At 47.2% G+C, this 288,358-nt stretch overlaps 10 protein-coding genes, 3 long non-coding RNA genes and 2 other non-coding genes across 37 annotated transcripts; 4 read left to right on the top strand and 11 right to left on the bottom strand.

Annotated features, from left to right (window-relative positions):
- Positions 1–6,874: 6,874 nt before the first annotated feature.
- znf281a (zinc finger protein 281a) lies at positions 6,875–17,629 on the bottom strand. The gene is given in 9 exon segments (XM_049003168.1): positions 6,875–8,643; positions 8,646–9,069; positions 9,071–9,376; positions 9,488–9,606; positions 10,257–10,340; positions 11,575–11,698; positions 12,057–12,161; positions 13,805–14,214; positions 17,330–17,629. Coding segments are annotated over 8 exon segments (2,331 nt in total). The 5' UTR covers positions 14,168–14,214; positions 17,330–17,629; the 3' UTR covers positions 6,875–7,837.
- A 2,805-nt stretch (positions 17,630–20,434) lies between these two features.
- On the bottom strand, positions 20,435–24,873 carry LOC125726740 (uncharacterized). Its single transcript, XR_007388379.1, has 3 exons — positions 24,362–24,873; positions 23,139–23,830; positions 20,435–21,617 (listed from the first exon to the last, which is right to left on the bottom strand). It is a non-coding gene; the product is annotated as an uncharacterized LOC125726740 (long non-coding RNA).
- Positions 23,308–36,354, top strand: kcnj19a (potassium inwardly rectifying channel subfamily J member 19a). 2 transcript variants are annotated; one of them, XM_049003170.1, is made up of 4 exons: positions 23,308–23,973; positions 30,321–30,537; positions 34,110–34,628; positions 34,663–36,354. In XM_049003170.1, the coding sequence occupies exons 1-4, from the start codon at positions 23,308–23,310 to the stop codon at positions 34,737–34,739; spliced, it is 1,479 nt and encodes a 492-aa protein (XP_048859127.1). In that variant the 3' UTR covers positions 34,740–36,354. The 2 variants fall into 2 exon arrangements, with proteins under 2 accessions (XP_048859127.1, XP_048859126.1); XM_049003169.1 differs by having other exon boundaries at positions 34,110–36,354.
- A 62,857-nt stretch (positions 36,355–99,211) lies between these two features.
- Positions 99,212–101,020, bottom strand: LOC125726749 (uncharacterized). The gene is made up of 3 exons (XR_007388384.1): positions 100,889–101,020; positions 100,720–100,792; positions 99,212–99,569 (listed from the first exon to the last, which is right to left on the bottom strand). It is a non-coding gene; the product is annotated as an uncharacterized LOC125726749 (long non-coding RNA).
- Positions 101,021–101,439: 419 nt separating this feature from the next.
- Positions 101,440–109,658, top strand: tmem98 (transmembrane protein 98). Of its 2 annotated transcripts, none has more exons than XM_049003163.1 (7): positions 101,440–101,701; positions 105,264–105,468; positions 106,889–107,020; positions 107,209–107,242; positions 107,552–107,667; positions 107,753–107,812; positions 108,010–108,130. In XM_049003163.1, the coding sequence occupies exons 2-7, from the start codon at positions 105,338–105,340 to the stop codon at positions 108,086–108,088; spliced, it is 552 nt and encodes a 183-aa protein (XP_048859120.1). In that variant the 5' UTR covers positions 101,440–101,701; positions 105,264–105,337; the 3' UTR covers positions 108,089–108,130. The 2 variants fall into 2 exon arrangements, with proteins under 2 accessions (XP_048859120.1, XP_048859119.1); XM_049003162.1 differs by having other exon boundaries at positions 101,448–101,701; positions 108,045–109,658.
- svilc (supervillin c) lies at positions 107,836–146,769 on the bottom strand. 14 transcript variants are annotated; one of them, XM_049003150.1, is made up of 33 exons: positions 142,499–142,848; positions 142,013–142,122; positions 135,756–136,235; positions 134,733–134,900; positions 133,706–133,879; positions 133,372–133,406; positions 132,662–132,723; positions 131,081–131,229; positions 128,827–129,064; positions 127,838–128,406; positions 127,058–127,166; positions 125,449–125,496; positions 125,079–125,147; positions 123,259–123,333; positions 122,344–122,419; positions 121,617–121,800; positions 120,942–121,114; positions 120,140–120,283; positions 119,786–119,922; positions 118,890–119,037; positions 118,173–118,318; positions 117,288–117,463; positions 115,994–116,114; positions 115,371–115,620; positions 114,682–114,809; positions 114,121–114,223; positions 113,576–113,783; positions 113,303–113,436; positions 112,792–112,947; positions 112,273–112,416; positions 112,034–112,140; positions 111,803–111,940; positions 107,836–111,439 (listed from the first exon to the last, which is right to left on the bottom strand). In XM_049003150.1, the coding sequence occupies exons 3-33, from the start codon at positions 136,067–136,069 to the stop codon at positions 111,353–111,355; spliced, it is 4,770 nt and encodes a 1,589-aa protein (XP_048859107.1). In that variant the 5' UTR covers positions 136,070–136,235; positions 142,013–142,122; positions 142,499–142,848; the 3' UTR covers positions 107,836–111,352. The 14 variants fall into 14 exon arrangements, 12 of the variants coding, with proteins under 12 accessions (XP_048859107.1, XP_048859106.1, XP_048859113.1 ...); XM_049003149.1 differs by lacking the exons at positions 142,013–142,122; positions 142,499–142,848 and adding an exon at positions 146,667–146,769; XM_049003156.1 differs by lacking the exons at positions 142,013–142,122; positions 142,499–142,848 and adding an exon at positions 146,667–146,769 and having other exon boundaries at positions 111,853–111,940.
- A 1,665-nt stretch (positions 146,770–148,434) lies between these two features.
- Positions 148,435–155,290, bottom strand: cdk21 (cyclin-dependent kinase 21). The gene is given in 11 exon segments (XM_049003172.1): positions 148,435–149,642; positions 149,644–149,682; positions 150,300–150,432; positions 150,681–150,731; positions 151,147–151,256; positions 151,951–152,118; positions 152,475–152,530; positions 152,533–152,603; positions 153,200–153,238; positions 153,240–153,464; positions 153,882–155,290. Coding segments are annotated over 10 exon segments (897 nt in total). The 5' UTR covers positions 153,431–153,464; positions 153,882–155,290; the 3' UTR covers positions 148,435–149,603.
- Positions 155,291–156,526: 1,236 nt separating this feature from the next.
- Positions 156,527–164,455, bottom strand: LOC125726741 (uncharacterized). The gene is made up of 8 exons (XM_049003171.1): positions 163,003–164,455; positions 162,346–162,545; positions 161,218–161,417; positions 160,532–160,631; positions 159,234–159,581; positions 158,969–159,125; positions 157,981–158,108; positions 156,527–157,256 (listed from the first exon to the last, which is right to left on the bottom strand). The coding sequence occupies exons 1-8, from the start codon at positions 163,565–163,567 to the stop codon at positions 156,939–156,941; spliced, it is 2,016 nt and encodes a 671-aa protein (XP_048859128.1). The 5' UTR covers positions 163,568–164,455; the 3' UTR covers positions 156,527–156,938.
- A 5,199-nt stretch (positions 164,456–169,654) lies between these two features.
- Positions 169,655–179,806, bottom strand: nmt1a (N-myristoyltransferase 1a). The gene is made up of 12 exons (XM_049003134.1): positions 179,649–179,806; positions 177,015–177,123; positions 176,787–176,931; positions 176,450–176,568; positions 176,277–176,368; positions 175,507–175,623; positions 174,375–174,545; positions 174,187–174,295; positions 173,859–174,029; positions 173,266–173,433; positions 171,744–171,881; positions 169,655–171,028 (listed from the first exon to the last, which is right to left on the bottom strand). The coding sequence occupies exons 1-12, from the start codon at positions 179,756–179,758 to the stop codon at positions 171,008–171,010; spliced, it is 1,470 nt and encodes a 489-aa protein (XP_048859091.1). The 5' UTR covers positions 179,759–179,806; the 3' UTR covers positions 169,655–171,007.
- Positions 179,807–181,032: 1,226 nt separating this feature from the next.
- plcd3a (phospholipase C, delta 3a) lies at positions 181,033–206,938 on the bottom strand. 3 transcript variants are annotated; one of them, XM_049003131.1, is made up of 15 exons: positions 206,601–206,935; positions 196,801–196,968; positions 192,646–192,874; positions 191,915–192,044; positions 190,594–190,819; positions 189,764–189,965; positions 188,893–189,037; positions 188,608–188,760; positions 187,342–187,434; positions 186,429–186,582; positions 185,985–186,101; positions 185,359–185,537; positions 184,927–185,062; positions 184,208–184,357; positions 181,033–183,307 (listed from the first exon to the last, which is right to left on the bottom strand). In XM_049003131.1, the coding sequence occupies exons 1-15, from the start codon at positions 206,683–206,685 to the stop codon at positions 183,183–183,185; spliced, it is 2,292 nt and encodes a 763-aa protein (XP_048859088.1). In that variant the 5' UTR covers positions 206,686–206,935; the 3' UTR covers positions 181,033–183,182. The 3 variants fall into 3 exon arrangements, with proteins under 3 accessions (XP_048859088.1, XP_048859090.1, XP_048859089.1); XM_049003133.1 differs by lacking the exons at positions 196,801–196,968; positions 206,601–206,935 and adding an exon at positions 194,470–194,603; XM_049003132.1 differs by lacking the exon at positions 181,033–183,307 and having other exon boundaries at positions 184,218–184,357; positions 185,466–185,537; positions 206,601–206,938.
- Positions 206,939–217,319: 10,381 nt separating this feature from the next.
- LOC125726744 (protein HEXIM1-like) lies at positions 217,320–219,230 on the top strand. Its single transcript, XM_049003180.1, has one exon. The coding sequence runs from the start codon at positions 217,627–217,629 to the stop codon at positions 218,785–218,787; it is 1,161 nt and encodes a 386-aa protein (XP_048859137.1). The 5' UTR covers positions 217,320–217,626; the 3' UTR covers positions 218,788–219,230.
- A 4,332-nt stretch (positions 219,231–223,562) lies between these two features.
- arhgap23a (Rho GTPase activating protein 23a) lies at positions 223,563–283,688 on the bottom strand. Of its 6 annotated transcripts, none has more exons than XM_049003194.1 (24): positions 283,267–283,688; positions 252,050–252,226; positions 248,576–248,600; positions 248,133–248,225; positions 247,147–247,225; positions 246,764–246,818; positions 243,374–244,862; positions 238,215–238,370; positions 237,809–237,917; positions 237,596–237,635; positions 236,947–237,081; positions 236,375–236,698; positions 235,572–235,633; positions 235,362–235,480; positions 235,150–235,268; positions 233,773–233,925; positions 233,551–233,629; positions 232,979–233,052; positions 232,276–232,365; positions 231,711–231,836; positions 231,041–231,082; positions 230,859–230,952; positions 229,513–229,544; positions 223,563–228,489 (listed from the first exon to the last, which is right to left on the bottom strand). In XM_049003194.1, the coding sequence occupies exons 1-24, from the start codon at positions 283,273–283,275 to the stop codon at positions 227,158–227,160; spliced, it is 5,013 nt and encodes a 1,670-aa protein (XP_048859151.1). In that variant the 5' UTR covers positions 283,276–283,688; the 3' UTR covers positions 223,563–227,157. The 6 variants fall into 6 exon arrangements, with proteins under 6 accessions (XP_048859151.1, XP_048859150.1, XP_048859147.1 ...); XM_049003193.1 differs by lacking the exon at positions 283,267–283,688 and adding an exon at positions 271,860–272,315; XM_049003190.1 differs by lacking the exon at positions 283,267–283,688 and adding an exon at positions 256,787–257,177.
- On the top strand, positions 240,444–240,850 carry LOC125726759 (uncharacterized). The gene is made up of 3 exons (XR_007388390.1): positions 240,444–240,559; positions 240,603–240,731; positions 240,818–240,850. It is a non-coding gene; the product is annotated as an uncharacterized LOC125726759 (long non-coding RNA).
- Positions 283,689–286,266: 2,578 nt separating the features above from the next.
- On the bottom strand, positions 286,267–286,338 carry trnac-gca (transfer RNA cysteine (anticodon GCA)). The gene has a single exon. It is a non-coding gene; the product is annotated as a tRNA-Cys (tRNA).
- A 386-nt stretch (positions 286,339–286,724) lies between these two features.
- trnac-gca (transfer RNA cysteine (anticodon GCA)) lies at positions 286,725–286,796 on the bottom strand. The gene has a single exon. It is a non-coding gene; the product is annotated as a tRNA-Cys (tRNA).
- Between the last annotated feature and the right edge of the window lie 1,562 nt (positions 286,797–288,358).

Genomic DNA, 288,358 nt, shown 5'->3' with positions numbered 1-288,358 from the left:
GATAATCTTAATATGTACATAAATTTGTGCCGTCCAGAGACCGCAAACAGCGCAGACAGTGCAGACAGTGATAGCTATGACGAGCTGTCCAGAGACCGCAAACAGCGCAGCCAGTGCAGACAGTGATGGCTATGACGAGCCGTCCAGAGACCGCAAACAGCGCAGCCAGTGCAGACAGTGATGGCTATGACGAGCCGTCCAGAGACCGCAAACAGCGCAGCCAGTGCAGACAGTGATGGTTATGACGAGCCGTCCAGAGACCGCAAACAGCGCAGCCAGTGCAGACAGTGATGGCTATGATGAGCCAGGTTCCACTGGAGAAAATAGTATTTATGTGTGTGTGTGTGTGTGTGTGTGTGTGTGTGTGTGTGTGAGAGTGTGTGAGAGAGAGAGAAAAAGAGAAAAAAACTTGAAATAGATATTTATATATATATATCATATATCCATCTATCCATTTTCTGTAACCACTTATCCTGTTCAGGGTCGAAGGGGTCCGGACCGTATTCCCGAGGCTACGGCTGCAAGGCAGGGAATATCTCAGGACCGGATGACCATATAGATTATGTGAAATGGGATATTTGTGTCTTCCTGGTCCTAAAGGTGAGATGTGAGAAATGTCTTTAATGACAATCTGATGAAAAATTGTACTAGTGATATTTTAAGTCAATGGATAAATACTTAATTTTCCTTGTACGTTACATGGGTGCAGAGGCAGACATTTCAGGTCCTGAAAGGAAAAGTCCAAACCAGGATTTTGTTTCAACCAATCAGCTGAGTACTTTGCGACTGTGACTTATATTCAACTACATGGGTGTCGATATTAACTTGTGCGTCTCAGAAACAGACAAGCTCTGGGGAAACCTGACTTAGACCCTGAACGTTTCAATAGCTAGAAACACGCTTGGACAAGCCTTCACTGCTGGGCTAAAGGTCCATGTTATGGGGAAGTGATGGAGGATGAAAGGGAACTGAATCAGGCGTGTGTGGAGGACGCTCACCACGAATGGGCAGGCATCTCGGTACGCATCCCCCTTTGATGTAGTGTCCCCTAATCCCCCTAATAAACCTTTGTTTATTTGTCCTCTGTCCATCATTGAACCTTTGTCCAATGTATAATATACAACGTTGCAATATACCGTACCCATGTCCATGATGTCACTGCCAATACAACGCTTAAGGGGATGACCAGCAGCCCAGGCACCAACTCAACGTCATCTAAATTTGGGCAAGCCAACACTGACCACTCGGCCAGGGCAGGGTCACAGAACAGGGGGGGTACGCCTCGGTTAAATCTGCGGACCGGGTGAGGGTGAGATTTGTAAAGTGTTCATAATTGATTGCATGATCATCTGTTAGGAAAAGGAGAACTCAGAAAAATTTGCTAACCAGTGCCCCCCCCCCCTGCCATGGTGGATCCTTTCAGTCCTTGAAGTAGGAACTGATTAAGTAGCATAGAACATAGTAAACTACACATTTATCGATAACAACACTTCCGACATTCATATATTGGTTATCTCCAGAGGAGGGGGGCTTTCAAATCCCTCACTGGTTTATGGTGTGTGGGAGGTATTGTTGGGTCTCTTTGCTTTCTAAGACTCCCAGTTCAGGAATGTCGGCTGCCTGGATGAAAGGAATGACAACTGGGGTTAATCCAGCACCAAGAGCGGGATCCATATCGAGAACAATCTGGGCACCTATGCTCTCTCCTGTAGGCAAAGAAGCGTTAAGGTGTGAAGAGCCAACAGACACTCAGACAGCTGGGTAACCACTCATATCCCGCATACAGACGACACCAAGGTACTTAACGGAGGAGCGGGTTAGGCTATTGTTTCATGGTAATTAATTCAGCACGCCGTGATTGGTCAGACCATTGTCTCCATCCTCTCACCGCCCTCAGTATGGGGTGTTTATCCCGCAAGTTCTCTGACAGGCCGGAACGACAAAACAAAACAGGCAAAACAAACGGGTATTAATCATCTTACTTATTTTTAAACCCCATTTTATCACACAGAGGCAAATTCATTTCATCATTTTATCATCTGAGCTGCTCAGTCCTACAGTTCAGCTTTCCATGATACGCGACACAGCTCCCCCTGCCACCTCCACGACTCTCACGTCGGCTCTCGGCCGGCTAAGGGTGGAGCGGATATTCACACAGCCTCTCGCACCGCTGCAGCAACATCCACCTTTGCGACTTCCACACGCAGAAGCAATTTAACTACAATGAGGAGATGCACCATAACATCCTCTTTGACGATGTCATTGCATGTTCCTTTCATAACACAGATACATAAATTACCATCCAACTCACCAGGCGAAACCATTTTTCCATTCATGCGGGGGTTGACAGATGGGAGTTTCTGAAAGGGACGGAGTAATTCCTAAATATTTCAAGTGCATCCCCCCCCCGCCCCCCCTCCAACGATTAAGTAGGGAAATAATCCATCTTAAAGAATGTTTGCTTTTAAAACGCTGAAATGCAAACATTGTTTGAACATGTTAACATCCAGGCCTGAATAACAATAAGAACAAGAACATAAAATATTTTTTATTACACCTGGTTTGGGGGCATAATGCACGTGGTTCAGTATGGCTTATGTAGGTCTAAACCGGTGGTTCCAGGTTCAGAACCCACTTTTAACCCTGACCCCAAAAAGGTTGGGGGGGCGGGGGGGGGGGGGGTTACGTGGCAACAGTAACACTAAAGAAGTCAAAAAAGTCACACACACACACACACACACACACACACACACACTCCAAGACCCACTTCTAGGTCGCGACCCACCAGTTTAGAAGCACTGATGTAAAAGTTTATTCTCAGAAACATAAACTGTGAAAATGTCCGCTACTTTTTTTTTTTTTTTTTTTACTTCTTTACAGATTTTTCTCACTATTGCATAAACATTACATTTATTTTCTCTTTAAACGCCATCAACCGAAGTTAAATAACACAAATCAAATAAACTCACTATTATGGCAACGCTGATTTAAAGCCTATTTTAAACCCGGGGTCATTTGTTATCTGGTTGTGTAGATAAAAGTGATACGGCAGTCGACGAGAATAACAAACACCCCTCCTTCCTATGTAAATTTTAGAAACAGGAGGGTTTTTTTTTACCTGCGTGTTGAGATAGGACTAAATAAAACTGGGACAGGAATTCTTGGAGAGGTCGAGGAGCGTGGAAATATCAGCTGAAGGTGCGCTGTTAAAGACATTCCCGGTTCTTTAACAAACATCCCAGCTAAACACATCATTCGGGTCTTCAGCCCAGCTTGGCAATGCCTCTGATCAGCCACCAGCAAGAGCTACACTATAAAGGCGAACGCCATTAAAATCTGAACAATTTCTGAACAAATTATAAAGCGGTGCAGGGCTGGGTGTTTATCAATTCATTTTCGCCTATTATTCAGGCACAATTTCGCGAAATCGGTAGGACATGTGTTGAATGCTGAGAGGCAAGACACGAATGAAGAATTTTATACAAAATTTTAATCTATGGAAAAAGACAGACTTTCTCACTCAGCCCGAGATCAATTTAAAAGCACACCAGCTGGGACACAAGTAGCGTCCTGCCGGGACTGGTTATTAGGGAAGCCGGCCGCCTGCAGGGCGTGTGAAGGGCGCAGGCTGGAGCGCGGAGAGCTGCCGCCGTCCTGTGGTCCGAGCACCGCTGATCGCACCGGCTTGCTTTAGCTGCCAGACCTTAGCGCTTTGCTACCCGACATGGGGCTCCACGTCTTCCCTATGTGACACATATCCTGCTCTGTCTCCGTTGCTCACTCATATTCAAACTGTACCAAAACTGTTTGAGGAACTTTGCTCTTATTGTAATACGCTCTTTTTAAACCAATGTGGGTATTTGAGTATTGTTTTTTGGGTGTGTGTTTGGGGGGTATTCCAAACTTTAGATAGGAATGCTTTCAGTTCGTTAAATTAACGAACAACATTTCCCGATTACATTTAGTTAATTTTCAGGTATTTCTGATGTTCTGGAAAACAAACAAAATGAAAGTATTTCTTTTAATTTGGCAAAGATTTATTTTAATTAATATTAACCCACCAAATAAGTGAATGATTCAGTGAATGATTCAGAGAGAGCGAGAGAGAGAGAGAGAGAGAGAGAGAGAGAGCGAGAGAGAGAGAGAGAGATCACACAACTGAAGAACACATCCAAGACTGTTGCATAAGCAGATTAACTGAAGCAGGAGTGAGGAGTATTGACTACTCTGGTCACCTTCACATATCTGTTGCTTGAAGGGGGAGGGGGGGCAGTCACCACCTCCCAATGAACGTTTTTAAACGGGGGAGAGGGGGGGCTCTCCTAACACTAATTTATACAAATAAATCCACAGCTCTGCCAAGGACAATACTCACCCTGCCCGGTGACATAACAGCGAGATCACTTAACAAGGAGCAGCCATTTAAAATGCAAATCGGACCTTGCGAAAAAAAAAATTACTTATCAGGATTAATCGACATATACAAACAAATAATTCGTGAGGTGCAAGATGCCTACTCCAAGCCAAATGAGTGTCAAATTAAGCAGAACACATGGCAAGTTTATTATTTATCTAATGATAGTAAGAAAAACAAAATTACCGCCATGAAGATTGCACCCCCCCCCCCACAAGCCAATGCAGGTAAGCAGGCAACTACTGCCCTCTAGAGGCACACCAATGAAACAAATTACGGGGGTGAGTCGGCCCTTCCACACATTCACTGCAAGAATCACTTTAAAATAGCTTGAAGTGCACTGCAGGAGTTAAACTAAAATTTTCTTAATGACTAAGGCTGGCTTTTCAGACTCCAACACCATTACGACACAGAACACTGAGCTAACAGCTACGAAATAAAAGGTAGCAGAAATTAGTCAGACTCAGAGGCAAAGGTTATTGACGCACAGCCCCGAGCCCTGCAGCCGTACAGACTGCTAACTGGTATTTCTTAAACAGCAACGCAGACCACGGGGTAACCGAGGAGTTTAGGGCAAGTCAGACTCGAAATGTAAAAAAAACAGACACCGCAAAATGAAGGATCAGCATCTGCAAGCTGATCTTGCAGATTAAATTTGCAACGTTGGTTGATTCAGACAGTTCGAGGGATCTGCACCCTGAGCACAAGTTAGACAACTGATTGGGGGGGATCTACTAAAAAATGTGCACAAGGGAAATAGTTGCTTCAACACGACTGCATTGGTGGTGGGATAATTTTCATGTAAAACGTTAAAAAACTTACCGAATGAGTAGAAGTGGGAACTGCCAATAGCAGACAGCAGGGGGCAGAACCAGCAGTACCTCGATTATGCCGTGTATCGCAGGCATGCGATGCTGCTTGAGGGAACAAAGTCATCACTGAGAACACGGAAACAATTTCCCTTCAGGTTGTTTAGTGAAAAATGATTAACTTCCGGCCAATGGCCCACACTAGCGCCACCTTCAGACACATGAAAGCGGTGAGACCGAACAACACATTTCAATCCTGCATCGAGTCGTATTCTATCCAGGTGGAAGTGAAGTTCGACAAAAGTTTTGTGGATTTTTTTTTATTTATTGGAATTTCTAATTATAAAGTCTTTTAACTGGTACAGCCCGGCAACTCATTACAATAATCCAAAACAAAATAAGCAAATGACAAAATTAAGCAGGGGGGGGAACCTCCACTACAAATTTGGTGTGGCGGCGTTACGACAAAAATGTATATATATTCATAGATATAATATATATATATATATATATAAAAAAAATATTTCATATCATGCGGGTTTGGGAAAAGAGAAAAAAAAAAATCAAAAACACGAATACGCTTAGTGTTTTTTTTTGTACTTTTGTAAACATGTCTAAGATCATTAAAATACAATATGGCAAGTAACAGAAATGCACATGGAAACCAGAAAATCAAAGGTGATTACAGACCGGAACACCGAACACTGCCAGGTTTTAATGCTTTACAGAGCTGAAAATGATTATTTTATTTTTTTTAAACAAACCCATTTCGTTCAGTAATTGTAAACACTGTTTACATAAAGAGATGTAATATGGATATACCATGTTTAATACATACTACAGTTTCTCCGCTACATACATGAACACGTTTCCCTGGCTATGCGCAATGATATGAGGTATTTAAAGGTCAATGAAATTCTCTCTCAACTTTAAAATAAAAAGTTTGGTGGATTGAGTGGTCAGTCGTTGTTCCCCAGGGTATCAGCCACAAGCTTTGAAGTCTTTAGCTACATGTTTGGGCTCAGTGAGAGTGATGCATGGGATTTTCTTCTTTTTTTTTTGGGGGGGGGGGGGGGGGGGGGGGAAGAGATAATGCATCCAAACTCAAAAATAACAGCGTGCCCATAACAGTGGAAGACAGTTGTTTGCAAGTTTAAAACTACTTTCAAAATTTGGCATGGGTGGGGTGGGAAGAGCTGGGGGGGGGGGGGGGCACAGACACAGGGGGAAATGGATGTTAGCCCTCACATCTCCCACCCCAGCTTCTCAAATTATTTCTCTTTATCCGAACACATTGTGTTGCCGTTCGAGCCGAGGACAGCTTAAGTCGACCAAGACATCCAGCAAGTTTGGGGCAGAGCTTGCCAACCTTCTGTCTCCTGCCCTACGAACCAGAAAACAATGACCCACCCCCCTCCCAACCCAAACCAGAAGGCAACCCCGAGCTAAAAGCCCCCCCCCCCAATTACGCATTACCCACCATGATCAATAAAAAAAAAATATATATATAATACAGAGTTTCCAGTCTTGTCTCATCCATAATCTGACTGGGTTGATGCTTTGAAGGTTAAAAGTGCTTCTTGTGTTCGTTAAAGGACGACGACTGATGAAGAGGAGAAGGAGCGGGAGGAAGAACTTGAAGATTTAGAAAGACTTTATACATTTATTTAATAATAATAAAAAAAAAAATATATAGGAGAAGGGGGTGCCAGTCAATCACCATAGCGACGCCACACTCGGGCACCCTGCGAGGACGCCCCACTTTGCGACGTGGGGTCCTACCACGCCTGACTTGGGGTTCCCCCCAGCACCAGCAAGTTCCCCCATCCCTATTCCATAGGTCCATATTCAAGTCACCCACCTGATACACAACCTCCCAAAAAAATGACATCGGTTTGATATCCTTATAAATATATTTATGGCCTTTAACTGAACACAATGTGACTGTCGAACACTAAAGAAAAAAAAAAGTACCATAATTTCTGTCGGTACGTGGAAAGTGTCAGTGTAACCATATAGGCAGCAGTTCCATTATTAGTCGCACTCATTTAAGGAATTAAAAATAAAGTTTAAAAACATGTGGTTGCAAACTTACACCTCTGAGGAGTGCCCACTGCATCTCATAGCCACACCTTTTCCTGAGTAATACTTTAAATCCTCGTAACAGACAATATCTTTCTTTTTTAAATTTTTTATTAATTTTTTTTGCCATTTCAAATCTGGGCTATTCCCTGATGTCGCCTTTAAATCGGTGTTACCGCTGATATCTTACAATGGTGAAGATGATTGCTAAAACACATAGGCTCATAAGGGACACACGCGAGGGGGGGGGGGAGAGAGCCAGTCCTTCACTACACGCTAACCTCGCATAAAAAATACTTTTCGTTCTATCATTCGACGCTCGGTCCTAACTTTATGCTAAGGTGAATAAAGCTGACTAGTAATGGATTAAAAAAAAAAAAATTTAATTGCATTTATAGGAAGGCCCACCGACCACTCCTATTCGTATTTTGAATAAACATTATGGCAGTGTAATAATTAAAACATAACCTTATTTAAAAAATAAAAAACAAAAAAAAAAACAGACCTGCAATTAGGCCGACTATGTCAGACCTTACCTGTAACTTTGGCTCGTTGGAGACTTAGATCCTGCATTAACTGGCTCATTGACGTCAGCTAACAAACTGGTATACCCTGAGAACTCTGACGCAGAAGTCCGTACCCGGTGGTCGACCTCGCCACTGGAGTCAGCACTGTAGAGCCGGCCACCCGACTTGAACTGGGACCCGAAGGCTTGGGCGAAGTTCTCGATCTGGTACGAGGTCCGGACGTCCACGCCCTTGCCGGAAGGCTCCATCGGGGCCAGGTCTGACGAGGAGAGCTGGTAGCCGGAGCTTGACTTGGGCGGGGGTTCCTTGGCGCCGGTCCCGGAGACCTGGTAGGCTGTGGGGGAGTGAGGCTTCTCGATCTGGTCGGCGAGCTCCTGGGAGGGCGTCAGCTGCTGGTGAGGCGGCTCCAGTGACCCGAGGTGGAAGCCCGGCTGAGGGGGACCCAGGAGCATCCCGAAGTGGGACTTGGGCAAGGATCCGGGCGGCACAGAGGCTGCCGCCGGGCCGAAACCGCACTCCAGGGCGGACGTAGTGTAGGGGTGCTTATCGGAGAACAGCCCGGTGACCGGAAGGGGACTGCCAGAGGCCAGGCCGGGGAGGGGTGCACTGGGGCCCAGCGGGAAGCCGCTGCTGTGACTGGTGCGCTCCAGGGCCTGCAGGAGGAAGCGGGAGTACTCGTGCATGATGACGGCCTTGTCGCCAGCAGCACCAGGGGAGCCCTCATCGGCAGCCAGCTCGGCGGCATCAGCCGGCGGGTGCAGCTCCACGTGCTGGTCGCCGATGTCAAAAGGGACGTCGTGACCACCGTCCGCTTCCCCGAGTATTGATCCAGCAGGCTCTGCAGCACCTCGTCCGGGATGCCCGATTTGTCGTGCTTGATGTCCACACCCAACGGCGAGGCGTCCAGCAATCCCAGGGGCGTCTCGCCGTCCAGCACGCCGCTGCCCGTCCCCTGGATGACCGAGGGCTGCGAGGGCAGGTGGGCGGCGCCAACGTCGTAGTCGCCGCTGTTGGCCGCATGCAGGTAGCGCCGCTTCTTCAGGAACTGCATGGCGTCGTCGTAGTTGCTGCTGGTGGAGCTCTGCTTGGCACCGGAACCCGGCAGGAGTCCCAGGCCTCCTCCAGCCAGGTCCGCTTTGTTGGGCAGCATCTTCTGCTCATGGTGTCTGGCGGAGTCCTCGCCCAGGGAGAGGTCGGCCTTATCCAGACCCTTGCGACCGACCTTCTTGAAGATCAAGCTTGGGTGCGCGACTGTGGGGAACGTCCGACTGCACATCAGGCCCACCCAACGCGTAGTCGGACAGGCCGAGCCCTGTGGCAGTGGCCTGGACTCCGCTGGCTTTCTTCTTCTTCCGCTCACCGGCCTCCCCGGTGCCTTTGGATTTGCCTCTCTTGCGGCTGGAAGCATTTCCCTGAGTGATCGCATAGCTACCATGCTCCATGTTGCCGCTGGCCTGGTCTGACGTCCCGGGCTCCATCCCTCTCCTTATGGCTTCTCCACAGGTCCTCTTGTGCTTTAGCAATCGGTCCGTCCTGGAAAAATACTGCAAAGGACAATGCGACACGGGAAATAAAGTTTCACATTCAAAACTAGTACGCTGCAATGGATTATGGGAATCGCAGTCTTAGGTCAAAAGTGGGCAAGGCCAACCAACCTGTTGGCAGGTGTCACACTTGTATGGCTTTTCTCCACTATGCGTCCTCTTGTGTCTCTCCATGTGATACTTCTGGATGAACCGCATGTTGCACTGGTCACAGCTAAAGGGCTTCTCGCCTGCGGCAGGGAGGAAAGGTCACGTCGAACATCGCCACAGAACGTCCCCGTGTCACCTAGGTTTCAGACCGGATGCCGCAGGGCCACTGGAGGGAGGCCAGGTGACAGCAGCGGATCATCACTTAACATTATTTTTGCTAAACACGACCCGTGTCACAATCAAGTATGGGCGACTGCCACCCAGGTTTGCAGGAATTTCCAGATGCTCCTGGCTAAAAGTCTTAATGCCGAATGAGATCTGGAATTCTCGGAAGCAGCAGCTCCCCGCCCCTTCCGAGAAACCGGCACGCAAGACCGACACTCGCCCATCAGGCAGTGTCAACACAGGACGGTAATCCGCGTGGACACAGGCTCGGAAAAGTGTCACGGAAACAGCAGCGCTGGCAGACAGCTTAACGTCACCCGCTGGCGTCTTACTGGGTCCAGAACGTCCGACACGCCCACGCTAAGATTAAGTATTAAGAATGTACAGGTAGCTTAATTTTTACCATAGGGTCAAGGTGAACTGCGGTGCAATGGAAGCTTCCATTGAGTCCCCTGCCCATCCAACACATCTAACAGCTTTTAAAACCAAATCTAAAAATGAAGGACGTCTCTGTCGAGCATCTAACGCTTGCGACCCCCCCCCCCCCCCCACCACCGCCACTCACCGCTGTGGATCTTCTCATGTCTCTGAAGGAGGTACTTCTGGATGAAGCTCATGTTGCACTGACTGCACCTGAAAGGACGCTCACCTACAGCAGGAGGGACAGATCAGCGGCAGATCAAAAATGTCCGCCAGCTCCACGCCAACCGACTCCGACTCACGCGGCCAAGAAGGCAGACAAGCCAACGGAGCTAAATATAAACACTCAGCAGTTACTAGAGCTAGCGAACACCTACAGAAGTCGGTGCTTCAGTGACAGGTCGCAAAAAAAAAAACTCCCCACACAAACGTACAAATAAAACAGGTGAGCGTTTGAGAGGCAAAACAGAAGGGATTTTTGTAACGGGTACGACGGGAGAATCCTTCATCGTCGTCCTTCTCCGAGGGGTTAGCAGTAATTCAGGGGCGTGTTCACAAAACCTCAATCGTTTCAACCATAAAGTTGGGGGAAAAAAACATGCAATTTAAGGTACATAACCACAAAAAGGAAGAGATAATAATAATGTACCCAAAATAAGAAATATTTTAAAAAGCATATAATTTCAGTATAACAATCTTTCACTGAGATGCAACCTTCACTGGAACAGCTGGATATTTTACAGGAGTTTTCAGATACGGCTCTTTTACACCCGGCACTGCGGGATTTGAAACATCCCTCAACCCTCTATAGTTCACAGAAGATTAAATACGAAAACACCAATCAAGATTAAAGGTTTATTGGGGCCCCGTCTTGTGCGGTCCGGATATCACGTTACGTGCCAGACCGATGGCATAACAAAGGAACATCCGGAGGCGTCGGCGTTCCCTGGAGCCGCTACGGGAGCAAGCGAAGCGGTTAGAGAATCAGCTGAAAAATAATACAGGCCTCGGAGAGCGTTTGGCTGTCGCTCAGCCGCAGCGCTAACGAGCGGCGTGAAAGTCACCGGGCTGGCACACTCGCGGCTGCCTTCCGTATGGCCGGCGCCGGGCCCCCGCCCCCGCCGGCGTGTGGGGCGGCCTCTAATTATCGGAACTCATTAGTCAAGCAGAGAACTTGGACTCGAATGGCGCCTTTGCGGCGGACTGGAAATGCAAGCATTTGCCTTTGACTGAAAGCGTAAGGTGGCTACGATTAGCATTGGCTTTTTAGCTAGCTTTCATTAATATACCTTTTTTTCCTTTGTTATTAAATTTTTTTTTAAAAATAGTGACGGTCCCTAACTATATTCGTCACTTTTCTCAAGGGACCGTAATGCTCACTATTTGACAGGACCCTGAGCAACAGAAGAGGAAACAGACGCCCACCGCCCGCCCCCCCCCCCCCCCGAAAGCCCCGCCCATACCTGTGTGTATGAGCACGTGTCTGCGCAGGTGGTAGGAGCTGCGGAAGGCAGCACTGCAGTGCTCGCAGATGTGGGGCTTGGAGCTAGGAGACAGGCTGTCCCCTTCACCATTCAGCATGAGGATCTGCGGGGACATGGGGTCAAAGGTCAGGGGTTCAGAGTTCATCCATTACTCACAGGGTCAGAGTCATGCAACAGCACAGAGGCTTTTATGAATTTTTAAATACACAGGGAGACAGCGATCACTAAATGTCAGGCAACTTTCAGGGTCCCTCTCGGGAGTTGAACCAGCAACCTTCCAGTAACAAGTTATGCTACCATCTGCCGAACAACATTTACGACATCAATGCCTCCCGGCAACCAAAAACACCCACAGCAGCAATTTTAATATGCAAGCTCGCTAGCCATTTCACAAACTGAACACACGGGGGCGCCACCCCTATGAGTCGAGGCCCAGCACAGCCCCGCCAGATCGCCCGCACCTTGGAGTCGCTGCCGCGCTTCTTCCTCGGCTTTCCTTCCTGTCCGTCACCATTGGACTTCCGGCCTCTTCTTACGGACGACTCTTTTATCAGCCTACCAGACAGCTGCAGGGAAGTGGGGGGGGGGGGGGGGGGGGGGGGGGAGGGGTTACACAACATGTTGAAGACTCAGGGCCAAGGGTCTGTTGTTCATGGGGTACATACTGACAAAGTCACTACAGAGCCGCTTAAGCAAATTTGCCATTAATGTGAATAATCCACAAATGTGGGGGGGGGTAACACCGGGTTCATGCTGACATTACAGCCGACAGCGACCTGAAGAATCCAGACGTTCCAGGATAACCGAAACACACATGTACGCGGGTGTGACTGGACACGGCTGTGCAAAGCACCTTAAAAAATAACTTTATAAATCATCGTTTAACTGGGTGACGGCCCGTGTGCTGGCGGCGAGTGTAAGGTTACGGTTACAACCGAGGTTACGGTGTTAGGTACGCAGCCGAGGCGTGTTCTGACGCCCGGGGCAGACACGGCCAATGCCAAGTGTCCTTGGAGGAAGGCCAGCGTGCCAGGGCGACCGGGCCCGAGCCTGTTGTGCTGACAGAACGGAATTAAACGCACGGTTAGCAGACACGTGCATCTTGCACGCGCACGTCCAATCAGATTCAAAGCTAATTAAATATGAACCAATTCTTAAACATTATACATATATGTACACAGAACCAAATTCTCAAAGATTCTTAAGTGACCAGACTGACCTAATAAACCAAACTCCTAAGACAGAAGATGGTCCAGGTGTCAATCCAGATCAATAAGCTTTTAGGCAAGCAATCGAAAAGAATGAATGTTAAATCTTAATATTATACCTTCAGAACAAAAAGTTAGCCAATTTTGAATTCCTTATGACAGAAATCTGTATAAATTTGAGAGGGGTGGGCTGTACTCCTCCTGATCAAATATAGCAGGTCATAAAGTTGTGTATGTAAAACTGAACCCCAGCAGTGACCCCCGAGCCAGTGTGCAGTAAACTCCAGTGATTATTACCAGCTTCTTCGCTCGCCTGCCAAGCACGCATGACTGTGGCCCGGATATCATCTGAACCGTGGGGCTGACGATTGAGACCAGAGAGCATCAGGTGTCACCAGGCGGGACAAACCCACAATGACCCCGGGGTGGAGATGTGTCACGTTCCTGACCTCTGGCAGGATTATGCAACCATTAAGCATCCAACTGTGGGAGACCACTGCACATGTGGCTGAACAGCAGTGCACTGCGTATACAGTGTTCATCCCCACAGCCAGACCAGTTTGCATTCCACAAGGAAAACCTCACCTGCGTTACTGTCCCCCCATCAAACCCAAGTAGCCTACCCCACCCCCAAAAAAATGCATCTGTGTTATGCTTCCATTGAATATTTAGCAGATGCCTTTATCCAAAGCGGTGAACTTTTTTTGAAGAAGGGTCACACAGTCCCTTGAGCAACTTGGGATTAAGGGCCTCGCTCAGGGAACCAATGGTGATTTACTTTGCCGAACCTGGGATTTGAACAGACAACCTTCTGAGCAGAGCAACAGGAGTCTTCACTGACAAATATAAGCTGAACACCACCCCCAATTTATTTTTTAAACTTCTTTACATGATCCAACACTGACACACTAGGGGTACACTGACCCCCACCCAAACTGCATCACTCGGAGGAGTGACACCCCCCACCCCCCCCTTTCCCAGGTTCTGTCGGCAGGTCTTACATTTCCCAGGCTGAGGTCGTGCACCAGCAAGCTCTGGTGGTTGCCAAGCGACACCTCTAGCAGCTCACCGCCCTTGGCCATGCCCCCGGGGTAGAGCGGCAGACGGAAATCATGCTCAGTCAGTTTCTCCTGCTTGATGCCAGCGGCATGGCCATAGTCGACCCCGTCGGGCGAGTCGCGCTCTTTCTTCAGCACCATCATCTCGGGGGGCTGGAGCTCATGCACACCGGACTGCGCTGCCAGCCGCGTGAAGCTGGTGACGGGCGGCAGGTGGCTGAACATGATCATGCCCTGCGCAAAGTTGGGCTCCATGGCACCGTTACGCAGGAACTCGTTTCCGATCTTGTCTTGAATGATGCTCATGATGACGGCCAGGCACGGAAGACTAACTGGGGCCAACTGGTGCTATCCTGGGTGGGGGCAGAAAGGCATGGGAGGGGGGGACAGTTACTGGGGGGGGTCAGAAATTTAGGTGGCAGCAACTGATAACCAGCAATCACAAAAAAAAAATTTTAAATACTTGACTATACTACAGAGAGCTGAACCATACTACAAAAAGTACTCAACTATACTACTGAGCACTCAACTATACTATTACGATGAGTTCAAAATTCAGGGTCAGCATGTCTTAATTATTCCTACATCCCAATGGCTTAGTACAGGCCTTCCAGAAAGCAGTGGCCCTTCTCACACCAAAGCTGTAAACCTTGGAAAGCAGCTATACTTTTCGTACAGTTACTCCGAGAACAAAGTAACTAAACCCTGTCTCCGTATGCAGAGGGATCCGTAATTCATGTTGAAATGCATCAGGCAAAGTTGACGCCCGGCCACTTTACTCCACGTCCTCCAAGGTGATCCGCATCCCGGATGAAAAAGGGGCAGGGATTTCGTCAACCACCCGACGGAGAAGACAACGACTTTCCGGATTAAGCAGTGTCACTTCCGCACTGCGGGAATGTGGCGGACGGGCATCTCGGTCACGGCATCGTGTCCCCTCGACTCGCCAGGGCACCGGAGCTCCAGGCCCTCCGCCCGCTGGCCGGCACGCTCCCGTGCCCGGAACGCCGCTGACCGCGCAAAACGCCGCGCCGCCCTCCAGCCACCTCTGGCGCTCGTCCACGGCTAGGAAGAAGGCAGGACTTAAGAGCTCCAATTCCGCTACCGTTACTCCAAGCCGGTGTTTCGTTACATTCCAGCAGACAGTGACCGTGAGGCGCAGAGCGCAACTAACGTCAATACGGAAAGAAAGGAAGAAACCGGCGTTCCAGGCAGCTCATTACAGAAGGTGTCTGGTTTGCCTGAGGGAAATTCAAACCCTAACAAATTCTGAACAGCCCAACTACACCTGACGCGACACTACTGTATTTTGTCAACTTTTTTTTCGTAGGACATGACCTCACACGTATTGTGCAATCGACTGAGTTCATCAAAAGGCAATATTGGCAGACTGAAAATAAGGTTCTTCGACCATTATTTTCCTTTTATGACGACCTGCTGATGTTCCCAAATGAAGCCTCGAGGGGCAATTTTAAATCATCCTACGATTCTTACAAATACATAAAATACGTATAAACTGGATTAACGGTAACAAAAGGAGCTGGAACTAGTAGAACAAGCCGGAGTTGTGAGTGAAGCTGGATAAAAATCACGCAACACACGGCCTATGGCGCTGCCTTTTTATAAATCACAGGAAGCCATCATCTATAATCTGCGAGAAACTGGTTTGATTGTCAGACGTCCTGAATGGAGAAATTATTCCCGAATTAGCGCCGAGCCGAACCAAAACCCGACGGAGAAGGTGAAAACATCTGTCTGTCCCCCCCCCCCCTCCTTCAATGCCCATTTAATTCAACGGCATGCATGAGCTTCCGCGGCGTGAATGAAAGGAAAACAGACACTCGCAGAGTGCAGAATGTGTGAATTATTCAGCAGCGCCGATGGAGCGCAGGCCGCGTACGTGCGGCGGTACCAGGGATCAGGGCTCCGTCCGGCCGCAATGCCGCGCTGACGTTTCAGAGGATGCGGACACCGGCGCTCTGCGTCCCTCCGGACGCCCTTCTCCGGAGCACCGTCGCGGGCCGGTGGCATTTACTATTTCCAGCAGGAATGCATGGAAATTTACAGCAATAACAGACAATGACATCACTTTTCTCGATTCCTCCCCCCCCTCGCCATAACCAAATAACCTTCACGCAATCCCAGAAGTGGCCGATGCGTCATTTAATCTGGACGCACAGTATCAGCGCAGGACGGATACAGAGTAACGCGCGGCAATGCGACCGGATCCGCTTCAAAGAAACTGGTTACGGCACTTTTTTTGTTCACTAATCCGGTCAATGTTAACTCCTTTCGTACAACTTTCTTCTCCGTTGCATCTAACCCCAGAGAATAAAACTCCAGGTCGGTTTCGCGGCTCAAACACATACGTATATTAAGTTTAAACGCCGAAGTTGAAACAATGCAGAGCCGGATCATACCAAGACAAACCAGCGTCGAAATTCAGGATGTCCAACATCGGCGCCCCTTTGGTACCGACGAATATTATGACAGCTTTAGGACATTAAAAAGGAGGGAAGCATCTGAAAACGGGACTGGAATGAACCCCCCGAAGGTGCAAATGTGTCATGTGCGCATTAAAAAAAATCACGGTGCTGCAAGCCAATTTGCTTGGCGAGGACAGTGCATCCACCTTTTTTGTGGAGACCATCTCCAAACGCAGTCCAGTGCCCAGATGAAGCCTTTCACAAAAGCACATTAACTCTCCAAACATCACCCGAGCCGAGGCCCTTTTGTGTGGCCGCGACAAGCAAGCTGATCTTGCAATAAAAGGATGGAGATGGTGTAGCCTACTATTAGCTACCCGACGCGAAACGGAGATTCTGATAATCGATTCAAAACGTGCTTTTAAATAAAGGCACCATCTATGAAGGCAATTAAGTAAGATAGGTCATTTTGGCGATCAGCTCACAATCGGCGGAAACCACATTTATCTGCCCCCGAACCGTTATGCATGCGTACCGTTTCATTTTCCGCTTTATTAACAAAAGGCCTAGCTAGCTGCAGCGCTATGGCCGGCTATCCGGCCAGCCATACGACGAAATGGATCATTACGTTGTGAGGGGGAAACGGGATTCCCTCCGATCGCTCTGTATTTTCCATGATCGGGGGGAAATCGGTAGGTGCGATTGTTTTCTCCAGCGGCAGCATTTTGCATAGCGGGCAACTGCTCCTATTTCCCATCGAGCTGGGACTCATGGATTGGAAAAGCCTGCATGTTCGCGGAAAAAAATATAATAAATAATAATCAGGCATTAATACAGCGTCTCCGGCCAGTACCAAACCACCAGCCCCGGCGATGAAACAGCGTCTGCAGAGCCAGCCGGACAACTGATGCCCGGCTCCAGCAGGGCGAGCGGCGCGCAGTTCCCCAGATAAAGCAGCGCGTCTCGCTTTTGTCGCTGCCTCCCTCCCCGCAATCGGAGCGTCTCTTCCCCGGGCGCCGGTCGGCTTTCCAGCCCCGCTTACCAGTGCATGACCACCGCCGGCCGCCTCCGTCCGCGTTACGCGTGCGAGTACTTGCGATCTCTATTTCTTTCTCTTCCTCCCGCGATCGCGCCTTCAAAGCCCAAACATTGTTCTCCCGCAGCTGCTGCTCTCCTCCATCTTGTCTCGGCGCGGGGAATTATGGGTACCGGCGGACGGGTCCTGCGAGGAGACAGGCGCGTGCCGTGATCCGGGGCAGGGGAGCAGTGCCCGACAGTGAACCGCGAGGAGCCGGGGAGGGAGGGGGGCCCTCGCGCTCAGCGGGTGGACACACGTAATTAGGAGAGCAGATGGGAATAATGTTTGTCTCATAGTTTTCTCCCTATTATTTATTTTTTATTTCCCCACGCTGTATGCTTTCGATTTCCATTTTCCAAATTTCTGCCTTAAAATAAGGTTGTTCTCCTTATTATCCATGCCTGCATGCAAAAGCACATTCCTCGCATCTTAATTTAAGCAACAAATAGGACAACTCACATCCTGTGTCGCGCAGGAAGTCGATTTTTAATAAAGTTCTTATTTTATTCAGCAAGAAGCTGTGCCAAATTTAACCGAATTGACTGCTGAAATAGGCTCATTCTAATTAGTGCGACGAGGGTCTCAGGTGGATTGAGGTCTAAGCGTGGTACGGTTGTGATCTTTGAAAATAGAAGTGATCTAAAAACAACCAGCTTAAATCTAGCTGGGATCCTTTCAGATTTAGCATGTGTACCCATACTGCAGCTGGGCCAGCCTGGAAGAATAAGACAGATGAAAGCTTACTTTCAGTACAATGAAGACCCCCGCCCCAATCGCTTCCCTGTCTAATGACTTAATTAATTCAGTGAGAAGGATGATTTAAACGGACACTGTGGAGTTAATGTCAAAAGGTCGGTGGGCTTTCCTGACGAGGGAATTTTGATGCCCCTTCAGTGTCGTTGGTAATCATCCACAGAGCTGCTGGTCGCCTTTTTGATAACACCCCTTATTCTGTGTGTTTAAATATGTATGTTTGGAATATTACATGGCAAAACCTCCTTGAGTGTTTAATGTATGAAAGATGACGTGAACTAAGTTAAAATTCGTCACCCCGAATTTCTTATAAAATTGTTGCAGCAAAACCAGTGTTTTTGTCATTTTCCCTGACTAGCATTTCAACAAAGGTTGTATTATTAAAAACTATCCATAGTACCTCTGGAGGCAAATATATACAAAAATATAACACGTTACACCTTAACAGATATCTGAGCCTATTCACCTACTTATTTCCTGGTTCCTCTATGCCTTTTCCGTGCTAATGAGCATAAGCCAGTGTAACTGCTAATGAACCCGACTTCTGATGGCTGCAGGTTCCAGCTCTGCAAAGGATCCCCGTTGCTTTCTTCTTGCGCCAGGAATGTAACATGAATAGTGTTAACTGCAGGGAAAATGATGGTCTGGAGCCAAGTACCCGCTAGGAAATTTAGGAATAATACGGACACCTCTCATTAACAGCACTGATCTTTACTAACATAAGCGCGTATGGGATATTTGAGCCGTCCCATTCAGAACTGAGTGCAACGGAGTGTCGTAAAGCAGCACGTTATAGTGGCAACCGTGTCCTTTTACTGGGGGGGTTGAAAGGTCCGCTTCCATTGTCTGCTTCTTTTTATGGTTGATTCGATCTTGAAAGTTCGGTGGGCATCTTCTGATCCCGCGCCATTGATTCGTTTAGCGTTTGCGGTACCAAACGCGGCGGATCGGTTATTATCCTTGTACGTTTAGTGACAGCCCCACCCCGGTACCATCAGTTTCCCCAGCCTCATATATAATTCAGCAGCCTAAGGAATTATAACGTCCTTCCCCTGAGAAAGGCTCACGTCACGATGGACTCTTCAATATTTCATCGAATGGTTTATTTATTACTGGAATCCCTGGATGAGATGATTGACACGTGACTTCGTGGCCTTGAGCGCCAGGGAGACGTGGCCTCCCCGCTTCTAATTTGAGATCAGCTGACATCACAAATCGCGAAGTCGTCACACAGCCAAGGAAATCCGCTGCTGAGGCGGACGGCTATTGATTGATTGCCACCGGAGTTTAATTTCCCGGTACGAAAAATTTGATTGCATCAAATACTTTGTCCCCTGCGTATACAGCAAGATAATTATCCCTTCATTTTAAAAATGCTTTTCATGGTGAAATGTATGCACTTATACTCTAACCAGAATGGCGTTTTCTCCACGTTAATTCAATGTAGGCATCTTTCAAGGGGAAAACTGCAGTGAATTGCATCTTTATTTTTAATCAGAACTGTACTTTCCTAACCGCTAGGTCGCCGATGTTTACTCAGATTAGAAGATAAGAAGGAAAACTAGATTGCGTTAAATGATGTTTTTGTTGAGTCATTTACCATCATATGTGACCCGTTTTATCAGCTTTACGCCACTTCCTGTACTAAGTATAAACAATCACATTGTACGGCGAAGTTGACAGGAGTATTATAATCGACTTGAGTTCAATGCATAATTGTGGCCTTTTTTTTGGTCGCATGTATGAAAATTCCATTAACACATGCTTTTGAATTAGCCTCTATCAGCAGAGTACTGCCTTGTTACACTGTTTGATAAATTCTTTTTTTAAGTCACACTGCCGTCTCCTTACTCGTGCACAGTAAGTTCCAGAAGGCTATTACAAGGACATCATATATGATTTTTGGAAGAGCTACCATTTACACGTCGAAATTACGTGCTAAACACACCAGAGAAATAACGAGCTTCAGTCATTTTGAAACAACTGGCAAACGAACGGCAAACTAATTCCGGACATGCAGCGATATCTAATTATAGAGATCGTTGTTTCCAGTGTTTTGGCATCGCTGAGATTTTTCATGCAGTACTACAAGTGATATTTAGAATGAAATGCATGGACCCACCGTTACAGAAATTCAATGTTCAGTGACAGATGTGTTCAATGCAATATTCCACAAAAAACACAATATGAAATTAATGTTAAAATGGAACTGGATGCATTTCAATGTTGTTTCAAACTGAAAGTGGTTCAGTGAAATACTCTGTGTCACTAGATATTTAAAAGTAAACTGCGCAGCGGAAGTTATAATTGGTGTGGTGTGCAGTCCAGTGGGGTAGGGATTTATACCCACCTCGTCGTGGGTTGAGTGTGAATCCTGTAGCTAGCAGAGTAATCATTACACTTGGTATTAACCCCATCTGCTCCAAGGAAGCTGCATGTCGGCTGACCTTGCTCTCTGTCCCCAAAACCGTGTCTCTCACGAAGATGTAGATGGGCAAAGCGAAACGCCTGGAATTCCACTATACTTTGTGCAAATGGCAAATAAATTATCTTATCAAGTTTTTGAGTTGGGCTCTGGGACACTATTCTACCAGTTTCTACAAGCGCCGGACACTGGATGATGCAAAGGAAAGGCCATGTTAATCAGCGCAAACGAACGCGGGGACAATATTTAACCGGAACTCATATTTTGGCCTCGCTGCAAGAATCAGTAACGGCTGACGAGCCCGGATTTGGTTTATCGCTTTGTTTCCGATGCGCAGCCAGAGAGGAAGTTGCAGTTGCCAGTTTATCCGTCATTCTGCTGCCAGCCTGTTCTCTAATAGAGCGCCAATCTGTTGGTGTTCAATGACTGTAGCTGGAACGCAGTGGTGATGGGGGGTGGAGGAGGGGCGGGACTATGTAGTCTGTGTAGCGGACAACCGAAACCTGTACTGAACCCAGTCTGACTTAGAAGTTCAGGTTTGTTATGGCAGAGAAATCCCAATTCCCGGAGTTCAGCCCGGCCGATGGGAACATATTTATTCTGAGTTTCGGCTCCATCCTTCTTCTGCCAAGAGGACGCCGGCCGTGTGGCCAGATGCCCATGACGACTCCGACTTCTCTGGGTCCGGCTTAATGAACCACAGCCTTTCAATTCCCCACCAACGTAGCGACAAGGACAGCCCGCCATGAAACATTACGGCCGGCTCTGCGGATCGCTTATTTAGAGTCTTATTAAGCTTTGCTTCTTTACAATGTACCAATCCAGGCTGCTAGTAGGGACAGAAATCAGTAAATCTGGCAAAGCAATCAGCCATTATTCAGTCCAAATTTCACAAAGCTGTCTTTATTCCGCTTCTAACAGGAACAGCGCCGGCCCTGCGACTGATTAAACCGAGGAGTAATACCTGTCAGCGAGCGCAGCCGTCTCGATTAACATAACGGACCCTTTGTCTGCTCCTTTTGGTGTGGAAAGTTCTGGAGTGTGACTGTGAGTCAGCATGCCCCAAAGCCGCACCTGTGAAATGGATGATTGACAAAGTATGAATTTCTTTGGACTGGAGGATACAATCTGAAAGCAAGAGGCAATTACATAAACAACACAAACCTTCATCAAACGTGTTTTTCCTGTTTTCTTTATACACAAAGCACCACTTTAACTGACTGCTTGTTAACTTAAGTATATTACTTAAGCAACTGTTGTGGTCAACCCCGGTCTTTATGCCCCACCCCCCGCCCCCCTGAGTGTATGGCATGTTAGATTACATACATTGGGTCTGAGGACACTAATCTTTAAGATTACTATGAACAAAGATTTCACGTTGCTGATACTTTTAACACTGCAGATAATGTTGCAGCTTCTCATCTATGAACTGATGGTTATTTTACAAGACGTCCACATCGTACAGACCGCAAGGTCGCTAGCTGAGCGGCCTTCACGGGGCGCAAGACCAAATAACCACACAATATTAACTTTGAGGACCGTCCCAAATAAACGGAGGCGTGTGAGATTTCATTTTAAACGGTACGTCTAAGCGTTTATGCATCGATGTTATACCGAAGGAAACTATACTTTATGAAAACATGACATTCTGGAACCGGTCGCGTGTATTTTATCGATTTGCTGAATGACGCCAAACGCACCGATTCGTGAAAATAAAAAAACCGCACTAACATTAAATCTTCGGGAGGTGGCAGCATTTCTCTTATTCTGACTCCAAAACCCACTCCAGAGTCTCATTTAATTCGACAGTATGCATTTATTTTTATTAAATACGAAATGTATTATGTGTGTGTGTGTAATATGTTTTAATCAGTGTTACATACATAGTTAGAGAACTAAATAAATTTATTATAGTGAAAATGTAGTATCAGTTGTACTGTCCTACTTGTGGTGGTAGTTTAATGCATTTTTATTTTCCATCCATCTTCCACAGCCGATTATTCAATGCCGGTTACGATATACATTTTATCATCACCATCAACATCATTGTTATTATTATTATTAGTAGTAGTAGAAGAAGATCACATAAACCACGAATTGCACGAGTTCCCTTTCCATTCACTGCAGAATCAGTCTCCTCGCTTCTCTTTCTCCCGAACAGCGCTGGCTGGCTTTGCGCCGCTCACATTGCCGGATCCGCGCTTTCTAGTCCTAAGTCCCTTTGCGCGCGCACGCACACCTCCCCCAGCTGATCTCAGAATGAAACCCGCGGGTACTAGAAATAGTATTTCTAATGGAATATCCCACAGCCCCTCGCCAGCTCTGTCGGCATGTATCTTCAAATCGGGGAGAGGGTTCCCGTGCAGCTTTCACGGAATCTGAGCATTAAGCAAAGGGACACGAACCGGGACGCGCGAGCGGACCCTTGCAATACAAGAGAGTAAATCTTTTTCATGCATTTCTTTCTCCTTTAAGTGCAAGCGCAATACTGGCTGGGGCATTTTGTAACGTAATTCTAAATGACAAAAAGAACAAATAATAGAAAAGCGAGCGAGATCTTCAGATTTTACCCACACAACTGCACAGTATGCTCACCTCCGCGCTGACCCGTTGCTTATAGATTGCTGCGCTTTTTTACGCAGTGGGAAAAGTGCCATCGTTTCTAATGATCAGAGACGCCACTAATGGGTAACGAGCGCCAGTAAAATCTTCTTCACGTCGCAGAGGCAGGCTCGGTGCGTTTGATCCCGGTTAAGCCGAAGTTATGTCTGCGCTACGGAGGAAATTTGGAGAGGACTACCAGGTTGTGAACACTAACAGAGCAGCCGCGTTTGCGGCGCCCGTCAAAAAGAAGCGGCAGCGCTTCGTCGACAAGAACGGGCGCTGCAATGTGCAACACGGGAACCTCGGTGGGGAGACCAGCAGATACATCTCGGACCTGTTTACTACCTTGGTGGATCTGAAATGGAGATGGAACCTGCTCATCTTCATCTTGACGTACACGGTCGCCTGGCTGGTGATGGCTTCAATGTGGTGGATCATCGCTTATATCAGGGGCGATCTCAACCAAGGTCATGACCAGAACTACACACCGTGCGTTGCAAATGTTTACAACTTTCCGTCGGCTTTTTTGTTTTTCATAGAGACAGAGGCCACGATCGGCTACGGTTACCGCTATATTACTGAGAAATGTCCCGAAGGCATCATTCTGTTCCTGTTTCAATCACTGCTGGGCTCCATCGTGGACGCCTTTCTCATCGGTTGCATGTTCATAAAGATGTCCCAACCTAAGAAGCGGGCAGAGACACTAATGTTCAGCCAGGACGCCGTTATTTCTCAGCGGGACGGCAAACTATGCCTCATGTTTAGAGTTGGAAACTTAAGAAACAGCCACATGGTGTCCGCACAGATCAGATGCAAACTCATCAAGGTAAGACGATCCGGAGTTTCCCCCGCGTCAACTTTCGATGGTTATCCTGTGACATTTTATTTACAATAGCAGTGCGATCGTTTACGGACTGGGGAAGCCTATATAAGCCTATCGATCAGTTTTTAAGCGAGAAGGAATTTGATATTTCGGGCGGCGGACCTCCATTTAATTCATTGACAGATTGTAATGAGGGAATTTAGTAGGCTACATAAATACGAGGCAATAGTTGTAAATTACCACGTTACCGCATAAACACCTAATCAACGGGACACGGAGTAATTGTGAGACCTCATGCAAACTTGTCACGCTTAACTTTACGACCGTCCTCCATCAAGTGCCGTGACAGAAAATCAATTATTTTTGGCATCTCTTCCTGAGTAATACATACCTCCAAGAAACGTGAAAGATACCTGGTTTGATGATTGGATTTGAACAGAAAGATCTGCAGGTCATACACTGTCCGCGCAGGACGATGGAAATTACGCTGAATTTGAATTAGATTAATACCACTGTCCACTTCCAAGATTAATCGAATTAGATCTATCCAAAATAAGTGAATTGAGTCTCAGTAATAGCCTCTTAATTTCAATTGGCTTTCCCCTACAGAATAATAAAACACGCCAAGAAAGTCAAGCAATAACACTAAAGGACCAAAAGGATTATATCAGTATTGACGGATATCCTTGAACAAGATGAGAATCTGGCGATTTATGATCGTAACCCTGAAAATGCTGGTTTGTATTGGTGGTGTCCATTGTTAAAAGCCATGGTTTAACTCATTGTCGTTATTACAAACAGCCGATTCTCCTTTGTTAACGAACTGTCCGTCTGCGTCGTGATTAACGAGACTAAATTATGCAGAAGGAATGTAAGCGCGGAGGCCCACGGACCTTATATTGTGGTCAGAAATGAAATACAGCATCATTTGCAGAGCTTGAATTGATTAACACCAAGGATCATCTATAAATCATCTCTAGGGAATGTTTTTACCAATTATCTGCGCTTACGTGTTGAAAAATCAGGCGAGAAAAGCAGTTTAATTTTAGCGAGCCGGCAATTATTTAATGAAAGATTGTACGTATATATGCAAAATTGCAACATTTTTCAAAGCATACGGTTACAATTTAGAGAACATGTCAAATCTCTCTTCTTTAAACATTTTGTTCTATTTGTGCCAACAAATAGGGTCATATTTTAAGGTAAAATTATGTCATTTCGAGGCCGCGTGCTTGTTTGTTTGCTGCCTCACTGAGACAATACACTGAACAGACAATGACCTAAATTGCCGGCCCTCGGGGGACTCCCAGAGAGACCGATAAGCAGAATGAGACCTCAGATACATTATTGCTCACTTCACAGCAACTTAACAGCCTCTTTCCCCGGGAAACATACTGACTTACCAGTTACCTGCATGAACTTACTGGTGTCCCAAGTTTCCGTTTCACAGGTCATCACAGGACTGCATTACCCTCTTAATATATCCCAAGGCAAAGAGCATTGCACTTTTAAATATCATTATTTCTGTCAACTTACAAATGTTTGCGTATGTGTGTTGGGGGGGGGGGTAATGGGAAATACGACAGGCATACTGCTGCAGCTGCTGTCTCCAGTTTCCCCCCCTCCCTATCTGCTTCATAATCATACAGCTGGTTTGATTTTCGGAGGTCTTCCCCGCTTCCCACGCTAACCTGCACTAATAATTAACTCTTACGCGCTCCTACAATAATTATGTTACTATGAGAAGTCGCATGACATTTGCCTTTGGGGTGAATTTGACCCCAGGGTAGGCGTGAGAGTAAAAAAAAAAAAAAAAACGTCTACTACGCAAATGCGACAGGACCACGGTGTGAATGAAGAGCGGTCACAGGTCGGAACTGGCGCGGATTCATAAGCCATCTAAGAGAAGCAAGAAACTTAAGTTTGAGAGACGTGACATTTCGGTGTCAGAATCAGAATCCTTTCATTTACCAGGCGAAAAAGTACAAGGAATTTGCTTTGGTGCAGGTGGTGGCATGAAGTGTAAGATTAAATGTACGATCGAGAAAAACAAGTACCAACAATAAATATAATAAAAGTAAAATAGAAAATACAAATAAAGATGTTCAAATAAATATACGTGTGGAAGTACAAGGTGAGACACCTAGACGCAGGGGTTTGGGGGGAAGTTATAAATATTTGCTGCCTGGAAAGATTAAGTCTCTTTCTGACTGTTGACAAGATGTGACAGGTGGACACCCTCCCTCCTGAGATACCGGGGGTTAGCTACCGTGGGACAGAGCTGAGTGTCCATATAGGCAGCCGGTGGCAGCAGCCGTGAGCCCCGACATGCCTCCTTACACCTGTCACACCTACCATCGCTCCAGTTCCCTGAGCTGGTTTACATGACCAGTAAAGATCAAAGTCAAATTCTATCCTTCCAGCTATCTGTCCATCCACCTTCCAATGGCTTATCCAGTACAGGGTCCGGGGAGGGGTGGGGGGGGGGGGGGTCTGATTGTTAAATTAAATATTTCGTACTGAGGTAGAGGAGCGAGGACTCCAGAATGAGGAAGAGACTGAATGAAGGTTGAAGACCTTGATTTCAAAGGCTATTGAGACTGTCGTGATTGCAACCGCAATCAGTACCTGGCACCGATGCAAATAGGCTTTTCACCAACGACTCAATCCAGCTCGAGATTAAATGCTCTGCACAGGAACTGTGCAGGAAGGGGTGGATAAAGAGAGTTTTTTTTCCAATTCTGTCCAGAGGGACAGATGCTTTCTCTACTATGAGCCTGAAGGGAGACAAGGAGGTAGAAGGACAAGATGATTTATCTCAGTTTCTATTGTAACAGGAGAACAAACGTAATTATAAGTGATTGGTGTAGCGGGCCAGGTGTCGCAGCGAGGAAAGATGTTGCAGTTATTCATGGTGCATGGACAGTTTTCTGGTCCAATAATGAGGCGCAATACACCGTAAAAGAAGAAGCTTTTCATAATCGGCAGCTTGTCACAGGAAACTCACAAGGCTGGTTGAAAGACAGATGGTTTCTGTTGCTCCAAGGATGGGAGACCCAAGCCAGGCAGTCTGGTGCCTGGAAGTCCAAGACCTCCTTAGCATGAGCCGGGATGTCAACCTATGTTTGAGGTATAACAAACAAGCCCTCTGTGGCCCTTAATACCCTTACAGCCGATGGAGGACAAGATTAGAGCAGAAATCCACCTGAAACCTAAGCAGAGAGGGGGCCTCCCACTCTTTCAGTGGGCCGGACGCTGGGCCAAAACTGCGTGACGCAGCAGCGCTAACTCGCTACAGGCTACCAATGACGGATGCAGCGCTTACAGCAAAACAGATTATGCAACCGTCCATGCGAGCTCTCTAGATGATCTCACGGCTCCATATGGGAAGACGACCGCGAGCGATGTCTGTTTCGATAGTCCCTCAGCACGGAGCGTTTAATGGCCGCCGGCGGACCTGCCCGCTCTCGGAGGAAAGCGGTGAGGTATGACGGCTGGGCTGTGGGGCAGCTTGACCCGGGTAGGGGGCAGATGGCCCCTTTTGTGTCATTCACATCTAATGAGACTCCCTTTAATGAATAATGAGAAGCCTTTTAGAGCCAAGCTTGGATCTGTAGAAGTAGCTGTCGTTCACTGTTTAACGATCCTGTCTTATATCAAAGGGAGGCGAAAGTGGACGCAGGTTAACCTCAATAATTCGGTTAGCAGCTGCTTATGCAGGTGGGGATAGTCTAGAGATGAAGTGGTTTAAATTAGGAACAGTGCCGCACTTCTTCCCCACACTGTGCATCCATAAAGCAGAAAGGTTTGACGGGGAAAGCCCCCCCCCCCCCCCCCTTAACCTCCGTCTAATGAAGGCCAAAGTGTAGATCATGAATCTCCATCAGCGCTTGCTTGTTGGGCGCCACGGTGCCCAGCTGATGGATTAGTTCTGCCTCAACGAGACAGCTCTCCGGGAATCCTGGAATCACACTAATTGATGCTTCTCTCCAGCAGGGGGCGTGGAAGACGCCGCTGAAAGACACAAACAAGAGCACATGCATAGAAAAGCACAATTTCACCACCGTCCCGCCATCTGGCTATATGAAATTTTGGGCCTGTGCTTTAGGCAGCGTCTGGTAGCTCCATCAACTCAAGATCAAGGTTTCTATTCAAATCAACATTTAACCTCACATCACACACAGGGAGAGGCAGAGTACACTCTGTGCACACTCCATCACCCGTAAGAGTTCTGACTTCCAATAAAAAGACAGGCCAGGCATGACTTTGTCTTAAGAAGTCAGGAGAAATCGTATGAGTCAAAGAAAAACGCTACAAACATCCTTACAGCAATTAGGGGAACGATTCATCTACCCACAATGGTTGTTTCCCTTTTAAGGACAACTTACAAACTAACCTTGATGGTTTTGAATAAACATACTATGGACGATAACCTATAACCAGTTGCTGCATGGGGATTGGTGCTTGGAGAGGTGCTCTCATGTAATTTTCTTGGAACAGACCGGTGTAGGTGTTGATTTCAGCTCACAGCTATCCAATATGTTTTGAGGCCTGGGGAATGTAACATGAATTAAGGAGAAAACTATACACTGGTAGGACAGCCTGCTGCTGAGGGTGTTCAGGGGCAGGTCAAAGAGCGTGTTGGAATGGAACGCTGACTGACGTTACGGGTTCAGCTATCAAACGGCAGGCCTGAAATCTTAAAATGGTCACCCTTTACGCACTATTTGCAGCTGTTCATAGCGAGCGGGTCTTATTTCCCTCACTGAGGTGAACTACCAATGATCTTTTCGAACCCGTGGCCCATTTGACCGTGTGATACCTCTTGATCTCCCAGCAGTCTGTGCAAAACCTCCATCCCCCTTTCCTGCTCCTCAGCACTGTCCCCCCTTATACCACACAACTTTTAATCTATGTTAAATATTTGCCAAAGATCGCCTCTCTTCAGGTAGATTTTTTAGGATTTCGCAATGAGACGACACCTACATACAGGGGCGGGACTACAGGGGCACTAACTCTAGCTAAAAGCTGATTGGCTGCCAGCACCCCCTCCCCTGTCACTCACCGATTCAAAACACATCATTGGCTAACGATAAGGTCAGCCCCTCTGTATGAAATACGGCTCTGCCTTAAAAGTCCACCAATCACCCCCAATCTCACCTCCCTATTATCCAGAGAGAGAGACAAGAAATCTAGAATCCTAGAATCTGCCCTACCTGCATATGAGGATAACATGGTAAATAATACTAGTTTCGAATGCCCTTCCAGACTGGTATGTAGCTGTTATATAGGTAGGTGGTTTTATTACAATACAAGATAATTATATGCTCCACTGTGGATGGTAAGGACTCATCGTGGTATGTTTGATACATCTTTGATGTCTCTGTCATTGTTATCTCCTAAGAAGTGAAAGCTGATGTATTAAATAGAGCTTGGGAAAGGAGAGAGATCACCAAGGATTGGGGCAACACAGTAAATTACATACGACAGCTGAAGTGCGTCCCTCAGGAGAACGTGAAATCCAAGCCAGTACTGCTGCAGCGGTTCTCTGCGAGGGCAGAGTGCCATATAAACACCGGCGATCTGAAGCACGTCCTAAGCATTCATTACGAACGAGTCAATGCCTGCTACTGTCCCGAGGAGGGTTTCAGAGAGAGGGCTGCCATTGCAGTCCTGCCTTCACTTCTGCGAGTGCCGTCTGTGTGGAGCCAACAGAACCAGGAGAACGTTCTGGAAATTCAGGCCATGTGCTTCCAATTCGAACGGAAGAAGAATGCTTTGTTACTGCGACAAAATATTAAGTTATTAATGAGTTCTCAAGTCGATCTATGTTATTTTGGTCAGTTCCGCATGTGTGTCAGCATATTCAAGGGGTCGGTGGGTGGGGGGGGGGGGGGGGGGGGATTTGAGGCCATCCTGGGTGCCAGGCGATAACAAAGTGTGAAAGAGATGAAACACGACGGCATGCAAAGCCATCCCCCCACTCCAAAACCCTGGTTCACACATTTCAAATAAAGGGCAGGCAAAGAACCAATGGATTCTTTTAGATACGGGGTCACAACTTGCAAACCTGGGAACTTGCATTGTTTCCTAAAAGCCAATGGAGAAAGTCTGGCCAGCTAAACAACATAAAAATCAGATAAACTTGGACCAGGGCTCCTAAAATAGGATTTACATGTACATCTGTTTTATAAACTCACAGTAGCAGGACATTAGTGTAGAAGAACTGCACTTTCTAGATCTACGTACAGCTATAACCTAGGTTCTAGGTTTTCGTTTTTTTCGTTTCACAGTTTCATTATAGGAAAGACGATGTTTTAAACATGGCCGCCCTCCCCTGTGTGTTCCAGTCTCGACAGACCCCGGAAGGTGAATTCCTGCCCTTGGACCAGTGTGAGTTGGACGTGGGCTTTGGGACAGGGGCGGACCAGCTGTTCCTGGTGTCACCGCTCACCATTTGCCATGAGATAAACTCCAAGAGCCCATTCTTCGACCTTTCCCAGCGCTCACTGAGGAGCGAGCAGTTCGAAATTGTCGTCATCTTAGAGGGCATCGTGGAGACTACAGGTAAGGCCCATACCACCATCTAGTCTCTTCATTTCCATTCGCTCCAACCTCCTCCACTGAAATACATTTCCTTCTTGTTCGTAAATGCTAGAGATGGGAACCGGGATTTCAGCTTAAGTCGTTCCAGCTGATTCCACTTTCCTATTCCTGTCTTCATTTCTGAGCCACATCTCAGTGAAGCACTGGATCAGTGTGAAATGCTGCTTTCTTCACACCTCCAGGGATGTGGGTTTGAATCCTCTGGATACTGTGCTTCCTTCCTGCGGTCCAAAGACATGCATTGATGCTACCTGGCATCTCTAAATCACCCGTATTATATAGTTGTGTTGTGCGTGCCCTGCGATGGACTGGCATCCCGTTCGGGGGTTGGCCCCCTGCCTTGTGTCCTGCGCTGCCCCTAATGATCTCCAGGCTTCCCTACAATCAGCATAAACAGCTAGAAGAAACATCTCAGTGACGAATGGGGATGGAGCTGAGCAGCATTATTTAATTTCAAACCATATCCTGCTAAACAAATGAATACACACTTTTTCGGGGCCTGGGTCTCTCCAGGGAACGTAAACACTCAAACGCTCCACCTGCTGCCCATGCAGAGCGACACCTTCACCCTTTGTTTCGTCCTTGCTGTTCCTCTTCACTCCTCCATCCTTGATGGGGGAACCACAAGACCTAATAGGCTTAAAGCTCAGGGTGGGAGCCGGCCGTGTGACACTGATAATGTCATAGGGATGGTAGCGAGCTGCCCAGGGTGTTGGGTTGGGGATTGAGCCCGGGGGTCCATTTATATCCTCGCAGATCCGCTTGAAAACAAGTCCGCCCGGGGGCAAGGTCCCTGCCCCCCACAGGTGTGTAAAAGAGACAGATCGATAGTGAAATCCTTTTAGGAGTTCTTCGACAAAGTACTAAAGGAATTCTTGGCTGTCTAAACATTGATGGGGGGGGGACGTGTTACTTTTGCGGGGATGGATTAACAGGAGCCAAGCATACACCCACCCACCCTAGGTCCTTCAACAGAAGGTCAGAGGTCAATCATAGAGCCCCCCCCCCCCCCCCCCCCCCCCCCCAAAGTTAGCATTGGATTATTCATGCAGTGTAATCGGAGGTTTAGGGGCAGCCGGTAACACGGCGAAAGACAAAAGCCCAGCCTCAGAAAGGACACGCATGGCCCAAACCGGCCTGGCAGGTCTGACAGAGGCCCAGGGCTGTAATGACAAAGCGAGGAGTGACAGGCGTGTGCTCAGCAGCCCTGGCGGCTTGTCATTGTGTCCGGAAAAATTCCCAGCGGCTTAATCTCCTTCTTCAGTGTCTGCTCAGCCCACTCAACAATTTCTCCTCCCAGTGAATCTGGCTAAATGTCTCCAGACAACAGGACCCGGGCCCCATCAGACAAAGGCAGCAAGTTGTCCTTCTGTGAGTGCCAGGAAATCTCAAACACCGGCTGATTGACCAAACCGGTCAGAAACGTATTCCTCATGAGCGTAAATAAGACTGAAGTCAGTCACCCAGAGCTCAAGTCATCACCAGTCACTCACCGAATCATCACCCCTGTTCATTTTTTTAAATACTGTGTTTTTCCCCGGAAATGCGTATATTTCTTATAACAACTTCCCGCTGGAATTTCCCATTGAACTGTCAATAAAAGCAGCATTCGCTGTGTTGTCGAATCACACCACGTAACTTAAAGAGAAATATATTTGAGGATGTATGGCGTAGCTTTTACAAACTCACATAAACTGGCAACCAAGAGGTCAAAGTGCAAAATACATCATTAGCTGCAAATTAAGGGGGTGCCGGGGGGGCTAGTGCCCCAGTAACATGCATTGCCCCTCCGTGCCCCCCCCCCCAAATACATATGCTACTTGGGTCTGAAATAAAGGTCCTGTTATTCTTGGAACTCGACCGTTCCTGCTAAAACTCGTATGGGTTGAAACGCGTTCAACTCTACCGGGTTGGTTGAGAAAAATCTAACCGTCACTCGACCAAAAACTCAGCACAAGACAAGACAAAACAGACATGCTAAAGCTTGTAGAGATAGAGACGCGGTTCTGATGGGCCGAAACGAAGGCAAACGGACGTACTGGGATGCTGATGCCTCGCGGTGCCTCTCGGCCAAGTCTGATGTGCGAAAGCTGTGTTCCTGTGTTCGGTGTGAATTTCTTGTGCTTCATCTACAGTACATTTAGTGATACAGCAATCATGGCACCATGGTGCCAATCATATTGGCGGCAATAGCAGCAAACCGAAGACGAAAGTAGCGAAAGTAACTGAAGAACTTAAAAAGGAAATTATAGTGAGACTTGAAGGTGGTGCGTGTGTGTCTGCTCTCACTTCGGAGTGTGGGATTCTCAGTTATTTCACGTTTATTGCTTTTCTGCGTGTACTTTAGTTTTACATTGATTATTATGGGTTTTATCATTAGTTAGGTAGGTAGATAGGTTTACACAGGCAATCATTTGGGGGTCTGGGATGGATTAAATTCATTTGCATTATTTCTTATGGGGAAATGCGACTCGGACCTCGACCAAATCGCACGTCGACCAGCCTTCTGGAACAAATTATGTTTGTGTTCCAACGTACCGCTGTACGCTAAGAGAGACAGCTTTGTCTCCCAGAAGCAGATGTGTCTAAGCAGCGACAGTCAGAGGCAGGCGGGACATGCAGGAGGAGCAAAAAATCGGAATCTGAATCCGCTCGACGACAGACGGCTCACCTTCCGAGCCACGTGATCTTTATGAGACAGCGGCCCGCAATCAGGCGCTCTCCGGGGGCCTCATCCTGAGCCTGCAATCTGGTATTAGGCCCCCAACGCTTGCATTTCCAGAAGGGTCACAAGGCAGGAGTGAGAAATACAGAACGTGGGAAGGAGGCCGGTTACAGCATGGGGGGGGGGGGCAGACTGGGGGATCTCAGCGGCCTGGTCACTCATTCCAGTTTCTAATGGTTTGATCCGCCAAGGGGGAGGCAAAGGTGTCAGAGGCTGAATAAATTACAAAAATCCAATCAATCTGCAACCCTCCCCCCACCCCCCCCCCAGCGGGATACTGCAGCCCGCGAATGCCCAGACCCGATACACTAGCCTGGTGAAGCTGTTCAATTTCCCCAGAGAGGCTCCAAGTCAGGGGCTATTTTAATGATCATCTGGGCGAATCCAGTGAGACCTGTGTGGGGGGGTGGGGGGGGAGGGAGTGAATATTTGACCAACGATCAGATGCATTTTAACACATTATTTAAATTTTTTTATTTGGTTTCTAAAAACAAAAAAAATGAAAAAGAACACATGCAGAAACAAGGCATATCCGGTTTAAACAATTAACCAGGCTTATGCAAATTAAATTAATGGGGTAGAAAATGGAAAAACCCACTCAGCAAATGTTAGGCTCAGCACCCGCCTTTGGTTCAGGCCCCCGTAAAGAGCTGGGCCGGCCTCGGGGGGGGGGGCGGGGGCGGTTTTGCCGTAGCATGCTGAGGGTTGACGACTCATGGCTATAGAGAGATTGAAGGGTGTCCCATTCAGCATTAGGAAGGGACCGTGTAAAATGGCACCCCTCTGCTTTGTCCCATGTTGACCTCAGGTATGACGTGCCAGGCCCGGACATCCTACACAGAGGACGAGGTGCTCTGGGGTCACCGTTTCCTGCCGGTCATGTCTCTGGAGGAGGGCTTCTTTCGGGTGGACTATTCCCAATTCCACAACACCTTCGAGGTGCCCACACCCTCCTACAGCGTGAAGGAGCACGATACGAAGGCGTCGCTGCCCTCGCCGCTGGTAACGCCCACCCTGGGTGAGGCACGGGGCCGGCCGGACCGCGTCTTCTCGGCGGACGGGCTGGACGCGGCGGATGAGCGGCCGGCGGGGGCCAGGCTGCCCAGCAAGCTACAGCGCATGAGCACCTCGGGGAAGGACGAGCTGCAGCGCAAGGTGCTGAAGCTGAGCTCGCACCACGCCGAGAAGGCCTCCAGCACCGGGGACTTGCCGCTCAAGCTGCAGCGCCTGGGTTCTGCGCCGGCCCAGGGCGACGCTGAGGACAGGCTCCAGCTCCGAGCCCTCCGCGTCGAGGTCGGGCCCATGACCCAGTCCACTGGCGACCTCCAGCACCACCCCCCGCCCCCCCCTGCACTGCCCTACCCCCAGCCTTGCGGCCGGCGGCCGGCCGGAGAACAGCCTCCCTGCCAAGCTGCGTAGGATGAACGCCGATCGCTGACACTTGGGGCCATCAACCACTCGATGGACTCAGAAGGGTTACGGGGCGATCAGGAAAGTAGACAGGAAGAGAAGAGAGCTTCTACACTAAAACTTTAACTTGGAGTACTGTGATTTTTTGGTAACACTTTAGTTAAGGTCATGTTTTTAGTCATTTTTAAACACATTCATAACAAATAATAATGCATTCATAAAGCATTATAAACATGGCTATAAATGTTTATAAAAAGGCACACTAGAGTAATGTTTATTATGCATTATGAATTCCTTATGAAGCTCTCACTTATAATGCATTATAGATACATTTATAATGTATAACCATTAAGGATGCTTTGTGCTGCATTATGATGGTATCTATAGTGCATTATAGAGCTTCATATAGCTTCATAAGGCAGTCATAATGCATAATAAACATGGCTATAATGTGTTATGCCTTTTGATAAATATTTATAGGCATATTTAAAAGGCTTTATGAATGGAAATAGTGCATTATGAATGTGTTCATAAATGACTAAAAACGTGGCTTTAAGAAAACTGTTGCCGATTCTTTTTCTGGGGGGGTTTTTCTTTCCAGTTATGGGTCAACACCAGTCTCGGGTCCATCCCATTCTCTCCATCCTGCATGATCAGGTCGCACGCCACCAACACCAATGCCATGAATCACCGCCTCACCATCTCTCGTAATTTTTAAGTCAGTAAATTAAACTTGCGAAATGGTAAACTGAAATACATCAAATTAGAGTGTATTTTTTATTATTTTTTTTTAACTCCATCAACAGGAAATGAGTTTGGATGACCCTCCAAAAATATACTTATATGATAGAAATATATTTTTTCCAAATACCTCATCCAAAGTGACATACAATTGAAAGGGGGGTCAGACAGTCCCTGGAGTAAGTGGGACTTAAGGGTCCTAACTCAGGGGGCCAACAGTGACATCACTTTTATTACTATGGGATCTGAACCAATGATCTTCCGATCCCTGACACGGCATCCTAACCCACCGAGCCAAACACACCAGCCTGATACATTATTATTATTATTATTATGTTACATAGCCGATAAAACTAGTCATTCAAAGACGATGTAAGAGATGAAGAGTTTTAAATTACACCTTGTATAAATGAGTGTTGCTTTTGTCAAACTTCCAAAATTCATGCATTTGATTGGAAGTTTCTTCAGTAATTAAAAAGCTGTCATTACCCGACTCCCCTTTGAAAATAATAGGGACCAGCAGTTACATTATAACCATAATAATCAGGACTAAAAGCTTCCAAGACTCGTGTCTGATAAGGATTATCTGCTCGGGGGACAATATGGCTTAAATCCACAGGAAGCCGTTGTTTGGTAGAAGAGAAATGCGGGTAGTTAAAAATTAAACCGGCACCCGTAAATCTTACCGGCCATTACTGACTTGGGTCTCCAGGTTCCTCCACACCCTGCTCACACCCACAAATAACAGCTTCTTCCTCTCACTGGTTTGCTGTCAAATTTATGTATCAATTTACATCAGTGTTCTTTTCTGTGCCTATGGACATGCGAGCCTGAAGTACGCATATTTTACATGTGAAGATGTGTACATAAACTAGCTAAATGCATTAAATTAAACAAGTTTCCGATTTGTAATTTCTGTACCTTTTGTCACCCGAAAATGCAAGGTGACACCGAAGTGCTTGTCACAACTGGGAAAGGCATTTGGCCTAAATCTCTCCAACTAAACATGCAGACCTATACATAGACAACACAGTACGTCTGTCAGGATGGGCTGCCCTGCAGGATGTAGCTTTGGATATGTCGCCTGGTGTACGCTCCGAGTAACCAAGGTCAGCGGTCAGAAGATAGATGGGTAGATGGACGGGTGAATGCCTGTCAGCTTATAACTAAATTTAACATTCAATAAGACACCACAAGGTACATTTATATAATGATCTCGGTGTGTCTGGTACCCAAGCAGCATGCTAACTGTTAGCATCAAGACTACAGCAACCATCCCATTGTCAGAGTCTAATGCCTGACAACATACTTACTTGCACCATGTAAGAAGCACAGTACTCTTGGCTTTGTGGGCACAAACTGCAGGTTCTTTTATAGATGCGAGATCTATAGCCTCCAGTTCCAGCAGCGTCCATTAAAATGCCAGGTCAGTTTCCCATCTGAGGAGCCGCACTGAACATTTTCCAGGGAAAATGACTCACGTCCTTCGAAAAACATGAGCTGCCCCGTGCAGCCAGGCTGAGTCTTCTGTAGGAGGCAGTCTAGAACCTTCACGGTACATTTGAAGCCCATTAATACTGCAGAGGTTGATGGAAGTTCAGATTGTTTTTAGAGTCTAATAAAATGTGCATTTACATTACAGGATCTTCAATGGGCAGTCGGGGGAGGGGAGGGGAGGGGGGAGGGGGGAGGGGTTGAAAGTATCCTGAAGAACACAACGTGACTGGGAGTTCTGGTTATTTTCAGAGAACTATTTACAGGCTGAAGATTTCCCTCTGCAATTCACCGGGGAAGTCCTCCCCGTGTCCGGACATGTTTACAGAATATGACAAAACTGGACTGTTTAAAAGAGAACAGGCTAATTTCCTGGACATAAACAAGGAGTCATCGGTTACGACTGTTTATTCAGCTTTGCAAAGCAGACTTGTACCTGTAATCAGAATGGGGGGGTTGGGGGTAATGTCATCAAAGGCTGCCAAAACGGGACAAAGCTGCCACTGTTTAGATTCTAATTGGCTGCAGGAGGCCAGGACAAAGAAAATCGATATCACAATTAGATTTATCACGCAAGTACAGTGTGTTCTGCCATTTCGTTACGAGCGTCGCCAAGGGACTCCACCTGTAACCACTGCACACGCAAGAGGCGCAGCCTTTCTGTTTAAGTGAGTGGTGTGATTTATTTCATTCATTTGATGCTTGGTGTTAAATAAGTACACGGGAAGGTCGCGGGGCAGCTTGACACGCCCAGTTACTTGGGTTATTGGCAGCTGCTGCTTCGGCCAATCAGCACAGCCCAATTATGACATGGCCCCACGCAGAGGGGATGGGGTAATCGATATAAACCGACATACAGACGGATATTCAAACATGCAAAATACTTGGCCGTTGTTTTTTTTCAGAGCTTAAAGCCCCCAGAGGAATGTAATCCGCATCTGACGACTGGCATTTAGTCGACTCAGCGAAAAACTATGACCGAAGACAAAAGGAAAAATCCAGCCAGTGGATCGTCCCTCACTAAGTGTTCGCGTTGCCATTGCTGCTACGATGATGTGCTCAACAATGCCGTGGATTTGTGGTGGAAAGTAGCTGGAAACACACACATACACAGTGATCCCCCGCCTATCGCGGAAGCTACGTTCCAGACCCATTAGCGATAGGGTCTGCGATATAGAAAGACCATATAAACAAACAATTTTTATATATAGTTGAAGCCTTAAAATATCCCTCCCACATGCTTTAAACACTTGTAAACTTATTAAAACACACTTTGTAAACACATATGATATGGGCTAAGGATATGAGTAACATAATAATAATAATAAATAAATAAAAAAAAAATATATATATATATATATATATATATATACACACACATCGCAGAGATCTGTGATACGTCAGGGAAAAATCCGTGATATGGGGGGGGGCGTGATAGCTGAACCGCGATATAGCTGGGGATTACTGTATTCGTATCGTAAAGGGACTCTCCATTCATTTCTATGACACGACAACCTTAACTCCTACCCATTACTAACCTCTTAAGCATAAGTAACCAAACAAAAGACTTTTGGCATTTTTAGTGTTTTGATGGTAGTCACAAAGTTTTATAAAATTGAGGTTATCCTTGTGGGGACCAAAAAAATGTCCCCACAAGGTAAAAATTCACATATTTTTATCACATTGTGGGGAAGAATGGTCCCCATAATATAATAATACTATTATATTATATTATATTATATTATATTATATTATAATAATAATAATAATAATATAATAATACACACACACATACACACAAAGGATGGAGCTTCACTTTGAAGACTCTTTGATTCCCAGGACTGGTGGAGGTAGTGGGGTGTGTGTGTGTGTGTGTGCGTGTGTGTGTGTGTGTGTGTGTGTGTGTGTGCGTGTGTGTGTGTGTGTGTGTGTGTGCGTGTGTGTGTGTGTGTGTGTGTGTGTGTGTGCGTGTGTGTGTGTGTGTGCGTGTGTGTGTGTGCGTGTGTGTGTGTGTGTGCGTGTGTGTGTGTGTGCGTGTGTGTGTGCACGTCCGCACTGAGAAGGTCTGCCCACCCGTCCCGCTCGCCCAGGGGTCAGGAGGAGGCGGAGTTCCCAGTGGTCACACTGCAACCTTCACAGCAGGTGCTGTGCTCATCTGGTTGAGCCCTGCTGGTAAACACTGGCACACGCGCAGAGACAGACGCACACACACCTCAGCGGTCTCTGTTCTCTGACTGTTAGTGAGAGGCAAACAGATCCAGGACAGAGAAGTAAAGAAAAGCGTTTGCTAATCTGCTGCGATGTGACGTCCACCAAATGCGTATAAGTCCTGTGTGACGTAAACCTGTAAAGCTCACCTCAAATCAGCACTTAAATGCTCCACAATAACAGCACAGTAAGCAGTATATACATTTATAACGTACGCGACTAACATGTTCCGTAAATTTCCTTTTTAATGCAGTTTTTGTATTCTCTTCATTGTCAATGCTGCGCCAAATCTCATGCTGCCTTAAAGAATAGGAAAATATAGATTTATTGGCTGAACAAAATGTATTAGTCATGAGAATGAAACCGGCGCGGAATAATTAATATATCCTGTGCAGAATTACCGCAAAACAGAACAGAAATGACCCCCGTAACCTTTTCCATTTGGCTACCATGGAAGCAGAAGGCAGGGATGCATGTGACGGTCTGCCATGTTAGCCTGAACGTCCCTAACTCTGTTTGACCACAACGCAGCTGTGCTCGGTTACGGTCTCCATGGCAACCTCTGAGACTTTACCGAAGGAGCTCAGGGTCGTTAATTAATTTAGCCGTCTCGCGAACAAACAGACTTATAGTTCATCAAATTAAGTGAGGGATTCTCAAGGATTCCTGCCGAAAGGTTTTTAACTCTTTGGCAAAGTTACACATCTAAGAAACTTGTTTAAACTTAACCACAGGTGATTATGCTATAATTACATCATTTAAACCTTGTTAAAAATAAACAATCGCTAATTGCAGAAAGTGTAACAAAACAGTGAATTCTGTCATTGAGAATTACATACTTTTTTGTAACTTGATACACATATCACAAGCTAAACTAATTCAAAAACCACTATGGATATTTATACTATATGAAATTTATTGAAAATTGAAAACAATTCTTATTTCATGGATATTATTTCTGGAGCTGAAATCTCCAAGGAGTGATGTGCCAAGCTTTCAAAAGCCTGCATATTATGGAAGACAGAAATTTAGCACCCTAAATAAAAATAACACAAAGAGTGACTACAAACTAAGGATAAAACAAATGGCAGGTGAAATACAGCCAATCAGAGAGTCTGAGAGTCATCAGCCAATAGGGAGCCACCCTTTATATACCGCGTTTCATCTCAGGCTGCATTCTCCATTCTGCTGGTTCTCCGGGAAGTAAGACATCTGAGGAATTTATTCACTGTCACAGTACACGGGGTAAGGGATGCAGAAGATGCATGGATGGATGGATAGACGGATGGATGTATTCAAGATTCAAGAGGGTTTATTGGAAAATACTCATTAAACAGTCGGAGACACAGGGCAATGGAAATCAAACTTTGCACGCTCTTCCAGCCCATGGTAAACACAGACTAAACGCAAATCACAAACATAAATTAAGTTTATTTTTACAGTATGACAATAAATAGGAGTAAAATTAAACATGTAAACATACTGGAATGTATCCATCCATCCATCCATCCATCCATCCCCATTTGTCCTATACAGAGTCTTGTTGGTGTCCAGAGCCTATCCCAGAAACTACAGGAATAACACAGAATAACCCAGAGTGGGATTCCAGCCCACTGCACTGCACACGCATCATTCACACCTACGGATAATCTGCTAACTCCAATTCACTTAGCATGTTTTGGACTGTGGAGAGAAACCAATTGTAATATCACATTCATTAGTGGTTCTAAACTGCATTAGACGAAAAATTAATCCTCCCAATTTACCGCCTACATCCCACCACGCTGATGAGCGGGTGACTATATACCCCATTTTGACAATGATCACATGACACAGCTACCATACCGCATGAAGTAAATGAGCAAGTCAAATACACAAAGCCCTTAAATTGACATGGCTCATACACTGGGGATGTGATTTAATCAATCTTTTAGACGCCCGTCCACAACAGAAGTCTGCGAATGCCAACGGAACAGCTACAAAAATCGGCAAATCAAAGCTTTTTGTTCATTTGGTGCCTGATGATCGTACCCTGAGGTTTTCGAAGTCTTTTTCGCGTGCTTCTACAACAGACCCTTTGTTTTGCTTGTTTAAAAATATATTTCCAGGAGACATCAAACGGATTATTCAAAAAATAATGCCCAGGGGGAATCGGCAGCAGAGCTTTTCATTAGTCTCCCTGTTGGCCTGGCAGACAGACGCACTCCTTCAAAGAAGAGGAATGCTTTGAAGGTGAGAGCGATGGCCGTGTGGATCTCCTGTGGATCTCCTGTGGCTCCACTTCTCACTCGCGCCTCACCTTCTGCCCCTCCACCCCCCCAGGAGACCATCAGGTGGACGGAGAAGGCATTGACGTTCACTCATGGTTTAGGAGAACACATTTCCTGCTAGTCAGGCATGGTTTGTGTGCGTTTGGTCTCCGTCAAGCAGCCATGAATCATTCATGAGATGGTTTATAAAATAATAATGCCGATTCTATTACCTAAGGGGGAGTGAATTCTGACTGGGACAGGTTGGTAAATATGCGACTATTGCCTTTCTGTGGGTGTACAGCAAATGTACGCAGAACAGAAGTTATTATGTGGATTAATAGGAAATTGACTGCATCCAGAAGGCATGTGCATTAGCCCAGCCAAAAACCCCAGTGCCAAACCATGACATTTCTCCTAAAAAATGCAATAATATTCAAAATAATCCCGTACAGTCAAGAATAACTGTCGTTGTAACTGCACTAATTAAGCATAAATTAATAAAAATCCAACCTACGCTTCCAGACATTTGGGTTTGAGTCTGAGTACAGTACACTGAATTATAATGCTTAAGATATGACAATTGCAACCCTTACAACACTAAATGCAGAAGGGAAATAGCTCACTTGTGCCTTGTCTTTTTAAGGTGGTCTCTGCAAAGGAGTATCACAGAAAGCCAATGCATATGGGACACATACAGACCAGTGGGATCTACCTTAAATTCCAGATGTTAACGGAGGGTCACCTCACTGGAAGCCAGAGCACCAGGCCCTGGTGCCCAGGAGCCTGCTAAGTGTTCTATCCATTACTCGCGACTGCTGTGGGCACGAACGTGCTGTGCACGGAACGTGCCGGAACTCGGAGCACACGTCACGTGCATCGCGGGGCAACCAGTTATGTCTGCTTTCCAGTGTTCCATCAGGATATTAGACCTATTAACACGACTGGTTGTTTCCCTTAATTGCTTTCATAATGTGCCCACACAGCTCTGCACTTAACACGGAGCAGGGAGCTTATTCCACGTCTGTCCCTGTCGTGTGCATTTATTCCAATCTTGACACCCAAGACTGGGAAAATGGGGCCGAGCTTCCGGGTTGTACACGTCAAGAACAGCGCCACCTGCTGGTCAGGCTACGTGTACACCTCACACCTCATAAAGACTCTGAGCACCGATGGCCGCTGTGGCTAAAAGAAGAGCAACACTGATCTTTGGGGCTGTAAGTTCAAACCCACCTCCCAAGCAAGATGATGTGTCAGAAATGTAGCCAGAGTAAATGTGAAGGTCAAATTGGAAAGTAGAGTTTTAACAAACACTTCAGGCTACGTTGGTGTAACGCGGGTTTCCTGGGGGATACGACGACACGAAATATATTTAGCAAAGACAAGTTCGGAGGCACCGTGGTGATTTACATTATTTATATTCTGCTGGTAACATTCTCTGTTCCCGCGGTCCCCCCCCCCCCGCAGCCTTTCATCTGTGGCGTCTTTGATGTACGATGCAAGTTAAGACACACCAACATAATAATTAAATGTTTAACAGCTCGCTTGACAGTTCGCTCATGCGTGTGTGTGTGTGTGTGTGTGTGTGTGCGTGTGTTTGTTGTGAGGCGACTGTAAGATGGGGGCGGGAACTCCTGGGGCTGGATATGCGCGCTCCGACTCTACGAGGGCGAATAAAACAAAATACAACAAACTGCAAAGAGAGCAAATAGGAAGCGATTCAGAATCGGAATTTGAGGCATCAATGACAATAGATAAGTAGCAATTAGGGCTAATAAACACGGCACAGAGACGCCATTCCGAGGCGGTTTGCAAAGCTGCCCGATGTGCACATTGTCGCCGACCAGAATGGTGACTGTATCTACTGCATTTTCCTTCCTCTCTCCAGTAGGCACTGTCACCGTAGATACTGGGAAGGAACCAACTTTGAATAAGAGGAGGCCTTTGATAAATCCGGGCAATACTTTCTGTGCTCTACACATATCATGACTCAGGAATCGCCCCCCCCCCCCCCCACCAAAAAAAAATGTCCTTACACAAAAAGCTGTAAACATGAGTATTGATTTTCCATTGTCGAGTGTTCCACTCCGTCTCCCCACCAGGGGAATTCAAAGATGGAAAAGTCGCCGCTGGGTCTGTAATTCTGCTGTGTTACAAGGATAATGCTGCCCGTCTCCAGTCGTTAGAAGAAATCCTTCCCCTGTAAGACCTCTGGGTGGGGGTGGGGGTGGGAGGTGAGGGGGGGCTGCTCTGGGCCTGTGAGTCAGAGCAGCACTCGAGAGCATGCGTCACCCCTTGGGGAGGGCCGATTTGTGGGTTTGGTTTCGGTGACTGATGTCATCATTTAGGAAAAGTTAAGCCCCCCTCCCCCCTCAGATTACAAAGCCTTACATGTCCATGAGATGAGTGTGTCTCAGAACTACCATCTTCACAGTGACCGGGCCCAGTTCTCAGCTAAATGCGGAGGGGTGTCCGACCTTGTTAAAAACATCGGCACCAGCGTGAGGTGAACTTCTTTCACTTATCCCCCTGTCAGCTTAATTGGCTTCTCCTCGGGAAACAAAAATCTAATGTATAATTATTCCGGGTCTTGGCTGCTTTAAAAACTAGATTAGTCACTGAAATGGGTGGTGCATTGTGGGATTGATTGCCACGTCTTTGGTCCCTGAATTCTACTGCACAAAGCGCCCGTTTTCTGGGAAACGTGCAACAAAGAGATACGCCTGATGGATTCTACCACGACTCTTCCAGGTCCATGTGCGTGTAAACGTGTGGATACAGTCCTGTTACGACTGAATGATTCAATTTCATGCTCCACAATACAGGATGTCACTATTGCATCTAAGATGGCTGTTTTATTCATAGTTGATGATTTTTATTCAAAGTTGATGATTTTTATTCATAGTTGATAATTTCTGATGATTATTATCTCCTGAAAAAATGTCAACGTCTACCTGTAGGCTTAGGGTTAGAGTTAAATACAGTGTGGTCAAGATGCCATGGAAAGAGTTCGAGGTGACAGCTGTGTGTTCTTCCAGAAGGTCAACGTGTTTCCTAGAAGTCGGATTTGATTGCGGTAATCTGGAAATGATTTCATGAAAAGCAGAACATTATCCTCCAAATCTGCTGGAGGTCTTCAGCCGTCGATGGAAAACTGGTTGTTCCCCCATTAAAGTACCAAGATGAGTGAGAGAGAGAGAAAAGGGGCACACGTCGATGCAGCACACTCACCTCATGGACGAGAACCTGAGTGCAGCCATGTGGCTGGTGATACTGAAGCACCCCAAAAGTCCAAATGGACCAGTGTGAGCTTTTTTTCCCCAGTGGCAGGAGCGTCAATCCTGCCACCAACCCCCAGATTTCCTTGTAAGTTGGAGGGCCTCCTTATAGGGCTGGATGTAGAATAACATCAAGATTAAGGGTCTTGCTCAAGAGCCCAATGGAGTAGTATCACTCCAGACATTCAAACCAGCAACCTGCTGATTTCTGGCACAGATCCCTAGCCTCAAGGCCGCCGACGATTGTTAACAAAGTTGAGCACCTCTCCTCCATTATCCTCTGGTTTTCTTTCTGTCTTCCCATTTCCTCTCTTTCATCTATTATTCTGTATGAACAATGCAGTAATGTATCACAACTCACCTGTGTATCGTGCCGTGAGGTTACTCTGTTTTGAAAGGCGCTATATCGAAATAATTCAAATCGATCTGAGTGATCCCTGTGTCCTGTGCCTCTGTGAGTCCACTGTGTGTGACTGAGGCCTTTTGGATATAAAAGAGAGAATTTTTGCTCTAACCCGTACCAATTAAAAACAAAACGTACAGAATGCCTTTAATCTCCTGTAGATGGCGCTTCATGAAACGGACGTCAAACACTCCAGCGCCCAGACTGGGGGGCTTGGATCTGTTTGAACCTCCTTTCCAGGGTCCATTTATGAACTTTCATCTTCACAAGTGGATTCTGTAATGAAGCTAGAATTAAAGAGGCCGACGGGGGCAGACTGAGTCTCTGGGTCACTACCCTGTCCAGAATTTCAACAATTCCGTTTTTTTTTCCCACTCCTCTGACATTCTACCTCTAATATAAAAGTCGCAAAATAACCAGTGCAGAACATGAGCCTGTATTACCTTCTGTTATTACAGCTGCACTGAGAGGCAGAGAGCTGAGGTAACAAGCCCCCCACCGACTTACGGATCCTTTATGATAGCTTTCTGTTATTTTGACACAAAAAGGCTACATTTAACCTATTTATCTGTTGCTTTTATCCAGTGACATACAGCAGTACTGCTACAACATGCACCCTTCCTGGGATTCAAACCCACAACCTTTGTGCTGACAGCAGAAGGCTTGACTTTTTGCGCTACAGGATCCCAACCCCTACACACTGGTTTTGTTCCCCCATTTCCCCTGTGCTGGCTGACAGTGACGTCTCCCACTCTCTTCCCATCCCACCGACCCGTTAAAACCCATACCCACCCCCCTACCCCAATTAAGTCTGATTCCTCTCATGCTCAGCCACAGTCCTTTAAAATAATAATAAAAGAACACTTCTCAGTTTAGAGAGGACATCTTGCAAGGTAGGGATTCCTTCTCCCCACGAGAAACCAAACAGTCATTATAAAAGCCGATGACAGACTCAGCAGTGGTTTATACTCGCAGAACCTAAAACAAGTCTGCGTGAAAACAAAGGAGGTATGACGAGATCACATCTCCCGCCTGAGTGCCTTCAGACAAGCAGTACCTCAGTATAATGATAAGAAAACGTGTTTATGCTGCTGTGTGGGAGGAGTCGCTCCACGGCGTCAGGTAGGCGCATCTCCGCGTGTGTTAACCCCGCGTTCCCCTGCAGGGATACAGACAATAACAGTAATGCAATTGTTTTTTTTTTTTGAGGTTTTATTACCCAAAGCCCGTTATATTTAATTCTGGCGGGGGCACAAAAAATAAGGGGAGTACAAAAATACCAAAAGTAGCTTTCGAAAAACACAAAAAAATAAGGTTTTATATGAGGTGTCACGTGGGAGGGGGTCTCACTCTGCAGTCAATCAGAGGCAGCGATAGCACTGGGCCACGCTAACTGCCAGGAAGCTAATTCCCGGCCGCTGGTCCCTGTTCCCTCTGAATGCCGGCTCCGTGCTGCTGATTGGTTGTTACTGATTGGTACGAAGTCCAGGTCCACACGTAGTCTTTATCTTCCGGTAATCTCCCCCGAACGTGCGAACTGCATGCCCGGGGGGCTGCATCCCCTCTTGGGGGGGGAACCACGCGGCAGATATGCGACGGGACGCGATGCAACCCTTCCGAATTCAGCTCTATTCATTTTCCTTCCAGAGGGATCGCTCTGCCCTTTAAGAAAAGTACAGGATGCTTCCCCCCATCCAGCAATGGATTTAAGCCTCGTCGAGGTGACCCTCTGTGTAAAACCAGCCCAGCATCCATCTCACAGCCAGCAGCTCGTCTCTCCATGATCGGCGCTGCCCGGTTTCACGGCGAGATTTTAGCAGCGCTGCCGTGCAACGTAACGATTTGAACAAGTAGCCAGATAAATTAGCCTCCTGAGAATAAGTGCAGAAGCAACAGTCGCTACAGGAAGTAGCATGTCGTGACGCTTGCTAACCTGCAATGTGAGACTGAGCTTCTAAGCTGCAATACCTTGTCTGTTGTCTGTCAGAAAATGTATGTAGCGCCATTGCAGACAAGATGAACAGGAGGCACCAGAAGACAGTCAAATTACAGTCAGCTTTCACCTGACTTAATCCATATGTGCGATTCTTTATTCAGTGTCACCTCAGCTAATGCTAGCCCAGGCTCCAGTGAGTTGGGAAGTCAAGTTTCAGTCTACAAGAAAAAAAGAAAACAAACTATCAAATAACTAATTTATCTTCACATTTAAGGGATGCGAGCAAATATGTTTGCTTGGGTATATACTAGACTAATTAGACTACTTGGTATCTGTGAATCGCCTGTAGTGTACGATTGTGTGTCAATGCGTGCGGGTGTCTGCTGGACTGGTATCCCATCTAGGGTGAATCCCTACCACCTGTGATGCCTTGGATAGGCTCCAGACCCCCCCCCCCCCCCACCCCCAGCCACAATGCTCAGGATAAGTGCCACTCACAGATCTAATTACTGTACTTCTTTAGAAAACTGAATATCTCCATTTCCATAAGCACTGCACCCCCTACTGGTCATTGCGTGAAAATCATTTGCATGGCAGACAACACTCCATTTCTCATGCTGTATGAAAAAATAAAAAAAACAAAAATCCACACAAAAATCCTTCCCATCAGCCGAAGGTTTCATCTGAACCGTGTCATGACGTCATGTGACAAACATCACACAGCAACAGAACCACCCGACTCTAACTGGACACGATGGCATGGCTTGACTCTATCATTTTCGCCAATTGGCTGACTTGCTGAAACGTGAAGCCACAACCCCCCCCCACCCCCCCCAAGTCGCAGACGTGTTTCAAGCTGTGTTTTTGTGAGCACTGCTGCACACGACTAATTAATCTGGGACTATCCTGAGCAGGACGATGAATAAAAACATTCAAGGATAGGTGATCTTCTCCATTGTCTGTCGGTGACTGGCCCCTCTATTATGATAATCATGTAGCGGTGTAAAAACAGACTGTTCCCAGCCCTCATTTCCTGGGCGTCATGGTTACGCCCCCGTTAGGACCTCACTCCCTTTGAATATGTGGAAATGGGCATGAACCTTCTCGAAAAGTGTGGTATGCATGCTGGTGGGGGTCACTGCTGTACTTACCAGGGAACTGCAAAATAGCTTTTAGCCTGACAAGAGCCAATGAGCAAATAGGCGCACCGGGGGGGTTAACAAGAACGGCGCGAATGGGCGAAGGAGGGCTCTCGAAATCAAAAACCACCGCAGCGGGTCAGGCTGGAAAACCCGGCCTGGAGTGGCCTTGCAGATCGGTGCCGGCTGACGACCTCAGTAGCAACATGTAAACACATGAGGGGCGTCTTAAATCACGGCCCCAATTGGGTTGGAAGGTGCCGCCAAAGACGACGTGCCTACTAATCGAACGCCTGAGTCAATAGCGAGGGCTCCGTCTCACCCCAACGGACGAATCCAACGCCGGTCTGTCAGCATCACCCAAACAATTCCTTGAGACATCCTAAAGCCTTCTGAAGAGGCCTGCTCACAAAGATCTTTCATTAAGAATAAATAAAACGAAGGCGAAAGACCCACTAAGGTATTATTTACGAAGTGGAGCGCATCAGATAAACCCCATTACCCGGCTGTGCTTGAAGAGTCGCTCTCGTGACGCTCACAGGATATGACCTCGATGGGTGATGTTATCGCGCCTTAATCCCCCTCTTCTCTCCGTTCTCCTCTTTCTTGGCTTTGCATGTTATCCCAAACAAACTACATCAACCTTTATTCACAATCAAAATGAAAACAAGTTCAAGCAAAAGTGAAAAAAAAAGACATCAATCATTACTTCTTCCCCTGAGATTGTAACGACAATAACGGAACCAATCAGGACATGCCTTCTACTTCCTCTTATCAGACTTCCTGTCATCAAAGCTCATTTTTGGCATAAAGCCGTAAATAAAATCCTGCGGGCACTTTATTACCCTCTCAACATACCGGCTTTTATCAATATTTCTGTTCTTTTATGAAGGCTGAAAACATCGCACTCAGCCGCACTTGGAGTGATTCATGTTTACTGGGCATTTTTTTCGCTGCGTTTCCCCAAGTGATTCCCGGCTAGAAAGCGGTTTTTTTCAGGCCTAACGAACCCACACTTAACTGCAGAGACGGGATTCGAGACTAAAAATAAATGAGCTTGTCAATAAAGCGGCTTCCCTTCCAGATCCTTCCAGGCAAAACATCCACACGCGTGTTCTGCAGGTTCACCCCCCACGGCGCCCGTGCTCTCACCCCGCCCCACGCACACGGTCTCCAACACAAAGACTGCATACTATTTCAGAGATCTGACCAATTTACCAGTACAACCTACACAGCACAGCAACACACTGGCTCAACCCTAAAACTAGGCCAAGTGTCCAACCCGGCCAAAGATCTCCACCGTCTCAAAAAATCATTTAAAATACTTAATTGTTTTCGACCGCACCTTCTAAATAAAGTACACAATAACAAAACGAAAGCTGAACAGACCACATGGGCAGCAAACCAAACTAAATGTATTCAGTTTTTTAAATCAGATTGCTTTTGTTTTTTGTGTAAGGGGATCCTGTGATTTGTTATTCAAATTCAACCTTTTCATTACCGGTACGATTCTGCCAGTCACGCGCATTCAGATGATTCTTTAGCTATCTGATCGTGCTGGGGACGTGACCGACAACTCATGACTGCCTGAAAACCAGCAATATGTCATGTGAAATATCTGCTGCCTTAATAACATATAATACACATAATAACTGGCTCTAATAAATGCATTTTCCTCAAGAGCTGAAGCCTTCACTCTCCTGAAAGATGAGGTGAAGGGAAACAATATCAATGCTGCAGGAATATCATCATCTCACACAGCGCAGACTGATTTATTCTCCCCCACGTCAGATGGAGCGACTGCTTATTAAATCGTCTCTCAAAGCAAACAGACGAAACCATTACTGAGTCAGGTGACTGGGGAAGATCTCTGTGCACCAGTCGGTAAAACAAAACACAAGCACATCCTGACAAGAGACCGGAGGCGTGGATTTCAAATCTGACCAATGATGAGACGGCAGAAAGTAGGCGGGGCTGTAGAGGCGGAAAAAAACCATGGGTTTACATGGCAATTAAAACAACCAATAGAGGCTTAGAAGCTGAAAACCCCGCCCCCCAAATTGCCTTCCATTAATTCCAGTTCGTATGACTAACACTATATGCAAGTCAAACTATTACCTAAAAAACATTTGTGCCCCTGATCTAATTGAAAGTAACGTCCATCATGCATTGAGTGAATTCCTGCCCTTGTCCTCCACAGGGCACTGGCATCAGACTGGAAGGTAAAAGGATGAAAATGATCCATTTTGAAACCTGATCCAGTGTTCAAATGGTGAACACTCACATTTATATAAATGCTGCAATACATCAACTGGATTTTCGAGTCATTCTGTAAAATGAAACGATATGTCTCCTCTGAGTATTCCAGTTCACCGTCACAGGACAAAAATATACGGTTAATCAAACTGGCACTTATAAACCACTCATACTGGTTCTGTGTGTGAGCACGTGCCCTGCGATCGACTGGCATCCAGTCCAGAGTGTCCCTGCCCTGTGCCTTGTGATGGACTGGCATCCCATCCAGAGTGTCCCTGCCTTGTGCCTTGTGATGGACTGGCATCCCATGCAGAGTGTCCCTGCCTTGTGCCTTGTGATGGACTGGCATCCCATGCAGAGTGTCCCTGCCTTGTGCCCTGTGATGGACTGGCATCCCATGCAGAGTGTCCCTGCCCTGTGCCTTGTGATGGACTGGCATCCCATGCAGAGTGTCCCTGCCTTGTGCCCTGTGATGGACTGACATCCCATGCAGAGTGTCCCTGCCCTGTGCCTTGTGATGGACTGGCATCCCATGCAGAGTGTCCCTGCCTTGTGCCCTGTGATGGACTGACATCCCATGCAGAGTGTCCCTGCCCTGTGCCTTGTGATGGACTGGCATCCCATCCAGAGTGTCCCTGCCTTGTGCCTTGTGATGGACTGGCATCCCATCCAGAATGTCCCTGCCCTGTGCTTCCTGCGATAATCTTCAGGCTCATTTTATACCAAATAAGCGGTTATAAAAGATAGATATATGGACAGGTGGACAGATAAACAGACAAATGCAAAGAATCAGTCCGGTTCCTCCCTCTCAAACATCATTATTTTTGGCCAGCCCGTATGCTTGGTTATGTCCAGCATGTGGTGGGGGCTGTCCTGGAGGAGTTAGCAGGACTCAGCCTGTCCACACTTTTTATTGTTGACATGAGAGCTGTCTGGCTAGGTGTCTGGGGGGGGGGAAGGGGGCAGTGGACCCCACCCCTGGCAGAATGAGCCCGGTCGGCGGTTGCGGTCCAAATCAACAGAACACAGGCAGCCTGATAAAAGCACTTAGGACAATAAATGCTGTTGAGGGTCTTTAGAGTCCCCCCCCCCCACACACTGCGCCTCTGGGGCTTCTGGGGCATACGTGCGTGTCAGACTGGCCATAAAAAAAATGTCGAAAAATCCCCCCCCCGCCTGAGGCAGGGTGAATCACAGGCAGAGTGATGGAAGGGGTGGAGCCGAGGAAGCGATGCATCTGGGTGACGCTCATAGGCTGTGACACCGACGCTGATCAGTTACGTAAAAGCCACCCCCCTCCCCCCCCCCCCCGCCCGCTGCTGAGCCGGGCCGGATCTGTCATTCCCTCTGCACTGTGGACAGGACTGCATTACATGCCAACACTTCAGCTGTCATTTAACGCGTGGGGCGATTAGCACGGCAGTTTGATAACTGTGCAGGACGACACAAAGCACGCACAGGCTGACACTGAGGAACCAAGGACGACGGCTCAGGATTTTATGGTTTAGTCAGAGCTAATCGTTTGTACATGGGCTGCCCCCAATGAAGGAAATTCAAAAATGTCTGGGACAGTGATGGGGCAGCCCGTGACCAAAAGGGCAACGGTTCAGGTCATGTGGCTGGCAGAGTGGCATCACTGTTGGGCCCTGGAGTGAAGCCCTTAACCTCAGTCACTCCAGGGACTGTCTGATGTTTCAGAAAATCAGTAATGAGGCCCAACTGCCGGCGGCACGACTCATAGCACAAGGAGCGTCATTAGATGCTAACCTGACTGACACGGATACCCGTGGTTGTCTTTCATCAAGTTGGCCGCATCTGTAAAGCCTGAGAGGTCAAACAACGACTTGTTGTCTTCGGTCTGTTCGATACTCCAGATTTTTTTAGCAACTCACACGTAACAGTGCATTTATTCAGACACTTCTCTGTTTTCAGGAAATAGGGCCAGCCAGACCCTGGAGGTTAAGGGTGTTGCTCAAGGACCCAACAGAAAAATCACTCCGAAAAAATGGGACCTGAACCAACAACCTTCAGATTTCAAGCACAGTGCCTTAACCCCCCTGAGCCACATACCACCTCCCATTCCCAAGCAGAAGTTATTTATATATCATTTACCTTAGTGCACAAGGACACAGATCATAACCTACAAGGCATATGTCAATCGTACCACGATTATAGGGACGGGAAACATTTTCTGAAAGGCTTTTTTTGTGGAATTCTGGTACTTTCGGCGCATATCTTGTACTTCCTTCTGCCTGCTGACTTACACTATAAATACTCACACTGCAGTTTTAGACGTTTAAAGTGAAACTCCTTTGTTTCGAATCGGTACACGCGCCTGACTTTCAACACGAATAATGGGACATTGAAATGAACAAAAACACATTAACAGGCGACAAAAAAGAGCCACCGTTGCATTTTAATCCGATTTCAGCGCCGAATACTTTCCATGCGACTGCAGACGGTTCTTCATCCGGACTTTTTCCGTCTCACAATAGGAGCAAAATGTTCTTTTCATCCTGTTCAAGTTCGAGCTTTTAAGAGCCACGAGAACAGAAGAGGCTGATTGGACTTTATAAGTCGAGACAGTCAGTGCATGAGCTCCCAGTCACTTTCTTCAGCTAGAACCACTGAACATTCCCAGAGGACCTTGTGGCAACCTGATTGGTGGAAGCCGGTGAGGTTGACACATCAAACAGTGGTTTGAAGCAGGTGGGTGGATTCATAAAAGCAATCTTTTACATTACATTGGAATCTTTGAGACAAGAGAGGACGTCCCTGGGCTGATTATATTGAACACAAGCTTTATCAAAAGGGCTTAATCCTTATGGTTGAGGTCTGATTTGATGCCTTGAGGCAACAAGATCTTCAATCAGGAAATGATCACAGAGATGATTCCCGGCAGAAATACTTCCTCTGATGTATGAAAACAGTGCCATTATTTATTAAAATTTACCCTACATATAAAACTACTCTAATTAAATTAAGTAAAAGTTTTCCTTTGCTCTCCTGAAAAAACTTCAGGTTCACAAGTGGGCAAGAATGATATTCCCTTATGCAGAGTGCTTTGCCCAAGTGTCTACATGACCGCTCAACCATCGGTAAAATTGGGAGAATGTCTAGTCATCTCACAAGTGCTTGAAACCTGGATTTCATACAAAAAAAGAAATGAATGGCTTGGATTGTACTGAAATAGATCCATGTTTTGCAAACTGATGGGAGAAAAAAAAGTGTTATTAAAACTGAGGCATCTCAGTTACTGGAGCAGGAAATTACAAACAGATCACTCTTTAGAAATCAGTCTTATTGACAAAATTAAATTAAAACTGAAAGTGGGGGGGAGAGGCATAGTTTTCATGATATTATTAAAGGTCTGGTGAAGCGATGTTGTCGACACAATGTGGTGTGCGTTTGTTTATACTCAGTTAATGACTCTTCTATCTTGTTCCTTATAAGGTCTGCGTATGAAGAGCTTTTAAGTGAAACTGCCCAATGACGTCAAGGGGCAGTTCGATGCTGAACTGCACAGACCCAAACTCACAAAGAGCCTACAGCTCAGACAAACAACAGACAAAGATGAAGTGATATATCTGAGAGGTACGGGTGCCGAGACAAAATAGAGTCCATCGCAGGATAAGCATCTCACATTTGGACAGGAATACACAGCTTATCTATATTATAATTTGGAACCAAAGGCGGATGCTGTCGTTAACATAGCAGAAGGGAACAAGGACTTCGCTGATAACATCACTGATGGGATCGCACGTCAGGGAACCTCACACTGAATCTCCACTTCGTCTGTGACCACCTGCCGCCTTATCGGCAGAGCTTTGAGGCTGGCGGTGACCCCGGGGGTTGAAGAATCAACAACGCTCAGGTGGCCCGTTCGGCATATAATCACACGTCTTCCGGCAAAGTTCAGCTGGAAAGCAAAGACCTTCCCAGCATGCATCCAGCAGCCACGGCAATTTAAAGGCACGGCTGGCGTGGAGTCCGTGCTCTACCTCAGAGGAGCGACTGAGCCACTCAGTGCGCCGCTGGCCTTCAAACTTCCAGGGGCCACATTGTTGAGCTCCACCCCCACCCAGCCTGCCCCCGCCAACATTCCACCCCCCCCCCCCATAGGCAGTGAGTGATAGCTAGCCTCACACTCGATAACTCAAGTGCAAGATTGATTATCCAGCCTATAAATTGACAGCTATTTCTATCACCTGCTTTGGGATGGATAGCAGAGCCGCACCCTTTAGTCACAGATGGACAAGGGTTCCATCATCTTCAGGTGGAAGGACAGACATATTGAAGATAACTTCAAATTAGAGACACAGTACAGAGTCACACAACATGAAGACTCTCCATACTGAAACTCATATCTCAATGCCTTCAGCTTATGGCTAATCGGAACCTCAAAGTTCAGACTGAGACCTTCTAAAGAACATTAACCTGCTCCGGGGGTGTCCACATGGTTGGAAACATTCATGGGTGCCTGGTTCTGCTAGAGGCCTTCTTCCGCTCTGAGATCTCCAGGAAACTCTCATGTCGGGTTTGGGGATCTGAAAGGTTAACCCATTATTTTAAAAAAGGATGAAAAATTCAAACGCTATCAAGTGAATCTGACGCAGCAACATCATTCTAATTGACCGCGCAAGACCTCAGCTTTGAAGGCCCCCACCTCCACCCCCAGCATGAGCTGCCACTCGCTTTCTTCAGCTAGAGCCACTCGATTTCCCCAGGCCACACCTTGCGGCAATCCCATTGGTAGATGCCACTTTAGGCATCTTTATTAAATTAGGAGGGTGCTTCACGTCCAAGATGAAACACAGACATGTGAGGCTGGGGGAAGGTCATCTACTTATGATTCGGCAGAATTTTAAATAGGAGCTCAGCAAACCAGCAGCCTAAACTCCCCAGCAGTTTAATTCCAGACACAAATCGCTAATTTAAAGGGCCACTCGGAACGAGTCCATGACGCATCTTGACTTTCACGCCACGGCCCTCTGCTGGATAAACTGTGACGAAGGATGAATGGAGTGTGAGTATCGAAACAAATGTGTAACTGACGGGCCAGAGAACGAAACACGAACCTTCTTGGCGAGGAAATGCCACCTCACTCTGATATGAAAAGGGTTTTTGCGGGGAAAATATGTCAATCTTCTGTAGCTGCTTCACTGATCAGCTCTGGCGTAGCTGCAGCTCCAGAAAGTGAAGCGTACTCATATCAGAACCCTTCCTTCCAGTCACCTTGGTCTGGAGCCACAGTCATGGCAAAAGAATGGGTCAAACCGACATACATTTTCCTGAGAATGAGGCCCTGGAGCCATTGGGGGATGAGAGCCTTATTCAAGAGCCCAATGATGAAATCACTCTATCGACCATGGGATTTGAACTGCCGACCTTCTGATCGCAAACACAACACCCTAACCCACACCATCACAACCACTCACACCCGCAAGAGAGGTACTTTCATACCAGAGAATGCTTAACGGCTCTCAAACAGAAACTGGGTACACCTCTAACCATCTGGGGACGTGCTGATCATCAGGCAGCTTCCTAACGTGCCTGAACGCGAAGTGAACCCAGGGACCCCGAGGAGGCCTATTTCGGGGGGGCCTCATGGTCCCAGGACATCGCCTTATCTGCCCGATTGACGCTGCCAGCAGGACTCCCTGCCACACGGCGGGGTGTCATAACCGTCACCGTCGAAGTCTCGTCCTACCGAGTGCCTGGCGGAAAACGGAGACCTGTAACCTTGGGCCGAGGAGGTGCCAGGCGCCCAGGGCCAGCTGGCTGTTGCAGGGTACAGCTGTGTCACGGGACTGGGGGGGTCATGGTCACACAAAAAAAAGTCTGAAAGGGTGCAGAAAAAACTCCCTGTTCCTTCACTCTAATGCAGCTGGAACTGACAACATTTCCTTTGAGGAATCGATGTCGATGAGCATTTGCATTGATACAGGGTCATTTCCTTACAGAAAGTCCTTGGGGACAACATGTCTAACTGGCAATTTGCTAGTGTTATTCAGCACCTGAATGATGTCTCAAAGGGATAACAGGGAAGCATGGACACCTTACCTATGGCTGGACTATGAAGCAGGCCATTGGGGCTATACCCTCATATACAATGCGAGTCCAACATCACAGCCCTCTGCATGTAGAGCTAGAGATGACCACCAGGGTTCTTTGACATCTATCCATCCATCCATATATATAGTGAGTTGACCATGAGGGCCCCAGGGCCCCTCAACATACGCAGTGCAACTTAACCGCTAGTTATCAATGAGGGCCCCCAGCTGTATAAGGTGCAAGCTGACCGCTGGGGCCCCTGGAGCCCTTTCCACATACAATGAGAGTTAACCACAAGGGCCCCCAGCCCCCCCCCCCCCCCAATATCCAGTATGTGGTTTGTTCACTGTACCTGTATGTCTCCTATCCCCTCCATAACAGGGGAGCCTCTAAAAGGCAGCTGCCCAGGGACCTCAAAGGACCACATCTTAATGCACATTCTGCACTCCAGCACTCCTGCTCTTTACATCAAACCCAAGATCAAGTCCGACGTTCTGCAGAACACTCTTTGAAAAGTCATGATCATTTCTACCTTTCTTTCCACTCCGGGGTTTCCTCTCTGTTGCCAAGAGACTTCAAGCTAGGCGGACAATTACCATAAACCAAATATGAAACAGACTTTTCTTAAGCATAGTAAAGTTCTCAATCAGATTCCCTGGCTCCCCGCTAGTATCATAATCTCTTGGGACTGCAAACAAATGTTTACTCACTTAGTTTCTGGGTCCATTACCATTTTGAGCGGGGAGTTTTTGATCACAGTATGGTAAATAAACGGAACACGTTGGGCGGTAAAGGACAAGCACCGGGAGCCAGCTGGTGTCTGGAGCTCAGAACGAATTGTGTGACCCTGTGAGGCGCCGCGGACCAACCCTGACCGCGCCGTCGGCCTCAGCCGACAAAACTGATAAATGGCGGCACCCGCTCGTGCCCCAGCTGCCTCTTGTTCCCACTTTCTGCCCCATTTCAGAAGCCAAGCGGGTCCCAGCGGGGCTGCAAGCGACACCGACGGCAGAAAAAAGAGAAGTCATGTGATTAGCTCTGTGTAAAATCAATCCCCGATCTCACGGCCGACCGCCTGCCGCTAAATTGAATTTCGCCGGTCACAGAACTTCAATTAAGCTGAATATATACTGTTTCCTTGGCCACTTTGGAGGGAGGGGCTCCCTTTAAACTTGGATTACCTCTCTTTGGTTTCCTCTGAGCCTCAGGCCACCGCGTTGCGAGTCACTAGCTGGACTCTTGAATTTTTCACGAGGCCGCCTTTCTGTCCGCGAGGCACGCGGCGGCGTGGAGACAGAGACAGTCGTCACGGAGACAGTCGTCACGGAGACGCGGGCAGTTAATTCCGCATCTGTTTCGCATCCGGTCAAGGATGCGGCGAGAACGGCGGAGGGGAACGCAGCGCTGAAGAAGGCGGCAAAGACTTCCTTACAGAAGTCCCCCCCCCCCCCCCCCCCCCCCACCCAAGAGATGAATGGACCAAGAAAACCAGCAGGAAAGAAAATGTGGCAATAAATCAAAGCCTAATCGCCGCACGTGATTTTCCAATTATTGGACCATTCCAGATCCGTGTCTCACTCACCATTATTGCCCCCCACCCCTGATCCCCATGGAGGGGTAAAAACAGTGAGGATTAGTAACAGATCACAGACCACTGGAGTCAACAGGATGAGTGAAGCCACTCGAGCAGTACGGACAGTTAGCTATTAGCCCGAGTCACAGTGTGGCCCCCTAACTCATTGCGTATCGCGGCTCCTGTGATGTGGTGCGTGGGCCCATTTTTGCCCTTGGCGACATGCATATGAAACACCACCTCCTGCAGCGGGTTACAGCGCACCCCTGTTTGGGCAAATGCTGATGTAAGCATTCTAGGAGCGCTCATCTTCAGTGCCGTCAACGGGGCGAGCTGGGGCGAGTCCAACCTGAGCCCTGCGCCAGCCTCCTGCGCCAACAGCGGGCACCGCCGGGGTGGCACAGGTAAAATGCTGAAGGAGAGCTTTCAGGGAAGCACCCTCTGCCAGGCATTTTAAATGCATCACACTGTATGGCTCGGCGGGCCAAATCTCTGTACCTCTGATCAGAAGATGGCCAGTTCAAATCCCGGGCACGACAGAACAGTCACATGTCTGTAAGCCCTTGAGCAAGGCTCTTAACCCCCCAGCACCACAGGCACTGCACATTAGCTGACCCTGTGCTGTGATCTCCCCCCCCCCCCCAAGCTATGGAGAGCAAGATGGGGTCAAGAAAGAGAAGGATTCCGACGTAGCTGTACTAGTGCATATGGAACATAAAAGCAATTATACTAAGTTACTACTAACACCTCAGTAAAGCAATATATATATATATATATATATATATATATACATACAGACACACATATATATACACCCACACACACACGTATATAAGTGTTCCCAATCCAGTCCTCGGGGACCCACAGTCCATGTTTTGGGAACTGGGAGGGAGCAAAAATATGTGAACTGTCTGACAGGGAGTAGGGAGGGAGTAAAAATGTGGATTGTCTCTGGGTCCTCGAGGACCAGACTGGGAAACATTGAAATATAAGTCTATATAACTCCCATAATTAACAATGAAGACAAAAAATGAAACTAAGATGCAACAACGGAGACCTGCAATGTGAATTCCTGCCCAGTCATCGAGGCATAACTTGAAAAGGTAGAGTGGGGCGAGTCCGGGATCGCGTGCCGTCAGCTGACAGAGTCCAGTGACTCGTCCAGTGACTGGACCACATTAGCGCACAGCTGGGCGACGGGAGCAGGACCAAGCACTGCAGCCAGGGAGCGCCAGAGAGCGCCCTTTAAGGAAGGGAGACGGCAGCTTCCCAGGGTAGGAAATTCCCACTCACCGCTCTAACTGTAAATACCCAGGAGAAACAGGTGACATCATAAAGCATCTTACTGCCCTGAATCACAGTCTATACAGAAAAACACATGAAAATCAACATAGGTGTGGGTAATTCATGCCGCGAGATCATCAGGGTTCTCAATTTGGAATCCAGTACTAATAAAGTGACACTTCTCCTAGGTCCTATAGGTATATTTCATCAAATGCAACCGATCGCTCAGTGAAACTCAGTAATAGAGCTCTGTAAAAAATTAAGAGACCTCAGCAACATTTTCAGTTTCAGTCATTTCTCAGTTTATGGGTATATATGCCTGTGTAAAATATACATTTTTCTGCAAACTGCAGCCTGGCTCTTCCCTGCTCCTCACTGAAGGGCTTCTTCCTTGCTTTATGGGTCTTCAGTCCTGCTTCTAGGAGCCTGATATGACCTGTCCTAGCACTGCACTTCACACCTGCACTTAATGTTTCCCATTCTTTATGAAGGTCACTTGAGGTCATCCTCCGATTTATTAATCACTGTCGGATAAGTTGGCGGTCATCTCTGGCATTAGAAAGTTGCTTCTGCCCTCTGCCTGGCTGGTTTTTGGTTTCAAACTGGAAGCAGCCTGCCTCACAGTGCAGCCTTCTGCCAGCAGAATCAGGATTAAAACAGCATTTAGAAAATGCTGATATTTAAAAAATATAGAGTAGTCTCTGGAATTTTTTACAGAGCTGAAATTACTGAAAAACCAATTTCAAATAAAAAAATGATACACTTAAGTCAATGCACTCAACTGGTCGGTTGAAACAAAATTTCGGCCCGGATTTGTAGCTTCCGGACCTGCAATGCCCCAGCACTGCAAACAATACAATTAAACCTGAAAGATCTTCCCTTACTGCAGGCAGAATTACATTTTATCAATTTGAATCAAGCTGTGAGTATCACCAACTTTTTAAAGTGAAGCTATGTTCTTAATTAAACAAATTGGAAAACAACATAAGCAAGGGGATATATTTCTGCAGCTCCGTGGCATTTTAATAATGTAATGCGATCTTGAAAAATGAGTCTGCCTTTTTCCCGAAGCCTCTGATGACTGGGAAGGTTAAAACATGCTCTGCGCCAAAGTCTGTTATCTTCAAGAGCGTATATTTCAATGCCCTTGGCACAGCAGACCTTTTAAACAAACAAGGTTCTCCATCAAAACTAATGGCAATGTGAGATTAATTCACAGTCCATAACAAAAGAATATCGTCTATAACGAACAAACTATTTGGTCCTCAGGGCCGCTTTTAATTGTAGTTTTGTTCGCTATAACAGACATGCAGGCTCCGCCTACAAGGTGCGTGGTGGTCAAGTAAAGTTGGATTACAACATGTACAATATAATAATCTATACCACAAGTGTGTCTGCTGGGGTGTGGCATGAGTAAATGGTGTCCTGTAGTTGTGTTCTGGGCATACAGCAACTCTGGATATAACGGACTGTTTTGCCAGATCCCTTGAAGTCCGTTATAACTAGATTTTACTGTAGTACTGTACACACAAGATTACAAGCAAATTAACAGTATGATTTTACTCAAATGTATAATTACGATTTGCATCATAGCCCCACAACCAGAGGGATGAGGGTTCGAATCCCATGCCCGATTCTGCATATGTTTGCGTGCTTCTTGCTGTCATCCAAAAACATGCACTTAGGCAAATCAGTTTCTCTAAATTTCGTGTAAATGTGTCTGGCCCATGCTGGAAAGGTCTCCTGTCGTTTGGCCGTGTTTCCTAAGGTCGCACACTCACCATGGTCCTACACCGAAAAGGCGCTATAAAAAGAGATTCCTAAATTACAAAATTTCTGAGTTACCCACAGCAGCCAGTCATCATGTGATCCCTCCATGTACAGAATGTTATGGAATACGCAGAGTTGAGGGAGCACTTGGTCCAATACTTATGAAACGCTTTGACTGCGCTGTGTCACCAATTCATCACGCGCAGGAGAATGAACGGAATTTGTATATAACGAGGACATTAATCAATGAGTGCTGTATATCGTTGCTTAATATCGGAGTTATTAAAACGCAATGTCCTGTAACATTCATCATTAATGAGACCACAGGGCATTTCATCCCCTGAAAAACAGTCACTGGAAAAACCCAGAGCCTCAGCACGGATTTAATGAGGAACGCAGGAAGTGTCTCCTTCTGATAGATCTTGCTGTTCTGACGGCTTGCCGGAGGCGACCATGGGGTCTGTCTTGGTGAAAAGCCTCCTGAGGGCAACATGCCACCTCACGTCCTTCTCGTCTTGCTTCATCGTCGTCATGTGGGACAAAACAAGAAATGTTCTGAAAGGCTTGATCTCTTCCACACCAGTCAACCTCTCAAAGTGTCTTAAGCTGGTGAAAGACACTGGCCCAAGTCTCGTTAAAATTCTCCAAGAATCCAGGACTCCAAAGTTCCCAAGGAAGGCTGCAGTTAATGCAAGATTCACACCTTCCGTACCAGTGTAACTGGTTACATCGAATTTCATATTGAATTTAAAATCTCTTAGGTGCAGAGGTGGATCGTTCAGGTCCAGAAAGTAAAAATCCAGACCAAGATTTTGTTTCAACCAACCAGTTGAGTATAAAGAGTCACAGTGATGGAGTATTCAGCTTGTTGGCTGAAATAAAATCTTGGTTGGATTTTTACTTTCTTGACTTGAACTATCCACCTCTGATTAGGTGTGACTTTCCTTCTACCTAGTTCTGCAGAACATCCACCCACGCGGTAGCAAATACTGAGAGCCTAATTTTTTTATTATTGCATTTGTTGGTTGGAGGGCTGATTTGTGGCATTGAGCTCACGGTTAACGACGTGTTTGCCTTTAATGACTGACTCCCGCACATTTCCCGGCCTCTCTATATGGGAAGAAAGGGAGGCTTAAAATGCGAGAGAAATGCCAGAATGGCTTAAAGTGGTAAAAAAATAAAAACCTGATTCGTCGGGGGGGGGGCTTGATGCAACCAGCTTTTTCATTGTCACATTGTTCATTGTCTGTGAAATGCAATTAGCAGCAGGCCAGCACAATGTGAATTAAGCACGTTTCTGGAGAGGGGAGCGGGGGGGGGGGCGCCAAGAAATAACATGCAATAAAACATGCATTTAATTTTTATTATGACATCAGAAACGCTGATTCCTGCCATTAAATGAACCTGAGGTGCTTCTGGCTTCTGACAAATCGTGAGGTGCAGACTGATGATTTTAGTGAGAGAGGCGGGGACATCGTGTAACACCTTTAAAAAATACCTACGGCCACACTGACAAAGTAACTACGCTCCATAAGCCATCCATGTCTCTCCAGTTAATTATCACCAGGCCATGGTGACCGAGTCAGACGCTGCCCGAGGAAACACTCTGTCAAGGGGATGAGAAAGTTCCTTTCTTTAAAAAAAAAAAGAAGAAAAAACTCATTTCTGCGCACACCCCATCCCGCAGATACCATTCGCTTTCAATGGCATGCTCTCTAATTTCAGGTAACTACAACTCTGACATTACAAGCTGGTTTTTATGGTGCACAATTCCCCGAACAATTGGGCAAAGTCGTGAATCACATGCTGCAATTTGCTGATTAATAATCTAATGCTGGCGTACACACAAACACACACACACACACACACACACACACACACACTTCACAGGGGAAAAAACAGCTGTGTCGAAAACGCAGTCTGCATAAAACTCTCAAAGGGAACCTGAATGAAGGCACTGGGCCACTTATGACCCCATAATGACCTTGGAGATTCTCCCTGCTGCTTCCTCTAACTGCTACAGCAGACAATGAAATGGACGTCCTTGCTGATCCTCCAAACATGCCTGAAACGCATCTGTATGGATGCAGCCATGGCTGACAAGAATACCATATTCTCAATTCCTCTATCCTTCACCACTGAAAAACTTATTACTGGGTTTCATGCTACCCCTGCGACCCAATCAATCTAGTTTTTACATTTCATTCACATATGTAAATTACATCAGTTGTATGCACCTGTCTGATTGGCCTTCCGCGAACAGCATGCTTTCTGCAAATTACGTAAATAATTTCCCCCTAACATCCCCGTACCTCAGAGACCCTCCGCGGTGCGACGCTCAGCTGTATCGAACCTGCCCCCCATCGGCTTTTTACAATTAACACGGTGATCAGAAAGACATCAGTACCACAGGGGGGGGGGGTGCCGTTCTTCCTATCGCAGTGGGAGCCAGCCAATCAAACGCAATTAATTAAATCGGACCTTGTTTCCGTTTGTTGTTTCCAAAACAATTTAGTTAAACTTCTAGATTGACAACAGTGCTACGCAATACACATCAATGCAGCTGACATGGGTGCATGCAGCTTGGAGCCTGTCCCACAAAGCAGAGTGCACACGGCAAGGGGGTACGATGCATGGGATGCCGGTCCAACCAACGGAAGTTAATGGGAATCCATACCTGCAAGAGAACATGCAAGCGACTCGATTCATTTAAGTGGCAGGTTTTCACTGCTTTCGGTACAGAATAAGCACTATATGGATGCCGGGCATTGTGCCGATGGCAGTAATAGAAGGAGTTTAGCCCTGAATAGACATGTTAACTGGCTTAAGCAACGTCCGTTTTGGGTCTTAAACCAATGATGCACTGTCAGACGCTCGATCCTGCAGCAGGAAATCTCTGTAAGGCACAGACAGCATGACACAACACGACACACTACTTTAATTCGTCTTACCCAAAATGGCCTTAACGGCCTCGAGGGCAATTTAAAATACCCCGTCAAGTCCGGTTACTTAGCCGACACATCACCTGCGGCCCAGGCTACAGGCAAACACGGGCACCCCGGAGTCCGTGCCTATAGCCTCGTGTTTATTAGCAGCACGCTAGTCCTCACCGCAGACAGGCCGCATTGGAGGGAATTAGCTGCCACTTTATCGTAACAGCAGGAAATTGGGCCGGGAAAAGCGATGAGGGCACCCGTAACGAGCCCCCAGGCCATGATTAACGACAGGGTGAAAATGCCGGACTACCACCTTCCCACGGTGACAGTTTCCCTCCAAAAAATGGTGGGGAATTACCATCTGCAGCCTTTTTTATTAACACACGGCAGTGGAACCGGAGGGAAGTTACCCCGGGCAACCTCACTGCCGCCATATCGCCGCTCGAAGGGACATAAGACGACAGCTCATGCATTGACGTCGGCACATCGCTACCCGAGGTCAGTGAGAGTGGGACACTTTCTGCTGGGTAAACCTTAAATACAAACAGTCAGTTAACCGTTAGTGGCAGTGTGTGGGTCAGCAGGCTAAACCTCTGTGCCTGTGATCGGAAGGTCGCCGTTTCAAGCCTTGGCAGAAAAGTCACGTCTGTGGGCCCTTGAGCGAGGCCCTTAACCCCCAGCTCCATGGGCCCTGCTGCAGGTGGCTGCCCTCCACCGCCAAGCTCGCTCTCACCTACATGCGTCTCATGGAGAGCGAGACGGAGTAGGTGGAAAGAGACCGTCCCCACAGGGATCAATAAAGTTTCACCATATCATTATTTTAAAGGTCAAGCTCTACTGTGGTTCGCTGGCTCCCTGCCGACGACATCACTACACACAGAGCGCGCGAAACCCACCTCCATCTCTCCAAAAGTTTAACCGATACCCTGACAACTAGGGATGGGCAGCGACGACACCACTGACTGCCTCTTCAATACCAAGGTTGATATCACAACAGGGGTATTAAGTTTGCTTCAACATAAGTTGTACCATTTTAACATAAGAAAAGCAATATTTTGACTATACAATTGATTGTCAAATACATTATGACCAAAAGAAACAATCTCAAAATGCGTATTTCACCATTACCTGTGTACCTGTGTACCCATTTTACACCATCTTCCATTGCCAAAGACCAGTTCCAACAGTGAAGACCAGCAGTACAGAGGACAGTAAAGAGACCCCAGATATTGGCCTTGCTTCACCGCAGATATCAAGGAAACATCCACGGCAAAACGAGACCAATCTCACGATTCATTTCGCCTCAAGTTCATCCTTGGAAGGCAAGTTAACAAGACCAGTCTTGCCAAGACCCCAAGTACGATCTTTACGTTATTGGCACTGAGATTCACCCCATGTTTCAGTATCGATCCAGACATCCTTACCAAGAACCTCTGTGCCAAGCACTGTAAAAAAAGCACTGCGGATATGTCAGGGGCGAAGCCAGTGCGGTCATTCTAGAGTTACTGGCATTTCACAGCCGTGTGGCAAAGAGCGGCAGTCTTAATTGTCACCATTAGCTGCCCCCGGCGGTCCTTGCAAATTGCAAAATAAACAGGAAGAGAAAAATGAATGGCGTAAGAGGCGCGACGTGAAAACACAGGTGGCGGAAGTTAAGACGCCTCCGAGGAACATCTGGTCATGAAAACATCATGTGGGAAAAACAAATAAGGCAATAAACCTGTGGATCTCGATGTAGAAATTGCTTTTCCAGTGATATAGATTTTCACACTCGCCATTAACATGTGCAACGCGTGAAGCGGCATATCTAATCATCGCGATGCATCTATGCTAATCATATTTCTTGCCACATATGGTCTTGTTTAACGATGTGCTTTTGTTGGGGCTAAGCCTGTTTTTAAAGCAAGGTCAATCATTTTTAAACAGCATGCTTACTGGAAGGATAGACGGAGGGGGGTCGAACATCACCCCACGAAATCACAGCTGTCATCAAATTGACCGCGCATCTCGCTCCCAGCCTCAGTCACTCGCTCCTGCCATATTTTTTCATGCTGAATCAGGCTGCACATTTATAAGCAAAATGCAGATCTGTTTATATGTCACATAGAAAATGAAAAGGCTATTTCTCACAGGGAAAATTCAAACAAAACTCTGGCAGTAACCATTTCGCAGATTAATGCGATACTGTCCGGACAATAATGATTCTGATGAGAATACCTACAGCGAAAGGCAATAAATAAACAAACAAAAGACAGACTGACAGACAGATATAGATAAAGAAAACAATCTACAGGACTTCTGATTACTGAAGCGATATTAAAAATCCCACCTGGGATTTGAGCACAACTCATGAACTGCCTCCCCAGCAATGCTTTCCGCATCTCTGCATAATTATCACGCAGCGGAAATCAGATCCCAACCCCAGCAGATAATGGAGGCTGCTTCGACATGCCCATACCGCTACGGGACCGCGAAGGCCCTGTTCCCCAAAACCGGCAAGCCCGCTCAGAAAGGGGAGACGAGGAGCTGTGAGGGCCCTGAGCTCTGAGCATCCACACACCCTGGGGGGGGGGGGATCCGCAGCAAATCACGCCCGACTGCGCTTTGACAAACGCCTGGATGAGCCGTCAGCTCGAAGCGATTCGATGTCGCGTTAAAAAGTGATGCCCTGTGGCGAGCCAAACGAATCCAGGGACAATCCAGGGCAGTCCTACTCCACGCCATTTCGCTGTAAACACCTCTAATCAAAATCATCAGCAAAGACGACCATCTACAACCAACAAAGACAGAACACGTGTCGGCAGGGACTTAGCTAAAATTTCAGGGCCCCCCGACAAAATGTCACCCTGGGCTCCCACCAGCCAATTTTCCATCGAATTTCACATATTCAGGGGCCCCAGTAAAGTGGTGACCCCCCTGATTCTGCCAGAGCAGTCACACCCCTCTGACACCCCTGTGCATTGGGGAGCAGAACCTTATAAAATATTCCGCAACCCCTTCATTTTAGAAAAGAACCGGCACAGGGTTTCATGACACGACTGTGATATTGCATTGCACTGAGGGGTTATCACAGTGATCCCCGGTCCAGGGCTAAGGGCAGCAGTCGTTACTCTTCAGTGACCCCCGTAACTCGCTCCCACGGGGGAGCTAAGCAGCCTTTAGACACATTATTCATGTATGAAATATCCACACATTAATACTCCCAGCATCCCATGCAGTGCATGCCCTGCCTCGTGCCCTTTGCTTACGGGGAACAGGCTCCAGCCTCACTGTGGTTATGAAAAATGGATGGATGGATGAATCGATAAATGATTCCCTGCATTAATTTTGGTCGAGACCAGCCCATAATTCCGTTACACTAGCTTTCTCAAAATCTGCAAGCAAGTCATGCCAGTTGGGGGGGGGGGTGGGGGGGGGATTATCACAGAGGAAACTCTAGTGAGTCTTTGCTCACACCCATGACCTCATTCCCCGAACCCGCCAGCACATGATAAGCCCAGGAATTCCTAATTTCAGTCCGAGATTTCCGCCTTTCCTGGAGCTACAAATCTGGCTTTTCTCTGCTGCACGAGTGTTTTCACACCCCTTCATTCATCCTTTATTTAACTGACCCGCTTCTTCACACTCACATCAGAACAATCCAACTGGCAGGGTTTGGATTCAGTAGGTTGGACAAAAAAAAAAACGATCAGCGATGACGAGCATGTTTTCATCATGGGATAGTTTGTGCTGACATCTTAATACAGAGAGCCTGCAAGAGCATGAGCTTGGCTATTTCAAAGCAACACCCTCCCAAAATAATAAAAAAAAAAGTCTGACAGCCTGCCAGACAAATTAGATCAATATTGTGTATTGGTAGTGTTATATAATAAGCTTATACCTTATTAAATTAAAAATATACCCCTTGGCACTATCCCCCCTCCCCCGGGCAAGGTACCAACCTTGTGAATGTTTTATTCATTGGTGTCCAAGGTTGGTGCAGTGAGGCAAGGCCCCTGCCAGGTCAATGACATTGACTTGCAATACATTGCATTATTAAAAAAAAAAAACAAGAGCCCCAATCCCAGTATGCTCATATGGTTTAAATGGTCCGGTTTAGATGCAAGTGCACATCGGCAGAACTGTGGCTCACAGGAAAAACACGCACGAGCTTGGCTTCCCCTTCCTACCGGTTTTCCCAAATGCCGATTGAGAAATGTGAGCCAAAACGCGGGTCGTCCCAGCTAACACTAAAATGAAGTCAATTAAAGTTAAGAGGTGCGACTGCACCAGATAGTCCTAGTGAGACCCTGCGCCATGGACGGACAAATTAAATAATTACCATCCGCTAATCGGGGGAAACAGAAGAAGAGTGAAGGACGTAGCACGTCTGCCAGCCGTGCTCTAAAGAAGGTCAGATGTCTGGTTTGAATAGGTTTAACATCGAGCGCGCGGGAGACATTAATTCAGCTCGGTTTATTTCAGCAAAGAATGAAAGCGACTGTACGCACAGCCAGGGAATAACTATCGTTAGCATCCCAGGTTTCGAAGGTTGTTGCATAACGTTAAATCACCGCGTCTTTAAGGTCGCCTCGTCGCTTGCCACAGCGACAAAAAAACAACAATAAATCATCTTCGCGCTTCACATCTAAGCTTTTTAAGCGCTGTGGCTTTTTCTTCCTGTACTCAATCGCCACACTATGTCGAGGTGCCATCTGCCTCAGCCTAATTAAAAAGTCATGGGCAAAACAGAGGCTCAAGATTAGCCAAAATTTCACGGCCTTTCATCAGCATGTCCCCAAGTCGAGCAACTCGCTTTCAGCCTCTACACAGCCCCAGAGTCCGCCTCTCACCTCACTGACTCTTGATTTCCATTTATATTTCCACGCACACCTGAATCCATCCCCTCCCTGCAGTACGGTTTACACAAACATCACATTCTACAGAAGCTGATCATCGCTCCCCCTGCTGGAAGAAATCATAATTAAAACTGTGAAATTTAAAATTAAATTGTTTTTAAACTGAGCTTGATGTCCGTAAATTAAATGATTCTCAGTTTTTCCCCAGAAACTGAGCCTACAGTGATAATTAGGCATGCCATTAAATCCCATTTTCAGGTGACTGAAAACGATGTTATTGCCGATATCATACTGTATGTAGCGATGATAAAAATGAGGAGTGACAGGGCGCCCGATTCTCATCATGGTATCTTTAAAGGCTCGATTTCTGCCGTCACTAATCGTACGACAGCCGCTTAATTGAAGCGGCTGAAATTGAAAATGACGCCCCCCCCCCCCAACACACACACATACACACACACACACGCGCCTACACACAAATGAATACAGCTAAACCCATCCCTTACAAGAGCTATTTTGACTATCTGGAAAGTGATTCCAAACAGCCTTCTTATGCAGATTTATACGTCGAAAACCTAAAACCACATCACAGACAACGGCTAAACGTCAGACCCATATAGGGGCTGCTCTCGATGAAATACATATTGTCTTTGTTATCAGTAACACTCGAACAAACGTTCGTCTAATCATGAACTATAATTATAATCAAGATTTCACGATCACTGATTGTGTACTTTTTGGTGGCATTTGCCTGTTGTGAGAAACATCATTACGCACAACGAGAGGGGTGTGAGTGCTGGCAGTCACTCCAGGGTGGGTGCAGGCCTCCATCTCCATTAGGAGGCCGTTCTCCAAGGCAGACCCAATGATTGCCTCTAGCCACCCATCGGAATGGCGAGGTCTCTCCGAATGTGGTTCTTTTTCCATTCCTCCAGGCTCTGGGTTTTTCCAGTAACTGTTTACCGGGGGATAAACAGCCCCATGGTTTCATTACTGATGAATGTTATAGAGCGCTGTGCTCTAAGAACTCATATATTAAGCAGAGCTGTGCAAAATTACCACACTAAATGACTTCCCTGGGTCTGCTGATGAAGTCTATCTGTCATTCAATGGCTCTAATTTATGCTCCGACTTTCGGGAAAGTCCTCGATTCAGGACAGCCAAGTTACACGTGGAGATGGACAGGGAAACATTTATTAGGGAAACATACTGTGCTTTTAAGGGGGGGACAAGGTGGGCAAAAAGGTGGTGGGGTGGAGACAGAATACATATTCCGATAAGAACCGATGGGTTGAACCAATCAGCACGCCAAACCTAGTCAGCTGACTCCAAAGTCATACACCAACCACAAACGGTTAAAAACAAATATATAACAACACAAACAATAACAAAATGAAGTACTGAAATGTCAGCAGTGGCCAGGCCCAGCAAATGTAGCTCAAAAATCTGTGCCAACAGTTTTCCCATGATCCTCTATTTTGTGAGTATGCTAATGCTTTCGACCCCTGTGTCAGGGTCCCGCCAACGAGCGGAAGGAACCATCGGTGCTCTCCAAACAATCACATTAACGCAGTCAGAGGAGGAAATGAGGCATGAGGGCAAACAAAAGGGATAACCAGGAACCGGCTGGGGTCCCGCCAGCACAAACGCCTCAGTAATCATTCCGGAATAGAATATAAGTCCTATCTCCATGGCCACTTAACAGGGGCTTCTGTAGACTAACCGACCATGAAAGGAAATCGGATAACTGGGCAGTTTCCCAAAGAAACGGAAAGTTCAAAGTTCAAGTCCATCTTTTGGAGTTTAGAGAGAGAGAGAGAGAGGGGATCAGATTCTTCGACATTCCAATTTAAAGTACAAAACTTGAGGGAGCTACTGCAGAGTAATAACCTTCTATCAGGTATAATAAATACAGCCACGATGTGGAGATCTGAAGATTATCTCAGAGATAAATCCTCTGGAGTGGTGGCTAACGGTCTCCTCGCCGCAAAGCAAATCACAATCTCACCCCATTTACTGACCTGTTTCAAGTTAAGCGTCATGGCACTTGGGTATGAGAGCATGGTCGACCCGTTTAAACCCAGGAGCTTCATGTCACAAGCGCCTGTTCCTTGCCCCCCTACGCTGCCTGCTGGCCCACGTACAGAACCTGGGGGAGCTCTCTGATGTCTGGGCCAAAGGTCTGCACTTCAGTCTAATGATTAGTGATCTGTGCTGATGGGCCAAGTGTACTGCCTTGTTTGTGAGAACTGCATTGTGGTTAATTTTGTTCTCTAATAAGCATCTCACACGTCTCACAGCTAACCCTGATCCTAATCATCATTCAGCTTGAACCCTAACCATAATTCCTAACGCCTTCACCAGTGTAGTCTCTCGGCCCACCGCAGCATTCAATGTACATTCCAGCCCCATCTTAATTTGCAATTAAAAAGCATAAAATGAAACATTACAAACAATGAAGGCTTACAGCAGGGGTCTAAAACTTGAACAAGCGGGGGGCCACTGGTCAAGAGGTCCTCTCCCAAGGGAGCCACATGTAAAATTAGAGAGTAAAACATAATGCAAAGTGTATAATACACTAATCAGCACCCTGTACTAGAGGTGAAGCTTGCTGAGGGTGGGGGACAGGGTTCAGGGGGGATGCTGGTTGTACCATTAGCATAAGACTTCTGGAATATAGGTATTACAGTGTCACACCATAATAAGACATGGGGAATGCTGCTGTCTCCAGGCTGCGCACTGACATTTCAGTTAGCGGGTGGATTGCGTCAAGTGAAACTACAGCAAAATCCCAGAATCCTCTGCAGTCCTTACTGGACCCAATCATCATGCGTTAAAGCTGTTGAGAACCTTTTCAATATGGCTTCCCAGTTAAAATTAATAACTGCAGTCAGTAAATCACTGTCTGCCACAAACTGAAAACTGTGACTCTCTGCGTAAAGCCTTCCATTGTGTTAAAACCCTTTATCTAACAGGAGAACTGCTCAAGACGCATCGGTCAGCATGTCCAATTCCATCACGTCACAGATACCCAGATCTTTCCGTCATTGGCCGAACTCGCCACTGAGCAATAATTAAGAACAACCATTAAGCCTGAGAAATGCATCAGCCTGGTGTCAGTAGTCATGACGATTCATCAATGAATCCATTATTCCAACCTGCAGACAAGCTTTTAATAAAATTCCAGAAGTAGAGGAACATGATTTCATTTTCTCTGCATCACGTCAAAGAATTATAGGGCTCGGTTGCTATAATTACCATCCCATCATTACACAGCTCTGTCTACTCAATACTCGTCTTTGCTTTTTATTTATTTATTTATTTTTTAACTTATTTTCTGGTTAAGGGACTTTGAATGTGATCCAGAAAATTGTACATTCCTGAGAGAATATTTAAAGCCCAATTTTAAAATATAAAAATGACCTGGAAATAGTTCCTGGAACTAAGAGGTCCACCACAACGCCAGAACAATCTAGGTGAAATTTTCCTCCAGGTTCTCCAGTTTGCTCCCGCAGTGCAGAAACACGCAGTTTTGCATGAATCAGCAGAGCACTGCACCAGTGCCGTCTCTGTTTGGCTCCATGATGGAGCCAGTTTTTCCCAAGGGGGCTGTGGTATGTGGGACCCGGAGAGCGGAAAGCACAGTGATCAAAAGCAATCCGGCCGAAAGTGAGCGATACATTAAACATTAGCTCAGCGCACATTGGCTTAGCGTGCCTCATGTTAGCATAAATTAGCTCTGCGCACATTAGCATAGCATGCCTCATTTTAGCATAAATTAGCTTAGCGCATCTTAGCTTAGCTTTCCTTATGTCAGCATACATCAATTTAGCGCACATTGGCTTAGCGTGCCTTATGTTAGCATAAATTAGCCCTGTGCACATTAGCATGGCATGCTGTATTTTAGCATAAATTAGCTTAGCGCATCTTAGCTTAGCTTGCCTTATGTCAGCATACATTAACTTAGCGCACATTTTTTTGGCCCAACCACCGATCTTGTCAGATGCCAATTAACCTAATTTCATCTGGAAAACCTGCATCACTACCACAATGCTGAGAAGATACCAGTCCCCATCTCTGCATCCCCCTGATTTTATCTTGCGCATCGGGAACGAAATGCTACGATTTCTTCATTAGTCCTCCCACACTCAGTACAGTAATTAAATGGCTACGGAATTAATGGTGGACACGTGGACGGCATCCGGGGAAGCTTGGGGACGCCTGCTTTGTCCAATCAGCCGTGTGTAATGAAGCCGTTTCTCTCCATTACTGTAACCCGTCACAGATCGATATTCAAACGGCGAATTCCACCGTAGGCCGGTTCCTTTTTTGTCTCTTCCTCCCCAGTGACCTTTCCCGAGCTGCACACAAGTGCCCTGGTAATTAAATTGGCCGACATCAAACAACCATCCTCCCATTCATCAGAGCCAGTGAGGAATCTGAGGAACGAGGATCACGAGGCAAACATCTCCACACGCTTTTCAACTATGACCCAGGGAGTTTCATTGTGCCAGAAGGTCACATCGGGATAGTTAATCCCTCGTTGGTCTTGTATGGACTCCTATCCAGCTATCATGCGACCTCCTTAAAGCCAAAATATCATCTATAATAGAGGTTTCCTAATCTTCTGACAGTGGACTGGTTTATGTCATACAAGATTTTCAGGGACCAGTAAAATGGTTGAGGAGGGGTGTTGATCGGCAGTTTCATAAGTATAATCGTTCCCAATTTTTTCAGAACTTTTGGAACTTAACCAACTCCCCCCCCCACTGCAAAACCCTCCCCTCCCCTCAGGCCATCCAGAGTTCCACGGGCCACAAGAATTCTGGCCACAGACCAGTCCCGGTCCATGCTGAGAATTCCTAATCTATACTATAGTGAGTGTGATGCGATGCACATGATTTAAATTTAGCTGGCTTAGAAATGCGACGGACTGCTGCAGTGCTGGTCGCAGGTCTGAGCGGTGAGGTTCATCTCTGAGGATCTGAGCAAGGCTTACCCCATTGCCCACACCTGCCCTTGAACAAACATTCACAAACAATTCAGTTATTTAACCAAAGTACTTTTTAATCAAGGGGAACAGGGCAGCATGTAACACGATGATTTAAACTATGGACTCATATCCTGAAATCCCTATAAAGGTCCTTCTGTTGTACATCAGGGAGAACGTCTGCAATGAAATGTGCATGAATACAACCCGGAAGGGTGGCTGTGACAGGAAAGGCTGGGAGTAGGTGACCCTCCCCAGTGACTGCACGGTCACCACCGTTAGCACTGCGAATCTCCTCCTCTCTGCAGCCTCATCTGCATCGAAACCGTCGCATCAATCATGCAGCTCAGCCGGGATGTATGCTGCACGACTGATTTTTATTTTGCATGTTTTACACAGTCATTTAGAGAAATACATACGATACAATATTTTTGTTATTAATCCCAGCGTGATATAATTATTCATCTTTCCAACCCACTAGTTCCCTCCCCATTAACTCAAATTAAATTTAGAGATTTATTACTTATAGCCTATTTTATCAGGTAAATATTTAATACGAACGCTCCGCTCATTCAGCACATAATTTGATGCAGCTGCATGACTGCGATATCGTCTCCTTCTCTGTTTGTTTTCTGCTTGACTACTTATTCAGCTACAGTGACGGAAGCCTAGAGACCGGGAGCCCAGCCCATGATGCCAGGGGCGTTAAGGCGGAGCCTATTCTGAGAAACACCCACAATCCCAGTAATGTGGGATGCTTGGTTGGCTTGGTGAAACTTTCACAAATGTCCAAACATGCAGAGATTTGTGTACAGGCATCGGCCAAAAATTTGGTCATGTGTTTTGGCGTGGCACAGCCAATTAAAACTTAGCCCCTTCTCATCATTAACCAATAGGATTGCAGCTGGTACACACGACCACTTACACTTGACTGGCTGACACATCACTGTGCTACGTGATCCGCTGCAGCGTGGGCACATGCCCGCTCACCGCTCAGCTGCGTCCAGACCTGCGATCTGCACTGCAGCAGTCCGTCGCATTTCTAAGCCAGTTGCTTACTGCATTGCTGACACGCACAACTCGCTACGCATCGGTTATCGCCTTTTACGGGCGAGTTCCCAGCTTCCCTGACAGCATCCCGATTAGAAGGAAGTGTGTGAGGAAGCAGTGTTGCCCACCTGACACACAGATAAGCTGGTAAGTCCTGCTATTCCGCGTCAGGTGATCTTTGCATACTCGTTTCTCTGCAGTTCAAAGGCTGCTTTCATTCTGCCTTCTTCCCAAGGTTCCCTTATTCCTCCGGGCCCAGCCTCAAGCCCCCCAAAACCCAAAATACTCATGTGCTCACCACGATCAAACCACGCAGCTAACCCCCCCCCCCAAGAGCACACTACAATCCTCCCCCGTGAACAACTTCAGAAAAGGCAAGGCCACCTCCCGGCAAGTCAGTTTCAATGAGCGATAAAAGCCCCCCCGACACCCACAACCCCCCCAACCCCTTTCTGCAGAATGCTCAAGACACCCACACCAACCCGCAGAAAGTGCAACTCGGAAATCCCGCCCCGCCCCCACCCCCGGCAAGGCACGTTTGTATATTACCGTTCTCATTTCCGGATCATTCTCTGCATTCCCACACTGCCGATTTAACACACATTTCACAAGTTTCATAACGGCAGTAGAGGTGCCATATAATTGCCTTACATCCACCACCCCAGGAGGGGGGGAGAGACCAATGAATCGCAAGTGGAGCCTTTTAATCGTGCTGCAGACAGGATCACTTCCCGACTGGAGCATGACCTCTATTTTCAAGCTTACGGATATTCGGGTGCAATTATCCTTAATCAGACGTGCAATTACCCTAAATCAATGGCTAAAATGACCAGCCACAGACTGACACTCCCTGCCAACGAGAGCCTGGGAGTTTGTCCACGAGACGCCTTGTTAATGTATTTTGACCCTCTCAGGGGAAACAATGGTTATGTTATTTTCAACACAGTAAATTACTTTGTCTGAATGACCGGCGCAGGTGTGACTGAGCTTATAAAATGAGTCGGGTGAGCTTCACTCTCGTGCAGGTGACATGTCATCAGCAGCGGTTAGGAGAAGAAGCCATTTCACAATAATCTCATTCCAAGGTGTCAGGAGATACTAGGGGCGCAGATAAAAAGCTGCGCTTCCTTCTCCTGGTCGTCCGGGAGGTTAGAAGATGAGAAATTAAACGTGAGGAAAAGCTGTCGATCTCAGCCAATCTGGCGCCGTTGCCCCGGAGGACCGGGATGCAGGGAATGAGCCACTTTTCCACCTTGTCACCTGGGAAGGGCAGCGTTCGGTCAGGGGTCTGAGGACCCCCCTCCCCTCAGGCCATCAAACGGGGCCGTCCATGCTACACAGTATGTGTGCAACCAGGGCAATCACTGGAGGTGCAATATGAATGCAAAGTGACACACACACAAATACTGTATAAGTGTTAATTACACTGCAGTGACACAGTGAATAAGACTGTCCGAGGCATTTCGTCACTGTCAAATGTTAAGTTGACTAACACAACATTCTCCAATGGGAACGAAATACTCTGGAAAGGAAAACATTTGGTCTTTTAGGCTATTCAAATCACAGCATTGCTGATCTCCCAGCCTTCCTTTACCTGTGAGGCAGGTGTGAAGCCTCTGACCAATCAGAATTAGTAATTATTGAACTACCTGGGAGAATTGAAAACATGGCCTGGATTTGCACTAAATGTTGGACAGCAAGCAGTGTGTGTGTTATGATGTTCTTATCAGAAGAAGCCTGACTGCTGTGGGGTAAAGTTTGGCTATTCTCAGCAAATATATACACCCTTGTAAAGGCAATGAGAGAATGGAGCCGTTACAGGAATGACTGGAGCCGTTACAGGAAATCGTTGTTAAGTAAGAGAGACCCCTGCCTGACGTGAAGCAAGCTCCGTCAGTCATGTGACCTGACCGCTCTGTTTCCGCAGAGGGGAGACCCGTCGCTCAGATATGGGGGGTGGGGGGGTGGCACTTGTGCTCCCTGCCCCAGCGTTCCGGGGTCGCCATCCTCCAGGATCGTTCACGCACTAATAATCCTTTTTTGCACCAGGGAGAAATTAGCCTAACAAAGCAGAAAGATCAGCGGCCATTTAAACGATCTGTTTGACGAACAGAGCTGGAGAAGCGAAAAGACAGGGGCCGTCTGGAGAACAGACACATACCGGCACAGTGCAGAACCGCTGTACACTGCTGCCGCAAACCACTGCTGCATACCACCACTGCACACACGCCACCACATACCACTGCTGCACACCACCACTGCACACACGCCACCACATACCACTGCTGCACACCACCACCGCACACCACTGCTGCACACCACCACTGCACACACGCCACCACATACCACTGCTGCACACGCCACTACACACCACTGCTGCACACGCCACCACACACCACTGCTGCACGCCACCACACACCACTGCTGCACACAGCTGCCACACACCGCCATCACACACACCGCCGCCTTACACGACTCCCGCAAACCACTGCTGCACACCGCCGCTGTACACAGCTGCCACACACTGCCACCACACACCACTGCCACACACTGCACACCGCCGCTGCACATCGCCACAGAATGTCTTCAACTCAATTTGAAGTGAAATTCTCAGCATGATACTGAGGATTTAAGCCAAAAACACTCAAAATAAGTCTATGGCAAAAGGTCAGAATCTCCAGGAAGCCAAATCTCATCACGACAGATATCAAAATCACTTTTCAGATTTGAAGAATTCTCTATATATCTGGTGAGGTGTTTTTTTATGAGGTTTTGAATGGGACATTCCCACTACAGGACATGGTTCTGAATATATCTCATTTATAGACACCCCAAGTCTAAGGAATAAAAAAATTCTAAAAATTAATTAAAATGATCTTCAACTTCTCTAGAATTTTCTAGAATATCCAAAGGTACCAATACATTTGAAACTTTAAATAGACATTAATAGGGTTTTTAATATTTAAAGTACCTTTAAATAATGCAGATTCATCCGGAAATTATTGTTCATCTTGCCGCAGGAAACAACTGGCTAGGAGGAGCTGCCTGGCTTCACGGTGAGGGTCTGGTCGCCTCCCCATAATGTCCAACGGTCACGTTCAGCAGATCATCACTGTCCCTGCATCAGGATCCAAGTGCCCCCCACCCCCACAGGCTAGGCGACGTGTCACTATAGCTGAAAATCACCACAGCACTGAGGGGGGGCTCACAAAGAGAGATGCACAAAGATAACCCCCATGGGGTTTGTTTTTGTGGATTTTAGACCCCATGACATGGTCAGGACTGCGTGTGCTGAGTCCTTACAGGCATGGCCAACAGAGGTGGGGAGTGAGAATATGCCACAGGACATGGATGGTGGCTTTTTTTTTGGGGGTGGGGAGATATGGACTCATAGTCATTCACAGGAAAATGAGAGTGCAGTGGGGGCAGAAGCTTACTCTGCACTGCATTCTTAGCTGTACAGAAGAAAGAGAGGCAGGGAGAGAGGGAGAGGAAGGGAGAGAAAGGAAGAAGGAGAGAGGGAGGAAAGGAAAGGGGAAAGAAGAAAGGGAGGGAGAGAGGTACAGGAAGAGAAAGGGGGAGAGAGAGGGCGGGGTAGAGGGAGAGAGAGGGGGAGAGGGAGAGAAAGGGGGAGAGAGAGGGAGGAGTAGAGGGAGAGAGAGGGGGAGAGATAGAAGAAGATAAAGAGGGAGACAGGGAAGGGGAGAGGGGGAGAGGGAGGGAGAAAGGGAGATGGGGAGACAAAGAGAAAAGGAAGGAGGGAGAAAACTCAGTGGCCAACAATGTCCAACGCAACAGGTAATGGGCGACGACCGGCATGAGTCACAGAAGTGCCAGAGGTGTGAAGCACAGGTGCAGGCCAGGCGAACTCATCGGCCCCTTTCCTGAGAGTGTAAGAAACCAGTCACCAGAGGAAGGAATACAGACATTCAGGCTGCAGGCCCCAGACGGCTGAGACGGTCTGCAGAGCAAACAAACAGGAAAACAGCAACTGGGCTCAGACCCATCGCTTCAAAGCCACCCAGTGAGTGTACATCTATCTATCAGTGTGTCTGTCTGAATCAGACCCATAAAGCATCATAAACACCCAAACTCACTGCTCAAGGATTTTTAAAAGGCGCACAGCCATCAGTTGCCTGTTTGGCTCCAACCACGCCGCTACAGCAACACCTTTCATCCAAACACAGTAGGTCGCCATCTTCGTCTGGCGCCCCCCAGGACACGTGGGCGGGCAGACGCTCCGTCATCTCCCGGTGCGCGACGGTAATTAACGGATGCAAAAACGCCGTCATTAATAAAAAAGACCTGATGAAAAACCAATGTTACTACATTTATGCAAATCCAAGTCACGGATTTGAGAAGCGTCCTGGAAAATCGTACTGTGGAAATCGAGTCGTCATTTTTTTTTCCCTTGATGCCATTTAGCTACTATCCAAAACAAGTTAATGTCATAGAAGCACTTGATGAAGAATGTGGATGTGCATCTGTTTTAAGACTGTGGCCCTGCTTTCATGGCCAAGACGACTCAATTAGAGAGCATTTCAGGATAACTACACTACGTACATCATCCATCCATCCATAACCACCTCTTCAGCCCAAGGTCAGTCTGAGCCTCGAGTCTATCCCAGACAGCACAGGGCCTGCCCCCCTGGACAGGATGTCAGTCCATCGCAAAACACACCCTAAACCAACGTTTCCCAACCTGCTCCTCAGGGACCCACAGTCTGAATTTTTACTCCCTCCTCCCCAGAAAGTCCACAAAAACATGGACTAGTTGGGGGTCCCCATGGACTAGTTAGCACTACTCTGGCCAGTTTAGAGCAGGGGGAGGGGGGAGGAATGGGGACAATCATATCCAGAAAAGGCCGCTGTGTGTGCAGATCTTCGCTGCAGCTCTCCCATTAGATTACAAATTAGAGGACTGATTGGCTGAGAAGCCATCACACCTGGGTTTGAACAGCCAACCGAAAGGGCATACACACCGGCCATTCATGGATAAGATGGGTGGATTTTGAACATGGAGGTGTGAGGCTGCAACACTACCCACTGAGCCAGCATGGCCCCCATATCCAACCGCAATACAAAATGCTTAGCATTTAGCATTTTCACCTCTGCAGTCACTCGGCACCAGCTGAGTCTGGCTTTGAAGCCGAATTCCTCAGGGCAGCAGAGCCGTTTCAGTGGCCTGTAACCACCGGCACCCACCGTCTCGCTCGGAGACTTTGTGTCAAATGTGCCGTTCTGACGTCAGAGGTTTCGCATCTCCATCGTCACCAGTATCCAAAACACGTCCCTGCGCTTGTAACAATTAGTTGCTTGTCGCTCAATGTCAAGCTACGTAGCTATACAAAAAAAGAAGAAAAAAACACAACCCTGATCAGGAGAAGTTTAGGACTGAAAAGAGAGGAATGCAGAACCAATACATCTTCCAGCATACTAATGCACATACACGTATAAGTAGGAACACCAGTTAGCCTAGCTGCATGTTTCCAGGCTGCAGGAAGAAACCGGCACAAACACATGAAGAACATTCAAATTCCACACACAGAGACCGCAATACAACTTTCTTAATTTATTCGAGGTGAAGGAGGGGAAAAGCCCACCGCCCAGAGCAAGAACCATATCTTCCGGCAGAAGCAGCTTTAGGCCGGACCAGTTTATAGGGGGATCAGCTACTGGCGGGACCAGCTTCGAACAGGACCAGTTTACAGGTGGATCAGCTACGGGCAGGATCAGCTTCGGGTAGGACCAGCTTGCGGGAGGATCAGCTTCCATCAGGGTCAGTTTCCAGCAGGATCAGGTTCTGGCGGGACCAGCTTCGAACAGGACCAGTTTGTAGAGGGATCAGCTACGGGCAGGATCAGCTTCGAACAGGACCAGTTTGCAGGTGAATCAGCTATGGGCAGGATCAGCTTTGGGCAGGACCAGCTTGTAGGGGGATCAGCTATGGGCAGGATCAGCTTCGAACAGGACCAGCTTGCAGATGGATCAGCTATGGGCAGGATCAGCTTCGAACAGGACCAGCTTGCAGGGGGATCAGCTACGGGCAGGATCAGCTTCGGGCAGGACCAGCTTGCAGGGGGATCAGCTATGGGCAGGATCAGCTTCGAACAGGACCAGCTTGCAGGGGGATCAGCTACGGGCAGGATCAGCTTCGGGCAGGACCAGCTTGTAGGGGGATCAGCTCTGGCTTTCTAGGGTAAAATTGGTGGGCAGCACGGCACCATCCCGCATGGAGTCTGCAGTCTTGCATTGATGCGTCAATCCATGGGTCCTTTTCAACACGATCCTAGAAAGTCCCCCCACCCCCCCACCCCAATTCACACATTAGCAGTAAGATGAATCCCGCAGATCAGCGATGGAGAAAGTCAGGCTTTCAAGCCCGAGGTATGAAAGACATTTGTCCATCCATCTTCAGACGGCTCAGAGAGGGGTCTTAATGGGCACAGGGCATGAGGCTGGGGGGTGCCCCTGACCTGACGCCAGGGGTATGCCAAACAGCCTTAAAATAAATATGGCCGCCATTACCTGACTGGCTAGCCTACTCCCACGGGCAGACTTCGCTAAAGTAGCTACTCACCATACCTACATCTTGCGACACATGTCTTTATTGCCTTGTCATGTCACCAAGCGTGTCGCCTAAATGTCGTTATGGCAACGAGGAGGAAGATAAGGGCACTTGCTGATAGCCTGGAGCTGGCCATGTGGGTCCCATTTTCGGTGATTTATAGCAGTAAACAGCAGTACAGTAGTATCCAGTTGCGTACATGTTTCACTGATTCTGGTACTCTGGCTCCAAAAGAACTACATTTGTCTGGTTTGTGATTTAGGATTCAAGAGATGTAGATGTTTTCCTGGCCTGTTATTCCATTCTGTTTCTTATGAGTGCCTTCATACTGCAACTCTGTGTTTATCTGTGTGTGTTGTGCGTTGTGTGTGCGTGTTGCGTGCGTGTGGTGTGTATCTCTGCTCTGCATGTCTTAAACTCGCGTCTCTATCACAGCTTACCTGCAGTTTATGGTCAGTTGCATATTTATTGTTCAGTCTGACCCTTCCCAGAGACAGGCTCTCCCAGCGTAATAACAATTACGTCATTATCTTTCATGAAACTTCATCACAACGAATGTGGGCACCGAGACAGACTGTCTTCTGATCTGGGAGCAGTGTTTGACGACATGGCCGTACGACAGCTTTCATGACCCAGCCACAAAAAGCAGAGAGAACCATCTAGAAAGTTCCCCTCGACAGATTTTCGACAGAGCTCTAACCGAACTATGCCACCAATATTAATCCCCAAATTTTGTTTTTCAAAAAACAATTTGGTTCCATTTTCTGAGCCGACACTTACCTGCTCTTGAGTGTGACCCCTTTATCGAAAACACTTGATAGCCACAAAAAAACTTGAGGACATCTGCTAAATCAGTTCAGGTTGAGGGCTCTTCTCCAGCTGCCCCCCACCACAGGGGACATATGACCATTGCCTCAAGGGGCCACATGGTGCTAGATGGAAATCCTAGATGGAGAACTATCCTGGTTCTTAGTTCCCCATCTCCCCCTGTTCAGATAAAAGTAACGATAATAATAACAATAATAATAATAATAATAATAATAATGGAAACAAAGAGGCAACTGAGATCTTTGGACCATGTTTGCCAACTGAGGGATAAAGGAGAGGGTGATGCTGGATGTATGATCTACTGCCAGCACTCCTCCTTCCCCTGCTGCGATCCATCTATCCATCCATCTTTTATACCCACTTGCCCTATGCAGATTTGCCGGAAGCTACGGACACAAGGCGGCGAATAACCCGAACGACCCCACTCATACCTATGGGCAATTTGGTAACTTCAATTAGCCTCGGCAAGATTTTGGACTGTGGGGGAGAAACCGGAATCCCTGGAGGAAACATGCAAACTCCACACAGAAGAAGCTGGAAGAGAGACTCAAACCCCAGGCCTAGATGTGTGAGGCAACAGCACCAACCACAAGCACTGTGCACACTGCACTGCCCCTTTTTTGTCTATTTCCACAAAAAAAAAGCTACAGGCAGTGACTGGCACCCCAGCTGGACACCGAGACTCAGGGATGCCGATTCTGACAAGACAAGTCGGGACGGGCCCGAGTAAGGAACCCCAGGACGTTTGGACCAGTACCTGAATATTCCACAGAGATTGTCTGGCATTATGAGCTGCTCTTTACTTTTGTGGTTTACAACAAAGATATTCTGCAGTTTACCTCTACATGGGCACCCAGACCAGAGTAATCCATCACCAACTAAAAAGCCATCAGTGATTCCTGAAATGCCTGCTACCTCAGCACTCTTGGTACTGATTTGTTTTGCTAATATATACAGCCCACAAGTCACACTCAGACCCTTTCATACAGCTTGTTATTTAGTTAACCCTACCAGGTTACAAGCAGTTAACCCTTCTTCTTTGGATTATGATTTATTTTTAACCAAGCATGTCATGCAAACACCCATCCATCCATCCATCCATCCATAATTCAGTTTAAGTTCGGGGCCAAGCAGCTTCAACCAACCTACAAAGCACCTGTTGGCATCTGCCAGCAGGCGGCACAACCCTCCTCTCCGTCACTTATCTCCCACACCACACCGGAAGCAGGGAGAACAGCTACCGGGGTCTGTTACCGAGGAGCACTCAAGTTGACGCCAGTTTCCGGTGGGCGGACAGTCACCACGGACACCCGAGTCGGCTGCATAATTAGGCATCTTAGTTATCTTAGGGGAGAAAAACAAGAGATGTTATTTTTGTGTTATTCCTTGAACTGTGGAACATATTTTTAAAAATGTTTGACTAACTTGAAATGCTCCCTTAAGAGCAGCGGGTACTTGACGTGCCTGTTGTTTTTAACACCATTGCAAAGACACTCTTCCTGACAGCACCCAGGGCTTGAACTGTGCAATAAAACACAGCAAATGCTTTTTAAAAACATGCTTTTGAGAAAATCACTTCTAGGACCCGCAACAAGATCTTCATATGATCTTCATCCTTGGTGTAGTTGGGCTCCTGGCTTGGGGGTGTCATCTCATTGTCCACGAAGATGCAACTGGGGGAGGGTGGGGGTAATGAACTCTAGAGACCAGCCCCATATATCGAATCTCGCCCCACTAATCCTGAGCCAATGCCATCAGCGAGCACATCACCCTAATCCCATAACCCTCAGCTTCCCCGCAAGCCTGTTTTGGCAAAGGAGCGAGACTCAGAAAGCCCTTTCCAAATGCTGCGTTTCATGCAGAGCCTCAATGCAAAAACGCAGCCTGGAATGGCAGGCAGAGACGGAAACGATAACAGCCCCAGAAAAGACACCGCCCAAGCACCTCTCACCAGCCAGGGAGTCCGTTTTTCTCTCTGTTCCATATGATACGATAAAATTCGTAACCATATTCATTCTGCTGTAAACCGCCCGGTTGTATACAAGAGGTATTTAAGAAAAATGTGGTATCAGCACTGCACAACCATTTGTGACAGACTATAATATTGATGGAGCTCATGTAATGTACAAAGGCATGTTTGTGTGTATAATACAGATTTAAGGGACCATTTATGCAAACCATGAAAATGTTATCAGTGCAACAGCATTTAAACACCGCAGTAATACACACGTTCGGCATTCGGAAGGAACCCTTGCAGGGCTCTGGTAAGCGAAGGCCATGCTGTAGTTGCTGTCTGCAGAATAAGAATGAACAAGAGCAGTACAACGACAAGGCCTGCAAGGGCGGCCTAAACGCACCACAGCAAGACTCGGCACAAAGCGCAGATTATCGGCGAGGTCATATGCAGACCTCCGGGACTCTTGGCGCACTGATGCAGTCAAAATAGGGGTTTTTAGGTAGGGAGGAAGCCTCTGTCCTGGCCACACACACACACACACACACACACACACACACACACACACACACACACACACACACACACACACACACACGCACACCAGGCTGATTCTCTTAATATAAGCAAAACAAGCAGGGGGACACTTGTCAACATCTCAATGAAATGCGCAACCGCGCGTGTACAGCCAGTGTGGGGGGACCAATTAAGTGAGATACTTTTGGGGATGCGTAGTGGGGGTGGAGGGGCGACATCATGGGAGCTGAAGGTACCAGGACTGCATCGGTGTGCAGATTGATGACAGAGACACCGCGACGTGACAGAGGACAGCTCTGAGGGTCAGGGGTCCTCGGGATCGAAGGCGCATCGCAGTGGATGGGCGGCTTCTCAAATCGCCGGGTCGGCAGTTTGCATACGCAGGCGGCTGACGTCCCGCGAGAAAAGCATACAGACCTCGCACATGTCAGGACGGGTTCATGAGATTTACGTGTGCGGACTGTCAGGGCACCTTCCGGGGGGGAAGCTCCGCCCCCAGCGCTGAGGTGGCCAAACGGCATCCAGCACCTGCGGCATCGGCTGTTTCAGACCTGCGTCGGTCGCCGAGTGTCTCTGGGGCCCCAAACACCGCCGGGCTCTTAATTACTACATTTCTGCTGCGAGTGCCTGCAGGAGACCGGGCACTGCCACCCGCTGCCCCCCGTCTGTGGGCCTCGCTTGTCGTTACTCGCCGCCCGGTGCCCACAGGGGAAGCCCGCTCCATCTTTCCTGTTCCGTCCCGTTACTGGCTGCTAACTTTCACAGTCCAAAACCCGACGGTCCCTGCTCAATTTACACCTCCGAATACTTTCTGTTCTCTCTTGAAAAGCAGAAAAGAAAACGGCTATTTTTGAAATCTTTAGTCATTAGCAACTGACTGGCCAGGAGACCAATGCCGGTGTCGACGTCAGACGGGGAACTCGACAGGAACTTCTCGTTTGTGATGAGATTCACTGGGATAAAGTAGGAGGGCTGTTGCCTCAGTAATATGGAATTTCTGGTGTTATATACACACCAGCAGTACCTCCCTAACATTGACTCTGCTATGGAGGTTCAGAGAGACCATTACTAACAAAGGGCGTTCCTCAACACTACTGCATTTTTTACTTTTCATACTCATAGGGGTATTCAGGAAGGACGGGTTATATAAGTATACAAAAACCTTCTCTGGTGAAAAAGAACAGACACAAAATGGGCGAATTCAGCCCAGTGGCCTGTGCTACGAAGCGGGGTTACTGGCTTATAGGGGCACCTCATTTTCTGATTTAAGGCACTACAGTTTAAATGGACTTCATATTCGTTCACTTACCTTTTGCCCAACTACCTTAAATCCCACAGGTTTCCCAGATAAGCCAGTAACCCCACTTCGTAGTACAGGTCCCAGGTCTGCCGGCTGAAACCAGTTCAGACAGATATCCAGCACTCTTTGCTCCTCAGGTGCAAAATAATCTCCCTGTTTACAGAACACAGCCGAACCTGAACTCCGCTATCCCGCGATGGGGACAAGCAGCCGAGAGATGAGATTAAATGAAAATTCAATTACACCGCCACCAGGGGGCAGACTACAGGGGGGGGGGGGGATGATACTGCAAGCCTGCTGAAGCTCACAATCCACTCCAGGCCTCTCATGGGGTAATGGCCCATTCAAGGCAACTCGGCAGGTTTCTCCATAACACCTATCACCGGGGAACATGACTGGTAATCTGTACGCACGTTGCCCTCCGTCTGTTCCAGAAGATAGCGGGAGGGAAGCCTGCTGAGATGGGAAGAGCGAAACGTGGACACAGGAGAGGGTCTGAGTGAATAACGGACTTCAGATGAATGAATGTGATCGGTGACTGGCACCGTGATTATGGCAGCATTGTGTTTGAACTGTGAGCCCACAGGGAGCGAGATACAACTGAATTGGACTGGGTTTGTTTGGACTGGGTTTGTTTGGACTGTTTAGGGTGAGAAGCTCAGTAAGCCTCACTTGAGCAGATCAGCTGAGCGGACTAACAGAGACACATTCACAGTCAAAAGTTTTTTGTACATTTGCATATCACAACATCCATCCATCCATCCATTTTCCAAACCGCTTATCCTATTGGGTCGCGGGGGGTCCGGAGCCTATCCCGGAATCAATGGGCACGAGGCAGGGAACAACCCAGGATGGGGGGCCAGTCCATCGCAGGGCACACTCACACACCATTCACTCACACATGCACACCTATGGGCAATTCAGCAACTCCAATTAGCCTCAGCATGTTTTTGGACTGTGGGGGGAAACCGGAGTACCCGGAGGAAACCCCACGACGACATGGGGAGAACATGCAAACTCCGCACACATGTGACCCAGGCGGAGACTCGAACCCGGGTCCCAGAGGTTTGAGGCGACAGTGCTAACCACTGCACCACCATGCCGCCCCCATATCACAACATTTACATTAAAATACATTTAATATTCTGCTCTAACAAATACATTTACAGTATCCTCACCATTAGAATAATTTTATTAGCAAGAAAATGTCATCTTTGATTCATCAAGGTAACCTCCCCTTGCAGTTGCAACAGCAGAGAAAATCAGAGGCATTTTTTGTTTAAGAAGAATAAACAATCTACAGTTCATGAAATAAATGGAAAAGTGGTAAAAAGTGTGCAAAACGTTTTCACTGGTAGTGTGTGTCACCGGACTTGTGCTGATCTTGCCGTTTCGCCGTCAGGTGAATTCACGCTCTGTTTAAACAATGCCAGTTACGCTGAACTCCCTTTCCTGGTGTTACGAGCCGGGACCTCTAGACGCAGAACATTAATGACTTTGGCAGCTTGCCATCCGTAATTTCAGTTCCAGTAGCTCCGGAAAAAGATGGATCACATTAAGTTCACAGTCTCAGTCCTTGTATTCATTCCCAGGTCTGATTCCGTTTCTTAAACATCTTGGGTGAGCATCGCAGCTGGATCAGGGCTTTCAAACAGCAAACTGAGCTAATGACATTAAATATTAATAAATCATGTGATATAAAAAGCACGTGGACACATCCTTTGTTTCTCCGCAAAACTCGAGTGTCCAACATCCTTTCTGGAATGAAACGGGTCACCTTCGGAGCTCGTCCGGAAAGAGCTCGTTAATTAGGCAGCCCGGCTTTGATCCGCAGAGCCCGGCGACGTGCACATTCCGGGCGTCGCTGTAAATAACCAGCCCGTGTAGACTGACATCCGCCTTTGATGTACCTGCCGCCGAAATGACAGACTGTCGCGAGGGGCCCCAGGTGGATCCGTGCATTAGCGACTCACAGGACGGCAAGACATGCGATTTATGTTTTATGGGGGCATTTACAAGGGTATTTACCGTATTTATTGACTAGTGTCTTTGCTGTCCTCTTGGCAGTTCAAGGTCTGGTGGCAGAGTGCTATAGTTTCCTGGAAGGGGAGTTTGGTAGGCTGCAGCCAGCCCCAAAACTGTAAGGGAGTAGTTTATTCACCCTCCCCCAGACATCCAATTAGCTGGCTCCTTTTGGCTAACTGAGCACATATATCAGTGCGCCCCCTACAGTCAAGGTGTCTGCACTGCACTTTGATGACTGCACTTTTGATGCCCGTTACAGGCGCTGGAGTTCATCTTACGGGGCCAGACGACCCCAGGAAGTACGATGAGAGATGGGACTGCGGCTGTTTTTAGATCATTACCCCACCCTGCTCCAGGCTACAACATGCGCTCATCAACACCACCCCCCCCACACACACACCATCCCCCGCCTCCACACCAAACCTGCCCTGGTGCCGAGAGTCTCAGCCAGGACCTCAGAGGAGGACAGGGAGGAGGAGAAGGAGATCAGAGGAATATTCCCCCTGATCTAAAGCATCACACATCCCATGGCTGTCAGAACTCCAAATTCTCACAGCGGACATATTCATCATTAATCGGTGGGGGAGGGGTGAGTATGGGCTGTTTACAGCCTTAAAAAGGAGGATCCAGCACAAACTCTTGAGATGTCAACCTTCCTGATACTGTCAATGGAACCAGCAACCTGCCATTAAGTGCCAAGGCCACACAGCCTCAGGAAGGACGAACATTAACGGTCGGCAGCTCTGGTCTCCAGGTATCTATATTATATACAGCTAAAGTGTCTCTTAAAGGGTCCATCATGTGTTTATGTGCAGCTGTGACTGATTCCTTAACGCCTGTCAGTATAAACAGCGTGACAGAACACTGTTGTTCTATGATGTATGTTTTATCTCCCCCACAAGCTCCAGAGCAACCCAGCTGAGGGCAGAGGCCAGAGGTTCGAACCCGAGTCGCGCCCCCTGCCAATAAAAGAACTGCAGCAACACGTACATGTAGTGGATCACTTGGGATGCTACTCATGTTTTACTGAGGTGCCTTGGCCGCCCACTGTATCGGCGCCCACTAAAGGCTCCTCAGGTGCCTGCAGGCAGCCAGTTGCAAAAGGTGCCCTGGCACCACCTGTAACCACTGGCTCTAGTGATGGAAGAAGCAGATCTCCGCCACTGATTGGTTCACCTCACTTCCCAGTAAAGGGTTTCCTGGTTCATGCAGGGTTTGACAGGCCATGGCAAACACACAGCACCATGGCATTCAAGGACCCGTCTCCCACGGCTACCAGTGACAGACTGCTATTCACAATCACGCATGAATAGCAATAGTTAACAGCAGAAACGAAGCCCTATTTGCACTATGTATGATTAACACTATGTGACGGATAATACATTCTAAGGCTGTTAAATCCCTACAAAGTTAAATTACTACAGGACTGAAATCCCATTTCCAAAACTTCGCTAAAATTATTAAGGACTGAATAACGTACAGTGAATTCTTTGATATTTCTGCCTGGCACAGATTCCAGATGATGTATGTATGGGTGGGTGGATAGTTTATAACTGTTTTTTTTATAAATTGTATATGTGTCACTCATTTCTGTATGGTCATACTGGCAGACACACAGTGACACAAAAATCAGTCTCTTGTGTTACCCCTTAAAATGTGAATTATGTCGTGCCTGTGTCAGCTATGGTCAGGAATGAGGCACCAGCACGAATGATGCAGCCCCCTTACAAAAAGCTCCTCAAACTGGACTGCATCCAAGTATCAGACTGAACAAATTAACGTCTACGTAAATACCTAAACCTCGTAATCCGACGGTTCCTTGGATAGCCACGTCAACTAATCACTGAAGTGTCAGGGCTCACCTTGAGTGAAAAGAGCCAATAATATTCTACCGGGAAATGAGGTGAAGTGTTTTCTTAACAGTCCACAGTTAGGTCTGTTTGAAGACAGAGAGAGTCACGAAATTCAGCCTACAGTGCAGATTTTCATCTCGCCCCTAAGAACTAAAGACGGGACAGTAAAGCACCGGAGGGGAGGAGCCTCTCATCAGAGAGCAAGGTCGCCAAGCGCGTCCTGCCGATCTCACGGGGACAGCTTCATTCAAAGGAAACACTCCCTTTAATTAAAAAGGGGGGCCATGCCGATGGGCGGGACCTTCACACCAACAAGCAGGATGGTGTCATCTTCCACGGTGGGAGAGAAAGATCGCGTTACTTTTAGCAAAACGGAGAGACTGAAACGTTTTAAGGACTGCAGGCTCCGCCGTAAATCAAACACATGCCGACAGATTTACACGCCATTTACGACCACGTTGCCCAACTGCCCGTACTGAATTTCCCACAATGCCGTGCAGTGCCTATAATATCATTCATGATATACAAGAAAGGTCATTTTTTTAACAACTTCTATCAATCCCGCCTTTCTTTTGGCCGATTCAGCGGCCATATGGCAGCCTGGTGTCGTTAAAGACGGGGAGGCGCAGGGACAGAGATGCTGCAAGGTCAGCAGAAAGTGAAGCAGTGCTGCTTAGGCCACCCCCCTCAACCCCCCCATCGCAGGGAGACGAGGCAGAAACCCAGAATGTGCTAATAATTCTAATGAAGCCATCAGAAAGAGTTCCGTCATGAAACGGCGGCTGCATTTCAGCTCAGCTGCTTTGTGGGATTGAACACAGGCAGGCTGGTAGGTTCACATCGCCAGGGTTGTGGGTTCGACTCCCTCTATGTGTAGAGGCCACACGTTTGCGTAGGTTTCTGGGTATTCCTGATTTCTGTGACAGTGCGTGTGTCCCGTGACGGACCGGCATGTCATCCAGACTGCCCCCCTGTCCTGTATTCCTAGGGACTTGCTCCAGCAGAGGTGAATACAGGGGCAGGGCCACAGAGTGCCACTGGTCCCAGCTGAGAGCTCATTGGCCCCCAGAGTGCCCTCTCACCTGTCACTCACTGATTCAAAAAAATGTAATTGGCTACGGTTGGCCCCTCCGTATGAATTATGGCCCTTCTAAGAGCCACCTTAAAAATGCTAGACTGGGCCCTGAGGATTCTCAACAGATAAGAGGAACCCTTTAGTGTTGCTTCAGAAAGGCTGTTTTTTATCGCAGCATCACGGCGACACAATCAGATATCTTCATTTGGCCAGTAATCCTGGCGAGTGAATGGGAGACACGCCCGGCATACGGGTCACGCTTCAGTACGGCAGCGTCTCCAAGGCGGCGTGATGAATCTGGCAGAACATACGGTCAGGCACATGAGCTCTGGCACAAGGCCAGCGCAGGGGGGGTGAATTGGGACTTGGGTTCAGCAAAGCCAACCTCCCTTCATTTGGAACAGAAAATAATTACCACTGTAAATAACGGGGGCTAAGTAAATATGCAGCCCACCGCCTCCTCGCCCCCCTGCCAAAGCCACCCCCCCCCCCCCCCCCCAAGACTACTGGCTCATCAGCAGGGTTTATCGTTTCAGAACAGAGCCCGACGTCCATAAAAAAATCCTCTCGCTTCCCCCCATGGAAACGTCCCTTGTGAAACGTCGGCATTCAAATCAAACAGAGATCCATCAGCGGTACTGAACGCACCGATCGATGTTCCCGGCCCAATTGAGCAGCAGACTCACTCCCTCATTCCCCCCGCCCCCCCGGCCCTCACAGAAATGCGATTTCACACACTGGCAGGACCGTCTGTCTTCTCATGATATCTCCAAGCATTGTGTATGTGGGCGGGTGCATAGTGTACTCCAGTGTTTCTCAATCCCATCTGTGCCCCCCCCCAGCTCCCCGCCAGACAGTCCACAAAAAACATGGCCTGTCTGGGGGTCCCGAAGGATCAGTTCGAGAAACACTGGCGTAGACATCAAATCTCGGCAGGACCCACCGGGGGGAGGCTACAGCTTATCCCATGCAGTACAAGACACAAGGCTTAGGACTCCATGGACACAGAACCAGAACATCACAGGGTAGACAGAACCGCACAGTCACTGTGGGTAATTCAGATACCAGCGAGACCAGTCGCATGTTTTCTGGTTGTGGGAAGAAATCAAAGATTAAGACACACAGGACAGAGGTGGGATTCGAACCCCCAACCTTGGAGATGGAACCCACTCAGCCGCTGTGTCTGAACAAAAATGAAATAAAGAGTGTAATGGTGTGAATATGGTCATCTATCTCTACCTAAAGGGGTCTGTGATGGGGGCAGATTTCATTATTAATAATGTGAAAATTCAGCGCCTCAGGAGAATGGACTGCCCCCCCCCAACCTCCCCCGACTATCAGTCACCGCTGGGGTGGCACTGAGGGGCCCCGAAGCGAATCGCAGCGAGCAGACAGAGCTCAGCCTGTGCCGCCCCCTGGGGGAGATGGTCTGAAAGGACCGGTGAACGCGGCCCCCTGCACCGATTTCGCCTGCGGGCCAGACAGGAACGCACGTCTGCCTTAGCGTGAAAGAACGAAGAAACAACGTGTGAAAAACAGCACTCATCACTCAGAATATGATATATACAATGGTACCTCGGTGTACGTCCGCTTTGGAATAAGGCCAACTTGGTATACCTCCTGTTTGGATGCGGAAAACTTGGTATACGACCCTTATTTGGAATACGACTCGTGTGCTAGAATGGGTCAAAATGAGTCACGACACCACGCGTTTACCTCTCCTGAGTCAAAGCCAAAACTGCGACCACGACCACGAGGGGCAGTACGCCAGCTGCTACCATTCAGTGAACAACCGGCGCTTTAACTCTCTTTTCATTTATTTCATCTAATTGCTTTTGTATTTATGTATTTTAGTATTAAGCAGTGTTTAGATTCTTTCATACAACCCCATCAGTGTATAATATGCCAATAACAATAGGATTTTTTTTCATGGGAACGGATTAATCATTTTCCCTTTATTTCTGATGAGAAAAATTTGTTTGGTATACGTCCTGTTTGGTATAAATATAAGGATCTGGACGGATGAAGGACGTATACCGAGGTACCACTGTACTTTTAAATTACACATAAACTGAGCGTTTACAGATCTTGGTCCCAGGGCTGAAGCTGAGGCTTGAGTGGATCTGCACACCTTCTGGTTTCTTTAACGTCATACATATAATCAGCATCCCGTAGCCTGGCACCACACCCCCCAAACCCCCATTCATACAGACATCCATTTTTTGCCCCCGCTTGTCCTATGGGGTCCGGAGCCTATCCAGGAAGCTACAGGCACAAGGCAGGTAACAACTCAGGATGGGGCGCCAACCCATCACAGGGCACAAGGCAAGGAACAACCCATCACAGGGCACACTCACACACCGTCAATCACACATTCACACCTACTGGCAGTCTGGGAATTGGGTGAACACCAAAAAAGGTTTTCACCACTTAAAAAATGTCTGGTGGCTAAAACCAAAAATATATATATTTTGCGATTAAAAAATCTTCCAAATGAAAATCTTCACAAACGGACCATTTTATTGTCTACAACGCACCACAAATTAATAAATTATTGAACCTGACTGTTCAAGCTCTTTTCAAATCAAACAGATATCTGCATGGACATCTGTACAAACTCTTGTCCTTGATGTCAAGTTCATGCATAAATTTTTCTATCGTATTACAATATTTTCATAGTCTTCCATGGGTTGTATCACCCAACATGGAAGCTGTGCAAGCCTAACCGTGAGTGGAAAATGGCAATTTTTATCAATACTTGAGTTAGATCTGCTAACTTTTTCAGTGCCACATAAAGGCCACTCAGGGTCGCCTTTATGACGCAACATCCTGTCTACTCTTCTGAAATGCCGTTTATTTTAAAGTCCCAATTTCCCAGTGGAGCCTACTGACAAATGCATTTCAATAGTCTCCATGGTTTCAAAACAGCAGTGTTTTGCTATGTTTTATGAGCTTAAAGTTTTAAAACAAACTCATGCCTAACTAATTATTTTTTTAAATTACTTTAACAATTTTAATACTTTTTTTGTATTCTAATCATTAGCTTGGATGATTGCACCATTTGAAATTTCTGGACTTTGACAAACAAAAAATGTGGAAACCGTATATTATTCGAACGCATTGAAAATATTAAAGACGCTTTATACAACAATATTAGTCACGCTTTACATTTATTAAAGGATTAAAAAAAAAAACAGAGATAAAACCTGCATGTCATGTGACCCAATTAACCTCGGCATGTTTTTGGACTTTATTAGACCTAATTAAAACATCGGACTTGACAAGCTATTTTAACCCAAAGAACAGTTAATCTCACTCAATGCTGTTGTTTTGACTGCATTGTGTTCAGACAGCTTTGTACCTTTGTTCCAATTCAATCCTACTTCGCATTCGTCACACAGAATTAAAATCAGTTTGTCCCACAAGTCTCACTCCCCGCCCAGCGAGCAAAGTTGCCTCCATCGTTCCCGGTAAAATCCCTGAATGACAGTTGACACCTGAATAGTGCCATAAATCTAGATTACGTGTCTGGCAGGCTGAAACCGCAACGCGCGACCAGCACTGCGCCTGACATTTTCCACAGCCATAATTTAACCCCACAAAAACACACCTCTGTTGTATATTAAGCTCCATTTGAGCCAGTGTCACTGCGTGTGCACACACCATGACGTAATAACACACAGCTGGCCAGCTCGCAAGACAGCAATTAGCTACTTACTATGTATACCGTGTGTTTGGGTACTAATTACGCGACACTCTCTTTTACGGTACTGCGCGAACCAGTACCGTAAAAACAACACACTAATTCAAACGGTATTTGGTTAACGATGGACGTAATCCGGCGTAACAGGACGAGATCATTATTCGTCCCAACAGTCAGAAGCACGGCAATCCAGGCGTGACCAATCGTATCCACAAAGGGCTAGTGTGTTTAAAGGTTTTGGGGATAACCCAGGTGTGCCAATCAGTCCTCTAATTAGTAATCTAATTATGGAGTTGCAGTGGAAACCCACATGCCCAGCGGCCCTTTCTGGATAAGACTGCCCACCCCTGCTGTTAACCACATAAGTAGGTCTAATTACTGCTTCAGGTACGGAGCCTCAAAGTGCATCTATCACAGCTCAGCGTGTTTCATTTCACTTCACAGTGGACGCTGAAGGGGGCGTTTTCACGTTTAACCTCCAGTCTAAGATGTATATATTAATTGCGCCACCTAATCCCCCTGCATTCCTTGCTTTATGAAAACAGTCGACGACCTTCCAGCTGCGCCCCCATCCCACCCCCCCCCCTCCGTACGTTCCGGCACGTTCCGTGGCCGTGACATCGCAGGGCGCTTACGTGCCATTACTCACAGATATGAATAATAAATGACACATCGATTCCAAACAGACCCGGGGCTGTGGTGGCGAGCTCCATGCTCCGAAAGCAGCCGCTTTCCCCATCCAATGCGATTATTCTTACATCAAACACTGCCCCCCCCCCCACCCACGACCTACCCCCGAAGGGCAGGAGACTGGCCAAGTCAGAAGATGGAGCGCACTGCCACAGCAAATGGAGAAGCTGTGTGTGGGCGGGGGGGGGGGGGGGGGGGGGGTAATGTAAGTAAGACCTTCAGTGTAGAAGATTGGCTAAACACAATGTGGAACACAAACAGACAGTTACCCCCCCCCCCCCGAACAGTCTCCAGAAACATGAAACACTCTCGCGGTTCCCTGTTTCAAACCCAAGTGGACCTCAACACCCTCTATTAAGCTCCGCGCCGCACATCACAGCGTCATGCTAGGCTAACGGCCGCGTTAGATAACAACATGCATTGGCTGCAGTTATGGTCGTGAAATCTGCTTCTGTTGCAGTTAATATACCTCACTCAGTTGTTTGATGCTCTTAATGCAGAGGTGTCCATCAAAATAACAAAAGCCCACCCCCCCCCCCCACCCAGGCCAATCCACCAAAAATAACGAATGACCGTAACAAGTGTGAGGCCCAGTGCAATGGAAGAGATAAGAGATGATGTCTGAAAAGGCAGAAAGTACAACAGAAGGAGAATTTATAACAATTAAAATGCCAATTGGAAGCCCAAAGACCCGGACAGAAGACAGAATGTTCTGGAAAAATGCTTTCTGTACGGTCATAAGGAACTGCCATTAATATCAAGGCACCTAATAATAGAGTATAAACTTATGCTCTTAACTAGAATATCAACAAGATTTCATTTACTGGAAGTTAGTCTGTTGTACATTTAGGGGACGGCACGAAGACCGGCTCGCTTTAAAGATGGTGGCTGTGTTGAATCCATCATCAATTAATCAAGGAGAAAAGTTTGGCCTAGAACATGTGTGAAGATTCAGTCAATCAGGCTGACCTGCTATTATTTTCCCTGGTTGAGCGTAAAATTATGCAAGAACACGCTCAGAGGTGGCACAGCCTGTCTGGAGAATTGCATACTATCCTTAGAGGCAACTCCTCAGCGAACCAAGAGCTTATATCAGCCCAAGCCTGAGGCATCATGACACACAAACACAGCACCTCCGTACAGGGCTCCCGGGGGACAGCTAACGTAAATGTTTACGGAATTCATTCACCAATTATCCGTCGGAGTTAAACAGGCACCGGTTACCTAAACGAGGGGAGGTGGGCCTCGTGTCGAGGGCAGGATGAAACCCAGAGCCGAGCTGGGAGCTGGCAAAAGATGGATGGATCGATATCCTGGGAAAGTCTGGTCACACCTGAACTACTTTGGGATCCTTCCATCTCTCCAGGGTTGCAGGAAGCGATCTTTAAGTTGTTTATTGTTACAGTTGGAGTATAGATTCTTTAAAATTCCCCCATTCGAGAAAAAAAACCCTTCAAACCCTTATATTACCAGTAAATCCGTCACCTTATGGATTACGAAGGCCTCGTTTCCCATGTAAAAATTATCGGAATTAGTCCCCGTTGTCAGCTTCCCGATCCTTGACGGAGTCAGATGTTCTTTAAGACGGCTAAAATTGTGGGGATTTAAACAGCCCAGGGCAATCTGTGAGGGATTAGGAGGACTTCTCTGCTCACTCAGCCTTATCATCCACCCCCCCCCCCCCCCGAATTCCATAACGTGACACCAGTCCCAGGGCAAAAGGGAGGCATAATCCCTGCACCTCAGGGTGGGGTGGCGCATCACCTTCAGTTTACAACCCGACAGTGAAGCCCTGGATCTACCAAAAAGCACCTTAAATTGCAGCAATGGGTGTTGGGTCAGCGCTCAAATTTGAAACTAGCACAGCCCAGAAATATTTCGGGAACAAACTCGGAGAGGCCCATCGACAACAGTGACTCAAAACAAATCAGTGTTTCCCAGTCTGGTCCTCGGGAACCAATAGACAGTGGGCTGTCTGGCAGGGAGCTCGGAGGGAGCAAAAATGTGGGCTGTCTGGCAGGGAGCTGGGAGGGAGCTAAAATGTGGGCTGTCTGGCAGGGAGCTCGGAGGGAGCAAAAACATGGACCGACCGTGGGTCCCCGAGGACCGGATTGAGAATTACTGACCCACATGAATCTTCTGCATATGGTCCACCAGGTACTATGTACTTGTGCAGTCAGCCATCTTGATAATATCAGGTCCAGCATGGTATGTTCAGGGAGGTCAACAGTGCTAGAAACACAGATATTTTCAGAAAGATCGCGGCGTTAAACCGATCATTGACGCTTGGCTTGCTAGATTCCCTTAAATTCCTCAGCAAGCATTCAGAGATAAACATAGTAACTAAACTCTTTCTGTTCTATCTCGCTGTCATTTCGCTTCATGTAAGGATACGGTGGAACAAAAGACTTTTCTGGGGTCATGTACAGGTACGTGTAAGACATTCGAGCGGGGAGTCAAACCTGTCCTCTCCTGTAATTTCTTTGACATGCCGCTGCACCTGTCAGTCAGGCCACGTCTCACACGAGCTCAAACACTATCTGCCCTTCTCCCGTGCTGCCCCATTATAAGGCCGGTAGAATCCATTTGGCAGGCCATTTGCTGTTATAGCAATGGGGGGGGGGGGGGGGTTCCCATGGCTACAGTGCCCTGGCTGGATTTATGGATGCCACTTTTACTTGAAAAACCATAAGCTTGGTTATAACTGCGGCAGCAGTGAAGTCCATTTGACATGATTTATAACTTAAGAAGCACTGTCATGATCGTCGTACCTGTTTATAAAGCTACTCATACTTAATCTCACGATCTGAATACACTTTAAGGCAAGTGAAATGCAGTAAGTGTCAGGTGGTCAGACGACTACAAAGTCTTTATATAAAATAGTCCATCTGCCTGTGATATATAAATAGGTTTATACATCTTGCTTTATGCTCAAAGCAACACATATCCGAACAGAAGGGAGATTCCCGGGGGTACAGCTTCCATTAACTTCAGCTGTGTTTTCATTTAACGGGCAGCACCTCTTATGTACTTGCAATAATATACCCGCAAAATGAGTAGTTAACCAAGGAAGACTTCATTTCTAAATTCTTTGGTGTAAAATATTCTGCATAACAAGAATTTTAAATGAGGCAGCGGCGTGACATACGGCATTAACGACGGCACAAACATATCCAAACGTAAATAAAGAATGGTTCGCTTTCCCAAACGAAATCTCTTCGTGAAAAACGTGGCAGATCTTACACATACATGGTGTGTATTTCTCTGGATTGAATCCGATTGCTTGGCGAAGAACCGGATAAAGGTTCATGAAACTTTGTTTTCAGACACTTGTGACAACAACTGGGGGCAAAACAGCGACACGCAAAACTTTATTATTTCTTCATCAGCGCCTCATGCGAGAATGTGAGCAAAAGCACAATGAAGACAGAGGCAGCTGCTGTCTGCAAGCTTGCTTCTGATGAGCGGGGGGGGGCCCCTGGGAGCAGCTCTCCCCCACTTCTGCTGCGTGCGAAATCCTCTCAGCCTCCCCGGTGTCTCTTTACAGCGCAAATCAATCTCAATCCCCTTCACGACCACAGCTACAGGGCACCGCGGCCACAGGGGCTAGATGCGGCTCTAAAATCCGTGTTTACCGGAACACAATGAGAAAAGCAGAAATACAGGAACTCCTATTCCAGGAATATGGCAATACACCCCCCCCCAATACCCCACCCCTGCCATCTGCCGGTGGAAATTCCCCAGCCTAGCGTCACCCTGTGGCTGAGATTCTCCATGGAGGCTGGAGATGTCCTAAACTAGAGACACGTTGTTAAGGGAAGCCAAAGAGAGCCAATGGGGCTCTGGGTTTAAAGTACGTTCATTCTGATAGGCGGTTACTCACACGCCACACTGTCACCCTACCTGCTCCTACCTGGAAAAGGGGCAGGGCAAGATCTTTCAGTGATTTTTTAAAAAAGGCCATGTATAGTGCTGGACAGGATAAACCACGAATATATGGTTACAAAAGGTATAAATAACCATTGATGGATCCTGGCAAGGGCGACTGCCCAGGGTGGCATCATCTGAAGGGCCGCGGATTTAGACAACTGCTCCCAATTGGCCAGGGCATGTGCTTCGAACACCACTGCAAAAAAAAATAAAAACCTAATTCACTCCACCAAACAGACTCAGACTAGCAATGAAGAACTCACTGTATCCTGTCAACCGCATCCTTGCACGGCAAGGTGATCTCTACCGCACCCCGATACCCAGGCTGCCAAACCCGCGGGCAGGTCGTCGGGAGAAGCCATCGCAGCTTCATCTGCGGCTTTCCGGACGAACGCAGCCAGCCTGCTCCACTCGCATCCCTGTCAGGGCCTGTCAGCGTTTCCACCACCCCTGCGACGGGATCCAACTCTCTTAATGTATTCCCGTTACTTCAAATGGATTCCTGTCAGTCTCGCAGAACACGGCCGGCTTTGAAAAGAGCAGCGAGGAAAATAAAATACATCGCCCTCGTCTTCCTGCTTTATACGGCTGAACAGAACGAAGAAAGTCCTGGCTGGACACTGTGACACCGGTGAGCAGGAAGCCGCTCCAGGGTGAGAGCGAGGCTGCCAAACAGCCACGGGCAGCTTGGAACACGACACCATCGACAGCTTGCCTGGGATAGCCCCACCGAATCGCCCGCGGGGCGAGGACGGTGATGAGAGGCGGGGCCACGGACAGGCTCCAAATGCCCCCCCGTCACCACAGGACCACCACCCGAGTGGCCAAGTTTGCGGAGGAGGAGGTGGGCTGGTTCATTACCATTACAATCTGCTATAAGGGCACAGCTGCAGAAGACTGGCCTGGTTTCCTGCACAAACTCTGGTTTACAAGCCAGAACTTTGGTGCGCAAGTTTACAAAATATCACCCCTGTTATTATTACAGCCCCAACAACATGGGGCCAATGCAACAGGCAAACTATTGAACACCAATAATAAAATATAACCCACACATACCACATACACCCACGATGTAATAAAATTTATTTTGACGCTGTGGGGACCATTTTTCAGGTTCCCACAAGGATTTGTGAACGCAATCAAAACAGTAAATATGCCAAGAGTCTTGTATTTTGTTTGGTCACTTATGGTAATGGTCAGGGCCGGGTAGGGGTTAAGGTCGTCGTGTTGGGATTAGGGTTTTCCCCACAGAAATGAATGAAGAGTCCCCACAAAGATATATAAACGTGTGTGTGTGCTATTTCATTTTAAAGATCTGTAAGCACCCTCACAGAAATCGGCAGTACCTTCTACCGTTAATATCCTGTTCGCCGCCTCCCCCCAGCCGGGGCTCTCTATGCGCTCCTGTCCTACGTTTCTCTGCATCGAAAACATTAACAGAAAAAAAGCGTTTTAAGTGCAATCGCGGGTTAGATCAGTTTCCACACTACGCGCAGAGAAGGCGTGTTATCTTACCTCGCACGCTATTCATAGCTTTCGGATTTTGCATCCGGAAAGCCGTCAATCAGCCGCAGGGAGCGCGGCGCGCCGCCGCGGCCGGATCCCCCCACCTAGCGGACGACTGCGCGGCGGCGGCTCGCCCGAGTGGACGCGGAAGTGCCATGTGTAACAATACGGTTAATCATTGTCAGAAAATAACACGCCGTGTTTCCTGATTGTGTAGTGAGCAGAAACGATGGACGATAACCTATAAAATATGAAAATAACATAAACGCACAATTTAATTTACACAATAATTGTGTAGCGGTGTTATTACAAATACATTAATATTTATATATGTACTAAGGAATAAATTGTATTTTTGTACTCCGCATATATAACCAGAGGCTCTCGATATAATTATATAAATTATTTTATATTAATAACAGATGTAAATAATAAAGTTAACTGTGATTGAATTACATTATAAGATATGGTGTGGCAGCAAGTAATCCGTTATTGGATAGTAACTTTTCAATGTGCATTATAAAATAACGTTGTTACGTTGGAATTCGATATAGCAACAGACAAGGAATTCTTGAAAGCGCGCTCCCGTGACGTGCGCTCCTGTGGCTCGTACACTGTGCAAACTTCGGCTCTCCTGTACTGGTCAGTCCGTAACATGGTAATTCAGACTGGACTTCCCGGCGAGAAAGTGCCCAACCAGTGAAGTTCACGTGATGGCTCTTGTGCCCCCCACCCCCACCCGCATACCTTCGTGCAAGGCGGAGGTGCATGCATGCTCCTGCCTTAAATCCCAACGTCAGTAAAACGGCCAAACATGACTGGGTGAGTTTGTATATTCTTGGGAAAAAGTGGCAAACGTGCTGGTTTACGGAAATGTATGTGAAACGAGTAAAATTCGGCGGGTCGACAAAAATACATTGATCCATGTAAGAACATTGTCTCGTGCACTGAGCGTACAGTAAATACGCGCATGTAACTCGGTCTGCATCTAAACGGGATAGCCTACATTCTGTTTTTATTGATGCAATGGTGCAAATTTTCTCTAAGTGGACTTTATAACTTAACGTAGGCTATTAAAATGTATTTTTTAATGTACTTTGAAAATAGTTTTAGATACCAGTGGTATTGTTCTGAAGTCCTAAAAAGCATTTTCAGGAAGATTTAAGTCAGTCTGCGTTAAACATCAATGGCTTTAGTAGTGTGTGTGTGTGTGTGTGTGTGTGTGTATACACACACACACACACAAACACATTCTACTGAAAAGAGGGAAAGTTCAGTTGTTGGTCTACATTCAAACTGTGGGATTTTAAAATGCGACTTATTTTCTTAAAAGAAACGAATAATGAATAATGAATTATTTTGGTTATGTAGCTCCAGAAGCATTCATGTCACTGATGATCATCCGCTTCGTGTCTTCAAGGCCGGCTTTGAATATTGCGGGGGTGTAGGGGGGGGGGGTAATTACGGTCTTGTTCATATCCAACTACAGAATGTTGACTGATTGCTGTTCTTTGGCACTGCAATCGTTTCTGGACATTTGTTTTCATGGCGCCTTATCTATGGCACGAAAGTATGCAAAACCGCCGAACAAAGGGGGGGGGGGTGGGGGGGGGGGGGGGGGGGGGGGGAGAGACTGAGCTTCTTATGCATGGCGGCTGGAAATCCTATTAAAGTGTTTCGGCGGCCCGAGGGGGAGGCGAACGGCGGAGGCGTATTTTACAGGATTTATCGAGTTGCGCGTAATCTGGAATCTTTAGCTAAGAAACTTCTCATTTATTCTCATGGTAATAAACACGGCGTGAGAAAAACTTTACCGCTTCTTCTTCTTCTCATTATTACATTATTATATTAACAGTAGTTATAGCACAGATGCCTGACAACCATAGGAGCAGCGTTCGAGTCTCCGCTTTGTTCTCCCCGTGTCGTCATGGGTTTCCTCCAAGTACTCCGGTTTAACCCCACAGTCCAAAAACATGCTGAGGTTCATTAATTGGAGTTGCCAAATTCTCCGTAGATGTGTATGTGTGTGTGAGGTGAGTATGCCCTGTGATGGGTTAATTGCCACCCCATCCGTGTTTATTCCCTCTCTATTGGCTCTCCACCCTCTGTAGGATAAGCGGCGTGTTGTGCCAAAAAGCTATTTCGTGAAGTACATCTAATTTGGGTCGAGGATTATGAATTGGACACTTATCGTGTAGGCTACTTTTAGTATTTTTCTTACTGTTATTTTACAAACTTTTCAGAAAGGCCCCTTTCGTCCTTTCCTGGCCTCAGTCTTCGAGTCTGTCAAAATACGTCTTGCTTTACAGCTTTTCCCGAACTCGCACCCTGTTAAATTCCTCTTTTCGTTTAAAATTAATTTATTCTCCTTTTGATAAAAAAGGCATAACTTGTCTCTGGTAATCCTGCAGTTTTCCAGATCCCCGGAACAGTGTACAGATAAGTTGGCTCGCTCCGGCGGCGGAAAGCCAAAGGGAGGAGATACCAGTAATATTTTATGTATTTCTTTTAAAGAGCTACCTTTCGCAAAGCAGCGGAACATATCTAGCACAGTACAAGTAATTGTCGTGGCAGATTTTTTTATTTCTGCAAACCGCATTTTCTTTAACATCGTGGATGAGTTGTTATCTCTTTTGAAAACCGTGTCTAGTTTTAATGTAGCCTACCAGCTCTTAAAATATATTTTGTAACTTTAGTGCATGCTGTTCTCTGTTGGACGCCTATATGTCATAAGTCGTAGAGCGCAGGCAAGATAAATGGTTCTCCGGCCTAATCGAGAAAGTTTTCTGTATGGGGCATTTGTGTTTTTTTGCTGACAGATGACCCACAGTATGAGATTTAAGGAGAAGCGTGGGGTGGCGGGGGGGTCGGACCGAGCGCAGGCATCTGGTACCGTGTGTGGGATCGGCTCGATACATGTGGCCGTTTAAAAGTCTCAGCTGCACCCAGTATGAAGGGCAGGGCTGGTCAATGAATAACCAAGCTTAGTGGAGGGCAGGTGAGCGTGCATGTACTCACTCGGCAGACGGACGCCAGGGCCATCCGGCAAACGCGAACTGGCCCGACATCAAGGACCTTCCGCCACCTGTCATAGGAAAAGGTCAGAAATCGCAGGTGGCTCTTTTACTTTTCTTACCGTAGCTCTGCTCCATTCCAAAGCAGGACTTTGGGTACTGGGCTGGCAATGGCCGACGCAAGAGTGAACCGCCTGGGGTTCGTATTTTTTTCATTTCTGTGATGTTTCATGCGGGCACCTTTTTCCCTGCTACCGTCTGACAGACGGTTCTGGACAATAAGCGCTCGGACCGCAGAATTTGTTTCCCTGCCGGCAGTTTGGCTCCTCATCAGGTGATAATTATGCTGCAAACACTGCTACAATCAAACACTGACACTTTATTCCTAGATTCTATAGCTGACATGGGCTAAACGCTCAGTGTTTGTCCACTGTGATGTTTTAAAGTTAAAGAGCAATGCCCTGGTAATTATATACTGGTGTGCCTAAAGTAGACACACATTTTAGGGATATTGACTTCAGGGAGGCAGATGAGGAGCATCAGGGAGGGTGGGGTACTGGCCAATGCTTGGCTGGCATTATGGTGATACCGTAGATATATATCGCCAACTAGAGTGTAGGTGGGCAAAATTTGCTGACCGGGGCTAGAAAGTGGTGGGAAATTTAGGGCGAGGTTACAGCGGTAAAACTCCTTACCGGCTAATATTACAGACAAGACAGATATCGCGCATCGTCTGCGAGTGTCAGAAAGCTGCTGTCAGTTTGCAGGAGACTCCTGGAAATTTCGGGGGGAGGTGGGATGTCTGCTAAAGCAGCGTTTCTTAAACTTATTTTTCCTGGGGGACCAGTCATGTCAGGCTTTGGGCCCGGCATAAACGACCGCCCCTAACCCCCCGCCCATGCGTATTCGCATAGATAGATAGTTATTATTGCTATAGATAGATAGTATTATTATTCATCCATCCATCCATCCATTTTCCAAACCACTTATCCTACTGGGTCACGGGGGGTCCGGATCTCGGAAGCAATGGGCACGAGGCAGGGAACAACCCAGGATGGGGGGCCAACCCATCACAGGGCACACTCACACACCATTTACTCACACATGCATTATTATTATTATTATAATACCTGACTTGATTTGACTGAATTTTGATTGGTGCAGAAGCAAGCCTCTGCAGACCGGCAGGAACTCTCTTAACGGACCGGCACCGGTCCGCGGCACATAGTTTGAGAACGCTGTTCTAAAGCATTTAGTGATTGTGTCTATATACTGAAAAATATATACCATAACCCCTGCCTTGTACTATGTGCTACTTGGTATAAGATGGATGGATTTTCTTGTTTGTTTTTCCCACCCTTTCTTTTCAGGTGAGTGATACTTAGCATGCAAACCCAGTTAGCAGCCCAGCCCCTGAATTCCTTATAAACGGCGGCGTGTCGGCATGGAGACGGTGGTGATCGTGGCCATTGGAGTGCTGGCCGCCATCTTCCTGGCGTCGCTCGTCACTCTGGTCGTCGTCTGCAATCAGCGCTACTGCCACCCTGCCGGCCTGCTGCAGCGGCTCGAGTCCAAGTGGGTTCCGTGACGGGCGGAGTGAATTTGCGGCTGGGCCATATCGCTGTTTTGCAGAGGATTATGGGATATCCTTCAAAGACTTAGTTCATTTTCGTTCTCTGTAGAGGACATCGTGTTTTTGCTCATATCTCTCATACTATGCAGGCCACTCTGTTAAGTCCCGTTGTTCCTTAAAGAGGATAATTAAGGCTTTAATTGGCTTTTGGCTGGGGGGGGGGGTGCTTTTACTATCCAAACACTAACTTTATATAATTTCTTATTTTTAACTGGAGCTCCATAAGATATATTAACTGTTCAGCCAACCACTTATACTGAGCTTTTAGTACAATTCTTTAGTCGCTACGCCCCCTGCTGTCATGACACAAGCAGCAGTCTGGCTCAGCCTCCATCCTCTGCACTGAATCCGTTCTGCTGTACTTTGGACTAGATTAGTCCTGCGCTCAGGTCCCCACAACTACCGTTGATATTTGCACCACTGCTGATCAGATATGTACATTGGGTACGGAAGGCATCCCGTGTGTCCTAGCGATGCCGACCCCTCACACAGGCTCTCTGAAGCGGTCCAATCTTCTGGCATCTCCTTCTGGGAAAGATGGATTATTGCTGCAGGTTGCAACAGCAGGAGAGCGGGGAGTGTGTAACCGCTTTTCTGCAGAGATAGCAATGGGGTTAGATCTACGAGGACAGAGCTTAAGGGATGTTTTATCCTCTGTGCCAGGGAAGGAGAGGCGCAAGACAAAATGTTCAGTTTCCCCTGTGGATTTTCCGGCAGAGTGGCCTCAGCCAGCCGGTGCGAACAAGCCTCCCTCTGGGCAAACACTGTCTGTGGAAAAGCCCCACTGCCCCATGGCTGCTACGTTTTCAGTATGGCTCTGATAAGGCCTCCGGGAAAAGAGAAAATCTTATGGTGAAGGAAAAATTGGAAGCATTCGGCTACGACAGAAAGGATGGGAATGGAGACCATCTCAGAGAGACTGGCTTAAGTTTGCGTTTTTAAAGCAGACTTCTCGACGGAGATTGTGATGGAGGTCTCGTGTGAGTTTGTAGGGGCCTCCATGAGTGTATTACCGCAGTGTCAGTCCCCCCCCCCCCGAGTGTATTACAGCAAATTCAGTCTCCTGTGAGTGTACTACAGCAGACTTGGTGTCCTGTGAGTGTATTACAGCAAATTCAGTCTCCTGTGAGTGTATTACAGCAGACTTGGTGTCCTGTGAGTGTATTACAGCAGACTTGGTGTCATGTGAGTGTATTACAGCAAATTCAGTCTCCTGTGAGTGTACTACAGCAGACTTGCTGTCCTGGAAATATGTTTCTCAGCCTCGTGTGAGATGAGGAGGCACATTAATTGCTGGTGAAGGGGGTCTGCGTACACCTGCAGTTCTTTTCACAGCTACCCCCCATTTCGAACCATGCACAGGCCCAGGGTGGACCTGATCAGCGCCATGGAGAACCAGGCTGAGCCCTCAGAGCTGGAGCTGGACGATGTGATCATTACTAACCCCCACGTCAAGGCCATCCTGGAGGAAGAGGACTGGATGGAGGACGCCTCGTAGGTTTATCAAAAACGGAGAGCAAGATCAGTCCTGTAGCCATGTCACATTTCCTGCTATTTCCATCTTGACTGGGTATTTTTTCCCAGCATTGTCCAATATTTCACATTGGTGTTCTTCAGATTTTTTTGCAAGCTGTTGTTAGTCTTAGACCTCTTAGTTGAAAAATCACTTTTCTTTGTTTCAGTGGGCTGATGTCACATGGCATCGCCGTCTTAAAGGTAAAGTTACAATGTTTGCTTTAACTTTACGCGTAAAGGGACCATGGGTGAATCTCAATATGCGTACTTGACCATACTCGTGTTCTAGTGCACGGTAAAAATCCCTGGCTGTTGGTCTTGCTCCTCCCTAAATTTCAAGGATACATCAGTTGCAAACGAAACCAATCCCATGATTCATTGCGCCCCAAGTTAATTCTTGGAAGGCAAGTCTTGCCAAGACCACAAGTACGGTCTTTGCATTCTTGTTATTGAGATTCACCCAAGATGTGCTCAGTGGAGTATAGGGATTGATCTGTGTTTCCTTCTTAGATATGTCACACCTTGACTGAAAAGCTGGTGGCCATGACGATGGGCTCAGGGGCAAAGGTCAAAGCCCCCAACGGCCTCGGTGACATCATCGCCGTGGCCAAGCGTATTAACCCCAGGTGCGAGAGTGATACTGTTCCAACACAACTGGCTATTTTTTTAGCAATAAGGTCATATTAATTTATCCTGTTGGGTTTCCTTTAGGGTGGATGATGTCGTCCGAAGCATGTATCCACCACTCAGCCCAGTGCTGCTCGACGCCAGGTACATTAAATGTGTCGAAAAAATACATTTTAAAATCTTTAATTTAATTCCTTCTGTTAAAAATCCTGTGGGACTTCTATTTTACATATTAAACAATCTGTTTGTAGTACTGAAGATATGACCATTTGGTTTGGTCTGGGAATAAGCAGCGATTCTCAAAGGATATTGTTATATTCATTCATTTTCATTCATGACAGATTTTCTCGGCCGCTGTTGCATCTCACCCCCACAGAGCCACCGCCCTCTTCCTGTCCGTCAGCCACCTGGTACTGGTGACCCGCCATGCCTGTCGCATGTCTGGCAACCTGGACTGGATCGACCAATTGTTGCACACGGCTGAGGGTCACATGGTGGCGTTGCGGGAGGCGGCGTTGGCGTCTGAGACTGACTGCATGCAGCTGGGAGTGGAGGCTGTACAGCAGGAGCACACCATCTGATCTGCACCGCGCGCACACACACACACACACACACACACACACACAAGTTTGTAATTATATCTTTGTGGGGACTCTCCATTCATTTCTAAGGGGAAACTCTAATTACAACATGGCAACCTTAATCCCTACCCAACCTTAACCATAAGTAACCACGCAAAATACGAGTTTTTTGATTGCATTTACAGATCTTCGTGGGGGCCTGAAAAAATAGTCAGGTTTTAATTACACTGTGGGGAACATTTGGTCCACATACACACACACACACACACTTTGTATATATAGTATATTCGGCACATGAACTAAGATTGGCTTGAATCACATTATTGCCTATCTATTTACAGTAATACATCTCTGCGATACCTATCCCACAGCCATCACTGTACTGAGGCATCACATACAGCTGTTTCCAGTTGAGCGTCACCAAACACCAGCTTGCTTTGCGTCTAACTGACAATGCCACACTCTGGCTTCCTAAAAGCCTAAAAACCAGGGCGATTCCCAGCCACCCCAAGTCAGATCCCCCTGGGTTTTGCGACATTAACACCAAACCTGGCATCACAGACTACCAAACCATGGTTAGTTGGTTCTGTGGCAGTTTACCCTCTTACCACATTTGGGGTGTGAAAATATATTGAAAATAAATCACTAATCTGACCTTCTATCCCAAAGCAGCCACAAATTATTCAGCAGCCTGCTGCTGGGATTCCAACTGCTTATAGACGAGAGACCTGATGTATATAAACATAGTTGTTTTGTCCGGAAGGGAGCTTACAGTGATCCACAACAGGCCCATTGCATCCAGAATTTCTAGAAGTTCCATTTGGCTGACGCTGTTCTGACAGACGTCACAGAAATCCGTCACCATGCCAGTCAGAGTCACGCGTCCAGGATGGCCAGGTCACGAACGGTGGGTCTTTGCCAGGATCATCCCGGCAAAAAAAGGGGGGGGGGGAGGCCCGTTACCAGACCATTACACCGGCGGCATCAGATTTTACGGGATCTACTGCACACGCAGGAAGCAGCCATCACAATCGTCGTGGGATGAGACTGATGTTCACGCCTCTGTCATTCCAAATGCAACCAGCAGGCAAAAAGACTGATTAAGGAGACGGAAGTAGGCATGACGTCCGCTGTGGGAAACGCTCATAACCACGGTCCACAGCCTCAAAGCTTTACATTCCAGAAGGTCAACCAGATAAAACCCCAGGCAGCCTTGTACGTACCTTTCGATACGTCCCGCTGTGATTCAGATCAGAGGCACACTGCCACGACTGAAGTGACATTGGAAAGAACACCTTGTTATTCTTCTTTGATTGCTTCAATATTATTGACGATGTCCTGCTTAGAGATGCTCAGCTTCTCTCTTTCCACTGATTTGTACAGATTAAATTGTTTCTTACAAAATACAAGCATTTACCGCTCCTCTCCTTTGGATGCTCCACTGAGATTGACAGTTCAATGGAAAAGAGATTTTCTAGCTCTTATGTAACAAAATGAGATGTTTACATACAGGCTGCATAAGAAGAAATTGCAGCAGTTATCGAAGTTGAAAAGCCTGTTTATATTGGAAAAGCACTCTTTTCTAATCCTGGCAAACTTTTGGTACGCCCACACTACGTAGATTGGTGTGTCGATCAATTAATCCATGTTTGTCCATCCATCCATCCATTTTCCATAACTGCTGAGTTACTGCCAGTCACAGCAAGCCTGCAGACTACCTTTGAAAGCACAGCACACCCCAGGACAGGGAACCAGTGCAGTACAGCAGTGTTTTCCAACCTGGTCCTTGGACACCCCAGTCAGTCCACATTTTCGCTCCCTCCCAGCTCTCTGTCAGACAGTCCACATTTTCGCTCCCTCCCAGCTCCCTTGCCAGACAGTCCACATTTTCGCTCCCTCCCAGCTCCCTACCAGACAGTCCACATTGTTTCTCTGTCTAGGGTCCCCAAGGGCCAGGTTGGGAAACACTGCACTCCGGGACGCGCTCACTAAAACCACACTCTTACTGCTGAAATACTGGAGAGCGCTGAGAACACCACAGGGAATGGACTGAGACTGCACACACACAGAACCAGGACAGGAACTGCACTCGAGGTCACACTGCTGCCCCCTATTGTCAGGATCATCAATGCAACATGTAGAGCTCTGACAATATGTATTTTTTAGTTATATATATTTGTTATGGAAATAAATTTCATTTATTAATTCACATGTATCAACTTCATTCCATTTGGTTATATTAATGATGAGATTATTTTGAAAACTTAAGTTTTACAAATATATTATATCTGTAAAATATAAATTAACCATACAGTTAATCTGAACTATTAGGGCTACACAGAAATGCATACATACATACAAAGTCAATGAACTTGTAAATTTACACATAATTTTTTTGAAAAGGTACAGATTTTTAATCTCCCTTGGGAGTGTCGAATAAGGTTCGTGGGGGTTTAACGAGATAAAAGGATCCATAGGGATGAGAACATGCTGATGGCGGGTCTGTTAACGACATCTCACTTCAGGATCATCTGCCACGGCCACGTGTGTGGAGCAGCAGTTCAGAAAACAAGGTAGAAAGGAAGCTAGATGTTTACGCGGCCTTGGGGGACCCACTTAAAGTTCACATTTTTGCTCCCTCCCAGCCCCCAGCCAATCAAGGACACCGAATACCTGGTACAGGTGTGCTGAAAGATGGAAGGGAGCAAAAATGTGGACTGTCTGGCCGGGAGCTGGGAGGGAGCGAAAATGTGAACTGGCTTGGGCTCTACAAGCACTGGATTAGGAAACACTGCTTTAAACCACTGGGGGACCTTGATTCTAAGCTCAAGGGCCGTGCAAGTGACCCCGCTTGGAAACACTCACCGACCACGAGCGACTGCCAGAAATAATCAGCTTGATAAAAGGGTGGTGAAAGAAGCCAAAAAAAACAAGAGACTCTTTATAACAAAGTCTCAGTTATACACTGTACACCCGAACCTTCTTAGTTAGCTAGAAAATGTGCCTCTTCCTCTAAGAATAAAAGATACAAAAGTGCGTGCTCGTCTACGCTAAATATTTCTTTATACGGACATATGCCACAACAGTATATTTTGGCTCTTTTTCAAAAGAGGCCTTCGCTTTTCTTCTGCTGGGTTGGCTTCCAGCTCTGGGGAGAATCGAATCCATCCCGGCCCCCCTTCAACGGCGTCTGAGAGAAACAGGATTTTTTTTTTTTAATAACTGGATGCCACGAATGGGTACATACTTCAAAAAGACTGTCAAATCTTCAGTTACCAAAAAGCTAGTGAGAGTCATATGAAATATAGCGTTAAATTCTCCTGGCTTCCGGTATATCGGTGATATTTCAGCCGTGCAGTTATTAGTTAGGATATAAAAACCAAGGCTACCGATCTGAGCGATTAATGGTGGGGATTTGATGCGTGGATTTAACAGTACACACACGCATGTGCAAACACAGTGCTGTATTTTAGAACAGAGATTGTCAAGTAGAAAGGACCTCTGATCTGAAGGACGGCTATAGACGCTACATAGAGTGGTTGCAGGATCCTGCCTGGAAGTCTTGGACTGGGTGGGGATCCACTCCATTGGCTTGTGTCCTACCAGGTGGCTCCTCCCCCAGGAACTGGGACTTGCTCAGCCTGGCTAAAGCATCCCGCACCAGCATCACCTTTCCACGCGGCACCTCCCCCTGGCCACAGGAACAAACTGCTCTGAAATCCCACACGCAAGGCTGCCAAACACATTCACAACCACTCCTGCCCCCTGGGGACTCGTGTCCTACCTGCAGCCCCGGATTCCTTTCCCATTGGGGAAAGATGTTGGTGAAGGTACTGGGTTCTAAACCCTCCTGAATCAGGTACGCCTCCGGGGGCCGCTGTGGGTTGCGCTCTGAAAGGCAGAATTCCGCGAGAGTCACTCGGTGGGCTTGAACATAACCAGCACCCTCTGGTAAAAGGGGGGGGGGGGGGTTGGATCTATAGCAATTAAAGCAGAGCCCTCCCCAATACCCTGACCCCTGACCTTTGCAGTACTGAATCACCGTCTTCATGGCACACTTCTGCTCCTCGTCCCAGCGGACGGGCACTGAGCCGGCACGACCCACTTCACCCGCCCCCCCACTTTGCCACAGGTACACCTCCATGCTGTTGTCCAGAAGGAAGAGGGCTGAGAAACGGGGCAGAAAATGCAGACGTCACGATGGGCGGAGTGCGGCGCGGCGGACAGAGAGCCGTGATTGGTCCGCGGTGTTTGCGCCTCGACTGCCCCCAGGGAAACTCCTCATGTGCACGACAGCTGAAGCTCTGCCTGTGTGTGCATGTCTTTCCTTAATAACTGATCCCTAAAAAACAGCATATGCTTCCGTCAGATAACCTTAAAGAAGCCTAAAATGCTTTTGCGTATTCCTGAGGCGCTGGGCTTCAATAACTGCATCAACGTGAATATGAAAAGGAAGCCGGTGTGGTGTGTGTGTGTGTGTGTGTGTGTGTGTGTGTGTGTGTGTGTGTGTGTGTGTGTGGCGCCGTGGGGGTGTAGCCTCACATGGCTGTGGCACTGAGTACAGGACCTCCTGCAGGAAGGGCATGGCCATAGCTGCCCCACCCACATGGGTGGGGCTTAATAGCTCCTCCCCCTTGAAGACGCCTGAGGACGCACTGAGATGAAACAGGCGCGGTATGAAGTTGTACTTGCCGGGGTCTGGAGAAAAACAGCAGAGCCCACTGTCATCTATACTGAACGGCATTTCCCATAAGGCTCCTGTTAGAACCAAACTCAGGGCGATGACCCTTTTATCCATCGAGATTTTTCCGGCGGATTTTCTTTACCCGGCTTATGGCACTTGTCACAAACAAGGACATTTCGCTGAGAACTGCACAAAAATCTAGACAGGCGAGTTGATACATGTCACAAAATTTGCACATTTCACTTTTTTATCTCTTGGAGTTACGCACCAACTAAACGGCAAACGAATGTTCCATCTTTCCACTTTTCGATGCCTCTGGGAAAACAAGGCGAGTCTATATATATGGGCTGAGTGGGCTGTGTTCAGTACCTTGGAGCATGCAGTCGTAGGCCTTCCTGTCCTGCTGCCCAAGGGCGTGCCAAAACTCAGCTGGCTCCGCCCCCTCTTCTACTTCTTGCACCCGCACCCTGCTGTTGCTGCTCAGACCTAGCTCGGGGGGGCAACTGTCACATAAACACACACACACTGGATCAATCCCTTTATATAGCGCAAAGATAGTACAGATCCAACTTAGCGCTGGACTGTACCATCAGAGCACTGAAGGGGTGGGGTGGGGGGGCGGCTGAGGGAGATACCACTTACACCTGCGTGAGGCGCTCTACAGCCCTCCTGGCTACATCTCGGGTGATGCTGTGGGACTTGCAGCCGTGCCACAAGTACACCGCCCCCTGGTGGGCACAGAGCAGAACAAGAGAACTGCGGGAACGCAGGCTAGCACAGCAACACTCTACCTCCACCAGGGAGGCCTCGGGTTCGATGTTGCCACGTGCACAGAACAAACGCCAACCACCTGGGAAAAAAACACACACACACACACACACACACACACACACACACACACACACACACACACAAGCAGCTGAATACCCGAACATATCACTACTACGCCAGATCTGCCAGTGCTACCAAATGATCACACCTTAATGTCCACTTAAAAGGATCTACTAGAAATGCTGCTACATGTCTTGACAACTCCTAGTTCACTTTAACCTTCCTTTTATATGGGCCATTCGGGCATGAAACTGCTGATACATGTTACAATAGCACAAGTTCACCTTAACGTCCACTTAAAAGGACCCAGCCAGGCACCGAGTTGCTGCTTTGTGCCAATAATGCCCCTCGGGTACCTCTTTTGTCGGCACTGTCCTTGCGGCTCCCTCTGTGGATGACCAGGCCTCCCTGGAAGAGCCGCAGGAAAGATGGAGGCTCCGTTCCCTGGAGAACAAGCACCTGGATTCACGTACAGAGAGCAAGAGAGAGAGAAGGGCAAAGGTGTTTCACGTCTGCCATTGTCTCAGGCTGCGGGAGCAACGACCTCCAGCCATGTCCGTGCACAGAGTTCTGTCCTTCTGGAAAGTTCCCGTCAATGGTGATTGATCGTGAGGAGCTCGGCTGTCGGGCGCGATCGACGCCGTTAGAGGGCACGCGGGAATCGGGACTTAAATTAATCACAGCGGCTGGATGAGCGAACTGAAAGCAGAACTTAATTGCTGTCATCTGGCAAGGGGGTAAACAGCAGCCTACAGGGTGTTAGTGCAGGAAGTCGGAGCGTCTCAGCCGTAGCCAGCAAGAGTGGATGTGGTGGGATTGAAAACACAAATCAGCAGGAAGTGAACAGGAAAATTATACCTGTCGACAGGTCACAGAATTACACTTCTGTTGTGTGATCAAAGTGGCAACATGCTCACCGGCGCCCCCTTCTGGTCGTCTGTCTCCGCGACTTTCGGGGCAGAGGTTCCCCTGCCAGTGCAGTGACGGCCCCTCCACAGGAAGCAGCCGCCGTGCTCAGTCCCAAAAGCCCCACAGCTTGGGCCCGCTGAGGACAAACACTCATCAGTACACACACATACTGTATAGCCACACTCAAAAATACCCCCCCACTCGCACAATACTAATGTACCCACAAAGAAATACATACAGATTTAAATATCTACATAAATAAACACGTACAGACGCAAACATATAAGTATATAACATATTAACAATATATAATACTCTAATATATAACCTTGGGTTCAGATCCCACCCCTAACCCTTACATGCCAGTTGTCACTCCTCCCAAAACTTGATACTTGTTTTGTTTCCCTACATGTTTCCCTTATGCAGAAGCACCTGTGTTTTCTGTCCTCTCCTGCCCACCGTACATTTAGATCCTCGTCTCCCCTCCCACACCCAAACATTCTGCCCACCCCTCTCCATTTCCCTCGGCCCTGTCCGCTGTCCCAAGTCTTACTTTGTTAAAAACACACGTGCAGTGCATACCGATACCGATCGATACCGTTTGACGGAAAGTGCCTCTGCACTGCAAATGGGCAGGTGACGAGCATCTTGACATTGACACGGGACTGATTACGTATCCTTGGCGGGTCGGACTCACCTCCGCTGGAGACAGAGCGCCTCCGGCCGACCACGTAGGCGTCCCCCTCGTGGAGCTGAGCCGCACCCTCTGGCAGCAGCAGCCGCTCGCCCGACCCCCCGACGTGCCAGACGTCTACGGCGTCCGCCTCCACCCGCTGGCCGGCCCCCGTTGCCAGCAGGCCACGCCCCCTGGCCTGCTGCCCACTCCCGGCCCCGCCCACCAGCAGGGCCTTTACGTCACAAGGCCGCAGCTCATCAGTCTGCCCGTTCTGGATGAGCGGGGAGGGGGACAAGAAGGCATATGGCGTCTCAGACTCACAACCTACTAACTGAACATAACTTAGCTGTGACAGAGTCAGTCACCATGATGGGATGGAGGACATCACAACCTGCAGGCCCAGGGGTAAGAAGCACATTTTTATTATTACTCACAAATTACTTGCCTCCCTTGGACAAAGGCATCCACTACATAAACAAAGGTATTAGGTATTATAGTTTGCTCACATATTTTTATTTTTTCCATATTATTTCTTTGACAATCTAAGCCAGACGGCACCTGGCCTCCCTGAGACTCAGAAGGTCCCGGTCCCCAGCTTATGGAGGCAGCCGACCCAAGATCACGCCTCCTCCGGCTCCCCTCACCTCCTCCTCCATGCTGTCGTTCCGCTCTGCCCAGTCCAGGAATTTCTCCTTGAAGAGAACCGTCTCGTGGTGCTCAGTCAGGAGCCCAAACAGAGCCCAGGGGGGGCGTCCCACACCCTGCCTGCAGAGAGACCAGACGCCACTTGGAATTCTCACCTAAAACCAGTAGTCATCACTAGTGATGATACCACAGCTTGCCATTTCCAGGAATATTTGGCTGGAGTGCACTTCCACTCCACTAGGTGGCACTGTTACTCATTAAAACATTAAAAATGAAATGCCACGTACAAGGAATATATGGCACACAAAATATGGAATTCCAAGTTGAGGTTGGACAGATATATAAATACATAAAAGCACTACACACACTTAACTATCTGTTAAATAGTAAGACTGTATAAGCGGGATGAAATTAACAAAACACATTCTAGAACATTGCTATTGTAAATTGTAAAGTGTGTGTCTATTGTGTGTCATCTGTTGTGTCAAATGTTACAACTTATGTGTGTGCGCTGCTCCTCTATGCCAAATCAAATTGCCCCTCGGGTACAAATAAAGTTTTTTGAATTGAATTGAATTGAATTGAAGTGTTCTGTAGCTCATCAAGTACCGCATTGTGCCAATGGGTCGTGGGTTAAAATCCCGGGGAGCACACAAATCGGAACTTTTCCCTCTACTGTAAATTGCTTTGGATAAAAGCATCAGATAAATTAATAAATGTACATGAATACAACTGGGATTAGTTGTAGATACACTTGAGTGACAGCTGGAATTAACTGACACACCTTTATTTAAATACAGCAGCTATATCTTAACCTCTCGCAGTTTCAGCATTATATGGGTCATTCTCACAAACTCAATACACAACATGGCAATTTTATCAATTTTTAGTCTGAAGCCTGAAATCATACGTTTTATTGTATTACCATTTAATTTCTGTAATAAACAAAAGGTATTTCATCAAATGCAGGGCAAGAGCTACAGCAATGTCAAAAAAATACATATTATACAAATTGATTGATGTGCAATAAAGTTGAAATATGTATGAACATTTCATCTAGTTTTTGGTTATTTGACCTTAAAACTGTTACAGTAATGAGATTTTTGCGAAGAATGGTTAAAAATCGTTCAATCAGAGCAACAAACGAGTTTCAATATACATAGAAAGTTAAAGTGGTGTCAATTGTTCTACATGAGAAAACAAACATTGTATTTCATTGTAACTTTTTTCCCTCTTAAATGTCAGGTTTGTGAGAATGATCCGCATACAGTGTGGCTGGTGAGAGAACCTCACCGTCGGCTCCCCGGGCTGCAGTTCAGGGGGTCCAGGGGGTTGACCCTGCAGTTGCTGTAGTCGTAGCCTCCCCCCCACATCTGCCTGCCCAGCTGCAGTGCCAGCTTCCTGTCGCTCTGGGGGGCATCGCTGCCGTGCCACACGTACACCTCGGTGCCAAAGTCAAACACGAGCACCTGGAACCGGATTGAGGGGGTGTGATGACCACACAGAGGGTCATGGGGGCACACATCTGGGGCACGGCAGCCCGACAGTGCAAATCCTCCTTAAACTGTGTGCATCTACACATAAAAACAAAATCAGATCTATTGCATCTGTCTGTATCTAATCATTCACACAGAAAAACATGTGTCTGTATGTGTATAGACCACAGCACAATTTTTTGTTTAATTAATTTTTCAATCTATGGGTGTGCCTGTGAATAATATATATACGACCTATGTAACTTACAACTTTACGACCGTTCCCAGACCGTTCCCACATTGCTGTTGTAACGCTTCTAAATTTCGCACAGCATTTACGAAGTTCCCTTGATTTACATCAAATACAGACACTTTTTTGAAACCTTACTATGAGTTTTCATTACATATTTAAAAATATAGATTTTCATTTCAACTTTTAACATGTTTCATAATTCGAAAATCAATTTCCTTTACGAGTTTCCTACAGCAGGAATATTACGTATTATCGGATGAAATAGCTTCAGTGTAGTTAGCTACTTGTAGTGCAGCTACCTACTATATTAAAGCAGTAGTTCGGCTGTAGCTTACATACTTTTAATCATAAGTAGCTTGTAGCTATGGGTGCATATGTGTGTGTGTGTGTGTGTGTGTGTGCCTGACAAAGAGCATTATGGGAACGCAAACAGAAGGGGGAGAGCCTTACCGCTGCGGCGCCGAGCAGGGACACAGTGGGCATGGAGGCCCAGGCCTCCTCCACAGGGACCAGCCGGTCCGTCACCAGACGGTACGCACAGTTGGACTCCACCACCCCGCTTTCATAGGCCTCGTCCTCGTCTGGCTGGCCTGCGCCTGTGAGACACACACACACACACACACACACACACACACACACACACACACACACACACACACACACACACACACACACACACACACACATCCATCCCATGGTCACACCAGGCCAACCGTGGCACTTCATTTCTGCTGAAACAGCACGAACCGTGCCTGAGAGACTGACCAATCATAAGCGACCTCTCAATAATCAACCAATCAGGCCGCTCTTTGCTGCTGTCGATATTCCTCCTGTTTTCGCGTGAATGGCTTAAGCAATAATACACACCAGCGTCAAGTGAACGAATTTAAATGAATGAATAAATGCATATTTTGTTCCTGTTCCTCTTAGCTATCCTATATATCGAACTGTGCATGTAGGTGTATGGTGTATATATATATATATATATATATATATATATATATATATATATATATATATATATATATATATATATATATATATATATATATTTGTCTCTTTGGTTTTCTATATCTTCTCTCACATCGCTGTCAGAGATTTGTTGCCACAGGATTAGCTACCCAATAAAAGGAAGGACAAGGAAAGACACCAAAAGGTGTCCCTCACCTCTGTACTCCACCCTGCCCTGCAGCAGGCTCCAAAACTCTGTGGCCAGGCTGCTGTCCGAGTCGACCTCCTCCTCCAGGACGGTCACCTGAGGCGCCCGGCAGCCCAAGTCCCGCCTCGACAGCACATGGGACGCCATTTCCGAGGCCTGCGCCGTCCAAGAAACAGACAGGCCTGGTTACCCCGGCTACCAGAGGGCCTATGGTCCTCCGGAATCATGACAGGGTCTGGGGGTGGTGAAGTTAATTTCCTACCCAGAATACCAGCTGAGGCCAACCCCTAGCCAAATGACAACTTCAGTCAGGCAGCTAATAGAGAATGCTGAACAAACTATTATTCCCTTTGTCTCCGCAGGACAGGAGCTCCCCCTACAGGACATTAAACCTACATATATTACACAGAGAGCAGACACTGAAAATGTGCCACCCCCTCCATTATATTGCCACATATTAAAATACAGCCTCCCCCCAGGTTACGATTGGTTTATCGGAACGTAACCCCATCATAAAGTGAAAATGCATTTTAATACAGTACACCTAACCTAACAAATATCATAGCATAGTCTAGCCTACTTTAAACAAGCTTAGAACACTTACATTAGCCTACGGCTGGGCAAAATTATTAACACAAAGCCTATTTTATAATAAAGTGCTGAATATCTCATGGAATTCATTGAATAATGTACTGAAAGTGAAAAACAGTTACCCACCGTAAAGTCGAAGTATCGTAACACGGAGCATCATAGCCTGGGAAGCGTCCGTACATGTAAGCCAAACATGAAACGCGAGCGTCCACCAAAACAGGGTCCACGATTTAACGTGATGATAGTGTGAGATGACTTGAGCTAATAGGGATGTCAGATGGGCCCGTCGGTGTTAAGGTTGAGTGTGCCTTACCTTGGCTCTCTCGGCGACATTGGCAGACTTGCCGTTCCATAGGTAGCATTGTGTAGGTGTCACAAGCAGAAAGCAATCGCCACTGTTCAGGGTTCGCGCTGCCGGCTCTACTAGCCGCACCTGGACGTGCCGTCGCCCTGTCCGTCGTGAGCAACACATACTGTGAGTAGAAGCTTCGAGGCCAAGCTTTAACTCTGCTTCACATTATACACAGGCCCTGTCATCTGTCTGACCATAATATTGGTGTTTTGTCTTGTTAAAAAAAACTACAATACCCAGCAGCCCCTGCATGAAATTTACCCATCAACCCCCAAGGGTCACCTGAAATGCAGGCAACACCCCATGGCCTCTGACCTTTTATGTGGATAAGCATTAGTTCACTGAATGGGAGGGTGCCATTGCCGGACTCAGAAGAGTTGGTTCTTTGTAGACTGATGTTGCCTGATTGTAGACTGAAGTTTTCCTCACCAGATTGGCCTGCTAGTGATGACAGTGATGCTGGAAGGTTAAGCAAAATCATTCTAGCCAAAAATGACACTATAGTCCACTGATATTACCCACAGACATGCAGAATGTAAATTTTTTTATATAAAACATCACTGGTTTAAGCCTCTGGACAGACATTACTGCTGTATCCTTTGACAAATTGCCAGAAATGCTTAACTAAGAAATATAATGTATGATGCTATAATTGCTCGTCGAAGCACTCAAATGGGTAACAATAATAAGAAGAACAGATGGGTGCAGGATTTAATGAAAAATGTAAACTACACTTTGCAAATCAGTTTGGATAAAATATCTGCCAATTAATTAAATGCAAAATAGCAGAGCAAAGTGCTCAGGAATCAGGGAGGAACGAATTACAGCTGCCTGAACCGCGAGAGCTGCAGAGGGAGTTTGCCCAGCACCGAGGAGGGAGCGGAGGTTGGGCTTGAGGGTCCAGCTTCGAAGGCACTGGACCCTACGTTCTTTTCGGCGATTGTCCACAGACACAAGCACTTTATTAGTCTGTTAAGGCTGACAGACAGGTCACATGACCTTGCACATATAAATGTACTTTAATTTTAAATTATAAATTGCATTAAGAGGTGGTCAAGCCAGGAAAGGGTGGTACATTGGGTGTGGTGCCATTCATGTGATATGACATACGACTCACTGTTGTTCACTTGCACCCGCTCCGTCTCCAGGGTAACCGCGGAGATCCGCTGTTCCGTGTACTCCTGCCGGACATCGTCCCGCGCTGCCAGAGCCCGCAGGGGGTTCCGGGATGCCTGGGTCTTCCGGTTTGGACGCACGGACCGCTTGTGCTCTGCCACTGCAGATCTCAGCCTTGACACACACACACACACCGAGACAGCATTAAACAAACGGCATGTTGTGCCAGACATCAGTGTTGTCACGGAAACCCTGGCCCAGTTAGGGCCACTGTGTTTGTGGGCTTTGAAGTTAACTCCCTCTTTGGAAACGGATTTGCATCTGGAACGTCAGTGATACGACTTTCTAGCCAATGCCTGGAACAAGTGAATCCAAACGGGAAATTAAGAGACGAGGAAAATGATTTAGCAAAATCCTATGACGTTTAATAGACCAGGGTTTTATAAATGGTGTAAAACGTTCACTGTGATATGTAAGGTCAGTGGTTGGTCCTTGGTTAAAGGTATGAAGTACATTGACACCACACAAGGAAGCCCATCAAACCTACAGGAAGAGCTGAGAAAATCAATCAGAGGACTGATGTACCATAAGTCTGTGACACAAGCCGAAATGTAAGGCAGTAGTATGTCCCTTCGAATCAAGGGTGAAGATCACAGGGCACAATCTACAGACATACTTTGGCATGTCGGACTGAAAGATGGCACCAAAGTCTTGCTCGTTGCTGACAGAGACACTGGAGCTCATGGAGGATGTGGTCACGGCACTGTAGAAGCAGCCAAAGGTCTCCTGACTGTCCAAAGTCATCACTTCCTTCATGGTCTCTGCGGTGACCCGGACAGAGGACTCCAGGTGCCCAGTAGCTGATGGGAAGGGAAAGTGTTCAAGGGATTCCCATTGAATCTCAAAGGTTTCCCATTGAATCTCAAAGGTTTCCCATTGAATCTCAAGGGATTCCCACTAAATCACGATCTCCGCTTTCAAAGTCAGAGGATTAGATGGGTGGGAATCCAGAGTGACACAAAGCTTTTAAGTTAGAGCAGTTGTTAAAATCATTTCAAAGCAGCCGAATCACCTTAAAAACTCATTAAACTCAACACAAACTCAACTGCTTACAGGCACCATCTGCTCCACAGAAAGTCCACCCCATCCAAAAGCGATTCTGACACGCCAAACAATTTTGTTTTGACTGTGCTTATTTTGCATGCCAGCTTACGGCTTGGCAATGTTCATTATTAGATGGAGAAGCATAATTCTACCTCATTATGCATCACCCAGTGCCAGCTATAGTGTTTCCTCACATTGTTCCCCGGGAAGAACGACAATTATCATAAAGCGACTCAGACCCTGCCCTCTCAGGTCGATCTGCCCGCTGAACAGCATGGAGCTCCTGCAGGCCTCCTCACCTTTGATCCTGCGATGCTCCTCTTGCTCCTGAAGGCCATGTGCAAACTCCAACATGGACACGTCAGCTAGAGGGACCTGGGCAGTCGACAGCAACTGTGTCATCATGTTAGCATGCAGTGTGGGTATCAATGAACAGTCGACTCAAAACAATTTTCATCCTCAATAAGAGAAAATGGCTTTAATGGAATAGCTGAAAATAATTTAAATGCGATTTAGCTACTCTTTGATGGAGGCCAGCATGTAATCGTCCCATTTTACAAATACAGTGTAAAAATCTTAGGCAGTCAAAGGAAATATATGCATATTAAGAGTAACACAATAAAAACCAACAGCAGTTTCTTCTTTGCCTCAAAATGTTACCGATTCCTTGTTGAATCGCTAGATGATCACCACTTCAGACCCCAGATCTCTCCTCAGGGGCACCTCAGCCGTTCCAAGAGTTTGATCAGTTTTAGCACAAGCTCACTTAATTAACTTCAATAGTTTAAAAAGTCAATGAGGTATAGATTGGCCATGCTAGACGTGCTCGTGGTCGAGTCAGCAACACATGGGGGGGTGTTGGATGCCTGCTGGAAATACCAGGCTGAATTTATGAGAGCGTTTGAAATATTCCAGCTAACACACTTTAACAGAGAAATTGGCACCGTTTTACACTAATGTGAAGATTTTTTTAAACATCATTCTCTATGACTGCCTAAGACTTTTTGCACAGTACTGTACAAATGACAAATTTGAAACTCTTTAACTTACACCGAAACGTTGTTGAGAAGAAAAACAGAAAACTTGCGTTAAGGCTTTTTAACGTTTTTTTTTTTGCGTTAAGTGACTTTTATTACTAATGGCAGCATTTTTTAAGCCTGCGTAACGTAGCCACACCCTACCGGCGTCTACACTGGTAAGAGAGTTTACTTCACCTTTGACCCCAAGGAAGCGCAGGACTCTTTCGGATCTGCAGAGGTCACCTCCTGGGCCTCGTAGGAGTGGGTGGTCTGGAAAAAGCAGACAGGGAAAAAAAGAGAGAGAAGCTCTCAAAAGACCCTGGTCGATAACGTCCGTCTCCCAACCACACATCCGGTACAGGGTCACAGGGGTGTTTAGAGCAATGGGTAAAAAGAACATTCATTTCACGCCTGCAGCCATTTCACCAAAACGTAGCAAAACTCGGTTCAATCAGAAAGAAAGAGGAAGAGGAGGGGGGGGTCAGCGAAAGGTATCAGGCAAAACATCCGGTCATGTTAGCTGAAGGGATCATGGAAGGTAACCAATGACTCAACGACACATAATTAGTTTAAAAAGCACAAAAACAACCATTCGAGATTGTGGTCGTGTGTGAAACGCTTCAACATCCAGATGCACCATTTGCAATGGCGTGTGTTCGTTTTGCTGTTACCCTTCTAAAACCGTTGAACTGTTACGTTCAAGCGTCAGGTGTGGCCCACAGGCCCGGCTGTGACACCTCCCTTGCTGCTGTCTCCCCAGGGCTGACCTCCGACCCCTAAGCACACCTCCCCACCCCCCCCCCCCCCCCCGTCTCCAATCCCAGGGGGCCTCGTCGACTGGTCGCTTACCTCACTGTCACAATATCTGCCCATTAGTGTGGTACAGTTAAGCTCAAGGAGGAAATCCGAAAGAGGGTTGGGGGGAGGGGGGCAATTATAAAAGTAAAAAAAAAAAAAACAAAATAAGAGACAAAAGATCTTTCGTGTTTATCCAGCGGTGCGTGTAGCCCGCAAAATTATTTGCAGATTATTTACAATAAAAGTGTCAGGAAAAAGTACTTAACTCGCAAGGAGCATAATTATGCTAATGACCGTGAATCAGAATGAGTTGCAGTGTTTCTCAAATGCACTTCGAGACCCCGCAGGGCTTAATTCCATAAGGGCATCTTATACACGTTATACATCCATAAATACCCCGCAGGCTTCATTAGCCGTGTGTGGAATCTGTGTGGGCGGCTCTGTGTGTTTTCAGGTTCAGGTCTGCCCGCCTGCAGGGGGCGCCCCTCTGCTCCACTGCCGACTTCTTAGCAGTAGGAGGTGCATGCAGACCCTCCTTGGAGGAAACCCACAGTGGAGCACCTCCCAGCCTGTACACATGCAGGGAGCGTTAACGGCCCTAGACGGAAGGATCCGCTTAAATCACCATCATGTAGCCCTCCCCCCTCCCCCCCCCCCCCCCGCCCCCTTTCCATTCCCATGATTCTTTTTATCTTACGAGTGTTTATCTGTATATAGACACAAACTACAGGTGTAGCAACGGGCAAACTCTGACCGATACAGATAAAAAAAATAGATACTTTTTGTTGAATATTGCTTATACAGATAACTATCTAACCTCTAAGGTGGGGGGGGGTGGTGGTGAAATTTGCTGATCTTGCCGGCATAGATTACAGAAATCACACTGCATCGTGGAAAAGCTCTATCTGCGTGCCAGATTAAATAATGGATTATAAACATGTCACATGATGCTGTTCCGGGTCCTTCTGTAACTGGCGAATAAACCAATGGAACATGGCTGATCCTTTAAAGTTTGTTTAAATAGTGGCCTAACCTGACACAGACCGATGCCAATGTCTTGATTTTCAACAAATGTCAGCCGATACCGATGTTAACCGATACGTCATGCATCGCTAACACAAACACATACTATCTGCTCTATGTTTTGTGCATGAGTCTTGTATGCATGCCTACGTGTTTAAGCACGCACACACACACACACACACACACACACTCACCTCGTTGTAACGGATAACATACTGCAATGTGCTGTTAGCGGGTGTGAAGACGGAGGAGAGGACAGGTTCCTGGGATGGACAGGTACAAGGGAGGGGGGGCAGATTATTGGTTAGACGTAACCCCATCCCCACCACTGAGCTGGGGGCAGTGTGACCCTACAGGATCATGTGTAGGACTGAGGAAATGTGAGTGTTAATAAAACAGATATTTTAACAAAAAAGATGGCCTCTAAAATAAATATATATATACATGGATTAGTACAGAATCTATAAAATAAACAACTGAGCACGAGTAACAAAGAATGGAAAAGGGCTCATACAGGTTTTTGGTGCATGCTACCTTTAAAAACTGAGCAGTTCACAATCTTACCCAGCAAAGGGTGGAGCCAGGGGAATCGCTGGCAATATCACTGTCAGCCTACAGGGGGCAGCATGGAGAGAGACAGAGAAAATAGCAGGAATAAGGAGCAAGGAGAGGGTAAACCATAGAGGAAGACACTGCTGGTGTGAAAAATCACAGCAGCAGTCTACTTGGGAAGAGAGAGGATGTCCATCCATCCATTTTCCAAACCGCTTATCCTACTGGGTCGCGGGGGGCCCGGAGCCTATCCCGGAAGCAATGGGCACGAGGCAGGGAACAACCCAGGATGGGGGGCCAGCCCATCGCAGGGCACACTCACACACCGTTCACACTCACATGCACACCTACGGGCAATTTAGCAACTCCAATTAGCCTCAGCATGTTTTTGGACTGTGGGGGGAAACCGGAGTATCCAGAGGAAACCCCACGACGACATGGGGAGAACATGCAAACTCCACACACATGTAACCCAGGCGGAGACCCGAACCTGGGTCCCAGAGGTGTGAGGCAACAGTGCTAACCACTGCACCACCATGCCGCCCCGAAAGAGGATGTTTCCCTTCAAATTCCCCAGCATCATGCCAGACCCACCCTGCAAGATCAGGGGGCATCATTACAAGCACAGCGATAGCGGCCACTAACGTTAAAGAAACACAGAACCAAAGAATAATATATTCAGCTAGAGCAGTAGATGCTGTGAAACATAGTGGGTCAGTGGGTATCACTGTAGCTTCACAGCTCGTAGGTTGGGGTTGGGTTTGAATCCCATCTCTGGGTCTGTCTATCTGAAGTTCATGCAGGTTTCCTCCGGCAATCCCGACCCAATGCCATCTTCAAACTGCATTTCCTGGTCAGGTTCACGGCGGGTGGGGTACAACCTGGATGGGATGCCAGTTATCTGATGTCATGCCTAAATTGCTGCTAGAGTTTTTGACTGGTATCCTGTAGTGGATAGTCCCCTGCTTTGTGCCCTGCGCTTCCTGGGACGGGATCCAAGTCTCCCGCTCACGGTTCTCGAAATCTCTGCGATCTGGACAATTAGGCTCTGAATGAATGCATTGTTCACTGTGTGAACAGCCAAAGTGAAAGAGATGGAGAGTCAGAGCTCATCCAGGCCACAGCCTCTCAACCAGTCAGCCGCCGCCAAACCAATGAAAGTCGACGAGCAGCGTGAAGTCAGCAAATTAAACCAAAGATTCACTTCTCCTATATTTTGGAATATTTACACTGACTATTGTGGCCCAGTGAAAGTAATACCCACAGACCAGGGTCCAGTTCTCCAGAACTACCTGACGCTGACTGGTTCAGCACAGGCTCCCCCGTACCAGTAAATGTTGACCAGCTGCCTCCAATCAGAGATAAGCAGATGGCATAAAAGCCAGCCAGTCTAAAGCAGCAAGGAAACATAAGCATTATAATCCTCTATATGTACAAAAATCTCTGTCCTCTTGAGATTATTAGTCTGTTTTGATTATTGACATTAAAGGGCTGTTGATGTTTGGGGGATTTTTTTGTGAATAAAACTTTGTGCTGAACTCTTCCCACCTCTCCTCCCACCACGAAAACGCACAGGCAGAAAGCGTGCCCCTCCGCCAAACTGCACGCACCGCAGACCCACCTTCTGCGCCCGGGCGCACTCAGCCTCCAGGCAGCGTTGAATCAGAGATGGGTGGGCCTGTTTGTCGACGCCACCCTCTTTCAGTTCCCCTTCCTTACGGTCTGTCAGCCTGGTCGAGGAACAGAAGGGAAAACGCAAAGAGAGGCAGTCACATGGACATGCTCAGTTCCTGAGCCATTTTAGGGACGTCCACCTCAATCTAGAGGCAGTCACATGGACACGCTCAGTTCCTGAGCCTTTTTAGGGATGTCCACCTCATTCTAGAGGCCATCTCAGTCTAGAGGCAGTCACATGGACACGCCCAGTTCCTGAGCCTTTTTAGGGATGTCCACCTCATTCTAGAGGCCATCTCAGTCTAGAGGCAGTCACATGGACACGCTCAGTTCCTCAGCCTTTTTAGGGATGTCCACCTCATTCTAGAGGCCATCTCAGTCTAGAGGCAGTCACATGGACACGCTCAGTTCCTGAGCCTTTTTAGGGATGTCCACCTCAATCTAGAGGCCATCTCAGTCTAGAGGCAGTCACATGGACACGCCCAGTTCCTGAGCCTTTTTAGGGATGTCCACCTCAGTCTATAGGCCACCTCAGTCTAGAGGCAGTCACATGGACACGCTCAGTTCCTGAGCCTATTTGGGGATGTCCACCTCAGTCTATAGGGAATCATTCCACAAGTTCAACATGACTTTTTTTAGACATGACCAGTTTTAAAAAATGCCACACAAATAAAAGATGGTACCACAGAAAAGGAACACGTATTCCTAAAACCTGTCATGTCAGTACCTGTCTCTGTCAGAGTCCCTTGGGCTGCTTTCAATATTATTGTTCACTTCCCTCTGACTGGACAAGGTGGTTTTCACATGTTCCCTTGAACTGGAAACTGCAGATCCTCCCCTCTGCCTCCAGGGCGCAGCAGATGCTGATGCAGTGGTATTTGTTAACCCTTTTCCACTGTCCCTTAGGGCAGTGTGAGTTCCAGCCCCATTTCCTGCACCCTGCCCTGCTCTCTCTTCCTTCGATTCCTCTGTTCCTCGATCCTGCGTCGACATGTCTGGCACCCTCTGCTGGTTGATTTCAGCTTCTGCCTCCAACTGTTCTTGGACAGCTACGCAACAGACGGAGGATGCAGTCTCCCCAATTTTTTTCAAGATTCCCTTTATTTCCAGTGACTCTGACTCCTGATGCTTTAAGGATTCCTCCAACGGTGGGGAGGGCTCTTCAGGTTGCTCGCTGGCTGGGGGCAAATGTTCACAAATCTCACTGGGCTTCAGGTTGATGGACAGGGCCTGCTGCCTATCAGAGAGCTGGCTGGAAAGGTGCAGGGGAGGCAACCTAAAGGGTCCTTTCTGAAGCTGTTGGAAAGATTTAAACCCAATTTATTAATATTTCATATTTCACAGTAGGGCTGCCATTTAATAGCAATTCCATTCCTATCCTCTAGGGGTCTCCATAGTCAAGCCAGGGAATGGATATTTGAGGAAGCACTTCTCTGCAAGTGCGTGTACTTACAAATCACACATGTAAGAGGAACCTACAACACATGCACCACATTGTACAACGGTAGGACGCCCAGGGAAGCTGGGCAGCCAAGTAGCTTTGGACTCCCAGAGGTGTCTCTTCTCCATTAGTAGGTATCACTAGTAGATGTTTCTTCCTCTCTGGCTTTATCCTCATAACATGAACTGCAGTTAAGTTGGTTTGTGATGCTCTGTCAGTGATCATCTCTCATCTCTGTGTTCCCATTTCTACTCCGAGGGAAAGCTCACACCCACCAGGTCGACCTCGTCGAGGGTGATGGGCTGCGTGCGGTATCGCGTCCCCTTCTGGCGCCGCCTCTCCGGCGCCTCGGGTGCAGTGCTGGCCTTGTCTGCTGGCTGGGCCAGCTTGGTGAAAAGGGCCAGTTTCTCGCTCATGGAGAGCTTGCAGCTTTCGTCTGCTTCTTCAGGCGGCCGCTCTTCCTGACTGGCCCCCTTGCTTGCGACACCTTCCAGGGCTGCAGCCTTGGAGAGACTTGGAAATAAATTTTAGAAGTTTTAATGTTAGATTAACTTATGATATACAACTCATCAGGGTTAAAAATACAAATTCAGCATATAATCATGACGGGTGGTTCAGCATTCAGCACTACTGCCTCACTCTTCAGGGTTTGATTAGTGTCCACAAATTGCCCACAGAGCGTAGGCGTGTGTCTCGACATGGACTAGCATCCTGTCCAGGGTGTCCTACGCCTGCCACTCTGTATCGGATTACAGCAAACAGATGGTTGGATAATGCTCTTAATACTTTTATGCTAATTAGGCATATTCTCTGCTAATTTCTATGTATTATTTCCAGTCAAGATTAAGCTGGATTTTATTGATCCCAGTGGGAAATTCTGCTGTGCCCAGCAGCGAGAATAGTGTGCACAGATGGACATATATAGTGCCAAATAAACAAAGAGCCTGCAAATAAGCATAAATCCTAAGCTATTTACAGAGGCTGACTGACGGTATAACTGTGGAAAAGCCCACAGAGACATTTTTGGGTTATAAAGGTTCTCGCCAAGGCAGCCATTTTAACCAGGAATGGTTTCAGCCGCATTGTCATGGCGCGTCGCAAAGACCGAAAGCAGTACATTAGATAGGAAAACCCAGACAAAGTCGGTACACATAGTGCAAACAGGGAAGCATGGTGGAAGTTTACACCATACAGATATAAAATATCCTGAAGAAGACTGTTATTCATCTATCTATCTATTGACTGTACGAGTGAATAAATACTTATTATTATTACAATAATAATAATAATAATGATGATAATACATGAAAAATGGAAAAGCAAAAAAAAAACTGAAATTAGGCACCGGGGACTTGTAGAGCAAGCTGGAAGGAAACTGGCATTGTTGAAGGGACAAATCGGGAGTGCAAGGGCATGCCGGAGCACAGGTGCAGGGAAGGACGTGATTTACAATCAGGCGTCTGCCTGGAATTCCAGGACCCCCGAGGGCCATCGCTGTACCATGTCCCCAAAGGGCCATTTGGCTACGCTCGCACACACCTGCTCCGCACTGCGGACCAGGCGACCGTTGCCCCCCGCGTCGCTTCTTTAATTAGCTGCTCGCCGCTGCCAAAAAGCCGAGGGCCTGGCCGCTTAGGGTCACTTAAGGCGTTGAGGTGGCCGGAATTCTGGCCGACGTACAGGCGGAGCACACGGGAACAGAGGGACAAGCGGAGGTGTAAAGCGGAGGACGATTACGAGCAGGTCCAGGCCCGCGAGCTGCCTGTCTATGCTTGGCTGGAGCCTGGATGAAGCGATTATAATGGAAACTGGCGAAGCAGAGACACCTGTAACACCTACCACAGGCGCTGGGAACAATCGCCATGACAACCTACCAGACAGCTAAATGCCGCGGATTGAAAAACAAATGATTAGCACTGATGATGATCATGTTAATGGTGATGAAATGTGAATCTCAGGAAGCAATTTATCTAATGCATCTACCTTCCACTCTACAGATCTCTGATTTCTGATAACATTTCTTCTGTTACATAACTGCGCTTTCACACCATGCAAGCATCAAAGCTGCATTCATGACAAAAAAAAAGTTTATAATTATCAAAAATAAACAAATAAAACCTGTGAAGATAAAAACTTAAAATACATAGACAGCAATAAAGAGATTATTTTGATTTCACCTAAGCAAAAATGTCAAAGTACTGACTGGGAGATAGATTTGCCTAATAAAATTAAATGACATAAAATGAGCTTAAATGACAAAGGGCTTCAGCACTTGGGGCACACAGTAGATTCTTCTTCTGCAAGTAAAAGTGTGTGTGACGTCCTAGTGCAGTCCATGCTCCTAATCATTTTTGTAAATATTGCTCTATTTGCAATAATATGGTTTAATTCCTTAAAGTTTGAATACAATTTCTTCTGATAACTGTTGTGAATTAACTAACCTGTTAAAAGAATCGATCAAAACGCAAGCGTGCCACACATTACAGGACCGGTCAGTCGCAGCTCCCCCCCCCCGTGACCCGCACCCACCTGCCGGCCTCTGCCACATCGGCACCGGTGACCAGCTGCGTCAGCGCCCTCTGTCCGGCGGCACGGCGAGCCCGGCGCTCCTTAACACCACTGCTGGAGCGAGGCCGCGGAATGAAGGTGCTCCCGGCATCGGCCGTCTTCTCCAGCTCCTACGGAGATGCGAATCCACGGAACGGACACGGCAGTCAGGGGCGCCATCTTGCCCTGACTGACTGAAATTAACACTCTGCTCGGTTATCATCATTATACTAAAAACTACCTTAGAGGGGACTCTGATTGCTCAAGCAGAACCTGCCACATTCAGCTCATACATCCATGTTCATTAATAGGTGCATGTAGTATAAATAAACCAGACCCAGGTCAGGGAACACTCAGGACCTTCAAACCCATACCGGTATTTGTGCCGAGTGTGAGAATGTTTTTCTAAACCGTGACATTCTGTTTTATTCTCCTATTTAAAACCACGATACCTGGGGCATCCTGAGGAGTGATTTCCCCCAGGGACAGAGAGGCAGGGTGACCGGGGTCACCCCCAGGATCAGAGAGGCAGGGTGACCGAGGTCACCCCCAGGGACAGAGAGGCAGGGTGACCGGGGTCACCCCCAGGGACAGAGAGGCAGGGTGACCGGGGTCACCCCCAGGGACAGAGAGGCAGGGTGACCGGGGTCACCCCCAGGATCAGAGAGGCAGGGTGACCGGGGTCACCCCCAGGGACAGAGAGGCAGGGTGACCGGGGTCACCCCCAGGGACAGAGAGGCAGGGTGAAGGGGCACAGAAGACTGGAAAGTGCTCACTTGGTGTTGCAGAGCAGGGTAGCAGGTAAATGGTCAGTAATTGAAGGGGGGAGCGTGGGCCAGTATCACAGATGGGGGCCATTTGAAGTTCCCTGCTCTTCCACTAAGACTCTTAAGAGGCAGGAAAGCAATGCCAGTGAGAAGGGTCAGGGCTGGGGGTATTAAAATCACCCCAGAGCAGATAAATTTAGCAACAGGCCCAGAAGCAGAGCAGCTGCCTGGTGTGGGGGATGGCATCCGTTCTGCAGGTCATGGACCAGTTTAAGGTGCACCGTTACCCAGCCATTTCTACTGCGAGAGTCTGTGATCGTATTTGTACACATGGGGGGTGAAGCTAATTAGCACCCCTTGTCAATGCCAGTGTGAATGAATGGGCTTATTAGGAAGAATCACACCTAGACCAGATATCTAGCTAGTTGTGAGGGTTTTCACTCAAACCACCTGCTTTGAAGAGAAGATACAGCGTATCTTACAGCGTAGCTTAGCCATTAACTTTGCCCCATTTTCCCCACGATCAGGATATAAATCCGATTTCATATAATGACAGCTAAATGCAGGGCCAACAAGGAGCCAGGGGAGGTGGGCAAGGAAGATGTCCGGGGGAGGCACAGGTTACCACAGCAGCCCTGGGACTGAAAGAACAACCATCACTAATTTTTTTTTTTTTTAAAAATGTACATAATTTTGGATAAGAGGATCCATGCCAAATAAATCTTCCTTTTGGCCGTAACTATGACATTCAATGCTGGCTTGAGTGGCGTGGCGGGGGGGTGGGGTGGGCACTCACTTTAAACAGAGACATCTTGGCAGCGACACTCATCTCGGCTTTGTCATCAGATTTCACATCGGCTGCAGACAACAGTGGACAACAGTCGTTATGACCTGCAAGCACTGAAATATCAGACTTGTATACATGTTTTGTGCAATTTCAGTCACATAAAGGTAAATGTACGAGAGCGTACACACAGTGTGCTTGCCAAATTTTATCGTCAGGCACCCTCCCTTCCACAAAGATTTGACCCCCCTCCATCCCAATTGAAATATTATAATGATGGCCAAATGAAGCTGTATTTTCTGACTGAACTAGATGGTGCTCTATGTTCATACAAGGGCCCAAAGCAAAGCAAGAGCACCATCTGGTGGAGACAGAAATTACAGCAAATGGTTCATGAAGCTACATTCGGCCATCACTAAAATATTCCTACAACTCCACCACTGGGCATCCCAGGCAGCATAGGGCACAAAGAAGGGGAACACCCGTGACTGGGTACCAGTCCATTGCAGGACATGCATGCGCACACACAACAAAGAATTTTAGGACACCAATTAGCTTAGCTACAGGGACCCCACAGGGACATTTTTTGGGGTTGAAGGGGTCTCTCCAAGGCCATTTTAACCAGGAACTCTTTTCAGCTGCGCTGTCATGACGCATTACAAAGACCGAAAGCAGTACATTAGATAGAAAAACCCAGAAACCACTCTGATTAGAGGACTCACCTCCCATCTTATCTAGTTTCTCGATCTCCAAAGAGCTGAAATGGGAATAAAATGAAAAGAATAAAAAGACAGCTAGCGATAGCGTGACACCCTGCTGCTCTCAGCACCACGGCACATTTGCAGAATATGGTTTTCCCAGCAGAAGGGGGTGATAGAGGACACAATCCCACCATTACATCTATGGAAGGGCTGAGGTTAACATCTACAAAGGTGTATAACTTGAAAAGTCCATTTAAAACAAATGACAGATACAAGCAAGACCCTCTTTCAGTACACATTCACACAATTCAAAATTAGTCACATGATACGGCTCCTTCCCCAGGCGGTTCTCTACCCGCCGCTGTCCTGCATCTCGTCGGCCGTGACCGGCTGGGTCCGGAAGCGTTCGCTGGTCTTGCGGCCCACACCGTCGCCCTCTGGGAGGTACCGCCGAGGACGCCGCCTTCCCTCGGACCCGGGCTTCACGGCCAGGTCAAGGGAGGAGGAGACACACCCGCCATCCGCGCTGCTACCCGCGAGGCCGTAGGAGGACAACAAGGAAGAACGGGAGAGAGTGGGAGGATCATAAGTCTCCAGGTTCGGCACACAGCGCCACCTACAGGCCATCATGGGTATACACAGAACACAAGAAGGAGGCGGCTTTCTCATGCTATCTGCGACCACCAGACATGGACCAAGTCCACCACAGTCGTTCATTATCATGTACAGCTATAGCTGACTGATTTAACAGAAAGAGACCAAATTTTACGCAAGCTGACTATACATTTGAACCACCTTATTGTAAAATGGAACAATTTTTTTTTTTTAATTTACAATAAAAATACTGATTTACAGTAAATACTTGCATTTATTACAAGCCCATAATCTTCGTAAGTAAGCAAAATGTGTTTTGTGGTAAAAGAGATCAGTGGGGTGAACTACAAAGCAGCTTTTATATACCCAGTGCTACCTGACAGCACCACCTACAGGCCATCAATGGTAAAATGGTACTACGACTATGGAAAGTTTACTCAGTAAGTTAACTCAGGGTTTGTCTCTGTCTGCATAAAGGTGGCCATGTTAGCACTGCAAACTAAAGACACAAGCAAATAGAACATAGGTAATACCCTCCTCGAAAATGAGTAGTATTGCCCATTTCAACTATTTAGTCAAAGGCTATGTCAACTGGCTATGTATTTTGGTGCAAGGGTGGTTCGCGTGTTCATTTTTGCGGAAAGGGCGGGATTTATGCATGTTTTAATCCAACAGCCTTCACTTAAACCTGCTCAGCACAGGTTAGGTTACAATTCGTAGTCTTGAAAATCTCGATGTCTTGAAACTTGCACTGGCACCCCCTAGTGTCGGAGCAAGGTAACACCTACATGCTGTGGCCCGGGATCCTGCCGCGGGTCTGCTGCATCAGCGTGCTCTTCAGGTGGCCCACGGACACCCGCGTCTGCAGCTGCGGCACGTGGCAGGCGTGACCGGCCAGGGGGTCCGCCGAGCGGTGCCTACTGTCATGCGGGCCACTGGAGCCATCAGACACCTCCCTGCAGAAGTGGGGCGGGGGGGCAGGGGGTGAGAGATGGAATAAGGCTTGAAGGAATGTCAGTAGCACTTTACTTAAAGCAGTCAATTATAATATATACCTTCATAATGCATTCATAATGCATTATAACCATGTCTATAGCTATTTATAAAAACACATTATAGCCATGTTTATTATGCATTATGAATGTCCTATGAAGCTCTCATCTATACTGTATTATAGATACCTTCATGCAGCACAAAGCATGCTTAATGCTTACACTGACCATTATAAGGCATTATGAAGGTATTTTAAAGCATTTCTTTCTATTTCAGCTGTTATTCACCTTATAGTAAAAGGCCTTGAGGAAAAGAAGTAATACATATCAAATATTGCAATGACCAAGACAATTGTTCAACATCTCAATATTTTTCTCAAATTTTAGACTCTTCCAGATAGCCGGCTTTCAGTTTGAGAATAGCATTACAAACTTGAAAGTCTTTCAGTAAGTTTCCAGACATAGCCTCCTGGGACGCTTCTCCTACAGTCCTGAAGGAGTTTCCATAAGGTTTGGACACAAGTTGGCTACCTGTTCTTACTCTTGCATCCAACTCATCCCAAACCAGATCTATAGGGGTTTAGGTCAGGAGATTGTGAGGGCCAGGTCATCTGTCACAGCCCCATCACTCTCCTTTTTCCTATTTACTACACATCCTCGAGGTGTGCTGAGGGTCATTATCTTTTTGAAAAACAAATAGTTTTCAATTGGTGTTCCAAACTTTTGGGTACTGTATTGTTCCGAAACTGGAAATGAAGATTCCAAAGGCTATCACTACCGATTCCTGACCAATGACCCCTGACTGTGGGCGGTGCTTACCTGCTAGCCACTCCCCCAATGGTATGGTTTCCATTGGAAATGTTTGGGCTGTATGATTCCTCTCCCGGGGGTGCTGAATCATCCAGAGTAGCTCTGCCCCCATCGAGCCTGTCTGGGCCGTCAGTTCCAGTGAGCCCCAAGCCAGTGGAGGGCGTCTCCAGGACCTCGCCGGCTTCCCTCCTCACGTGCTTGGGCGGCAGCTCCTCAATGACGCCGTACTGTTCCGCCAGCTGCCTCCGCCGCTCCGCCTTATAGCGGGCGATCCGCACAGCCTTAGACTCCAGAACCGTGGCCTCCAGAACCGTGGCCTCCATCACGCCGGTACTGCGCCCCTGCTTCTCGCTCCTGCTCTCAATGGTGCCCCTCAGTGGCCGGGCATCTAACAAAATCCTGCTAGGTCCAGTCTAGGTTTCAGTCTAGGTGCAGTGGAGCTCTGTAGGCCTGGGTCACCTCGATCACAGCACAGACACCATCCCACGCCTGACAAAACAAAAGAAGATTTTTAGCTGATCTATCTTGACACAGCAGCCACAATAAACTTTACTGCTGCTGATAGTATTTAGTTGTACTACTAATAGTATTATTTGCAGTACGGCAATTCCATGGAAAAGTCAACCTTACCATGAAAAAATAAACCCAGAAGCAGAGGTGCAGGACTAGTTTTAAAACTTCTTCTCTCTATATGCTTCATTTCATTGTCAGGGTTTCTCTTAATCACTATTTGAATTGTTTCATAAAATAATTTACCATGCAAGCATTTGCACAATTCCCTTTGGAATAGTTAGTTTTTTTTATTCTGAGACAGAAGTGGCATGGCACTGTTGCCTCACACCTCTGGGACCTGGGTGCGAGTCTCCACCTGGGTCACATGTGTGCGGAGTTTGCATGGTCAGCGGGTGTCATCGTGGGGTTTCCTCCAGGTACTCCAGTTTCCCCCCACAATCCAAAAACATGCTGAGGTTAATTATAATTGCCAAAACTGCCCATAGGTGTGTGCGCCCTGCAATGGGTGGGGCCCCATCCTGAGCAGTTCCCTGCCTCGCATCCACAGGCTCCGGACCCACCACCCCCCTCCGACCCTGAATAGGATATGCGCTTACAGAAGATGTAAAACACAGTTATTAAAACGCTACCATGAAACACATCCGTAAAAGTTCAACATGTCCTGACAATTCGACTGCCCAGATGCTGTGTCACATTTTACTGCCTGACTTCAGCTACACTCAACATTCAAGCATCACCCCCCCCTCCCCTCCCCTCCCATATCAGCTGCAGATAGGTGAGGATAAACAGTATTGATAATGTTTTCTGATATTATACTGTTTTTACAATAACCGTTTTTGCGACATGTCTGCGGCATTGAACATGCAGCCACTCCCAGATCCCATAAATTCTTTGATCCTAGAATATAAGTTCACCATTCCAGCTGCTGACCCCCCCCCCCCCCCACACACACACACACACACACACACACACACACACAGAGGCATGGCTTGTTTGTTTTTTAATATGACAAGTCTGCCCTTTGACCTGCAGACATGCCAAGTACAGGTCAGCATGCCACATCTGGCTGACTGTCCTTCCCCAAATAACAGACAGACCCTCCACGGCGATGCTCTCTGCAAACACGCTCCCCGTACTGCCGTGACCCCCCCCCCCACCACCTGCTGGGCCGCACATCAGCCTAAAAATATAACGCCGTTTCTGCCATTTCTTTTCTCAGCTAAAAAAAGACTGACAGGAAGACGTCCTTGTGCAAACCAAGTCATAAACCGAGGGGCCATCGATCCCACGTCAGCCCTGCATCAGAAAGACACAAACTGACTGTCTGAGGGCAGGTCACACACAACGTTTTTAAAAGGCCCTGATTTATCGACTAGAGGCAGGTCAGCGAAGCACTCCGGTCCATTTCAGCTGTTACTGCCGAATCTACCTATATATCAGACAGGTGACAAACACCTAAGCCAGGTGACAACCAGAAATGTAAAACGCAAATGCAATGTAACATCACTGCAATCCTAACCACATTCTACCTCATGCCACTGCCGAATATTCCATCATGAAGCAATTCCATGGATTTAATGTCACATCTGTAACGCTGATGAAATGTCACGTAATTCTAACACGTAAATTAAAAAATGAATTTGTCGATATTCAACCCAAGGGATGACATGGAAAGATATGCAAAATGACTCATCGATACTAAGCTGGTCCAACTATCAGTCTAAATGTTACACCCGTAATGCTGAAATTGCCTGACAGTTATTCATGTTAACTGCCTGGGACATTCACATTACAAGCCTGATACCTGCTGATTAAAACAGATGACATGCAATTTAAGTGGCAGGTATTAAACTGTAAGACCAAAGAAACAACAGACCACGCAAAACAGACACATGTGGCTACAATCATTGAAGCAGCAATATCCTGTTTGGAGCACAGCTGCTCAGGCTGGTCTCAGAGTTCAACTGCAAACAAATATAATTCCGTTTATTAACCTTATCAAGCCTTTCTGATTCGGCAGCATCAGCCAGGTTTGTCTGCACTGCTTGTCTGTTTTATCCCATTATTACTTTTTTTAGACCTTCCTACAATCCATCCATCCATCCATCTTCTAGATGGCAGGGCTTCAGTAAGCTTGGAAAGTAGCCCCCTGAATAAGTGGTTCTCAACCTTCTTTTGCACCGCGACCCAATTGTTACCATGCCAGCTCAGCTGCGACCCTAAATCAAGTATTAGGTTCTCATTAACGCTGTGTTCAAGCACACCGTGCACTCTGAAATTTACGCCAATCAACGCCTATCGCACTAATCTGATTGGACGTGCCAATCAATTTTAAATTAAGCATCTGTGGTCTGGCTTCTTGGATTGGCTGACTGTTCACTATTTTTGCGCTAAGCATTTGTAGACCTAAGACCCATTTATATAGGTTTATTCTAGGATTGGGGCTGGGAAATCTGATCCTGGATCAGCATAGGATCTTGCTGGTTTTAAAATGCTTACATTTCCAGCTCTGCCCTTTCAGAGCTTGCCGTGACCCAAATTCGGATCGCGACCAATGGGTTGGGGATCGCCATCCTAAATCATGCACCGCTACATTGTACATCAGCTGTAAGGTGTTCTGGTTAAATCTGATGTGTACCAGACACATGCCACATCTGTGAAGGTGTGAACCTTACATGCTGGCTTGACCAGACCGGCTGGCCGGGACAACCTTCAGAGTGACGCAAGCCTGTGAAATGTCAGGCGAGGAAGAGGGGTGACTTCATCACCTCAATGGCTCGAGGTCCTGTCTGGCTGCACCAATCGCATCTGGCTACACCCTCGTCTAAGGCTGGGCCAATAACACTGAGGCCCAATCAGTATAAGATTCTAAATTAGGTGCTTTACATTAGCTAAAAAAAGAAATCTAATCTGCCTCTAATTTAACTTTAGTAAAATATCTTACAAAGCACTGACTGGAAGAAACATTTGCCTAATAGAATTAAAAGAGTGACAGGACATAAAAATGCGTTTAAGGAACAAAGGGACACAGAGGATGACCTGAATCCGCCAATAGCAGGTTAGATACAGACTCCCCTCCTTCCGACAGGTGCATTCGCCGCATTGGGTCCTCTACACAAAGAGGGCAGCAAGCTGTCAACTGAGGGATCTGCCACCTTGGTCTTCAGCACAGAGCGGGAATGTCGGCAGGGCAAAGGTCTGCACATGCGTGCACATCCTACTCAGGTACCAGGCACCATAAACCAGATTATGTACAAATACGGTCAGGTCAGAACTGACAACAGCCAGGGACGGATTATGGGTTGTGTGGCCCCTGGGCAAAACGTTCGCGAGGGCCTCCCCCCCCCCCCCCCACCAGCACCACCACCACAACCACCACAATTCAAGGGCCCTTGGCAGCCAAATGCCCTCCCTATAGGGTCAGGGGCCCTTGTAGGCAGAGGATCAAAGAATGTAGGCCCTCTAAAATAGACAAACGAAAATACATTGTTGATAAGCGTTGCAAATTGTTTTGGGCTAGGGGCCCCACGGGCCCCCTGCACCCCAAGGGCCCCTGGGCAGCGGCCCCACTGGCCCGGTCCGTAATCCGTCCCTGACAACAGCAACAAGAATATCACCAAGTTCCCAGCACAGACAAACGTAAGTAAAAAAGCACGAGTGTAAAAGAAGCGACATTTACCTCTCGGCGAATAATAACTGCAGGCTGCACTTTAATAAACAACTACCAATGCTAGTGTTGGTCGTAAAGACTGCCGGATGACACCTATTCCCCCGTAATCTCTGCAAGGGGGGGGGGGGGAGCGTTTATGCGACACAGGCCTCACTTGCACACTCCAAATACGCCGTCAACTCTTGTCCCGTGGGAGATGTCGGTCTTCATATTAAATTACACAAAGACTCTGTGTCACAGGCTCTGGAGTCATGCCATTCTCAGCAGGAAAGAGAAATCCACATGGATTCCCCGATAAAGTTACACAATCAAAACACACGTGGATGACAGCCGCGAGCCCTTATGCTACAGAAACCGGACATTAGCGTAACTAGGACAAGCAAAGGAACCATCGCCCTACCTTCTTCCGATTCCCCGTTCAGGTCCACATCCAACTTAACTTAAAAAAAAGAGAGACAGGAGTGTGTGTGTGTGTGTGTGTGTGTGTGTGTGGTGTGAGGCTGGGTGACCATATATTCATTTACAATTTGTCAGATCTATGCCAATTACCCAATCACAGCCCTCGTGGCGCCCTCTATCAGTCATGTGATCCACTCACTGATCTGCGATAGAGACGGGGCAGCATTAATAGAGCTGAAATGAACACATGCAGACCAGTTTTTTGCAGGGACAGCGTCTGACCAAATGTTTTTCTGAGTTTCACGGGGGGGGGGGACAAACTGCAAGCCGGGGTAATCCAGCATTGTCTGATGTTCCAGCTATGTAGTGACTGGCAGTGGATGAGAGATCAGGCATAAGCGAAGTTTGATGGCAATTAGCGCTGGATCAGACCCCCGCTCTCTCCCAATGCTCAATGTCCCCCCAAAGACCCCACTGTCCAACCTCTATGAGCAAATCTAAACATAAGCACATACAGCCAACACAGCCATGGCTCAGCAAAGCTAGACACTACAGTGTGGGCAGCCAAACATCTATTTTTTAATTTGATACTCTAAACACACCACAACTCTGCAGTGGATATGGGATTATGGGAAAATATCACAGCATAAGCCAGCTCAGATGACACAGCCAAAGCACACAGAGGCTGCTGTGAAGGTGTAGGACCCTCAGCCAGAAGTGGCACCTGAGGGATTTTCCAAGAAGGCAAAGACACCATCAGTAAAGGTTATGTGGCAAGACATTTTAGCTGCAACTCCCTAATTAGATTACTAATTAGAGGACTGATTGACAAATGAGTTCTCACACCTGGGTTGGAACAGCTGACCTAAAGGTTATCCCTAAAACCTCGATACACACTGGCACTTTGTGGATGAGCTTGCCCACTCCTGAGCTAAAACATACTTGAAAAGCAACTCATAAGTACTCCAGGATATTATTCTTTTCCACTGACTTCAACTTTTATAAGAGACTGCTTACGTAGTTCAACGTTTGAGAAATCCCAAAGCCAACAGAACATCAAGTGATGCACTGAAAACTTATCCACAATGTTTAAAAGCTTAACCAACATCTTCCAGACTTGATTCTCACTTTCTATTATCCATAGAGGACCCTGTATAAAGCCCAGGTCAGACAATTAGATGGTTACATCCTACCTGGTTATGTCCACCTAACCCTCCAATCTCCTCCCTCGCATGATCCTAACATGCCACGCCTGTTACTCGCTTGTCTCGCCTCTCGTTCCTAACCCTCACGTTAATCACTCCCAGCTCCCTCTCATTAGCTACCTTGTTAGTCTCATATATACATGCTTCCCAGTCCTGTGTTCCCCAGTCCAGTCATTGATGTCGTACCTTCTTGTTGCCTGTACTCTTCCTAACTACCAGCCTTCCAGCTTTGATCCCTTATGGCCCAGTTTGTTCGCATATGCTATTAATTTAAATTCAAATAAACCACTCCTGTTTCGATACAGCACCTGCCCTCAAGCCATTCGTCCCTCAAGGCACAACAGGCACACGCCATAGTAAAATGTTCTACAGCTTCACATAAGGCTGCCCCACTTCAGCACAGGAGGGTCCTTTGGGAATCATACCAAACAGTGTCTTAAAACCTACGTATCATAACAACATATTATAAGCTAACCTACCGTTTGAGATTTCAATGGAAACTCCTCAGTCCGACAGCAGAAACTATGGCTTCTGCCGTCATCCACATATGACATGAGGAATCGCTGATTCTGGCAGTGATGGGATGTCACTGTATCCAGGAAGGAATTCAGAAGTATTTCAGACCTCATCTGAAATTAATTGAACATAGGCCGTCCACTAATTTACTATTATTCATTGATTATTTATTACCATAATATTCCAATTTTGTTTCTCAGGAAATTGTATTTGAGTACATTTTAATTAATTTGCACCACATTTACTTGTTTGCACTATGTGTAAACCTTGTTTTGCATTAATTTTCGCGCTTGTCTGTGCTCTACCTTCCTGCTGCTGTATGCACCAGAATTTTCCCCTAGAATCGATAAAATAATATAATTTTACTCTTAAGAATTTATATTAAGGGTATTCTCCAATCCCCATTAATTATATAGTATGGCTTGTTCGGAAAAGGGACCCAAACATACCTAAAGTCCAGAATGCAGTCCTTGCATCGCGGTTTAAGATTTAGGTCGGCTTTGGAGATCCCCCGAAGTCTGCCCAAGCGGCTGTTTTTAGAAGCGATACCATTTGTCGAATCTATCAGTGCTAAAAATTAAGTTGTCCTTGTCTGCTTCCTTAAAGAGTCTTAGAAAAACACCTCAATCATTTGATTAACACAAGGCAAACCATACAGCTCGATTTGCTCTATGCACCTGTTCCCCTAAGGACTTCAGATGGCCTGCAAGCTAGCAACTGTGCACAAACACCCACTTTGTCAGGCTACACATGTCACACTGTCATGCTGAAAGGCAGTTGGATTGCTCGCCGGATCTCAGTTACCCCCAATGTCCACACCTCCTTCCACGGGGCAGCTGCGTCTAACCCCATGATACCTGAACAAGACTTATGTAACTGAAAGCTATCATAGATTGAAATTGTTGAAAAGGCTACAGATTTATATGAGCAAAGTAATTTCGACATCGCTGCTTCCATCTTACGATCCATATAAATCTACTTGCATGGAACGCTACTAAGTTAAGTACCTATCGATATTGTTTTTTATTTGCAATTCGCAAATAAGTCCTAAGAAGTGTTTAGACTTGCATTTCTTTACTGTCATTAATTAATACCCTACTCTAAAGCTCCCTGTGTTTTATTTTTTTACTGCATACAGGGTTGGCAAATCTCCCGCATCTGGCCTGACACTCACGCTCTCCGACTCTCATGTTCATGCAAGGAATATTACGCCAAATCTATGTTATTCCACCATAAGCCTAACATTTATAATCAAAAGCGCTGGGGTAGTTTGCAAACCATACGGACTATTTATAAGGAAATAAAACTGTTACATACATGTAAATGTGAGTGCTGACTTGTCTCGAATTGACAATCTCACTCCAGCCAGCTGACAGAAGCAGGCATCAGCGAACATATTTAATACTTACGTGCTCGATCAGTGCCCGACCAAAATGGAATAGGATAAGTGGTTACAGAAAATGGGTAGATGGTCGGATAAAAACTAACAAAATTCACGGAGGGTTTTTGACCACTTAATCAGTGACCAGTTTCATAATGTCAATGTCCTCCCTTCACTAACGGCAAAACCGAAATTAAAAGGTCATTCCTTTACACGTAGAAAAATCGTTAGGGTAGTTTGCAAACCCTACTGACTATTTACAAGGTAATAAAACTGCTACATACATGTAAATGCATGTGCAGACTTATCTCGAATTGAAAACCTCACGCCAGCCAGCTGACCAAATCTGGCAACCCTGTTTGCGAGACTCTCAAACAATTGCCACGGTTGAAGTGAGATCCACGTTTTCTTATTAAACGCAGTTATTCTCTCAGGTAGGGCTGTGCCGCTTAACGATTTGCATTCGGCAAATTAAAAAATCGCAGATTTCCAGACCCATGCGTCCGCACCTGCTTGTAAAATCTGCCAAGCTACAGACATCGAAGAGAGACTGGATGTAATCTGGCTGCGCAGACAAATACAGGACAAAATAATAAAAATCTTTTCATGTGATATGTAATCTTAATTGACCAAATTACAATCAGACACTACAAAGGTTGTATTAGATTGACTATTAGCGGTATAAGCCTTACAAGGCTTTAATATATGACTTTTCAAAGCAACATGAGACAACTGGTATATCCCCAGAAGCCAGATATTTGGAGCCCAGAACTGCAGATGTATCAATAACTAAAACTCTATTTTTATTTAATGTGTCAAGGGAAATATTCTCAAAAATCATGACAGCATATGGCGCTGTATCTAACAGGGCCGCAGTGGCTGCAAGATGATGCTCAGTAACAGGGATAGATTATCAGGGTAGTTGCTAAGCAGCACAAAACCGAAAAAGACAGAAGCGAATCTGCACCTGCGTTTCTCAGCACTCAAAGATATGCTTCACCATCCATCCATCTATCCATCCATCATCTACCACTTTTCCAGGTCGGGTCACGGGGGCAGCAGTCTAAGCAGGGAACCCCAGACTTCCCCCCTCCCCGGCCGCTTCGCCCAGCTCCTCCGGGGGAATCCTAAGGTGTTCCCAGGCCAGCCAGGAGACATAGTCTCTCCAGCGTCCAGGAGGCATCCTGAGCAGATGCTCGAGCCACCTCATCTGGCATCTCTCGATGCGGAGGAACAGAGGCAATACTCTGAGTCCCTCCCGAATGACCGAGCTCCTCACCCTATCTCTAAGGGAGAGCCCAGCCACCCTGCGGAGGAAACTCATTTCGGCCGCTTGCACTCGCGATCTCCACCCTCCTCTCCAGCACTCCTGAATAGTCCTTACCAGGGAGGCTGAGGAGTGTGATCCCCCTATAGTTGGAACACACCCTCCGCCTCCCTTAAAGAGGTCTCACTGTCATTGCCCATGTGAGCATTGAAGTCCCCCAGCAGAATAAGAGAGTCCTCAGGAGGAGCGCTCTCCAACACCCCTTCCAAGGATTCCAAAAAGGGTGGGTATTCTGAACTGCCGTTTGGCACATAAGTGTAAACAGTCAGGACCTGTCCCCCACCTGAAGACGATGGGACGCTACCCTCTCATCCACTGCGGTAAACCCCAATGTACAGGTTCCCAGCCAAGGGATAATAAGTATGCCCACCCCTGCTCGGCATCTCTCCCTGGGAGTAACTCCAGAGTGGAAGAGGGTCCAACCCCCCTCAAGGAGATTGGTTTCAGAGCCCAAGCCGTGCATCAAGGTGAGCCCGACTATAGTCGGAACCTCGCAATCTCGCGCACCAGCTCAGGCTCCTTCCCCGCCAGAGAGGTGACATTCCATGTCCCTAGAGCCAGCTTCTGCAGCCGAGGATCGGACCGCCAAGGTCCCCGCCTTCGGCCACTACCCAACTCACACTGCACCCAACTCCTTTGGCCCCTCCTACAGGTGGTGAGCCCATTGTTGCAAGCAGTCATTGATAGCAGGCCTGGCATCCAGGAACCAATTGAATCCAAGGCCAGTGTACAAAGATGAATTATCTGGATATGGAAATCAATAGGATGCCTTAGCAATCAAAAGAAAATGCATATGGTTTGATGAGTCACCATTATCTTTTTTCTGTCTAGGTACGGGCAGCCATCTTGGTGAAATCATTAATTAGCTGAATGTTCTGCCTGGTCATTTAACAGCCAAGGAAGATGAGGCCATTTTACAGGATCAGGTGCAAGCACAGTCCCCTTAAGATGTTAAGATGAGCACTAGGATTGAGTCACACATCTTCCACATCTCCCAGATCACCGCATCTACACCCCATTGAATCTCTGTGGGACGTTTTGGAGTGCTGAGTGCAAAAGATTTCCACTTCCTTAACTCCTTAGAGACGTGCAGGCTTTGCTTCTTCGTGATTGGTCCCTGCTACAAACAGTTCAAGACTTGTATGACAGCATTCCCAGACCTTGATGGTAATGTATTGTTAGATAGTTCTATTACAAGTATTGTGACATTAGTTTGCATCATAGGCCAATAATGTCCTCAATTAATAATTTTTTGCACCTGACAATTAAATCATATTTCAATTTAAAGATATTTTTATCATAATGTTTTGTGCATTATATGCTACGTTTGTAATGTCTGTTTTAGAAAAAAGAAAAAAAATACAGAAAACGTGAAGATATAATTGTATAGAAATATTAGCATCTTTCAAAAGTTTTCATGTTACTTTGCATATTTTACTAAGACTGCGGGCTTATTTGCAGTTTGGCTGCCAGCAGAGCAATTCGCAGCCGTGACGACTCAATAAATAAGACGTGAAAACAAATGACATGCTAAGAGAAATGTTTTAAGAGACTATAAAACTCAACATGAGTGAGCAGCTGTTGCCGAGGTAATGCACTGTTGATTTTCAACCCTTAAAGATCAGTGGAGAAACTAGTCATTTGCACGAGTTTAACATTTTCGTTGCCGTCAACAATGGAAAAAAAAAATGAAATTGTTTTATGAGCAATTTAATGTACACAGACAGTAATATGCATACACTGAGTAATGAATAATATTACATATAAAAACCTTGTAAAATGACCTTGACACTTTTACTTTTGTTAGTTTTGTCACTAACAGCCCTTCTCAGAGCAAGCGGCAGCCTGGGTCACATTATCTCACAATATAACATGCAGCTGCAGATAATAACAGACTACAGGTACTTACTTGGAAACGACAGCTATGTGGTCAGGATCATGGCCTCCAGGGACAGTGAGTGGGGGTGGGGGGGGGGCAGCCATCCTGCATGTGGGCTGTATCAGAGCACTGTGCGCTCCATGTAGGGTGAACAAGCCTCACCCAGATAAAAATAACACCCCCACTCGTGCCTATCATTCTCCCCCCCCCCCCAGGACTGAGCCAACTGCAAGGCTAGGTACTGACTCAGGATGGGTGCATAATCCCCCCCCACCCACCGCGTGGTGCAGGCAGCACCAGATGGTAACATTATTTAGAGGTTGGCGCTCTCGTTAAAAAAAAAATCTGGTACATCTGGTGATCAGGAACCAATAAACCAGTACAGGGAAATCCGCTCCTTTCAGGCTGAAGGATTCAGAAGGTGCACTGCATGGAAATAAGGGGTCGAATCTGATCCAGACGTGTCCTTTTCAATTCTTGGTATGGAAATAAAAGCAGTTTCACAGCAGTGCCACCTAGGGAGCAGTTTCACAGCAGTGCCACCTAGGGTTTATATTTATACTGCAAGCTGGCAGGCTCTTCGACATTAAGCCTGTCCATCCATCCATCCATCCATTTTCTGTAACCGCTTGTCCTATTTAGGGCAGCAGGGGGTCCAGAACCTATCGCGGAGGCTACGGGCACAAGGCAGGGAACAACCCAGGACGGGGGGCCAGCCCATGGCAGGGCACACTCACACACCATTCACTCACACATACACACCTACGGGCGATTTGGTCAATATGAAATCATTAGACATTAAAAATATACACTGGTATTTCAAAAGGTCCAGACATAAAATAACTGTAGTATATATGATACTTTGCATAAGTCTTAGGCAAAGAGAATGATTCTTATATAATCTTCATGTTGGTGTCAAACTATGACAATATATCTGTTGAAGCATGTCAGCTAAGATATTTCAAAACCTCCCCTAAAATCACCCCAGTATTAGCTGCAACCATTCTATATGTTTGTTGACTTTACCACTAATTCACCATGTTTTGATAATCAATACCTTGTTATGTTACTCATTAATGCAATGAATTAATTGAGCTGGAGGTGAGATTTTTAAAAATACATGGTATGGCTGAGGTGCCCCAGAGGAGAGGTTTGGGAAGTGATGTGGGGTTCCGGGCGTCCCTCAAATGGAGAGAAGATAGCGAAGAAATGTTTGGGGAACAAAATAAATTCTTGTTAGTTTTTATTGTCTTTTACTATTAATTTGCATATAGTCTATTGTATTTTTCTTAGCATATATACACTTACTACACTAGTTAAATGTCTTTGAAGCAATTTTCATAGTACTGTATATTCTTCAAGGACAGGCAGAGGTGGAAAGTTCAGGTTCAGAAAATACAAATTCGGACCAAGATTTTGTTTCAACCAACCGGTTGTGTATAAATAGTCACAGTCAGAGAACTTTCTGGATCTGAAACCTCCACCTCTAAGGACGGCCATTCCAATATATACAAAAACACAAATACATTTAGTTCTTCTAAAAGCCCATTTTTTAGATGCATGGATGATGCTTGCTTGTTGCTCCACCGCTAAAGGCACATTAGCAATTACCTAACATGCAGCAGAAATTGTATCCTAGTGCTTATTCCCTTTCAGTCACGGTAAAGTGCTGTGATCAGGCTTTAGAGACGACAATGACTTCTGTCCTTGGCCTTTGTGCTGTAAAAATGGATGAAGCTAAAAGCTAAAACGGCCATTTTGGGGAAAAAAAATAAGGCAAAAAAAACTTTTGATAGGAAGTACCTTTATTCACCTGAACACCCAGAAATGGCGACAGAATTAACGACGCTCAAAACAACCTGCTATGCAAGCAGCAGCTAAAATAACACTTAGCTATAATTAGCATCACTGTCACAGTTAAAGCCTTTTTGAAAACAATACATCAAACGTCAGAAAGGAAACAAGACGCACGAGAAACATTTGTTACATTTGTGTTGGAATCGCAAAACAAACACAAACTCAGAAACGAAGTCAAAACAAACATTCTCGATATTAACACATGAAAAAGGTGCTTAACACTGATTCCTAAACAGTTTATCTTCCCCAGCCGTTACCGCAAATAGTTCATGAACAACATGGAATTCATAGCCTTTTGGTGGATGCGGAGAAATTTATAACTGTCACTGTACAGTTCTATTGAATAAATACATACACTCCATACCTACATCTCACACAAGTCCCTGCAGTCAGGGGAATGAATCATCAACCTCAGAGTGATAACTACTTGACACAGAAAAGCCTGGATGTCAAAGGCTCTCTGTCTTGACCTTGACACCTGTGACCCCAAAACGCCGGTAACTATGATGAATAAAATGTTATCTGCATTATGTGAGTAATGCTTAAACTCCCCTTACGATGTTCCCCCCTCCCCCTCGCCACTAAAAGCGGAAAAGGCCATCTGAGAGTTCAGCCACGCTACCAGCCCCCAGTACATCTCCTGCCCATGTATCAGCTCTGCCTCTTAAAGCCCAGGCACAGGCAAAAGTGTTTACACCAGTGATATATTATCTCTGAGCCAGGAGCCTAAAAATGGCATGAACCTAGGAGGACCTTCAGGGAAATGGATCACATCCAAAGATCCAACCCCATAAAACATCTAAACGATAGTCAACAGTAGAATTAAGTAAAATAACTGGGGGCGACTGAAGACTTCATGGCCGCTTCCTGGCGCCGGTGGCTGTCTGCTCACCGCAATGACAATGACAAGTAACAACAGCCCCTCGTTCACAACACTACTACTGTGTGTCACTTAATCAAGCACCACCGATGATGTTCTCCTTCTCCAACATAAATCCCATCAGATTGCTCATTTCCAGTGATCTACAGTCAAATCCCAGCGGAGGACTGACTATGAGAGAGTCGACGCCCCCAAATCCCGCCTCCAGTGCCGTCTCCCAGATCCCGCTGCTACGGGCCCTTAAAGAAGGGGTGGTCCAGGGCTTTGGACCGCTGGGATCCGTTTCAGGGGGTTGAAGGTCAGGAGTTTCTGTAGGCGCACCAGAACAGGACCCCCCCCCAAACTTAAAATTACGGAGATGATAGTTAATGCTAAATATAGAGCCGTCTATAATGCATTGATAGAATTCTATATAAAATAGATATCCAAATATTAAAGGACACAGAAGCTTAACATCCCTCCATCCATCTTCCAACTACTATGCAAGTGTAGGGTCGTGTTGCAGCCTCAAGTCTGTCCCAGGCAGCATAGTGCATAAAGCAGGGGTACACTCTGGAGAAGATGCCCCATTTATCTACAGCTAAAGGTACAACTGCCGGACCCTTGAGGCTACAGATCCAGCTCATCAAGCAAAGGCACAAATTTGTACTCATTTTTTTCTGACAGTGAAGTCCATCACAAGACACACATCTATGAACAATTCAGCAATGCCAATTGACCCAGGTGCATGTCTCTGGACTGTGTGAGCACAGTGACACAGCGTGGGATGACCGTGGGCCAAACCCTGCACATACAGAGTGGGGGGGGCGGAAATCAGACCTCGAACGCCGAAGGTATGAGGCAAGAAACAATGTCTGACGTGCCAACCAGAACCTCGTACAGAGAATCATAATACCAGGTTCCACCGGCCTGGTCCCCACACTTACCGACAGCAGATCATTCTCCTCCAGGTCCAGGTTTGGCAGCATCTGGCTTAATGTTCTATCACCTGCCCAGTTTGGAGAATAGGCGACGGCGCTCTCTGCTGGCCAGTCTTCCTCTGGCGGAAGACCGATGACTCTGAGGGAAAGGCAGGGCAGCTGCAGCGGACAGACTGACATGTGGCTGAGGCTGCCCCCAGGACAACATACCCGACATACCAGTATACACACGCAGACAACACTGGTGGGATCACTCTGCGGACCCAGGGATTTGAACTTGCAACCTTCTGGGTCTCTCCTCACTCTCTCTCTCTCTGTCTCACACACACACACCACACACACATACACATATATATATATAAACAAACAAATAAATAAAGGACTTACTCAATAATTTTTTGCAGCTGCTGTACCTCAGAAAGGCAACAAAACAATGGCCTGTCAGACAAGTAGGAACACGATGAGGTCATAGGCAAGGTACTCCATTCATTCATCGTTAATTACGTTTAAAAAAGATCAACGTCTGTATTTGCTTTAAATATCATGGAAAGCGTCAAAGCACCCAGGTCATAAGATACTATGTGAACAGGAAGTCCTTGGTGAGCACCACATAGTGATGGGCAAAATGATACTTATGAACCTTTAGATGTATTTTTGACTCCACTAGATGGTGCTGTCAAAGCATGACCCAAAGCAAGCCAAGAGCGCCATCTAGTGGGGTCAAACAATACAGCAAATGGTTCATGAAGATTCATTTGCCCATCACTAGTACCACACCAACATAACAGCATGCTGGGCTACTACGGGACTTGCCCCAAAAAACTACGATGTACTAGGGATCACGTTTGCTTACCTCAGGAGGAAGAACTCTGCAAAAATGCACCCTGAGCTCCACATGTCTACGGAGGACGTGTAGCTGGAGTGGAGCAAGACCTCAGGTGCTCTGTACCACAGCGTCACGACCTGGAGGCAAGCGGGACTGTGCTTTACCGTAACCAATGCATTATGACGTAACTATCACATCTCTCTGGTTTATACCACTCATCACTAAGTTCTTGAGAAGTCTTCGAAAAGCATGCAAAATCAGCACATTGTTGAAATATGAATGTCTTGTCCTCAAAAAAATTAAGATGTGTTCATGCTTTAATTTCCTTTTTTGTTTCTATTTATAGAGCACTTTTAAACAACAGGAGTTGAACCCAAAGTGCGATTCAAACTATATACAAATCACACAATGAGACAGAACTAATTAAAGTAAGAATTTAACCAACCACTGTGCCTCCAATTTAAACATATTTTTACTTTTTTTAAATAAGATAAGAAGAGATGAAGAACTCTGACACTGAATTAAAAGCCAGGGAATAAAGGTGTGTTTTAAGACGAGATTTAAAACAGGTATTAAAGGGGCCATCTTGGCATTTGGGGGTAAACCATTCCACAGATTAGGGCCACGTTTATGACTATGTCACCTATCCATCCATAGCCACTTATTCATTGCCAGAAACCCAGCTATCCTAGAGCGTATCCCAGAAAAGGCAAGGTAGGGGACACTCTGGGGGGATTCCGGTCCCTCAGAGGTGACATGCCCACATTACAAAGAGAAGTACCAGATAGATGGAACTGCAGGCGGAATTGCGACGGGCACTGCCAGACTCACACATGGCGTCAGAGCGATGCGGCTGGTGTAGATGCGCGCCAACCCAAAGTCCGCAATCTTCACCCGACCCTGGCCGCTGATGAGCACGTTGGCCGGCTTGAGGTCACGGTGCACCAGCATGTTGACGTGCAGGAAGTCCAGGCCTTGCAGCAGCTGGACCATCAAGTTCTGCGCAGACAAACATAAGTGGGGGAGCGGAACCACACCTTCACCTCTGCTCTCCCGACGCCTACCATGCTCTGGTGTGTGCCAGTGGGGTAGGACAAGAGAACCAGCTGGCCAGGTTCACCCCGATCATGATTCAAGAATCTTCTGTGTATCTCCTAAAATGAATATTCAATATATTGCTAGCAAATTTGCTACCTGCTGTCTGGTTGGCCTTTTACCGAGTGACACAAACTCTGTCATAAAGCCTCACTTCTCAGTTGAAGGCTGAATAATTTTTTTTTGCCATAATAAAAATATATAATCGAAAATTATGACCCGCACTGATTTAAGAAAGAGATTAAGAAGTTAAGGCTCACCTTAATCATCTCTCTGCATAAGCCTGCCTGTGGGGCTTTAGCCAGGAACGTTGACAGTCCTGATCAACGTATTCAAACACCAAAGTCAAATCCAAGCTTTTCTTCCAGGTAGCTGATACATTTAATAACCTGTAACATCAATCATCTACAGTTCAGTAATGAACTGCAGCATTTTTGAATTCCACACAGTTAAAGGTCGTTCAGACAAATATTTAATGAGAGTAATGCAACTTCGGAAGAAACCAATGGGGGGAAAGAAACACTGTTTTACAGAGAAATAGTGTAATTCATAAGCGTAATCTGGATATCTAGTCCTGACTCTGTTACAGAAATGACAATCTGCTTTATAAAAACTGTTTCTGAAAAAAACTACAGTTTTATGATACAGTCGTATTCCACAAATCTCAACAAAACAGAGGCATCAATTGGGGTTGACAAGTTTTTAATTGCCTTCTAATTGCTCTACCATTAATCTATTCATAACTCTCAAATTACTTTGATTCTTCCTCTCATTATCTGTGTTGAGATCAACAAGTGGTTCAGTCCTCCAGAAACAAGACAATTATGGCAGCATACAGGCTCTGGTTCATTTTTCACTACTGCTGACATTTGCCAAGAAAAATAATTTAAAAGTCTCTGGATCTTTGGTTGCTTAGATCACACCACAAATATATCGATACCTTAAAATAATATGAGCTCGTATTCCATTTTTTTTAATGACTTACTTTACGATATTAGGGTGGTTGAAAACTCGATCTTTTTCACAGCGCCACCTCTCTGATCATGAAAGCCGGAATCCCGCTTTCAGAGTCTACCGGAATGTTCAGCTTCTTCACCGCTACGAGGCGCTGCGGGTCCTTTATCGCCCTGGCTTTGTAGACCTTGCCGTAGGCCCCTTCTCCAATTTCCACCAGAATTTCATAATCCGCGTTAATCTTGGCAGACTGGTCTTCCATATTTCCCAAATTATATGAAGGAGATAGATCAGAACTGTAAACAGATTATCCAACAATCATGCATAACATTAGTATACATAATCACTTAAAATGCAACTTGAAATAAACTTAAAAGTTTGATTTTCAAAATTAAATACTATATATTGCACCGCAAATTATACTGCACTTAAGAGCATGGACACGATGCAAAAAGACATGGCGTACTATTTTTACTATATCGCTTTATATGTCAAACACTTAACATGGCAGTACAGTTAACTTCTAGTTTGTAAATATACTTGCCACAAGAAAAAATCGAAATAAGATGCTTTTTTTCACAGGTTTGGTATGCTATGTTGACAGCAATGGACCTGAAACAACCTCTCATATTGTAAGTCGGTGGCTGAAGATAATTGCTCTTACACTTTTAGTTATACAACATTTAAAAGGCATAAAAATACAGATAACTCACGACCTGCTCTGTTAGCCCATGCAATACCACCGCCAGTCCTTCAGGCGTTTTCATCAAGCTAAAAGAGCAGTTTATGCATGTTTACAGATACCGGTAACCGGTGTGCATCTTCTTACGCCGAGACAGACTTGGGAACAATTTATTCGTTTGACATTGGCATTTATTAATTATGCGCGTCATGTAAATCAGATCAAACCGCCAGAAAAGGAACCAAGAATCCAATCGTTGCAGTGGACGTAGTTTGCTTACTGAATAAAGTGGCCAAACGAACTTAACACGGAAAATCCGCACCACTTCGAAAAACTTTACTGTGCCCGTTGGATCGCTGGATGCTTTTATAGTGCACAAGGGAGAAGACTGTAATTACATATCGTGACTGTCATATCAGAATTGCAATGATCTAGTCATTCGATTATGTAAAATTTAACTCAGAAACATTCGCATTGATAAGAATATAAGCAACAGAAACTGGTTAAAACAAAATCTCTCAATGAATATGTTTAATCTGAATACAAAGGTTGGACAATGAAACTGAAACGCATAGTTTTAGAAATTAGAATACAATAATTTATTAGTAAGATGTAAAGTCCTCCTTTTGCGCCCAATACAGCATCAGTTCGTCTTGGGAATGACAAATACAAGTCCTGCAGAGTGATTTTGAACCCCCAAAGTTGCTCAATAATACTCAGATCTGGTGACTGTACAGACCGTGGGAGATGTTCAACTTCACTTTCATGTCATCAGAACACTGTGTCCCCAATATTGCTGTGAAAATTGGGGCATTATCATCCTGATACATGGCACCACCTTCAGGGTGCAGTGTTTGAACCACTGACTGAACGTGGTCCCCTCCGATGGCTCAGTACAGACAGTGATGCGTCCATCCAGATCAAGTAGTGGGCCTGGGTAATGCTATGATATTACAGCCAAACCATCACTGATCCACATGTCTTACATTAAGCCTGAATAATAGTCAATTATAACCAAATCCAACCAGAGATATGAAACTTACCTGTTGTAAAACTGAGAAAGAACTTCAGTTACAAGAAAAGTGCGGAAGTTTGCTGACGTCATTCCCGTCCTGGGACATGTGCGTCTCTGCAAAATAACGGTAAATAATATGCCAAGCAATAACGAGGCCAAAACAAAAACAATTTATTTGTTTTCCCCACTGTGCTCAAAAACTCTGGGGCACTGATATTACAAAGGGAGGCGGAGCATTCACAAGATTTAGGGTAGATACACGGCGCGACACGATAGCTAAATGTAGCATCCAAATGCCTTGATATAACAGAGTCAATCGTAAAACAAGAAAATGCCACAAATGGCAGGCAGATATAGGAGTGTTAACCCAAATCAAGGTACCCCCTGAAGGGCGTAATCTGAACTGAAACGCATCGAATTTCATGTCACAAAACCATAAAGCCCAACTAGCTACATAAGTAGAGAAAAATTAAGGAACGCTAATTGCGAACACTTCTCATTCTGATCAAGGACCGGGGTCCCGCTGGACACATCTCCTCCGAGGAACAGAAATGAACATTAGTTTTTGACTTTTGCCCCTAGGGTTCCCACTCACTTCCCATTGTTAAATAATTCCACAGTTTTCCAGACCGTGCCAAGGGGGGGTGACGGTAAGAGTTGTCGGGAAGGGTGCTGGAACCGGCAGTTTGCTAAGTGGACGCCGCCCCCCCCCCCCCCCCCCCCAAAAGATGCCACTCTGGGCTTTTCCCCTTCTTTCCCTTCCCAGGATTTGCAACTGACTGTGCATTTTGGAGCCATGGGGGTGGGGGGGTGGCAAAGGCCGTTGGCCGGGAGGGGCCCTTTTTTCAGTCTGGGTAATTAAAGCACTCCTGCCTACATCAGAACTTCTTGCTGCAGATTAATCAAGCGCACACCCCACAGACACACCCCCACTCCTTGGTTTGGGACGCGGCTCTTCAATGTTTGCCCAGTGCACACACTGGCACTGACAGCTCACCTCGGTGACTTCATCAGAAACATTTATAAGTAAATTCAGATGCTTTCTTGGAACATAAAATACGCCAATTTCTTGCAATAGTCTGGAAGCACGCAAAACTTCCATACTCTTTCCATACTTTCCATACTTATCCAGTCTTGGAAAACACCAAATTCAATTTGCATACTTTTCCATTCTGCGCAGGAACCCTGTACCACATTATTTTGAAATTTATGGACAACCGCCACCACAGAAGGAAATTTTAAATGTGGCCAAATAATCTTCCCCGAGCGTCTCACATCCCATATGGCACAGAATTCCAAATTCCAAGGGAAGCGGTACTCAGGCTTCGGCAAATCCTGGAGTGGACAGTTGACGCGATTTGTCATAGAAAAAGAGCAAAACTGGCAAAGCAAAAATCTAGGTCTAGCTACAGGACAACATTGGAAAAACGACATTATTCTCACAGGCAGAAAAAACTATTACCTGATCACTGCCTCAGACACTGTAACCCCCCTCCATCCTTGCAGGACGAGGGAGCTTTGAGAGTCTGCACAAGGTACAAGTCACACCAGCTCCAAATGCAGAAGAAAACGTTAACCATTGACGAGTCCACTTAGTAAATTTACGAAAGTAGTTCAGTTCTGTTGGGCTACAATCTAGAAGTAATATTCAACAGACTGCAAACTGTGCATGACTGTATTCAGGCATAAACCCTAATATCAGACATACAGGAACACAAACATATAATATTAAACTGATTGCCCAAAATATGCAGTCTAGTTTGTGAGTATGTAACAGGTTAATTTTAGCTTCCATTTACCCTTTTTGTCATTTTGGTTCATTTTCTTTACAACCAAGAGCGATCTATGCTCACTGGTAGGTGTTCACCTGCGTGATCCATCCAAGAAGCCCAGTTGTTGTTAAAAAAACAGCACACCGCCTTATCCCTGAGGACTGGGACTCCCCACGTCCATATTCAGGTAAGCACCAGTACTCGTAATTCATACAGAAGGTCAAGGCAAAAAAAGGGTAAGTCCCAATGGTCACATGACTGCCTTTGTGTCAGGAAAGCATGCGGAGCCCCGACACCAGTTCTAGCACCTTAGACCTCTTGCCACTGGGGTGCTGTGGGGCTTCTCTATGCCATACAGATGCTCCAAGAAGCTGTAGAGAGAGGAGAGCTGTATGGGGTAGTCCAGGTTGAAGATCTTCAGGAACTTGAAGAGCTTGTCCACGGCGCTGCTTAGGCTACCCTCGGGCAGAGTCAGAGCGACCCGCTCAGCGGGAGCCAGGATGTAGAGCTGACGGCCAGGGGCATCAAGGGGGCCGACGCTGAGGATGTAGGGCCTCGCCGGGCTGCCAGTCGCCTCCGCAGCTGGGTCACGGAACAGCGTTGACACTTTGGTGTCCATCTGGCAGAGAAGGTCAAGAAGTGAAGTGAGACAAATGGTATAAAAACTAGCCACAGAAGGAACCTCAAAAGCCACAATGGGCAGGACTCTTCTGGAGTAACCTGCTTCCCGATTGCTTAGAAAATGCTGCAACTGACAGTACATATTAATCCCAGCCACTGTGAAGCTCAAACAATCATTTTTTCCATGGGGCAATACACTGCCCAAAACTTGTGGTCCCTCTTATTAAATAGATGCTGTCAGAACTACAACAATGTATCCTGTGGATGGCCCCGTCACCCCCCCCCCCCCCATCTAATCCCTGCTCCTCCCACATCCCCCAACCACTACAATCTATAGCCCTCCTAAACACTTTCCCAATATTGTGTGACTTGTCTCAATGTAAACAACATCTCTGGCCATCCTTTTATCTGACATCACTACACAGTGCTTCATTTTGGTGTGATTTGTCTCAAAATTTCAGATCTTTGCCCTTACAATAAGTCTGGAAAGTCTGAAAAAGATCCATCAAATACTTCTTGAGTTATCACACTAATGAAGTAAGTGTCAATGGTGGCGAACCAGTCCCAAAACCATTGGGGAATACAATTATGGCAAACTTTCTTGTGGTACTCTTGTATTTAAACATTACCCTCTATATGAAGAGGTCAAGCCGTCATGAACATGGACTGGCTTATGAAGGCGCTCAGGTCTCTTAAGGCAGAACCCAACCGCACATACTTACAGGGACGAGGTCCACCAGGTAGTGTATCGTATGCCTGCTGGCAGACTTGGTGGTCTGAGAGGCTCTGCCGGTGGCAGACGGGGGCAGGAGAAGCAGCAGCACTTTCAGCATGGTGAGAGTACAGGAATCTGCAGAAGTGGGGCGACCGAGATCTGAATGTTATGTCAATGAGCAGCTATCTCAGCTACCCAATCTTCAAAGCTCCCTTTTGACCTATAGCCGATTCACTGGGTCAGGCAGCATAACGGGTAAACAATGACTCTGACGGACCAATTGTACGCCGAGATGAACAGCTCAGAACTCCAGACCTGGAATGGTCAGTGATGCAGTGAGCAATAAAGACACTTCACAATAATCCAATCTCCAATGTTTGCTGAAGACCATTTTCTAAAACAGGTTTTTTAGGCTAAATTTCAGATTGGACTTGATTAACAGACTGTAGTTTCCCAGGGAAATCATATGCTACTCAATGCTCTAATAAAATGGAACTTTCCCCCAGTGTCATTATGAAATATATTCTTACCCCAATCAATAAAGTTTTATAATTAGATAATGGGAGGCATGAAATGAGATGGGACTTTTCATAATTCCTAAAGAAAGTTATAGAAAGAGACAACCATCTCGCTTATGTAGAGCAGTGTTTCTCCATCCAGTCAACATTTTCGCTCCCCCTCACCTCCCTTTCAGTCCACATTTTGAGACATTTTGAGGGAGCAAAAATGTGGATCGTCTGGAGGGAGGACCAGGTAGAGAAACACTGACGCAAAGACTTTAAAACAGGGTTCCCCAATTCTGGTCCTGGAAGGCCAGTCTACCACACAATTTAAAGACTTCCCTTCTCAAACATACCTTATTCAGCTCACCAGCTAATCACCAGGTTTAGTAGGTGTGTTTCAGCAGGGAAACCTGCAAGCCGTATTACAGAGCGACCCTGCAGGACCGGAATTGGGGAACTCTGTCCTAAAGTGATTCATGCATTCCTGCTGACCTTCTGGTTGTGAGCTGGCCTGCTGCAACAGCTCGGCGACCTCCGGGGGACCCTCCCGCTCGGCAATCTGCCGCACCCTGGGCACCACATGCGACGACCACTTGGACAGGAAGGCATCTCCCTTTCCTGGGAACATCTTCTCAAATTCCAAGTCAATCTGGACGCAGACGGGCAACAGATTTATAAGCATTTGGAGCACGACTACACATCTCACTGGCGGTCCGGTTGTCAGCACTCGGGCCATTTCCATGGCGGTGGGACCTACCATGGAGGGGACGTCCAGGAATCGGGGGTACTCCGCCAAAACAGCACCCATGCTGGGTCGCTCACTGCTCATCCACTTCCTGCGGGCGGCAAAGGTGCACTCCATGGCGGCACGGATGGTGGGCAGGTTTTTGGTCAGTGGGCTCGTCCTCTTCAGCAGTGCCACCCACTTGCGGGTGTCCTCGCCACCCTGTGCCCCCTTCGGCGCTGGAGCCTGGCTCACCAGGCCCAGCTCAGCTCGCCGCCGCTTCAAAACGTACTTCTTCTTGTCGGCCTCCAGCGTCCGCCGGAAATTACGCAGCCGTGTCTCGATGTACCCAGTCCGTGACACCGGGTCATAAAGATGCTCCTGTGTTTCACCCCAACATAAGGGGGGGGGGGGGGGCGCACAATAATAGAAAGAGAGAACAGTGGCGGCGTCAAGCTGCGACCTGCTCTGTCAGCCGGAGGGGGGGGGGGGGGGGGGTGAAGATGCTTAGATCTTACTCTGTTTTTTAACAAGATATAAATCTCTGCAGCTACAAATATTTACGTCAATTGATATTCTGAGCCATCCATCCATTTTCCAAACTGCTTATCCTACTGGGTCGCGGGGGGTCCAGAGCCTATCCCGGAAGCAATGGGCACGAGGCAGGGAACAACCCAGGATGGGGGGCCAGCCCATCGCAAGGCACACTCACACACCATTCACTCACACATGCACACCTATGGGCAATTTAGCAACTCCAATCAGCCTCAGCATGTTTTGGGACTGTGGGGGGAAACCGGAGTACCCGGAGGAAACCCCACGACCACATGGGGAGAACATGCAAACTCCACACACATGTAACCCAGGCGGAGACTCGAACCCGGGTCCCAGAGGTGTGAGGCAACAGTGCTAACCACTGCACCACCATGCCGCCCACCTACAATTTCCTTTGCCATTAATATAGTGTCTAACTGTCCATCTGAATTTTTAGGATATTTTAAGAGTATTAGCAAAATTTCAAAACTGTGAAATTTCTTAAGTATTATAATATATTTATATATATATAATATATATAATATATATATAGTTTATAAATAATACTTAGAAAGTCTGATTCCAGATCCCGATTCAACAGAAAAACGCCATCTTTTAGCAGGCTGGGCTTCTCAATTTCTCAATGAAAATTCTTTGACAGCTACCGTTAAGTCAAAGCTCATTTGTCTGCACATTATAAATACATTACTGAACAAAGAATGTGGAAAACACTGGCTGGTTCCGAAGGCAGTGGGAGGTGGGGGCTGATTGGCTGATTCTGGAAGGGGCGGACTCACAACGCCATTGATCCCAGCATAGGGCACACACAGCCGGAGGCTGGGGAAGAGCTCCACAATGTGCTCCGCCAACATGGTCTTCTGAGCTGAGGTGGGATAACTGCAGGGATGGAGCAAAGGGCTGTAGTCAATGGAATCAGCACACAGTGCCTAGTTACAGTAAATACATCACTGTTTGCGTCATGTAAGTGTTTTTCTCCTATAAAAATATACAGAAGCAGTGGTAGCCAGAAAAAAAGCACAAGAGGCCTAAAAGGAAGAGAAACAAGGAACAGCAATGACATTGGAAAAAGGCTTGAAAATCCACATTATGAGGGACTAGCGGTTGCTGTCAATCAAGTTTAACAGATTTCTCATTGTTGATTTTTTTTTTGCTCCTGCGGGGTTAAACTGGGCTTTTATTGAATGGCACTTACGGGTTATGCCCATCTCGTATAAGGATTTTATAGTGATGGCCAAACAAAGCTTCATGAACCATTTTCTATATTTTTTGACACCACTAGATGGTGCTGTTTGTTTGCTTTGGAGTATGCACTGAACCCTTTTTTGAATAGAGAGCGCCATCTACTGGTGTCAGAAAATACAGCAAATGGTTCATGAAACTCCATTCGGCCATCACTAGGGTTTTTGAAGCCTTGTTTCTCTCTTTGTTGCTATGTGGAGCGGAGCCAGGGGGAGAGCCGTACAATCCGAACTCGTCCATGATGAAGGACACGGCGAATTTGATGAGCTTTCGGCGAGAGAGCTCGCAGAGGCAGCCGTCACGCTCATACTCCCGCATCACCTCCGGACAGAGTCGCTCTAGCCAGAGACGGAGTTGTTCCAGGTAGTTCTGCGGGCCAAACTCCACAGGGGGCTCGCCGGCACCATGACCCTCGCTCTGGGGCTGGAAGAGAGGACAGCATGATCTAGGGAGTGGGTTAGCCTTGGAGGAAACCCCACAGACGCCCAAACACGGGGCGTTACTCGGTACGTGTGGATGAGACGATTCAAATATGAGGCCCTCATGGGCAGCTCAGTACCACTGAAATCTCATCATTTCCATATTCTCTGTTCATCAGTGCATTTATAATGTGCAGACAAATGAGTATTGCATTAACGGTAGCTGTTAAAGCCACTGTGCCCATGATTAGAAGGTCGCTGGTTCAAGTCCCGGTCTCGGCATAACAGTCACTTGTCCATGGGCCCTTGAGCGAGGCCCTTAACCCCCAACGCCAGGGGTACTGCACATTGGCTGACCCTGCACTGTGATCCCCAAACTATGGGGAGCGAGATGGGGTCAGCAAAGAGAATAATTCCAATGTAGCTGTACATTGTGCAAAAAAAAGAACTTATAATTCACTCATTCATTCATTCATTCTTTCACTCACAGGGTCGTGGGGGTCTGGAGCCTATCCCGGAAGCTACAGGTGTAGCCTAGGCTATTTTCATGTTTTATGAAGGTAGGCAGATGGAGGTTTGAAAAGCTGACCTCACATGATGACTGGCTTAGCAAAGGCCTTTATTCGAGATAACCTGCTACGTTTACAACATTACCAATTCACGCAGAGCAAATATTAATGAAAAGTTTATTTTAAGCGCCGTCCTCCAATGTCATTTCTGGAATTTGAGCCACATTCTGATCATGTGACTGACCTCCCTGCCACACTGCTAAACAAGAAGCTGGAAATGGCGTAGCTAGGTGGAAGTTATCAAAGTAAGAGCGGTGTCATCACAGTACGTTTGGAAGCTGGGTATCCAAATACTTTATACTCGGGGGCTGACTTCTGAATGGATCGAACGACCCATATTTAGTAGATCCGCATACCACCCACCTCGCCAGCAGGGGGCAGCACTGGAGTCTCAGCCACAGTGGAAGAACTCTGTGCCTCAGGCGCTTCTTTCTTGATGTCTGCCGGGCTGAACTTCGTCAAGCGGTCCTGGACAGCAGGTGTGTCTGGCTGGGGCAGCTCCTCCTCCTGCGGCACTGTGATGATCCTGAGGTCGCGGTCATGCATCAGGTAGTCTTCGGCGTCTGGGGGCGAGAGGGCATCCCTTCAGATGGCTCACAGCCACCGAGAGCAAAACTCACCCTGAAAACTAAAAAGGTCAAAAAAATGCCCTCTGACATCTGCCTGTTTCAATGTCAGACAGAAGTCATTCGATAGAACACCATCTTTTCACAATAACGTATTAATGTTAAAAAGTTTCAAAGTTTCTAATGTACTGCCTTATCTGTTTCACACAGAGACATGTTTTAAGCAATGTATCCTGATCCAGTCCTTGTGGAACCACAGACAGTCCATGTTTTTGCACCCTCCAAACTCCCTGTAGGGAGCAAAAATGTGGACTGTCTGGTAGGGAGCATGGAGGAAGCAAAAACATGGACTAACAGTGGGTCCCTGAGGAGCAGACTGAGAAACATTAGGCAACAGCATCAGACAATAAGGGCACAGAAAAAATAGTTAATAAAAAAGAATTTCACTGCTTACAGTGCGCAGTCCCGCCCTCGTCTATGAAGGACAGGCCCTCACTGTGCTCCACCTTGTACACTTTGTTCATCAGCTCCCAATCTTCCGGAAGTCCCATGTCCTGTCCCTCCTCAAAGTCCTCCACCCTGGCTCCAGTTGAATCCATGTCAAAGGGGTCGGAAAACACTCCAAAGTCAGTCTGTTCGTCGTGGGGGGGGTCTGGGTCCCCTCCATGGAGGTGAGGTTTCTGAGTCCCGAAGTTCGACCGATTCGCGCTCCTTGTGGTCTTACCCACAACCCCCCCAAAGTCCATCTCAGCAGCCCCCTGGTCACCACCACCCCCCACCTTCCATTCTCCACCTGTCGCCTCAAGTCGCAGCTTCAGGCTCTGAGTCCCACCACTGTCCGGGGCCCGGGCCCCGTGGAGGAACCCCAGCCGCTGACCCAGGAGCCGGACCGTCTCGCACAGAACCGTTTCGACCGCTGTCCGGACCGCCTCCTCAATGGTCCCACCCAGCTGCTCTCTGAGAAAGCCGACCGACAGGTGGAGGTCTACTTCATAGTCGCCTAAGCCCCCCGCTGCCATTGTTCCCCCTGGTGTCTCTCCCTGCAGCTCGCAGCTTTACTAACAGAAGGGTCAGAGAAAAACAGTAAAACAGAGACCTCTTAAGGAAACTGCTGGGAACAAGATCCTGTTAGTCAGCTAACTATATCCATGCATTAAGGGAGTGTAAGATAACGCCAATTACACTTGTTTAAATTCCATAAAACATGTATATCTGTACAAAAACAACTGTAAGAAGCTGTGTTCGCCGACTTGCTCGCTAAAAAACTGTACAGATACAGAATACAATGGAAATAACTCAAATGAAAATTCGTGATGCTATACTCAATGGAGACAAGCGACAAGATTACATATAAGCAAAGATGTGGAGTGCATAAAAATGTCCTGAGAAAAACCAGTTAATGCTTATAATTAGCTGACTAACATGCTAGCTGCGTGGTTGGGCCGTGGGAACTTTTTCAGCATAAGAATCATCAGACGTGACTGCCAGTGACAATGTGTCAATGATCCGCACTGAGGGACCCTATCGGTTAATAAAATGCAGCGCAGAGGTTCCGCGATTACGGCCACGCAAGACAAGGGACCGCTCATAACACAGATGATAGCTTCAAGATACTCCTGCTAACCAGTTAGCGAATAGCGTTATAACACAAGAAAACACTCAACCTTTTCGAGTCCCGGGACCTTTCAACTTAAAACCAACCAGTTCGCCGATCGAAAATTAAAAAAACACCACGAGCATCCATTCCATTTAGGAAATTAAACGCAGATGTCCGAACGATTAAAAAAATACCTTACTTCTATTTAACAGCGGCGCACAAATAATACGTCACCTTCTGCGTCATAAGTTCGTACACCTGGTTTTGTAGTTCTTCAGAAATTCCACTCAAAGATGATGCGACAGACAAAGCGGTGTTTAGGAAAAAGCATGCAAATGGAGGAAAAATAACCTCCTTGGGTGTTCGTCTTTTTCAGACGTGATGTTTGCAGTGCATAAAGTTAAAAACAGTCACTGCAATCCTCGTAATAAATAAGGCCAGAATCGGTTAACTGTCAAAGCATCGTCATGAATAAAATATTCGTTCGCAATTATTAATCAGTTTTACATAACTAACAAATGGTGTTAATGCCGATACGATTTTAAAATATTTTTATAGACTGCTTTTTCTTTCATAAAATTGGTAAGACAACCGTGGAGGGTATTTGAGAAAAAAGGTGCCGAAAGATCCGAAATCTAAATACGATTTAAATAGCCTATATATTTTATTCCAGATGCACATCCTTCAGCATCTCTTAGTACCCTAACACCTCACGCTACAGGCTTCCTCTAAACCAGTCAATGAATCACTTATGTAACACATTTGCCGTAATGTACGGACTAAATGTGGCTGTTTTGAATAAAACCCCTTCCATTTTCACTGTGGCGCTAACTGTTTTGCTTATTTAAGTGTAATGGCATGGGCAGCCATAAATGTATGAATAAAAAAATCTGGCGCGACTTCTGTCCTCTATTTGCTCCTCTTCGACGCAAATAATCACCAGGCCTGGTCTAACAGAGCAACAACGCCGCCTACATGCTATACACGTCATAATACTTCTCAGAAGTCGGCGCCCTGAGAAATACTATTAAATTTAGTGTAAAGAAAAAATCCCCACCATTAAGTCAATAAATTAGGGTGCAACAACTATGTGCAACTGCACAGTCTTGCATCAATTTGCACCTGCATAAAAGAGAAATAGCTATCCATCCATCCATCCATCCATCTATCAGCTTTGTGCTTTTAAAATGTTAGCTACGGAAAGTAGATACCGAGTAGCATATAAACGTTTCATGTAGTTTGTTTCCCAGGTTTGAAATCAATAGCAGAAATATTCATTTTTGGTTATGAGGTTGAGGCCACTGAAGCTCAACATCAGCAAAAACAAAGGAGCTGGCCTGAGGTGTCGGGAGGCTCCTGCAAACTGACAGCAGCTCCCAGACACTCCGACTGATGCACAATGGGGAAAAAAAAAACATGCTACAAAGCTGAGATTAATTTGATCACACAGGTATGATAAAGTAAATTAACACTCGCAAACTGCATCGTGCCAGTTATTGATATTCGAACCCTTTCCATTTCTGCTTATTTCCACTTCCATCGGTAAAGGCGAAGCTTCCTTTCGCTGTAAGTCACTAGGCCCAATGAAAAGCAACATCATTTGTTTGACTAGTCAATAACAGGGCTTCTATGCTACCGCTAAACTTGATAACGGACCGGTTATCCGGGTACCAGGTTAATTATTAGGTAAGTAGCCGTATATTGGCTCTTATAAATTACATTAATGGTGAAAAGGTGTACAAACAAGCAAACCCTGGACGGAGAATAGCAAGCTGAAGAACCGGACTAACCGTCCTAAGGCTGCGATTCTGGCCACGCTAGTTGCATGCTTTATTTCCTGCTGCATGCTTATTAACGTTACCTGACACCTTGATGAACAAGTCAATCATTTTAGAATAGTTTCCTCTTTGAGGGCTTTTCTAATACTCTATTTAACTAAACTACACACTGAGCTTTACTGGGGATCTATATCAGTGATGATATAGAGGCAAAGTCTATGTTACAATATGGGCGCGTTAATACGCGTGTGATGTTCCGGCCCCTTTTCTCCTCGCTTTTCGTATTTTACTCGTCGAGAAGGTCCATAAAACATGTACCAGCAGACTATGTGGTGTAACAGGTGTTATGGTTGGGGCACCCAGACAGTAGGACACAACAAGAAAGCAGTCGTATGACCAACACTACAAATTCCACAAGGAACGGATGCAAGACTGTAGGGCAGCAATTAAATTTTAATTACTTTAAAAATTTAATTACAGTAGCTGTCAGGGAGCGTATGATGCTTGGGTGGCGTGGTCTGGGGATAAATGGATTTTAAATTTCACACTACGGTTAAAAGCCTAAATAATGCTTTAATTGACTTAACTTTCATCCAGTCTCCACGTTTTTTATTACATCTGTCCAGTTAAATCACTTGTGTACAACAAGCCTCCCAGGAAATACCTGCATTGTCATCTCAACATGCAGAAAATACAGCCATGTATGTATTTTCAAGCTTGTTTCTGCAGTTACGTACCTGGACTAAGCGCGGATCCGGGGGCTTTAGAATTCATTCTAGCCGAGAGGCGATTTGACTGTAACAGGCGCTACATGTTGGGGCTCTGAAATTTCAGATGGAGCAGGAACGACTAATGGAAGTGGCGAGGGATAACGGGCGTCTGGTGTCCAAGACTGCACGCGTCAAGGTCACGAAAAGCAGCCTGGACAACTGGAATGAGTACCAGCCAAAAAAGCAGATGACGGCACTATCCAGAAAACATGCAATTTCTTGTACATCTTTCTATAATGTTAAAAGGTATAATAGAGCTTGGCTTCAAAGTTACGTTTCACTCTCCTGAGTCCATTTACTACAAAGGAGGTTCATTTTCTGCGGGGCGCTTTCTTAGAGTAACATAGAGGGGCGGCGCCCTCTGCTGGAGCACAACTGCATAAAAAGCAGAATGGCCAGATGTTATTTACCGTCAGCAGTCATATGCCACAAGGAGCGATTAAGGTTTATTCATTATCCAAATTACTTGATTATACAAGGGCTGTGCTCTATTAAATAATCAAGCAACAACTGGCAACTCTCTGGTTCACAGTCTATCCTTTAACCACAATTTACCCTTAAGAAGATATTCAACCACTGAAATCTGACTATAAACTTGCAAACCAACTCGCAAAGGCCAACAGAGATGAGTAGCGTCCAGTTTGTCTTTTGGATCAAAAACTGGTGTAATTCCTACGTAAATACATAAAAGTGCAAAAACAGATTCAGTCATATTCAGGACTACAGGTCCCTCTTCCATAATTAAGCTCATGAAAAAAGTGGGGAAAAGTATGATTTTCAAGGCTCAATCAAATTTAAATATAATTCGAGTCCATGAGTGTTACAGAAACGTTCAAATCTCACTGAGCTGTCTGTTTGTACCTGACTTGTTCCTACCTGGCCGTGGTAACATCCTCTTAATGAGTGTTTGGTTAACGACACATATTATGACTGATGTTTGTCTTTAGCATGAACTCTGACCAGAGGAACTGGGAGCAGGTGAAGATCCCCTTGGGGAATCTGGCTGTCCTAAACCAGCTCTAAATGACCCAGTGCGTGTACGACTACTAGACAGACATGACTAGATAACGATGCAGTAAGCATCGTGGCGTTTGATTGGCCGAATGAGTTGTTGACACTGCCAGATTAAGTTATTGGCCAATGAGCTGTCAAACTGATGTTTCATCTGTGTAATTTCCCTAGATTACAAGGAAATACATGTCGAGTCAATACAAGCACCCAGAGAACAATATGTAATCACACTGCTGGAAGGGATTTCGCTCAAACACATGCACAAATATTAATATTTTATACAATTCAGAGGCAAGTTAAACCATGTAACAGTAACAAAGTAATCCTGCTATTACAAAGTTTAATTTAACTACAATCGTCTAATAAATGCCCTTCCCTTTAATCTCAGCATAGCTGAAGCTTTCAGTCACAAGACATTTGCAGTTATATCTATTTGTACCGGGTCATTCTATTTTAAATCAGCCAATGTCACCATTTTTGATTTTAATGAAATTTGGCGTGTGAATTACTCCTATATTCCTAAACCCAGAAATGGTTTTTATTTTTAATAAATTTCTTTCGCTACAGCTGGGGAAAGGAAAGTGTTTACTTAAGAGCTGTAACTTGTTGGAAAAGCTCTGTACTTTTTCCATGTAAAAGTTTCTTTTTTTCAAACTATATGGCTTGGAGTAACAATACATATGTGTGCTACATGTATATAAAACATTGAGATGTTAAGTACTTTACCTTTGACACGAAAATACATTGTGCTGCTATTCCAAGGGGTGTAAGAGCTATGAGGCTCTGAACTAACAAAAAAAAAATCACTGAAACTACACATTAATCTCGCTCTTTTTTACTCGGTTTATTTCACAGCCGAAAGCAGTGTTTCCCAGTCCGGTCCTTGTTTTTGCTCCCCAAGCAAAAATGTAGACTGTCTGGGATGGAGCAAAAATGTGGGCCGGCTTTGTCCCTGGGGACTGGGTTGCAAGAACATTGTTTTAAAGCGTACCTGAAATGAAATGAAAGTGCAGTTAAAAGCATATAAAGTCTTCTGGGGGGACGTTGCAGAGGATTTCTCCTTTGCTTTGTAAAATGAAGTCCGGCCGTGCCCCCAGTCACGTTCACGGGGAACATTAGACACATTTACACCCCACACTCGCAGAGAGAGGCGAAGTCACTTCTTTTTTGCAACCTCCCATGGAAAGGGCCGAGCGGTGGGATAGGAGGCGAAGTGAAAAGGCTGGCTTGCAGCAACATCTAAAAAAAGGGGAAAAGATACTGTAGAAGCTATAGCTAAATGCTGTAACTGTAATAGTAGTAAATAAAAAAAGTGACAACTCATAAGACATTCATTTTTGCTACCTGTGGTGAAGACACTATATCCCAAAAGGGAAAAAAAAAATTATTTCTGAGCTCTAGAAATTAGATGTAATGCTTATGCTAAATTTCTTCAAATGGTGAGGAAATATTTTATTTTTTGGCAATTTGCTGAATTAAAAATAGAATGGCTCTACCTGTTGGGATAAAAGAGCCCAGCCCCACCCAATACCGCTATAACTGGAAACTCATTTGCAAGATTCAGACCATAATCACATTGCCACCTTGTAGCAATTAGCTTCCATCTGTTTCTTTTTTTTTTAATGGACTTCAGCGCTACTTTCCAAAGCATAATTGCAGGGTTTCAATCACTTGTATAAAACACATCCCACTGCCAGTGTGGCCGGTGTATTCCCAGTCATTACTGCCATGCAGGAATTGATTGGGTTTCCTCCTGTTTATTCCAGTGGTTGCCGCCCGTCTGGAAATCAATCACTGCTGGAACGCCAAGACAACCGCAACAGACACAAACATGCAAAACGTGCCCAAGTTCATTCCATTTGTCCGCACACGTTCCCAGAATGGCTCCATATAAACACCCAGTTAGTCAACCCACACAACACGCATCTTACTATACACACACAGGTGAGGTATTGAAGTAGCAATTTTTAATTATAATAGTACGGTTGAGTTGGGTAGACAAAAACCAAAATTTGCAGTTCTAATTTATTTTGCACAAAAAAAACCCTGCACTTTCATCTCTCTCTCCATAAAACAGGCCACCCCCCTTTTGAAAGCCCCCCCTATGAGGGCACAAAGGACATCAACAGCTTGGTAATAGGAATCAGTTTCATTCTGCTCCCAAGCGAGACAAATGAAAGTGGGCCGGACTCTCCCTCCAACGTCAAACTTACACGCCCCATCAACTCTCGTGGCCGCACGACCCTAACTGCAGCCCTAGCCCCTCCCCACGGACCCGTGCGCTTTGCTACACGCCACGCAGGAGAAACCATAGAAGTCGGGACATTTTATAGAGCAGGGATGGCCAATCTTGTCCAGAAAGGTCTATTGGGTATGCAGGTTTTCACTGCAACTCCCTAATTAGATTACTAATGAGAGGACTGATTGGCTGATTGGGTTTAAACAGCAGATCTAAAGGTTACCCCGAAAACCAGCACAGACACCGGCCCTCTGCGGATAAGACTCCTACTCCTGTTATAGAGGGAGCAATAGAGACACAGTGCAGTTAATACAACAGTGACAACAATGAGGTGTATTTAACACAAAAAGGCCCTTTTGTTTTAACCATCAAAAAGCAACAAAGGTCAGTCAGCTTAAGTTCTCTAAACTGCTCTGGACTGACAACCAAGGAGTAAGGGGCGGAGTTAGAACACAACTTACAAGATAAAGGTACTTGGGGGATAAGAAAACAAACATACAAACATCAACAGCAACCATCTTCCTTTGTCCATTCTGGATGTTTATTAAATTTTTTTTTTTTTTTTTTTTTTAATTTCTATTTCGTTTGATTGTTCAGATTTTAAATTTCCTCTCAAGCTCGATCTGAAGACAACAAAGGCTCCTCCTCCCATGGAAGAAAGGAGGGGGGGGGGAAAGGATAAGTCAGTGTTGTGAATGGGTGTGAGAGACAAGCAGTCCGACAAGTGTGTGCAGAGTGTGAGACCACGTGATGTACAGGTGTTATATGCACTTGGCTCTCTGATTGTTGGGGATGGAAAAGTGAAAAACGATGGCTTCAGTTCCATGCAGGGGAATGATGGAGAAAAGGGGGGGAGGGGCGGCACTAAGCAATCCCCCCGCTACCCCCTTCCCCAGCCCAACAGCAGCAGTACAGCCTGGGTAATAAAAAAAAAAAAGAAGTTGGCGGTAGGTCTCGTTCCTGAAGCAGGAAGTCCATCAATCTATCAGTCTTGAGGGGCATCAGTGCTGTCTTCTTGACTTGGCAGTCTTGCATGATCGAGGTATGTGGAGGGGGGGGGGGTGTCACTGCAATACCAAGCCCACCTGGAGGACAAGAGGAGAGCATATCAATTGCATCACGTTTACTTTATAGTGTCGGTGCTCCCTAGGTTACGATGGCCCGTGTTACATTTCAACTTAACGATGGGTATGATTATTCAGTCAATTACACTTGAGATGTTCAACAGTTTATTATAAAATAGGCTTTGTGTTAATGACGTTGCCCAACTGTAGGCTAATGTAAGTGTTCTAGGCATGTAGCATGTTTAAGGTAGGCTAGGCTGTTTGTTAGCTTTGGTGTTACACCTTACAGCAGGTTTATCTGAACGCGACCTCATCGTAACCCGGATAGCGTCCGTATTGTTCCGACCCAAATGATATAGACCCTTATAATAGAGCTGCAACGCCCCCTAGAATGAAATCAATCCGCACCATCAGCAGGTCTAGTTTCCCGATGCTTTGGTCACCTGCCCAAAAGCAGGCAGATTTTGCAGAGTCGGGCCAACAAGCAGCCAGAAACAACTGAATAACGAGCAGTTCTGCTGCTCAGCAAGAACACAAAGGCTCACCTTGGAAAGGCTTCCTACATCAGCAGAGGACAACCAACCCACAATGCAACACAATGAATAAACCTATCAATTCACCCCCAGGATGACCTGCGAAGTTTACCAGTAAAAGGATACGAATAACAACTAAGTGACTGCGTTGCTTGGATACCGGTCGCGTTTTCATGTCTGGGGGGGGGGGGGGCACCATGTACCTTCTCTGAGCTCATGCTGGGGCACTTCCAATTATACAGGTAATACTGCAGATTCCCGTCGCCGATGCCAAACTTCAGCTTCTCCAGGAAAGTCTTGTTCTCCATCAGGTCCAGTGCATTGAAAACGTCAAACCCTTTCTGATTGGCAGAAAGAAAGAATGCATTGCAAATCTCAGCATACCACCAACAAAAACCCAACCATGTTGCCCAGTTCGTATATATGATGCACTACTACGTACTTCTAAGGTTGCAAGATTCTGGGATTTGGAAACTTCCCATGGCAATTAAACGGGGATATGTGGGAATTAATGGAAATAAATTGGAAATTTGCAAGTTAAGCTATTACAAGGAATCCTAAATGTAGTTGAAGAAAAAAAAATCATTTTGACAGCACCAAGTGATATAATTGTGTAACCAAGTACTTGTTAGTAATTATGTGCGAGTAAAAACATCCCATATTAAACAACTGCATCAAAGCACACTGCTTGTGTCATATTCTATGTCGTATTATTCATAGTTTGCTTTCATTGCCATGTTAGGAGTGCTTGCGTGGAGTTCCACTCAGTGCAATATTTCCTAAATTCCCCAGCTTAACTTCCCATGGAAAGTTTCTGCCCCTTTGCAACCCTATGACGGTACTTCATACACCAACTAAATGAGCATGAATCATAACCAATATCTTCAACATTTGCAGTATGCTATCGCTAGGTTTTTAAAGCACAAAATTTTAGGGCCACTACATAAATAAGAACGCATTTCCTCATTAGTGTAGATATATGTGCCACTAGAAATTTTATTCCTCATATTTGGCCCCCAACCAGTCCAATTACATAAAAAAATTTTAGAGCCCTTGTCACTTGGAATCATCCTAATTTCCCCCCCTTTTACGACACCCAAACATAGGTCACATTATACATTTACTCCAAATAATTAGGGATGTAACGATACCAAAAACTCACAGTACGATAAAATCACGATAAGCACATGGTACAATATATTATCAAAATACAAAATAATAAATCAGCATTTATTATAAAATATGTTTTTCCTTTTAGCTTAAAGTCCTTCTGCTTTCCTGCTTAATAAAGTCAAGCTAGCCATGACCGAAGCATTTGCCAAAAATTGGCATGAATTTCCTTTGAACAAAGTATGTACAATTGCAATATTAAAAAATGCAGCAGTCAGTAATAACAGTCCTTTCATAAAATAATATTTTGGCAACTGGATCTCGCAAACAAGTCACACTCACAAAATAACAATGTGATATCCTCTTAGATATTATCACAGTCCCATGACCGCGTCAAGACATTTTTTATCGCGATATTGCAAAACTTGATATTATTTCACCGCTACTAAAAACTTTACCTGCACCTGTGGCCACAGTTTATATGCAAGACATCCCTGACTCCACCCAACGAGACAAAACTGTCACAAATGTGACTGGATGTTCATCTCCCAGACCGAAGCAGCAGCCCAGCCACCCATACCCCAGGCCCTGGCTGGGCTGCCCTCTGAGGCTCACCGCCTTGGCCAGGATTAGGGCGTCATTCATCAGCTCCAACAGGGGCGTGACCGTGTGCACGTTGTAGAAGGAGTAGGCAGCCTTGAGGCTGCGGTGCACCGGGTGGTTCATGATGGTGGAGGGCAGTGTGTAGAAGCTCAGGAAGTCTGTTATCTCGCCATCGCCGCCCTGTAGGGGAGAAGGATTCCGCGGCAGGGGGCACTGAGTTACGGTGACTCATCCGCTTAAAATGTCACAGATGCTTTAAAACAAAGAGCAGCCATACGGAGGGGCTCACTGTGGACAAAATTAACGAGGGAAGAATCTGCTTCAAGGTCACTGGCACCCATGTGATCAATAACTTTGCATGATTAAATTAGCAATAGTATACAACGTGCTTGCAGCATATGATGCCTTTTCTTGGTTCCGTTGAAAACTTTCCCTTTTGAGCTCGAATTAAAAACAAAAAATAGCTGCACAGCAGCAATGGCTGCGATCCTGGAACCCTGGTAGACAAGTGCCGAGCGGCCCGTTTTCACAGTGGAACCTATGCACTGAGGAGAGGTCCAGGACCAGGGATGTCCCCGTACTGAGGGGGGTTGAACTGCACTTACCTCCACCAAGTAGGTGTCGATGATGTTCTCCTGGGGCAGCAGCCAGTGCTCTACCTCCTCCGGGCTGAGGACAGGCACCAGGTGGAACTGCCGCAGGTACTGCTGGAGCAGGCGGTGCACCGCCGGGACATCCTTCCGGGTCATGGTTCGCAACCCGGGGGTCTTTGGTGCCTGGGGAGGGGGGGGGGGGGAGGGGGGACAGCAGAGCTTGTGTCTCTTTGCTCTGTAAGCTTCAGCAAATCATGTGCTGTATGCATACAAGCTGAGAATACTAGCTAAACAAGCACATGTGTGCCCCCCACCCCCCGCCACTGCCCCCGCCACTGACCTCAGGCAGACGGTACAGCTTCATGGTGCGTTGCATAGTCATGTTCCGGCTGAGGTGAGAGAACTTGACCTCGATCAGCTTGCGTGGGTTCAGAGAGCGATGCCAGTATCTGTGGAAGAACACAGTCAGGCAGCAAACGGGGAGAGTGCAGGCCTCTCTCGGGGGTGATCGTACGCGCCGACACGCACCTGCACGTCCCCACGGGCTTGGGTAGGACCACGCCGGCCGTATACACGGCCTGGAAGATACCCTGCAGGTTGACCCGCCGGGTGATCTCGCGGATCAGCACCGGAGCGACTCGCTTGGATCGCAGCTTCTTGTGCACACAGAGGAAGTTGATCTCCACCATCCTCTTCTCCCTGAGGGACAGAGGTTGAGAGGTTGGCACCCGAAAACGATGACAAGCATCAGCGCGACTTTCCCCATGTTGGCTGCTGTCTGTTCATCTACCATTAAGCGTTTCCCAAACTCCCCTCCATAATGATCCACTATGTATACCTAAATAGTAAGATACAGCTCTGGGAGAAAATTAAGAGACCACAGCAAAATTTTCAGCTTCAGTCATTTCGCAGTTTATGGGTGTGTGTAAAATACAAATTTTTCTGCAAACTGCAGCCTGGCTCTTCCCTGCTCCTCACTGAAGGGCTTCTTCCTTGTTTATGGGTCTTCAGTCCTGCTTCTAGGAGCCTGATATGAACTGTCCTATCACTGCGCTTCACAACTACACTTAATGTTTCCCATTCCTTTGGAGGGTCACTTGAGGTCATCCTCTGATTCATGAGGCACTGCCGGATAAGCTAACGGTCACCTCTGCCATTAGAAAGTTCCTCCCTCCCTCTACCTGGCTGGTTTCTGGTGGTTCCCAGTGTCTCCTGCTTCACCTTATGCTTCTGTACTGCTGTCTTAGGAACTTTGAGCCTGGAAGCAGCCGGCTGTGCAGTGTAGCCTTCTGCCAGCAGAACCAGGATTTAAAAATGCAGATTTTTTTTAATGCAGAGTGGTCTCTTAATTTTTTCCAAAGCTGTAAGATGACAAGTGTCAGGTACAACATCTGTAAAGGGTTTTTTGTTACAGATCTGGATAAACATTTTTCTTTATGTCCACTGAAAAGCAAGAAAAAAAAAGGTTCCTGAATCACTATGGGCTCCCTATAATATAGAAAAAGACTCCATGCAAAGAACCACAAGCAGCAGACCACCTAGACTCAAAACGAAAGCCAGCACCTACTGCCCACACCAGGGACCGGGCTCGAGAACAAGGATGTGGTCAGTGGCGGCGCCCATTAGCGGAGCCGGAGCGGACGGCGCCCATGACACTTACGCCTCGTAGATGCGGATGGTGGCGGGAATGGCGCTGATGAAACCCACCAGCTTCTGGTTGGAGTTCACCCTCACCCCGCAGTGCCACTGAGGCAGCCAACCAGGGGGACGCAGAGCCCTGGAGGGGGAGAACCGGGGGGAGACCAGAAAGGGCATTACTACCCATCCTTCTGGGTGACATCGTAAGAATGCTTACAATCTATTACATGGTTTAAAAGACAAGACAAATTGATACCCAGGGCATACTCAGCCATAGTAAAGTGATCTAGTCTGGGGGGGGGGGTTGGCTTAATTACTAGTGACCCTTTTAGAGCTAATAAATACAACAACAATCCTCTTAATTGAATGCCACCATCAAGCATCGCAGCACCATAGTTAACTTAGACCTATATGGCATCACTGCAAAGAAGAAATGAAGATAAAATATAAATGATCCTTTATTGGCTATATGCCAATGAGTACAGGGACATTGGAATTATTCTTTTCTCTTATCCCATCTTGCTCACACACACGGACACACACACAGTTGAGAGTGTAACTTAGGGTGCGAGTGCAATGATTATGCTATTTATCTGCCATTCCTGTGGCATTTCGCGGGCTTAGGGGCCTTGCTTATGGACCCGGAAGAGAAGTGACAATTCTGCTGAAACCAGGGCTCAAACCAGCAACCTTCTGATCACAGGCACGGATGCCTAACTTGATGAGCCAAACCCCACCCCCTAGGTTTCACAGGAATCGCAGGCCTCGCAGACAGCGGCGAACTGCACTCACCAGAGAAGGAACTCCGGCGAGTAGTCGAAGCGGAACATGTTGTCGTCGTCCTCCACGTAGTTCTCATTCAGTAGGGTGTACAGCTCTTTCAGCTGGGAGGAAGGAGATCAGACAGGTGAGGAACGCCGCCGCGTCTCGCTCATGGGGGACAAGCCACCAAGAGCACTGCTCACCACTGCGGGGTTGCTCAGGTCCAGGGTGTCCCAGGAGAAGCCTTGCGGGAGGCTGTAGGGCTCCTCACGGATGTTGTCTTTGTCTGGCTCGATAGAGCCATGTGACGTCACCACCTCGCCTGCATAGGTATTTAGGGTGTCCATTTAAGCAACCGCCGCACACAACTCCCCCCCCCAAGCCGGTGGCAAAATGATATGGACCGTATCCGTGCCGACGGCACAACAAGTCAGCGACACAAACACAAAAGCAGCACATCGGAGTCACACACCTTCTCACCACCCCAACACACAAAGGAGGCAAACACATCCCTAGTGGGGCATCACTGGGTCCTCCTACCTAGTTTGGGCACAGGCTGCGTGTCCCAGAACTGGTAGCTTCGACGACTCGCCTCCTCCATGGTTTTGGCCGGGCCTTGGCCGACAGAGAAGAGCTCGATGGCCTTTTGGATCTCCTGCAACTTGTCTGCTGGAAGCGAGCTCACCTGGGTTAGGGGAACATCCAATCAGGTTAACAGCAGAGGCCCAGGACACAGACACGCATGCATGCACACGCACACACACGCACCTTGGCCAGGGGGTCCTGAGGGGTCTCTTTGCCCCCAGATTTATCCTTCTTCTTCCTGTGTTTCTTCTTTTTCTTCTTAGCACCACTATCGTCTCCTGGGCTCTTCTCCCTGAGGAAAGTTGACACACAAGTCTCCTCAAGAAACATCTTGAAAACACCACGACGACTTTTTATGACTTCGGAGATGTTTGTGGCGCTCGTTTTGGAGGAGCGTGTCTACTAAGCATCTTAATGTATTCAAGAAGTCAAAATGTGATTCTCGCCAGCAAACTTTCACGGTAGCCTAACTTACAGGAGAAAGTTTATTGCCACCAAAGTCTTCAGACAACAACCAAAACAATGGGATCTTCAGTAAGGCGGCATGGAAACAAAGCAAACATCTCTGCAGTATCGTGTAATACTCATTTAATTTGATGAGAGGGAAGGGTCTCTTCCACAATAACAAAAGCCACGGAGCCTCAATCCAAACCACACAGCCGCCCGTGGACATTCCAAACAAGGGATTCCATCATTGGCCAAGAACCGAGCGATGCGCCTCCCAGCCGCAGCCCCAAGCCTTCCACCTCAGCATAGTGGGTCATCTAAGGATACAGTACTCATGCATAAAGGGAATTCATCCACAATGGAGCAGGGAGCCTTCGGATTCGAGACTACTGTTCAGCAAAAGGCCAATTGTATAACGTAAAATATAAGCAAGTCCTTTCTTACTAATGCTGACCAGCCCGCAGTTCAGTCTGTGCATGTGCCAGTACAGAACCGCAGTTCCCCAAAAGATGCAACTACAGGTGACCCGGCAGAACCCAACCCCCTAGATTAACTAGAAACTGCATTACCTGGGGGGATGACTATTACATAGGAGTTCAGGCTAATCCAATTCACTTCTGAGCAGGGAGCACGGAAAGAGGGGGATTTGGATAGGGCACATGGTGTCACAAGGACACGTGGTTTGATTGAGGAGGACAATGCACAGCGTCAAACATGTTCTTCTACCTTCAAAAGCTTGACCATATCCAGAAGCATTTCCAGTTTCAGGTTCTCACCTCTCCACCCTGCCATATAAAGTGAGGTTGTGCATGTTCCTGTGCAACAGTGTGTCATCAGCTCATTACCTACTCTACACCACACCTATGTCTTGTATTGAATGCAAGAGTAGTTTGCTATACCCCATTAAGACACAAAGCTTATGAGATGACCAACAGTCATATCAAGATCACATTATATATTTGCTTGAAGTAACACCTCTAAAGACAGATCGATTATGATTATGCTTATCATTAACAATAATTACAAAAATGACAGTAACCTCAGATTTTTTTTTTTTTACTTTATTGACAATACTGCTTCCTTGCCAGATGCAAATAACTCAAAACAACAAATTTTACAATAAAAAAAATGAACACGTTCCAAGCGCTTCATTCAGAAATGACGTAAAGTGACTATCATTTAACGCTGAAAAAAAATCTAATCGTTTAAATAAACACGTGTGTCATTTGGAAAGGTTACGTTTCATTCTAACAAACCAAAAGTGCTAAAAATCGGTTATATAAATAAATAAAAAATAAAATCCGTGGAGTTTGAAGCAAGACAAAAGGCAGGTTGGTAGCGCGACGGTGTCACAGCTAACGTTAGCCACGTTCCTCCCCGCTGAAATATCTCGATTTATCTGGGCAAATCTGTGAAGACAGAGCGAAATCACGACACGGTACTAGTTGCTTCGGTATGTGACCTTGAGGAGCAGGACAATGCCTAGAAAGCGGAGATGCCTCTCGGGGCTGCCCCGTTAGCTCCAGGATAGCCAGCTAGCCAACCCAGCCACCCTGACAAAGCAGCTAGCTAGCCGGCTAGCGAGCTCTCCACTGGGCTCACGGAGAGCGTCGCTTGATATAACCTTCATTTCACTGCCCTCAGTCCTTTAAACACAAGATGCGTGCTTTTTAACTGGGTAACGTTTTAATCCAAGATAATGCCCACGTGATTCTGGCCACTTTGCTTGTTAGCATCACTTACATGTGGGTAATGAGCTTGGCTTGTTAGACCGATATGCGGTGTGGGTTTACAGACCCGGAAACGTGACACGGGGGATTAGGAAAAAGCTACTTCGGTATTTGCAACACAAAGTACCCCCGCCGTAACTCAACAGCTGACAACTATAAGGCGATCGGGGCACATGAAATTCAACAGCTTTGTCTACGGCGCGGCAGTCTGTAAAGTGTCATCACTGAAGTTTATTCACTTTCGAGCAACTGAAGTGTTTAGCCAGTTACCATTCAGACACCTAATAAGCTAATTCAAAGCTGGCCAGTCGAAGAGTGTTTGAAATTTGACTCCTATTTCATTCGTCGTATTAAAACAGCTAGCTTGTTCCCATTGATTTCTCCAGTTTCTTCTTGCATCGGCTTCAGCAAGCCAAGAAGCGTCAAGTTCCGCCCATAATAATGACTGACAACTGAACCATCCAATCGGCAGACAATGTGAGCCATCAATAACACCTCTCTGCCAATGAAATAGCAGCAAGTGGTGGGCGTATTAGGAATTAGGTTGCTTCGGATCAGTTAACTAAAAGACGATAGTTCGTGAACGAGTGCAAACGTGACATATCTCCTACGATTTTTTAAAAGGCGCCATTTCCCTCACCCATCATTAAAGTGGTGCTCTTCATTTTCGCAGTCGCTGCAGTGCACATGGTCATCGTCTATCTCCTCTTCTTTCTTCGGCTTCGGTGCTGTCTCATTCTCATTCGCCATCTTTAACCAGGAAATGACAAGGGCTCAATGTGGCCCAGCAGCACTCGCCACGCCTTTCGCAAGGCTTCCTGGTATATTTAGTTTTCATGAAACGCTCGCCTTTTGACCCCGCCTATCGAGTATCTATATCATGTAGCAGTGGCGTGCTGATCGAAAAACGTGTTTTTCCCTTACTGAATTGTCTCTAGCCGTGGAGATATGAATTTGTCATGCATGTATGATTAACAAAACCTTTCCCCAACATATACAAAAAGCCGAATGTTGAACCTGTAGTTTTCGCGTGTAGTACCACAGGATGGTGCTCAAGTGATTTGTATTTGAGAATATGCAGCAATGAGCCATAAATATGACCATCTCCACGTGATGCGAAAACACTTTCATGTATTTTGTAGGCCTGAACGGAGCTTGTAACTCGACTGGTTCAATACAACTTGTCAGCTTTCGGCTCTAATGTCCGATTATTAAAATACGTATTTTAAATTCACGTACCAGAAATACTGCGTGTTACTACCGCTACCACGCATGCGTACACGAGATGTTTTAGGAGCTAGGTAACCTTATTCGTGTCACGTGGGGGTGGTCGTAAGTTTTGGGCTCATCGGTATACATTTCACACACTTCAAGACGAAGCGTCTGCCTGTGGTCTAACGTTTGGATGTTCCCACAGAGATAGTGATACATCTGATAATTTGTTGTGTAACTGACGTTATTAAAAAAGCACGAGTTTGTTGATATTCTTTATTACACTTTAGTATTGTGTTATTTAGTTAAGATCCTAATTAGTTGATTTTGTTGTTTCCTCTTCAGCTGAGTTTATTCTCTTACAGTAAAAAGCAATCATAAGATCGTGCACCTTCATGGCATACATACTGGATCACTACAATGATGAAATAAGTGTTTACTGAAAACGGGGATTTGGATTATAACTAAGCCATAGCACGAGGGAATTCATGAAATTACGTGTTCTATTATAATCACAGTCTTCTGTAACCATCTCATGTAATTTCAGTATTTAGTAATTGCGGTTTATACTTAGTCGACTGACCCAGTACTGGATAAGCTGTTGGAAGATGGGTGTATGTGTAGGTTTGTTTACTTAATTGCCAATATCTAATACAACCAAAATATAGTATAACAACCTACTGATTCATACTTTTAGCTTGATGACATTCTGCATGTATTAAAATATGCAAAAAGTAATTATACTATAATTTCCATGTATTTTGTAACTGAAACATACAAAGGACTAGCTGAAAGCCACTCAAAAACACATGTCAAAGTTAAAAATGTGTTTTTTTAATATATGAAATAGAAACATGCTTAGAAGCATTTTAAAAAGAGATGTACGAAACACATTTATTTATAAACTTACACATTGCTTGTATTTTAGTTACTAGGTCGTTTTTTGTTTATATTGAATCATTAATAGTAATTTAATCAGGTTCTTTTTTCTCTATGTCCACCCATCTCCTTCCATGAACATCCATGCTGCTATGGTCTGAAAGGGTGTCAGTCCCACAGAGAAGCAGGACTGGTGTTAATTTTTCTGGGTCGGAGATATAGGGCCCGAGCTGACCTACAGCCAACTGGCCAGCAGCTTTCTGTAAGGCAGTGTTTCCCAATCCGGTCCTCGGGGACCCCCAGACAGTCCATGCTTTTGCTCCTTCCCAGCTCTCAGTAGGGAGCAAAATGTGGACTATCTGGTAGGGAGCTGGGAGGGAACAAAAACATGGCCTATGTGGCAGGGGACAGGGAGGGAGCAAAAATGTGCACTATGTGGCAGAGAACTGGGAGGGAGCAAAAACATGGACTATGTGGCAGAGAGCTGGGAAGGAGCAAAAACATGGATTATGTGGCAGAGAGCTGGGAGGGAGCGAAAACGTGGACTGCCTGGGGTCCCCAAGGTCCAGCTTGAGAAACACTGCTTTAAGACAAGCTGTAAAGTAGATGTTTGTCACAAATGCACATTTTTATGCAACAGAAACTTAATTAATTGGAGTTTAATTATCTGGACCAATTTTGGGTAGGTACTCTGAGCACTGACACTATAACAGCCTCATCTGAGAGACTTGAATAAATATCCTTCCTATTACGAGTCCATGTCCCGAACCACAAGTCTTCCTGCTCTGGGAGGGTTTCATGCTTCCTTCTTCACATGGGGGAGTCAGTGTCCTCTTCTGTGTGGGTGACTCCGACTGTCTGGTCTTTCCAAGACAGTACAACAGTGCTGTGGTCACACCATTTGAGAAAACCGGTTCCATTAAAGCAGCAGCAACTTCATGCAGTGAAGCTGAAAGAGCAGGTAAAAATTTCACACCTGAAGCAGCTGATTTAAATAGAAAAATATCACAAACGTTAATTAAAACAGCTATAAAACAATGAAATAAAAAAAAACCTCCTAAATATTAAGTGATCTTTAAATGTTGAACCAAACAAAGATTAGGCTATGTTTGTTTAGTTTACTCCATTAGCAGTTACAGGAACTTGGTTTGATACTTGAAACTCAACTTGCAGCAATATCAAGCTGAAATCACACACCAATTTTGTGCTCCAAGCCATTCTGTCAGTTTTTTGACTGAGCTCTGAAGTTCCTAAGTCTATGACTAACTTTAAGGTCTCCTAAGGCCACAAGCTTACGTTGTAATATGCGAGTCCGTGATTGGCTGTCTGCAATGTCCATCAGAATAGTAACAAAGCACCTGACAGCATCTGCTAATGCTAAGGCACATAACTGTAGGCTAATTTCAGTAAAGGAATACCAAAATCACACAGGACTTAGGAGCAGCACAGTTAGCCGACATGTGGGCATCAGGTAAGGTTCACGCTATAGTTGCCAGCTGCGATCCTGAGGTCCAGTGGGCGGAGCTAAATTAGCATATTCCCAGCGGAAGGCTAAGCTTGTCTGCACAGCTCTCGAGTGAAGCTCCTTAAAACCGCACATTTGCCCCTGCAGGTGGTGAGTGGTGCAGCCAAGCCTCACGTCGCTGGCAAATCTGTGGTGAAGTGGATGTAGTGGGTTTGAAGATCCAGTAGAGCATGCATGTCCTTCAGGGGCAGGGAGTGATGAGTCACATTGAAACAGAAAATGTGGGGGGGGGAAGCTTCGATATATAGTCACAGTTAAAAATGACACATAGACGCAGGGTTCAGTCTTTTTAACCAGGCACTAGGCCTGCAAGCACAAGGACTCCTCAGCCAGTGATAACTTATCCTATGAGGCCTTGCATTGGCACATGACATGTCAACTGTCAATGTGGTCTTGACACAAACACAACCAATCAGCTTTGTCCGCCGCTGTAGTGCATAGTGATGACTTCCTGTTCACAGCAGGATGACATCACTCAACATCATTGGGGTGCTCAAAGGAACACAGCAAGTGGCATAAAGCTCATCACAACACTGTGAAGGGGAGGAGGGGATGGAGTCATGATATGAGCTTAGACAGAGCTCTGAGGGTGGTGCCCTTGCGGGTCACCTTGATGTGGATGAAGAGGGTGGCGGGCGACAGGTTGGATCCATCCTCCTTCAGCAGGTGGACGTGCCGGTAACCTGGGGAGAGGGGAGTGGAGATTAACCAGATCTGCGAGCAAGTTCTGGAATTTTACCCAGAATGCCACTGGGGGAAGAGGAATGACACCAGAGTCTTTATCATTAACTAAAACTAAGAAAACATTTTCTCGAAACAAAATAAGATACTTAAAAAAAAACTAAGACTGAGTGAAAACTATGAAAATTGTTTCCAAAACTAACCGAAATAACATATAAAATAACAAAAAGTAATGGTGTTTATCTTCCATTACCATTAATAATACCTAGAACAGGTTTGCCGATTTTAAGGACATTTGTAGGCCTACATAATGTCCATTGTGTATTCATGTAGGATTCTCTCAAGATCAGACACATAAAATACCTCTACAACTCCATCCCTAGAAATAAAATTCCTACAGCTTAAACTGAAACTGTAATAAATTAAAACTAAACATAAATAAATTAAAAAAATAATAACTAACACAACTACATGGAAAGATAGTTGGATTTCAAATGAAAGTTGAAAATAGAACAAAAAAAATACAATTAAATCCCACATTATAACAATGAATGGCACACAGGTTAAATACCATCTTTGCTGGCCATTCCTATAGAATTAATAACTGTAATAATTAACTTGTTTTGCTCCTGTAGCTCAACAACTGGAGCACTGCACAATCAATGCAAAGAGCGTGGGTTCAAATCCAGGGGTGCACAAATAAACTGTAATCTCTCCCTCTGCTAGTTGTATTGAATAAAAGCATCAGATAAATGTAAACCTGGGTTTTACCAGTGTTACTTGGATCTTTTACAGCGAAAAGGGCGCTGGAATGAGGGAGGCACACAGTAGTTAGAACGTAAACAGTACTCAGACGGGAATTTGGAGACGTTCCCTTGGGACTGCTAACTACGTGCGCCTACCTGTGCGCAGGCTGGTGAAGGGCAGGGCGAACTGGCCCACAAAGTCATTCTTGGAAGTGTGGTCGTGGTCCTCCACCACGAAGCGGACCAGAGCCAGCTCCGGCACCTGCAGCTGGAAGCTCAGCGTGCAGTCCCAGCGCGGATTAAAACCTGGAGGTCACAAGCGGGCGGAGTTAGCTAGCGATCGCCGACAGTGACACAATCAGACAACAGAATATTATCATGCTCATCGCAAAGCAAACCAGGTTTTTACCCAAGAGCCAGTGATGTTCTATAAACCAACATGCTGTATTTGCATGAGTACAAGCGGAGGTGCATTGGGATGCTTCTCATCACCAACCGCATTTTTCTTTCCATAGCTTGGGGGTAACAGTGCAGGGTCAGGTAACTTGCAGCGCTGGAGCTGGGGGGTTAAGGGCCTTGCTCAAGGGCCCACTGACATGTTACTGTTTTGCCAAGGCTGGGGTTCGAACTGGTGATCATCTAAGCACAGGCATAGAGACTTAGTCCACTGAGTCACCCACCACCCCCCCCATTCTGAACAACCTTGTCCCCGCCTACTCCAACTCCAGACTCCGAAATCAAAACTCGTTCATAAAAATATCAAATGTAACACTCATAAGAGAGGAGACCCTGAGACCCTGACTGGCACAAGCACTTAGAATATGGATGAGTGAATAACAGATAAAATTACTGAGAACGGCCAGCAGGTGGCGCACCATTGTTATCGATGCGATGCGTTTTGTTCCGGGCATTGTCGATGCCCACCCCATGGATCTCCACCCACACCTGCGGATCCACGATGGCGTTTGGCTTGTCTGTGTTGACTTTGGGGAGCTGCTGAGCTGAGATCACCTGAGGAGAGGAGAAGAAGAGGAGAAAGGAGGGAGACGAAGAGCAGAGACTGTCACGCAGCTGCAGGGCATGAGAAACCGGCAGTCTGATGACATCTCAAAGGGTTTCTTTAGATGTTTCCACTCCTATTTCCATTACTTTGAGTAGAATACCATCCCCCCAAAAACAGCCCTAATTCCTCATTTATAGCTACAGTCTGGATCTTGCTTTACATGCCACTGGAACCACCATTACTGGAACAGAACAGACCAGTGGGGAGAGCGTTGATTCCCCCCTCCCCCCCCACCCCACCATACCCGAATGGTGAGCTGTGTAGGGATGTGTCCCGGGCCACCGCCCGTGTTCTCCGGATTGAAATTGGAATCGAGCCGGCACAAGAAGCTCGGCTTGAGAATGTACCCACAGCGGCCGTTAGCCAGGAAGCGGCCCTGGTTCAGGTCCATCTGCTCCCCGGGGGTCTGGAAGTTGAGGGCCACTGCGGTGGAAGGGTTGGGGGTGGTGATGAGATGGAGGGCGCAAAAACTCCACTAAAGTTTAATTTTGTAAAAAAATATATTTATCAGGTCTATTTATAGCCAGTACACTCTATATATATTTGTAGAGCCTGTCAAAGTAATCATTTTAATTGCATCCATTTTAAAAGAACATCTGATGGTTATTTACTTGAACACATACACTAGTGGCCAAAACAGAGGACACACGTCCAATTTTTAGAGATCGCAGAACTTTATTCCAGTTACTCCAGTTGCTTATTTAATCATCCATTGTATGATATTTCTAAATGTTCTTCGATTGTTTGTTTATAAATATTACCACCAATATTCATGCAGTTCCTTTTAAAGCGTGATGCCAAAAATGCTAGGTGCTTCCACAATTTTGGCAACCAGCATACAATGTCAGGCAGAACGCGTCAGCTACTGACCCATTTGACAGCCAGCATTCCACATGTCCTGGGGGTTGTAGTTAGAGGACTGCAGTCTCTGGCCAGAGGGATAGATTCTGCTCAGCTGCCTGCTGTTGTGCCGAACGAATAGTTTCCCTACAGGAAAGGTGAGAAAGGCTCTTGGTCATGCACATGTGCGCGCGCACACACACACACACACACACACACACACACACACACACACACACATACACACACACACACACACCCTGTCTCAGCATGTCCCGCCACAGTACTGAAGGATATTCCTTTGATATTCCCTACTGGTGCTCAAACACCCCCCTTTATCCAAAGTCATTACATACATAGGACATTGTTTTATCAGTTTTAGTCTCAGTCGGCTGCTAAGCAAGAGGTGAGTTCCAAGGGGCCGTCCTCTGGTGATGTACTGCCTGGCACTAGCTCCGCCCCCAGCATACTCACCTGACTCTTTAATGTGTTTGAGGGCGTCGTTCTCGGAGAATGACGACATCTCGCTGGGGGATTTCGCGGAGACGTGGTCAAAGCCGCGGAAGTTTATGCTGCGGCAGTACACGACGAGGTCCGACAGCTCCGGACTCAGCTTGGAGGATGCAGCCTAATTGCGGCACAAGCACAATGGACCCACTTTAGTCCAGGAGACCAGGAAAACCAGGATAAATGGAACCCAAAAGTGTTTGGATGTTAACAATGTTTGCACCGCAATTTTCCCTCTTGATTAACAAAGCTTAAAGTGTCTGTCTGTCTTCAGTACACTTCAGTAGAACATTCAGAAACATTTCTGCCCATTCTTCCAGACTTCAGCATGATCGTGTGCATAAGGGCAAAGATTTGGGCGTGGACGATAGGGTCATGTACCCAGGGACGGATTATGGGTTGTGTGGGCCCCTGGGCAAAACGTTTGCGAGGGTCCCCCCCCCCACCACCACCACAATTCAAGGGCCCTTGGCAGCCAAACGCCCTCCCTATAGGGTCAGGGGCCCTTGTAGGCAGAGGATCAAAGAATGTAGGCCCTCTAAAATAGACAAACGAATATACATTGTTGATAAGCGTTGCAAATAGTTTTGGGCTAGGGGCTCCACGGGCCCCCTGCACCCCAAGGGCCCCTGGGCAGCGGCCCCGCTGGCCTGGTCCGTAATCCGTCCCTGCATGTACCAGCCAATATTGTGGGAGGACTGTGTGAGTTCGGGGCTGAAGTGGTCCATTTGTCGAAGCCAATCCTATGCCCTTGCATGTGTCAGGCCATGACTGCGACTTGATTGTGGGGATCGTGCTGCCTCACTAATTTTGGATGGATCCATAGTGATTTTGTCTTGGACCTGACACTGCCTTGAGCTCCACCCCCCCAAAGCCTCACCTCGGTTCCCGGAACGGTGTTGGTGAAGCTGTCCACCTTGTGAAGCTGAGAGGTCTCCTTCTTGCCCTTGATTAGGATTCGTCCCTTCAGGTCCTGTAACGGCACGAGGAATAGAGAGCCCTGGCTGTTAGTGCCCGATAGCCAGGCCAAAAGCATTTTCAACAGCGCCGTCCAAAATCCGTGGTCCAAAGATGCCGGACATACAGCAGAGCTTCATGTAAAAACTTTACGGGCATGCGGTGAAGGACACCCAACGGCCAGAAGCCGGCATGCAGACACCTGAGACTGTCGATCATCTGTCTGTCCCCCTTCACCTGTTAAAACAGCTACATTTGCTCGCAAAATGTCACTTGAAATGCAAGGTTGTTCAACTGAAGAAGGCAGAAAGTCCACAAGGAATCCTGACCTTTGAGGCTGTAGAGCGAGTTTGTTAACAGGATTATTGCGGCGCAGCTACCCCTGGGGATCACACTGCTCTCATATAGGCACCAAAAGCAACTGCGCCAACCATAATAAATGCAATCCACTCATTATTACACCTGACACATGTGTAAACAAGCAGGTGTCTGTGAGTCATAATAATCATTTATCCTGTTTGCGTTTATTATTACTGTAATTGTACATCGTGCAATATATGTCAGTACCGGTCATGCTTTAATTAGACTGGTCAACAATGATTTTGTCAGAACATCTAAGGGCTGTCTTTTATGAACTTTATGAAAATGCATTCAGAATTTTGTTAACACCTATCATTTTTTAGCCATGTCATTTTTAGGCTATTTCGATAGTATATAACTCCTTATGAAATGAAATTTAAGAAAAAATATTTTATTTCTATTTGTGAACATTTTATGACTTATACGAGGGTGCAAAGTGCAGTAAGTTAATTTTGCCAGAGTTAACGGGCTGTAACACGTTTGGATTTGTTTGCACAGCGTCCTGCTTTCTGATACGGAAAAATGAACATCAAAGTGAGGGGAACTAGCTGACGTCTGCTGGACCATTAAGAGGGATGAGGTTAGGCAGGCAGTTATACACTTATGCCATCTCCATGAGTCACTACCACCTTGATCATATACTGTAAATATATACGTACAGTGTAAAGTATGTCACTCAAAATCTTTGATAGGGGAAATTCCACATAGATATGTGAATCCAGTACAAAACGAAACCTATTTTGTTATGCGACAAAAAGGAACAAAAATTGATTGGCCAGTGTTATTCTCATGTATTCACGTGACAGTAAAGTGGAGGGGGGGGGCACACCTCTGGGGAGGGCAGGTGCTTCAGCTGCTGATCGCCGACAGGCTTGGTGAGGAGCCGACGGCCCAGGATGGCGCGTAGGTGCCTGGCCATGACGGACTGCTGCTCCACACTGCAGTGATTCTCCAGGGACAGAATCAGAGGATACGGCGAGGCCTGAGGGGGAGGCAGAGCCAGGTGATGGAATTCCAGGAAATTTCCACCTGGAAATATCTCTCCCCCTCCCCCTTCTCAAAGAACCAACCGGGGCAGCTGAGCTATGAGCCACTGAAGGTGGTCATGACTAACCTTGAAGGCGTACTGAGAGATGGTCTCTATGACCTCCTTAAAGAGCACCTTGGAGGTTAGGGTGTGTCCGTGGTAGATCACAGGCTCTCCTTTGTCCCCGTCCCAGCAGTCCAACTCCACACAGCGACAGCCTTGGTTCAAAGCTCTACACACACGCACACACGCGCACACACACACACACACACACACACACACACACACACACACACACACAATGAATGATCAGGGCGGCTATACCGTATGACAGTGTTTCCTAATCCGGTCCTCAGGCACCCACATCCGGCCCATGTTTTTGCTCCCTGCCAGTGGTCCACAGTGAACTGGGAGGGAGCAAAAATTTGGACTGTCTATGGGTCCCAAAGGACCGGATTGGGAAACACTGTCATACTGGGATCACTAGGATCTAGAAACATCCAGAGCTAAGCCCAGAGACTGGGGGAGGGTGCGGTCACCACAATAAAATTTACTGAGCACAATTGCGCCTATGTAAAATCTGCAGCCTGGCTCTTCCCTGCTTCTCATTAATGAAGGGCTTCTTCCTTGCTTTATGGGTCTTCAGTCCTGCTCATAGGAGCCTGATATAAACTGTCCTAGCAGTGCACTTCACACCTGCACTTAGTTTCCCATTCTTTATGAAGGTCACTTGAGGTCATCCTCTGATTTATGAGTCACTGCCGGATAAGCTAACGGTCACCTCTGCTATTAGAAAGTTCTTCCCTCCCTCTACCTGGCTGGTTTCTGGTGGTTCCCAGTGTCTCCAGCTTCACCTTATTCTTCTGTACTGCTGTCTTAGGAACATTGGGCCTGGAAGCAGCCTGCTGTGCAGTGTAGCCTTCTGCAGGTTTGGGCAGCGGGTCATGTAGTTCAGTACCTGATATACGGCTCTGTGCTGCTGGCGCTGGTCACCTGGTCCTTGGTGAGGTAGGTGTTGTGGGAGGAGGAGATGAAGTAGTGAGTCAGGGGTTGGGTCATATCCTGATACACCACTGAGTGGTCTGCGTTGAACACGTCATTCTCCTGGGACAGCATGTACATGGCGAAGCCGTTCAGGGTCATGTACTGGTGCTTCTGGGCTGTGGGGCCATCGGAGGATCGCAACGTGACTTTCTGCACGCCTGGCAATGTCATCCATTTCATATTTCAGTCCTGTCTGACTACGCATTTCACTCATTGTGTTTGGGTGCCTTCTCAAGGGTACAACGGCAATGCCCATTGGGGGATTTAAATGGTGTCCTTAAACACCACCACTTGCATAAAAGAAAAAAGAGAAGATCGCCGAGTACATGGCATTTCTGGTGCAGAAGCTACAAATCCAGACCAAGGTTTTGTTTCAACCAACCAGTTGACTACTTTGTATCTTATGTACTTTCTCCCTTATGCTCTGGTTGGTAGAATCAAAATCGTGGTCTGGATTTGTAGCTTCTGGACTTGAAATGCCCAGCACTGTGAGTCCGGATCCACTGTAGGACTCACACTCACACTCCATGGGCAATTTAGAGAAGCCAATTCACCGCGTTAAGACCGTTGGTGAAAACTCACACAAGCATGGGGCAAACAGGCCGACAGCTCGCACATATGGGGACTCAAGCCGTCAGTCCTGGAAGGGTGAGGCTGGATCGTTAGTCACAGAGGCCCTGTGCTACCTGCTAAGAACAGTCATCGGACGCCAAGGAAGAGGATGACCCTTCAGGCAGCCCCTACCCCACTCGTTGAGCTCGTATGTGGAGATGAGCTTCTGGGCGTGAGCCAGGGAGGCGTCCTCGCCCTGGTCGCCCAGGAAGTCACGCAGCTCGGCGGTGGTCAGCACGCAGCCGTTGCTTGAGTAGTGATGGAACACGGCGTCCAACTCGGGACGGCGCATCAGCTCGCGGCAGAACTCCTCGATCTCCGTGGGGTCCAATCGGCCATCGGCAGAGCGGTCGCACTTCTGTGGGTCGGGGGTAGGGCGCACATGTCAGAGCTGGGAAGATTATCAAATGTGGCCGTTCAGGGTATCTGGGACTGTAATATGATAAAATGGCAGCTATATTTTAAGGCAATTTATTATGGGAAATCAGTTGTGGCCTGCTTTTAGGTCTTGTTTCTGCCTTCTCTGTGAAATCGGTGCAGTTGGGGGTTAGGGTGGGGGTTCAGCTAAAAGCCTTTTGCTCGCGTCATGAGACTCTGCCGTCCTTCTGTTGTGAAACCAATGATGGCCACCAACAGATAGGGGGTGGGACTGAGAAGGGACACGTGTGAGTCAGCACATGGTGACAAGCTGAGGGAGGAGGGGGGGCCCAGTCAGTCTCCGAAATTCTGTTCACACCCTAACTCTTCCCCCTCAGCTAGTGTAGTTGCAGACACCTGATTGTGATTCAGGACTCGTGAAACAGCCATAAATACAACATGAGCTACATGGTCGACCTCTATACACACACACACACACACACACACACACACACACTCCCCGAAGCCCCAAACAGAAAACATTTTCAATAGAGTACAGCAGAATATTATCAAGATTATAAACAGATATTATAATAAAACCAGTAGAGTCTCTATAACTGTTTTGGTGGAGGGAGGGGGCAAAAATGTTCTATAGTCCCCCCCCCCCCCCAAAATACACACTGATAAGTAAAAAGTGTGTTTTTGAACCATCAATCATTCAATTACAAGTGCGCTTCCCTAACCATTAAGACACCACTGCCCAAAATCAGACCCCTCCCAGCAAAAATCAGACCCCCCCCCCATAAATCTCTAGTGACACTCCCCAATTTAAGCATTATAATTTACAGATAATTAAACTCTCACAGCAGTGTGTTCCGTGTCACCATGCAGTGGGTTCTTTTTTGGTGTCGATTGACAGAAATGTGTCACGGTATCCATGACACCCCGAGTTTGTACATCGTACATAAAAGCATGTCGTTACATGTTTGAAGCTTAGCGGTGAAAATATCCAAAGCTCTAGATAAATCCGAGTTGGCGGCAGTAGGATGGGCATGACAAGCGGTCGCCACGGGTGACGACAGAAAGGGGTGCACACCTTGAAGAGGGTGCGGGCGTATTGCTCGTTCAGATCGATGTTGATCATCTGCAACAGGCGCTTCACCTCTTCGTAGCTCATCTTCCCGTCCTGGTTCTGGTCGGCCCGCTTCAGGTAGCCCCGGATCCAGGTACGGGAAGTCAAGGAGCCAAAGCAGAGATAGACCTGTAGACCTCTACTCACCCCAAACCTGATAACATAACAGCAGCCAGCGCTAATGCTAATGCAGCCATTTTTTTTATTTTTTTGGTTTCATTATAGCGAAATGCTAATAGGAAACATGCTAGGTTCCTTCATCTAGGAAACAGATCAAATGCCCATCTTTCAGAGTATTGTACTGGCCTATTGTGTATTAAATGATCTAATTACAACAATCAGGGCTAGAAACAGGTTATGTAGGTCCACTGTCTCACTCCACCCCCATGCGGAGAAGTGACCTTGACGTGCTCGCACTTGATTTATGCTTGCTATCAACAAAACACAGCACACCTTAAAAGAATCGCTTGTGTGCCACACATATTTGTCACATAAAAGTCAGAAGCGCAGAGAAGGATGACACATGACGGCATATTCAAGGCTATATTTAGACAATCATTTTTGGGCCCTGTTGCCGCGCACCTTAGCTATGTGCTAACGTTTTCATTTCAATGGTGTTATGTTCGCTACGGTCGCCATAGCGATTCAGCCTGACCTATATTTATTTCGTAGGTCTGAGACCCGCTGAAGGATATTGATCGAGCTTCTCCTTCTGACTCATATTGGAGACTTTATCCTTGATGGTTCGGATTCCTCGTACCCAGCCCTGGGCCTCCTCCTCCGTCGGGCAGCGCAGGTCCAGGCTCTTCCGCTTCCCGCGGAACACCACCGTGAAGCACTGGGCCTCAGGAACGGAGCCCGACAGCCGGCGTAGCGCCTCCGACTGGCAGCCCTCGCGCACGCACTCCACCTCCGTCACTGAAACTGCAGCCAGGGGATAAACGTTGAAAAAAAGGAAAGAATTACGAGAGGCATAGAAAGTAACACGTATGGCATCTCATGGGGTGCTGTTAGGCCAATTTAAGCACATTTAATTTTTTCAGCAGACACTCTTATCCAAAGCAACGTCTCCCAATTCACTCTGCTGAGCACAGGATTCAAACCGCCGACCTTCTAATCACAGGCTCAGCATTTGAACCCACAGAGCCACAAGCTGTTCCCTTCTCTGCAGATACGCTTTTATTCAACGTGATGAACAATTGAAAGAAGAGGTGCATTATGGGTAGCCGAGATCTCCCGTGGATAAGACAGCCAGGCCAGTGCAAAGCCAGTGTGTTAGGAACTGCACTACCAGTGCGCCATGCACCACACACGTGGTGGCTACCCCGCCAGTGTTCAAGGCACTGCGTAGCCAGTAGTTTGGTTACTAGATGGATTGGGTGAGAGGTCAGGCCCATGTAGCTGTATCCATCAGGAACAGCTCAATCCCCTTCATAAAATAAGAATGCTATAAGTGGGGGCTCCAGGGAAAAACTAGATCCGGACTGAAAGACGATGAGGTGGACGCACATAGAAGCAGGCTTGTCATGTGACATGCATACATTTTAATTTAATACCCCCTTCCTGCACTCCCCCGATCCTGTTAATAGATATACTGTCCCCTGAAGAGTCATCGAATCCTTATTAAATGAGTAGATCTCGCGGCCCGTCTGGGAACCTGTGCTATGTGGTAACGCTGGAAAAAGGGGAGCTGAGGGTGCTTGAGCACCCCTTCTGGTTGCTGCCGGTAATGCGATGTCAGAATACTGCTGGGCAGAATGCCCAAGCCTATAATTTCTGTCAAGGAAAAGGCATGTGCTTCACATTGCTGATGCGGTGAGAGTGCAAGTAGTGGTCGGCGTAGGTTTAGCTGTTGATAGCTACCAACGATACACAAGAACGTCGGTAAAGTCTATTGCTCATTCAAAACGTCTTCTCGCGCCTATGGCCCTACGCTTGGGCCAGACTACCGTACATGAGCGGTCCAGACCGGCTGGAATGCTGACACCGAGGCCCATGGCAGTGGGCCGGACTCGATACACGTAGGGATCGCTCAGCCCTTGTACAATGAATCCTTTCTCCCCCCCCCCCCCAGCTGTTCAACCCCTCCCCCCCTTCCTCGCCAGTCTCCAAGAGCTGAAACATTCCTACTCAAGGCCTCCTCGGCTCTGCGACACAAGATGTTTGTCAGGACGTGGGGGGGTGGGTCGCATTCTTGCGACTCCCTGCCAGGTTCGGGGCGACAACTGTGCAATCCGCTATGAGGTTAACTCTTCCCTGCACCCCACCGAAACCCCCCCCATGATTGAACAGGGTCACAGCCATAATTTTCATCTTAGTTAACAGAGCACCTCAGTTCTCCTACCTAAGACATCATTTTTTACAACAGTAAGGTTATTAAAAAATTTTTTTTAAACTTTTCAATTTCCAATGCTTTGTGTGTGGGTCAAAACGATGAGTCAGCAGTACATGATGGAATTATGGAATTACGGAATTCATTCAGAGGTTCTGGAAGGTTTGTGGAGTGGGAGGGGGGTTACCGTCACACTCTGAAAGGCTTCTTCCAAGTTCTAAGCCCACGCTGACAGCTTCCGGGCAACCCTGTCATAATGTGCAAAGTTCCATTTTGGGTGCCCATCGACACCCGTTGCCATGGCACGGCGTGGCTGGGGGTTGGGTATAGGGTTTCTATGCAGCTGATAGTTACGACTCCAGCCACCCCCTCCCCCCACCTGCCCCCGCTGCCCTGGACCTTGACCACATAAGCTGAAGCTGCAAGAAGAGCCTGGCCTTCTGACGTAATGACAGATTTAGCCACCCTGCGAAACTCTGCAGAGCTTAACACATGTGAGCCCGAAATAACTATTATTACATTACATTGATATTACACTTATTTTGATGACACACTGATAAACCACTGTTATATTGTCGCTGTAGGTACACCAAGGCAGCAGCATTGTGGGGTTGTTCCTGTGAAACATTTTTTTTACCCCTTCTGCTTCCGGACAAACTGGAAGTTTAAATGCAAAGAAGCAAAAGGATATTTCTCGAAGTTAAATAGGAAATGATGAAATGTGTGTCCAAAAAACAACTGCGATTCCACAGTAATTCCAAAGAGCGGCAGTAAAACTCTGGGGCGAGCCTGCAGCGGTAAAACTGCACTGCTGAATAGCGGAACGACGAAGCAACGTCACGCATCATTTGCGGGAGTCAGGGAGCTGCTGTCAATCTGCAGGAGATTCCCAGACCTTCCAGGAGAGGTGGGAAGGCTGATACTCTGGAAGGCCTGTATTGCACAAGAATGAGGAGACATAACTGTATGGGAGATCTGGGGCGAACGGCACAGGCTGCTAGCAGCCTGACAAGACCCCTCAGGTGAACATGTGACATAATCATGTGACACCCCAGGTCTTAGGTGAACTACAGTCATGTGACACCCCAGGCCTTACACCCATCTGCCCAATCCTGAAACTACTCAGCCTAAATCAGCTTTATCGCCAATTTGGGTGACTAAACGGATAATTAGCATAACCTTAAAGTCTAGGGGGAAAAAAACGTGTTTTTTGTAGGCCACACCCTGGGGTGATCCTCCGACCCATTTGGGAGGGCGAAGCCTTTCTGCATCCAACTGCGATTTACAGTCAGCGTGTATTGTGGCATGAGCTTGTACGGCTCAATGGTGCGGAAACGCAGCAGAGTAAACAACAGAGTCAGCAGTTTGCAGTAATGTTCTACGGAGTGACACCACACTGGAAATCCGCGTTATTCCCTAGCTGATCGGGGAATTCAATTCGGTCGGACGCTGCCCTGTGTGACACCTTTACCAGAAAGGGGAAAAAAAAAAACAATAAGAGAAGCAAATGGTCATCAGACTCTGCATGTCCAGAGACTGGCCTTCATCTCAGGCCTGTGTGGGAATTTCCAATTTAAATCTATTCGTTTCTGTCTGAAATAAGGTTACAGCTCATTTTAATGGGAAGAACGGGAAGCAGGCCCTCAGGAACGGGAACGGGAGTGATGTTCCGTAATCAGGAGCATGTCCTCCCACCCGAAACGTATCTCTGAAACTCATGTTTTTAAAAGATTGCTTTTCCCTTTGAGCTGCAAATTCAGGTTATTTTACGGGTGGCTCAGGTTAAACAGGACAGGGGCTTTAATACATCAGAAAGGTTAAAACATTCTCCCCACCCAGCCCCCCAGCCCCACAGCGTGCGCCCATTCACTCTTGTTCATTACTGCCCCCACTGGACAGTGGCAGAGTTGAATTCTTGAGGTGAAAAGCCAGCAGGGATTGTACAATGCTTGCATTCTTCAACGTTTGGGGAACGGGGTAGGAACTCCGGTGGGACAACAGCTAACAGGGGAAGGCTTAAGGATCCGGGGGCCCGGTAGTGTTCCTGGTGCTGAAACTGCTCCTGACCCCCAGCTGGATGCACCAGCCAGACGACCATCTTACCCAGTGCCGCACCAGTAAGCAGTCAGCTAGGGTACCATCTTCTGAGGAGGAACCTTCTTGATCACCCCCAAATAATCAGATGTGTCCCCTCCCAATATATATTATAATTAATGCCTTGCCCCCCGCCCCCAGTGTTGACTCCATCGCTATGGCCCTGAGTGGAGCGACAGACACTGATTTTAGTGAAGACGGAGTTCTCATAGTTTGACTGTATGGTCGCCATTTTCATGATTTCTCGTCTGATCTTCGGCTGAAGTCCATTGTCTCGCAAGCATGTAGCTTCCACTCTTCTGGTATGACTAGTTATCCTGGTCTTTCCCCAGCACCCTCACAGGCCAGACACGCCCATGATCAGTATCATGCTCAGTGATTCTCTCTCTCTCTCTCTCTCTCTCTCTCTCCCACACACACTCACACGTCTGCTGGGCCCTGGTGCGCCTGAAACTCTTGCAGGTCTCGCACCAGACGGTGACGCCGTCCTCTAGGAGTCGCAGGCTGCGGGTCTTCTGCCAGCGGGGGGAACGCACCTTCACCATGCTGGAGCCCTGCATCATCAGCCTGACATCCTCGTCGTCCAGCAGCCCTGCGGGGGAGGGGGAGGGGCACGTTCAGGGACCGAAAGCGCACCTCCTGTTGCCGTTGTGTGATATGAGGAAGTGATACAATGACACAGAATGCTGACTCATGTTGCCACGGCAACACCGTGCGTGGAGAAGCCTGAGTGAATGACACCCGGCCGATCCTGATGTAGAGGGTATGCACTGATGTCACCACCCCCCCCGCTGGAACACGCCCCCCTCAGACGCACCGAGTAGCAAATCACGCTGCAGCCTGGCTTATTTTAGTCGGGGAAGACTGCAAAACAAACAATTGGGCCTGTCTGCTTAAATTAACAGGAACCCGGTACAACTTACCAAAGGACCAGTATGGACACTGATTTGTGGCCAGGAATCCGGTCTCCTGACATTTATGTCTGATATGTGCTGCCTCCACATTTAGCTCGTCATCGCACTCGGACCACACTGCCACTTTCCAGCAACTGTCTATTTATATTTCAAATTGACTGTACTTTTAAAAATCTTTTTTTTAATTTCTATTTTTATAATTCTAATTCAATTCCATTCCAACTTACTCGATGCCCATCTCTTCTCTCTCTGCTATCCGGCTTTTCTGGTCATTGACTTTGTTATCTTGTCCCTCTCACCGCGATTTAAATTAGACTGTCGTCTTTATCTTCTCCATCTTCTATTTGTAATTATTACCTTTTCTTTGTTTTGGTCCTCAGTGAAGCGTCTTTGGGTTTTATGAAAAGCACTATATAAACTAAGATTGCAGTTGCTGCTGTATCACTCTCTATTCCATCGCGCTGTACACTGGAACTCGAGGAAATAAATTTTGTTCCTTTGCGCAGCGCGTGCAAAAAAGCGTACAAAAGCTTTGGTCGTACTTCATGGAGGGAATTGTTGGCGAAAGTTAAGTAACGAAGACACCAGTGGATATACTACCACAGTCAGTGGCCCTCAGTGGGTTGTAACCTCAGTATCTTCTGCCTTCTATGACGTCATGTGCCTCTGTAGCTGAGGGAACTTTCTGGAATAAATTAGTCCAGCTACCGTAGTCAAACTCTCAAACCTGCATTGTGATTCGTGGCTGGGTCAACAAATTTCCTGTTTGTTTAAACTTAGAGTCCATTAAGTGTTTTTCTTTAGACACCTGGTGTGTGCTTTGCTTTCAAGGGATATTTCCCAACTTACATCCAACCCTTTTACCAGTAAGAGATTTCTTTGGTCTTGCACGCATGGCGGCCTCAACGACTCACCTTTCACTGTTAAAATAGCCGTAAAACCCAGACTGTCTGTGTGAGAAGATGGAAAACTGCACACGAGGCAGAAGAAGCAGATGAGTAACATGAAGCAACCAGAGCATCCTCTACTCATAAACCGATCGGAGGAGTAAAAGCAGGGGCCTCCCTGCCCTGTTACCATGGCTGCCATCTGAGGAGCCACTCCAGCCTGCATATGGTAACGCAAAGTGACTGGAGGTAAACAAAAACCTACCACAGGGCACAGAAAATGTGACAGCCCCCCCCCCCAGTCTCCGAGCTGTCTGCCCTGGAAACTTCCAGACGTAAACGCAGAACTATCTCCAGCCACGAGTGGCATCCGCGCCTTTTGTGGGAACGACCCACAGAAGAGCCTCGCTCTGTATACCACTCCATGGCAGCCTCCAGTGAGACAAAAACGAAAACAGACACAGTTGGGGCCAGATTTAAAGATTCAGCCGGATTGCCGACTTCAAGGCTACGAGACGATATAATTAAATCTAAACGCAGCCCAAATCTCAATAACAGACATCTAATGGTTGGAATGCTGGACTATGGACCTCTAGGGAGAAGCTGGGCCTTAGCATGACTTTCGATAAAAGTGCGATAAATTCCCAGAAGAATCATAGAGATTCTTTTTGACGAAAGGGCACTGGGAGCAGAGCGTGCTACTTCTGGAAAACGAAGTCGCTGAAGAGCAGGCGGAGAGCTGAAGGCGACAGAGCATCTCTGCCAGGAAAACCGCTGGAATTTTCCTGTGACGGGAACGTAATACTCTGATGGCTTTTGCAGAGTATTTTAGTCTCGGGGCCTCCGTTGTCATCTTGAAAATGGAGGGAAGGTGTTGGTAAATGTACCCACGATATCAGCGAAACAGATGACGTTCAAAACGCCCGACTCAAATTGTGTCATGGTCAGCCCCACTCAGCATAAAAGAATGCCAAGGAACATGGAGAGGATTCTGGGTGACTGACCCAAGATAGGAACCTTACTGTAGAACTAATTTATTTCAGAAGCTGAGCAATATGAGACTGAAGCCAAAGCTTAGCCGCCTTTCGAGGTTCCGTCTCGGAGAGAAACAGACACGTCGATACCCGTGGAATGGAGCGGATTCACCTGGGACTCCCCTGCTGACGGTTCCCCTTGGAAAATGTTTAGAATCTGCTGAAGGTTCCTGGGAATAATGCACTTCGAGCCAGGCCTTGGGAAGCACAACAAGCTGCTGGATTTATGGCCATTGCAAATTCCTGTCACAGTTAGGCGGCTGGTGAATTATTCATAGGCTATCAAGCCACAGTGAACCCGACACAGGTAGAGTCCCAGGAAAGCTCTGCCAATCTCCCATCTTACCCCCTGCCCTGCTGTCTCTACAGCTCCGTCACACACGGATTCTCTAACATGATACCAACCATTTATCAGCCAGTCAGCAGAGGCCAGACCAGGGGGCAAGACCCCCCTTTCTGCTCTGAATCTGCCCCTAGCACTGCCACATGCAAGTCAGTCGTCCATTACGGACGCAGATCTCTAACAGCCGAGCAACTCGACCCAAACGGTTATAATGGCCGTTTAAAGTTCTCTTCCCATGGTTCCCGTTTCTCACTTCTCAAAACTCGTCGCTCGCTAAGCGCCTCTGAAAGAGGCGAGGGCCTTCGCCTTTGTGTGCCGACGGACCGGCATGCCAGCCGAGCCCGACGGCTTTGAGCTCCTGCCCCGGCAACCAGAGCCCAGAACAGAAGGCGGTTTTATACGCTGCCGGGCTGAGAAGGCGGCGGCGGCGTAGCCTCACACATGAGAATGTAAGCCGAGCATATCAATGAGGCCCATCTGTCACTCTCTGCCAGAGCCCGGCTTGTGGCTTTGGCCAGCTGAGGTGGCCCTTGGCTCCCATAAGGGGAAGGGGGGGTCAAGCCATACATGCGGTCGGCATGGCAGCCTGGCATCATCACAACCCAAACTGAAGAATTCATACCAAAGCCAGTCCTTTTTTTTTTTTTAAATACATATACAGAAAAAGAAACTATTTACGCCTTCAGAATACTACACCCAGGGTGATCGACTTAATTCTCTTAGACGGGCATAAATCAGGATATTCCATAAAAACCGTCTACAGATTTAAAATTTTTTCACTGTCAGATTTACACTGACGTATAAGTAAGAGGAGCTTCGAGTCCATATTCCATCCATCTTCCACAGCTCTGGGTTGAGGACCACTGCATGACCCCAACGTGCCTCCTGACATTCTGTTGCACAGCTGACACTGTCATCCAACACAACTTTCAGTTCCGCTTTCACTTTACACAGCTGGATATCTTACTGAGGTCATCAGGCTAAGTACCCTGTACAGCTTATAAGTCAGTGTGCCTGACTAGTGCTAGTTACCTCTGGGTTTACCTTCCCGGTGAAGCAAATTTATCTATCTGACCTTTTCAGTAAATAAGTATGTGATATCTTATTAGTGCTAAGTATATTGATATTACCATAACACTTTACTTAAAGCAGTCATGAATAATACATTATAGATACCTTCATAATGACTATAACTATTTATAAAAAGGCATAACACATTATAGCCATGTTTATTACGCATTATGAATGCTTTATGAAGCTCACATCTAAAATGCACTATAGATACCTTTATAATGCATTCATAAAGTATTATAAACACGGCTATAACTATAATGTCATAAGACATTAATGCATTCATAAAGTATTATAAACACGGCTATATTAATAAGGCATAACACCTTATAGCCATGTTTATTATCCATTATGAATGTCCTATGAAGCTCTAACTATAAATACCTTCATAATGCAATACAAAGCATCCATAAATCTTACTCTGACCATTATAATGCATTATGAAGGTATCAATAACACGTTATGATGACTGCTTTAAGTGTTACCGATATTACATCCATCCATCCATTGTCAGAGTCACAGAGCCTACACCAGGAAACACAATGCTGAAGTACAACCTGAATGGGATGCCAGTCCAACACAGTGCCCACATACACTAAGGCCAATTTACAGGTGGAATTTAGTCTAAATGCCTGTCTGTGATTATTTATATTTTTGAGTTTTGATAACTGTAGCGTTTAGATGATCTGATGAATATAACCTTCACATCAGAGTCGGCTCCTCTCGGTTCCTTTCATTTTCACCAGAATGAATAACTCTCACTTTCAGCAACCGCATCTAAAAGGAGAATCTGGACCTGGTTCTGCGCTCTCGTCTAGTCTTTGGACTGCAAACGCAAGCTGGCTCCTCGTAGAGACCCCCCCCCCCCCCCCACATCTTCTGCTCTTCCAATAATCACCGAAACATCCCTTCAACTGCTACGCTACCTGCCATCTTCAGGTAGTTTTTTTTCAGAGGCATTATTGCACTTACTAATAGGTTCACAGGCAATAATAACTCCTGCAAACTCTGTGGATTCCCGACGGCATCGAATCCGGAGGCCGCCTCGATTTCCGCGCATTCATGCTGTCCCCCGAGGCGCCAAAAATCAAATCCAGACCATCAGCTATCTCTGTTATGCGAGCCAAACCACAGGCACGCTCTTTCTGTCCAGATCTTGATTAAAATGACGAAAGCGCCCGTCAGTTCCAAACATTTCTATGAAAGAAAGCCCGAAATGTCATTTCCCTGTGACAACAAGAACGAGTGACCTTTTAGACCTTTTATCCAACTTCGAAAACAATGCAGCCAATGGCGGAGGAGACAAAAGCATGCAGAGACTCTCAAGCAGAGCGACAGAGCAAAACACACAAAGGAATCCAAGCACCGTAGTGCATGCAAGTAATTCTTGTGCTAATCAAGGGTGAGTATTGACCTATTTGACAAATGTACTATCAATACATGTACACAAAGAGATGCTAAAGAATTCACTTGAGGCTTAAATGCTACATTTTTAGCAATATGCATCCACCCCAGTCCCTGGTTAAAAGACGCCTCACGGCATCACTGTGAAAAATTGTCAACGAATTAAGTCGACAGCAGTGTATGCAAAATCGTTAATGACATGGAAGGTTGTGGGTTTGAATCCCAAGGCAGGTAGAGTAATCAAATCACTGTTGGGCCTTTGAGCAAGGTCCCTATCCCTAAATTCTCCAGGGATGTTAGCTGGCCCTGTTCTCTGACCATTCAAAAAAATTCTCACTTGTACATTGTGGACAGCAGTGTCCGCTGTCATGTCCAAGATCCATCTTATGTGGCTCTAACAGGCCACACCTACAGCCTGTTCTTCTTACCTCTTGTTCCAGCCCTCCTGTGATGCACTCAACCTGCCTCTCGTTACGTTCCCTTGTAGCTTCCCCCTTTTTGTTCCCGTGATCTTGTTTGTTTACCTGTTCTGTTTCTTTAAAAAAAACCTTCCTTTGTTTGCCCCGATTCCCACTTTCGGGTCCTCTGTCCCGCCTCGAAACGCGACACCACTAAATATGTAAGATTAAAATATATAGTAGGCGAGTGCTTTCAAGACACGAGTTAATTGTTTTGAGTAAATCGTAGGCTTTTGCAGCTAAACTATAGTGTTATGCTATACGCATGAACTGTTTTGAGAAATGCTTTTATAGTCCTGAGAATGTAATGCATGTTTCGTGAAATGTGCCAAAGCAATCGAGAAAAACTGTAAGAGAAAGACAATGTCACAAGTCTGGAGACACAAAGCCTTTTTACTTCTGTGAAATCTAAAGGACCAATTCCATGAACCACATTTGTATTATAAAGCCTTAAGCTCTTTTTTTATGCGTTTGTGTGACATTCATTATAGGTTTTAAAGGCATCATTAACTGGGGAAACCAGAGAAGAAGGTCATTTCCCTTTGATTATCGGCAAATCAGAAAAACGTAGATCAATGATATTAAAAACAGGTTACAATGCAAACCTTTTAAATTACAATATAAAACAACCAGTTTAAACAATGACCATTCACATGGATTACAGTACTGTACTATTAAACACCATCAGTGCTTAAAATATGCATATCCCTGAGTCATATTTTGTTTGTCTCTTATTCAATGTAATTTAGTCAAATATTTCTGTTTTGAAGTGCTGCTATCAATTTTCATGAAAAACACTCTGGATTAGACGTACCATGAATGCATAAAAATCTGGGAAAACGCATCCAATGTGGTTGTAGGCCAACACCAATAAAAAGGAGGACACAGCGTTTCAACATGTGCCTGTTTTTTCTCTGACAAACCAGAGAAAGTTTTTAGTATTTGGCAGAATACGTGGACTACAAGAGGATTAACAAAGTGCATTCAGCACAGGCAAAGCAAACTTCGGAGAAAGTAGTTTAAATCGAAGAAATCTGAGAGTTTCATCCTCCAGAATGCTGGAGAAAAGAGATGAGAGCAGAGGGTATTCTGCCTACCACACCCACAACCTGACCCCTATGTCCCCACCCCCGCCACAACCCAAACTCCCGTCCCTATACTCAGAGTCACGGGTATCACTGGATCAGCCGAGACTGAGTCATGGCGAGACAGAGACTGCAGTCGTCACATGAAATGCTTTTATCCCTGTTTATGTTCTGCAGACCAACACCTAGCTTTTGTTTTCATTGCTCCTTACCAGCCCTGTTCGGTGCATTTCCTAAAATTATAAGCCAGGGGGACTGAGACACCAGCTGGCTGCTTCCAATCTCAGCTGCTCCCGGCCTGTTTGTTTACGGTCACACCCGATCTTGGACTACAAAAGGTATTGTTTTCTCTACAACCTCTCCCCCAATGAAAAAAAAAAAAAGCGATATTCACTGCAGACGTGCAGAACTGCTGGTGCTGCCGAGAGGGCTGGACTCCAGTTTGGGCCACGGGATTACGTAAGGGAGTCGGCAAAGGGTGGTGCCATCCAGCCACCCTCTGTAACCCCTTCTCCTATTCTGGGTCGCGAGGGGGGGGTCCGAAGTCTATCCCAGAGGCTACGGGCATAAGGCAGGGAACAACCCAGGATGGAGCACCAACCCATCGCAAGGCACACGGTGGAGACTCAAACCCTGATCCTAGAGGTGCAAGTCAACAGTGCTAACCACTGTGCCACTGTGCTGCCCAGAGAGGGCGGTGTGGTACAAATCAACTTCTTTACCTTTGATTGTAATGCTAAGGGTGTTGCTAGATACCAAATTTGCTGAAACCATGGAGTCAGGCCTGGTTCTCAACCTCAATGTTTATATCTCTTTGCTACCTCACATGTGTCAGAATGAGACTGAACGTTCACATATGATACATTACTCTGAGCTAATGTTACAATGGTACAATATTAAAATGATGGACCAAATTATGGTTTTAAGCGGTACACACACACACACACACACACACACACAAAAAGCAAGCATTTTAATATGACAACAAGAACGACTGGACAAGAATCGACAAGAGCTACAGTGTTAATTGGGCCTATTCACGCATATAAACTCCGACATGATCACAGGAAGACAGAGCATCACTCACCCCTGGAACAGCGATCATACAGAGGGTGATATAAAATCGATGGATTGCTTCAGAAGGCTGTAACTGAGCCTTACAGACAGAGTCGGATCTGTGGTTCTGCAGTCGTTCATCTCCCGCCACTCTGGGTCAGTGGTTCTCAACCTTTTTTGTACTGCGACCCAATTTTAACCGTGCCAGCTGAGTCGCGAGATGAGAGCAGAGGGTATAGGCTTAAATTAACACCATGATCAAGCACACCGTGCGCTCTGCAATTTATGCTAATCAATGCCTATCGCACAAATCTGATTGGATGTGCCAGTGAGTTTTAAATTAAGCATCTGTGGTTTGGCTTCTTGGGTTGGTTGACTGGTCACTAGTTTTGCAGACCTAAGACCACGTTTATACAGGTTAATTCTAGGACTGGAGTTAGGAAATCCGATCCTGGATCCGCATAGGAGCTTGCTGGTTTTAAAATGGTCACATTTCCACTCAACCCTTTCAGAACTTGCCATGACCTACATTCGGGTCACGACCGATGGTTTGAGAATTACTGTTGTAGAGTAACGGTTCTGTGGAGGGTCTTCTGGGTCTTGAGAATGCTAGAGAATTTAAAAGGAATTTCCATTTACTAATGTCTTCAGTAACTGGGTACTTTTATATTAATGCTTTACCTTACTCAGTCTCCATTTTAAGTGTAGCACAACTACAAGCACTGAAAAACAAAGAGATCCCTCGATTACAAATCACACTGGTCCCATTAACAATCTCCCCTTCCTGTTGCTATATTTGTCTTGAGTCTTTCTTGTTAGCTCACTTTGATGATAGGAATCTTACTAAGGTGCTTTTGCTACGGGTAAAACTAACTGTTTAACCTATGTTCTGGGTGGGACTGGCATGTAATATCTTATCAGATATCTCGCTCATATACTTATTAACGACACATGTAATATGTGGATATCAAATGTGTTAATTAGTTATGGTCAATACCACTCACGTTCCTTTTGATCCGACACCAAGGCTGGAATTCCGATACCGGTATTCGGTGCCGAATATAAGTGACTAACCTTGAGTTTTTATGGCAAAACACGCCGCTTTAAATGTTAAGGACGCAACCAACATTTTACGGACTTCATGTTATTCTCTTTAATCGTCGCAGATGGGATTGGTGTCACCCTAACCCCACATAAGGACGCGTGAAGTGATGACCATGCAAACTCCGCCGAGGGAGGACCTTACTCGAACCTGCAACCCTGCCATACCCTGAACTAATACAGTCGCACGACACTGAATTTATTCAAATAACCTCCTTTCTTATTTCATTTGAGCGGAATATTATAAGAGAATTATATAGCAAACACCGGCACTGGAGTCAGTCTCTCCAGCCTTTTAAAGGCGATTACATTAAATATTCCGTTCGGATAAATCTCTGTTCAGACTATTATTATTATTTTTTTTTTAACTTACATAATTATATAAGCGTTAAAGCCACTTCCAAGCCTACTTTTACAGTGGTAAGATATAATTCCTGTGTGTGTCCTGTCAGTGCGCCGGTGTCAAGCCGGATCTATTAATTTTATATAATAAAACTATAATTATAGCTAACACATTAAACCGTATTAACGGTTTAACAACGAGTATTGACTAAAGTATGACTTCGAAACGACAGCAAACAACCTCGAAACCCGACAGTGTAGTAACAGTGTAAAAACCTGACCATAAAAAAGCGAAAAGACTGGGACAATACCCGCGGTTTTTGCTTTTTTGTTATTTGTATATTTTCATCGTTATTTACCAGATCGTAAAATCCATGTGCAATCTGGGAAAACAATATTTGCAAACGTAATGTATATATTATCGCATCACATCATGTCTTAGATATACAGCCTCCTCCACACAGTATGACTTTCAATCTCCACTAACTTGGAATTGGGAGAGGAAATGACAAAACTTTGCGTGTCTTACCTAACTTTCTTAGTGGATCATGCGACTTCAGATCGGGGGTAACTTCATTGTGCGCAAGGTCTGTCTTTTTATTCCTGCCCAACATGATCTACATCTACAAAGATATTGTTATTGTTTAAAATGTATAAACTGATCTTATTTCCTTATGCCCGTTGTTGTCCTACGTTCGCATACATTCCTGTTAAGTCCTAGGCAGGGCTGGATCGCGCTGGTTTTACTAGTTGACTAGTTGCGCCACATAAGATTCGCTTCTTAAGTGCAGGGGGAAAAAAACAGGGAGACTGCCCACTAATCCTCACATAATGCTGGTCCCTCCCTTCACGCGGCTCCACACGCTTCTTGTAATCGACTTGTGGGGAAACGAGAAGGGAACTAACGAGCTCAAATTAAACTCTGATATGTGGTACAGCGTGGTATGCATTTCGAGAGAATCGCTTAATGCTGCAGGTATGCCCGTCCTGGCAAATGTGTCACCCTGACCGATCCACAGAGAAACCACGAATCTCTTTTCTTTGCAATAAATAAAAATAACACACAAAACGTACCATATTTAATTTAATATGAATACCGTTGCAGTATGCGCATAAAATGAATATGAATATTGATATGTACAAAAGGCACGTGGCTTGAACAATAATCGCTGATTGTGCAAACTCAGAGGTTCACTAGTTGATCTTAGTCACCTGTCCTTATACGACGTTTAGGCAACTGATGGAAAAAACAAAAGTTTTGTCTCAATTACCGTGTATATAATTACATCTCTCAACTTACAAAATTAGTATTTAAACTAGTTCTTATAACTGATATACTAAAACAGAAGGAATAGCCATCTCTCCTCTATTCATGGGCATATCTGGAGATAGTCTGTTTCTTAACACGTAAGAAAGCCCTTGAGAAAATCCAATGTCCCAATCCTGACAAAAATCCTTGAGTTTTAGCGTCACCTAGTGGACATAAGTATATTAAAGTGTCGTAAGTGTGTCAGTCCTGTTATTAGGATTTTGGAAAATGGTACTGATACGCTTGCCAAAAAATGTCGCACACTTCGATATTTCGTTGGGCCGCCTTTAAATTTAGCTTTGATTATGGTGCACATTCGTCAATGCGTTGTTTCCACGCGCCTATGCAACATCTCAACATGTTTTTAATCCAGATTTGCAATAATTTACCGTCGAGATCTTGTATTGATGATAGGTGAGTTGAACCACTCTAAAGTCTTCTTCAGCACGTATCAAAGACATTCAGTGAGGCTAAGGTTAAGAATCTGTGCTGGCCAATTCATGTATGAAAATGATTCCTTACGCTCCCTGAACCACTCTTTGCCAATTCGAGGGTGATGAATCTTGGCATTATCGTGCTGGAATATGCCCATGCCGTTAGGAAAGAAGAAATCCATTGACGGGATAACCTGGCTATTCTGTAGATTCACCTACTCAGCTGACTTCACCTTAAAGCTGCACGACGCTGCTGAGCTGTAATACTGATCCAATCATTGACTCTTAAGTACTTGCTGATTTAAATTAAAACAGTGACTTTTTTGGCCAGGCAGTATATTATAAGTATACTCTTGATCAGTGTAGCATAAGTCATTTTCCAGAGTGTCATTAAATTATTAACAATTAAGTGATCTCTTTAGATTTAAATTTGCCCCCTTCTAGTAAAATCCAAGTATTTTAACAAAGAAATATATAGTACTCGATGTAACTTCGTTACAAAAGGCAAACAATTCACTGTTAATTTGACCCTTTTGAGGTTATTAAAGAATGAGTGGGTGGACGCACTGAGCGAAGCCAAACCCGTAAATAGCCTTCTACCTATACAACTGAACAAAAAATACGTGGTACCTACGGAAATAACGCGTAAACGCCAAGAAGATATCGATCACAGTTTAGGCTACAGCTCAATGATTTCATAATAATACAACTTGAAATTTCAATATGTCTATCAGGACAATGGTTTGGCAAATTTAATGAATCTTCAGACTGAAGAAGGTAGATGAACGACTACTGCCAAACGATGTTGCGTTTCGCTTCCGACACGGTTATTAAAATATAGGTATTTAAGATGAAATCTTAATTCGCTTATTTGTTTCAGCGCCGATATAGCCACGACGTCAGCGAGATATCTACAGACAAATTATATCGCTTTCGCTAGATAGCAATACTAAGGAAGCATGGAGGAAAACAGAGCTTGCTGCACGTATTCTACATAATAATTGAATTATATGAGCTACTTCACGCGATCACTATTGTGAATTTGGTGAGAGCGCAATGCCACCTACACGTGAAACGGTCAAGGCCTAAGACTCATTAAACTACAAGGAAACCGAGCAATGTGCGGAAACAGCCTAACTGTGCATAAAGATGAGGCTTCAGAATCTACGAAAATCACAAATAAAAAGAAAAAAACAAGTGAAATGTCTTTTACGTTAAAGCCTTCTTTATCTGACATCAAACTGGTCGTTTAAATGTATCCTGTATCTGCAGTATATTTTTATGGTACGTCAACACTAACACAACTTAATGGTTTCTGGGACTGATTAGGGGTGTAGGAACTGAGGGGGGAAGTGTACCCCCTCCCCCAGTATTTAATTTGGCTTCATTCACATCCACCCCTCAATAAACAGACCTTTGTATTTGAAATATTGCATTATGGCCCTACCAATACCAAAGACCCTCCTACACCGTTGATGAAGATTAATCGCTGTTAACTGTTGATTTATATATTTTATAACAAGGCTTCAGCCATTTTGGCTCTAGGACACCCTGCTCACACTGACCAGTGGTGGGATGGGGAAACAGGTTTCCTGAGTGTCTTGACGCTGTCTACTGTATAGCACTTCTGTCAGCTACTGCTATTTTAGATTGGTTTTATAACTAAATTTGATTTGATACTGAAGTCAAAAACTATTTTTTTAAATCAATAAACCTTATTCACCTGATAGATTTAACTCACATGAAGCATCTTGATAATATATGAAAGATATCAATATATCCAGTAATTTTTTTCAAAGGATTATGTAGTTTTTACATGTTCTAAGGCACTTTTTTTTCAGATCATCCATACAAACCTAGTAAAATTTACCTAGATGTCTATTGCGATGACAGGGCCAGGGAACAAGGCCTTCCTGAGTGTTTCTAATAGCATAAGGAGGCCAATTAGGAAAAGAGAGCTCAGCTGGAGCCCAAGAGGGGTGTAGACCTCTAGGGAAGGCCCTGGAAGCTGCCTGTTTTACAGCAGCAGCAGCAGCAGCCCCGAATACACCCAGGCCAGGCTGTTCCTGAAGGTAGACACCTACTGCGCCTGGCTGTGAGGTCGCTCCCAAAATGGCCGCCAGTCAGAGCACCCCATGCTAAATGGTTTATTGTACCGGTGGTTCCAGCCCTTTGTGGCCGATGTGCCCACACAGGATGTTTGTTTATGGAGTGGCGTGGGAGGAATTTCTCCTACAACCTCCAGCTTCATGCAGATCAAAGTTTCAGTAAGACAAGAATTATTGCATGATAGTTCATATGTCATTTGGGTCTGCCTGACCTTAGTCATATAATATGTGGATTCAGTACTAACATGCAAGGATCTAGTGCATGATTGCAATAAATGCCTGATTGCATTAAACATCCCTTTCCAAAAGGTAGTGCGTCACGCTGAATGAGTTTTACAACCAGGCAAAAAGAGAATGCTGTATGGCTTCCCCAACCAGGTTTGGAATGAAAGTCGATCATGTTTAGAGTTTAATAGTGTGTAATATTTTTAAGAATATCTGTTTTGTATCAATATCAAAACCTAAAATTCTAGTAATCTTGTGCTCAGTTTGCAGAATTGCTGTTATGTTATTAAGAACCTTTGTATCGTCTCTCTCAATAGATGTTACCACTTCCAGAACCGAACACCGCGTTTGCAATTGGGGTCTAAAAGTTCCTATGGAGGGTTGCCAGTTGGTTATGCTAGAGGTGACCTCCTTGGTTCAGCGAAACGCAGAAAACTTGGCTCCGAAAGGGGGGAAAAAAAACAAAAAAACAGCAGCTTCCAAGAACAGCCGCCGGAATGTACTCATTAGTGTGTATGTGTGTGTTGAGAGCTGAAGGGAATTTCCAGCTGACTGACAGGGTTGCAGAAACATAGCGGTTGCAGAGGATTGAGGAGTCCGTGGCAGTACACCGACAATGAGGACAACGGTCAATCAAGTTAGAGCAACAACAAAATTGTCTTGCATCACCCCCCCCCCCCATTAATCAATGAAGGTGAAGGTTCAGACTAACTGAACAGGACCTTTGATGACATAAGGGGGGAATATAAGCCACTTTATCATTATTTGCTACTATGTTTAAGAATTATCTACACTGTAATTTTAGGTATGGTGGCTGGATTATGGACCGGGCTGTTGGGGGCAGGGCCCCGGGGCTGAGGGCTGGACAGGGCCTCGGAGCACTAAGCTAAATGCTATGTATGTCCATGTTGATGTAGTATCAGCTAGCTAACCTAGTTGATGTGGTCATCATCCCAGTTGATCAGTGATTAGTGCCAAGCATCAGACAAACAGCAATGGTTACATGCTGTCTTGCCATAGTTTCATTGTTAATCCAAAATATGCATTTAGAAATAATCGCCAAAAATGCTTGCCGGTAACTCGTAGGTTAAGATTGGTAGCTCTAAACCTGACAAGCCACAACACGACAAGATAGCTAAATCGTAACTAAGGCCTTCGTAGTGAAGCGGAATCCAGATCCTTTACATTTTACGCACACTGTACATTTATGTCCCTTACTCCCCTCCATCTGGGGGGGGGGGGGGGGGCATTGAAAAGGCAGGTGCCCAGGGGCCTCACAAGACCATGATTCGACCCTGATTATAGGGAACTGAAATGGCGAGAGATGATTCCCCTTTTAAAAATCAATGCGGCCTTTTTAGTGATGTGATCGCATTAAATGTTTGTGTGACTGAGACTTGATGCATGACATGGAATCCCATTGTGAGGAGAGCTGCAACAAACTCAAAGCTGCCGTTGCTTAAAGGTTCTACGTTAACATCTTCGCCCCGCTCGGTTCAATAACATAATGGACTACTTCCGTGAAACGAGAACAGCGGTTGTCCTTATCTTTTGTAAACTCCCCTCGGGCGTTTCTGCGCCTTTGTTAGCAAGAACACACTTTTGATTTTGCTTCTTCAACCACCTCTTTAAAAAAATTAAATGGTGCCTGAAATGGTGCTTGAAAGACAGCCCACATCACACAACTCATGAACTCAGAACACTGAAGTTGCCTGAAACGTTTCCACCTTCTATCCCCCTACCCTGTACATGGTTATGGGGCGGGATGGAGGGGGGGGGGGGGGGGATCGCGGTCTGAAACCTATCTCATGCACAAGTCACGGACAACAATTAGCCTCAATGCATATCTTTGGACTGCAGAGGAGGGAGGAGAGGGGAGGGATGGACTCACACAGCAGTAATGGGCACCAGCAGTACTTCCTGAGTCACTGTACCCGACAGATCCTATCCATTTGACCCAGCAGTGCAGACAACCCTATCAAGCAAATTAGTCCAATCGGAGCCGACTGCATTTGACTAATTGAGGCTGCTGTGGGTATGGAGCTAATGATCAATCACCATGGAAACACATATTTCCATCACAGGAAAGATCATCCAAACTCACGTGTATGCCATTTGCTACCCCACACGATACAGGAGAATTAAGCATTGTTAATTGTGAAAGTGTTTCCTTATACAGCTTAGTTCAAGAACGGTAAAAATTACAGAAATAAAAATGGCAAAGCCAAATAACCAAAACGCTCTACGTGTTTAGCGATTCTACTGTTGGGAATATTTGTTGGTCCTGCCGCACGGTTCCTGCCTCTCTGCTAGATTTATCACTGCTCCATCGGTGCTGGTAGCGAGCTGAAGTGCAATTTCCGCCTCAATACTCAGGAGAACGTAAACATGGGAAAAGTCAGAAACTCCCCACCAAAAAATAAGTAACCACTTGTTTCCTCGCGTGATATTATTCCTGCTGGTTCTTTGAATGTGTTGCAAATCTCTTGAAGTCCTCTTCCAACATGTGTGTGTATTCTCCGCCTCCTGAAACCATGCAGCCTCCCTAGAAGCCAGAGATTTCCCTTCTCTGAGCCAATATTACAGTGGAAAAATCCACTTGGGGATTGGCCCCGATCTCAGTGTTTCTTTACCATAATAAAAAATGAGGCTGCACCAGAAATAAAAATTTAATGGGCAAAAACTTGCATTTTGCGTGGATACTGTGGGCCCTGGTACTGCAAAAAGACATATGATGTAGCAATCAATTCCCAAAACCCAACTGCAATCTACTTTCACAGTGATGGTCACCCCAGTGTCTGATATACATGCTGAGGATACAGAGTTTCAGAAGATGTAGGCAATGAGTTTTCAGAATGAGATCACTGGGTGTATAGAGTAGGAGTCCACAATAATAGGACTGAAAAAGCTACAACATTGTAATGATTGTGAAACCAAACTTGCAGCAGATTCTTATACCTGGCATGCATACTTGTTCCTCTGTTGCAATGGGGAATGAGTAATACTTTGTAATCATGTTCTTTAAGCATTGTATCCTACAATATAAGACTACATGGCACTCTAACACTACATGCAATAGCCACTGCCCTTTGTTCTAGATCCAGAATGTGAGATTACCCTACGTACCATAATCCTTCTTAGCCACTCCAAAGGTGGCAGTATTGTCCTGGCATCTGGACCTACTCATATCTAGTTCCCTAAAGATAGGCCAAGCACTCCTACCAAGAAATTTCCTCATAGGAAATAATGGATAATGTTCTAAGCGTTTTTTTTTTTTTTTTTTGTAGTTAACAAAAGCAAGAAAATACCTGGTCGTTCCCTTCTGCTTTCATCAAACTAGATGCAAGGTGGAAAATCCCTGATTAAACTCACGGGCCCGACCAGAGATACCAGTCAGACTCAGACGCCTCTCTTGAACTCGGAGACAACGCACAGCCTTTGGAAACGAGCATCGTTTTCTGCCATCCTCGTGCTGGTCCGATATAAAACACGACGTGGCAGGAAACGCGATTTCCATGTAGTCTAACTTCGTACGACTAACTTCAAGCTTCAGCAGCGAGTGACTTCCATTTCCTGTTTCATCTGATCACAGGGCTTATTACAACATATATAGAAAAAAAACAGGGGGCAGACGTTTATTTAAGGATTACCAGTAGACATCCAAGACACTCAGAACTATCAATAACATTTGTTCACTTACTGTGCGTGACAGGGGAAATAGCACATCAACTGTACTGCACACAGAACAATTCAGTGGCAGAAGCAGCACTTCAGCCAAGCAAACACAGCGATTCTCTTCCACGAGATGCCTGCTTCGGGTGTATTTGGTCATTCTGCAATGGTTATCCAGTGAACATGGAATTATATCCGATATATATCTCTGTCCTATACAATTTACAAAACAATACACTTGCAAAACTATTTTAAGTTTAATATCTGGAGCAATGAGCATCAGGAGGAGGTTATTTACTCTTTTTCCTGATTAAATGTGTTAGGAATACGGTGACGCTATTGCTGCACATTTCCAAGGGTAAGAGTTTGAACGCCAGCCCGGTTTTGTGTGAAGTTTGCAGCTTTTGCAGTTCAGAGACATGCAGTTAGGCTAATTGGTGCCTCTAAGTAAGTGTGTGTGTGTGCCCTGTGATGGACTGGCATCCCGTTCAGAGTGCACCCCACGCTTGTGCTTTATGAAGTCTGGGACGGGCTCCAAGCCGTCCTTCGACCGTGACCAGGTTAAGCGGTTAGAAAATGGATGGATTTGCTTACTGTTGGGCAACCACTTTTAAAAAAAAAAAAAAAACCTCAAATAATAATTGCATAATAAATGCAAGGGGGGAATATAAAACCGTAGGTCGTGATACAAACAGAAGGAAGATGTCTCAAAGAGCTGTTACTTCTGCGTAAGAGGAGAGAAACAGCCATTCGGAAAGTCCATTAAGACCTTTATGACACCCCATACTCCATGTCGACCTGTGAGGTACATTCTCCCTGCAATTACATGAAACTTAAGTGAATCCATTGTAATAGAACAGATTTTTGTGGAAGGACAAGACTGAATGCTACATTATCATTTCATTTGCACTTAACCAAAGGACAATCCCATCTTCTGTCCATTGTTCTCATGGGTGACATGTTCAGCAAACAAGCAGATACAACTTAAACCAGCTGTATAGCTGGAATGTTAATGAGGAGCTTCACGTGCCCCTGCCCTCAGCGAGTGTTTCACACAACCCTGCCCATCTCCGGTGTCTGAAAATAGGAAAACCTTTGTCAGCTCCCATCATCCTTTGCATCTTTCTATTTCTATGCCACTATCAACACACTTATATCAAAGGACATGTTTAGGTTTCACTTTTGTGTGAATGCAGCAATCAGAGAGAACAATGTATTATCACACCAAATAACATACACTCCATCCTTGGCACTTGTCATTTTGTTTAAATGGCAGTTAAAATCCCAGATTACTTAATTCAAGCAGTTGGCACCGGTCGGACAAGACTCCATCTGCTCGAAAGTGAAAAGCCACTAATCAAATCATGTTTAGCATCTCCTCCCTTGCACAGAGAGGCGAATAAACATGCATCTAATAGGCCAAGGTTTGTGTCATTGCCCATATTCACTCACCACGTTTATTACCCCCTTACAAGGTTACGACTGACTAAAACGTTTACGATAGCAATCCAACATAATGATAAGGCATAGCTAAACGCCAGCATCGCAACAGCGGGCCAGGATCACGTGCTTATAAGCGCGCCGTGCAGAAGCAGGCCTAACAGCAGGCCATTCACGCGCTGCATGTCAAACAGCCCCCCGACACAGTATGAAAATGACGGAATGACTACATAGTGGTTGTCATTCTAATACATTTGTGCACGGACGCATTTTATGGTCCCTAAATATTTATCTAACAAACAATCCGCTAAAATTCCCCAGCACACCGCTGACGCTGGGCGACGACTCACCTCAGGCGAGTGAGAGGTTAACCCCGCGCGTGCCGGCCAAGTCCCCGCCCAACCAGCACAATAGGCCGCCCGGGGGGTGGGTCAGAGAACCGGGTTCGGTTCTGCACGTAAACCGCCCCCCCCCAAAAGGAAGAGAGGAAAAAAACACATAAATACGACAACTACCTCACTTCTTTACTTGCCACGGATAGGCAGGGAAGCTTGGCTCCTTCGCCGCTTTCTTGCTATACTGTATAGTCCGACATTTATTTACCATTACCAAGTGAATATGCCATATGGGCATTTTATTTTTTATTTTAGTTAAGTGGCAGCTAACTAGTTAGCCCAGTTATCGCCCAAAATCTCTCTAGCGAAACTCATATCGCTCCGTCAACGCTGTACGATTGAGATTGCGCGTGCCTGGGCATATGCATACAAATATATCCCTGAAAAATATATAATAATAATAATAATAAACGATATTACGCCAGGCGCCAAACTGGCTTGGTAGGTTGTGTGAATTCCTTGCGCTTTGGGGATGCTAGCTGGCAGCTGGCCATTGTTTACAAGGACACTACCCACGTAATTTTCTCGTTTGAATACCTAAGAGGTGTTGCACACGAATCCGGGTAATACTGAGAACAGTGATATATCTGTGCGTTTTAAACGCTGGCGTAGCCTCTAATTTTACAGATTACCGAGTTAAATAGGCAGCCGACTGGGCAAGCCCTTACGTGAAGAAGGGTCGAGAAACACAGCATAAACCCACCGTTAACTAATATCATGGACAATTACATAAACGTAAGGTTGCCCATTAAGGAATGCTAAAATTACTGCACAATAACTCTTCTGGCAAACATTTATAAGCACGTAAACCCAGACTCATACACCCACTTAGGCCATTTCACAGTTGTTTACGTTTCTTGTTAGAACTCATTCTATCTCACTGCGCTTCCTTTCAGAGAGTGAGAAAAGGGCGGACAACCGATATCACTCCGCGCTGGCGTTGACATGATTAATGCCATGTAAACACTCAAAATGTTTAATACTAAATTAATCAAACCACTTCTCGAAAACTGTAAAGTACACATTAAGCCGTTGATAGATTTTAATTCCAGCAACATATAAAATTTAAAAAAGAACTAGTTTATGCATGCGGATTCCTGTACTTTGTCCTGAAAGAGGAAATGCTGCATACGCGAGAAAATCGGAACGAAATGACACTTCCAAAAACGTGAAAAGTCAATTTATCTATTTTAGTTTTTAAGCCTAAATACTTAGATTATATTGTAATCAATATACACATTTGCTGTCTTGTGTACAAATTTAACTTAAAATATATATCTGTCCCCCCTTTTTCTTCATTTGGTAGCGTCAAAGAAGATGGCCCGTCCTGCTTTTCTTATAGGAGAACTGGATCCAAGATTGATTGTCAAAAAAGCCAATTGAAATAGAGTTTAAGCTTAGCAACAGAGTACCAACCTTTCTAGCCAATAGCATTTCTAAATGGGCGGGACTTGTTCGTTCTATATCGCAAAATGTGATTGGTTTACATATTGGCTACAGATTTTAGAATTGTGGTCCAAGTAGTTTTTAGGACGACATTACTATATTATCAATGGCATAGATAAACTACAGTTCCCGAAGGACAATTAGACACCAGAACAATCGCATGCGCAAAGACGTCGACAGAGTTCCTATATAAACAGGAGCTCTTGTATTTGTAGTAGTATACTTGGATACTGTTGTGGCGACGTGGTCGAAGTTAGCAAAGTAAAGCAATTTTGATCGGCACTGAAGCAGTTAACGGTAGTTACGGTAGCGCTGACGACTCATTTAAATTAACAAATGTGATCATTCAGAATAAGTAGTTTTTTGCGTCGAACTTACATGAAGACTGATTAAATGATATGTAACAAGAATAAAACTTTGCAGAGACGGAAGATATTTTAAGGACTTTTTAGGAAAGCCGAGTACTGGACTTTATAGAGAAAGTGGAAGGCTAAATTGCCCATAATCTCTTTTTGCAAACATCAGGATGTCAGAACCTGAGGACCAGAGTACTCCTCAGACGAAAACTTCACATGCCCCTTCAGGTGGGAGCGCTACAGTTTTGGAGCATCCTGTAGCCAATGAGAATGGCGGGGTACAGTGCGCCGATAGGGGGCGATGCGCCGATGGACAGCAGACCGAGGGCGGCAGCAGCGGCGGCACTATCGCGGAGAATCTATGGAACAGACAAGGTGGGCAGCAGGAGGTGTGCGCGGGCATGGTGGCAGGAAACGCGCACCCCAAATGCCCCGTGGTGACCAAACCCTGTCAAGAACCCGAAGCCGACACGGCAGGTGAGGGGGGACTTGTCGCGCACGGCAACAGCGGAGATGGACCCACCGAGGAGACCCACAGTCAGGTTCAAGGCGAGAGCGGTACGCACGTTATGAGGATGAACTCGGGGTCTTCTGGAGCCCGGCCACAGGCCTTACCCGATACACGGATGGGGAAGAAGAAGCACCGGCGGCGGCCCTCCAAGAAGAAGCGACGCTGGAAGCCCTACTTCAAGTTATCGTGGGAGGAGAAGAAGGAACTAGACGAGCGGGAGACCGCACGGGCATCCAGGGTGCGAGCGGAGATGTTCGCCAAGGGTCTTCCGGTGGCCCCTTACAACACCACGCAGTTTCTAATGGAGGAGCACGACCGGGAGGAACCGGACCTCAACACCGAGCTGGCCAGCCGCCGTTTCTTGGGGGCGAGTCGCTCGGAGGACACCTTCAGCGAGGAGGACTTCTTTGAAATAGACGAGGAGGAGGAGGACGGCAGCGGCGGGGGCAGCGACGGCATTGGGAGGCCGGGCAACGTCGGGGGAGAATTCCTCCAGAGGGACTTCTCAGAGACTTACGAGAAATACCACGTCGAGACTCTCCAGAACATGACCAAGCAGGAGCTGGTGCGGGAGTACCTGGAGCTGGAGAAGTGCATGTCCCGCTTGGAAGAGGAGAACAACCGGCTGCGGCGTGCCGGGAAAAGCCCGGAGGCGGTGGCAGTGGAAAGCCCGGAGGCGGTGGCAGTGGAAAGCCCGGTCTCTCTGCCCGACCGATCGCGGGTCAGGGAGCTGGAGGTTGAACTTGAGAAACTGAGGGCGCAGAATAGCGAGCTCCGGCAGCAGAACCAGCAGTGGAGGGAAAGTGTGCACGCCGAGTGAGCGGCTGTGCAATGGGGCGTGTGCCCGTGGGGAAAAAAGAGAAATAAATAAGGCGAGTTTTTCAGTTTTGACGATGTAAGTATTTTAAATTTGCGATGCGTTTTATATAATCAGTTTGATAAATTGGACTGTCCAAATTTCTCCATTTGCAATACTTTGTTCATTTTTTTTAACGATAGACAACGGAGACTTTTTCAATAAGCAGTGTGTGTATATACATATATATTCAATTTTTTAAGAGAGATTATATGGGGAAGAGAGTCGTGTTTCGTCGTTTTTTTTTTCTTCAAATGTGTCGTGTGTATAAAAATATACAGTCCCCAAGATTCTTGGACTTATTGCTTGCATTTCGGCCACATCTAATTTAATTTTTGGAGAAATCTCCCCTAGACCGCCTCTAAAGTAATCTGTTATTGAATTTGTAAATACAGAATTACAATCGAGGTGTTTTGTGTCGTTATTGACGTTTATTAACGGAATAGTTCAGTAATTTCAAAAGTGTACACAAGTTCATGTAATTAACTGGGCAAGCTACATTATGCCAAATAATCCTAGGGGTAGGTTCATTGTAATGCAGATTTACACACTATATGTCAAACCAATCTGTCACTTAACCTGCTATATCAGCCTTATCCCTTAACCATGATGATAATCTTACAGGTATTTGGGTTGGATGGTCATATTATAAACGGGTTTACGTCTTGCCCACATTACACAATGAAGATGCAACACAAGGTTCAGACATAGTTCAGTGTTTGTGAGTGTTGTGTGCTACAGTGAACAAACAATTCATGAATGTATGTATCAGGTTACTCTATAGAAATGCCCTTAAGCCATGTTATCCCTCGCTGCCTATATCCTCTGTTTGTTTCAGATTAGCCGTGTGGTAGTTTTCATTGTGAGATCCATTTAACTGTTCATGAAAAAGCTACGATGACACTAATGACCAGCCACCATGTCATTTAAACGCTTTATCTTAAAAGCCTGAAGGACATTTCTTTGTTTTTGCAGGATTATGCATGTCTAAAGGTTTATACAAACCAGCAATGTCTCATTCTAGGATTGTCACTGAACCAAACTTAATTTTTTTCCAGAACTTCATACAACCACCAGAGACTTCTTGACTTTAGTACCATTTTGTTACTAGTTTGGCCGCAAAACTATAAACTTAGTTCATGCATGTAGGATTAAAACAAAACCCACTTATGCTGTGTACGAGACACCAGTCATCTATAGGTACATTGTAGTAAAATTCGGCCAAATTTCAAGTTTTCGATGAAGTGACCAATGACAGGCCTTGCTCCTAACCTCAATTATTATTTTTTTGTTTTGTACACAAAAGGCCATGTGGCAGCAGGCCAGTTTGGTTGCAGAAGTGACGCTTGCAACAAGAAAGTAGTAAAGACGGACAGCTGTTATCGTGACCCTGCCCCCACTGAGACACATGTACAGGCTCATCACACCAACGTACAAAATAGGGTAGGGTAGGGTAGGGTGGGGGTTGCAGACTGGCAAGACTGCCATTTTTAACCTGTCTACGAAAAGCGGCGAGATCTTGAGTGGCACCGGTGATCTTAGTGAGCATCGTTCTGCATAGCGTATGTAGGGGAGGGGCAAGATAAGACGATCACTGTGGGGGGAAAGGGGGTTTCTGAAAGGAGAAGCCAGTTTACTGTATCTGATTTATGACAGAGATGGGCGACACTGCACATTTATATGGAAATAGCTGGGGTCTCAACTTAATTGCCACCCGCAGTGTTTTTGTACAAAAATGTATATAATAAAGGTAGATGGTAGATGAGGGGTGAAAATCAGAATATGAGGCAGTTTAGTACTAAAGTTTCTAGGTGTCCCTTGCTGGCATTTGCTGTCTGCATTGCTCCACTTTACATCCTACTGATGCTCGGCTCGACTACGACGGCGGCGAAATGATCTGAGCTTTGTGCACCGCTTTTATTGATGGGGATCCTTTGAAACAAACTGTTTGAAGCGTGTCTGGAAAATTAAAGCAAAAGCTCTTTGACCCACTGGAAGGGAGCTAAACAGATTCTCATTAAGACTGGTTACATGGTTACATATACATATACACACACACACACACACACACACACACATATATATATATATATATATATATATATATATATATATATATATATAAATAAAATGAAGTACAAGGTGGGTACGAAATATATTTTGTGACATATATGAGGAATTAGCTGTATGGATATATCAGTTCCAGATTAGTATAGTTTCTAATGGGATTAATTTTATGCTCCACTGGAGCAGACACTATCGTTTCTGCTGTTAGTTTTATATCCAACAATAAGCAAACAAAAATAATCAAGGGGAATTAATCCCTATATGAATATTTAAGGATTTCATTAAATAAACATTTGGGTTAACGTGCTGCAACTGTTTATGGTCTGATGGCATAAACATTTAGCGTGATAACTATGCACAAGCACACAGTGTATTAGCATTTGTTTTAGGATTAAGATCAATTCGGCCTTACAATAGAGAGACGCCCCTTTAGTTTCATTTCCTGCGTGTTGGAAACTAAACTAAAACATCCTGAGGAACGTCGTCAAGATGGAAGATTTCAACGCTTTTTACGTACTAACACAACCAGTAGGGCACAATATAATGCACGGGTCTTTATGGTCCGTTTACTTATTGTCATGTGAGTCGCAGGTACGTGATATACCGATGTGGAAATGAAATGGTGGAAGAACAAAAACTAGATTGTCTAATCAACCATGTCTTGGCACAGACGACTCTTGCACATATGCAGGCCAAAACTATTTCGCCAAGGGCCGCGTGCCATGTTTTCACCAGATAAAGAGCAGTCCTTTAAATATTACCCAGCAGTTTACAATATTAAACCAAATTTATCTGGAAGATGAGCACAAGTCATATCAAATAACTGAACTTATCTTTCTCGATCTCAGAGATATGAATAACGGATAATTTCTTTAAAATAACATTTATTAATTTGCGATTCGTCTGTGCCAGGCTTATGGTTAATATTTTCAGAAAAAAATCTTAAGAAACAATCTGCCAGCTGACGGAAAGCGCTACACTCAGGCCTTGTCCCACTTTCAATCCCCGCAGTTTCCTGAGATGTCCCGCCCACGTACGCAGTGCTGAATGCACCGCATCGATAACCTGGTCATGTATTTTCATTCAGCCTAAACAGCCCTGTGCTTTTCGTTATGCCACGGTAGAGTAATTGATCCACCAACAAATAACGAGGAAAGATAATATATTGTGTTAAAAGTAATAAACTGACGACAAAAGGCCCTTCACCCATATACAAAGATAATAAATTTGTCTAGATATCCAGTATGTCATCATACAACTAATGATTTGTAAACGGCAGCTATCAGTCAGAAATACACAAAAAAGTACACACTAACTTCCCAGTTACGGGCCACAACCAACTGACTGAGACTCTATATATTTCACATTCATGGCAGCAATAGCAGTTTGACCGCTAGCTAATGCTAATATTGAGTTTTGCTTACGTTTATCGATAGTAGCCGTTAAAGTGCATCAAATATTTAATAAACTACCCACTAAACTACGACCAGAACCAAAGAACTCTGTGTGTATTAAGGCACTTCAAATGAAACCGTAATTTTGAAAAGTGCTTAACTGTATTCAAAGCTGCCGTTCCTAGCAGTCTGGAGAACTGACGTACTGAACACGGCGACGCCCGGGTGCTCCAAGTCTCGCGGGGCACGATGGGATATGTAGTCGCCGCCACCGCTCACGTGTACGAAGTTTAACATTAAATCGTGGTCGAGAAAACTTTGAGGTTAACCTGAGGAACATCTACCGATTTGCACTGAATAGCATTTATTTAATAGCCATCGTATAAGAAAGATGATGTCTTAAAATAGCTCATTGGATACAAGGACTATAGTGTGTTATCGTATAAAGTCATGCTATTATTTTGAAGCATATAATATATACCCCAGACACACAATTATATAATATTTCAAACAGACGGATTCTTCCATAGTAACATGCTACGTTTAGTTTTCAGTTTACTGTAAAATCCAGGTTACCTGTCGACGACTACATGGTGCCCCCTACTGGCTGATTTTGTTTAATATATTTTACATCAAATATCCATTTCACATTTCGTCGCTAACCTCTGGCGCAAAAGCAGGGAACAACCCAGGACTGGGCGCCAACCCGTCGCAAGGCTTGCGCACACACAATTCACACCTACGGACAATTTGGTAACTCCAGTTAACCTCAGCATGTTGTTGGACTGTGGGGGGAAACCGGAGTACCTGGAGGAAAACCCACAACGACACGCCTTTCGTTGATAAAAAAATTACTACATATTTTTTTATGCACTCACGAAGTAAATAATGTACGTGGAAAAATTCTATGATTTAACAGTATAATAATAATAGCTGTGATCTATTTAACACTGGTTATACAAAGCCGCATACATCTGTACAGAACAATGTGCAATAGTAATGGCACTGAGATAAACTTACAGATTGAACTTGTTCCATCCATCCATCTTCCAACTGCTTATCCTGGTCTGCGTTACGGGGGAATCCAAATATTATTCTACATTCAAATTGTATGATTTCCAGTATGGTCAGTGTCGTATTAGCACAACCAATTTTGGCAACACACCAATTAGAACAGGAAAGATCTGTGATAGGTGGCAAAGCACCAAACGCATTTAAGATAAAAATCACATCAAATCATCATGCATCATGTAAACAACTATAAAACCTGATTAAATGTTTTTTTTCCCATTCTTTTTTATTTAAAACATATATTTCCGTTCAATAACTAGCATTTTAGAGTAGCGAGCCATGTAAGAATTAGGGACCTGTGTCATGCAGTCAGTTAGGACATTTTGATATGACGGAATTCACTAACAATGATGTAAAAGTCCTTTACATAATATGTTACACGTTCTGAGACAATATATACAAACATATCAAACTAAAACCACAAAGGTTGCATACATTATCAATTTCAGATACGGTGGACATAAAATTATTCGCATTATTATTCTTAAATTTAGGTGTAAACCTCACACAGGACCTATATGACGTTTGACGCTGTTTTTTGGAAAATGGACAGTTAGCACTATCATACAATACATGTTTCAGAGTTTTCACACAGACAACATTTTTTTTGTATGTCACCTTTGGTTTCTCATATGCTTTCTTGAAAAAAAAAAAAAAAAAAAAAAAACGAACACATCGCACATTTCTTCCTGACAGATTCTTATAAAATACATTTTTTTGAGAGAAGAAACTGCTTCGTCTCAGTGTGCTTCAGAGTGAGGTAAATGCAATTTCTGTGCATGCTCCTTTATTTATCATTCCCTGAATTCTTCAAACTTTGAAATGTGTGGCGAAATACAAGATGACCGTATAAATAAGCAGAGAATTACTTAGTGTGACCGGAAGAGTGTGGGATAGGCGTAAAAATGAGGTACTTTCAGCGCACCTCTAAGATATATATTAAAGGCAGGGAAATGATACGAAAAACCATTTCACAGCAGTTTTAACCACCTTGCCAGACAGGGCGAATCGAAAGCAGCTCATGAATATATTATAATCTCTAATGGCATACAACATGGTAAAAACTGACGAATACTTCAGAACCCAGTTTGGTTGGACTGTCACAAAAACTCATATACCTCTACCGCATCACAAAATGCACTGGTTTAACTGTTGTCATGTAATAAATGCGGCGATTCCCAAAATAAGCAAAGGCAAATCATGCCCGCTGTTATTTCACCTTTAACATTCACAAACCCAATGCACTGCATGGCAAATGTAGTTGTTTTCACATATTAAACTTATATAGCACACAGGTGACACGTATACGGTTTTAATAAAACACATCTAAATGTCTTGTGTTCAATAACAGCATAAACAATCAGTTCCATGCTACATTTCAATATGTAATCATTTGCATATACAATTAAGTAGGGCCTATACTTTAGGGCAACGTATCACGTTTTTCTATGCATGGTCTATAGAAACAAAAAACGTATTTTTTTTAATTCTTTGAATTAGAATCCAAAATCAATTGGACAAGACCAACTGTAACTTTTAAAGCGCCATAGTATTTGCATTGAGAATGAATACACTCTTATCTCTAAAACGACACAATAACAGTAGACAACAATGGTCAGTGGTCACCAGTAGGCGCTTTTCTGGGAGATAGTTACTAAAAGTTTCCCATTGTCCATTGTTCTTAGAGCTGCCACACCAAAGGACTGCATTAGCAAAGCAACGGATTCATTCACATAAACTTGGCGAAAACAAATTAGGAGCTGGCACCATCAGTTTTTGTTTTTTTGTTTATATATATATATATATATAAATATATATATCCTGTGGTGGGGACACATGACGCGATCAGACTACACTCCACAAGAGACACTCTTCTTGCCTAAGTTCTTTCAGTACAGGAAATGCATAAATGGAAAAATCATTAAAAAAACTATGAAAAATAAAACTGGCGATCTCTGCTGCTGTAGAGTTATGGAGGTGATGGCATTCACAACAAAACCTAAAACGATTCTCCCGCCAATTGTTCTTTCTCGGTGAATGGTAACGGATCGGTGGAGTTATATACACGACCAAGGAGGCGCCGCTGCTGCAAATGGCGCCTCATTGAAAAAGTGCCGCGATTTTGCATAGGCTAAATTGTTTTGGTCTTTTTCATATCGTGCGTTAATATTTAATAACCAGGCCCTTTATAGTGACATGATGCGTAACCAGGATATAATTTGTTTCAGTTGACCTCTTATAGGCTACCTGAATTGGCTTTTGTTTCCATATGAGAAATTATATGGAACCAGTTAACAAAATAGTCTAATGGGCGGAACTTTATTAATTTTGGGGAAGGTGAATTTAAATGAATCTTGGTCACTGTTTTGAAAACCTTCCACAGAAAATAGGGTAAAGAGGTAAAATTATACGTTTTTTTCCTTCTTCAGAAAATGGGTTTAATACCAGTAAAGCTTTAGCGATGTGAAAGTAGCTGTCTGTTGGTTTTCCAAAAAAACATGAAATTTTGAAGTGCTGGACTTGGGACCAAGAGAGTCCCGGCGAGACACTGTCCAGTCGCACTGGACACGATTCACTGTATCAGAAGCATCTAACTTCAGCAGACCCCGCCAGTCGTAACAACAAGTGGAATGCCGGTCATTTTATTTTATTTAAGGTATATGACCTTAGGTTAGCTATTTCCCTTCAATCCGATTTAGGAATTTCTTTTTGTTACTCAGCAACAGAGAAAGACAGAAGTCTTTTTGTTGAGTTTAGTCGTTTTTTTTTTTTTTTTTTTAGTATTACACAGGAACACCCAGATGATTCAAATCACAATAAAAGTACTTTTTTCCCCCATACAAAAAATATATAATATACTGCATATAAAACAAAAGAAAAAGATAATTAAGGGAAATATTTCAAGTAACATCTTAAAGGAAGTGATTGTGCACCTGAATGCACTGTTGTAAACAATGGAAAAAAATAATATAATGTATTATATATAATATATACACAAGGTTAACTTAGCAAGGCTCTGTACAAATGTTACAAAACAGTTCCACACGCGTTAATGTACACACACACACATGCGCGCACACACACTCCTACCCATACAGTTTTTTTTTGGCGCAGTCATACTGGTTCATTTGCGCATTTCCAGATGGACGTGTTAGGGGGGTGAGACTTACAGCTGAGGTCATGGGGGGTTGGGGGGTCAGTAGGCTGGTGGTTTGTGGAGGTGAGGGGGGAATCTCTGACGTTTATTAATAAGGGTAAGGAAGCACGCCCTGAGCTGCCGTGCCCTTGGTGTGCCACAGCAGCGGTGTGGTGCTTGTGTGTGTATCTGTTCCTATGTCTGTCAGCCTGTCCTTCCCGTGAGTGCGTATCCATGTAGACGAGTCGCCGTGGCGACTCCTGTGACACAGCTGGCTGTCGCCAGGCAACCCTAGAATGACTTACTCAGCAGGGCTCGCAGTTGCTGTTTCTGTGCACCTCAGGTTAAACGTGCCCCCCCCACCCCCCACCCCACCCTCTCACCCTCTCAACCCCAGCTGTCTCGATAAACAGTCACAGTTTTGTACAGTCGGAAAAATCTTTGGCAACGCTGTACGGCTCTGCTGCCTTGCAGATGAGGCCTGACTGTGGAAGCAGATGAGATGACCCTCTGGGATGTATTCGTCAAAGCCAAGCCTGTCACTGTAACCCCCCCCCCCCCCCAAAATTGATGATTTGCCAGCTGTTACTGCAGGCAGCCATTCTTGGTGGCCCAGTGAGGGGTTGCCCTAAGTTCCCCTCCCATCATGCAGACAGATGACGGCCGCTACAGACACTGGTGAAAGCGGGACGTCTGTCGTGCCATGGCAGCAATGTGCTCGGACTGTCTCGCGGGTTCCGACGCTGGGGGAGGCGCAGCGTGACCCGGCGGCTCGGAGGCGGGCTTGGGTGCGTCCGCCGTGGGTGGGTCCTGCACAGGTATAGGGTCGGTACTATGCGTGCCAGGACCAACCACCACGGTGTGCCGGCGCCAGGCCCGCCTCCGCCGCCGTGTCTCGGGCGACACTGGCTTCCGCAGGCCGACACCCCGTAGGTCATCGGCGGACCCCAGGATGCGTGTCCGCACCTGTTCGGCCAGCAAACCCCACCCTGTGGCAGCTGGCGAGAAGAATGTCAGATTGGCACTGTGCGCCGGGGGTGGGGTGTGGCTCTGCCCGGCACCCCCTCGTCTGCTTGCCTCTGCTTGGCTGGCCGGTGCCACTGAAGCCTGCCCATCGTCCGTCCGATCTTCCTCATTGGCTGGCTCCAGCACCTGCTCGGAGCTGAGGGACCGTCCCTTGGCTCTTTCTGCCTTCGTCTTTTTGCGTGCCAGGGTGTCGCACTGGATGAGCTTGTGGGAGTTGAAGGACTGCCGGGGGTTAAGCTTGTGTGTGGCAGAGGAAGACGAGGAGGAAGAAGGAGTGGCCGACGACTCAGCCCTACTGTCGCTCCTTTCGCTGGGGTTGGAGGGTGCCTCAGCGGGGGTGGGGTCAGGAGTGGGGGCGGGGCTGAGCACGGTGGAGGATTTGTACTGGGTGTATAGGAAGCTACGTGGGGGCAGCGGCGGCTTCTCTGGCCTCTCCTGCGTGAGGGAGCGCGAGGCAAAGCCGCTCTCGTTGTCCGTCTCGCTGACGAGCTCGCTGCGCTCGTCGTCCGCCTCTTCTCCCCGCCATTCAGAGGCGGGGCCACGGCCCAATGTGGACAGGGTGGAATAGCCCGACACAATGGAGCGTGCATCATCCGGGCTCTGCCACGCCGGCACCTTGCATGGCTCTCCCTCCGCCTCCTGCTCCAGGGCCCCGCCCTCTTGCCCCGCCTCCTCCTCCAGCTGGCATGGGGGCTCCTCCTCCTCCTCTGTGGCCTCTCTTCCTTCCTCTTCCTCCTCCTCGTCCTCTTCATCCTCCTCCCCCTCTGCCCTGGGGGCCGTGTCCTCGGCCCTGTCCCCCTCTGTCCCACCACAGTGGCTCGCCTTGCCGGGTTCGTATTCCGAGTCCTCGTCCGTGCTGTTACTAATGGGGCATCTGCCGAGGGGCTTCTTGCGCTTACGTGCGCGCGTGACGACGGACACGATGGAGAGCAGGTCCTTGGCATTCAGGTCTCGCTTTGACCCCCACGAACCCTGGGGTAGCAGAGGAGACAGTCAACGGGGAAGGTGACAGACCTCATTCATATGCCAACAGCACCTAAAAACCCAAGTCTAACACAGAGAGCAGCCATTTTTCGGCAAGCAATAGAAACTAAAGAATTTTCCTGAAAGCTGATTGTTACTATTGAAAATTGCTTGTCTTATACAGATACTCCTCGCTTAACAGCCTAGCCAATAAGGACAATCGACACATCGCTTTTAAGGTGAATGCGTACTTGCGTACGTATGTGCCTCTTGTTTGTAAATATACTAAAAATGTTATAAATAGTGCAAAGGCGACATTAAAACTATACCTAAATATGGTCGACACAAACTCACTACCAGTAGCCTACAGACTGTTTGAAAGATCGAGCGATCGATATTTATCGACCGATTCACTATACGACCTAGTCGTAGGAACGGAACTCGGTCATTAAGTAAGGAGTACCTGTACTTTCATATGTACAAACGAATGCTTACTGCATAGTACTGTATAGTACTGTTATTGCAACATACTGCAATGTAACTGCTGTATGAAATATTTGGATAGAATAGATTAAATAAACATGTTCTTTATAGAGATTAAGAGGCAAACAACGGCAAATCAAGCGGAACGAAGACTAAAGCCTGCTGTTCTGTTGACATGCATAGTGACTGACATATGTATTGTTCAATGCTTATCTTTGTTATTTTCAGATAGTGTAATTTTTTCATTACACAGTATTACCTCTTATTATGAATTTTTTATGTTTTTATTTATTTTGTTTATATTTCAGCATTGTGATGGCTACATAGGCATGCTGGTTTTGCCGTGTACGGGAACATTTGCTTTATAAGAAAGGTGCACGGTCATCACAATGTTACCCATAATGCCGTGCACGACCATGTGACACATTCAGTACTGCAAAGGACCGCAATCTCATGCTTGATCTCACAGTATTTGACTTGGGCTCCTTGTAATTAGCTCTTGTCTCATTATACAAAAAAGGGCCATGAGCCTGTTTTCGCTTCACTAACCTTGGATTTCGCCGATTCATTGTTGGTTGAATCTGTAAAAGTAATAAGAGGAGAGGTCGGGGGGGGGGGGGGGGAAATCATGATTCTGCGTTAGAGGAAAGGGTGGGCTGCAAAAGACATGGGGGGGACAAGACAGGCTGCACGGCATCAGTCAGCAGTCGTGTGCTAGAATGAGATGTAGCGCAACGTGTCACGGCCTCAAAAGCGGCACTTGAGAGAATGAAATTACCAAACAGCTTATTGTGCCATAAAGCTTGTGAGTAATTATATAGTAACATCTTATTAAAGGAATAACAGCAGTGTCTGGACATCTCACTGTTCTTCCCTCCTCCAGGGAGAAGACGCTGCTCACAGGCTCAGTCTAAACAGAACAGTCTGACTTCCTGCAGCGATTGTCATTAGACTGGGGGTCTCGACGCAACAACATGGCAGCCACATATCTCGGGGGAGGTGGGGAGGGCAGCGCAGGAACCGCAGGCGCTCAGTGACGATGTCACTTTGGTGTATTAGGAGCAAGCTGAGGTGCGGGTGGGAGGCAGAGACGGTGGTGGGTGGGGGCTTCCGGTGCTGGGGTGGCGGGACGTCCGTGCGTGTTTATCGACCTCAGGTGAGATGCAAGCGCGGGTGGGTGAAAAAGGACGCGTGGATGTTGATTTGTAACAAGCACCAAAGTACAGAGGAGACAGCAAGGGAATGATGGCGTTTATGAATGAGGTTCCACTGAAAGATCGCTCCACTACGACTGAAATCACGGAATCACACATACATACATAAACACACACACGTGCAAAGTGCTCAGGAGTTTACGCTGAAGTAAAGAGAGAGAAACCGGCTAAACAGTCATAATCAGTGAGAGTTTAGTGTGGGCCAGGGACTATATTTCATGAGGTAGGGCTCACAGAGGAAGAGAAGGGTCACGGTTAATCCATTAATCAATTAATTTAACTGGGTACCAACAGAGGTACGGTAATGTTTACTGGCACAAACCTTTCATTGAGACTGAGAGGTAAGTGGATCTCTCTCACACACACATACAGAGACACGCACAGACACAGAGACACAAAGACATTATGCCAGAAGAAGTCCTACCGCAGTGAAGGCTCCACAGGCTCAGCTAGTAGAGAAACGCAGAGAAGTACAAGAGAGAGAAACGTGGGAAACTGACACACAGGGAACATCCGAGTCCGCGAGGAGCCAAGCAGAACACGCGGATGTATTTCGATTAAAGCACCACTTCTGCGAACGGGGCCTGAGGTCGCCACGGGAACGGGACAGCGCTGTGTACGCCGTGGATGTTTAGTGTGCGCGTAGCTGTGGGGGGGGGGGGGGGGGGGTCGAGGTCTCACCTGAGGCCTCCGGAAGCGGCCCCGTCCTCCCAATGTTGGACAACAGGTGGTCGATGTTTGGGACTGGCTGTTGGTCCTCCTTGTCTACTGGTGTCTGCCGGGGGGGGGGGGGACATTAGTACAGATGTGGGGGGAGGGAGGGGGGATCACCACTTTCCTGTGAAAGCCCAGAAGACGGATACCTTTTCATCCTTGTCCAGGTCCTCGCTGAAGAACCACTCAAACTAGGACGAAGGGAGAGGCTGGGTGTCATTTCTCTGTCCTGCTTATTTTGTCCTTTACTTTCTCATTAAAAAAAAACCTTGTTCTTCTCTGTCAGATTCTTCTCCCCAGTTCTGTCATTTCTCCCTCAAAGACAAACTTTCTGTTCCTCCAAGAAACTCACCACCAGTGGCTGCAGGAGCAATTGACAACCTGCAGTACCCAGCTGGATGTGTAAGGGGCGCTACTGCACTGTGCCCCGGTGGCAGATTGCCAGTCAAAATATTAGAACTCGGGCAGCTTAAGCCATGGTCTAGGCCATGGTGGAGCACTCTGTCCTCAGGTTAATGGACGACACTCTAAATTAATAAGATGATACAATTGTACTGCTTACTAAAGCATACAGGCTTCAATTGGTGAGTTTCTCATATGAAACAAACTATCTAGAAAATTATTAGAATCTGACAGGATTATGAATCACACAAGGTTTGGAAAGGCAGGTGTGACGTTTTGCACTGATGACCTGTTATAACACACACTAGTATCGTACTTTATACACTGACTAATTTGGATGAATAAATGGAAATTAATGTAACTGCACGTGGCACCAGCAGGGGGCAGTACAGATCATGTAAGTGGGACGGGACTCACGTGCTGGATCAAAGTCTCCACTATCTTGTAGCGGTCGGGCATGTGGGTCACCATGTCGGTCATGTTATCCTCGGAGGTTCGCACCAGGGTGGGGCCAAACACCAGCGCCAGGTTACGGGGTTCCATCTACAGATGGGGGGGGGGGGGGGGGGCATCCACAGATCTCATAAAAAATTTGGGCCGTCTCACCACGCCGCAATGGTGGCCGATTTCACCATGTGAGTAAAACAGTTTCCATAAACAATTTCTTTAAGCTGGGTGATGTCTTTAAATAAGTAAAATCGTTTTAGTTACTTTATTGTTTTAGTTTAATCTCAACAAAACATGCTGCTCCAGCATTTCATAAAGAACATGTTTATTTAATATTTAGTGTTGTGTGAACAACAGGGGGCTCCCAGGGGCCCAATGCAAATAAAATGATTGAGTGATGGTAACCACTGCTCGTGTGTGTGTGTGTGTGTGTGTGTGTGTGTGTGTGTGTGTGTGTGTGTGTAGGCATTCCCCATCGTGCGGTAAGCGTGACCCGGAGCGCCCGCCTGCCCACGGGACGTTGCGCTCTGCAGACCTTGTTCTTCTCAGAATGATCCGCCACAGTCTTCAAGTGGCCCATCAGGAATTTCAGGGTGTGGAAGTAATAATCTGGCAGGTCGTGGATCTAAGAGAGGTGGAGCGAGAGAGAGAGAGAGAGAGTGAACAAGAGAGAGAGAGGGAGAGAGAGAGAGAGGAAGAGAGGGAGAGAGAGAGAAAGAAAGAGGTTGGGCGAGAGAGAGAGCGAAATAGAGACAGAGGGGGAGGGAGTGAGTGAGAGAAAGAAAGAGGGAGAAAGAATGAGAGAGAGAGGGAGAGAGAGGGAGAGAGAAAGGGCTCGTCAGGGACAGACTAGCCCTGGCTGGAGGGGATGTGTCATATGTAAGTCACATGTGCACACACAACCGCACGCACACACACACACACATATGCACATACACACACACACACATATGCACACACACACATATGCACATATACACACACACACATATGCACACACACATATGCACATACATACACACACATATGCACATATACACACACACACACACATATGCACACACACATATGCACATACATACACACACATATATACACACACACACATATGCACACACACATATGCACATATACATACACACACACATATGCACATATACATACACACACACATATGCACATACACACACACACATATGCACATATACAGACACACACACATACACACGCGCACACACCAGTTTCCTCATGGTCTTGAGCCTCTCGCTCGCGTTCTCCATCCGGTTGGCGTCGATGAAGTCGTTGTACTTATCTGGGGGTGAAAAGGGCAACTCGCTTCAGTCCAGATACTTTCGTGAGGAGCAGGATGACAGAAGCACAAGCAGGCAAGCTTAGTCACAAACCATCTCACAACTGCGGCATTAAATCAATCATCCACCTGAAGGAAGGCAGAGGGATCGCACCGAGTGGCCCTCTTCGCATGAATATCCGTGTTTGCACACTGTCACGTCTGCTACTCCCCTCTGCACGCCCACTCCGCTCTGAACTTTTAACGAGCTCCCCTGAATGACTAGCCAGTTAATGGCCTGTCGGAAATCCCCAACAACAGGAAGCTCCAGTTCATTTTGGGCTCCCATCTCGTTCTACCCACTGGACTTACCATGCATAATTCACAACAATAATAATAATAATAGCTTCGCCTTTTTCTTTTAATTCGCGGCAGTTCTGCACCCTGTTCCTTATGCTAAAAGAGCCTGGTCTAGCACCCCCCCCCCCAACCAGGAGCTCTGTGTGATCAGACACCACATACCGTTCGTGAAGACAGGCTCCGGCAGCTTGCGGAAGAAGGACTTCAGCAGGCTACTGATCACGTTGAGGTCCTGCCATCGCTGCGGGGAGAGGACTGAGTATTAGTGCCATGCTAGCGACCTGCGCGCATTTCCAATACGGGACAGAAGTGTTGATAGAAACGTCCTCGACACCCGTTAGTGAATTTAACAAGTGTGTTAGTTGTTCTTTGACTCCACCTCACCTCCTCGGTCGGGTTGATGTCCATGCCTTTGTTCAGCTGCTCCTGCAGTGTGGACACCATGGCATTGTTGCCCGGTACCCTGTAAACGCCAGTGTACTCCAGGCCCATCTGCTCCACCAGCCCACAGCAAATCTCCACCACCAGGGGGACGAACTGGACAAGTCACGCAGAAGTCAATGTGAGACACTATCATCAGCAATATCATCATTCATTTTGTTATTGCCGTCCTCATCATCATCATCATCATCGCACGAATCGGCATCATTACCATAATTATCTTAATCACTGTCATCAATGCCTTCCTCCTCACAATCATCGTCATCATTCACTATTGTGAGCTTTTCAGTGGTGCCCCGAATACGATTCTCTGCCTTTCACCGCCTTGTCATCTTTTGTGTACATTTACCGTCACATTTACTAGCTACTTCATTCAAAAGTAATGCAATTACTTTACCAATTATTGCATAACAAAGTAATTAGTTACTAGGGCAGAGGTCTCCAACTCCGGTCCTGGAGAGCTACTGTCCAGTAGGTTTTCTATCCTACCTGGAATAGGTTGCATGATGAGCCACACCTGCTCCCAGGTAAATACTAGGAAAAGGTGCAGCTCATCAGAAGCCAGGTAGCATAGAAAAACTGCTGTACAGTAGCTCTCCAGGACCGGAGTTGGAGACCGCTGTACTAGGGACAGTAACTTCTGTGTTACTTCAGTTACTTTATTAATGCATACATACCCAGACAGCACACATACAGTACGTTGGTATAATATCAGTACATCGCTGAATGATCGCACTCCACTTAGGCCTATTAACAATATATAAATTATTACATATGTGAATGTATGTTGTGGCAAGCGCATTGTTTAAAAAACAATTGTGTTAATCAGCTCAGCATAACTGTTAATTCTATTGTTACTGGTTACCTAGTATCACCCACTCATTGTGCCACTGTAAGGCCAGATGATGAATCTTAAACAGGATAGTAAGGGAATAGGTTGCATTTGTCCATTAATATTTTCAGGCAAGACAAAAGTATCAAGTAGCCATTCAAACCCTTTAAAAGTAATGAGTAACCATTTAGATTTCAGTACTTTTAATTGTGTTATTTAATTTGAAAAGTTAATTAAGTTACATTACCCGTTACTGCCAAAAGTAGTATTACACTACCAACAGTGGCCAGAGTGAGGCGCTCTGGAGCAAATGCCCTCCCACTTTCATAAAGACACATAAATGCAGCTTCACTTATGATTTTATACCTTGGTGCCAAGTTCAGTCGAATGGAGCCCACTGGGACCCCTGGTACCCTTGAAACGCCCCGGAAACGGACCAAGTCAGGAGGGGAGGGAGACAGAAGTGTGGGGAAGTGAAGTCTCCTGACCTTGTGGTTGATGGCCGGCTGGCATTCCTCTAGTCGCACCCCAAAGGCCTTAGGCCCAGACTTCTTGGACTTCTTCATGATGTTGATGCCCCAAGGTGACTTGGGCGGGCTGCTCTCCTCTGCAGACGGAGGAGACAAACAAGGGCAGGTCATTGAAAGAAGCTGGCGCACACCCCCACTTGGCACGCTGGGTTAGTCGCTCAGGCCCTCACCCTTGCTGTCAGGCTTGGGGGAGCGTGGAGCCCCCGTCACGTTGTCCATCTTGGCCATGAGGAAGGGTGGTATTATCCTGGGCACTCTGGGAGATGAGTCCGGCTTGTTTCCCGTCGGACTACGAAGGGTAACGAGTGGCATACAGACTTAACGACTGGCAGCTAAGACTCATAAAAAACGGGGCTCATCGACTGTTTCGCGGGTCCTACCTGTGCTTCCTGTACTCGTTCAGCTTCTTGTTTATCAGAGCTTGACGACAGGAACCCAGTTCCTGGAAAAGCGAGACGGGCGTAAACAGAGTGGAGCTCCGGACGGCTGCCAAGTTTCTGCGCTTTTCAGCGTGCCTTTGCGCAGTTTGTGTTCTGCGCTTCACTGCCAGTCCAACGTCAGACCAATTTTTCCCGTTCAGTGCCTGTCAAATTCCCAGCCCCCAATCTGGCAACCCAACCTGAACTGTGCCATTATGCTAATGAGGTGGTAAGAAAACCTTTTACACAAGTGTTAGTTAATGGCAGCAGTCATGTGTGGGTGTCATTCTATTAATTCTGGCAGAGGTCAGACTGACGTGAGCAGCCGTGTGAAAAATGAGGATCAGAAACCCACTGGGATTATCCTACTCTGTCAGTCACAGGCTGGTCTAACTCTCCTCTCATTGGATACTGTATTGCCTCCCACTTGGTTAAACCAGACCCTGATTGGCTAAAAATCCCACCCACTGGACTTTCTAAGCGCAATGTCTCCTAATGCTAGTCGAAAGGCCTCTCTGAATGTTACTATGAAATAGTTTAAGAAATATTTAAATGCTTTTAATATAACTAAATAATTAAAATGCTTACCAATCTATCCATCCATCCGTGTACTGTTCTTTTTATACAGTATATTACAGATAATAATTACTTATCATTACAAAGTATAATGTAATTATTCCTGGGTTTCATTGTTAATGAAGATGTGCCGGACCAGAAACGTCTCACGTCGTCACGGCTACTGGGCGTGAGCCCCACCCCCTGACCTCGCTGTCGGTCTTGCTGCCCTCACGGATGACCTTGATCCAGCTGAGCATGCCGTCGCGGTCCTCGGCCTGCAGCAGGTACTCGCAGAAGTCCTGCGTGCCGAGGCGCAGCACGTGCTTCCGTTTGGTCTCGCTGTACGCGATGTCCGCCAGGCAGCCGCGGATGCTGATGGGCTGCTCTTCGTCACCGTGGCCCGACCCAGTGGCGCCCCCTAGGGCGGCGCCGTGCAGCACCGCCTCCCGCTTGTCCTTGTACAGGAAGAGCGAGTGGGAGCGCAGAACGCAGAAGACTCTCTTCCAGGGCCGCATCCCGCCGCCCACCTTCTGCGATGCACAGAGAGAGTGGGGTATCCAGTCACTTTCCCCTGGCATGCATGACCCGGCCTTGTGGGCCAGCATTACAAACCACCCCCGTTAAACTAGCAGAATGCTGAAGCTTATGTGTCCTTCTCACATGGTCCCGTCTCAGAGCGTCCTTTGGTCACATGACCAGCTCTGACTAAATCTCTTACCCTGGTTTCGATCCCAGCACTGACTTTGCCTCTAATCCCAGCGCCGACCCCAGCACTGACCTTGCCCTTCTCAGTGAGGATCTGCTTGTAGTGCAGCCAGCCCTCCTTGCGGACATCGCTGAAGGTGATGCTTCCCAGCTCGGAGGTTGAGTGGCGCTTGGAGCGGATCTCCGTCGGGGCCAGACTGTCAAGGGACTGGGTGCGGCACGAGAGTTCAAAGGTCACAGCCGGAAGCGATACTTATCAGTCCAGACAAACATACTTGACTGCTTCTGGGAACTTTCTTTTCACACGGACATCTGCGGAATTGTGCGGAATATGTCAGTGTTACTGCTGCCCGAGTAGTAATTTAAAGAAATTAACGAACAGGAAAGTGAGCCATTCATAATTAAGAGTGTGACGGATTACCCTTCACTTGTGAAGAAGCACATTTTCTCTCTGAAGATGTTATACATTGCAGTTTCATTCAGAGGGATTCCACATGACCCACTGTTTTCCTGAAATGCTTACAGATTTCTCCACTTAAATGCTAAACTTTTCCTAAGCTTAGGGCACGATAGCCAGCTTCCTGAGGAAAAGTTCTCTCTTTCCAATTACCACAGCATTTTCTGGATTTGGAAACGCTGCAGTACGTAGCAATTCTGCAGGAGAGACATGGCGGTGTGCTATGTACACGGTCTGCCAGCGTGTGCCGAGCGGAAGGACTCACCCCGTCCGTGAAGAAGCTCTTGACTCTCTTTGGCAATATCCTGCACAGAGAGACGTGAGCATCAAACCAACAGGGTACTGAAAGTAACATGATTAAGCACACTAAGTAAGTAAGTCCCTCCCCATTTTTTACTTCCCCTTTCCCTTCCCATTATCGAAATTAGGACACCATGCTGACCCCCTTCCCCCTCACCCATCCCTCACGAGAACTCACGAGAACATGTGGCCCTCGTTCCCGAAGGTGTTGAGGCCCTCGCATGACTTGGAGCGCTCTGTGGTGATGGCCTGCAGGTAGGAGGTGCGGCGGTTCGACTTCACGCTGCCTGTAGGGGGCGCAAGAGATGGGGTTAGGTGATGGAAGAAACCGACCAGTATGCAGGGGACGGGAAGAAGGACAAGGGTGGAGGAGATGGGGGAAAGCTTAATTAAAGGATGCCAAGTAAAAGAGGGGGCGATGATGACTTCCTGTTTGATTACCACTCAACAGGAAGTGCCAAATCAAGTAGCAATCTGTAAAGATCGTCCACTACTTGCCTTTCAGTCACTATGGGCGGGGCATGGTGCTGGCTGGCAGAGAGGAGAGGGCTAGCAGGTTAGGGGGGAGGGGGGGTGTCACTCACTGCAGTCGTGTGAGAAGAGCCTGGTGAGGGGAAAGGCGAAAGTGGGGGAGGTGGGGCTGGTGGTGACGGTGGGGGCGGAGCTCATGACGCTGGACACCACAGAGGAGGCGGGCACGTGGCGGGCACGCAGGTCTGCACTGGGGCTCGTCGGCTCATCTGTCGGGACGGCCGGGGCCATCAGGGGGCGGGGAAGGGGAGAGGCGAGAGGAGGCAGGGGAGGGGAAAGAGGAGGTAGGGGAGGAGCAAGAGGAGGAGGGGGAGGAGCAAGAGGAGGAGGTTGAAGAGCAGAGTAGCGAGGCACCAGCAGGTTACTGTCACGGAAATAGACACACACACACACACACACACACACACACACACACACCTGTACTCATATCTTTGCGGGGACCATCATTCTAGGGGCAAAACCCTAATCCCAACAATGACAACCTTATGCCCTACCCAGCCCTAACCTTAGCCATAAGTGACCAAGCAAATTGTTTTTTTTTAGTTTTTTGATTGCAGATTTTTATAAAATTCAATTTGCCCTCGTGGGGACCGAAAACATGGTCCCCACAACATAAAAATAACAGGATTTTATCACATTGTGGGGACACATTGTAGCCCCCACAATGTAATGGATATCTGACCCACACGTGCATACACACTCAGTATAACGCAGTACTTTTAAATATGGTGGGATTGATTCAGTGTCAGCATTACTCCTGCGTAGCTTTAGTGCTGTTTTTTGGGGGCCCTGATCTGGGGGTCCAGGAAAGCATATCATATTCGGCCCCCAACCCAGACCAATCTACTTAGGTTACAAATTATTTTGGGCCCCTTCAAATTCATCCGAACTTTTCTCCCCTTTACAGCGCCCCCCGCCCTCATGCGAAACGCTCCCCTCTTGCACGTATTCATGTTCACGGGCCTCGTGCCCATCATTCTACGTACGCAGGGTGACGACGACTAAACGCTAAACCCACGTAGCAGTGCCCCCTATACGTTTGTACTCACTGTGCATGCACCCAATCCTGGGGAGGTCAGTGGTGTCTCCCCACCTAACGACCCAGCCGGAAGTGTCCCAGGAAGACCATTCACCCCTCTTCTTCTGCCCGGGAGTCCGTGTACGCGATCTCTGGAAGCGAGGAGGTCGGTGTCCCCCTCCGAACCCTCCCCCCGCTACGCGCTGTGGCCTCTTGGCGGGAAGCCCCTTAACCCAAAACGGCGCACGGTTTCGGTTCTGCAGGAGCCCAGAGCAAAAGGCGTCTGTGTTCACATGGGACTCAGTCCAGTCTTGACTGTCCAGCCAAACTCAGGCAGACAACCCAGCAGTACCTGCTGAAGGAGCCTGATTCAACAGCTGTCAAGTACAGCGGCCGTCGCGTCTCAGATATATTTACACACTGACACTCCCTGCCCCTCCCCCAGGAGTATCTGAATTAACCGGTACTGGCTTCCTAGGAGAAGTGACTCTGAACTCCTGCACGTTTTCAGGTCCCCTTTTGCAGGGGGGGTGGGGCCATGCACGTTCCCTAGAATTCCCTCTCAAAGAGTCCTCTCGCTGTCTTCCCCCATTAATCCCCCCTCTCCCGGCTGCTCGCCTGTTCAACTAACCCCCCCCCCCCCCGGTTGTAGCCCCCCCCCAGCTGCACCAAGACAGTGTGGCCATTCAAGGGAAACGGGTGGCATCTGACTATTTACGGCAGGGTTAGAGGGACACAATGGACCCCATTAAGTGTGGTGCGGTTTATGGGTGGGGGGGATGTCCTGGTGCTTCTGTTCACCTTAACATCCTCTCCCAGTGCAGAAATACTAATTTTCCCTCCCCACTCACTCACCTGTCCCACGGTGGCAAAATAAAAATCCCCCCCCCCCCCCCGGGAGTTCCGTGCCCCCCAGCTTTCGGAATGGATCTAGCCTTTATGCTGACAATGCGAGCGCAGAAAGGTGACAGCAGACAGCAGCTCCCTAATTACCATCACGGCTAGATGGGAAGTAGCCCGGTTTTGTTATAAATGAACTGGTGGGGTGGTGGGGGGGGGGCTGCTCTGATAATCGCACTTTCAGTTTCAAACAATGTTTCACTGTTACACCCTTAAGTGAAGGATCTTACTCCAACAGACTCTGCTGTTGTGCCCTAAAGTAACAGGCTCTGCTGATATATCCTAAAGAGACTAATCCTGATCAAACACTGCTATTTCAAGCAAGGTTTTCCAATTACACTCTAAAACGAGGTACTTATCCCAAAGAGGCTTTGTTAGCGTACCCTAAAACGAGGTACTTATCCCAAAGAGGCTTTGTTAGCGTACCCTAAAACGAGGTACTTATCCCAAAGAGGCTTTGTTAGCGTACCCTAAAACGAGGTACTTATCCTAAAAAGGCTTTGTTAGCGTACCCTAAAATGAGGTACTTATCCCAAAGAGGCTTTGTTAGCGTACCCTAAAACGAGGTACTTATCCCAAAGAGGCTTTGTTAGCGTACCCTAAAACGAGGTACTTATCCCAAAGAGGCTTTGTTAGCGTACCCTAAAACGAGGTACTTATCCTAAAAAGGCTTTGTTAGCGTACCCTAAAATGAGGTACTTATCCCAAAGAGGCTTTGTTAGCGTACCCTAAAACGAGGTACTTATCCCAAAGAGGCTTTGTTAGCGTACCCTAAAACGAGGTACTTATCCCAAAGAGGCTTTGTTAGCGTACCCTAAAACGAGGTACTTATCCCAAAGAGGCTTTGTTAGCGTACCCTAAAACGAGGTACTTATCCCAAAGAGGCTTTGTTAGCGTACCCTAAAACGAGGTACTTATCCCAAAGAGGCTTTGTTAGCGTACCCTAAAACGAGGTACTTATCCCAAAGAGGCTTTGTTAGCGTACCCTAAAACGAGGTACTTATCCCAAAGAGGCTTTGTTAGCGTACCCTAAAACGAGGTACTTATCCCAAAGAGGCTTTGTTAGCGTACCCTAAAACGAGGTACTTATCCCAAAGAGGCTTTGTTAGCGTACCCTAAAACGAGGTACTTATCCCAAAGAGGCTTTGTTAGCGTACCCTAAAACGAGGTACTTATCCCAAAGAGGCTTTGTTAGCGTACCCTAAAACGAGGTACTTATCCCAAAGAGGCTTTGTTAGCGTACCCTAAAACGAGGTACTTATCCCAAAGAGGCTTTGTTAGCGTACCCTAAAACGAGGTACTTATCCCAAAGAGGCTTTGCAGATGAGCTCCAAAATGAGGTATTTATCCCAAATAAGCTTTGCTGTTACACCCCAAAACGAGGTACTTATCCCATGCAGGTCTTGCTAATGTACCATAGAACAGGGTACTTATCTCAAACAGACTTTACTATTCCGCTCCAAAATTAGGTACCAAACAGGCTTTGTCAATGTACCATAAAAGGAGGCATTTATCTCACACAAATTTTGCTGTTGTACCCTAAGGTAAGACTCTGCTGAAGGGAGGAAGGTCACCCGTCTGCTCCCCCCAACCCCCGCATGTCCTGCGTCTCAAACTGAGTGCCACCCCTTCACAGCCGGATTGCCAGCTAGGGGTCCCTGCAGAGCTGAATTTGGGGGGGGGGGGGGTGGCACCTGAGGATCCTATCTGAAGTAATAAGGGTTGCCCCCCCCCAGGACACACGAGGATGAAATGTCATTAAATTCAGATCATGGGGGGGGGGGGGGATTGGTCCCATCGTTAGAAAATACAGAAGAAATAGTGTCCTATACTGGTTCAAAAGAGGACAGAGCATTTTATTTTTCACTATGGGACAATTCTGTAAAATACAAGACTTACTCCAAACCTACCTTCAGCATAAAATGCTGCTGTAACAACCACACAAAAAACAACTCGGGACCCCTAGGCTACAGCCCCGGTTACCCCCTGCACAAGTCCCCCCCCCCAGATATGATGCCTTTCCTCTTCCTCATTCTTGCTCGTTCGAGGACTGAACTTTGTTTGTGTGACGAACTGCAGGAAGAAGGACAGGCAGCTACATTCACCCTCCTCTTTAATTTCATAAACTCGCCCCAGGTGATGGTGATTCAGTCACCGGGCTTCTAATTTGCTCCCATTTGACAATTTCAGGAATCTGCTCCGTGTCCCTAAGCTCTCGATACTGTGCTTCGCGAGGCGAGGCGAGTAAATCATGCCTGAGACATCTTTTCGGCTGACGTCACCGAAAAACACGGAGCCGGTTCATCCGTCAGCGGGTGGGCAGGTTGCCGCGCTGAATCAGACCCACCGATCCTGCCTGCGGGGGCAGCGTGTGGCAAAACTTCACTGACTTCAGCACCATCTTACAAATACCCTCATTTCAATTTTGCCCCCCCCATTTCTTGAATGCACTGTAGGGCACCCTTGCCCTGGCAACGGAAGCTGCCCCCCCCCCATACTGAAAGAATTGGCCTTTGTATCTTTAGCCAAAAAATACGGTGACCCCCACGGCCTATAATTGCAAAACTGAATAAGGCAGATAAAGTGCTGATCACGCAGGCCTGGCTCATTTGGACAGAGAGGCTGTGTTTGGGCCCTGGGAACCCCCCCCTGCCCCCCACCCCCGATTTTGCCTTGTGCCCATTAAATGCCTCTTGTTGAGTGACTCAGACAGCATCGTCACTGCCTGCCCACCCCCAGCAAAACTACGGTGCCATGATTTTAATCCGGGTTCTGGTGCAAGATCCCATCATCTTCACGACTGGACACAGCATCACATCTGGCTCCATATGCGAGCCAGAAACCGTAACGGAGCCTCTCTGTGGATGCAGGTAGATGCCAAATCAACTGTGTCACACAGCTGTTGGAATTTGTAGCTGTAACCTCTCCTGTAGCACTGATTATCACTCTGCTAATGAAACACCCCATGAGTCAGACATCAGTTACCGACGTTCTGATTCGGGCAATTTCAAGCTAAAATGTTTACCGTTAAGGAGTTAAAGACCATTAGCATCCACTCAGAATCGAGTACTACCATGAGTATTACTCGGAGTACTACCATGAGTATTACTCGGAGTAATACCATGAGTACTACTCAGAATAGCATCCAATCTGCAAACCAGACAATGCAAGCCAGCAGAAATACAGAAGCGATAGTATATAGAGTGTCATATGGAACGTTCCATGGCCCACCATGTTGCTGCCTTTGTCATGTGACCCGTGGGCCGAAGGGTGGTCTAAGGGGATGGTGCTCACCTATGAATGGAATGGAAGCCAGGGAGTCATCTTGTAGGGTCAGTGGCGCCAGGCCCCCGTTTTTTCTGCGGGGGGCGTCCACAGACCTGGGGGTAGCAGTGTTAGGCCCTTCGCCCTGGAGGCCCAGGGCCTCGGCGGTCTCAGCAGGCAGGCCGTAATGCGGCTGCCGCTGGCCGGGGGCCCCCCGGCGGCCTATAGGGGGCTTCTGCCGCAGCACCACCTCCTGGACCTGAGAGTGCGGCTGCTCCTCCTCCCAGGGCCTCTCGTGGTTGGTAGGGCGATGCGTTCCATCGCGGGGTTCCGGAGCGGCAGGGGGGGCGGCGACGGTCTCCTGGGGGCTGGTTTTGGGGGTGGGGTTCCAGTTGAAGTGGGGTCCTGAGTAGGAGGGATCCCTGAAGGAATGGGCCTGCATGAGGCGGCCGGCTTTGCGGTAGAAGGACGGGCTGTAGCTGCGGTAACCCACCGGCTGGTCATCCGCGCTCTGCAGGGGCAGCCGTCTAGGCTGGGATGCCGGGGGCTGCTCCTGTTGGTGCGACTGCCCACATCCACTTGCAGAGGGCGCGGGCACGGCTCCGTAACGCGGCCCCCGCTTTTGGTGAACCTCAGTCCTGGGTGCAGGTGTTGGTGCCTGGTGCGGTGGCCAGGCAGGCCGATCCGGACGTGGTGACACCACAATTGCTGCCCGGTCCAGCATCTCCATTGAGCGGCCGTGTCGCTGGTATTTGGAGGCGAGAAGGTTCTCAGAGCGGGCGCGGCCCGACCGATGCTTGCTGGTACTGCCCCAGTCCTCAGCCCAGCTGGAATCGCCGTACTGGCTCGAGTCCGGCTGCAGCAGCAGGGTGTCCTGGGAGGCACTGTGGGGCCAGCCCATGCGTTGACGACCCGGCGCCACTCCAACGCCCACCTCGCCCAGACGGTCCTGAGAAATGCTCCGGTACCGGGGCGGCATCGAGGGGCCCCTGCGCTCAGGCGCCTGGCTGTAGTACCAGTCCGTCAACGCCTGTTGTCGGGCCTCGCTCCTACTCAGAGCCGCCTTTTGGGGGCTGGGCCAAGGCTGGGCGCCTACACGGGTCTGGGCTGTTGCGCCAATGTTGTGGTTTCCGTAGTAGCCATGTAGGGGACTAGCGTGCGCCGGTCCCGAGGAAGAGGGAGGGGACACGTGGCCCCGCGGCTGCCCCACGGCCTGCTGGGAGCTTATGCCATATTGGACATCCTCTGTGTGGTGGGTGGGGCTGCCTTTATTCGGCCCCCGTAGCTCCAAGGCTGGGCCCTCGAGCCAGCCGACTGGGCTGACCCTCCCTGAGCGGTTGTCCGGGGGGGAGGACACCCGGGCCGGGGCCAGCCAGCAGCCCCGTTTGTCTGTCTGGTTGTGGCCCATGTGCGACTGGGCCCTGCTGCGGGGGTAGCAGACGGGAGGAGGTTCTGGAAGGTCCTGAGCTTCACCTGTGTAGGGTTCATTGCCACTCAGGTAGGCATCCTGGGAATATGCCTGCATCAAAGAAATTCCAGTTAGTAAGATTCTTTCACGGATTTTTTCATAAACATGAACAAGCAAACTTCAGGATATGGGTTCTCGTCCATAACCTTGCATCCATATATACATTTTAACCTTGAGAGATTTATACTTCACCTTTGAATACAGCTGCACATCCACAAATTAGCAATTCAAGAACTACAGTTTATACTATAGTATAACATTGAGAAACTGAAAGTTCTCTTCTGGGGTCTCAAACCAGCAGCTTCCAGGGTTCATATCTAGCAGGGTTCTGCATCACAGACGATACTGTGAGACATATCACCTGTAACCAAGAAGGACTCTCCCTGAACCGGCCGCCCCCCCAACCCCCTCCAATCCAGAACTCGGGCGGGTCCCGCTCTGTCCTCTCCCTCTCGCCCCTACATTCACACGGTCGCAGAATAGTGTGTATTCGCTGCCATGGCGACTCACCGTTACCACGGAAAGTTACGAAAAAACAGCCGTTGGGAATGTATAAACCAGAGGGCCTCCCGCCCCCACACTGAAGTCAGTGAGTCGCCGTCGGCCTGTTTACCTCCGTGGCTGAGTGACGGCTGTCGAGAGAGACGGCTAATAGTGCAGATGAAGGAGGAGGAGGAAGAGGAAGGCCAAAATGGTTGCCTGACCCCCGGGGCCCTCGCTGTTACTTGTCTGCTGCGTCTCCTTTGCTTCTTCCCTTTCTTCTCACCCTCGTCTTCCCCTCTTTCTGTCCTCTCCTTCTTCCTCTCACTGACTCTCGGTCTCACACATACTCCTGCATGCCCTCCCCCAGCACGGTGGCCCCGCCTATCGGACTCAAGCCGTCTCCGCCCAGACAGAACATAGGAGGAGCTGGACGTAACCCTCAGGAATGTGGCCGAGGCAGGCGGGAAGCAGTGTGGGGGGAGTGGTGGCACTGAGAATTAGGTAGTGCAGCCTATGAGCTTTTGGGGAGGGTAAACACGCCGTCATGTGTCCCAGTCATGGGTTGTCGGGACAGGGGTATGTTGGGTATGTATGAATGACACAGACAGCATATGAGAGGAATGTGTGTGGGACTGCATCTCTGTGCATGTTTTTCTGCCTGTTTATGAGCACAGTTGCACCATCCTGTTTCTCACATTTCCTGTGATCGCTTGGCTATTTCTCTGGATGTCCATCCCTGTCCGTCTGAGGCTCTACCCGCATGTCTATCACCGGGCCTGCATGCGATGGCGTGATACTCGAGCTCCCCGACAGCCCGCTCCTAATGCACTGGTGGATATCGGCTCAGTTTTTCTGCTCGCCCTCGCCCCCCCCCCCCCCCCCCCCGTGCCAGCTCTGGGAAGCTAAATATAAATGGCAATTGTTTTGATCTCAGACATGAACACACACATTTGTGATATCCATTAGCTGTAATGACTCTGGAATGAGGGATTATGAAAAAAGGCAGTGGGAGGAAGAATGTTTATGAGTATTTAGTAATGCCGTTCGGCTTCGTGTACGTGAGCGTGTGTTTGTGAGCGTGTGTTTGTGAGCGTGTGTTTGTGAGCGTGTGTTTGTGAGCGTGTGTTTGTGAGCGTGGGAGGGTGAGGGGTTGGATCAAAGCCATATGTGTGTGACTATGCATGTCAGCATGTGTGTGAGCTGTCCGTCATATAATCGGCAGTAATCCGTGCGGAGAGAATTATGGAGAGAACATTACCGAAAAGAGAACAACTCCCAGACAAAAGACTGGGGAGACACCCTCCGAAACACATTAAAGGCACATAAAACACCAAAGTGGGGCGAGGCTAGGAACCGGGAAGTTAACTGATGCGGAAGTCAGAGGGAATTCCTCGGAAATGTTGAGATGCAGAAGCGTGATAGACTGTGTTTGTGTGAGTATGGTAGAGTGGGTCGGCATTTCTACTCACCAGCTGCAGTACATCTTCATCTCTGGGCATAATGGACAACTCCAGGACACTCTCGCTGTGGGAGTGAGACATTCAAATGGGGGGGGGGGGGGGGGGGGGGCACACAACACATGAACACTTATTAAAATATGTTTCAAAATATACAATAGGGTGAGACTGTTGTTAATAAATCACTAACTGCTTAAGCTAGTTAGCTCAGCTAGAAAAATCAAACCTAAATTATTTAAAAATGAAATCCAGATTGTAACCATGAAATTATGAAATAACAACTTACTTAAATGTTACGCTTTTCCCTGATTGGACGGATGGCAAGCACCTGACCTTGCAGCCCCGCCCCCTGCTCCCACCATTAATAAATGTCAGAGGTCTTCATACGTGCTCACCAGTTCTGGATGAGGGCGATCACCTGCGAGTAGGTCTTCCCCAGCACACTCTCCCCGTTCACCTTCACTAATCGGTCCCCTGCGACACACAGACCCTGATTGGCCAGATGCACTAAAAGGCACATTCCCCATCTTCAGAGACAGCCCTTCCTCATCGTGACGGTCTACACAATGATGGCTCTAATCAGAGTGATGTGGGTGGGGGAGGCATTGGGAATTTACGGCCACCCACAACCCAGACTCTGAGACCCCGCCCCTTTCTCCCTGAGGGGGGGTGTCTCATTATGTTCTAGACTCCACCAGGAGGACATTCTGAAAAGCAAACATCTCCAGGCAGTGGTGCTAGCGGTGCTGGTGGGGAGGGGGGGGGGGGGTCATGGATTCGAATTCCCCAGTGGCAGGGGGTGATGGTGCAGTTAGTGTGAAAGGTGCGTGGGGATGAGGGGGGGGGGCTTCTTTAGACCCCGAGTGAAAAGGTTATGGTGGGGAGGGAGGCGCTGGCTTTAAATCAAAGGGTAGATTGTTTGCTGGCAGAGAGTCCAGGGTTAGCTAGGTTCAGAGGACGAGTCACAACAGGAAGACAAGAAGCGTTTTGACCTGAAGCGGCAGGCAAGGGAGGGGGGGGTGGGGGGTTCCTGTCTGAGCTTGTCGATATCATGGCTGCCATCCACATTAGATACTGTTAGTGCTGGGAAAGCTCCCAAAGCTAAGTGGTACCAATGAGTAGGGCTCTGTGTTTTCAATGATGTCTAGGCACAAGTTCCAGCTCATAGCGCATCACAGAGGTCTATGTGTGAGCACAGGCAGCTGGGCGTGGTCACTTCACAATGTCTATCCCTTAGTGTCCTAAACCACATGGCTGATGTGCCATGTCCAGCACTACGGTCCTATCAGAAGGGTTCGCCGGTTATTCGTATCATCCACAGCCTCAGGCCAAAAAGCTACTTCTAGTGGAGGCGAGCCAAGATGGCCGCCGGCATAGCTACCTGTGCACAAGCCAGCTTGGTCAGCGGGGCCGTTTTCTCGCACATTCTTGACAAAGATGGTGTCCATCGGTTCTAGGTTGCTGCACTGGTATGCTACCAGGGCACAGAGATATAAAAATAAACATATTTGCTTGATAAAAACACTATGCATTACACCCCCAAAAGTCCCGAAACCAGCATCTAAATGAGCTGAGTGACATGAAAAGATGCTAATTAGCATTACAATTGCAAACACTGACTATTTATTTGCTGTATAGATTAACAAGCTTTTCAAGTAGGGAGATGTGGAGACTTATGAAGCTGAGAATGAGTGGATCAAAAATAAAAGAGAACAGCAGCAGCTTGTCTCCAGCAGGGGGGGGGCATGGAATAAGTTAACACATATTCATAATCCTTTGAGAACCTGGCAGATTTGCTTATAGAGAATGAACACGCAGGCTTACCTTTTTCATTACCATTCTCTTCATCCTGTAAGCATGGAAAAGAAAAACCTTCAATGATTTTTTTTACACCAATGGGTGCCGCATTTGGTTGATCAGTTTCTGGCTCCCACACACTCAGCTGTGATGTTAGATATTTCCCAGCCGTCGGCCCCTATCATAACAGCAATAATCACATCGTGGCAAAACAAGCACACATTTCAGCAACGTACAGATGCACCTCCACTTACGAACTTTCAACTTACAAACTCGCAGACATACGAACGAAGAGGACTGTAAGTCCAAATTGTGTTCATTGGGCCCCGTTTCCTGTCCACAACATCAATTTTTTTTTCTGCGCGTCAATTCCGCCTTATTTTTTTGTGGAAGGCCACCATTTCTCCACGTCTGTGTGTGTGTGTGTGTGTGTGTATATATATATATATATATATATATATATATACACAAACACATTTTTTCAAAGATTCAAAACCTAAAGAAATATTAGTTTCTCATTGTTAATTAAGAACCTGATACTGGCTGATGTTGGGCAGCACTGGGACCATCGTGTTCAACAGAACATTTGGATCTTCTGTGTTACTGTTCTCTGTACATTTATTTTATTTGTTTGTCATCTTAACATTTGCTACACGATACACATCTTACGTTCGAGCAAATGAATAAATCCGGGGCGAATACAAAACATTATTAGAAGTGACTTGAATCACTTTTTAAATCTTTTTTTTTTTTGTAATTAAATGTCTCCACACGACCCTGAATAGAGCAAGTGGTTACAAAAAGATGGATGGATGGATGGATGGTTATATGTCTTCTTTTATTATCAAGGTTTTTTCATAAAAACAGCGCTTATTTATCCAATGTTAGGAAATTTTCTTCACTCCAACAGCAGAGGGCAATATTTAGCAACCAAAGCAGAGGCTGTAAATATAAAGCAGGCTGGGAATAAACGAAAGGGCAATTACATTACTGAGAGAAACAGCAGACATGATATTTGATTTAATTAAGAAGACAAGGGTTCACAAGCTTTTCCAATCAGGCTCTGGCAGGCTGTCAAACGCACACGGAGCCTCATTCGCGCACACGGGGCCTCATTCGCGCACACGGAGCCTCATTCGCGCACACGGGGCCTCATTCGCGCACACGGAGCCCCATTCGCGCACACGGAGCCCCATTCGCGCACACGGGGCCTCATTCGCGCACACGGGGCCTCATTCGCGCACACGGAGCCCCATTCGCGCACACGGAGCCCCATTCGCGCACACGGAGCCCCATTCGCGCACACGGAGTCTCATTCGCGCACACGGAGCCCCATTCGCGGACAAGGAGCCCCATTCGCGCACACGGAGCCCCATTCGCGCACACGGAGCCCCATTCGCGCACACGGAGCCCCATTCGCGCACACGGAGCCTCATTCGCGCACACGGAGCCCCATTCGCGCACACGGAGCCTCATTCGCGCACACGGAGCCTCATTCGCGCACACGGAGTCTCATTCGCGCACACGGAGCCCCATTCGCGCACACGGAGCCCCATTCGCGCACACGGAGCCTCATTCGCGCACACGGAGCCTCATTCGCGCACACGGAGCCCCATTCGCGCACACGGAGTCCCATTCGCGGACAAGGAGCCCCATTCGCGCACACGGAGCCTCATTCGCGCACACGGAGCCTCATTCGCGCACACGGAGCCCCATTCGCGCACACGGAGCCCCATTCGCGCACACGGAGCCCCATTCGTGCACACGGAGCCCCATTCGCGCACACGGAGCCTCATTCGCGCACACGGAGCCTCATTCGCGCACACGGAGCCCCATTCGCGCACACGGAGCCCCATTCGCGCACACGGAGCCTCATTCGCGCACACGGAGCCCCATTCGCGCACACGGAGCCTCATTCACGCACACGGAGCCTCATTTGCGCATACGGAGCCTCATTCGTGCACATGGAGCCTCATTCGCGCACACAGCTGATGTATTTGGAGCAGGGCTGCGTGGCTGGACCTTAAGTTGGGCTCATTCTGCGCTGTTTGGCAGGGGGTGTGTGGGAGGTGCTGTGGACCTGCTCTGAATAGGGCCCTGGGGGTAGTTGGGGCAGGTATGAGTAAGGGTGGGGCGGGGTGGGGGACCGTCTCCATAACTGTGCCACACCCTCAAATTTTTATCCTAAGAGAATAAACCACTTTCAGTGGGACATTGATCGGGTAGCAGTGCAAGGAAGAAAACACAACGATGGATGGTGGCTACCTTCAGCGCCATGGCAACTGGTGCATCTAAAGATCCAGGAGGAAACTAAGGGATAAGTGAACATTCTCGCCTATCCTTAAGCTCTGTCAAAGATGGCGGAGGAATTAGCAACAATAGACAGTGTATGGCAACAAATGATATCTCCCTCAGAGGGAATACACATGACCTGTATGATCACACCACTGAATTTTCTGTAAACCCAAAATGAGGAATGACTCAGATTTATCATCAAAGGTGACCTAGACCATCAAAGGTGACCCAGACCAACAAAGATGACAAAGACTATAAAAAGTGAACTAGACCATCAAAGGTGACGACCACTTCAGGGCTGGAGTTTTTGCTTTCTCATCTTGGGTTAAAAGCTATACTGCTTCAATTACATTATTGCATCATTCAGTCAGTTGCTGTTGTATCTGCTGGAGAGATTCTTACTTCTTATTCGTTTATTTGGTAATTTGGAGCCACTGTGCTGCAAAGGACACTTCATGAAGCTACTGTCGTTTTTAAAAATGAGAACTGAACTGAATCGAGATGTGAGATCTCGGTCTGTCTGTGAGCCTCTCTGTTCTTCAGCTGAGCTTTGAGGGGACACCGAGACCCCGGTGCCCACAGCTGCCTCCCGCCACATGACAGGGAGACAATGAGCAAGCCCTGGTACGGCCCGGCACGGTGACTGTCGGTACCAGCCCGGTTTATATCGGGAACCCGCTCACCCCCTGCTGCTGGACCAAGAATAGGGTGCTCTGTTACTCTGTCATAGCTCCCACCCCATCCATAAAGCAACTGGAACTGTTTGAGCCCCTCTGGCCTCTCCTGTGCAGCTCTGTGGTTTTGGACCCTCCAGATACTACAGCATGGTTTCTGCAGGGGAGGAATATACCATCTGGTGTCATGGGAGGGGGGGACAAATTGAACCTTTAACAATCCTCAATTAACCACCTCTGGACTAAGGTAAACATATCAATATTAACTGTACATTTCAGGCGTTTGGCACACATTTAATCCATAGATATTTAGCTAATTCATAATTATCAGTTCAACTTAATATCTGACATTGAATGCCTTAATTTTGGGTACAACAGCAAAGCCCTCCAAGGATAATTACATTGTTGGAAGGACAGTCCTCTGCAGTACCTGTTACACTAGTAAAACTGTGCTCCTCTCCCTCCATGAGCTTGGGGCAGATGGCACATAGAGCCTTGTCACAGGCCTGACCCCCACATGTTTCTGACTCACCTTGGGCCCTGTGCGTAGGGCGGACTCTGGCGGGTACACGATGAAGTGGCGCAGCGTGAAGCCGAATCCCTGCGCGTTCTTGCGGAGCACCACAGTGCGCGGGCCCTGCCAGGCCACGCCCTCGCCCGGCCGCACGTTCTCATTGGACGGTGAGAGGCCATCTCTCCGCCCCTTTGCCTGAAAGAGAGAGAAGTACAGGGCCTCGTGAGGCGCCGGTGAATCAAGGCTCATCTTACTATTTGGCTTCAGTACAGAAAGGTCACATGACTGGTTAGTTCCAAACGGACCGCTTGATCCTCTCATTTCAATGTGATAGCGTACTTTCAAACCCCTCATTAACCGTAATGTGACTTTGTTCTAAGGCAGTTACACGCGCCATCTAGTCAGGAATATCCAGGAAAGTAATTTATATCCTGGTTATAAGCTCAAACAATCAGGCACATGGGCAGCGACTAGTAGTCTGTACGTCAATGTGGAAAAGGGGGTGTGGCCTGAGGGGGGAGGGGGTTCATCCATCCAATCAGTGGCCCTGAAGGATCGATAAACAACACAGGTTCAGACTCCTTTCCATGTGGAGTCATTAAATAGTTCATTTTCTGTTTTGTGGAACCAATATCCACCACTGGATTAATATCAGTTTCAAGAAGAGCAGGGGGTTTAACTTGATACTGGCAGCATCTTCCAGGGACATCACGCAGCCAGCGTTGTTGTACAGGGAGAACGAGAGGGAAACCCGCCAAAACGAATCGCTGACCTAGCTGGTTAAGCCACAAGTAGGCCCCCGCCCCTCGTCCACAGAGCCCCCACATGGCACAGAGCAGCTTCGTCATGGGAGCGTACAGCTCTTACTGACAGAGACGGGAGAGAGAGGGAAAGTATGGTGATGGGAAAAAAAAAACACGGAATTCCAGTGAAAACAGTGTTCTCGGCGAACGTGTCCAGGCACGTGCTGAGCGGGCCGGATGGAGAGAGAGAGAGAAAGTGAGGAATGAGGGAGAGCAGGAAGAGACAGGACGCGGGGGCCAGCCTGGGAAAAGCTCCCACAAGCCACTTGTGGGCCAACCATGGCCCTTTAGTGCTGGTGTTGCTTAGCCCATCTCCGGCTGCCCTCTCCAGTGCCTGTTTGTCTGTCTGTGAATCTGCCTGACTGCAATTCTGTCACCAGTTCAGGGTGTCGGTGTTTCTCACTGTCAGTCAGCCTATGTGTAAATCCTTCTGTACCATATCACTGGCTCCGTGTGTGTGTGTGTGTGTGTGTGTGTGAGACGTCGTCGCCCAAAAATCCCCGTGAGTCCCGGAGACATCTCCCTGTCTTGTGATTGGCCCTCCTCTAACAAAGGAGATGGCTCCACCTACTCCACCCCCCCCCCCCATCAAAAAGGCTGCATAGAAAATTCATTCAAATGACGAATACTGCACCAGCTGCAAGCAAGACATTTACAAGCATCCTATGGAAAAACACCACGAACAATCATTTCCCAAAATGACCCTTGACTAGCTCCAGGCTGTGTCTATACAAACACACCCCGAACCAAAACTGGCAATCATAAATCAGATATACACAATATACGCTTAACATTTACATCCTGTCCGAGCCGAATGAGGTGTTCCAAGCTGATCCTAACGGCCTCCGTAACACAAATCCACAAACGCCTTTCTGGAACATTCTGTTCTCACATCGGAGCCTGGTTGGACACCAGAGGGCCCTGACTTCCACCCGGCTGGCAGATGCCTGTAGCCCAGAGTTGCAAAGGGTCTCTGTGTCAGGGGTGTTCATTTGGGGGAGGGGAAAAGGCCATCAATTTAGCCAGCTGACCCCCGCTGACCCCCGCTCTACCACAGCGTATACCCCCCAACAGCCCTTCGCATTGACAACCATCCATCCATTTCCATATAAGTGATACACTGCAGATGTACTTTTCATTCACATTTTTGTCCAACAGCCGACAAATAAATCGCAGTATATACAGGGTTACATGGCAAGATGGATGATTAACCATCCATCTTCCGTAACCTGTAATCCAGTACAGTGTCACAGTGAGCAGGAAGACGGTCAAAGGAAGCACAGGGTACAAGGCAGGGGGGCACCCTGGACGGGATGCCAGTCCTGCACAGAACAGACACACACAGGCACACAATCAGGCACTGCAATCAGAGGAAAGCGCAGTACCCAGAGGGAAAGCACACAGACACCAGGAGAACAAGCAATCCTCACGTACGCAAAGTGAGGCCGGGACTCGATCCCTCGGCCCCGCAGTTAGGCTACACTGCTAACCCAGGACCCCTGCCTCCCTGTACACTTCCCACACACATAAGACAAAGACAAATCATGATCACATTTCCCTTCCCCTACACCCATCCTCCTCAAACGGCACATACAGCACCGGCAGTGCAGCAGAGATGGTGGCATCCCGACACAGGGGGAGAAGAAGCTGCGTTTCTCCCATCTCTGTGACAGCGAATCCGATGGGGCCATTACCTAAACGGCGGCGCCAACGAAGTCACCATGGAAACGCGAACCCACACTTAAAACAAACATTATTCAAAGAGACCAAGCTGAGGTGGGGGGGGGGGGGTTATGGTCTTACCGTTGGCTGGCAGTCCTTCCTAGGCACCCCGATACGAGATGGAGTCAGGGATGCCCCGGCAGACGCCTTGTGCAGTACCGCCAGCCAGACGCAGCGCGGATAGGGGGTGCCACAGTCCAAACCCACCGTGCTCTCGTTAGACCACTCGGTGCCAGCAGGTGCCGGATACGAGGGCACGGCGGCTGCCCACATGGGTGCCCGCGATTCGAATCCAAACCCAAAACGTCCAGTTATTAGGAAGTAAGCTGTAGAGTCCAAATCATGGCGTTGCCTTAGGGGTGGGAGGGCGGTACCGTGAGCGACCGGCGAGACGATCCAAGTGACGGCTGAGTGGTGAGGCGGACCTGTCTCTGACCCGAGTTGAGTAACCGGCGCTGAGCCTGAGTCTGATGTATCCCTCCTCCCTTCTGGCTGAATGACTCCCACTGTCTGATCTCATTCCCCCATCGGGATGCCGATGCCACCACCAGCCCCTCCCCGCCCCCCCATCCCCAAACACCACCCCCCAGGCACGGAGAGTGCCCTGGGAGTCGCTGTGGGCCCACCCTGCCCAGCGGTGTGCCACAGGGATCCAGGCTGCCTGGACATCGAACCAATGTGAGCGAATTAACTGAGGTTAGACACCAAAGCCAGAGGAGCGGCAGGGTGGATAGAGGAGAAAGAACCGGGACAGGGAGGACAGAGAGAATGGAGAAGGGATAGAGAGGACAGAGAGAATGGAGAAGGGATAGAGAGGATGGAGAGAATGGAGAAGGGATAGAGAGGACAGAGAGAATGGAGAAGGGACAGGGAGGACAGAGAGAATGGAGAAGGGATAGAGAGGACAGGGAGGACAGAGAGAATGGAGAAGGGATAGAGAGGACAGGGAGGACAGAGAGAATGGAGAAGGGACAGGGAGGACAGAGAGAATGGAAAAGGGATAGAGAGGACAGAGAGAATGGAGAAGGGATAGAGAGGACGGAGAGAATGGAGAAGGGATAGAGAGGACAGAGAGAATGGAGAAGGGATAGAGAGGACAGAGAGAATGGAGAAGGGATAGAGAGGATGGAGAGAATGGAGAAGGGATAGAGAGGACAGAGAGAATGGAGAAGGGATAGAGAGGACAGAGAGAATGGAGAAGGGACAGGGAGGACAGAGAGAATGGAGAAGGGATAGAGAGGACGGAGAGAATGGAGAAGGGATAGAGAGGACGGAGAGAATGGAGAAGGGATAGAGAGGACGGAGAGAATGGAGAAGGGATAGAGAGGACGGAGAGAATGGAGAAGGGATAGAGAGGACGGAGAGAATGGAGAAGGGATAGAGAGGACAGAGAGAATGGAGAAGGGATAGAGAGGACGGAGAGAATGGAGAAGGGATAGAGAGGACGGAGAGAATGGAGAAGGGATAGAGAGGACAGAGAGAATGGAGAAGGGATAGAGAGGATGGAGCTTCCCTCCCCTGTTTTGACTGTGGCAATGACCCCCACCAGCATACAAGGATTTTAATAGTTTTGCGTTTTGTTTAGCTGAGCTCTTAGAAATGCAACAATGACTGTACTCCCCCCCTTTCTCTCTGCCTTCTTGCCTAACCAGCACAGCCCCTCATCCCCCCCCCCTCATTCAGGAATCTTTTCACTTCAGTGAAACAGCCAAACTTTTGTCTTGGCTGACAAAAAAAAAAAATCCACCTTAAAACAACCCAGATCCTCACAAATCATACAGGTGAAAGTCAGCATGGAACCCGGGACTGAACCCACATGCCCGTGAAGTGTTTTTGCAGAGTGCTGCCTTTGGCGTGTGCCAGGCGGGCAGTGAGGCAGGCGTGCATTTTCCTGGCTCTGCTGTGAACACACACACACACACACACACACACACACACACCCGTGAGAACAAAAAGAGCCGGAATCCGATTTCAAACACACTTCCTCACCTTTTCACTTTCGGGTGGGTCTCTATACAGCCCCCCTGACCAGGCAATCGGGAAGACAACTAGACAACGGTGCTTACGGCTACTAAGCACTGTGATACAGGATGCCGGGGGTGTCCTTTTGCCGCCCCCCCCACATATACGCAGTGTACACAAGTACACTCATCCTCTAAAAAAAAAATCGCAGCGCCCCCCCCTCACTTCTTTACACACTTGTACACACAGGAGGCACCGGCGGTCTCACCAGGTAGCTGGTGCTCCAGCTGAGTTTGCGCAAGTGCGGTAGGCAGGTCACCATTGCGGTAGGGGCCGCTCCATAGCCGGCGAGGGGCCGCGTGGAGGTTAGCGGGCGGGCGGGCGAGAACTCTGCTGCGTGCCGAGCACCGGGCACCGACGAGGTCTGACTGGTTTTCAGCTGCCGCGCGGGAGACAGGGGCTGGCGGCGTGCGCTAACATGCAGCCGTGCACACACGCGCATGCACACAAGCGAGCGCTCCCGCACGGGGATGCACCATGGTGCGAGGAAGAGGACACATCACACCCAGACACGCTCACATGCACATGGCGGGCGGATATAAACAGCCCAAGCATCGAATCACATACATTCTCCGGGGCTTGGAGTCTGCACACGCGGTTTCTGCACTTAGTGACATCATCAAGTGGCGTCGGATGCTCCCCCCCCCCCATGTCACCTAACCCGAAACAAGCAGGCTGAAACTGCCCCACCCTTCCCCCAAACCGGCGCCCAGGCACACTGCTCATTGTTCCGGCTGGCAGCTACAGGCATGGACTCTTACAAAGCCAGACGCCGAACTGCAGAGCAGGATCTCACCCTAAGCACTCGTCCATTTTGTGACAGTAACCAGTAATGAAAGAGAAAGAGGCCATTTTGCAGAAAACAGCCACCCGTAGATCTCCGATTCAGGATTTTGTTCGGATAACCACGTTTCACAAAAAAGGGGGTTGGGAGGAGACAGTGTGTTCTGACAATGGTGAGCATCAGGGAGGCGAGGTTAGCCTCAGGCTCAGATTAAAGCCTACGTGTTCATTGGCGGGCATGCTATAATTGATGTGTAGGGAACGACCAATCAGGGTTGAGCGGTGTTGCAGCGGTCCTGGAATCCCCACTCAGAACCCAATGAGGGGTGAGTTGCTGGCCCGACCTCCTGCTGCGAAACGCTGCTGACTCGTCCGCGACTGAACCCCCGCAGCTTAATACCCTTGAAGAACCTGAATCAAAGGGCGGCTGACAATAATCCCCGACTGAACAGCACGCCGGCTGCCTCCCCCCACTGACTCGTGTGAGCAGGTCAACCGCAAACCAACAGATTAGATCTGTGATATGTCCTAATCCCCTTTACACCCCTGCCGACACCCCGGCACGGCAGATTAACCTGAGCGTCGACGCACCCCCACTCTGACCACACCTTCATCCGCCGCATCAAAATGTAAAACTGGCCCTTTAATAACAAAACGTGGAAGCTAATGACCCCAGGAGCAAGTGAAGGGGTACGGAGGAGTTACAGAAAGCCCCCAATTTATAACCTATAGGGGGCGCTCATGAGTGCACTACAGATTGGCATTCCTGCACTTCACAAGACTTTTGACACCAGTAACACCAACATATCACCAAGAGCTAATATACACCCAAGACATCCTTCTTCCAAAACCAAAACACTGCATATGCGATGTTCACGGACGATACCTCAGCCGATTCCGGTAACACGACCCCCCCAGGTGGCCCCAGAAACTGCTTTTTATTCTGACTCCAGTAAGAAACGTGTTTGCAGAGGCCCCCACCTCTGTCCCCGGGGTAACTAACTGCACATGTGTAATCGAAAACCCACAGTGCTTGCCAACAGCCTCTCGCCCACTCACATGCACCGGGGACAGAGGTGACGCGGTGCTGATCCTGGATCAGCTGATCAGTTCTAGCAGAGGAAAGCTGCCAGCCCCATTCGTACTGAGCTGCCTAGTCTTGTGTTAAAATGCCTCAGCTGTCATTCATCTCGGGGGGGGGGGGGGGGGGGGCAGAGTTACTGCCCCTCATAATTACACGATGAAATGATGCTTTATTTGCAGTTTGCACAGGAGTGAGTAGGTACATACTGGAATGTTTCCTTTCATATATCACTATTGAGACACACGCACATACAGCTCTGGAAAAAATTAAGGGATCGGTGTATACTTTTCAAAAATCTGCATTTTTAAATTTAATCCTGGTCCTGCTGGCAGAAGGCTACACTGCACAGCAGGCTGCTTTCCAGGCTCATGTTTCTACGACAGCAGTACACAAGAATGAGGTGAAGCAGGAGACACGAGAAATTACCAAACACCAGCCAGGTAGAGGGCAGAAGCAACTTTCTGAATCATAGGATGACATCGAGTGACCTTCATAAATAATGGGAAACATTAAGTGCAGGTGTGAAGTGCACTGCTAGGACAGTTCATGTCAGGCTCCTAGAAGCAGGACTGAAGACCCATAAAGCAAGGAAGAAGCTCTTCAGTGAGGAGCAGGGAAGAGCCAGGCTGGAGTTTGCAGAAAAATGTATATTTTACACAGGCATATATACCCATAAACTGAGAAATGAGTGAACCTGAAAATTTTGCTGTGTCTCTTAATTTTTTACAGAGCCGTATATATGTACACAACTGAGAGCAAAGTCTGAGGTCTGAGCACTGGGTCAAGCCATTTACCAGACTCCCCAGGAGTGTTTTGGGGGGTTAAGGGCCTTGCTGAGAGGCCTGACGGACGTGTGATTATTCTGCTGGGGCCAGGGCTCGAACCGGCGACCTGCTCACAGTCACAAAGGTCGAGGGAGGGATCGATTTCATGTGCAACCCAGACAGGGGGCAGACAGCTCATTTGATCACTAATAAGCCAAGATGCAGAGGTGCATATATGGGGCAGGGTTACCGGGGCACTGGCTCCTGCTGAAAGCTGACTGGCCCTCAGGTGCCACCTTGTTTGTCACTCAGTGATTCAAAACATATCATTGGCTAATGATGAGGTTGGTTCCTCTTATTCGTCCATTCATCCATCCATTTTCCAAACCGCTTATCCTACTGGGTGGCGGGGGGTCCGGAGCCTATCCCGGAAGCAATGGGCACGAGGCAGGGAACAACCCAGGATGGGGGGCCAGCCCATCGCAGGGCACACTCACACACCATTCACTCTCACATGCACACCTACGGGCAATTTAGTAACTCCAATCAGCCTCAGCATGTCTTTGGACTGTGTGGGGAAACCGGAGTACCCGGAGGAAACCCCACGACGACATGGGGAGAACATGCAAACTCCACACACATGTGACCCAGGCGGAGACTCAAACCTGGGTCCCAGAGGTGCGAGGCAACAGTGCTAACCACTGCACCACAATGCCACCCTCCCTCTTATTCATCCCACCCTAAAAAAATCCAAGAATCGCCCCTGAAGATGCGGATGAACTTCCCTACTGTTCAGTTTATGTGAACCCATATAAATCAGTTACAATCATCCTAAATGAGTCTTCAGATACAGCAGAAGATGAACAGCTACAACATACAGAATCAGACAAAAAAATTGCGGATCAGTTCAGGGTACAAAAAAGGCACATGCTCATTGGATAAGGTCATTTTGGGTTTAACTGCCAGTAAAATCTGATTCATAAATGCTACTCTAACCCTATGGGCCATTCAACACCCCTCAGGTGCAGTTCCCACCTTCCCACCAATAGAGGGCAGCACTTTCACACACAACACACTAGCTAGCCTGAAGATCAGGGATGGCCAATCTTATCCGCAAAGGGCCAGTGTGTATGCAGGTTTTTTGGATACCCAACAGGTCAGCTCTTCAAACCCAGGTGTGGAAACTCTCAGCCAATCAGTCCTCTAATTAGTAATTTAATTAGGGGGCTGCAGTGAAAACCTGCACACACAGCGGCCCTGTCTGGGTATGGCTGGTGACCTCTGCATCAGTCAGATTTTCTTATTTAACAAATTTACATTTCTTGGCTAACATTATGGTAGGAGGCACTGGGATCGACGTGCCTTAAGACAGATGCAGAAATTTTCAGATCTTCTTAAAGATCTGAGTGTGGCATTCTGAATACTGCAGGCCACCGCCCCCTTAGCTTACCCCCCCCCCCCACCCCAGTGCCTCTGGTCTGACCCACACAGCTGTGAGAATCCTGGGTGGGCTGTAACACGTCAGCAACGCTCCCTGCCAGATGGGAAAATCGGATCCAAACCAGGAGGTGCATAGCAGTCAGAGTTTAGGTCCGGTGCGGCCATGCCTGGAGGGGGCTACGGGTCGGGGTCCTTTTCCCGGGCCGCCACCAACAGCAAGTCGCTGTGAGGAGACGGTGGTCCGATATCCAGCCCCATGTAACTCAAGTGTCAGATATGCGGCTCCAAACAGCACCTGAAAGGGTTCCGATCCAGCACCCCCCCTCCTTGTGCAGACTAAGCCCACCCTCAATGTTCCAGAAGTTTCCGTCGATTCACATCACAGCGCTAGGGAGCTGCTTCATGTGGCTCTGTGGTTTTGCAGGCAGGGGGGCGGGAGAGGGAGTATGATGGCGTAAGCGTGACTTCAAACGAGCATATCCGGCGGGCGGCCATGACAGCGGTAAATGAAGCAGTAAAACTGAGGCTTGGGGCAGCTTCCCCGGCTCTCGCCTGTAGGGCGGCGCTAATTAGAGCCTGCTGAGGGCGCGTTTAATGATGGGGGTCAGGCTTGCCCAGACCCCAGGATCCTGGGAGGACAGATGTAGGATGGGGGGGGCAGAGCAGCCTGTAAATCGGGGTGAAGCTGAAGGTTCGGAGGGTTCGCCATGGAGATGGCCCAATCCGCGGGGGTCTGGAATGACTGTTTGCCCGCAGGGGGGCACGGAGGCAGAGGGGGTTGGGGGGAGGGAGACGATGGTGGGGGAAGATGGAGGGGAAGAGCATCCACAAGACAAAAAGCTCATGACGAGAAGCAGCACACGCATGGCCTCACGGCAGTGAACACCCCCCACTGCTGGGACTTATAAGTATAGCCCTTAAAATGTGGTCTGAATTCCTACTTTGGCTAAGGCGAACGCCCACATGACTGCGGGAAGGTCTGTGCCAAGGGCTGGGGGGGTCGGAGGGGGGTGGCTAATGTTTCCCTGGTTCTGCTGATTGAGGGCCCTGCCTGTGTGGAGTCGCCATAAGGCCTCTGTCCACCAGCGAAAGTTCTGCACGCGTCATTTTTCTATGAGTGTTTCTAAGAGTTAATAGTGAATGTAGAGCCAGTCTATCGTCCATTATGGGATGCATTAATGTCCATGGCTTTACTGTCAGTCTGTGCCCACACACACACACACACACACACACACACACACAGCAGATGCATAAACTCAATTACCCCCCTCCCCCTGCACACTCACAGACACACAGGGCAGCGCTGAATCGGACCCTCTCAGCGCCTGAATTTCACAGAGCCCTGCTGGGCCAATGGAGCAGAGCTACATTACCAAGTGCATTACCCATTTCACTGCTTAATCAGTAAATAAAATAACCCGACCCGAACGGGGGGGGTCACATGCTTCCTCTGGTGAATTCAGCACTCGGACACGTACAGGATAAAAACAAGAGACTCTGCCCTATTTAAGGGAGGTTAGCTGGCTGTGATTAGGGTGTCGCGGCGGTTAAAGGCCTCATTGTGTCAAATGGAGACTCCCAGGGAGCCGCGTGGGGTGGGGGGGCTGCGTTAGATGGCACCACCCTCGGACAGGCTGGAGAAGCATCCAGTCGACCCATTTCCAGCGAACTGTGAAATTGGCCCATGCTAAAAATACCCAATGGCAAACACCCCCCCCCCCAGGCCCCGATTTGCTCCTGAAGGCTGCAGCTGTTGTTGACCCTGTGGCCCCCACCCACCTGGACTCTGTTGGCTTCAACCTCTCGCACTTGGACGCACCGTTCGCCTTCATTCTACCAATATTAGCCCAACATCTGCTGCTGTCTCCTTCAGCCCTGATGTAGTCTATGTGACCCCCCCCCCTCTTCAAAGTGCATATCCAAGAAACACTTCCTGCCTGCTAAACACAACCCATTAATACGGATCCTCTGAGGCTTGCGGTCTGGCATCTGTCCTTCGGGTTGACTTCCTCCGAAAGCGACCAATGAAAACTGAGATGAACCGGGATCAAATCCCGGCCGAGCCAATGAGGTCAAAGATCAGGTGGCGTAGGTCACTGATACTGTGAAAGAGAAGTGGACTGAAAGTCCATATTAATATTTGCAAGGAAGGAGCAGCTGTTTCTGATAATAAAGAAATATGAGCAGCATTCGATAAAATGTAAACAAATATAAACGGGTATAAAAAGTGTGTTAGTGTTTCGATAAAAGTATCTCTCTGTTGTAAGTACACTCCGACCCAAGCACAGCAAGGGTCGAGTGAGAAGAGAACGACCGACAACTGCTTCATGGGGGCCCCACGAAAGCGAGGAAAGGGGACTGGAGAGGACAGCACTCAGCTGGGGAAGGAAGCAGGAGAGGCGTGTGTGTGTGGGGGGCCGGGGGGGGGAATCAGGGGGAACATGGCAACGAAATTCTGATTGTCATATTAGATGTCTATCCTCGACCTGGCAGACGTTACACCCAGCTGGACCTGGTGCTGACAATGTAGACCCCCCTGCCCCCCCGCCGCCTCTCCACCCACGCGAAAGGGTCCCGCAGCCTTACCGCCAGCCCCGTCACGCTCGCTTGGCCAAAGCAGGCGATGACGCCATTCGGGAAGCTCCTGCAGGCGTCCGCCAGCAGCTCCAACCAGCTTTATCAGGCCCTCGGATCCCGGCCCGCGGGGTGAGCTCCAGCCAGCCTGCGGGACACTCCACCCCCTCCAGATGCTTCCAGACTGGGACTCTCACAGGCGGGGGCTCTGGTGGAGACCGCAGACCCCCTTCCCAGCCCCCCCTCCCCAGTTGGGTGGGGCACCGCACCGCTGGGTATATATAGTCGACCCCCTCCGCCGCTGTATAATTTACCAGATGGAAATTACACGTTTGAGCTATGGGGGTGACGTCGTTCGCGGCTGTGTGGAAACTCGATCCGGAGCCTGAGAGCGAGGACGAAGCGTTTTGGGGCGGGGGAGTTGGTTTAGCAGGAATAGGGGAAAGACCGTTTTCAGGCAGCTACCAGTGCCGGAACGCAGCTCGGCTTTTACGGAAGACGTCCCCCGAGGCGGAATGGACCCTCCCTGACCGCGCTGCTCTTCGCTTTCCCCGTCGTCATGTGACCCCGCACGGCTCCGGGGCGAAAGGCGTGAGTGGAAAAACCGGGAGGGCAGGCAAGGGAGGAAGGAAGGAACGAAAGCACACCCAGTGGAGTGACAGACGGGTGACGGGGGAGGGAGGGAGGATGAGTGGATGGAGAGATGGGGGAGCGATGGTGGCTCTGCCATCTGCCAGGGTGTGTGTTTAAAAGAGGAGCCAGGGGAGATCATTGTGGGTCGGCACTGGTAGAGATTCTCAACAGACAAAAAACCCCATGCAGGAAAAAACACCCCTGCCGAAACAGAGCCTGGTGCTTAAGTTGTGCCAGTCTGGGCACCAGTCCTCTTTACGGCCATTTGGTCACATCGCAGTGCCCGGCGTGCCTGGCAGACAGTGAATGGCGAACAGCAAGAGCCGCTAGACAGGAAGTACCAGTCGACAGGAAAGCGGGAGATCCACAGGAGGCACTGGTGCATCGCGAAAACACAGTACTCACTGTGCGGAATGGTGAGGGCGACGCCCACAGGTGGAGGATCATAATCTTCCGTAACATAACCGGAAATGAGTAACAGGAGCGTCATGTCCACCATTCGCTGTCAGACTACGCGCAACACAAGAAGGGGGAACGTTTTGCAACAATGACAAAATAATAAAATATGGTGCCCAATGTAATGTTTGCAACAAAGACTTACATCCTATTGCTCATGCCTTCAATATACTGAAGAGAAAATGGAAGGAACAAGCCCCTAAAAAAATGCGGAACATCACCGGAAAATACCCTTTGCAGCAGCCGTCTACAAGGCACAGACTCCAAGCAGTCATGTGCAACGGATATGCAAGAAAATACCAAACATTATTGCTTCAATAAACGTATCATTGCTATGTCCCAAACATTATGCTATGAGGAACTATCCATAAAGATAGTTTCTACATGTTGAAATCAGAATGCATGCACATGCCTTTGAATTAAAGTCTAGAACGTGCATTTTAATCATGTGTGAATTGTTAGATTTTAAACTGTAGTGCACAGGGGCGATTCAAAAAATATTATGTCTTTCTTCCAAACATTTTGGAGGGGGGTGGATGTGGGACTTTTCATGTGGCACCTAAAATAAGAAAAAAGTCAAAATATGACTTCATACTGATATCTCTATTTCCCGTCCTGGGGTCTGAATTTCCAGGCACGGCGGAGTGATAAAATCAGACATAAAATGCCCATGGTGACGGGGGTGGGCGGGGGGGGAGGGGGGGGGGGTTTGGTTTAGCCCTGATTCCAGAAGCAGGAATGATAACAATGTAACACCACCAACCAAAACAGCTACCAGAAAACAAACACTGGCAGACATGCCGGCTGGCCCTCAGGTGTCGTCTCGGTCCTCATAGTTCGGCATTCCGTCTTTTCTCTGGCTCCACGGTTTCGCTTTGGGGTGCGGGCCAGACAAACGATGACGGAGATATCAGGCGGAAAACAACGACAACAAGTACAGTCAAGCGACGTCGAGGAACGTGACGACGGGGGATGGGGACGATACACGGCAAATTCTGTTTGAATGACGTCGTTTCGGTTCCTGCAAAGCAAACACGCCATCTAACACCGAATCAAGCAGTTTGGATTTCAACCAGAAGCCTGGGAGACTCGACCCGAACAGGGCGGTGCTGTCGAGCAATTGCCCTCCATAACACAGTAACTAATAATATAAACTTCCATCGATCCAGCCATCTTCCAAACACTTATATCCAGGACTGGGTCACTATGCGGCACAAGGCAGGGGAACATTCAGAAATTCAGAAAAAGAACAGAAACATTTGGGGGGGGGGGGGGGGATTTTAAAACCCCAGTGCTGGAGATGTGAGACCACAGTGACACCCAGTGAACCTCTGAGCCACCTCAGTAATGTAAACAGTGGCCACACAAAGAGATAGATACCAGCTATCAAATCACAGCACTGATTCTGTAAATAGATTCACCAAAGGTGGCATGCCAGGTCACATCTCCTATTCCAAACTATGGGCTGAGCGTCCTGCAGGAAGTGACATCACAGCATGTCCCCCCCCACCATGGAACTATCCAACATGGCCTTGAGGACTTTAACATGCCCCCATACTTCTTAGATGCACATGTCGAGGGGGAATTTGTGCTGAGGGGTAGCTGGGAACGTGGGACAGTACAATCACGCTGTCCGGAGTCCTTTGAATATCCTGGCTATCAGAGATGGTATCTCCACGTCGCCCTCTATGTGTAGCTGCTGTTTTCACCCACTCTGCTGACAGACCCATACAGGGGTAGTCTGTCTCTCATGCTTCCTCTCCGCCCAGTCCCAAGAGCACACTCAAAACCGTGAGTGGGTTTGGAGGTGGGGCCATGAACATCATTTTTTCCTGGGTCATTGTTCAGGCCAAATGGAATATATATATATCGTTGCGGTCCGATGAAAACTGCATATGTCTACTTTTTGACAATTATGACTTTTTACTACAGATGTTTGCTATATATGCCAATTCTTCTGTCTACTGAAAGACATCTCATTGACCAATGAAAATATGCTCTATGAAGTCATCCACACTCAGTGACAGAAAATGAAGCACCCAGACGGAGGGGTGGAAATGAATCTGCATGTGGTGAAAGGTCACATGACTGTATCACAATGATTATAACATCAGATCAAATGGACAACAGGGTTGGCAGTATGGGCACACTGCTGGTGCTACCCCTGGTCTGCACATGTACCAAATTACATCCAACTTGGACCATTACGTCTGGGTGCTTAAATATACTCAGTGACAAAAAAAGTTAACTAGTATTTATGTTTGTGCTAGTTAACAATCATGATGATTGTTTCTATGGGTTACTTTGTATCACAAATCGATTTAATAACTTAACGCTGATAGCTAGCTAATGAACATCATTATTAATTGTGAATGCAATGTGAGATTAGTTTGTGTCTTGTTGACACTGATATAATTCCCTCGCCAACAACAATCACTTAGCTCCATTTAAAACATTACACCGTTCACTGACGGCTGTGTAAGGACAGCTTTTTGTGGTACTTAGGGCGTCTCATTACATCGTTTTAAGATTATTTTACAAAGTAATTTCCGCATGCATTACATTGTTTTAAATTTATTTTGTAAAGAAATTTCTGCATGCATTCTTTCGCACTCTTGAAATTACAGATTTTTGGCGATAGAATGTTTCATTACGTAACAACAATATAAAGCCCAGTATGTTCAGCAGTTTATAACATACGGTGCTGGGGGGGGGGGGGGGGGGGGGGGTACAGGTAGTAGAAAAGTGGCTGGGTATAGAAAATGCAGGTCAACCAAACAAGGACATACGGAATCACAGCCTGAGGAATGTTGGATGTAGGATGCCCGCCTGTGCCTCTCTCTGGCCTTATCGGTGCACTGTCACCTATATCCCATGAGCCCTGAGTAACCCTGCACCCCCCACCGTTTCAACAGGCTCTTCAGAACAATAGTGATATGGGGGGGGGCTGAATGAACCCAAAGGGCTGGGTCATCGCTGGCCATGACCAGGCAGCACTCGCCGGATCTGTTTGCATCCAAACGTGCCGATACCGATGCAGGACAGAAGCTATGTCAGGACTCACTCAGGGGCGTGAGCTGGGAGCTGTACTCTGAGCCCATTAAGACCATTTACCGTGCACATTAGACACATTAGAGCCAGACCAGAACTTTTCACCTGAGCCAGCCAGTCTCCTGGGTGCTCAAGATACCCTTAGGCTGGGAAAAGCCCTCAGCAGGACGCTCGTGTGGTAGTGATGTGTGTGGGGGGGTTGGTGATGCATGCCTTACAGTCATCCCAGATTCAGCTTTGTCTGAAGTAGTGCCGGAAAACTTTACAGCGAAGATCACAGGCTTTCAGATTACAGAAAAAAATAAAAGCTCGCTTTTTGGGACAGGCTGTTTCAGGATCCAGATGGCTGGACTGCCAAGGGGGGGTTGGCATGCAGTGGCACCAACGCAGGAGGGGGCAAGGGGGCGGAGACAAAGCTCCGAGGGTCGTGGAATGGTGGTGGCGTGTGTGTGAGCCATTGTTCCTGACAACAGGGAGCCCTGTGTCGTCGAGGAACACGGAGAGCGAGAGTCTGAAGGCGGTGCACTTGAATCGCTTGTGATTTTTTTTGGTGAAGAGGACGTGCACCAAACCACTTTCCAGAGGTGGACATTCAGTTTCAAGTAGCATCACTAAACTTGGCAATGGGGTGGGGGGGGGGGGTACTCAAGTAGGCATCATTTTCCTTAAGCCTGAACCTTCTAATAAAACATCCCATAAAAAAGTGAGAAACGCTGCTACCAAAGCATCAGAGATCTTGGAAAAATAGCAGGATGCGGAAAAAGAGTGCCGTGACAGTCTGCGATGTTAGCATTAGCCGTCGGCTAACCATCAAGGAGCACTCTAGACGTATTCAGGGCCTCTTGGCTCTACCCTTAATTATCCACTAGCTATAGCTGTCCAGTTGCGGGCCAAGAACAACATTACGAAAGGTGTCATACAAACTAGCTGGGGGTTGAAAGGTGATGGAGGATATAGGGTGGATGGAGAAGAACTGGTATTGCAGCGAAGTTCGAGAGAACTGGAAACCCCAAAAGGAAAATCCAGCCCACCCCTACGCTGCAAGCTCACTGTGCGTGAAATTCACAGTAAGCATCACCGTAATAACTACACCCCCCTCCCCCCCAAGCTGTCATAGCCCATTTCCCTCCTTGTCTCCATGTCTGTCCCTCAGATGTCCGCCTGTCTTCTCTCCCTGCCACTGTTGACAAGCAGCTGGGACCCGAGTCACGCCCACCCCCGACACGGCCTGGGACACAGACAGCCATTCAGAGAGACCCGCCTCGCCCCTCATCTGCAGGATGGCCGCATTCCTTACCAGGCTTCTTCGCTGTCTCTGCCGCTTGCTTGCACAACTCGGTCGACCTCTACATCACAATTATAATGTTTTCTCTCTTTAATTTGAAACACCCCACCCCACGCACAAACACACATACACACATCCCTTATTCAACACAGAACATCCGCCTGGAACACTGATGATGTCAGTTAAGAGGCGTTACAGCTCTCAAGACCATGATTATTCACGGGTGGGGGGGGGGAATTCTGTTCTGTGAAATTCTTGGCCATATTCATAGTGTTCTCGTTGTCCCATTATGGAGTTTCACATTTTATACCGAAAACTTGAGCAGTCATGGGACTCTGGAGTTGTTGTATTGCCACGGAATCCAGGTCAAAACAAGTCATCCCTGCAGAACATGGTTACATGACCCACGGAGATGGTGCCATTGAGGTTCTCTCGACAGTGCTCGTTCGGAGAGAGCCCTTAGCACACGGTCCGATTTCCACCGGGGATTAACACTGCAGAGCCAACAGAGCAGGTCCAATGTGGACAGAAACACATCCAAGCCTTCCTGTGGTTAATTTAGCCAGATGACATGACGATTGTGACACAGCACATTCAAGTAAGCGGCCGAGAACGGGAATTACACCACGCAGGGTCACGCGCTAACATCGACACGTCTGTGAAGTCAAGGCAGACCCCAGGAAGAGTAGATAAACAACCAAAGTGAATGGCAGTGTATTTGTGTATGCCGGGGGGGGGGGGGGGGGATATCGAGGGAGAGACCCTAGAAGAATGGGGTTACAGAGTACAGACTCTTTTATTGAGACAGGGTGAGGAATAATTAATTACACTAGAAAGAGTTAGCGGGAAATCGCCACAAAGATAAAAATGCCGGTGTGTGTGCGTGTATGTGTGTGTGCGTACACAGCTGTCAGCTCAAGGCTGGGGCACTAAGGAATGCCGGCATTCCTCTGCTATTCTGCCACAGCTCGGGTGTTAATGAACTCCCGGTTATCGGGCTGTGACATTGCCGTACTGTGGCCAGCGTTCCCAGCTCACGCCTGTGAGAAATTCTACACCGTTACTTTCACCTGGTCTTCACGGTCATAGTATGGGGGTCAGGCCCCCTGGATAAAACGTTGCGTTAAACTGAAACTGTTCATCTTTTCTGAGCACCTGATGTCTGACACGTCATGTACCACTCCCCCCTCCTCCCCCATGCTCAGCCCCCTGGGAAATTTCTGCTGTGGGTACAGGACAGGTGTGGCTAAGTTAGTAAGCAAGAGCAGTGGAGAATTCCGGGGCTGAAAGTTTCACGTCTGTGTTTGTTGTGTAGTACTTAAGGAAAAGAATGGGGCAGGAGCAATACTGAACCAAGCAAATACCATTAAAACAGGAGAAACAGACAACCAGAAGGGACAAACACCCCTTTTTATCAGACTTCTCTAAAATTCCAACCAGCAACCCTAATAAGGACAAGATGTGGTACGTCGGCCTTTCCGCAGCAAGCAGGAACTTCCTGTGCTCTAGACCCGGTGCTCAAAGGGCATCCACGTGTGGTTGATTAAAAACACATGATGAATAATTTGGATTCAAAGCCCTGATTCAGTACAACCCCCCACCACCATTCAAGCTAAATTGAGAACCGTCTGTTCATACCCACAATGCACTGCAGAACTTCAATCAGGCCGCTGGAAAAGTCTGGATAGTAAACGATTCTACATGACTAACCCTGAAAGAAATGTATATTTAACGATGATAATTCTTTTTTTCCGGTGATGATAATTAAATAACATTTCCTTGAAACTAGGTTGCCCCGCGACATAAACACGTGCTAAATTAAGGTCGTCTTGATTTCATCTGATTTTAATTAGAAAATCGAACCTCGTTCATGTGACATTTCTTAGTAATTTGCACAGATGTTATTTGGGATGGTGCGACGCTGTGCTGGGTCCCACCGAGCTTTCTGGGTCACAGGATCACTGGGTGCGATTTTGGCAAAGGAAAGAATCGGGGGGGGGGGGGTCGGCATGTCACATCGGGGCACCGTGCGACACCATAAAGTCCAGACTCCATTAACACATTGATACACATTTCCATTTAATTATACAAAGTATCATTTTAATTATATTTCTTCTGAGCCAAAAGTGGAATTAAATATTGGCCTAAGATTCAGATGATAGTGTATTAAATTATTAACTTATTGTAGCCTATGTCTGTGTCGGATCTAATCCATACGTGTTAGTGCGGCACGGATACTCCAAAAAAAAAAACACTTCTGTAGAAGTCACTGTACCGTTTTAATCAACCAAGGTCTCGGATGTTTGCTTGGACAAGCCCAGATTTGTCCAAGTGGCGTGACGGATCGCCGCTGCGGCTCCATAAGCCGCCATAGAAAAGCCGGTCCTTGAACGGACCGAGCAGATAGTTGCCGGGCTGCCAGCCGCGGTCGGCCTCGGCGGAAGGAAAGGAAAGGAAAGGATGCAAGTTAAGCGAAATGCCGAGATACGAGGCGAGGAAATGCTAACACAGCCGGACAGCTGCTTTAAAACAAATACAGCACATTATGGCCGGAAGAGCGAGCGTGTTCTGTGCGTTTATTACTAGCCTTCCCAAGAAACTAAGAAACTCATTAACATAATTCAGATCTGGTTTTCTGTAGTAGCGACATTTTATGTAAAAAAATTCCCTAACTTCTCTGACCAAAGTTTGACAGCTCCTCACCATTTCTCATTACCGACAATCTTTCCACCCTGGCAATTGGAAAACAGCTTGACAGCCTCGCCAACGTGTACGCAGATAAAATATCCTATTAATACGGTGACATGAAAACAGGGGAATCCACACAGGTATAAGAAGGGGGATATACCGCCCCTGACCGACAGTGTGTGCACGGCAACGCGCTTTGATCATCTACACACATCCTGCTCCTTTAGACATCAGGCTCCCTGGATCGCATCATTTACGCAGACAAGCGCATGCAAGGTCAGTCCAGCCTTTAGTCCAGTAATCTGACGTCGGGACGACTGATCACTAGAGACACACCGACACTAAGCTATCTCATACATGCAATCTCTGTCACACATGCGTGCGTATAAACACTCTCACACACTCACACTCCCTCCCACACACATTCCCGATCAATCTCACACACACACACACACACACACACACACACACACACACACACACACACACACACACACTCACACTATTCTGCGAGCGGACTTACTTCTGTTTCTCTGTAGGGTGGAATTCCAACAAGGCAAAAAGCAACTCCATTCATTGGACAGCTGGAATTGTTTTGCAGGGAAAAAGTAGAGTTTGTAGTAATGCCGATGAGTTTATAATTACATAGAAAGAAAAAACGCGATCACTATTTTATGAATAAAAGAATGCTGCAATTAACTCGAGAGTTTAACCTGAGGCGATGCCAGGTAGAGAAGCACTCGCCTCTCCGGCTTCCTTCCTGCAAAACCCCCTTTTCCGTTTCCAACTCTTTACGATAACGGACTTTAGCAGCCTCAGAATAAATCCTTTTTTCACCCCCACCTCCGTTAAACTGAATCAGACTACATAGGGGCGCGCTGCGTAAATCCGTCCGTCCAGCTGCGCCTCTCCAGCCGCTATATCCCCTCCTCCCGGTCCCGGAGGCGCAGGTCCTGCCGTACAGGAGGCTCCTAGTAGCTCCCTCCGGTTTCCCCCCTTAATGCGCCTCTGTACGGCAAACGTGACGCGTGGTCACAGGGGGAGTGCCCGCAGGGTGGCCAAGAGCGAGTAAATAACCCTATCACACACAGGGAACAAATAAACATTAATTAAAAATAAAACGAGAAAACGCGAAAATACGAAGAAAGGGAAAAAGCGATCCGGGGAATCATCGGGGGGAAATGGTTGAAGAGGACAACGTAACGAACATTTTTTAGAAATACAAGCGGAAAACCAGATCTTAGTCTGAATAGCTGGATGACAGCGGAATTGTGCTGCATTAAAGCTACCAAATTTTACATTTGACTTAATAAAACAGCAGTTCGCTTTTACAGTGTGCATAGGCTGCGATGTTGGTGCGTTAACGCACTGTGCAAACGATTAATAATACACAACTAATAGTTTATCCTTGTCTTGAATGAACAGCGTCTGGCGGTAATACTAAAAACATCCTTTCATTCGTAAGCACAAATGCATGTAAAAAAACATGATTTGAAACACAAGTAGTGGTGGTTCTAGACCATTTCAATTTCAACTCGGACAGACTGGGGCTAGTTGTTTTGTTGGGGGGGGGGGGGGTGCAGATGCATTTGACCCTAATGTCCTCCAAAAATTACTGCTAGCAAAAGACAATTTTGAAAACAAGTCATTTATGCAATGCTTTGCAGTCACATTTGACTATTTTAACATATATGTAACTCACTCTGACTTCTTGTTTAGATTGTCTTGCTTGATTATTTTTCTTAACTTCGCTTTTCACCAACTGAAACGACTCGACCACCCAACGCACCCGCGTTAAAGAATGTGCTTACATTTGTGTTTCGTCTCTTCACAGTGCACAAAATTTTATCCCACATATATAAATGTAAATAATAATAATAACAATAATTATACATTTACTTCAGACCCAAGTAGCTTGTGTATTTATGGGGGGCACATGGGGTGGGACGGCATGCATGCTATCTGGGGGGCAATTGGTTCCCCCTGCCCCAGAATACAAGAATTGTCCTGGGTGAACGCATGTACAATGTAAGGAAAATCATGTTTACATAGGTCTATTGTCATGATCCGCTCGTCCGATCCTCCTGTGTGCCACGCCCACTACGTTACCTCGTGTTTATTCCCGATTGTGATCACCAGTTGTCGGTTATTCTAGACTTGTGCTGTGCATATCAGTCCGCGTCTGAGTCAGTTCCCCAGATCCGTCATTGATGCTTGCGTTGCTCCGTGTGTTTTTTGCCTGCCTGCCCGCCCGATGGACCGTGAACATCACACCTATATCTGCTGTGTAACGTGAAGGAATATGAGGAATGGCGGCAGAATAAACCGTCAGCTGCAAGGAGACTGGGGGCAGCCATACTGGGACAGAGCAAGAGGGACCAGCAAACGGGCCCCTGGAAGCGGGGTGGGGCGGCAGCATTAAGGAACAGGGCTCGATTCAGGCATATGCAAACTAGGCAGCTGCCTAGGGGCCAATGGGTGCAAAGGGGCCCAGACAAAGGAATGAGTAAAAACTCAAATTCCTATATATCATTTATAAATAAGAATAATTACACAATATGTACAATTATAAAAAACAAAACCATATACAGTAAAACCTCGGATTGCGAGCACAATTCGTTCCGGAAACATGGTCGTAATCCAAAGCACTCGTATATCAAAACGAATTTTCAGATGATTCTTACCACAACCCAAAAATTGTATGGTGGTGCAGTGGTTAGCACTGTTACCTCACACCTCTGGGACCTGGGTTCGAGTTTCCGCCTGGGTCACATGTGTGCGGAGTTTGCATGTTCTCCCCGTGTCGTCGTGGGGTTTCCTCCGGGTACTCCGGTTTCCCCCCACAGTCCAAAAACATGCTGAGGTTAATTGGAGTTGCTAAATTGCCCATAGGTGTGCATGTGTTGGCTCACTGGAATCTTTTTCTTTTTGTGCGACTTTTACAAGGAACCTATCCAATGACAGCCGCTTTTGCCTCCTTTTCGATTTTGCGGAAATGTGGACATTGCCCAGGACCCGTGAATTACCTCCCAAGTAGAGCTTTACCTAGGGCCCCTGAAAAGGTTGAGCCTGCCCTCCAGAGGAGCACTCTGCTTAAATGGAGTAAAGAGTCAGGGCTAAACTCTTTGGTCCTGGAAATCTTTTAATCAACTTAACAAAGTTTTGTGACTCCTGCTACATTTATCGGTGGAAACCAGTAAGGGGATATGGAGGTTGTCCAAACCCCCGTCTGTTTGAAATCTCCAGTTCATCTTACGCAACATGGGAGTTACTCTAGGGCACAACAGCAAAGCCCAAGTGGAATCTGGAGAGATTATGATCAGAAATGTCAGCACAGATCCTTCTCCACACTGGCTGACCTCTCACACCTCGATATTTGGGCTCTGGGTATACAGCGGCCTTACGTTGCCCACACTAAACACCAGCCATGGCCCCTGGGAACGGTACTAGTCCTTTTGGGCTCATGTGTCTTGGCCTGTGCGTCACCCGCTCCCTGATAAGATCCCGCATGGATCCTCACAGCAGCTCCTGCAGGCGTAGCCCTGTGAGGAGGCCTCACAGCTCCCAGCACAGAGATATCTGGTCTCCCCCCCCCCTCCAGTCCTTCCCCAGTACCTCCCTGCTAATAGAGTGTGGTCGCCGACCAAAATGGAGGCTGAATTATTAACGAGGAGCGAGAGCTGGACGTCCACGGAGCCCAGCCCCGGTGTGTGTGTGTTACGTTTATATTACATTTTGGGGTCTAAATGTCCCACGCAATGGAATAAAAACCTGTCATTTTGACGTCCTGGGGACCATTTTTCAGGTTCCCACAAAAATCTGTGAACGCCCCCAACCCAGACCAATTCAATTATGTTCCAGATTTATTAGGGCCCCTGTCACTCAGCCATCATAACTTTCTCCCCCTTTGCAGCAGCCCTGTGCCCAGGGTTCGAGAGGTGGTCTCCCTTCTAGCCACAACACAGGGGTGGGGGGGAGCGATTGTGAACCCACATGCTCACCCACCCTTTCATGTTGCATATGACGAGCAGCAGCTTGCAGGCCCTCGACTCCCCCCCCCATTGACATGCCTCTGTTTAGTGCCCTTGTCTGCCTGTCCGCCATGACATGCTTCCTTTTTACTCTGCCTTTGTGCTCTCCCCGCCCCCCCCACCATTTTCCATACCCAGCCCCCTTTATCTCACTTTCAGGCGTTTGAAGTCCAGTTCGATTGCCCTGCCCGCGCCTTGGGCCCCTGTAACGGCTCCGCTTCTTCTCCCAGGACAGCTACAGTCTCCCTTTAATGCAACATCCACCCCCCCGAGCCGGACATGCCGCTGCCCCTGCTTACTCTCCCCCTCGCTCCACCACTCGCACTTCCGCTCCTGTTTGTCCAATATGACGCCTCCCCGCTCACCGTCTCCTACTCTGACGTTTCAAAAATGTTTGTTTTTCTCAAAAATACTTGGAAAATCACTCCGTCTGCGTTTATGTCTTTCGCATGGTTTTAAACTGGCCACCCCATCCCCCCACTCGCTCAACACATCAGCAGTAACTACCCAGTCGGTTGTTGGTTTGAGTCCCCCAAGAGGCTAACTGTGGTGCTTGTCTGGGGCGCCCCTACTAGGATGTCTCACCATGTTAGTGGGTTAAATACTCAAAGATTATTAGCTAAATTAAAACTTAAATTCATGCTGTCATCTCTCTCCTTCCATGCCGGGTGTATCCCGGGACAGAATCACCCTGAGGAGATTCAGACGGACTGTGCAGTTGCGGAGACGGGCTTGTCCGGTGTCCGTCATTACCGTGATTCACAGCAAGGCTGCAAATGTCACTCGCCATGGGAGTTTGTGAAATCAGGAAGCAGAATGCCAATGAGGTGAGGTGCATTAAGTTTGGTTGTGTGCCCCTTCAATGCTGAATGATGGATGCCATATGAGCCCCCCCTGCATTCCTCTGTAACGCATCACACATAAATATAATATATTTTACATTTATTTCACAGTGTAGATAAACATGTGAACCTTGAGGAGAGAGCAGAGTGTTCGATTATTATGAAAATAACAGAAGTGTGGTGGTTTGGTAGAGTGTTACCTTAGACTTAAGTCCAGGGGAGTCAAAGAAGTTGGGGGGTAACTCTGAATGTTGCCCCAGGGCCCTAGTAACAGGAGGGGGGGTCAGCCATGTGTCCACCATGTTGTTTAACACTAGGCATTTCCCAAGGGAGGGGCTAACCCTGGATTTAACCTTAGATTTCAGAATTCCTAACAACCATCCTATAACCTAACTTACTCCCCCCCTCCCCCATGTCTGGTTATACAAAACCCAAACCCCTACCACTCTGCTAGCCTCTTCATCGCCAAGCATCCCATTTTGATGTTGGTTGAGGTGGTTAAGAGTCCCCAGGCAGCCTGAACGCCAAACTGCCGTGGGAAAAGGGAGCCAATGAGATTGGGAACAGGGAGCCAATGAGACTGGGAACAGGGAGCCAATGAGATTGGGAACAGGGAGCCAATGAGATTGGGAACAGGGAGCCAATGAGATTGCTCGTATACAGGGATGCAACGCACTCTGAAATGCTCCAAAACCACACTGATACTTGTTTTGCCTTCAAAGCAGGGAAATGAGACTCACACACATGGGTCTGTTGAGGGGCGGGGCGGGGGAGGGAGGGGGGCGAGTAATCAGCTAACTGCTAAAACATACAAGCTGAATTCCCTTCTGCTTCCAAACAAAAGGACTTCAGTCCTTGAGGAGCCCCAGGTGTCCTGGTCTGTCACAGTACTCACCCTGGCCTGCAATACCACAGGTCACCAGCAGGTCACCTCAACCCCAGTGCGACACCCAATGTCTGAGCATCAGAATATCCATCGACTGACTTGGGAAGAGTTTGCCTAGCATCTGTGCCCCCCCCCCGTCACGGGTGCCAGTGGACCATTCTCTGTCAGCGGAGGCCGTGCTGAACCACGGAGTTGTGAGCTGCTTCCTTCATTCACGCATTTGCTCATGTGCCCCCTTTCTTTCAGACAGGACTTCCTGTCAGTAGCGGAAGGGGGCTGGGGGTCAGTCCATCTAACTTCCTGCCCCACCCTGCCCTGCCAGCTCTCCATTGTGCCTTGACCGCGCACATGACCCAGCTGCCAGGACAGGCCACGGCACCATTAGTCGCCCTGTATTGTCCGTCACACCTGCATCCCACCCTGGACTGAATCAAGTGCAGGTCCAGACTCCTGGTTCTGCATCTTTTCACACCGCACTGCAAAGTTGTTCAGTTTCCAGCTAATGGACAATGGATACAGGCTCTGCAGTGCACCTGTTATTCTTCAGTTAATGTTATTCTACAGCTGATGTTGTCCATCAGGAGGATGCAGAGATGAATCGCTCCCAGAAGAGTCGCACATTCTATTAGCATTTTTTCCCCCATATTCTGTTCTAACATTCTGGCTGCAGGACAACGCACAATTCCTCACTGGAAGCAGCGGGTTATTACAGTGGAGGAAGGAGGGTGCAGGGGTCTCCTCCACCTCCTTGGGGAGGGGGCCCACACTGGTGCTTCCACGCTAACTGATCTCCTCCCTCCATCCACTTCCAGTTGTGTTTTCCTTTCAGGTCTGTGTCCAGACCCGCTGGTTTGTTTTCCAACACGTCTCAACACAGGCTCTGGGAATTGATGGCGCTGATATGCATTCCCATTGCAAATGCATATCGGCAAGTGTGTAGTAAGTTCTATTATCTGTCCACTAGATGGAGACAAAACCACTGTCACCTCTATTTCCATGTAAACAGCCTCTGGATGCGAGCGGGGACGAGAGTGTGGAAGGTGCTGACACAGCACACAGATGGCCGGCAAGAAGAAGCCGGGCACCTGGAGTTTGTCGAGCGTGGGCTCAATAATTGCCCCCCCCCATGTCTCTCTCTCTCTCTCTCTCTCTCTCTCTCTCTCTCTCTCACACACGCATTCTATCAGGGGGAACTGTTGAATCTCTCGACCTCCAGGGGTGATGTATTGCAGACATGCAGCCTCTGTTGAATCATCACTGGGGGTGTGTCACTGTGCCAGTGTAGCATTCAGAATGGCAAGGGGGGGGGGGGGTCTTAAACATGTCTATCTATGTGCGTCTGTAGGCTCCTCCTCACTTATGACAGTGCTACAGGGAGCCTCCTGGAAGCCATTCACTGTGCGGTACAGATGTGAAGCTGACTACTGACTCAGGTAAACATGGCAGCTCGGTGACAAAATTCCCCGGGGTTTTCTATACAAAGCGCTGATTCACAAAAAGCACATTAAGGCGAAGATGCTGAATAAAACACCAGAAGACCTAAATATGTGCTGTATATATATATAATATAATGTGTATTACAGGCTCATCAATCTTCTCTTCCATCTCCTTGAATAAAATGGTGGTTTGGCGCCCCCTTACGTTAAAACTTGGAACAACACGCCCATCTGTGCTGCCAGCAGCAGCCTGGGCTCCTCTATGTGAGACAATGGAATAGCCCCCCCTATCCTCACTATCTCCCACAATGCCTTGCAACATGAGTCCCCCACCCATTCACTGCAGGGTCCAAAGCAGCCCCCGCCTGTTAGCTCTGGGTGTTACTCGGCCGCATCCTGCCATTGTTGTTTATTAAGCCTCTGTCTCTGCACAGCCGTAATTACCGTTACAGACAAATTACAGCCATTATGGCATTAAAGTACACAGCCAGCCGAGGGCAGAGCGAGTCGCCAGGTCCCGGAAATGCTTATCTGAAGCTAATTTAAGATCATTTAAACTTTTATTCCAGTCACCAAACACTGCTCAAGATACTATTTAAAATGGAGTGCTGTATTTATTAAACACCGCAATCTCACATCACAGTGAATACAGTCATATGTAGCGTTACGCAATTCCGGTAAAATCTACAGCCATTAAGGAAGGTCCTGTAAAATGTCTGGATGTAAGAAGTCGACTGACCTGACCCTGACCAATCACCCCCCGCCCACCCCACCCCCACTCAAGGAGAGGTCAATGGCGCCATGTTCTGGAAGCCCAACAGGACCTGTTTACTTCCTTAAGGTGCCTGTCCCACCTTCAGCCAGCAGTCTGCCCCAGACTGCTAAACACACGCACATCTACATATACAACTCCGGCTTGCACCCAGATCTGACTGAACCGTGCATGTTCACATACAGGACGATGGGCATCTCTGAGGATCCAGAACAGAACAGAAGCAGCAGACTGGGCAAGTTTCCAGTCTCCCCAGTGTTCCCAGTGCCTCTGGCTCCTCAGCTGTAAAGACTTGAGGCAGCTACCTCAACCACCACTACAGCGCTTCTGTCAGCACAGCTTACACACCCCCCCCCCACAGAAACAAAAAACAACAGAGAGAACACAAGACAGATGGAGAGACGGAGGGTGGGGAAGATCTGGGAAAGGTGTTTTTGGGCCGAGGGGGGCGTGGTACAACACACACTCAGAGTAACGGGCTCGATGATAACAGACAGAGGGGTGACATCTCTCCAGAGTGGGCTTGACAGTCCCTGCCTTGTGGAAGAGGAATGGATACATCAAATGTGTATGAAGAGCAGGCAAATTGTAGGGTGGCCAAAATGAACAAGAGTTCCTGGGGATGAACAGGGAAATGGGCGTGGTCTGCAGTGGGCGGGGCCATCACACCATGTCCGTCACCCACGACCCAATCACAAACAAGGCTTGGCACCTGATAATCCGGCCCACTGCAACCTTTCAAAGCTGCATCTCTCCAATCACTGGATCAGAGTGACATTTAAAGCTATCAGTCAATTTAGATAAAAGCATGTACTATGTGAATAATAAAAATGACAATGGACTCAATAAACTTAATGGAAAATCTGTCCATTCCAGCACTCGGCTCAGGGCCAGATGAGTTAAGGTCAGAGCGTGATGATCTGCTTTAAGTTTGGACAACGGCCCAAAAATACAGCACCAGACCTGAAACCCCCCCCCCCCCCCCTGAACGAGACCTAATCCCACGTCTGCTTCACACAGAACCAGTACGTCAGTACCAGAAAAAGAAGAATGAGGGAGCTGGTGGGTTTTTAGGACCCTGAGGAAGCATTTTGGGAATGCTGGGTTGTAGGGGTTAGGAGGACATAGCTGAAATATTACTCACTGTGCGGAGTGGAAGGGCAGGCCCAGGAGTGTGAAATCAGCAGCAGGTTGTGGATTGCGGTGAGGTGGGGTGGGTGGGGGGGGGCATAAGATTAAACCACCTGTTCCTGGCTTTCGGGCCGAAAACTACCCCCCCCCCCACCAGCCTCACAGGAATGAGCCGGTCCGCATTTTGGCCCGCCATCAGAAAGAAGGGGACACACCCCTCCCCCAGCCCAAGTTCTGACATCACCTGTCACACAGCACACACTGGGCCATGACACCAGCGGTCCTCCAGCCCGGTCCTCCAGCCCGGTCCTTACCAGCCGCGGTGTAACCGTGTTACCGTGCTAATCGAATTAATCTGCCTTTTTTATTTTCTCGCCGCTTTAACGAGAGACAGAAAAACGGAACCAGGAAGCTGATTCTGTGGTTACCGTGGATACCAAGAGCAGAGCCCCCCCTGCGGTGCCGTCAGACAGTTCTCATGCTGACCACTTCCTGGTTCGTGCCCTCCGCTCCGACCCCGGGCTGTCAGGGCTGGGGGGGGGGGCAGGCATCCAGCCACTGACCCCAGTACAGCTTGTACCCTCATCCAATCCAGCAAGCACAAGCACGCTGCCATCATATTAATGCAAATAATGATCCCTAAACTAAATTCAATGTAAATGTACAAACACTTATAAAAAGCAAATGGCCAAATGGAACATCTGGGCCGGGAGACCAAAGCCAGTAACTTACACGTGATCATTCTCTGACACGTTCTACCCATTTAGGCTCTGGAAATTTCAGGATAAAATTCTTTCTCAAAGCCGCTATCGCTCGGTCCCCATCGATAAAATCTACTGCTCATCAGAGCAGAAAAGGAGCCTCGATCCCCGACGATTAATCCCACTTGGGATACTTTTTGCGCTGAGATTTTCTTGCATATTGACTAGAACGTAACATCAGTCTCTTTTTCTTTCATTTTCTGCTGAAGAATTCATGCATTCAGTAAAATCGACAGCAGGACAGATTTTATTTTCATCAGTAGCCAAGTGACACACTGGCCCCCAGGATCATGTGTCCACACGCTTCTGTCATAAAGGTTGAAAGGGGAACCACAGTGGATACCTCTAAAGAGCTGAGTAATTCAGGTACAGAGAGTAAAAGTCCAGAACAAGATTTTCTTCCAACCAACCAGTTGAGTTGTGTACGTAGTCACACTCACTGAGTGCTCAGCTGCTTGGCTGAAACAAAATCAACCAGCTGTCAATCATCCATACCTGACAGTTCTCAATAGGTTATTTGCCTTCTCTTAGATGGGACCAATCAGAGCTGCGAAAACGGTCCCGCCCACAACCCTGTCCTAAGGCTGTCGAGTGAGGTGACCCGGTAGGCACACCCACAAGGAAACCACGCCCTCCATCTACCCAGACACCTGATGGCGGGTCCAGTGATTCCTATCCCACTGGCTTGCACTGACACGATGCAGGCTTTTTATCTTCATTTTATTACCAATCCTGCCTCTTTGTGTCCATTTCCTCTTTCGCGGGAGGAGCAGCGTGTGGCACACTGCTTAGCGGACCTCGCTCTCGGGAAACAGGAAATGAAAGCTCTGGTTTCCCGTTGTGGGCACCTGCTGCCCGCCTGGGCCTCTCTGCCGCTCGCAGTATAAAAATAAAATGGACCAGCTGGGCGTCAAGGCACTCCATTCACGGGACCAAGCGATTTTGGGGTGCAGAGCGGCCCCGTGCCGGGCCAGGGAACCTGGCAGGTCGATGGTGGCGCGGTGCAGAGTGGGGCACCCTATCGCCAAAGCGTCTGCATCCTCTGTCAACCTTCTGCGGTTCTTCTCCAGGACCCGTAGCTTTTTGAAGCGGCACGGCTTTCCTGTAAGAAGCCGCCGTTCTGTTGCGGTAATCAATACGCGCCGGCGATGTATAATTAATATGGCAGCGTACCGGGGTCCGGGGCCAAGGACCCCCTGTCATTGCCTGGGGTCCAGTTGGCGGGAAGCGATAAGAGACGCGGGTGGACAAAGGGGGCCGCGAAAGCTGTGACATCATCGCTATATGGATCAGGAATCTGTCTGCTGTCTGACTGCTCCGGCTCCCTGGAGGGGGCAGCGGAGCTGGGGGGGTGGGGGGCACCAAAGAGCCTGAGGGAGGGGTAGGGTTGTGGCGATCAATGACAGGGAGACACTTGGTGAATGCGCTGAAACAGGAGCGGGGGGGGGGGGGGGGGCGTGTTCACCTCCCACCCCATTCTTAGCGCTCGGAGGAATGTGGTGGCAGCGTCACTCATGGAGGCTGGCGGCCGAGCGGAGATGCAGCTGCTGGCAGCGTGTGCGTGTGATCCTGCGCGTCATTCTGCGTGTTTACAGGCACACCGTCACACGCCTGCCGGCACCTCTGCGCGGTCGCAGATTTTAATGGCCGCCCCTGTCGCACGGAATCACGGCCACTCCCATGCCATAACGGAGAGCGATCCAGGGCCAGCCCCCGCCAGACGGGCGGATTCCACGGTACCGGGTGCCGTGGCAACTGCACGCGGACCGATAACCGCCAGTTCGAATGACACACAAGAAATTAAGGACCTTGGAGAATGAATGACCGCGCTTCTCCTGGAGTGCAGTCATGGTTAAACTGCATGGGTGCAGACCAGGCCAAATTCTTTCTGCGGGGAGGCGTCTCCCAACACACACACACACACACACACACACACAGGTAACCGGTGTGTCACAAGCCACACAGCATGCAGTTTGTTTTGTCCTGCCATACAGTTGAGGGCAAACAAGCATGTTGAACCCTCTCCTGCTCACGCCTTCCCCCAAAATCCTGCCTCATGCTCCCCACTCACCTGGGCCATGTCTCCTGCGAGGCTCTCGTCCTTCGCTCCTAGTTGGGGGCAGGGGGCTGCGGGGGGCACAGAGGGGCAGCTGGCGTCCCGGCCATGCCCACTCAGTCGCTGCCGTCCCGTTGGGCAGCCGGCGGACACTCGTCCGGGTTCCTCTCCAGCGGCATGGCCCCCTCCCTGCCGCCCGCGCCCGCCGCTGCTGTCTCTGCGCGCGCTCTGCGTCTGACAGCTCTCTGTATCCAGCCGGAGCGTCGCCGCCGTTCCCGCCTGTACCGCCGTCACCCCTGGGGCGGGGAGGAGAAGGGAGATGGTCCTCCCGTCTTCAGAGGAGACGAGGGAGTGTGCAGGAGATATCAGCCCCTGTCTGTTTCTCTCTGTTTCGCTTCAGTCTTGTTCGCTGGGAGAGCACTGGCCCACCCGCCGCCCCTCTCTCCGTCTCTCTCTCTCTCTCGCTCGCTCGATACCCTCCCCCCCTCCCAACATGAACACAGAGCAGAATGGGAGGGAGCAGGCAGGAGGTGGGGGTTGGTGGGGGGGGGGGGTGTGCAGAGGGAAGAAGGGGGTTGGTCAGGAAATGGGGGGGGGGGGTCATGTGACTCCCAGCAGTGGTCTTGTAGGATTCTCTGACAGCTGTCCAGCTCACACCCCTGTGAAAACGTCCGTTGCCCATTGACGACCGCCGCTACAGGCCAAGTGACCATATGTCTCCTCGCTCAGTGTCATTGGCTGACAAAATGTAATCTGTTTACCTTCCCCCAAAACAGCATGTTGGGGCTTGTAGTCTAAAATCCTCTTTACATACATTTACATTCACACACGAGAATATAAAGAGCGACATGCCAGGCTGTCGCGCTCTTCTGAGGATCAGCTACCGCTTCTAACCCGCCTGGGCTTTTAGCTTTCAACTCAATAATTTTCGGATTACGAAAAAAAAAAAAAAAAATCAATCAATCATCTCTGACACTCCGCTTCTGTTTTAGAACATGCGGGAAACTAGAGGAAGGTCCCATGGTTGTATGGTGAGCGGATGAAGACATCCTCTGGCATTCCTCCCACCCCCAGGGCTCTGTGTGGCGGGAAACTCCCCCCCCCCCCCCCCCCCCAAAAACAACAGGATCTTAGAACTATGCCCATTAGTGAACTTGGCCCCCGTCTACCCGCATCCCTTCCCTACTCGAAAACTGATATTACCACGTTCCTGCTCACATTCTTCCACGTTCAAACGCACAGTGAATTTTTTGTGCAACTGGACGTCAGGGCAATTCAGGCCGAGAATCCTGCAGGATTCTTGTCTTTTGGTGAGTTTAGTCAACAGTGCAGAATTTAAGGAGACACTGTTCATGAACGATGTGCTTAAGGGCCACATTCAGGAAAGAATATGAGAGATTCCTAGATTCTAAAAACATGAGATTGCTTACTGGGCTGGTTTCTTGGGCAAATTTCCTGGCCACAGCTATTGTTAATTGGCTCAGTCCAGACCAGACTGTCTTGTGGAGACCAGGTTAGCTTGATCGCTAACAGCACATGGCCCAGAATTACCTTTCAGTAGAAAAAAAACTGTAGATACATATTATTTATTGCCTTGTTTATTACTGCTTGTACCCATGCTTGCTGTAGACAAGTTATTTCCTCCCTGGGGACCAGTAAAGTATGCCTGTCCACCTACTTATCTATCAATTATAAAATATCAACGACCAATGTTAAGCCTTCTCTTATGAAAGCCAATATATATGTAGCTTTAGGCGTGAATGGCGCTACTGCGTTTCCATGACTTTTCTCCCTGATTCCGGTAACTCCGTGGATGGGATAAAACGCTTCTCCCTGTGTTATCTGTCGTCCGCTTGAATCTAAGGAGGGCACGACCATCGACAGTAACAGCGATAAACAAAAGATCCGGAGGGACAAAAACAGCGCGGGTATTGTTGCAGCTGGAGGGTAGATTATATTATCATCGGGATATTTGACGAAATGGGACGAGCAAGGGCACTGGCACGCGGGAGGCGCACGGGCGCGTGCGATGGGAGGATGCACGTCCGGGGAGAGTGTCGTGGTTACCGTATATATTTAGACCAGAAGAGCAGAAGATCAAATTGAGTGTAGCTCAAGGATACGGGCGGTGCATGTGAACTCCAGATAATGTATCAACAAAGAGTAAACGCGGGGTCAATTTACATCACAATGGGGTGGCTGCCTCGGAGTTTAAATAACGTTCGGTCGCCAGCACCACAGCTGCGATATGCTCTGATCAGTTTCCTCTGGAGCTGGAGAAAAACCGCATGCCCTGTGAGCTTTTACTATAACTCCTCTTTAGTGTGTAGGTCTGCGTTCAGGAAGGCAAATATTATGTCCTGCTAGCAAACCAGCAGGATAAGTGATCGAAGCAAATATAGAAAAAGCATAAGAAAATTCTAATCGACAACGAAATACAAAGCATCCATACAGTCAAAACACGCCTGAATGACCGTTCGAATTTTACTAAAGCGTTTACAGCCGAACCGATTCAACTCACCCGAACAGTTCAGCTTTTTCACGTCATGGCAAAAACATTTTAAAGGCAGGTACCTAGTTTGAGGGCGCCATCTTCTTGAGAATTTGGCGCACTGCAACTGGCGAGATAATAGGGATGCTCCAATTTTAAACTGGTCTAGTATGCAATGAAATATTTTTTGAACGGAAGCTGAGGTCATATTTTAATGGTAAAATACGGACGTTTGAATAACATTCCACACTTATTTTACTCGATTTATAATGTCGTTGATACAGAAATATATTTTCTATATGCAAAAGATGTTATGGTGTGATATCACATCGAAGAACACAGGTATCCGGAGGGCAATTTTCAATTATCTCTCGAGTAGCATTAAAGTAGAACCGGAATAAATGAAATACTTACGGTACTGTGCTGACAATCCCTTCCGGGAAATTGTGAAGAAATTATTCAGCTCTTCGTCAGTGTAACTCTAATGCAGGTTATGAATGATTAGTACATAAAATACTTCTTCTAGGGGGCACCCGGATTTGAACCGGGGGCCTCTTGATCTGCAGTCAAATGCTCTACCACTGAGCTATACCCCCAATCAATTACTAGTTTTAACATAAGCTATTTTTCTTTTCAAATTGTAGTTGTTTTTTTTAATAGAATTCAATGTCATTGCATAAAGGTGCGTTTTTAATTAAAATATACAATTTGATTTTGTATTTTGCGAGATGTGAAAACGAACCATATACCACGGACCGATTCCATAGTTCCCATGGGGAGGTTTTACGTTGTCAGACGGAAATCCGGTTGCATGCAAACGTGACAGAATGAACGCTTACGTGGCGATTCAGGGATCGCGGCATCTGCGGCGGCATGACAACAGCAATGAACAGTATTGTGTATTCGATTAACAGTATCTAATTAATAATACCGTATCTATTGCGATATAACACAAATTAAAATTTAGGCGTCGCTATAACCCAGGGGGCACCCGGATTTGAACCGGGGACCTCTTGATCTGCAGTCAAATGCTCTACCACTGAGCTATACCCCCACTCCACAAATATCTCCTTCCTAAAATGATCTGATAACACCGTGGACTTCAATAGGCTGTTAATGGTTAGATATTTGTATCCTACTTATAATATTGTTTCCTTCTCGCGTATAGGGCCTATCGTCATAAGCTGGTAGAAAATACGGAAATAACATCCTAGATAATTAACGTGATTTAAGAGTAGAGTTAGACTCCATTTATGATAACTTTCAAAAAATGAGGCAATGAGACGAAAGATGACGTAAATTATTATAATGAGCACACCTTGAGTCTTGTATGAATTTTATTTGTTTGAAAACAAAATAGATACACGAAGAGCCGTTTTCCAGTGAATTCTAACCTACAAATGGGAAAAAAACTGAAAAAACATATGATGTTGTTTAGCCAGGGGTCCATTATGTTACACTATAGTTACTCAAAACCAGTCGTACAATTAAAACATTATACCAGTAATAATTGTCATCGTTTAAGAACGCTGCAATGACTGTTCTTAGAATTTGCATTAGAAATATAGTGTTTACCAGAGAATACAAAAATACTAAAGGGAAAACAAACAAAAATTCATAAGTCGCGCGGTAATTAAAAATCTCAAAAAATGTACTTAAAGTTATAGCTTGTGTATGGAGTTCATACCGATTGACTATGGCTCCAAATCATTAAAAGATGAAAGGACAAATACTTTAAAAAATGAATTGTAGAAGCAAATGAAACTTTGGGAAACTTATGAGACTTAAGACCTTCAGAACTTTGACTTTTGAAGAGGAATTTTCTGATTAATATTCATTTAGTGTTGGCAAAACTTCGCCTTAGGATTTCACCTGCACCTGAATCGATACGGTTGTCGCTGGGAGGGCGGACAGGAAAACAGAACATGGTGGGATAAGCTGATTAAATAATTACAGATGGCAACATGTTCAGTTCATGGGTGCCAGTTTTATTCTAGAAAGACACTAAATGGCTCTTCCATCCAGTGGACTGGAGAATCTTCTAGACTCCCTGGACAAAGACTCTCACGACGCCGGTCGTCCATTCTTCCCAGCCTCCCAGCCTGCAACGTGGACCTGCATCAAATTCATTCCCCAGTATAACGTGACTTATTATCCATAATCTGGAAGCAACACATGGCTTTGTTGTGTCAAGTGTGTCTGAAAGTGTACAGTTGTACACACTTAACATTTGTATTTAATATTCAAATAATACATCAGAATTACCGCGAAACTCATGCCCATGCATCCCCCAAAACACAATAATTTAACCCTAATAATACAAATATTTTTCAATATTAAAACAGTCGTTTTTATCTAAAATGAAATGTAATCTCATTTGTTTAGCCAACGAAAATGGAAAGAAGGAAGACGGTCTTCTATATTCAGATTAGAATTTTGGACCACTTTAAGATGGCGATTCCTTGAAAGAAAGAAGTAAACGTCACGTTACTGTGTTTTCAGGTCATGTAGAAAATCCCCTACCTTCTTCCACAAAAAAAAGTGCCCTCGGTTTTCCTTCGTCCCTTGACAGTGACGCCATTCGCCAGAGCTCCGGCGTGCCTCACAGCATGTAAA

The sequence above is a fragment of the Brienomyrus brachyistius genome, unplaced genomic scaffold (assembly GCF_023856365.1).
Source record: "Brienomyrus brachyistius isolate T26 unplaced genomic scaffold, BBRACH_0.4 scaffold75, whole genome shotgun sequence".
NCBI classification, from domain to species: domain Eukaryota; kingdom Metazoa; phylum Chordata; class Actinopteri; order Osteoglossiformes; family Mormyridae; genus Brienomyrus; species Brienomyrus brachyistius.
This window is presented reverse-complemented; position numbering and strand designations above follow the sequence as displayed.

Excerpts from the sequence above, each read along its gene's own strand:
- kcnj19a (XM_049003169.1), top strand. The coding sequence starts at position 23,308 with ATGTCTGCGCTACGGAGGAAATTTGGAGAGGACTACCAGGTTGTGAAC. Across the intron at positions 23,974-30,320 it reads TCAGATGCAAACTCATCAAG|TCTCGACAGACCCCGGAAGG; the intron begins GTAAGACGATCC and ends TGTGTGTTCCAG. Across the intron at positions 30,538-34,109 it reads GGGCATCGTGGAGACTACAG|GTATGACGTGCCAGGCCCGG; the intron begins GTAAGGCCCATA and ends TGTTGACCTCAG.
- LOC125726744 (XM_049003180.1), top strand. The coding sequence starts at position 217,627 with ATGTCAGAACCTGAGGACCAGAGTACTCCTCAGACGAAAACTTCACAT.
- LOC125726741 (XM_049003171.1), bottom strand. The coding sequence starts at position 163,567 with ATGGCAGCGGGGGGCTTAGGCGACTATGAAGTAGACCTCCACCTGTCG. Across the intron at positions 158,109-158,968 it reads GGCCAGCTCACAACCAGAAG|ATTCCTGTACTCTCACCATG; the intron begins GTCAGCAGGAAT and ends CCACTTCTGCAG. Across the intron at positions 157,257-157,980 it reads ACCTGGTGGACCTCGTCCCT|ATGGACACCAAAGTGTCAAC; the intron begins GTAAGTATGTGC and ends CTTCTCTGCCAG.
- plcd3a (XM_049003131.1), bottom strand. The coding sequence starts at position 206,685 with ATGTTGGGCAGGAATAAAAAGACAGACCTTGCGCACAATGAAGTTACC. Across the intron at positions 188,761-188,892 it reads TCTCTCAGTACGCCTTCAAG|GCCTCGCCGTATCCTCTGAT; the intron begins GTTAGTCATGAC and ends CCTCCCCCTCAG. Across the intron at positions 183,308-184,207 it reads CTTCACCAGCCTGCGCACAG|GTTACCGGCACGTCCACCTG; the intron begins GTAGGCGCACGT and ends CCCTCTCCCCAG.
- arhgap23a (XM_049003190.1), bottom strand. The coding sequence starts at position 257,020 with ATGCGCGTGTGTGCACGGCTGCATGTTAGCGCACGCCGCCAGCCCCTG. Across the intron at positions 248,601-252,049 it reads CCCTACGCACAGGGCCCAAG|GATGAAGAGAATGGTAATGA; the intron begins GTGAGTCAGAAA and ends CCATGCTTACAG. Across the intron at positions 237,636-237,808 it reads AACGAGGGCCACATGTTCTC|GATATTGCCAAAGAGAGTCA; the intron begins GTGAGTTCTCGT and ends CTCTCTGTGCAG.
- tmem98 (XM_049003162.1), top strand. The coding sequence starts at position 105,338 with ATGGAGACGGTGGTGATCGTGGCCATTGGAGTGCTGGCCGCCATCTTC. Across the intron at positions 105,469-106,888 it reads CTGCAGCGGCTCGAGTCCAA|GCCCAGGGTGGACCTGATCA; the intron begins GTGGGTTCCGTG and ends AACCATGCACAG. Across the intron at positions 107,021-107,208 it reads GACTGGATGGAGGACGCCTC|TGGGCTGATGTCACATGGCA; the intron begins GTAGGTTTATCA and ends TCTTTGTTTCAG.
- nmt1a (XM_049003134.1), bottom strand. The coding sequence starts at position 179,758 with ATGGCGAATGAGAATGAGACAGCACCGAAGCCGAAGAAAGAAGAGGAG. Across the intron at positions 175,624-176,276 it reads TCGCCGGAGTTCCTTCTCTG|GGCTCTGCGTCCCCCTGGTT; the intron begins GTGAGTGCAGTT and ends CTCCCCCTCCAG. Across the intron at positions 174,546-175,506 it reads ACCATCCGCATCTACGAGGC|GGAGAAGAGGATGGTGGAGA; the intron begins GTAAGTGTCATG and ends TCTGTCCCTCAG.
- svilc (XM_049003149.1), bottom strand. The coding sequence starts at position 136,069 with ATGGAGGCCACGGTTCTGGAGGCCACGGTTCTGGAGTCTAAGGCTGTG. Across the intron at positions 114,810-115,370 it reads GCGCTCTGTCTCCAGCGGAG|CGGGCCCAAGCTGTGGGGCT; the intron begins GTGAGTCCGACC and ends GTTTGTCCTCAG. Across the intron at positions 112,417-112,791 it reads GTACTCAGTGCCACAGCCAT|CCCTCTTCCTTCTGGACAAC; the intron begins GTGAGGCTACAC and ends CCCGTTTCTCAG.